The sequence below is a fragment of the Scardinius erythrophthalmus genome (assembly GCF_964197995.2).
Source record: "Scardinius erythrophthalmus genome assembly, chromosome: 3".
Taxonomy (NCBI): domain Eukaryota; kingdom Metazoa; phylum Chordata; class Actinopteri; order Cypriniformes; family Leuciscidae; genus Scardinius; species Scardinius erythrophthalmus.
This window is the reverse complement of record NC_138223.1, coordinates 6875187-7163544: the sequence shown is the minus strand read 5'-3', so window position 1 is coordinate 7163544 and position 288358 is coordinate 6875187. Positions and strand designations below refer to the sequence as shown.

Genomic DNA, 288358 nt, shown 5'->3' with positions numbered 1-288358 from the left:
ACCCTCTTGATTGAGGCCAGTGCAGCCAGCAGCAAAGTCCTCTTGGACAGAAGCTTTAAGTCTGTTGACTGCTGAGGCTCAAAGGGAGCAACCTTAAGTGCTCAAAGCTCCAGGGCAAGGTCCCAAGAGGGTATTGAGGGAGGTTGAGGAGGATTTAAACGTCTCGCTCCCCTAAGGAACCCGATGACTAGGTCATGCTTCCCAAATGACTTGCCCTCTAATTGTTCGTGATATGCTGAAATAGTGGCAGGAAAGAAAGCACAGTGCCAATCGAACATCTTCGGGGTTCCTCTCGGTGAGAGGAACACCACTCGATGAACAGGTTCCACTACAAGGCGCAAGCGTGTCTCGTAGACAGTGGTTGCGTTGAAGCAATGGTGTTAAGTGCCTCTGAGGGTAAGTCACCTAGAACCTCCGCCACCTTGTGAGATGGGAGTGTCGAGAAAGTGTACTTTGACGACCTCTGCCACCTCTGCAAGGTAAGGTGCTTCTGGACCAGCAAGGTGTGCATCGTCTGGCCGAGGACCTGCACAGTGACCTTGATTACGGTTAGTCAACATGCGTTGCACAACCCTTGAACCCTCAGAACTACCCTTGTGCATTAAGAGTGCCTTAGCCTCAGGGTGGAGGTGGTCTATGCACAGCCACCCCACCGTTGAGGGTAGTGAGAGAGGGGAGAACTATGCAGATTTTGGCACATATGGCGTTCCATATTATTGGCACCAAATAGCTCCAAACTGCCAAGTTTTCCAATGCACATCCGGGAAAAGACCTGGGAAAGCATGGCTGGCAACTCTGAATCTGATTCAGCATAAGCACACAGCAATACAGTGGGACCTCAGCATCACCTTCATTTCCAGAGCATAACAGCCATCTCTCCGATGCAGCGATTGACATCTGATCCTCAGCTGGAGCCCTGAATGAAACGCTAGGGACCAGCAAGTGCATCCAGAAGCTGCACAGCTTACGATGTGCTAGAGGGGGATGGGCTCTAGGGGGTTGGTTCCCCAAAGAAGAAGCCCTCTGTAACCCTCAGATCACCCAAGCTATTCCAGCGAAGGAGACCTCTCCTGGTGGCCACCAGGGAGGGCGCTAAAATGGGGAATAGGTGAGGGGACTGTGTATCTAGAGAGCTGCGCAGCCTTTTTTTTTTTTTTTTTTTTGCTCAATGAAAGGCAAATAAGAAAAAAGAAGAAAGAAAAAAGGCAACCCCAATCAACCCCACTGCCGTGCCATGACACCAACACCAATGAAATCGAGAGGTTCTCCTTGAAGAGCTTGCTCGTTCAGGAGACACTTGCAGATAAGAGTATACATAAAACGCTCGGGTCCGAAGTGAAAAGTTAAAGATGCAATGCAGCATTTTGCTACTGCAAATCATTGTATGCCAATTTTCATTGGCTCGTTTAGTTACATTCAGAGTAGACTGGCTCTCTGGTGAGATTCCTATTATTCGGTGAACGACATCGAAAGTGACCGACTGATAAGGAACAACTTTTCAGTTGAAGATGTCATCCTGATAATAGATGACTCTTCCCATATAAATTCATGGGTCTTTGGAAGAATCATTAAAGTGTTCCCTGATAAAAAAAAAAATAATAATAATAAAAAAAAATCTTTTAAGACATGTTAAAACCAAGACCAATAGGCCTACCTTGGAAAGGCCTGTTGACAATTTATGTCTTATCTGTGAAATGGACTATATATGCAAAAGATGTGGACATTTCAGTAAATAAAAAATAGACTTTTAATGCATAATGTGAGTATATCAGAATGGCTCCATTGTTATTGGTGAAAAGGTAATCGTCAGTCTCGCTGCTTGTCAAATATATATTTATATATTTATATATATATATATATATATATATATATATATATATTTTTTTTTTTTTTTTGTTAATTATTAATTTATTTTATTTGTATTTGTTCTTACTGTGCATGTTCAGTGACGTCATGTTTTATAGCTTATACGTAAAAAGTTATTGACACACATGCGATAAGTTAAGACACATTTTTGGAGAACACAAAGCTTTTGACCGTTTATCATTGTCGATATATTGCATTATAAGGATGAGTATCATCCATTATGACACCTTTTCAGCTGATCTCCTCTGACCACAGTCTGTCACATGCTTTGATTTATGCCATACAGCATACTCTGCTAGGCAAAAACTCCTGGAAATGATGTGGTTTCATGGATTTTCTTTTTCTTTTCTTTTTTCTCACAGTGCTGAATGTCATTGTATTGTAAAACACTGAACACATATGGATTTATGATGAAATATGGGTATTGCATGCCTGGAGACATGGAGGTTCAAAATGCTGTAAAATGTCTGAACTTATTTATTTTTATTTTTATTAACTTCAATAAGGTTATAATTAATGTATTGTTATGATACGATGATAATATTATTCACCATTGTAGACCATTCACCGTAAGGCTGTGAGTTCATGATCTTCACTGGGGTCACAAAAGGCACAGAATCCCAGCACTCTCAGAAAAATAGTACAAAAGCTGTCACTGGGATGGCACCCTTTAAAAAGGTAAAGAGTGCATATTAGTACCTAAATGGTACATAACCTTTTTAAAGGGTACCGTCAACAGATTTTGCACTATTTCCTCTGAGTGTGATGAATTACCCTATAGCAATTTCACAGTAGGCTATTCATACTGTAGAATAAGTTTGCTACGGCCTCTGCTGCCAATTTTGCCTTTATTTAACAGAATGTTCTTCTTCTTATTCTTCTTCTTCTTATTTTTTGTTGCAGTGATGCATATAGCGCACACGTATTGTAGCAAGAATAAGACAAGATCGCTATGTAACTAAAACAGGATCTGCTGGTATGCAGACTTACTTAGTATTTTTTTGTTTTGTTCCGCCTGTATGATGAGTTCCTCTTACTAAAGTATAAAACTGCTGTGGGATTCACTTTGAAACAGCATCACTTTGAGACATCCTATCGAAGAGTGCACAAACTGACAGCAGCTGTTAAATCGACGTGAAGTATTTTCTTTATTATTTTGATATTTGAACATTGTTAAAGATAGAGAAAATGAGTTATTCGTTCAGTCAGCAATATGAGGAAAAAATCCGCCCTTGCATCGACACCATCGACAGTTTACGGTCTTTGGGAGTCGAAAAGGACCTGGCGTTGCCTGCCATCGCCGTCATTGGAGACCAAAGTTCAGGAAAGAGTTCTATTCTAGAGGCGCTGTCAGGAGTAGCATTACCCAGGGGTAGTGGTAAGAAGAACTCAAAATATTAATATAGCCTATATATATATAACTAAAACATAGATACATATGCAAAATATAAATGTTATTTAATGACTACAGCCTACCAACAAATGCTATGGCACAGTGATGGTATCTTTGCTATGATAGTGAATGATTACTATATGAAATTTGCATGGTCGGCTACATGGTAAAACTATTACTGAATTCGGATTCGCATACTAGCACGTATTATGACTAAAATAGTATGAGTAGCACACTAGTATGCAGTTCTGAATTCAGCATTTGTCTGGCATCCACTCTTTTGTGTTTTGTGCAGGAATTGTTACACGGTGCCCTCTTGAGCTCAAGATGATAAGAACTAAAGGCGCGGACGAATGGCATGGGAGAATCAGTTACCGGGACTACGAGGAAGACATTGATGACCCAGCAGAAGTGGAGAAAAAGATTTTGGAAGGTAGAAAACGCATAGAATGTATCCTGATGCCTCTCTAAGACAGCGTTTATTAATGTCATATCTAATGTAGCAAATTAGCTCATAAGGAAAATATGTATAATTAATTAATGGGTTATAATTAATTATGCAAATTTAAATCAGCTTTCAGAATTAATTCTAGCAGAATTAACTTTACAATCGACTGATTTGTTCATCCATCGAACAGACAGCACAATCATATAAACTCTAAGAAAAATTATTCTCCTGGCTAAGAAGAATAACCTTCGTACTGTATATAGTACTAACAGTAGCAAATGCATGTAGGAAGATCAAACGCTTAAGTGATTTTGATTTGTGAGTTGGCAACCAAGAGTCAACCAGTATAAAGGGTTTAACAAATGGAATTATGGGGAACATAGCTAAACTAAGCAAAATATAACGGAGAAAAGTACAGAAAAAGAGAGAGAACAAAGAATGGCAAGCTAGGTTAATCACAAACCTAACAAGAACCATCAGATAATCAAAATCACCTTAATAAAGGGGTAAAAACTTAAAGATGCATCTTGATAGTTGAGAAGCAGTTACTTGCATTGGCTTTGAGGCTGAACAAGCGTCTGGATGCGTGTAGAGTAGAAGATTCTTGATGAGGTCGTTGGGAGTGAGCTGATGGCCCACAGGGGAATACAACAAAAGTAACTTGAAGGTATAGGTATTGTGGCGCCTGGTGATGGAGTCATCAACCTTCCTGGAAGGCCTTTGAAACTCGAGGAGAGAGTCGAGGCCTCTCTTGGTCAGTGTCATCAAGGTCCGCAAAGGTAATACTAAAATACTGAATACAGAAAGAATCATATCTTATCTGTTTGCTAACCATGGTAATTTCAGTTAGAACATCAGTTAGGACAAAAGCTATTACAGAATTACATTTCTTTAGTGCATAATCTTATCTTAACTATGGATAGGGAAAGTATTACAAAAGCATCCTAACTCTACAAAAAAATCCTAAAACCTACCACTGGTGTCCTAACTTCAAAATTATTTGAAAGCCTACTGTAAAAATCACATACCAATAGCCCTGTCTGAGAATGGCCTCACATCACAGAACAGTGATGTTTGATGGTGGAAAGACTTTTGTGAACACCCAAATGATGTCCTTTGACGTCAAAACACTGATAATTACAGCATCCCACGAAATACAGTGATAGGCTTTGCCTTTTCTACCAGGCTTATCAAAACTTCTCTTTCTGGAACACTTAAAAGCACACCTATTTTGTTTCTCCATTTTAATCTCTATCATTTTCTCAGCTACTTGCACGTCTGTGGTTGCATGGTAACACAATTAATTGAGTGGATTTACTCAATGGAGTGGCTTAAGATACTACAGATAAGATGAGATTTTGTAAGATTGGATAAGAATCCTAAATCAAGTTAAGATTTGCTTCTACAATACGAATTTGTGAAAGGAAAAAAGGGAAGGTTTATGATGCCTAAAATACGATCGAGCATCTTGATTGCATCCAAACACTAATTATATTTGTAGCCCAGGATGAGATGGCCGGAGAAGGTGTTGGTATTAGTGATGATCTCATCAGTCTGCAGATCCATTCTGCCAATGTTCCTGACCTCACTCTCATTGACCTCCCTGGGATTGCACGAGTGGCAGTCAATGGTCAACGTGATGATATTGCAGAAACGGTAAATTTAACTTTCTCATGATGGTTTCCATAATGACCGAGGGTTTTTTTTGCCCCAAAAAGTATGCTTTTTCTAAAAAATATTATTTTCTTTTTATATGATATTTTGTTGGAAAGACCATTGTGATGTCATAGTCTGTTTAAAGACACAGGAAAATCAATGATATGCATTTCTTCTAGATTAAGAGACTGATCAGGAAGTTTGTTACAAAGCAAGAAACAATCAACCTGGTTGTGGTGCCATGCAATGTTGACATCGCGACCATAGAAGCATTGCAGATGGCTCAGGAGGAGGACCCTGAGGGCGAAAGAACTTTAGGTGTGCATTTCTCGTTGCATTTCATTGCTATAAATCAAACTGAATCAGACTCATAACCATTGTTTGTCTACTACAGGCATCTTAACAAAGCCAGATCTGGTGGATAAGGGCACTGAAGAGACAGTGGTAGACATTGTGCACAATGAGGTCATTCACCTTACCAAAGGCTACATGATTGTAAGGTGCAGGGGACAAAAAGAGATTATAGATCAGGTCACACTTAATGATGCCACAGCAACAGAGAATGCCTTCTTCAAAAACCATCCTCATTTCAGGTGGGTAAATGGTCACAACATATAGTTAGTTATTGAGATTCAAACTGAAATAGTAAATCCCAAAATTGTATTGTTGAGAAAAAGTCACATCAATGTAAATGATCAATAAATTAAACAACAAACACTATGAACACTACAAACATGTATTATAGTTCCCCTCACTGCATAACAAAACCTTTAAGTTTACCGTTATTCAGAACACGAATGAAAATGATAGGTATCATATAAAACAAATTATAGTGGCATTTATTATAAACAACATTTATAAACGACAAGTCTAAACAGATTTATTTAAAATGAAATTTGAACTTTAAGCTATTTTTTGTATGCTTGACAATTAAGAGGGCTTGACAATAAGGACTGCCCAGTGGCCTGCGTGGCAAGCGTGGAAGAGACTTGGGCCAGTTGACGGAAATTTGTGCTGCATCTTCACGGAAGTTGATCATTTGCACGTTTTTAAGGCTTGCCAACTTAAATATTCAAGCATTCAAGCTGTTGCATTCAATACTCTTTCACGTTTTCATGTTCACACTGAGCTACATCGATTTTGTAAGATTTATTTGAGTGCCACCACACTCGTGCGCTCCAAACAGAGGGAGCGTAATAGAATAGGAGCGCAATAATTCGGACTAAATATTGCTAAAATATTTGTTGTTGAACAATATGCATATGCCATATGTAGAAATTTAAACCTACAAGTAAGTGTATTTTTTTATGATAGCAGTAACTCTACTGTAAAGTAGATGGTGTAGCCTAATCAAATGTAGGTTCATTAGTCTGTGCTTTTGTTTGTATTCATTTTCATTTTTAGTTTAGTGAATTTAAAAATAAAATCATTATTTTTGTTTTTAGATTTTAATGTCACAAAGTTAGAATGTAATGTGATTTTAACCCTTTTTTGCACATATATACCAGGGCCAGGTTACATTCACTAAGCTATTTGTTTTCATAGCCCTCAATAAGAACATTGTCTGCAGGACAACATAGAAAGGTAGCCTATGTAAAAAAAAAAAAAAATAAAAATAAATATGCTACAAATATTTTAATTTTAATTTAGTAGATCAAATCTTTAGAGTTGAGCCTGTAATATAAATAATTTTGGAATAGGCCTATAAGTCGCAGGATGTTTCAGGTGATAAAAAAAAACTGTAGTGAGAACTTTTATGTGAGCGGTATGGCTAAAGATTTTTCCTTGTTATTTGCTTTTGTGGTTATTTGTATAGCATTTCTTAATCACCTAAAGTATAACCAAAAAGTGCAAATGCAAATTAGTACCCTTTATTTGTGATTTTTGTAAATTAGGGGTGTTATGTTCAGTCACAGCTCACTTAATGTATTTGTGTTTTTTTTCTCCAAGCAAACTCTATGAAGAAGGTTTTGCAACTATTCCTAAGTTGGCTGAAAAACTAACAATTGAGTTGGTTCATCACATTCAGGTGAAATAGCTCTTTTTTTTTTGTACAAAAAAAAGACCTACAGAACTTTTAGACTAACTAACTAATAAAATAAAAACACTTTATCTTATTTTCATTACTAATCTGCTATAGAAATCATTGCCTTGTTTGGAAGAGCAAATCCAGACGAAGCTCACTGAAACACAGACGGAACTGGAGAAATATTGCAACGGACCCCCATCAGACCCTGCAGAAAGACGGACTTTTCTTAGTGATGTGAGTTCAGCATTAAAATCTACACAGTATCAAGAATGAAGGTAACACTTTAGAATACTGTTCCGTCATTAATGAATAACTACACACAGAGTGTGGAAGTTAACAGTTAGCGAATCAGTAACTACTATTTTTTTAAATATCTCCCAGAGGACTACTAAGAACTACTATATACGGGGTCTTAATTAACATGAATAATGCATAATATATATTTAAATCTAAAGTGAAGGTCATTCTAGCCCACTAGTAATGACTCTAGTATTTCCAAATTATTGATTATTATTATACTTATATATTATAATTATACTAATTATTTAGATCAATATTCTAAAGTGAAAAACATGATAACTGAAATAAATGTAAGCTTTTGAGGGTTTTGTAAGGTTTTGGATAGGAATGACTCAAGTGTCACTACAAACTTTTATAGGAACCGTAATGATGAACCTTTATAGTAGTTCTTAGTAGTCCTCTGAGAGGTATGAAAGGAATCTGAAAAGCTAAAAGTGAACTACCTCATTCAACAGCTTTATTACTAACTAATTTGTTAATTAGAGTTTCTTGTTAGTTAACAATAGTTAGTTTCTAGAATGTTAATAGTACGATACTCATTTGTACATTTACTCATAAATGATGGAACAGTATTCTAAAGTGTTTCCAGTATGAATATTAATATCAGTGAGTTACTGACATCTTTCACATTTCATCACTGAATTTAGAAACTTACAGATTTCACAGACGATGCACTCAAACTGACCACTGGGGAAGCACTTAAATGTGCACTAGATCTAATGATTTTTCCAGAACTTCGTGGAGAATTTGCAAAATGGAATGGCATCTTGGATGACTCTGGAAAATCATGTAAGTGAAGCATACCTTCTTAGTGTACTATTATTATAATCTTTTTTTTGTTTTTGGCTTTAAAATATTTGCTTTATAATATATCTGCTGTATCCCCCTTCATCACAGTTTCAATCTGTTAATTAACTTAAATCTCTAATATAATCTAAGTAACATTTTCAATAAAAAGAACTTTCTGATGCTATAATGGAAAAAAACGGTCATGTCTGTATTATTTGACAACCTTGGCCCTGTTTTCACCTTGTATTTAGATGCGTTTTGGTCGATCAGATCACAAGTAGACGAGGGAGTCACATTCCTGTTTACATAGTATTTTAATCTATCTCTTTTATCCTCTTTCAACCTTATGTCCTGATTTCTTCAAGGGGAGTGTTTATGGGTGGGTAAATGCACAGGCTTTTTCAGATCTTTCGATCTAATGGATGAAATAAGCTCTCACATTTATGTGCATGTTAGAAATCAGGTACAGTGAGAGAACATTGTGTTTGGTAAGTTTTTTTGTCTACAAACCAAACTTGGGTCTTTAGCCAACCATCTCTAACACGTACGCATGAGGTAATTTGGCAGAGAGTAGGTGGTCTTTTGTGGCTGTTTGAACGCTTACATACAATCTGGTCGAATGCGATTTGCTCTGGAACAGTGGTGGTGTTTCACAAAAACCTAGGGTATGGCTATGGCATGATTCCTTCTTATGGCCATACAAAAACGACATTCCCATGCAATCATTTTATACTATCTAAATGAAATGTGGACAAAATCCGGCTGGAACAACATACAAATGACAATGATAATCTGAGATGCTAATTATGTGCTTTATTTGATGTAAAAACAATTTAGTTTGAATTTCATTTTTCATGACCTTTATATACATAGGTACTGAAAGCAACAATGGATAGGCTAAAACCTCAGATCTTGAAAATAAATTAAAGGAAACAACAAAGTTCAAACTATAAACTCAAGGTTAACAAGCAAGTGTATTCTATGATAAAAATATTATTTCAGTCACTCAGTATGTATTTTTAATCATGTTAAAATGGTGTAAGATTTAGGTATCTGATAATGTACTTATCCATTTCGTTGTGAATGCAGTGCACTCCACACGCTCTTCTGATTGGCTGTGATTTTTTAGGAATTTCTCTCATCTTGGGTCGAGTCTGGTTAGGACACGGCGTTAGGCTATTTAAATTGTTTTTTCAAAGCTGAAATTTCTGCCAAAGGCCAACTCGAGCAAGAGAATTAACGAGTTCCAGACAGCAACATTGTGTTTGGTACATGTGGATTCAACGTGTACCAGATATGGGTCGGATCTGGGCAGACACTATGCTGCTGTCTTGTGCGGCATCATGAGTTGTTTATTTCCCCTGTTTTGTCTGAATGTCAGGGTATGGCAACTGCCATTCATTAACGCCGCCCCTGTTCTGGAAGTAGTCGAAAGTGGACAAGCTCAAATTGTTTTAGACCCCGTTTGTTTAGCGTCGTCCAATTAACCGATCAACCAAACTCCATCTTAATACCAGGTGTAAACAGGGTCTTTCATTTTCTTTAATATATGAAAAGCTGATTGACTTTAATCACTGGTCTTTCAAAAGTATATTCTGTGATAATGTAAAGCATCTTCTGACATTATTCATAAATCCTTTGCAGCCATAAATACGATTAAGAACGAAGTTGATAAATATGAAGCCAAGTATCGGGGAAGAGAGCTTCCAGGATTCATCAATTACAGTACCTTCGAAAAACTGGTTAAGAAACAGATCAAGCAGCTGGAAGAACCTGCCATAAAGACGCTGAATACCATCTCTGGTTTGTGTTGTTTTTTTATATTTCAAATTCTATCCACTCCATTTCCACAGTTTTTAATCCTTTACTAATGTGTTAAATATTTTCATATGGACTTCACTTTGTTAAGGGCCCTTTGCTATTCTAAACGGCAATTATCTAGAACAGTTGCCTCAAAGGTGGAATCTTAGAATTGTCAAGAATACTAAAAACCAGGAAATCTAAATCCATGTTAGCCACACTGAAGTTCCCAGTTTATGCAGTGCATTTGTAAGAAAGGCGAACCATGAATTCCTCTTTTTGTCTTAGAATAAGGAATTAAACTTTAGAATTAAACCTTAAGTTGCTCCAGGTAGATTATCCTTAAATTACATTTACATCTCACTTTGGATAAAGGTGGCTTAGCACAGTACAGTTCCTTCTGACACCTGGATTAGTGTTGCATGTAACTAATTACTAAGTAATTAATTACTGAAATTTCATTTATTTTCTCTTGAAAAAGTAAAATAAGGGATTACTCTTATTTTAATTGCATTAAATACTGAAAAGACCATAAAACAATTCTATAACAAAAACAATGTAAAAATTGAATGTCTAATGTTAAAATGTATGTTTTTTTTATGTAACCTTCTCCCTTTAAGTTATTTGGTCAGTTCAATAATAATTTATGCATTTTTAGATTTTTTACAGTATTTAAAAGAATTAAAAGAGCAGTTTCATGCCTATCCTTGTATTGTTCATCTGGTAGTAAGAAAGAATAGTAGTATTTTAGAGAGAGTAATTAGTACAGTAATCTTATAACACTGCTGAAAATGTAATTAGTAGTTCATTTTTTTTTTAGAGAAACTTAACCAACACTGGATAATCAAGCTTGAAAGATTAACTTTTGCTTAAAGTCCACATGAAATCAAAATTGACCATATTTACTTTGTTTGCCTAAATTGATCGTTTTGTGGTGAACAATTCATCCATGCAAGTCAATCCACACAAAAAAAATTTTTGGCTTCGTAATCTTTAATCAAAATCTGAAAATGCCCCTCCCCTCTGCATTGGAGGACCTTCCCTGATGACGTAGACTTGACGGCTTGGTTTGGGAAACGCTTAACCACTCCCCTCAAACCGTTAGTCTGTTATGAGCAGAGATGGAGAGGAGGAGCGCTAGAGTAAAACCCTGCCCTCTGTTCAATATTCCGTTTCACTGGGAAATACGTCACAACACTGGAGAAAAGTAGTTTGCAACTTCCGGTTCACGCGGACTTTAAGAAGCTGTATTGACAGTGTGTTTGTGTTTACATAGATTTGGTTTCAAAGAAGTTCATCCAGCTGGCCCAGCACAGCTTCAATGGATTCCCTGATCTTCTGAAAACAGCAAAGGTACTGTATGGATTTTATGCCAATGATTCTGGCGAGTATATTGATAAAGCTATTAAATTTCATACAAATTAATCACATTACTATGCCTTTAACTCATCAGATTTAAAGTGACCCTGTTATGGTTTTTCGAATATTCCCTTTCATGCAGTGTAATATAGCTGTTTGTGAATTTAAACGTTCTGCAAAGTCGAAAGTGCACGATAAATAAAGTTATTGTTTTTTTATTGTTATTGTCTTTACGAGTCGTTTTTAAATCGAGTCGTTTTTAAATCGAATCCTACTACTTTACGGTTTTATGTCACTATAAGATAGATTTGCATAATGCCCACCTATGTACGTTGTCAGCCCGCGAACAACTGGACCCACCCTCAAATGTAATTTTACTGATGACTGCTTTCAATGTAGGATTTATATGTTCTGTTATTGATACAGTTCCCGCATGTGCACTGCAATAAATTAGAAATACACACATGGGTTTGTTGATGGACATACACTTGTTAATTCTAATGGCGAGAAATTACAGTTTCAGCATCTCATAATGTACCTCAAACTGAGTAGAATATAACTGAGGAACTTCCTGCTGGAGTCATCCTTGCGATGGAGGTTCGGGTTGAAGAACCAGTTCTTCCAATGTTTCTTCATCAGACTCACGCTCGGCTTGATATGGTAAAATCGATGCCATTGTTACTGTCTTTACAGTGTGTACAATCGATGAGGTCTGAGGAAACCTCCGTACGGAGCTGCAGTTCAGTTATGGCAATGGGCGTTAGCTTTCCGAAACACGCGCTGTACACTGTAGACAAATCACAATAGACTGGGCCATCAGGCCAATCAGAACAGAGAAAGCTCTCGGAAAGGAGGGATTTAGAGAGACTGATTTATCCGACGAGTTGTTTGGGAATCATTGAACAATGTGGAGATGTGCGATGTATATTATGATAAAATGGAAGTGCTTTTTTACCTTTGATGCATGTAAACCTGTTGTAGGAGACCTTCAAAACAAAATTAGGATCCTTTAAAATAGCATAATAGGGACAATTTAAATTATTTTTTTCTGTTGTTTTATCACTTCTCTAGTTCTAAAGTTTTTTTCAGTAATTTTTTTTGTACTTTCTAAGACTAAGATCGAAGCCATTAAGCAGGATAAAGAATCCCAGGCAGAATCCATGCTGAGGACCCAATTCAAGATGGAGCTCATTGTTTACAGTCAAGATGACATATACAGCCAGAGCCTGAAAGATGCAAAGGATAACCTGAAAGAGGATGAAGAAACTAAGGAAGGGGTTAATTGCAGCTGTGAAGGCATTAGCACAGACAGTCATGCCACCTTGCGAGAAATGAGGTTTCACCTTGAGTCCTACTTCACAGTAAGTGTGCCAACTAAAGCTTGCTGTGCCATCAGCGGAAGCTCAAATTGTAATGTGTATCTGAGATGCTGTCTCATCTATGTTACCAGATTGTAAGTAAGAGTCTGGCCAACCAGATCCCAAAGGTGATCTGCTACACATTGCTCCAGGAAGCAGCTTTGGAGCTGCGAAGGAACATGTTGGAGTTGCTGAATGATAAAGATGATTTAGACAACCTGCTTAAAGAAGACTTTGACATTGGCCAAAAGCGAGAGAGCTTACTGAGCCGTCAGAAACGCCTGATGAAAGCACGCAGCCTCCTGGCTACCTATTAGAATTCACTTCATATAGCTGGTTCCAACAGTTTTAAGCAATAATAATTCAAATAATAATAATAAAATTATCAAGTGGTTATAGCTTGAAATATTCAGCAAGGGGAACAAACATGTAATCTTGCTTGATGTCTTTTGTTGTTTTTATTTTGGAAATTGCAATTGAGCTTTTTGTTTGGAAACATGTGAAGGATCTAAAAATTATTTGTAGCAACCAACCATACATTTGTGTTGTTTTATTTCCTTTATTATTCATTCATTCATAATCATTTAATCAATTTGTTATTCCATTTAGTCTTATAATCATTAAAAATAAACTTTTACTCATTACACTAATTCATCATTGATCATTTTTATATTATATTATATTTTACGATCCCTTATTGAAGAAAAGTTAAGGATCAAATGATTTATTGTAGCAACCTGCAGCAATCTGCAAGTGAGCAGTCATATATTTGTGTGGTGTCTTATTTTCTTTAATATGTATTCATTCATGTATCATTTTATTATTCTACTTAATCATGTAATCATTTATATTAATCATTTCAACAGTTATGTACTCATTACATTGATTCATTCATTGATAAATTATTTTATAGATTTTTTTATTTTTTATTTTTCCATTACTGTTTAGTCTCATGTTGTGTGCTGTATTGTGTTTGTGAGTTAGAGATAAGAGAATGTCTCTATTTCAATGTTTTTAACATCTCAGGACAATGTTTTGAGCAGAAATTTCCCATTGCTACTGCATGTATAATACTTAATCCCATTCTCTGAAACAAATTCTTTGTTGCCTAAACCAATTTGTCAAATAAATCACTCTTTCTGTAAAACATTAAACAAGTTCAGGTAGTTAAGACTCTTAACTCTAAACTCATTCTCATTCACTAAAATACTCACTAAAATACATTTTGCACTGTGATGCACTTATGTTTCAAAATTCTAAACACAGGCAGGCAAAAGTTGTTGTCATCGTTTACACACAATGATTACATTTTTTTCACACTTATCAAATGATTTGATCAAACCAACTGCAGTTAGTTCAGGTATTCCCATTCATGCAGTGTAATATAGCTGTTTGTGAATTTAGACATTCTGCCTGGCAAACCTGTGATGTGGAAAAAGTCCTCAGGCCAGACCCAGCACAAAGAAGTGATGCTGAGGCAGAATTAATCTCGCATTGACCTTGATTTTGTAGTTGCACAAAGTGTACTGTAACATGCTTTTCATGTAATGTTTTTTAAACTTTAGATAATGTAATCTAAATAGAGCAACAATGTCTGGAACCTTTGGTCACCGAACATGTGCTCTATAAGTTGTTGAATGGTACTAGGTGCATTGCACAACCCAAAGGGCATTCATTTAAACTCAAATAACCCAAAGGGTGTGCAAAAAGTGGTCTTACACTTATCTACCTCCACCACCGGAACCTGGTTATAGCCACTGGCAAGATTCAATGTGGAAAACCAATGGGCTCCACACAAGGCATCCAGTGACTCCTCGATCCGGGGCATCCTTCTGTGTCTTGACATTCAACTGCCTATAATCAACAGAAAGACGAATCTGACCATCCTTCTTCCTCACAACTACAATCGGAGAGGCATACGGACTAGAGCTCTCTTGGTGAATATGCTGCTTAACTGCCTCATAATCCGAAGGGGGCAAACGTCGATACCTCTGTAGTATTGGCTCACTATCGAGCAGGGGAATTTCATGAGTAATGAGCTCAGTACAGCCCAAGTCACCCTCATGAGCTGAAAAAACAGATCTAAATCTACGCAAAAGGGACTTGACCTGAGCCTGTTTGTCCTGAGGCGAACGGAGACAAGTCCATATTCCGGATTGCCGCCTCCATTCTGTCCACTTCGACCGCCTGCAATGCAATAGTCACTTGCTGACAGACTTGTTTCTCTGATGGTACAGCAATACCACACCCCTCTGACTGCGGAACAGTCTCGACTTTACACAAGGTTCCCAACGTGACATGATGCTGCAATAAGGTGTCCTGTTCCCCAACATTAGGTACAAAGGCAAGCCCTCGGACAAATGGTACGAGAGATACCGAGGCCAAAAGGCCAGCAGGGAGTAAATTATCTTTCCCCAAAGGCTCAAACAGCAATACAGTTGGAGAGCCTGCCAGTAAGGAAAATATAAAAGGCAAAAAAACATAATGAATCAGCAGGGATTCGCACAGTTTCTCAGCCCCTAACCCTAGCTAGTAGTTCCATGGTCTCATAAGCATCATTTTCAGTCTGCTTACAATACTGTAGGGCAGAAAGCCATGCAGAAGTGGGAAGGACAAAAAGATCGTGACCATGTTGACTAAACAACTCCCTATTGCACTCCTGAATAATGTTCATGCCCAGCAACCCAGGAAACCCCCCGGTAAGGAAGAGTGGGACAGGTCTTTCACCACGAGTACCTCTTTAATCTGTATTATCTTCCCATGAACGTCAAAATCTAACTTTAAATACCCCAGATAAAGTATATCTACGCCATTTGCAGTACGTAAATGTAGCCATCCACAACTATACAACTTCTCTTTACCCCAAGGCTAAAAATGTTGGAGAAAGAACCTCTCTGAAATAGTGGTCACCATAGACCCAGTGTCCAATAAACAGGGAACCTCTACTCCACCCATAGTAATCCTGGCAGAAGGACAATTACCTAATAATTTTAAAAGGGCCTGGTTCCCACCTGATTCAGAGGGCGAGGAGCCAACTGTTACCCCTCCTGAAGTGTGGCTCATCAATTCAGGGGGTTGAAGTTTTCCGTCGGCCTACTAGGATTCAGAGAGCTACCCGGCTGTGACAAAGATGCCTGCTGCTCTGTAGATCTACGAAAATCCAAAACACAGTTTCGGACAATATAGGCCTGGTTGGTTACAATGCCTGCAAATAAAAGGGTTAACTTGCCTAGACTGATTAAAAGCATGCTGGGACCGCAGTTGCTGCAGACCTTGGGTGAGTTATTAAGTTTCTCTTGATGGGTCCTCAGCATCTCCTTCAATTCAGCCAACTTGGACTGATTCTCTTGACCACAAGGGGGTAAACTATGGCCTTGGACTCTATACTAAGTAGCGAGAGATGGAACAGACTAACTTCTTTCCCGCGTATCATGGCGAAAACCCTCATCAACCCACTAATTGCCTCTTTCCTTACATCCAAATGGTAGACTGTGGATTGAGCCGGACATAACGCTTAAGCTCACGGCATAGACTGTTGTCGATCAGGTGTTCTAAAAACTGATCCCTGAGTAAAGTAGAGGAGTTAGGCATGCCATCTGGAGCACACTATACCACCTTCTCCATCAAAGCAAAAAGGACATGCAAAAAGTCTTGCAAGGACTGCCCCTCTTCCCGTTTACGAAAAAAAAAACTGCTACTGAAGGGAAATATATGAGTGTGTGTTACGAGGTCCGACAAAAAACTGCACCACCACAGCCCATTTTCGACCCGCACAATTTAACAAAGCACGCGGGGATTTGTTTCAATTATAGAGCACCTTAACCCCGCTACAGTAAGATGCCCGGAGTCTCATCTCCCGCTTCATTAATTAAATAATATAAGAAGCCATCGAAACCAAGAGTTATATTAAGAAAAATATTTGTTTATTACATAAACATAGGAGACAAAACAAAAGATTAAATTAAATACCTCAGGAGGGGAAAGCCAAAACAACAAACAAAATCTTGAAACTATCTACCGCATTAAACCTCTCTCCTTCTCAAAATAAGAATAAAATAAACAACATAGTCTTACCTCCCTGCTAACCTCAAAACAAGAGAAAACGGAGGAAAAACAATAAAAAGGCACCCGCCTCCCTACATACCTCTCCTTTAGTTACACAGGTGATTCGACAAGTTTTCACATAGTAATTACAAGGTTTCAAATGGCTACGATGGTACAACCAGGATTAGAAAGCAAGTTAAAGTAAACACGAAGCCGGGAGAGAGGAGAGCTCGAGGAGGAAACATCCACACCCGCTTATATCAAAGCCGCCATGCCACTTCTGACGTCATCGTAATGCCGTACACCTGTACGCGCTCTAACAAGCGCCACTGAGAGAGAGAGAGAGAGAGAGAGAGAGAGAGAGAGAGAGAGAACCACAACAAAACCACATGCACAAACACAACAAAAAAATAACATCATTCATCAAAATCATTAAATTAAACAACGTAACAGTGTGCCACCCATATAACTCATTTAACACAGAAAACCCCTTTTCTGGATCCTCCCTCTCTTCCCTGGGTCTAAACTTAATTTAACTTCTGGCAGAGCCCCCTAGATGGTCAGGAATAAACAGAGCTTCCTCCCTTGCTGATAAATTTTGAGCCCTTAAATTACCCTTAATCTGTCATGGGCCTGGGGGTATTCACCACACCAGAGACACGAACCTCTGTAATAGAGACAGAGCAAATACTAACTGAGGGCCCTGCTGCAGAACTAGCTTAATGCTGTAACTGCTCATTCTCTGACTGCAGGGACTGAACCTGCCTTAGCAGCTCTTCCAACTCGCTCCCCATTAGTAAACTGCAAAAAAAAAAAAAAAAAAGGTACTCACAGGTATTTTGAAACCTGCCAGTTTCGAGAAAGCTTCCCTTGATCACTGCCTGCTGCTGCTTCGCCGCTGTAAAATATACACTCACCCAAAACAGCACAAAAAGAACACACCAAAAAAAAAAATACATGAATAAATAAATAAATAAATAAATAAATACACCTCCAATTTCAAACACATGCAACAAAGTGTCCAAATATTGGAAGCATACACCTCTGTCTGAAACCAAACCCTGCCGACTACGCCAAATGTGGACGGAGGCTTGTGCCATGCAGCTAATATGTAGAATATGTATTGTAAATGCTCCAACTACAGGGTTTCCAAACAAATGGAAAGAACAAGCAGAGCTATGTACAAACAATCTTCTTTATTTGACACTCAAAGAGGTTTAAATGTGTAATCATACAAAAAACAAACATTTCACGAGTTCACACTTACATATAATTTGAAGGAGCAAAGTTTAATGCTTATTTGACGTGCTGTCCGGAGGGAGGGCTCTGAGCTCGGAGTTCGGCCTGAACCCAGAGTACTCCCCCCAAAGGCTAAAGAGCAGAGGACAGCAGCCGGACTAAAGACCCCCCAAATGAGTGTGAGTTTGGTGGGCTGGCATCTCAAGAAGGGGCCTGGATGCTTGACCGGGGCCCGTAATGGTGCCCGGGGCCCGTAAGGCCCGTAATGGTGGCTCACTGCCTGGATTGACGGCCCCTGTTGGTCTGCGAACGTGGAGCAGTTGTAGTTTACAGTGACCGATCGGGAGGATTTACGCTTTTCCGCTAAACCCAAATGCTCGCTGGACAGAGCGGAAACAGAAAGGAGGAAAAATTTTCCTCCTTTCTGAGAGATTTTCTCACACTGCATCCGCTGTGAGACCAAATGCTCGCTGGATGAAAGAGAAAACGTAAGTGCTCTACCTGGAAAGTTCTCACTCCGTCCACTGGGAGACCAATGCTCGCCGGACGGAAAGAAGAAGCGGAAAAAATGAGCGCTTGCCCGGGAGATTTTCTCACACTGCATCGCTGGATGAAAGAGAAAACGTAAGTGCTCTACTGGGAAAGAGCTCACTCCGTCCCCTGTGAGACCAATGTTTGCTGGACGGAAAGAAAACAGGAAAATGAGTGCTTGCCCAGGAGATTTTCTCACACTGCATCGCAGGATGAAAGAGAAAACGTAAGTGCTCTACTGGGAAAGTTCTCACTCCGTCCGCTGTGAGACCAATGCTCGCTGGACAGAAAGAGGAGACAGGAAAGAGAAAGAGGAGATTGAGTGCTCTTTAATTATGAATAGAGAAGTCCTTCAGAAGATACATCACAGCTGCGGCAGTAGAAAAAATTAGCTGGAGAAACAGAGCTCCTGTGGGAGAGGAGACATCACTGCTGTGACAGTGGAGAAGATTAGCCAGAGTAAAAGAGCTCCAGTAGGAGCAGAGGAGACATCACTGCTGCGGCAGTGGAGAAGATTAGCAAGAGTAAAAGAGCTCCATTGGGAGCATAGGAGACATCACTGCTGTTGCAGTGGAGAAGATTAGCCAGAGTAAAAGAGCTGCAGTGGGAGCATAGGAGACATCACTGCTGTGGCAGTGGAGAAGATTAGTCAGAGTAAAAGAGCTCCATTGGGAGCATAGGAGACATCACTGCTGTTGCAGTGGAGAAGATTAGCCAGAGTAAAAGAGCTGCAGTGGGAGCATAGGAGACATCACTGCTGTGGCAGTGGAGAAGATTAGTCAGAGTAAAAGAGCTCCAGTGGGAGCATAGGAGACATCACTGCTGTGGCAGTGGAGAAGATTAGCCAGAGTAAAAGAGCTCCAGTGGGAGCATAGGAGACATCACTGCTGCGACAGTGGAGAAGATTAGCCAGAGTAAAAGGGCTGCAGTGGGAGCATAGGAGACATCACTGCTGTGACAGTGGAGACATTAGCCAGAGTATAAGAGCTCCAGTGGGAGCATAGGAGACATCGCTGCTGCAATAGTGGAGAAGATTAGCCAGAGTAAAAGAGCTCCAGTGGGAGCATAGGAGACATCACTGCTGTGACAGTGGAGACATTAGCCAGAGTAAAGAGCTCCAGTGGGAGCATAGGAGACATCACTGCTGTGACAGTGGAGACATTAGCCAGAGTAAAGAGCTCCAGTGGGAGCATAGGAGACATCACAGCTGCAACAGTGGAGAAGATTAGCCAGAGTAAAAGAGCTCCAGTGGGAGCAGATGAGACATCACTGCTGTGACAGTGGAGACATTAGCCAGAGAAACAGAGCTCTAGTGGGAGCAGAGGAGACATTACTGTTGCAATATTAGAGAAAACTTAGCCAGAGAACTTGAGCTCCTCCAGGACCAGAGGAGACATCACTGCTGCATAAGTGGATAAACTTGTGGATAAACTTACCTGGAGAAACTGAGCTCCTGCGGTGTGTGGCTGAACAAAGGGAGGAGGAGAGTGGGGCTTAGCGGGCCGATGCTCGTCTTCTTGTGCTTTAGATCAAAGACGCGAGGAAAAGGAGGCGAAATGAAATCCTTGCAGGATTATGCACATTGAAGTTTAAGTTACCGAGCAAAGATAACAGTTTGCGTTTAGAACAATTTTGATTGTCTGAAGTTCATTTAGTTAAGTACAAAAGAGACGGTTTATGGTAAAAGACGAAGCTTGCATAAATGTATAGGCATCTTGTATTTATTTAACTGTGTTTCAATTAAGGATTACTAAACTCTTGGCATGAAACACTTGTATATACTTTTTTTTTTTATAAATAGATTTTATGCGATTTTGAAGATAAATTGCAGGACAGTGTTAACCATAGGTTCTTAATGATTCTGTGGGCAATCTGCACGTAACGTGCGACCTACTGTTTATCTATGACAGTAAATCATTTGTACAGAAACAATTTAAAACGTGCATTCCCCCAATCAAAAATTGTATACAGATGGCATGACTGGCTCGTGACTCAAACAACTGAAGCAATGCCAAGCTCAACCAAGACAGACTCGAGAAGGGCGAGCTGAGCACTCACTGAGTTGACCCGGCAAACGTTGAATATGGACTGTCCGGGACTGAATCTGCGGCGCGGCGCGGCTTAATTTAGGGCCTGCTGTTGCGGCCTGAAGGAGGAGGAAGACTCTTTCCCTCGCATGAAGAGGGCGGCATTGCCTTACTAACCATTTCTCTATGGCGGGAATTATTGTATGGACCGGTGTAGAGAAATACGCGGAAGGAGATCGCGGATGTTTCGCCCGCGATATTGGTCAGACGATTGCGGCAGAGGTTCCTCAAAGACGAGAGATTATTCATCGGACGGGAATTGCTCGATTCAGACCTGTTAGGAGGATACTGTCGGGCTGCATGCTGCAAAAACTGTCAATGGAATGAGGTGAGACTGCTGAGTATATATATACACCTCTTACCATTGATTGCTGAGTGCTCTCCACTTGTGTTAATTATCTGAACGTGCTCCTCCCGAACCTTGTTAATAAAACATCATTTTGGGGGAAAAATACAGAAATTACAAACACAATAACATTTACACAAAAGATAAAGGATCCTGATACCATACAGTATCACCTGTAAAACCGTATCTTAAACGGTCAATATCAAAATCCCATGGGATAATTCATCATTTGGAAAGGAGAACATAAAAGATGTTCCAAATATCCAAATAAATTCAAGTCAAACAACCTAAATTCACACCGTAATACAAATTTGTGAATTAAACCAAATTACCCTCACTCAAAATAAATAACCAAAACAACAATCCACACAGTAAACAAACAAAAAATCTATAAATAAAGTTAATCCTCCCAGTCCCAGCAGATAATAGCCCCTGTTGGTTATAAAGGAATTGACAACAGATAATCAACGGTGGCGACAGTACTCATGCACAATGAACAAACAAACGAAGAAATACCAAATGAATGAAAATAAAATCAAATTAATACCAACTAATCTCAACACGTGCACACACTTACACACACACACACACACACACACACACGCGAGTCAGTCAAGTCACCTTTATTTATATAGCGCTTTTTACAATACAGATTGCATCAAAGCAGCTTCACAGTGATAACATGAAAATAATACAACAAGTTTGTTTATAGAATAAAATTGCATCATCGTCCACCTTAAAGGTATAGCGGAGGATCTTTCCGAATTTTAGATAAGAACCGCCCTCTCCACTTTTTGAAAAAATGCACATGCGCAACACTCTAACGTTACCAGCTCCCGAGAGGGAACGCCTATTAAACGTGTGCGAGGTTCTCCTCGTGCACACTCTGTTTACAAGTTGCTGTCGGCATCGCTCATACAAGATTACTTTCCAAAAGAAGATTTGCACTTTTTCTCCAAATAGCATGCCAAACTTTACCTGTCAGGTAGAAACTTCGAGACTGAGGCATCAGTGGGAAGCCCAACCTGTGTTTTCAGCGCACGCCATCGTGTGAAACAATCTCCCAAAAACACTCTGATCTTGTTTCTCTCTTCTGAGGCCTTTCTCTTCTTCTCATACAGTTCGTACAAACTTTTTCTCTTGCGACCCTCAGACATTTTCAAAGGACCCGGTGAAACGGCGAGCTTCAATGAATGGCTGAACTCTAGCTCACCACACATAAACACCCGAAAGTGCGCATGCGCAGAAAGCGAAAACTAATGGACGAGCACGTACGACTGCCTTACGTAAACATATCACCAGAATGATTGACACTTAGGTGGACCAATAGTTTACACTACCCACCCGGAAAAAGAAAATCCTCCGCTATACCTTTAAGTAAGGCAGATCAATAATATTGTTGAATATTAAATGTCCCCAACTAAGCAAGCCAATAGCCAAGGCAATAGTGGTAAGGAACCAAAACTCCATCAGGTGACAGAATGGAGAAAAAAAACCTTGGAAAAAATCAGGCTCAGTCGAGGGCCAGTTCTCCCCTGGCCTAACATTGAATTATAGAAGTCTATAATGTGTTATGTGTATGCTAGGCCAACGAGATGTGTTTTTAGTCAAATTTTGAACTGACTAAACTGAGTGTGTCTGCTTCCCGGACAATGTTAGGAAGATTGTTCCAAGTTTTGGTGCTAAATGAAAAGGATCTACCGGCAGCAGTCGATTTTGATATTCTTAGGTATTGTCAACTGGCCGGAATTTTATGTGAAGGGCTATAATGCGTTAAGAGCTCGCTCATGTACTGGGGAGCTAAACCATTTAGTGCTTTGTAAGTGATCAGCAATGTTTAAAAATGTATACAATGCTTAATAGGGAGCCAATGCAGTGTTGACAGAACCGGGCTAATATGGTCATACTTCCTGGTTCTGGTAAGAACTCTAGCTGCTGCGTTTTGGACCAGCTGTAGTTTGTTTATTAAGCATGCAGCGCAGCCACCTATAATAGCATTACAATAATCTAGCCTTGATGTCATGAACGCATGAACTAATTGGTTTGCATTTTCCATTGAGAGCATGACGTAATTTAGATATATTTTTAAGATGCAAAAATGCGGTTTAACAGATGCTAGACACGTGACTTTCAAATGAAAGATTGGTATCAAAGAGCACACCCAGGTTCCTAACCAACGACTAAGACTTAATAGAGCAGTCATCAAGTGTTAGTATTCTAGATTAGTCTAGTTGCTAGTCATCCAGTTTTTTATATCAGCTATGCATTCCGTTATATTTGTGAATTGGTAAGTTTTGTCAGGGTGTGAAGAAATATAGAGCTGCGTATCATCAGCATAACAGTGAAAACTAATACCATGCTTCCTAATGATATCTCCCAAGGGTAGCATGTACAGTGTGAACAGCAACGGTCCTTGTACTGAGCCTTGTGGTACGCCATACTGAACTTGTGATCGATGAGACATCTCTTCATTTACTGCTACAAACTGATAACGGTTAGATAAGTATGATTTAAACCATGCTAATGCAATTCTACTAATGCCAACATAATTTGAGTCTATTTAAAAGAATGTTGTGGTCGATAGTGTCAAATGCAGCACTAAGATCGAGTAACACTAATAGAGAGATACAATCACGATTGGATGATAAGAGCAAATCATTTGTGACTCTAATGAGAGCTGTCTCAGTACTATGGTATGGTCTAAATCCTGATTAAAAATACTTGCAGATAGCATTTCTTTCTAAAAAGGAACATAGTTGTGAAGATACAGCCTTTTCTAGTTGAAAAGGTAAATTGATTAATTCTGTAGGATCAAGTTGTGTTTTTTTTTTTTAACAAGCGGTTTAATCATAGCCAGCTTAAAAGTTTTTGGTATGTATCCCAATAACAAAGATGAATTAATGATATTAAATGGGGGGTGAAATGCTCATTTTCACTCAATCTCCTGTTAATCTTGAGTACCTATAGAGTAATATTGCATCCTTCATATCTCCAAAAAGTCTTTAGTTTTATTATATTTATAAAAGAAAGATAGGCTATCTATTTGTGCTAGACATGGTCTGATCCAGTGCAAAATTCTACATCGTACCCATTTCACTCGGGTTAGGCTTTCCAAAATCTATAATGATGTTGATCCCATGTGCATTAGATGTCATCAGGCTCCAGCTACCCATGTCCATATGTTTTGGTCTTGCTCTTCACTATTTAATTTTTGGACTCAGATATTTAATTCTATTTCTGTTTGTACGGGGGTTCAATTTGATCCAACAGCATGTACCGCTTTGTTTGGGGTTTTACCTCCTACTTTGCAGCTTCCTAAATATAAAGCTGACTTTGTAGCCTTTGTCTCCTTATTGGCTAGTAGTTTGATTTTATTGAGGTGGAAGTCTCCTGTGCCGCCTTCTCACTTGTCTTGGATCAGGGACATCCTACAGTTTGTGAAGTTGGAGAAAGTTAGGTGCTCGATACATGGTTCTCTTGCAAAGTTCAATAAAACTTGGGGTCCATTTTTTGCACATGTTGAGGGGTTGACTTTTACGGCTATTCCAGAGTAGCCACCCTGATTGTCTACTAATTGTTAGTTTTTTGTTTGTTTTTTCTTGTGTGAATTGGTAGCATGCTGGGATGTTTTTTATTCATCTCTGTAAAGTTTACATATTGGGCTTTTATTTAGCAGTGGGGGACCATTTTGTGTTTTTGTTTTGTTCTGCTTAATTTTATTTATTTTTTATTTATTTATTTATCTTTATTTTTTATTTTATTATTATTATTATTATTTTTTTTTTCTCTGTAGTTGTACTTGTTGTACTTGACATTGTTTTGACTCCCGAATTTACCTCTTGATTTTGTTATGTCACTGAAAAATCAATAAACAAATGTTTAAAAAAAGAAAAGAAAAATAAAGATAGGCTGTACCGAGTCTTTCCGGAAAAAAAAAAACGAGCAGCTGGAGGCGTGCCGTGTGGGCGAAGCTTAAGCTGTGCTAACGCGCCGAGCTAGTAACAACCCAGAGAGACATTTGAAGCAGTTTTACTCACCGAACCTTTATCATTGTGACTGCTCGATCCTTAAGCATTAGACGATCTGCAAATCCGTCGATCTGGGCTTTGTTTATAAAACAATCATCGTCGAAATGCAGGGAACAAACAGTCTACACAACTCCGTTTATGCTCAGGAAAAACAAACTCCATCCACTGGTGCCTTAACGCCGGGTTCTTTGGCAATCTGTGCAGGGTTGTCTTGCCCTGGCAACCAAAAACACACTTCTTTGGCTACATTGACTTCCCAAAAGCCGGGCAGGGCGCTTTGATGGCGAACTGCTTTCACTCTCTTGCTCTGGTCTACGAGTGCGCGCACGCCCGCGATCTTACCGGAGAAGTGCCCTTAGGACCCATATAAGGAAATTCCGCACCATCTGACGTCACATAGACCCATACTCGAAAAAAAACTTTCCGAAACTTGTGACAAACCGGAAGGACAATTTTTGGCACAGAAATACTCCTTCAAACGTACAATTTAATTTTTAAAACTTTGTCCATGTTTAGCATGGGAATCCAACTCTTTAACAGTGTAAAAAACTCAGTATGCATGAAATAGCATTTCACCCCCCCCCCCCCCTTTAAGAAGAGGATCTATGACCTCTGGAAGCATTTCTTTCAGTAGCTTGATTTAGCTTGTTTAGATGATTTAACAAGTTTAGAAAATTCTTCCTCTCCTATAGTAATGAATGAATAGATTTTTTTCCTTAGGGAGATTACAATGCACTCCCTGATGCGATACTGTAGTAGACGGTTGCATAGTAATAATTTTCTCTCTGATATTATCAATCTTATAAGTGAAGAAGTTCATAAAGTCATTACTGCTATGCTGCTTGAAAACTTTTAGGTTTGAAGCTTTATTTTTTTGTTAGTTTAGCCACTGTTTCAAATAAATACAGAGGGTTTTGTTTATTTTCTCGAGAACTCACCTAAACAGAGGAAAGATTTCTATAGAATAATTACCAATTTGGTCATTAACCACACGTACACTAAATCTAAAATTATTTAGGTAGCAAACAACTTACGAAATACCATATAAACTTATCTGCAGCACAATAATTGACTGGCCCTCGGTAAGAGCAGTGAACAAACCACCAATACTGCCTGGATCACGCTATATAAACGAGTCACCATTAATAAATGCCTAAAAATGTACTGTATGCGGCAACATTTCAGTGCATTAACATACCTTGAAATGTGTTAATGCAGTTGAACACCCTCAGGCCCACACCAAGAGTTAAAAGGGAATTTCAGACTGGTCTACGGCACTTAATACAAGCTCAATGCTTAATGCATACTAGATAGCTCTTCTTGCGACACAGAAGAATGCAACCTGCATACCATGCCTTACGAAAAACGGAAGTAAAGGGAAATCTCCATGTTTTTAAAGGCGCCATGAGCTTAACTTCCGCCCAGCTCCATCCACCAACACAGAATGGAGCACCCACCTAAGGGTCACCACATTACACTTAAATTAATCTGGGTAGATTTCCCTTAGATTAAATTTACATCTCGCTTTGGATAAAGGTGGCTTATTACAGTAGTTTCTCCGGACACATGGACACACTTGATAATCAAGCTTGCAAGATGAACATTTGCTAGAGTTGTATTACAGTTTTTCTGAATTGCTAAAACACTAAATCACATTCTCTGAACCAAATCCTTAATAGCCTAAAGCCTAAACCAATTTTGTACTATACTTTTTTACGTAATTGCAAAATTTGTTTACCGTGTTACTATATACTTATTTTCTGTAACTGCATGCTTTTGATTCTGTTCTCCATTTTTTGATGCAGTGTCTAATGAATGATCTGTAATTTATATTTTGACTGGCTGTGTGTATGATCTGAAATCATTATATAATTTTGAGAACAGACAAAATGGTTTTGAGGCAATGGTTCTCAGAGAACAGAATTTTGCCAGAAGAGTTCTCTGAGTGTAGTTTGAATATTTGGTTTTGTGTTTAAGGTTTTGAGATATATATATATATATATATATATATTTTTTTTTTTTTAGAAAAACTGTAACACACTGTAACACACTGTTCATGTTTTCATAGATGTGGTTACAAGAATGTTTATCCAACTGGCCCTGGCAGCTTTAATGGATTACCTAATCTTCTGAAAATAGCTGAAGTATTTATTTTTTATTTTTATGCCAATAAATCTGATAATACAAAAATGCAAAGTGTTCATATCAAACTACTTTCAGTTGGCTTTCTTGAACTATCAAGTGAACAGTTTTTTTTAATGCTTTTACATTTCACAAAAAAACAAATAATTAATTTTCTGTGATTTACTTTCAGTCTAAATTGCCTTTCAATCATCAGATTTAAAGATTTTTTGTTTTGTTTTCTCAATACTTGTAAAGAATTCTAAAGTTCTAAAGACAGAGCCTGAAAGATGCAAATGATAAACTGGAAATGGATGAAAACCCTGAGCAAAAGCATTAGCACAGACAATCATGCCCCCTTGCCTGAGATGAGGTTTCACCTTCAGTCTTACTACACAGTAAGTGTGCCAACTAAATATTTCTTTGATATCAGATAACTCAAACTGTACTGTATATCTGAGATACTGTCTTATTTATCTTACCAGATTACAAGCAAGCATCTTGGTGACCAGATCCCAGTGGTGATTCGCTATCTTCTAATCTATGAAGCAGCTTTGGAGCTGGAAAGGAACATGTTGCTGTTGCTGCAAGAAAAAGATGATGCCAACCTGCTTAAAGAGGACTTTGACATTCGCCAAATGCGGGAGATCTTGCGGAGCCGCCAGAAACATCTGATGAAAGCATGCAGCCTCTTGGTTACCTTTTAGAATTCACTATATATAGTGGATTGCAACAGTTTTAATGCAACAATATTTTATCATAAAATCACTTATAATAATAATTTAAACCATTTATATACTCATTATCCAGCAGCCATGTCACCCTGTAGCCCAAGACTGGTTGCCCACTGAAGCTAAGCAGGGCTGAGCCTGGTTAGTACCTGGATGGGAGACCTCCAGAGAAAACCAGGTTGCTGCTGGAAGAGGTTAGTGAGGCCAGTACGGGGTGCTCACCCTGTGGTCTGTGTGGGTCCTAACGCCCCAGTATAGTAACGGGGACACTATACTGTCAAAGAGCACCATCCTTCGGATGAGACGTAAAACCGAGGTCCTGACTCTCTGTGGTCATTAAAAATCCCAGGATGTCTTTCGAAAGAGTAGGGGTATAACCCCGGCATCCTGGCCAAATTTGCCCAATGGCCTCTGTCCATCATGGCCTCCTAATCATCCCCATATACTGATTGGCTTCATCACTGTCTCCTCTCCACCAGTAAGCTGGTGTGTGGTGGGTGTTCTGGTGCAATATGGCTGCCATCGCATCATCCAAGTGGATGCTCCACATTGGTGGTGGTTGAGGAGATTCCCCCTTATATGTAAAGCGCTTTGAGTGCCGAGAAAAGCGCTATATAAATGTAATGAATTATTATTATTATTATTATTAAATTTGATTCATTCATTGATCAATTAGTTTATATTATATTATAATGTTTTATAAAAAAAAAAAATCCCATTACTGTTTAGTTTTATGTTGTGTGCTGTGTTGTCTTTGCAAATGAAATATGAGATAAAAGATAAATCTCCATTTCAAAGGTTTTAACATCACAGGACAATATTGTAAAGCAGAGATTTTCCATTGCTACTACATGTATAACACTTGTTGAATTTGTGCTGGTCAGACGAAGTTTTACTGAGCATTGAAACAGACGCAACAAATATTATTAAATAAACTTTGCTTATTTAACCATCACTTCATCTCTTGCTTTCAGCTCTTCCCTGGCTTCCTCAGTCTGCCTCTTACACTGATATCTTACTTTGTGCACTTGAAGTAATATCTTACTTTATCAGCTCTTTGTGAAGCTATACGTTTAGCCCCTGAAGTGCCTCTTATTGCAATATGAATGCACTCACTAGTCCAAGATGTACTGAAAAAGCTTCTTGTACTAATTTTAAGTCTTAAGCAATTCATTGTAGTATCGTCTATCTGCGAGCTAGCAGAACTTGTATTTTAACAAATGTTGAAAATTAAATTTACATGGTAGTATCTTATCAGAGTATCGGTGAGGCAGCAGAACTTGTTTCAACATGTTAAAAATGAAACTTCATGGCACCACAAAATTCCATAATCAACTGAAATGAATGTGTAGAATGTTCAGATAGTTGTCCTCTATCTGCAACGGACACAAATAAAAAATAAGTGTTTTCTCAGTGGGGTTCTGTATTGTTTGGACAGCAATTTTATATGGTAATGGAGAGGGTGGGATTTTAAATATTAAAAAACAACCAAACCGGAGATGGTCTTCAGCATCTTTATGGCAGATTCTTTCAAAAGCTTGTTCTGTTCCCTAGCAAATTTTTCAAAGGTACTGTAACTGATCAATCCCGATATGTTCACATGGAACTCACTTTGTTCACGTGGGACCCTTGTCATTCTGAAGAATGATATGGCCGTTCTCTAGAACAGTTTCCTCAGAAGTGGAATCTTAGAATTGTCAAGAATACCAAGTGTTACGATTTCCTGATAGGTCGAGAAATACAAAAGCAAAATATATGGTGGTGAATGAGTGTGTAACAGCAAGAAACCACCACGTCTCCAGCCCCAGATTCTTTTCACAACAATAACCCAAATATCTAACCTAAAATTCTAACTCCTCATTCACCAAACTACCTATAAACTAAAAGAAAACTAAAGTACAGCAAAATAAGCAAACTCCCTAGCTAACATCAACAGCAGAAAAAGAAGTCAAATTCAAAATATAAGTTTGTTTGCCAATATATGTCCTTCCTGTTTTGTTATCCTCGTAACTGATTGAAGGACTTCATATAATACATCTTGGCGACTTTTTGAGTGAAAAGACCTTAAACTCACAAGGACTGAGGATGAATCAGAGCATATCAGCACATTTTCTTATTCTTAATGTTTTTTCCACCCACCTTAATGCAACTAAAACTGCCACCATTTCCACTGTGTGTATACTCCTAAAAAATCCGATGTGTTCCTACTCCTTTAGCAGGTATTGCCACCCCATATCCTGTCACTCCTGTCTCAAGTTTCTTAGTACCATAAATATATACACATATCTGATCATTGATCATTTTCTCTCCTATTTAACTCTTAACAAATACCAGTCAATATCAGGCCATTCAAACCCATGGAGCCACCATCGGATATACAACTGTAGAGCACATCTTCATGTAAAACACTTCAAATTCAAATGCTACCTCATTGCCTACCCGACTAAAATGATCTCGGTTATATCTTTCGTTCTCCCAGGTCTACTGCAACACTACTTTTGTGGGGTGGAAATCATTATGTCCCTGCAAATTAGCCCAATAGTTGTCATCAGCTGCATCCTTAATTCTAACGGCATTTCTCCCATTTCTACTGGTGATGTTTTAAAAGAGCCACTGAACACTCTGTGCCTGAGCCTGTGCCTGAATCACATCTAGTTTCTTTAAAAGAGACTTGGCTGCTGCTCCATAAGCTACACTGCCGTAATCCAACACAGATCTTATCAGTGCCACATATATTGTTTTTAATGCTGAGCAACTATTTCCCCATTCCCAACCTGTCAAACATCTCATCACATTAATAACTTTTGTGCATTTTTCTTCTATTGTCCTTGTATGGTCTGCCCATGTTAACCGTGAATCGGAAATAACTCCCAAAAGCGTAAATGTTCCAACCCTTTCTAATTCTTTCCCTTACATAGGCTACTTAACCTCATCCTTTCCTTAATTTGTTAGAAGCTTTTCTCTTTTTCACTCTTTCTGGAAGCACTGATTCCTGAAACTCCAAAATAACTGACAAACTATCAATCCTTTCCCCCATTCATTGTTTTTTTGCAACCTTTTTATTCTACTCACTTCCCCTCCAGAAAGACTTTGTTTGATTTTTTCTAGATCTTCATCAATTGGAATGCCTGTTATCACTATTGGACATAGATTAATATGCACCTCTTCATTTCTGAATTTAAGAATTATTTTAAATTCCTCTCTTACAGTCTTTTTTGCAGACACCCTTATTATCTGTACTTAAATACATACATCTGAATGAGACACATGTGAGCCTAATAATACTAATTACATGTTGAATAAGCTGGGCATGAGAGCGCCATGAGGACCTCTAGAGGACAAAACATAACATAACAAGCAAAATACCGACAATTTACCATTGCTCCAAGAGTGTCAAAAATGGACTCATGGCTAAGATACCATCACTGTGCCATAGCATTTGTTGGTAAGGCTGTAGTCATTAAAGTTTAGTTTAGTTTATTAGTTTATAATGACGTGGACAGTCCCTTTTGATAAAAAGAGCAGCTTTAGCCTCTACGGCTTATTTCCAGCTGTAGTCCCCGGCCAGTTGTTAGAAGGCAAGTGTTCCCAGATAAAAAAAAAAAAAAAGAAAAACAGGGCTTATAAGATACGTTAGTTAAAACCAAGACCAATAGGTCTACCTGGAAAGGCCTGTTGAAAAGTTATGTGTTATCTGTGAAATGGACTATGCCTCACATATCTAAGAGTGTTTCTCTGCTATGCACAAATTATGGACATTTCAGTAAAAAGATAATAGACATTTAATATCTTTGAAGAGGTGCATAATGTGCATAGGCTATATCAATATGGATATATCTATATCAATATGAAATTTAAGAGCCATATTGCAAATTTAATATATATATATATATATATATATATATATATATATATATATATATATATATATATATATGTGTGTGTGTGTGTGTGTGTGTGTGTGTGTGTGTGTGTGTGTGTGTGTGTGTGTGTGTGTGTGTGTGTGTGTGTGTGTGTGTGAATGTATAATAATGATAGTTTTTATTAATTATTCATTTATTTTATTTGTATTTGTTCTTACTGTGCATGTTCAGTGATGTCATGTTTTGTAGCTTATGTAAAAAGTTATTGACACAAGTGCAATAAGTTAAGACACACTTTGGGAGAACACAAAGCTTTTGACCGTTTATCATAATTGATATATTGCATTATACGGAGGACGGACGAGTATTGTTCATTATGCCACCTTTTCAGCTGATCTCCTCTGGCCAGGGCCGGATTATCCATAGACGGGATTGGGCTGGTGGGACTAGAGTTTTCTCCAAAATAAAAGCTCAAGGGTTTATTTCTTGCAAGTGAAGAAATTAGGACAAAAGTATTGTAATTTTCCTATACTATAGTGTAATGTAAAATATACTTTTGAAATAATCATTTTCATTTATACAGCACATTTTTAGGCTATATGGATTTTACATCATAGGAATAATATAAATCATTATTATATTATTATAATAATTGTTTGGCATCCTAAAACACCAGTGATAATGTAATATAGACTGAGACTCTATAATATCATAACTAAAAATATGTTTGAGCCCTCTGAAATGTCCAGGTACAAGTCAATGCTTTTTCTTTGTTCAACGTACACAGTTCATGGGTTGAAGCCGGTTGAAGCTCTTAATTTTGAGCTCTCAAAGTGCACCAGATTGATGCATTTAACCTTAACATGTACAAAATCTTCTTGCGGGGGAGCATGCCCCCGAACCCCATAGAGGAACAAAGGTCTACCCAACATAGTTTTACAAAATCCTATGGGAAAGAAAGATCATTAATAAACTTTACTCCAGCATAGTACAACAAAGTTCCTTTTAAGTCATTAAACTGTTAATGCCAAATTAAAATGTCATTGGACAAACTACATTGGCCTGCCTAAGGGGGGCCTACAAGACATTGTGCCCAGGGGCCTCTGAATAATTAATCCGGCCCTGCCCGAGACCACTGTCTGTCACATGCTTTGATCTATGCCACTCAGCACACTAAATATGGGTAAAGAATGCCTGGAGACATGGAGGTTCAAAATGTTGTAAAATGTCTGAACTGATGTTCATGTAGTGTTATTTCTGACTATGACAGCTTTAAAATGGATTTTGTTCACCATTTTAAGGCAGTAAGTTCATGATCTTTACTGGGGTCACAAGAGGCACATAATCAAAGCACTCTCAGAGAAGCAGTACACAAACTGTCTCGTCATGGCACCCTTTCAAAAGGTAAACTTTTGTACCTTGCATATTAACATGCATAAAATGGATATTAGTACCTAGCTAGCTTTTAGGGTGCAATCGCAGTAACAGCTTTTGTACTATTTCTTCTGCATGTGATCAAGTACCCTATAGCAATTTCACAGCATTCATACTGTAGAACAGATTTTTTTTTTTTTTTTTTGCAGTGATGCATATAGTGCACCCGTCTTGTAAAGTGTTAGCAAGAATAAGACAAGATCGCTATGTAACTATCTATTTAAAACAGGATCTGCTGGTATGCAGACTTACTTAGTATTTTATTTTTTTTGTTCCGCCTGTATGATGAGTTCCTCTTACTAAAGTATAAAACCGATGTGGGATTCACTTTGAAACAGCATCACTTTAAGACATCCTATCGAAGAGTGCACAAACCGACAGAATCTGTTAAATCGACGTGAAATATTTTCTTTATTATTTTGACATTTCAACATTGTTAAAGATGGAGAAAATTAGCTATTCGTTCAGTCAGCAATATGAGGAAAAAATCCGCCCGTGCATCGACACCATCGACAGTTTACGGTCTTTGGGAGTCGAAAAGGACCTGGCGTTGCCTGCCATCGCCGTCATTGGAGACCAAAGCTCAGGAAAGAGTTCTATTCTAGAGGCGCTGTCAGGAGTAGCATTACCCAGGGGTAGTGGTAAGAACACATATAATATATATATATATATATATATATATATATATATATATATATATATATATATATATATATATATATATATATATATATATATATATATATATAATATAAAATGTTTATATAAAAATAAAACATAGATATTGATATAAAATATAAATGACTACAGCCTTACCAACAAATGCTATGGCACAGTGATGGTATCTTAGCCATGATATTGAATGATTACTATATGGAATTTGCATGGTACGGTCAAAATAATACTGAATTCGGATTTGCATACACTTATTTCTGCCATAGAAAGATATGATAAAAATAGTATGACTAGTACACTAATATGCATTTCTGAATTCAGCATTTGTCTGGCATCCACTCTTTCGTGTTTTGTACAGGAATTGTTACACGGTGCCCTCTTGAGATCAAGATGATAAGAACTAAAGGCGAGGACGAATGGCATGGGAGAATCAGTTATAAGAACCACAAGGAAGACATTGATGACCCAGCAAAAGTGGAGAAAAAGATTCGCGAAGGTAGAAAACGCATAGAATGTATCCTTACAGAGTTTCTTAATGTCTTCTAAAGTAGCAAATTAGCTCAAAAGGAAAATATGTATAATTAATTATAATGGGTTATAATTAATTATGAATATAAATCAGCTTTCTAGCTTAACATTACAATCGATTGATCTGTTTATCCACCAAACAGACAGCACAATCATTTACTCTAAGAAAAATTATTCTCCTGCATGGCCAAGAAGGGTAACTTTCATAATGTACTAACAGTACAAAATGCAAGTGAACATCAAACGCTAAATTGACTTTGATTTGTGAGCCGGAAACCAAGAATCAATCCCAAAGGGTATAACAGAAACTAACTTCACTAAGCGAAACACATATATACAGAATGGAGAAAAGTAAAGAAAAAGAGATCGAACAAAGAACGGCAAGGTTTACAATCGGTCAACCAAGAACCATCAGAGAATCAAAATCACCAAGGGGTCAAAACTTAAAGATGCATCTTAACCCTCATCCTTCCTTCGCACTTTGTAACTTTCTCTCGTTGGTCAAAATGACCCAAAGCCCTAAAATTATACTTTTTCTCTAGTCCAGAAAGCTTGTTTTATTTTATTTTTATAATATATATATTTTAATATTCTTGATGAGCTTGTTAGGAGTGAGCTTGAAGATTTTGATGAGTTCTTCAGGAGAACAGCAGGGGAATAAAAAAAAAAGTAACTTGAAGGTATTGGTATTGTGGCACCTAATGATGGGGAGTCATCCATCTCCCTGGAATGCCTTTGAAACTCGATTAGAGAGTCGAGGCCTCTGCTGGTCAGTGCCATCAAGGAATGTGATACCCATCTCCCAGAGCACATTATCCATAGATTGTTAGGCACCAGGTCTGTGATTTAAGGTTGAGAAGGTTTATGATGCCTAAAACACAACTGAGCATCTTGATTGCATCCAAACGCTTTGTTTGTAGCCCAGGATGAGATGGCTGGAGTAGGTGTTGGTATTAGTGATGATCTCATCAGTCTGCAGATCCATTCTTCCAATGTTCCTGACCTCACTCTCATTGACCTCCCTGGGATTGCACGAGTGGCAGTCAATGGTCAACGTGATGATATTGGAGAAACGGTAAATTTAACTTTCTCATGATGGTTGCAATAAAGACCTTTTTTTGCAATACAAATCTTATTTTTCATATGATATTTTGTTGCAAAGACCATTGTGATGTCATGGGCTGTTCAAAGACATAGAAACATTAATCAAATGCATTTCTTCAAGATTAAAAGACTGATCAGGAAGTTTATTACAAATCAAGAAACAATCAACCTGGTTGTGGTGCCATGCAATGTTGACATCGCGACCACAGAAGCATTGCAGATGGCTCAGGAGGAGGACCCTGAGGGCGAAAGAACTTTAGGTGTGCATTTCTCGTTGCAATACCCTGCAACAAATCATACTGAATCAGACTCTGTATTACTACTCTTTGTTTCCTACAGGCATCTTAACAAAGCCGGATCTGGTGGATAAGGGCACTGAAGGGACAGTGGTAGACATTGTGCAAAATGAGGTCATTAAACTTACTAAAGGCTACATGATTGTAAAGTGCAGGGCACAATGGGAAATTTGCGATCATATCACTCTTAATAAGGCCATAGAAAATGAGAATGATTTCTTCAAAGACCATCCTCATTTCAGGTAAATATATGGTTAAATTTAGTTATTTTTTGAGATTCAAGCTGAAATGGTTTATCACAGAAATGCATTGTTGAGAGAAAAGCACACACGTTGTATCAATGTATATCTCATATTTTATTTTTATTACATTCAGAAATCATGTAAAATACCAATAAATTAAAGACATACATTATAAAGACTATAAATATGTATTTTAGTTCCCCTCGCTCCATAACAAAACCTTTAAATTTACCATTATTCAGAACAGGACAGGGATGAAAATTGTAGGTATAAAACAAAAATAAATTATAGTGGAATTTATTATAAACAACATTATAAATGGTAAGCCTAAACAAATTTATTTAAAGCAAAACTTGAACTACTAGCTATGTTTTGCATGCCTTAATAGTGTTATATAAATAACTTAACTTAAGATTTTATAAAATTAGGGGTGTTATGTTCAGCTCACTGTAAGACATTGTTTTTTGTTTTGCTTCTTCTCCCAGCAAACTCTATGAAGAAGGTTTTGCAACTATTCCTAAGTTGGCTGAGAAACTAACAATTGAGTTGGTTCATCACATTCAGGTGAAATAGTTTTTTTGTTTTATTTTTTTACAAAAGAGACCTACATATTTTTTTGACTAATAATAAACATACTGTATCTTATTTTCATATGACTAATCTGCTACATAGAAATCATTGCCTAATTTAGAAAAGCAAATCGATGAGAAGCTCACTGAAACGCAAAAGGAGCTGGACAAATATTTTAACGAACCCCCATCAGACCCTGCAGAAAAACTGAAGTTTCTTAGTGATGTGAGTTCAGCACTAAAATCTACACTGTATCAAAGTATGAATATTTAGTTATATTTAGTCTCTGAATTTAGAAACTTACAGATTTCACACGTGATACCCTTAACCTGACCAATGGAGAAGCGGTTAAATGTGCACCAGATCTACTGATTTTTCCAGAACTTCGTGAAGAATTTGCAAATTGGAATGGCATCTTGGTTGACTCTGGAAAATCATGTAAGTGAAGCATATACTTGGTATCTCCTAAGTGTACTGTTTTTGTTTGTTTGTTTTTCGCTTAAAAATACTTTAACCATATTCACATCTGCTGTATCCCCCTTTATAACAGTTTCAATCAGTTAATTACCAACCAAAATTTCTAACTTAATCTAAGTAAATTATTATTATTATTTTTATTTATTTTTTTGAGTAACTTTCTGATGCTTTAATTGAAATGTCTCGGGTTACTTGACTGTAATCCTGTTCCCTGAAAAAGATGGGAACGAGATGCTGTGCTAATTCTAATGCTATGGGAACACCTTTATGTATGACTGGCTGTAAAGCATGTCTGCAAACACGCCAATGAAATTAGCCTTGAACTTGAACCTCAGACTGTGACATCATTGGAATGTGTGCTCTTCAGAGGCTACAAATAGATGTGCAACAGGTACGTCTTTCAGGTATCACTTTTTCTAGACACATCCTCAGTGCGGCAATGAAGCGCAGCATCTCGTTAGCCCCTAACTCCTAGAGGCGAAGCTTGTCCACATGCCTCGTAGGCTAGAGCAATGGCATCCCTCATCCAGTGTGACATTGTTTGCTTGGCAGTGGTGGCGAAAAAATACAGCCATCAATTCGAGGCAACTGATGTGCCAATTGAAATGATAACCTCATCAGATACCCTGGGCTGGATGGCCACCTAAGACCACTCCCCAGCCTGTACGGGAAGCGTCTGTCGCTAGCGTCTTGCGACGACAACACACACCTAGAGTGGCACTCGAGGTGAGGAACCAGGGGCTGAGCCACATTGAAAGGGAACGAAGCAGCAGCGCGTAACCCTTACCATAAAAATGGATTTTAGGAAGTGCATGATGTGTTCAGCACATGCGTTTACCATTAACATTTATTTTTAGAAAGGGTACGAAGCACTCAGCGGTTGCCCTTGCCCTCATTTGCCTTTGGGGATTGGCCCTTATATGAAATCCCCAGGGTGTGAGACATAACTGATGCGGTCTCATTTGCAAAAGGCCCTCACTGTAAAAAAAATTCAGTTAAATTTATGGTAAAAACTGGCAGTTGTGGCAGCAACATTTTAGGTTTTAAAGTCTCTCTTAAATTTACAGTAAAAAAAATTCATTATCTGATATAATCTTAATATACTGACCTATTGAAGTACTAATATTTGTTTTGTACCATTGTAATATACTGACAACGACCAATCACAATGGTTGTTTCCATCATCCGCCACTCCTTGTTTCCACCATCACTGTCATCATTAGTTTATTTGGTTCAGCTGTGTAGTGAATTATCTTGTTAAGGTCCTTTGTCTGTCCCATGTATATATTCCCTGTGTTCTCCCTCAGTCTCTAACGGTTCTCGTTGATGTTTGGTTGTGTTTTCCTCCAGAGTTTCTCCTAGTTCCAATGTGTTTGTTCATTAAAGTTTTCATTCCAAAGTTATTCCTCTTCGTGCGGATTTCTTAGCACCACAATTCGTAACAATATAGTATGGAAACTTTCTGTTAACCAATTTACAGTTTTTCACCGTAGCATTTTTACAGTATTTTACTGTTAAAATCATGATCATTTTACATAGGGATCACCATGCACGCAGTTGCCATGAGACCTAAGATCTTTTGAAAATGATGAACAGTAATGTCATGACCTAGCCTGATGCTGCTTAGGGTGTTTAAAATGGACTCTGGTGACAAGGCTAGGTCAAATGGAAGAACTCGATATTGGTAAACTTCGCTCGCGAAAGTGAACATCAGAAATTTCTGGTGTTGTGGCAGGATTTCTATGTGAAAGTTTGAGATTAATTGTGACGAACCAGTCGTGATGTTGGATTTGCGACACAATCATCTTGATAGTTAGCATTTTGAACTTGAGCGTTCTGAGGGAACGGCTCAAGCTGTGAAGGTCTAAAATTGGACGCAACCTCCATCTTTCTTGACAACCAGAATGTACCAACTGTTGTAGCCTGACTCTTTCTCTGGGAGGGGAACATGTTTTATGGCCCCTTTGCCCAGAAAAGATTGAAGCTCTTGTGTTAGCAAATGCACCTGCTCCTGTTTAACGGTAGAGGTGAGCACGCCATTGAAACGTGGAGGGAGGTGCACTGAAATTAAAATGTCCCCACATAAACAAGCCAGAGGTGACAGTGTCAATGGGGATAAAAAATGTATTGTGTTCTGGGAGAAAGCAGGAAGCGACAGAACATTCAACATTTTTCTGAAAACCGCTGCCCCCCGATCACCAGAGGTGGCGGTGATGTTATAGTGGTTCCATGAGGGTGTCCAAAATTAGCTGATTGATGTATGTTTACGTGCCCCGTCCCGAGGGGGCACGTCCCCACAGACCTGGGCACAAAAATCCTTAGGACTTTTTCTTTTTTGAAACAAAAGGTCCTGAGGTCAGGTCTATTTTGAGGCCGCTAAGTGCAACAAGCCGGTCCCCAGTCTTTACAGTCTGCTTTTGAGCCTTTCTTTCAGCAGGTCAGCCTGGTATGCCTGTTGCCAGCTTGACTCGCCAACTGAAAAGCCCTCCCTCAGTGCTGAAAAGCACTGACTTTTAAGTGATGATGAGCTCCCATAGAAGAGATAATCCTCGAGCATCTCTTCGGACAGAGGCATAATCATAACCACGCGCCCTTGTACCCACAATAGTCGAATAAGCCGAAGTCACAAAGACACATAAAGAATGAGGTTTTCCCCATGAAAGAATAATGTCATGGAGGTCCTCAAAAGGGGCAGTCTAGCTGTAATCTGGCCACTGCACGATTCACCACGTTTCAGTAACTTCTCATCCGCTTTATTATCATGGGAGGAGCGCTCCGAGGCGGCGCTCTAAAGTAAAAAGTTTTTTTATTTCACTATTTAATTCCTCAGAATTAAATGTAGCCAAAGAACAGCCAGACAATATATTAATACAAGCATCTAACTTCTGAAGTTAGATGAGTATTTATCATTTAATTCCTCAGCATTAAATGCAACCAAATATCAATCAGACAAGCAAACACGGTCTGGATGAAAGGCTGTGCTTAGATCTTTCATCAGATCACCCTGGTATGCCTGTAACAACGGCATGGTGCAGCGGAGTACCAGCCTGACTCGCTGACTGAAATGCCTCTGAAGATGCGCTCCCAGGGGAGAGATAGTCCTCGAGTGCCTCTCCAATCTGAGGCAGCATCGTATGTGTAACACCACAGTAGGAATGCTTTGAGGCGGAACTGGAAATCCATTTCACCAGAAATAAGAGATGCACTGTCCTCTGCCCAAGCCAAAGAGGTGCTGGGGCGTGCTTCGGAATCAGGCAAGAGGACATCCCGATCTGGATGAGAGAGAGCTAGCAATAGGGACGGACCTGCCTCTTGATCCTTAGCCAAAATGAGCGTTAAGCACTTTAATGGTGAACAGGTCACAGTGCTCACAATCGCCGTGCTCCAATGCAAGAGCAGCATGCTTTTCCCCCAAACACACAAAGCAAAACTTATGTGTCTAGGCATGGGCCATGAACGAGTAAGCACACAATGCTTACATTGCATGATATTTTCTCTCTTTTTTTCTTTCACAGACAGAGAGACATTTCTGCACACTAACAGCTGGAAACTAACTTCTAGCATGCAAGCGTGAAGACAGAAATTGTAGCGCACTTAAGAACACACACACACACACACACACACACACTCACACAGTGCGGCCTCTGAAGACAAAGAAACCTGAAAGATGCACATGTTGCACATCTATTTGTAGCTTCTGATGAGCGCACATTCCAATGACGTCACCATCAGAGGTTCAAGTTTAAGGCCAGTTTAATTGGCGTGTTTGCATTCACAGCCAGTGATACACAAAGGTGTTCCTATAGCGCTAGAATCAGCTTAGCATAGAGAGAAGCTTATGAAAGGGAACAATTGTGTCTGGAATTTTTGACAACTTTGGCCCTGTTTACACCTGCTTTTAAAATGCATTTTGGTTGATTGGATCACAAGTAGACGAGGGAGACGCATTCCTCTTTACGTTATATTTCGTCTTTTTTGTCCACTTACAATCACTTCTGTCCTGATTTCTTCGCGGTGAGGACTGGAGACAACAGAAAAACACACGGAGTGCAGCAGCTTTCGTTTCTGCTCTGATAACCCCAAGACCATGGTGAATGCTGTGAGTGTGTTTTAGAAATCAGGAACAGTTAGAGAACATTGTGCTTGGTGCGTTTTTGTCTTTCGTCTTCAGCGAACTGATAGTAGGCTGTCTTTTGTGGTTATTTAAATGCATTCGACTACATGAATGTTTACACACAATCGGATTGAATGCGTTTTCGACTACCTCTGAAAGTGGTCGAGAGTGACGACTAAAAAAGCTAAAGCTTCCTAGGCCCCGTTTATTCAGCAGCGTCCACTTGTGATCCGATCGACTAAAACACATCTTAATAACAGGTGTAAACAGGACCTTTCCTTTCCTTCATCAATGTATGAAAAGCTGTTTGAGTTTAATCACCCTTGACAGATTTTTGAAAAATATATTCTGTGGTAATGTAAACGTGAGAGCATCTTCTAACATCATTCATTAATCATTTGCAGCCATAAATGAGATTAAGAACGAAGTTTATATATATGAAGCCAAGTATCGGGGAAGAGAGCTTCCAGGATTCATCAATTACAAGACCTTTGAAAATATTGTTGGTGAACAGATCAAGCTGTTGGAAAAACCTACCTTAATGATGCTGAAGACCATCTCCGGTTTGTGTTTTTTTTTTTTTTTTTTTAAATCCCACCCACTCCATTTCTACAGTTTTTAATCATTTAATAATGTGTTGATTTTTTTCATATGGAATTCACTTTGTGCACAAGCCCTTTGGTATTATAAAGATAGATAAGGCCATTCTCTTGAACTGTTGCTTTAAAGGTGGAATCTTTGAATAAGTGTGAAATTGTCAAGACTACCATGAACCAGGGAATCTAAATCCATTTTAGCCACACTGAACTTTCAGGTTGATGTAGTGCATTTGTAGGTACAGAGTTTTGCTGCCTAGTGGATAAATATAAAAGAAAGACCACTCATGAACAACTCATTTGGTTCGATAGAATAAGGCATGTAACTTTAAATTGCTGAGGGTAGATTTGTATCTCGCTTTGGATAAAGGTAGCTTAGTACAATTTCTTATGACACCTGGATACACTGGCAGTGTTGGGTGTAACTAATTACCAAGTAATGAACTACTGTAATTTAATTACTTTTCACTTCGAAAAGTAAAGTGAGTCCTCAATTTTTTTCTATAATTGCATTAAATACTGTATAGACTATAGAACAATTCTATAACAAAATCAACAGTGGATTTAACATCAAAATGTAGTCTAATGTTAAAATGCATGTTGTTTTATGTTACCTTCTCCCTTTAAGTACTTCGGTCAGTTTAAGAACAATTTATGCAATTTTATATAATTTTTTTATAAAATAATTAAAAGAGCAGTTTCATGTCTGGTCAAGGAATTTAGAAAATGATTAGTAATAATGAAACTTCTTAGAGAGAGTAATTAGTACGGTTATCTAATTACACGGCTGCAAATGTAATTAGCTAGTAATTTTTTTTTATTTTTTTATAAAGTACCAACACTGTTCACTGGATAATTGAGCTTGCAAGATGAACTTTTGCTAAAGAAGTATTAATGCTGTGTTTGTGTTAACATAGATGTGGTTTCAAAGAAGTTCATCAAACTGGCCCAGCACAGCTTCAGTGGATTCCCTAATCTTCTGAAAGTAGCAAAGGTAGGGATTTTTTGCCTATGATTCTGGCAGTACACGAATTCAAAGTGTTCATATCAAACTACTTTCCCTTGGCTTTCTCGAACTTTCAAGTTCAGAGTTTGACAAATTGATTATAGTAGATAATGCTATTAAATTTCATACAAATAAATCAAATTACTATGCATTTAAATGATCAGATTTAAAGGATTTTATTTGTTGTTTTATCATTTATTTTTTTAATACTTTCTAAGACTAAGATCGAAGCCATCAAACAGGATAAAGAATCCCTAGCAGAATCCATGCTGAGGACCCAATTCAAGATGGAGCTCATTGTTTACAGTCAAGATGACACATACAGCCAGAGCCTGAGAGATGCAAAGGAAAAGCTTGAAGAGGATGAAGAAACTAAAGAAATGGTTAATTGCAGCAGTGAAGGCTTTAGCACAGACAATCATGCCACATTGCATGAGATGAAGTTGCACCTTGAGACCTACTATACGGTAATTGTGCTAACTAAAGCTTTCTGTGCTGTCAGAGGTTGCTCAATTTGCAATGTATATGATGCTCTTATCTATCTTAGATTGCAAGCAAGCGTCTAGCCGACCAGATCCCAATGGTGATCCGCTATATGTTGCTCCAGGAAGCAGCTTTGGAGCTGCAAAGGAGCATGTTGCAGTTGCTGCAAGATAAAGATGGTGTGGACAACCTGCTTAAAGAAGACTTTGACATTGGCCAAAAGCGGGAGAGCTTACTGAGTCGCCAGAAACGTCTGATGAAAGCACGCAGCCTCTTGGCTACCTATTAGAAATCAGTTTTGATGCAACACATAATAATAATAATAATAAAACATACTCTCAATAGGTCATAGCTTGAAATAGTCAACATGGGGAACAAACATGTCATCTTGCATGATGTTTTTGTTGTTTTATTTTGGAAATTGCAATTGATTTTTTGTTAAGAAACATGAAGGATCTAAGAATTCTTTGCAGTAACCTTTGTGTGTGTGTAGAGAGCAATCGTATTTGTGTTGTTTTATTTCTTTTAATATTCATTTATAATCATTTAGTCAATTTATTATTCCATTTAATCATATAATCATTTATAATAATCATTTAAACCATTTACTCATTTCACTAATTCATTCATTGATCAGTCATTTTATATTATTATCATTTGTGAGTCTTTATTGAAGAAAAGTGAAGGATCTAAGGATTTTATTGTAGCAACCTGCATGTGTAGCTTCAAGAGAGCAACCATATATTCATCTGTTTATTTCCTTTAATATTCATTCATCATTTTATTATTCTATTTAATCATGTAATAATAATTTATATTAATCAGTTAAACCATTTATATACACTCATTACACTAATCAGTAATTTTATACTATTTTTCCATTACTGTTTAACCTTAGTCTTATGTTGTGAGCTGTGCTGTCTTTGCGAGTTAAAGATAAGAGAATGTCTCTATTTCACGGTTTTTGACATTACAATGTTGTGAACCGAAGATTTTGAGTCACTGAAAAAATGCTATTTGAAATGGACGCAAATCACCCTTGTGCCCTTGTTGTGGATCTGTGCTGTAGCCTGCTCATTGTTGAATGCTGTTGCTTCATTGTGAGACGCCCCAGTCTAGAACCTTTAAATTGCCACCTTGTGAATTGTTTTTCCTTTTAAAGCTGTTATTCTCCTGATTGCTCGTTGTTACTTTCTTTTGTTTTGTTACTTGGGAGCTGTATGGGAGGTGGGCGCCATTTTATTTTGTAATCCCCTTTTTCTCCTGTTTTGTGGCTAGGTAGGGAGTGAGGGTAGATTTCTGTTAATAATTTGTTATATTCTTTGTGAGGCTCATTAAGACTTTAACAACCAGGTAGACCTGACTTTTGTTTATTATTTTGCCAGTGCCCCCTTCCGAAGCCTTTGTTTCTTCCCTAAAGCTTTCATTTCTGAGTAAATTGTTATGTTAAGAGCCTTGGAATAAAAGAGTGAAAAAGAATCTTGTTGTTGTGGTGCTGTGGCAGGGCCCAGACAAATGCTCTTTACAATCTTTTAAAATCTTAAAATGTTACGTTCTGTTAAAAGAACCCTAGACACTCATAGGACATAAAAAATACATTAATTAATGTCAGCTGTTAGGGCTTGCAGTGCAAATAATAGGATTGGTGAAAAATATAAGTCATAATACATAGACTACAGCATGTACCTAAGAGATTCATCTTTTGAGATTACTTATTATTGTGGGTGCTTTAATTATCATGGTCAGAAAACCTGCCAGTCAGACAGTGCTGCTCTGTTCACCTAATCATCTCTGTATTACGATTATGGATAAACACCCCCCTCTACAGGGTATTTCATATATTATTTCTAGAGGTTATTTCTGAGGTAGGCTAGTCTATATTTTGATTTCAACTGAAACTTCACCAGAAAACTGAAACTTAAACCGAAAATTCACAATAAATAAATTATTTCTTGAATTAATTCTAATTATTATTTCATTTAATTATTATTATTATTATATTTCAATATCAATAATTTTGCAAATAACGCATAACGTTAAACAGTAATTGAATATGGGAAGATTAGGAGAGCGCAGCAGAGAACAGGAAGTCTGTTACATTTTTAGAAATTATCATTTAGATGACTGAGTTTATAATTGTAGTCAAAGAAAATGCGGAATGGTCTTGGTGAAAAATGGATGGATTGTCATGTGTAGGCAAACTAGACTGCTAATTATATTATTATTGAAAATCATACAACGCAATAAAACGTAAAACGTTAAGTAAATAATTCCTTCATTACGTTTACCTTACATGCATCTGTAGCACTGACTTGCTTGCTTTTAGGCTTATTCATCCGGTTGGGCACATAAACAATAACAATGCCCGTAGGCTAGTCTGCTACATGCCCGTACACAAACATGCTAAAAGAAATAGGGAAGCCATGCCTATTCATTTGAATAGGCATGCTGGTATTGAAACAAGTTAGTCTAAAGCGTACTTCAAGAGGTGAAACGAAACTATTGTGATACCCAGGAAATGAAACTTACTCACGTACATAAACGCTAGGATTCATTTTACCGGCAAAGAGCCAGCATCACTCTGAAACAATCCATTCGGGCAGTGCGCGAATATACAGCGCCTTACATATCAATAACCTTTATTTACTGTTGACATTTTGACGTTGTTTAAGGATGGAGAACATGAGTTACACGTTCAGTCAGCATTATGAGGAAAAAATCCGCCCGTGCATCGACACCATCGACAATTTACGGTCTTTGGGAGTCGAAAAGGACCTGGCGTTGCCTGCCATCGCCGTCATTGGAGACCAAAGCTCAGGAAAGAGTTCTGTTCTGGAGGCGCTGTCAGGAGTAGCGTTACCCAGGGGTAGTGGTAAGGAGAACACATAAAATTAAAACATACACCAATATTAATTGTATTGCTTTTTACGTAATTAACTTCTAAATTTCTATCAAATGTGGATGTACCATGGCACAGTTATGATACTCTCTATATGATACAGAATGATCCCTTACGAAAAAGAAGTTTATTCAAGTGTTCTATTAGTATACTTCTTTTAAACTTAAAATAAGAAAGTATACTTTCAGTCTACATTTTATATACTTCTCAAAAATATACTTTATGTAGGCTACTTCTCAGAAATATACACTTGTGTAAAAAATGTACTTGACTTAGGCTATACTGAGAGAAAAGCCCAAGTAGCCTATATTTGACCTGTACTTGTACTCAATCTTTTGATCGATACTTAAAAATATTCTATTGTACTCTTTTCATCGAGTAGCCTATTAAATATACTTTTAAAACAGTTTTTCATATACAGTCTTCGGAAATTTACATTGTTTGAAAATATTGATTAGAATATTGATATAAAACAGGTATGTTTCTAATTCTGCGTATCTGAATTTGAGTGTAGGCTAGTCCACTGGTAGTGTACATAGGAATTTACTTTAATTCTACTTGTTTTCAGTGTTATACGGTAAGGGGCGCTATGACACATCTTCTAGTAGGCTACAGAATCTCCGGATCAAAATACAGGAGAAGAAGAAGCTGAAACAAGCCAAGCGATAGAAGATTGCTCACTCAAATGTAAAATAACGTGATATCAAACATTAAACTGCATTTAAATCAAAACTGCTTAATGTTATGTTACCAAATGAAACGACTGTAAAGGTTTGTGGGTTTTGGAATCGATCTACTCCATCTGTGTTTGATCATCGTTCTGAATCTGAATCTTTGAAAAAAAAAAAAAGATTTTTAAGAAAACTTTTTTGTTTAAAATGTTGCCTTTCTTTATGAAACTTATCGAAATTCAAGTGTTGACGAAAAAGAATAAAGGTTAATGTTATTTTTCAAGTATAAAAAACAATATCTACCTTTGAACATATAGTAGTATAAAATAAATAGTAAACTATAAGTATAATGTTATGTTCACTTAAAGAAAACTTAAAAGTATACTTGCAGTATAAACTACTAAACTCGTAGTTTACTGAAAGTACACTTCAGTGTGTAGCCTACTTTTCATACACTAAAACATGTAAACTACTAGTATACTTATAGTTCACTTGTAGTAGGCTACAGATGCATTACAAATGAGAAACCTAGTTGTGTCCTTAAAGTGTACTACTTTTACACTTATAGTACACTTACACTTTCATACTTTTATATACTAAAAGTGGGCCAATTTAGTCCCAAGCAGTATTGAAATAGTACAATTACAAGTTTACTACAAGTACACATTGATATTAGTATACTTACCACATAAAGTATACTTAAAAATATACTTGAATATTACTTAAGTATAGGCTACTTCATAAAATGAACTTGAAGTATACTTATTTTTCGTATTGTTACCATATTCATATGCCATGGAATGTACATGGTAGCCTAATGTACGACACTTTGAACAACACCATATCTCTTATGAAAATTAACCTCGGTTTTACTTCAAATTAAACCCCCCAAAACATGGTTATTATAGTTAAACCATGGTTCTGCTACTCTAACCATAGTTTAACCATGGTATTTGTGGTAAAACTGTGGTTATAAAATTGGTAATCAATTAGCAAAAAAAAAACATGGTTAATAATGTCTGACCCTTTCATGTTTTGTAAGGAATTGTTACACGATGCCCTCTTGAACTTAAGATGATACGAACTAAAGGCGAAGAGAAATGGCGTGGGAGAATCAGTTACCAAAACTTTGAGGAAGACATTGATGACCCAGCAGAAGTGGAGAAAAAGATTCGTGAAGGTAGAAAAATGCTTAGAAAGCACCTTGAAGTCTTCCAAAAGAGTATAGATACATTTCTTAAAGTCTTACATCTAATTATGTTTGTAGCTCAGGATGAGATGGCTGGAGCAGGTGTTGGGATTAGTGATGATCTCATCAGTCTGCAGATCCATTCTGCCAATGTTCCTGACCTCACTCTGATTGACCTCCCTGGGATTGCACGAGTGGCTGTCAAGGGTCAACCTGAGAATATTGGAGATCAGGTAAACTTTGTATATACTATATTTTTCAAATTACATTTTGTTGGAAAGACACGATCATTAATCAAATGCCTTTCTTCTAGATTAAGAGACTGATCAGGAAGTTTGTTACAAAGCAAGAAACAATCAACCTGGTTGTGGTGCCATGCAATGTTGACATCGCGACCACAGAAGCATTGCAGATGGCTCAGGAGGAGGACCCTGAGGGCGAAAGAACTTTAGGTGTGCATTACTCATTGCATTTCAATGCTATACATCAGTAAAACCATAAGTTACCATGCATATTCTGATTATATTTTTACTACACAACAGGCATTTTAACAAAGCCGGACCTAGTGGATAAGGGCACTGAAGGGACAGTGGTAGACATTGTGCACAATGAGGTCATTCACCTTACTAAAGGCTACATGATTGTAAGGTGCAGGGGACAAAAAGAGATTATAGATCAGGTCACTCTTAATGAGGCCACGGCAACAGAGAATGCCTTCTTTAAAGACCATCCTCATTTCAGGTGGGTAAATGGTCTCATTGCACTATCCGTTGAGAGTTGAGGTGAACGAATGATTTAATGTCAAACTTTTAATCTACAAATATCAAACATGATATATTTATACATGCACGATACGATCAAATACTTATATAAAACAGCATACTGTTTACTGAGAACCTTCATGTGAGCGGCATGGCTAATGTTTTATTTCTTTTTTTTGAACCGCTTTGCATGCATGCTTGTTTGCACAACTGTACTTAGTAAATCAGGTAGTTTATGTGACCATGCAATCATAAATGCAAACAGATTAGTACCTGTTATTGAGATTTTAGTAAACCTGTGCTTTAATAGATCGCATGATGTATATATGCCATTTTTCCTCAGCAAACTCTATGAAGAAGGTTTTGCTACTATTCCCAAGTTGGCTGAGAAACTAACTATTGAATTGGTTCATCACATTCAGGTAAAATAATTCATTTTAACACAAGAGAACTACAGGATTTTTAGACTTATAATAAACTGCTCATTTTTATAATTGCTATGTAGAAATCACTGCCTCGTTTAGAAGAGCAAATTGAGACAAAGCTTGCAGAAACGCAGAAGGAACTGGAGGCATATGGCAAAGGACCCCCATCAGATCCTGCAGAAAGACTGAGCTTTCTCATTGATGTGAGTTCAGCCTTTAAATCTACTACATCAAATTATGAATATTTAGTAAAGGGTCATACTGATATCTCAGAGTCACTGAAATCTGTCACATCTCATCCCTGTATTTAGAAAGTTACAGCTTTCACTCATGATATGTTCAGCCTGACCTCTGGGGAGGAATTAAAGTGTGCTTCAGATCTACTGATTTTTCCAGAACTTCGGGAAGAATTTGAAAAATGGAATGACTTCTTAAGTCGTTCAGGAAATTCCTGTGAGTGAAGCTTGTACTTGGTATCTCCTGATTGTACTCTTGCTTTTGGCCAATGTGCTATGTTATTACTTTGCTTAAAATGCTTTATAATTTTCACATCTGATGCATTCTGTTTTACCAGAGTTGCAATAAATTAACAGCCTAAATTGCTAAATTAATCTTAAATTACTTAAATTCACAAAAAAAGCACTTTTAGAAGCCAATTTTGTTTTTCTGACAATGTTCAAAAACTCTGTGCAGTCAAGAAGAAGATTGAGAAAGAAGTTGATAACTATGAAGTCAGATATCGGGGAAGAGAGCTTCCAGGATTCATCAATTACAAGACCTTTGAGGGGCTTGTTAGGGATCAGATCAAGCTGTTGGAGGAACCTGCATTAAAGACACTGAAGACTGTCTCTGGTTTGTGTTGTTTTCTATTTCAAATTTATTTATGCATTCTTCAGTCTTTTTCTGGTTGTTGCTACATTATACAATATACATAAGTTATTCCGACTGTACTGTTCTATTTGAGGATACTCTCATAATGCACTACCTGACCAAAGTATGTGGACACTTGCTCATTGATCATTAACGTCTTGGGTATATACAGCATTGACAATTTTCACTTTGTGACTGGGCTCTTGGTCACGCTGAGAAAAAAAAAAAGAAAAAAGAAAATGGCATTCTCCAGACAGTTGCCTCAAATATAGAATCTTAGAATTGTTTGCACAACTGTACCCAATGAACTTTCCAGTTGGCACAATGCATTTGTTGGTAGTTTTGTTGCCTAGTGGATAAATATCAAAGATTACATTGAAAGGCAACCCATGAACTTAACATTCTCTCCTTGAGTAAGGCATGCAACCCAAAGTTGCTTCAGGTGAATTTTCCTTCTATTTAAGGTACTGTAAATTAGTGATCAGTGCAGTTGTTTGTGGCATGTGCTAAAACTGGATTCATTGGATAATCAACATTGAAAGTGAAAGTTTGCTAAAGCAGTTGTGCCAACAGTGTGTTTGTGTTCAAATAGATGTGGTTAGAAAGAGGTTCATCCAGCTGGCCCAGTGCAGCTTTATTGGCTTCCCTAATCTTCTGAAAATAGCAAAGGTACTTTTTTTCAAGTGTTGATGATGCTAATAAATTCCACATAATTACAAGTTGCATTCTTTTTCAATGTTCAATTATGCTTTTAAATCACAATACAGATTTAAAGAAATTGTGTTCTTGTTTAATTTTTCAACTAATCTTTTATATACTTTCTTAGACTAAGATTGAAGCCATCAAGCAGGATAAAGAATCCTTTGCAGAATCCATGCTGAGGACCCAATTCAAGATGGAGCTCATTGTTTACAGTCAAGATGGCTCATACAGCCAGAGCCTGCAGCATGCAAAGGATAAAATGGAAGAGATGGAAAATCAAATGCCCATGTTGAAAACCACTAAAAAGATTACTATTGTAGACGTTAGCAAAGGCAGTCACGCCACCTTGCGAGAGATGAGGTTGCACCTAGAGTCCTACTTCACAGTAAGTGTGCCAACTAAAGCTTTATGTACCATCAGAGGAAGCTCAAACTGTACTATATATCTGAGATGCTGTCTTTTATACCTCACCAGATTGCAAGCAAGCGTCTAGCCGACCAGATCCCAATGGTGATCCGCTATATGTTGCTCCAGGAAGCAGCTTTGGAGCTGCAAAGGAACATGTTGCAGTTGCTGCATGATAAAGATGGTGTGGACAACCTGCTTAAAGAAGACTTTGACATTGGCCAAAAGCGAGAGAGCTTACTGAGTCGCCAGAAACGTCTGATGAAAGCACGCAGCCTCCTGGTTACCTATTAGAAATCACTCCATAATATAGTCGATTGCAACAGTTTTAATGCAACAAAATCATAGAGGGAAATAGAAACAGGGAGTAGAATTTAAGCACTTTATGAAAAAAAAAAAAAAAAAAAAACAGGCATCCCATATCAACTTTTAATATAGCTATTTGTGAAGCTACTTTTAGACTCTGAAGCGCCTATTTATGCAATACTATTGTACTTACCATTGTCAAATGTCAATAAAGTTGTGTTCTACTTTTAGATAAAGCGCAGTACATTGTAGTGTCTTATCAGAGTATCTATTGGTGAAGCATCAGAACTTTTATTTCCAAAAAACTTTACTTCATGGCACCTCAAAATTCCATAATTATAATGGCTATCGTAAGTGGAGTTTAATGTAATTGTAGATTTGTTGAACTTTTACTATCAAAATGTCAGAAACAGAATACAGTTCTTGTAGTCTATTGATTACTAAATTCTTAAGCTGGAATATTGCAACAAATATTCTTTTAAATACAATTAATCTTCCTATTTAATAGGAGTTCTCGAGTTTAAAGTGGTTGTCCACTGCCCACTTATCTTTATTAAAGCAGTTTGCCCAAAAATTAAAACTCCATCACAGAAGAAAAATTCATGCAGGTTTGGAACAAAACGAGGATGAGTAAATAATGACAAAGACCCACTGATTACAACATACTAGAAAAAAAGATCTTCAGATCCTTAAATTGATACCACGTCTCATTTATTAGTGAATTATAAACAACACTCTTCTTTCATTGCTATAAATGAAACTTAAACAATCCTAAATGACTGGACCACTACATTCCTTCTCTGGAGAACAACTAAACTATAGGCAAATGATAACGGGGTTGCGGTGCGGCACATACCATTGTACAGCAATAACGATTATGCTCATTTTCTCTGTTGTGATTTGCACCTTACACAGGAAGGCATTTTTAACCACAGCATGGTTAAAAAAAAAACGAAATAGCTACAATAAAAAGATGCTTGATAGCATAAACATTCATTACATATATACATTTGTACAATGTTTGTCAAACAAAGACAGATAGGACAAATATCTCTGTGCCAAAAAGCAAGCTATTGGAAGAAGCCAGACACTACTTGTCTGTGTGGGATTTAAGCTTCCTCTCCCAAAGTTTCTGATGGTCTGAGAATCCCTGCTTTCCTTTGTTGAAGGAATTGGGTCCAGCTGATGTGGGCGTTTCTCTGAAAATCAAAAGGTTGTCAACAGCACTGTATTATACTGTACAGTACTATAACTTACAATTGAATTAAAATGCAATCCAACCTGCCAATATTCTTCATCCTCATCTTTGCTTCAGGTGGCATTTCTTCAGGCTCGCTCTGAAACATCAAATGAAAAAGGTTACGAAACTGGCATTTAAACATACAGTGCATGCAAAATTATTAGGTAAGTTGATATTCTGATCATATTTGTTTGCATTTGACCAATTCCAAACCACATCAATCTTAACTTCTAATATAGATCATATATAATAATTTGAGTGATGTATAATTGTTAACGAGGGATGGAAGTGAAAAACACCTTATATTCCAATGTGCTTAATTAATAAACAGGTTTTCTTTTACAGATAAAAATTTAACTCACAGTGAAAACTCAAATTATATGCATTTCTACAGAAAATTCTAAATTATAACGAGACCATAACAATTAAAAATGATGATCAGAATATCTAACTTGCCTAATAATTATGCATGCATTGTATTATATTAAACATTCGTACTTTGTCAATTCGGTAAATATGTAAGAAACAAATTTAACGAGCACAGCACTTAATAAATTATTACATGACTTCACACATTCAGCATTATTATTAAATTACTATATTAATGAATGAGACATACATCATCATCCTCGTTAAAAACAGATGCAAGTCCAGCTTTCTTGGCAGGTAAGGCAGGTGTGGGTTCTTTAGGTTTCTAAAATAGGAGGAACAAAACACCATTTTTAAATGTTCAAAATTCAAAAACTCATGGGAGCCTTATTTAGCTTATGAAAAATCTATGTAGAAGCATGTACGCAGAACAACATAGACATACACTTGCTCCAAGCTTGATAGAGATGGACGCAGGCTTCTTCGCAGTCATGCTAAACCCCGATTTGAACATTTTTGGGGGAGCTGACTTGCTCTTAGCCTCATCTTCTGGATCGATCTCATGAGCAGGCCGCTTTCGCAGACTGTCCCCTGATGCCGTGCTGGAAGAGACAGTCTTAGTTTTCACACTGCTTCCCTTCTCTTCTGGTCCTGCTGGAGGCGAAACAACTTACCAAGGTGAGCGACTGTTGCCTTGGAGACCAAAGGTGAGCTACAGTTACCTGAAAGATGAGGGACGCCAGGAGGACCTGCTCAGAGAGAAGCTGTTGAGCCTAAAATCTAATCGATTAGCTTGATTCATTTAATTAGAACTAATTGTCAGATACAACAGTAATCCCAAATTAAATGGAACTGGCTGCTTTCAGCAAAACACTGGAATTTGAAATGTTAAAATGTATTATTGTCTAGTTGCAAACATTACAATAATGCATAACCATGGTACAGACATGGTAATAATTCCTAAGATAAATATCAAAGTACTATGGTATTACTGTCTGATGAAACCATATATATATAATATATATATATATATATATATATATATATATATATATATATATATATATATATATACACCATGGTTCTGCCATAGTAATCTTTGTAACTGTAGACAATAGCACATTTTAACACTTAAACCATACTATTTACCATATGATACCACCTATGGTATTTACATGGAATTTTATGGTAGAATCACTACACCATATAATTACCATAGGGGACATGGTAATAATTCCTATGTTAAATATCAAAGTACTATGGCAGAACCATGGTACAAATATGATATCATCAGACAGTAATACCATAGTACTTTGATATTAACCATAGGGATTATTACCATACCACCTATGGTATTTACATGGTACTCTATGATAGAATCACAACGCCATATAACTTAATTACCATATATGTACGTAAAGGCATTTCTAAGAATACCTCAATGATAGTATAAGACGGTAAGTACATAAATAACAAGTTACTAAAATTCATGTACCATGGTACTCAGATTTACTTCCACGAATGAATTATGGTAACGTTACTACTATAGTGCAAATCCAAACATTCATGGTACTTTTTTTTGAGCTTGTGTTTGTGAATACATCAAAGTTCAAAATCCAGCTGGACAATATGCAACATTCTTATGTATTTGGAGTTGTTAAGGTATATTAAATATTAGTGTTAAATATTACGCATCTGAAACCACAGCATGGAACAGAATACAGCTCGTTACCAGCTAACTTAGCTAGCTTGCTGAATTTAGTTAACAAAAAAGTCTAAATCTATGGCTATAACTTTATTTTTAACTACATTCAAAATTACAAGAACTACAAATATTCGCGAAGACTTTTAAGAGTTAATTCATTGCAAAATTAAAACAGTTTTGACAGTTTCACCTCCTTCTTTAGAGGGGCCTTCGCTGCAGCACTTCACATTCGCCATCGTATGAATCTGCTTTGAGCAAGTACGGCTCCCGGATAGGACAAAATACCTCTGCAGTCGCAACAAGAAAAAAATAAACCCTCCTTTGTACTGCTCTCTTTCACTGATAAACATCGCCATCTAGCGTACAGAGTGAGCAAACGACCCCGTATAATAAGGGTATATAACAAAATCCCGGAAATGAAGTGACACAGAAGCACATTATGTGCCAGGTGAGAAATGTTACCATATTCATATTCCATGGTATTTAGATAATATTCAAGGTCATTCATAGAAATTAGTGTTACCATGGATATCATGTCCAAATTACCTTGCTTTTGTCTACTTTTTTAATGACTCTTTGAAATGTATTTGTCTGAGAACTAACTCTGACTGCTGTTTTTTAAAAATATATACCATTATATAGGCTACCATATAGTATATGGTATACCATATATACCATATAACACCATTAAAACAAAAATATATAAGCCTATACTGTAGATAGGCTAAGTTTTTAAAAGATTTTTGCTCAGCATTTTGCATGTTGCTGTTATTGGTGTTGTCAAGTTTTATTTATTTATTTTTCCTGTGTCATCAATAAAATATTTCCATATTAAATTAGATTATTTGTATGGCCTTCTATATCTTTATTAAATGTTTTCTAACAGAAAAATAGGCTAATGCATATGACGTTTTTTACTTTGTTTCCAATAGTTTGAACAGAATTAAATAAATTAAATGTAGATCAACATTTTGGTAACAGTACAGGCTTCATTACCTTCAACTAACACATTTGTTACAATATTTATTCATCTTTGTTAATGTTAGGCCTACTGCTGTTCATTGTTAATTTATATGAAGGTCTATTTAATAATATTAACAGGCACAGCTTTTGTTTTTAATTATGTAGCCTAGCCTAGTAAATGCTGAAATTAACATTAACAAAGATTAGGCCTAATACATGCTTTGGAAGTATTTTTCATTGTTAGTTCATATTAACTAATAGTAAACTAATCTGAACAAATTGAACCTTATTGTAAAGTCTAAATAGTTTTTCTTAGATACAGTTTGATAAAAGTCACTTGAAATATTCTCTGAGAACCATGTAGATATTTCATATGAAAACAGGCATTAAAAACCGTTACCATACGTTTTTGGCTTTTAGATGGAATTGTTGCATATGAATACTGAGACTTCAATTCTCTATATTAATGTCCAGCTTCATTTCCTCTATGTGTTGCTATACATTTCCTTGCACAGTGTTGGGGAAAGTTACTTTTAAAAGTAATGGGGTAAAGTAATGTGTTACTTTTTTCTCTTCTTGGCTGGGCTTAAAGGTGCAGTGTAGGTTTTCTAGTGGCATCTACAGGTGAGGTTGCGAATTGCAACCAACAAAAATTACGGTGGCCAAAATGAGAAAAAAATCGTCTGAGACAGCAGAGCCAGTTAAACAATGAGGTTTCTTTACAATGATGAAATTAAGAAATTATGTTTACTTTATTATTCAGTAAAACGATATGGTATTGTGAATATTATTGTTACATGTTCATCATTGTGTCAGTGTTTTATTCGCTGACTTTAGCTAGCTTCTTTACACGAAGAACAACAATAGTGACTAAACGCGTTCGTCCGTTTAGGGCTACTGTAGAAACATGTCGGCACAAAATGGCTATTTCAATGTAAGGGGAACCGCAGTGTATATAGATAGAAATGGCTCATTCTAAGGTAATAAAAACATAACGGTTCATTATGTAAGGCCAATACACCACTGAAAACATAGTTATGTATATTATATTGCATTTATGTCTACAGATCCTCCTAAATATTACAAAATTCACCTTTAATTGTTTGTTTTTTAATTTAAAAAGTTCTATTTTGGGCAAATGTAAAGGCACTTTCACACCAAAAGTGGTATGAATAAGCCCCAGGCTTAAGGAAATGCAAATTCACTTCAGTACCGTGGTGGCCACAGCTCAAACAAACCCTGCAGGTTTGCATAATATTCTGAGTTGGCATTTCACAGTTTTTATTTATTTTGATGAATATTTAATCTGTTTTTGTGCAAGTGAGTACATGCTCACAGTCTAGAACTACAATAAGCAATATGTTTACACCGCGTACACAACGCCTTTGTATTTACTCCCGATTACTCTCAACATGAGGACAAGAGAGCTGTCAGTCAATAAATGGGAAAACAAAGTAACCTGTGTTACTTTTTGTAAAAGTAACTCAGATATTTTGTTGTACAGTGTCAGAAAGACTGTATCCAGCATGGATGATTTTCACCTCCAACATAAAGTAGCTTAATTTTTTTTAAAGATATACATGCATCAGAATTTTTATTTTCCTTTTTGAATGTTTGCCACTGATTTGGGATCTGCAAAAGATGCAAGCCAAATTCAAATTTGCATTGCCAGTATAGGCATCTCTTATCTAGACTTTTAACATACACTTGTGCTTCACATTGCGACCAAATCGGTTAGCATAAGAAGGAAGAACTCTTTGTACTTTTGGAAAAAGGTTTATTGTGAAATGACTGTGTGAAAATTGGGATGGGGGAATATTGGCAGCCTGGCCACAGCAAAGTCATGTGCCTTTAACACACAGCTGGCGTTGCTGTTGTAACCCTGGATGGGTGGAGAAAGAGGAAACCAACCCTCACTTCATGAGTGGCCTTTTCCTTCTTCCCCGTTCTCCATCCCACTGTGGACAGCCGCCCCGGGCGGAACAAGAAGGCAAGGAGGGTCAACTGCATGACGATGTAACTTCCAAAAAGGTGGGCGAGAGGGGAGAAACAAATAAAGGGGAAAAAAACCAGAATGGTTTAGAAGTGACATTCCATAGTCCTTTTTATTGATTGGTCTTCGAAACATAATGGATGTCCTGACACCATGGGGTCTGCAGATATATTTCAGCCTTCTTCACCACTCCTTCATCGGACGGCCTCTTACACGGACAAGATGTGCTTGACGAAAGCTGTAAGAGGAGAAGCAGACATGCATAAGGAAAGATCATCCCTACTGGCGCGCCATAGAAGGCCTGAGGTGGCTTCTAAAAATAATGGCCATAATGATACAGTGACACGTGAGCTTATTATATCATTCCAATAAGTTCAGAAAAGACTGCCAGTACAGTCACTATGCAGTGTGTCCTAAAACAAGTTACCCTCTTTAAAAATATAGGTTCCAAAAAGAGGTTTTTGCAGTAATGCCATAGAAGGACAATTTTTGGCTCCACAAAGCACCTTTCATTGAATTGTTCTTAAAAGAACCATGTTTTTTTTTCTTAGTGCGAAGAACATTTTAAAAATCTAAAGAACCTTTTTTCACTATAAAGAACTTTTTGGGTAATGGAAAGGTTCTATGGATGTTAAAGGTTCTTCATGGAACCATAGATTCCAATAAAGAAGCTTCATTTTTAAGAGTGAAGGGTTAAATCAGAAGGGGTTTTCCAAACACATACCCTCATAGTGGACACTGCCGTTCTCATCCTCCTGTCCCTGCATGAGAGAGTCAATCTCGTTCTCGGTCATCTTCTCACCTGTCGGTGTCATGAAAGGTATTGGTTAAGACAAATATTTAACATAATTAAAAAGTATCCATGGTATTATTATGGTTTTTGGACATGGTAAAGCATGAGTACCTTAGATTACAATGGTACACTTTAAAAAAATGCTGGGTTGTTTCAACCCATGTTTGGGTCGAATATGGACAAGCCCAACCGTTGGTAAAATTTTAAACCCAACGGTTGAGTTTGTCCATATTTGACCCAGACATGGGTTGAAACAACCCAGCATTTTTTTACAATGTATTTAAATATGGCACTTATTCAGTACTCTTAATCAAATTAATATGATTCATAGCCATATTAATTTGTCAGTCAGTCAATCAATCAAACAATAGAAAACTGGTAGTACCATGCTATTTTTTGAAATCATCAAATATTCAAATAATATTATTGATAATAATAAGAAATGTTTCTTGAGATCCAATTTAGCAAATTATAATTAATTCTGAAGGATCATGTGACAATGAAGACAGGGAAAATAGCTTAGTCATCACAGGATATAATTACATTTTAAAATATTAAAATATGTTGCATTATTACAATATTTCAAAATGTTTACTGTATTTTTGATCAAATAAATGCAGCCTTGATGAGCATAGGAGACTTATTTTAAAAAAGAATAAAAAGACTTACTGACTCCAAACTTTTAAAAAGTAGTGTGTCAAAATACATATTTTCTGATCACTGTGCTGCCTGTGGTCATTCTTTTTGTAAGCAAGAGTATATGATGTAATTTTCTTTTACATGCTTGGTGTTAATGACATAATCATTTAATTTTTACTCACCCAGTGTTGACAGCACAATACGCAGCTCAGCGCCCATCACTGTGCCGTTACCCTCCTTGTCGAAGACGCGCAGACCCTCAACGTAGTCATCAACGGTTCCCTTCTGGATGGCGTCAACAGTCTTCAGCATTGGCAGGAAAGCTTCAAAGTCAAGTCTTTTGTTGGCATAATCTGTGTGCGCACAGTTACACACACATATCACAAATCAGTGAGGGTTTGTAAAGCATTTCAAATTGTGTCCATTCGTTTAAGCTAGCATTATATAAAGTAAAAGTCTTACCGTCAGGGGTTGGGTCACCCAGGATTTTCTTCACGTCCTTGTTGGTGGGGTTCTGTCCCAGGGCGCGCATGATGTCGGCAACCTGGTTGTAGGCAACCTTGCTGTCACCAACTCTGTCGAAGAGACCAAAAGCCTCTTTGAAGTCTGTAACAGAAGGACACAAGGGACCTTTTCAGTTATCTTGGAAGTAGGTAGACATTTTTAAGGTAGATTTTAATCTCATAATTTGGACTAATGTACAAAATATGACTATCTATCTATCTATCTATCTATCTATCTATCTATCTATCTATCTATCTATCTATCTATCTATCTATCTATCTATCTATCTATCTATCTATCTATCTATCTATCTATCTATCTATCTAATTTATTTTACAACAATTTAGGGACATTATTGCTTTCAAAACAGGCAAGGTCAAGGAAACTTTGTGTCCTAACATTGCCTCCTACACATCCCTCCTTTGCCAACTGCACATGAAGCGGAGGAGGAAGGAAGCAGAATTAAAAAGAGCTTAGCAACTTAATTTCCATGGGCTGTGAGGGAGACTAAGTTGAAAGAAAAATAGCATCCTACAACTTCTGTGCTCCAGCAGCTGTTGGATGAAGGAGGCAGTCAATGCGTGACGTGACAGGCGATACCCTCAGAGAAAGTAGCCCTTGCCATAAATGGATATGGCACTCTTCGACTGACCGAAGTCAAAAGCAAGAATGCTGACAGCAGCGTAACCTACACCCACAACCAACCGCATACTTTCTGCACCTAAATGAGTAACACCAGGCTGTGAACTGCATGCCTGTGAGGATTGGTAACTATGAATTCTGTCTGTAGAGAAGTAAATTTATGCTTTTGATCAGACTACTTTGCAAAAGGGTATGGCAAATAATTCCCATTCTACTCACTGATTACTCAATTTATCAGTCATCCTGCTTTTTGCTTAAATTGATGGCACCACTGACATATTAGCATCACTGAATCAACCTAAATATATTAATTTATACTAGCAAAACTAATTTTATGAGTTAAATCAGGTAAAAATGGCTCTTTAATAACAAGTTACCACTTTTTACAGTCTAGGCGGGATTTCAGAATACAGATTCCTCCAATATTTTGATTTAACATTAATTGATTAATTTACCGATAGGGGAGGGGGAGGGGGGCTGTAAAGGGTTGCTATATAGTCTACATTTCAAAATGCAATAAAAATGTATTTTAATTTAAATTTTAGTTCCTAATAGCAACTAGTTAATTCATATTACTAGAATATTGGCTGTTTATTAGTACTTATAAAGCACATATTGATGTCTTATTCTGCATGACCATATTCTACATCCCTTTATCCACCCAATTCCTGAACTTAACAACTACCTTGCTAACCATACATAAGCAGTAATTTGAGGCAAAAGCTATAGTTAATAGTTAGTTAAAAATGAGAATTGTACCCTTATCTAAAGTGTGACCAGAAATACAACTGTTCTTTGTTAGTTCATGCTAGTCAGGTTCATTATCTAATGTTACCACATGCAACTTTTGATTTAAATTATGTATTAGTAAATGTTGAGATTAACATTAACTACGATTAATAAATGCATTGTTAATTCATCTTATGTACTTAACTAATGTTAACAAATGAAACCTTATTGTAAAGTGCTACCAATTTCTTTTTTTAATTCAATTTTTAATTATTTACTTTAATGAGGAACAATTGGCTTTCATCCTTAATTCATGACATTACACATTTCTGACATCCCATTTATATTTATAGCAAAGAGTAGAGATAGTTGCACTTTGCTGGTCAATTATAGTCATTAAAGGCATTTTCCCATCATGATAATCTCCAATGTGTGAAGACTCACCCTCAATCTGGTCAGCAGAGAATTCTCCAGCCTGCCAGAAAGACAATAATGCATCAGTCCCGTTGGCAAACCTGCCAACATCTCACAATACACACTAGTCTAGTCTAAATAATGAGTTATTTTATAGTTATTTTAAAATACATTTGGAAACATAAAGCTCTCTTTGGGCATCAGCAAAATAACTGCTTCAAAAGTGCACATGTATCCAGCAAGAGAATAAATCAGCTGCATGATTTTCTCTTTAACAGTGACAAACGGATTGGGACTGGGGGTCTTGTCCCACCAAAGTCAATTTGAAAATCGAAGAAAGGTGTCCTACTTCCTTTCAGTGGGCTTATTGAGAGTTTTTGAGCCAGACGAACATGAAAAAAGGTAGGATAAAATATCAAGCGTAATCCAAGTACACACCATGATGTAGTTTTGTGGTGCAGGAGCAGAGGGGCAGAAGTCCAAAAGCCGGAGTCCCAGGAAAGTGGTCCTGAGCAATGGACCAGCTCCTTCTTATTTATGCTATGCTAATGATGTCACGGGGCGGATCTTGTGACGCCGTGGAACTTCTTTAACTTTCTTAGGTCAAGCTGGACGGAAGGTTGCTGCTTTCTCCAGTGTGCATGTGTGGTGGTATTTTTAGATTATGCTCGAGGCTGCTTGTAAGACCCTTTGGCTTTGGTCAGCATTTTAATTTCATGGATTATGTCTTTATTTACATGGTTTCTGCATATTTTGTATCCCTGGCCAGGGATGATCCTGATGTCACCTGTTATGGGCTCTGTGCATGAACTGAAGGCAACTCAGGAAGGCTTTTGATTACACTGTTGATATTTATAACTTGCATATGGTGGTCTCGGCCACTTATGGTTATATGGCAAGCCAGTAAAAACACTCCTCAAAGACTGTTACCACAGCATGAATGAACTTGCACTTGGCCACATTCCTCTCTCAAAATATAATAATTCATTCATCTTAAAAACAGTAACTGAAATTTTTCTTGTAGTTGAAATCAAATGAATTATTTTTATAATGTGATTATGAATAATGTGAGCAGTTCTTTGATGTGATGTAATGTTTTGGCTGTTGTCTGAGAGCCACCAGCTTCAATACTTGAAAGTGAAACCAACTTTCAAGGTAATCCCTGGTTATGTTCAGAAGGTGACCGTGATTTCACCAAGTACAACATGTTCCTGGATCAACATTCCAAACAACCAATCAGATTTGAGGGACAAGCTTACTGTTAATGTCAAGTTAAGGCTTAGAACAAGGGTTTAGTGCTTCTTATTCACCAATTTCCCTCTGATTTTAGGGATGAGTTATGGGGGTAAGGATAGGGTTAGGACTGAATTTGACACCAGTTGATTAAAAGTCATTGCAAAAATGGCTCAGAAAAGTGAAGTTAGTTCTAAGAAAGACTTGTGTATCATTTGTCTGCAGATGCCACTTGGTTTAATATTCTGTCACATATATGAAGCGAAAACATGGCTTTTGTCCACATACTATACTTTCAGTTTAATGCCACCTGTGGGTGTCAAATCCGTGTGTGAAATAGCTGAACAGGTCATACATTTAGCAGATCAATCATTAGGTTGTTCTGGCTTTCTCATTAGGGTAATGTCATAGATTTTTTTTATTAAAAGGGATAGTTCTCCCAAAAAATGGAAATTCTGTCATCACTCACCCTTATGTTGTTCCAAACCTGTATGAGTTTCTTTCTTCTGTTGAACACAAAATAAGATATTTTGAAGAATATTGGCAACCAGACAGTTGATGGTAGACATTGACTTCTATAGTAGGAAAAAAATAAATGTATGGAAGTCAGTGTCTACCATCAACTGTCCGGTTGCCAACATTCTTCAGAATATCTTATTTTGTGCTCAACAGAAGAAAGAAACTCATACAGATTTGGAACAAACATAAGGTATGCATTAGCTCCTCGCATAGGACTTCACAATATCTGGAGTGTTGTGTATTACATTTAATACTTCAGAACTACATTTGTGATACTTTTTGTTCTGTTTGGAGCTAAAAGCTTCTGCAAAATAACTCCTTATCCACTAGTTTAATCAACATGAGGGATAAAATGCATTTTTCTTTGTTTGCAAACAAAAGGGTTTTGACCTGAGGGTTTTTTTTCTTTCTTTTTTCTACGAATCGATGAGCCTGACTTTGTTTTTCCAAAGGTAAATCATTAATATGCATCTCCAGGCCCCAATTTCACCTTTTTGGAAATACTACACTGAAAATAAAAGTTTAAGAGAAATATATAACTTTAATCTAAGCCTGGGGTCTCCAGCAGGGGGTCTGCGGTGGCATAGCAGGGCTTCGCCAAATATTATTTGATCTCAGCTGTTTTATGCTCCAGTCAATTAGATGTTTGTACAAACTACCATTGCAAGAGACATTCCATTCCCGCCCTGAGACATCGACTCTTCTCTCTGAACGGACGCTGCAGAAGCCATGGATCTGCAGACCTCGCCCCAGGGCAGATGAGCTCTATATTTAGCCATTCTTTTAGGGGGTGTAGAGTTTCTCTGAGAGGGACGGTAGCACCCCAAGGGTGGTTGACACGTCTCAGCCCCTTATACCCCCATGCCCAACTAAGCAAGCAAACTTCAGATCGTAAAGCTGCTGCTCAGGTTACGCGGTTCTGTTCTGACACGGGTTCAGTTCCTCAGATCTATGGGATTGCCGGTGCAATTACACTCCACATAGAGCGAGACTGATCTCGGATCAGCTGGAAGGAACACTGAGGAGTCCAGTGTTTAAAAAAAGCTGTCGTATGGGCCAAGCATTGTCCATCAGCCCTTGAGAAAGTATGAGCCTTATTTGGATTTGCCAGAGGGTTTCAAGTGAGAGTAAATGACCTGTCAACTCACTGATCTTTATATGTGAAATACATAGTGGGCTCCAGAAGACTGATAGCGCTAGTGAAAAAGACTCTCTTTTGCATTTTGATTACAATTTTTATTTTCAGCAGTTTGAAAGTTTTTTTTTTTTTTTTTTACGGTTTAGGATTTAGACTTTCAACACTTGTGGAAAAAAGGTAAAGCAATCATTTTTTTTTCAATTCAAACTAATAAATAAGCCAAGTCTGCATCATCCTGGTGGGATTGTAGATGGGATGCACCATTTGTAATTACACCATTTATATATTACACCATTTGGGAATAATTTAATTCCTTCTCAACTCTCTTCTTTTGTGATGCCAGTGAGACTTAGAATGAATAAAAGTAAAGGGGATTTCACCTGCATTTATTTGATCAAAAATAGGATTCAATAAAAACAGTAATTATGTGCAATATATATATATATATATATATATAAAACTTTATTATAAAATGAAATTTATTCCTGATCAAAGCTGAATTTTCAGCATCATTACTCCAGTCTTCAGTGTCACATGATCCTTCAGAAATCATTCTAATATGCTGATTTGCTGCTCAAGAAACATTTCTTATTATTATCAATGTTGAAATGTTTCTTATTTTTGAGGATTCTTTCTAATAGAAAGTTCAAAAGAACAGCATGAAATATTTTTTTGTAGCAATGTCAGTGTCAATACTGTTACTTTGTCAATTTAATGCATCCTTGCTGAATGAAAGTATTAATTTCCTTAAAAAAAATATATATATATCTTACTGACTCCAATGACATGCGTTAAACAAAACCACAAAAAAGCCAGTTAATGATAAGCTTGTCATCTTAAGTGTTAATATTTTTAAAAACAAAGAACTCTGATTTAATACTTCATTTCCTTGGTGTATAGCATCCGTTAGTACTTAAAATGTGATACATATGACATTATGAACATGTCATTACTTTGATTAATGAGGCAGAGCACCAGAATCTGTTTCATCAAACTGTTTTCCAGAATCAAGACCTGAGGTTAGACTTTTGGAATTTCAATAAAGTGAAAATTAAGTTGCTACCCACTGATTCAGCAAGTCATGTTGATGAATAATACACAAAGACCTCTGGATTAAGAACTGAATTGTGTTAGTCTATATATTGGTCAGTGGATTTAATTTCCTTTCATTGATTTGAAATAAAAAGAGGCACTCATGCATAAAGGAAGTACAGCTAAATGAAAAAAAAAAAAAAAAAAAAAAAACACTGACTTTCCAAAGATTTGTACTAAATCATTAACTTAGAGTTGTATAGCTCCATCCAGTGGAGACAAATGGTTGTGGCAGTCACTTCTAGAAGCCTTGACATTGTTAAAGGTGCAGTAAGCGATTTCTGGACACGCTTGATATTTGAAATCAGCCCAAAGGAAAACACCCCCCCTTCATTGGTTGGCCCCCAAAATGCACAAACACACAATGGATGTCTCTATCTTCAGTGACACTCAAAACTGTCCTCTAACTACAACAGCAGCATATCTTGGTTCTGTGAAGCATAGCAAAACTAATGATACCCACGTATGGAGCAGAACCAACGCAACATCGCCGTCTGTTTTCAGGCCTTCCCGCTTCGGTCTCGCCAGCGCTGGAAAGCCTTTCTAATATTACCGGGTGTCTAAAGCTCTTGCCTGAATCACCCTTCTTTTTCCAGTAATATTCCTCTGACCTTTTCTCTATTGTAATGTCTCTCAGCCAGCTCTTTCTAGTCTTTCTTCAAATATCCATCTCTCCTCCCACATCATGAGTGGACACGCCCCCTACTGCTGATTGGCTACAAGAGTGTCGCGCTGCTCAGTCCGATCCACTTTCAACAGCGTTTCTCAGAAATCGCTATTACTGCACCTTTAATGTGATGCGAGAATGACAACAAAGATAAAAAATACTCTTTTTCTTATTTTTATTGCTGTGCAGATGAAAATATTAACAGATTGTTCCACCATTAAAAAAAAAAAAAAAAAAAAAAAAAAAAATCATTTTTGCAGCACATCCTCTGATCACTACTAGTATTATCAAGAAATAAAAAAGACATTACTAATACAGAAAGCAAAGCATTGAAGGAATAGTTCACTCAAAAATTAATGATCCCATGATTAACTCACTCTCAAGCCATCCTAGGTGTATATGCATTTCATCTTCCAGCCAAACACAATCAGACTTATATTAAAAAATACCCTGGCTTGTCCAAGCTTTATAATGAGTGAATAGTGCCTGAGTTTTTGAAGCTCCAAAAAGCTCATCCATCCATCATGACAGCAATCCATATGGTTCCAGGGGGTTAATAAATGGCTTCTGAAGCGAAGCGACAGATTTTTGTGAGAAAATTATCCATATTTAAAACTTTATAAACTATAATTCATGGCTTCATACACGTGATCACGAGAAAAGTCATAAACGAAAAATTTGGATTTCGATATAAGAGAAGAGGTGCATTACTTTTATGATGTATGGATGCGCTTTTTGGAGCTTAAACTCAGGCAATATTCAATGGCATTACAAAGCTGGGAAAAGCCAGGATATTTTTTTAATATAACTCGGTTTGTGTTTGGCTGAATGAAGAAAGTCATATACACCTAGGATGGCTTGAGAGCGAGTAAATTACAGCATATACATTTTTTTGGGTGAACTATTCCTTTAAGCTAACTGAAAGCATATTGACACTGTATTGTAGTGTTATTTTGAAGCAGTCACTTTTGTGCAATTAGTTCACAAATTTAAAGAGATGTTAAACTTTACCTTGCTGTCATATCGATATATATTCTAGCAAACACATCAAAATAAGTCATTTTCAATGAGTCTTAGTAATACAAATAATACTAACAAACATATACCCATAACATCAAAAATTCACAAAAACAAAATAAGTTCAATCTGTTAACCATATTTAAAAAGCTTCCCATTATAGTTCCAAAGAACTCTCATCTATAAAGCCTAGATTCCATCCAAAGCATGCAGACGCACAAGCAGAGTGAGACAGTACTATTCCACCATCAGAGGATGCGTTCTTCCAGCTCTAGGAAGCTCAAGCGAAAAAACCTCAGTGATCCGGAACAGTCTGGAAAGAGGCACTTTGAAGTTAGCAAGGGTTTTATTTGCATAATTAATGTCTGGATAGTCAAATGTTTCAAATCAGAGGTGTAGTTACCTTTACAACTCAAAAGCAGGGAACTTGGCTTTAGTTGGCTGCAGCAAGTCAACCAGGAAATAAATTGTTCCTGCCATTCCTTCATGAGACAATATGAAAATAGTGAGGTTTTTAATTATTAATCAAACCGGTATAAAATAAAATGTTTGTAATCAGGGTTTCTGCAGGTTTCAGTAAGTCAAATTTAAGACCTTTTTAAGACATTTCAAGACCATAAAGATTGAAATTTAAGACCTACACGACGCATTATCCAAGTTAGATAGATAGTTACCTCGGGATCATTAGAGTATCTAACTATCTATCTTTCTATCTATCTAGGATTATCTGATGTGTGTGTGTCAGAGAGGGAGAGGTAGATTTTTTTTTATAAAAAAATGTACTTTTGCATATTATACTGTAAAAACACAATTATTGTTCATTTTAGTTGATCATAGTTGATCATAACTAGTAGAGAGGAAATGATGAGATGTTTAAAGTGACCAAAATTATCACGGTTATCACAGAATCCTGTTCAAAAAGTACTAATACTACAGAATGAAGTCAATTCAACAAGTTTTATGTCGAAAAACAGCAAATAACAAATTGATTAGCATCAATATGCACTTTTTGTTTACGTAAACATTAAAATACCATTAAAAATGATGGCCAGATTTTAAAAGAGTGTCTTGCAACATGTTATCTACTAACATGTACAAGTTCAAATAAAGTTTTGACAAAAAAGGTTTTATACAAAGATAAACCTCATATTTCAGCCTTTAAATATTTTTTTTATAAAAAGAATGAGTCAAAAAAAGATAAATTACTGACATTTATACATTAGCTTATATTTATTACTAGTGTTTGGGTGCACCCCCATCCTTCATGTTGACTGAGCTTTCAATGTTTTTATGGAAATGGGTGATTGGTTGGTTTCTGTCACATGACCTGCGGTGCGTTTGCGGCATTCTGAAAAGTTTAGATTTTTTTTCATCTCGTTGCGTCTGGTAAAAAAATTTGCGCCTCGCTTCAATTATGAGCTCGCTTGCCGCGCGCCTACATTTGAACAAACTTGAGCGCGCAAAAGACGTGATATGTGAACGGCCTCTGGAGAGCTAGCTCATATCAAGCCGCGAGCGACTTGCTGGAGACCCCTGCTAGAGCTCCGCTTTGTAGGCTACAACTCCATGCTTTTTTGCTACTTTGTAATAACTTTCTGCGGCCAGCGTTTCTGGAAATGAACGAGGATAAACACTTTTTAAGACCTGACTAAATGAAATTTAAGACCTAGGATGAAAATCTGCCCGTTTTTAAGACTTTTTAAGGCCTTAAATTTAAAGTTCAGAATTTTAGACTTTTTAAGACCCCGCGGAAACCCTGGTAATCCTCACTATTCAGAATTTGAACACAAAACAAACATGAAAAAAAAAAAAACTCACTTCTCATAAATATAAAGATAAAATGATTTTTTAAAAAATCATTTAAAATTTGGGGTCAGTATTTAAATAAATGCTGATTTTTTCTGTTGAATCCAGAATAATTGATAATATTGATATTGTAATGTAATATTTAACATTGATAATAAATCAGCATATTAGAATTATCAGAAAATATGTTTAAATGTGTAAAACGTTATTTTAAATTGTAAAAATATTTTGCAATATTGCTGTTTTTACTGTATTTGTTATCAAATTAATGCAGCCTCAGTGAGCATAAGATAAAAAAAAAAAAAAACCTTACCGACCTCAAACTTTTGAACGTTAATATAAATATACATGTATAATGTTTACTCTACCTTCAAACAATGAGAATGGTGTATCGGGAGTCCGGCAGCCATGTCTTCCATAATTCATGCACCAGTCTCCGAACTGCAGATGAGAAGACATCAAATCCCATCATGCCTCTGTACACACAACAGGCAATGACAGGTCCCCTCCTGACAGCACAATGATTTATCATCGCAGAATATGCTTAAGCATATGCTTATGAATTAACTCCATGACAAAGTTATTTTACTGAAGTACTTAAAAAAAAAAAATTGACTTCACATGTGAATAAAAGTCTTGCTTCATATAGGGATTTACTCTTTAAAAATTAGTGTAGTTTTCCCTGGAGTTCGCTTATAATGCTTGTCAAGGTCTCGTGAATCAAAAATATAATGTCGTATTTCATGATTGAGTACTTCATGAAAATGTATCGCTACTGTACTTTTAAAAAACGCTCAAAAAAAAAAAAAGTTGAATAAAACTACCATGACATATATTCTAAGCTTGAGAGGGGTCAGACTCACCATGCAGGCTCTGTAGAGGTGTTTGAGATCCTGCGTGACCTTGTAAAGGGCCAAGAAGCCGTAAGCGTTTCCAGCAGCTCCATGACACAGACCGTAACCCTTCTTCACCAAACCCCTCTGCCAGATCACCTCTCCACACTGCAGAGCGTCCTCCAAATACTGCCTCACACCAAACACCTGAGGAGGAACACGGCTTATACAGACTTCTGTTCTGGACACCAATATGACGCTTCCATGCGTTTGCAAACAATGCATTCGGCAGAAAATTATTCACAAGTATGATCTTAAATACTTGTGAATAACTTCAAATTCTTCGAGTCCAATCACACTTGATGGCACTGTAATACAAACAGTTAAAAAAACTAGGGCTTATGCTGAACAAAAAAAACAAAAAAACAACAACAACTCACTTTTCACTCACTGGTGAAAGGAAACATTGTCAACCTCATAATTTCTGCCCTTTCTAAGAAAATCATTACAGTGGCAATGACAGGATTTCACGAGTAGCTTGTGAACACAACAGTGTTTTCTTAGATTAAAGAAAAGCTCTATTCAATCCATGGTAAAGCGAAACAAGACAAACTTGGGGGTTTTTTTTGCACAAAAAAAAGCAAAAGGTTTTGCAGCAAAAGACAATCAAATTAGTTAAATACCAAAGAATTGACTAAAGGGAATTTTTTGAAAATAAGGCATTTCAATAACTGACTGATAAAAATGCTCATTTAAAAGACAAAATGTCAGACGTAGGGATGGGTATAATTCAAAAATGTTCAATATCAATTCCGGTTCCTGAATGAAGCTTTTTTTCTATACCAATTTTATTAAATCCGTTATAACAAGATTACATTACATATTACCTAAAAAAAAAAAAAAAAAAAACCTTTGACTTTATTTTTCCAGTTTGTTGACTTATTACAGACTTAAGCTGACTCGTCATCTCCGCAGTATAGTGAACGTGTGTGGGCACGCATAGAGAGAGAAATGCACCTTTCATTTGGATTACATAATCAGAAAGTATTTGCCTTCGATTCAAATTGGTTCATTTAAAAGCAGACATTTCAAGCTTTCCATATGCCTAATTCTCATGTCCAAAGCAAGTAGCCTATACGCTGAGTTTTGGTTCATTTGTGACGCGCTCCAGTTTTTGCATTCGGAGTTTATTCCATGCACTGTCAAGTGATTCATCAGATTTGTCGTGTTATCAGTCTTGGCAGCAATTATTGCATCGCGCGCTGTTGGCATCGAGCCTGGTGAAATGTAGCCACACTTCAGATCTTTTCCATCTATAGGGGTTGGAACGCTTACACGTGTGAGCCACGTCTCTGGGCGTAAACTAGTGTTTTTCCTTGATGCCTCGACGCAGACGATCACGCTGCATGCTAATTGGCTTAATGACCTTGACGAGATTAACCCCTTAGGTATCGAAATCTGGTACCGAACGACAAGACATTTTTGATACTCGATGGTATCGAGGCAATTCGGTTTGTGCTAAAAAAAAAAAAAAGTATCGAACTCAATACCCATCCCTAGTCAGACGGACTTAGAGGTATTTGCATCTGAAGTCTTCAAACACACACATGCATATATATCATGAAAACACAAATAATTTTGTACTTTTAAAGAGTGACAATTTGAAACTACAGATGACTAAAACTTCAAAATAAACCACTGACGTGGAGATCTGTACCTTAAAAGCCTGTATCAACATGTAGATAACTCCTGGAGAGCCGTGACACCAGTGCACCAGAAGATCCCGAGAATCACCGACACATGGTGGGTAATTGCCTGATTGAAACTTCAGCTGACACACATAGTTCACACTGGGTTTGACTAGATACGAAAGCCTGTCCTCTGCAACAAACCCAGGCTGTAGAGAGAGAAAATGTGTTTGTTTGAATGACCAGTGATCGTTTTTTTTCCACAACAATTGTTTGTTTCCTCAGTCAATAATGTATGTATTGTGAGTGTGCTCACCTGCATCAGGTAGTAGTAGATCCCTGACAGGCCATGGGCGGCACCCACATACTCCTCCTGATACCACTCATACATTAGAGGGCTTTGTTCCTGGATCTTGTTCCTCTGAGACTGGGTCTGCCCTGAAGCCATTACAGCATCACAGATCTGAAATAAAAGCACATGCATGTTCAAGACAACATACACACTTTCACATCGTTTTAATATTGAGTCTTGTTAACCTGAAAATATTTTGAGATTGTCAGCCATTCACAAGTTGAATGTCAATTGTCAGTTCCAATCTGTATAGTAAGACTTTTTAAAGCTTTTGAATTTTATTTTGAAAAGAATAATATTGTAAAATATAATCAAGTAATTTATTCATGTGACGCAAAGCTGAATTTTCAGCATCATTACTCCAGTCCTCAGTGTCACATGATCCTTCAGAAATCAATCTAATATGCTGATTTGCTCTTCAAGAAACATTTCTAAATATTATCAATGTTGAAAACTAAATACTTTTTGGAAAAAATATTTTGATCAATAGAAAGTTCAAAAGAAGAGCATTTATTTTAAATAGAAATCTTTTGTAACATTATAAAAGCCTGTCACTTTCGATCAATTTGATTAATTTTTACCAATTTTAATCCTTGCTGTATAGAAGCATTATTTATATCAAAAATATTACTGAAACGAAACATTTGAACGGAAGTGAATATATTGGTCATCTGCCATGCTTTCTACATTTATTACCAGCCAGTGAAAACTGTACATCTTTTAAACAATAAATAATGTAGGCTTGGTTTTATCCATTCGGATTAGATTGGATTATGAATGTTAGGCTACAATATCAACTTTTGATATTGAATATAAACAGACATTTTTGATATATTATTTTTTCACTGCCTGCATGTTCATGGTTACATCAACAGATGACAGAAATAACTGTATAGACTGAGAAATGCATTACATTTGACTTAAAACTATGACTTTTCTCAATAAGACCAGAGGCATTTATTGATGTAATAAAAAATTTACATTTTGGTCATGTTGAGTATTATTTGTTTTCTCCCGTGTTAAAATATGATTTCATGTGCTTTTGTTCAGGTTCGAGGCCAAATAAATGTGACTGACCTGTTGAATGTATTGAATGGGGATCTTCTCCTGCTGAAATTGCTGGTTAATGAACATAAGGGAGTAAAGGTATCCCATTCTCCCATAAAGCAGCTCATCAGGAAGACTGCCCTTCCCCTGCACTACAGACTGGTACAACTGCAGCAGCCTGGAAACATTCGAGCAAATAGATCACAATAAGATCCTCTGGGAATGAAAACCTGTCAAGACAGGGAAAGAGAAACAGGACACAAAAAGAGCTGAGCTGCCCTATAGACCAAAAAAATCCTCCATTACACCCTCATCCTGGAATCCTAGTATGAGATTTTTAATGAACACAAGCTCTTGGGAGTATTCCAGGGTAACTCTATTAAAGTAGTTTTAAGTTATAAACAAGCCAGCAATCCAAAGCATACAACACAAGACATTAGACTCAATGTGGACAGCAGACAACAAACTATACATTTTGAAAGTTATTCCTTCAATATATCATCTTTTTGGACTAAAGTAAATGATATTTAACTCTCCTCATTTATTTAAATAATCAACATTTCCAATGTTTATCAAGTTTACATGGGTCAGTGACAAATAAGGATGTCCGAGAGAAATCCTTTAAAGAGTGAGTTGTGCCTCACTGCTAATCTTTTCCTTTTTTAAGAAATTCAGTTCTTTAATAAGACATCTGATTATTTCAAATAATAATCTAAATAAATTTGAATTCAGAAATACTAAAATGGTCCCTATAGATTACATTTTTAATACTTCTTTGAATAGCAGACAAAAATAGTATACAATTCATTTTTAACATGATTATTTAGACGTGAAATTCTAATGTCACCGACCCAACACATACACAAAGATGGAGGTAGAGCAGGGTCAGACCTGTTCACACACTCCTCAGCCTCATGGGGTTTCTGGAGGCGATGATAGACCACCGCCGCTATAGCCAGCGGACCTGCATCCCCGCACAAGAAGGTCACCCAGCGCTGGGTTAAACTCCTCAGACTGTGGTTGACATAGTCCAGGGCCCTCTGGAGGTAAGAGGGATCTCCATAGACACTGTGGAGATGCAGGTAAAGCAGGGCAATGCCTGCAGTTGGGGGAGGGGGGCTTAGCAATGCGGGCCACGTAGTTTCATGATATGAAACCATGAACATGAGAAGTGAACTAAAATAAAGCATTTAATACAAATACTATAATACAATCAGATTTCAATTTATCGGACAAAGTTATACCAGCGCATGCCTTAAAGGGATAGTCCACCCAAAAATGATGTCAATTGTTTCACCCTCATGTCGTTCCAAACCTGAATGACTTTTATTCTTCTTCTGCTGAACACAAAAGATGGTATTTTAAATTTGGTATTTTTTGTTCTTACAATGGAAGTTTAGCCTGAGTGCCAGCCCGAACCCCGCCCACAACATTTTTTGATCGGGAAGTTCGGTCTGGACTCGATCCGTTGAGGAGTAATTATGCTCAGCTCCCAGAAGGCCGAGCCAATCAAATTGCCAGGGCGGGCTTTAATCGATGATGGACAGATGATCTGCGGTCACGTAATCACCCACGTCACCAAAGAGCGCTTGGGTTGAATTGGTTTTCAACAAAGACGACTGCAGCTGGAGAATTGAGATGTTTAGATTCTGCTATCGCGTCTGTTATAAAAGAAATCGACAGCGCTTTCAATTTAAAAGACGAACAGAGAACCGCAATCAAGGCATTTGTCGATCGGAAAGATGTGTTTGCCGTCCTTCCTACGGAATTCGGCAAAAGTTTAATTGATCAGCTGACTCCGATGGTCGCTAAGAAGATGGGACGCAATGAAAACCCTGTGGTCATTGTGGTTTCTCCTTTGGACGCCCTCATGGAGTGCTTTATTATTACTTTACTACTTCTTTCTGCGTGTGTGCAGTTGAGCTCTGTTGACAACTATGCGTCGCTCACTGCGTTGCTCTGATTGGTTGTAGGTCTATCCAATTGAGTGCAGAGTTCGTTTTTTTCCTGGTTCTGCCTAGAATATGAGTATGACGAAGTCAGGCTAATGGAAGTTAACAAGAACAAGTTAACTTGCAAAGTTACTTATGGCAAAGATTAAGATATACAAAGACGATGCACTCGTGTTACTTATGAATGGGAAAAAGTGCAATATGGTGGCAGTTCCGCCTTCAGAATAAAAGAGCCAATCGCTGATTGATAAAGTCATTGCATCACTGCAGCTGCCGCCAGAAACTCCGGTTGATACAGAAACAGACCAACTGCGTCCAAAATCGCATTCTCTCTTATTATCTCTCTTAGTACTTATTTTGAATAAATATACATATATATGTGTGCAGAGTGAGCAATCAAGAGCATGCAACAGAAGACCGCACACTTCTCTCTCTACAGTTCAGTTAGTAATTCGTTACCCGTTTTATATTCTTTGCTATTGACATATCCGATCAAACTACATACTTTCCAGCGATGTGTGAAAAATGGATGTGCACTCGATAAGCTTGCACATCGACAACAAGCTGTGTCGTGGCGCAGTCAATCCGCTCCGCATATTTAACTTATTAGCTCACACACGGCAGCTATACAGGCAGAAATATTTCAATTGTTTAACAATCTATTAGTTCGATATATTTACTTCATAGACATCTTTCTCTGATAAATCCATTCCGCTCTGTTGTCGGTGATTCTTTGTCACAAGCGTGGTACCGGATGTTGGTATCAAAGCATTTTAATGAGTTTGAGTACGAGCGCAGTATTATATCTATATGGGTGCATCCATATATAGTTGAATGTCTAAAGTGGTGAACTATCCCTTTAAGCAGCCCTATCTATAGAGGCTGATTCCAATGATATTATGGCATATACAATTTCACTAAACATGCATTAATAATTCTTTTTTTTTTTTTTATACATCTGTAAGTGTGTTCTCACCTGCCCAGCCAGTGTAGCCAGTACAGTCTCTGGGGTCAGCGGTCTTCAGTCCATTCTCCATGATTGCCATAAGCTCACCAATCTTACTGCTTACACAGCTGGCAAAATGTTGGGTCAACTGCACAGAGGAAAAATAAGATTTATGAATCAGATATGATAACAAATACAGGCATGGCAAGAGGGTAAGCAGTATACTGTAATTCAGGGAAGGATATGAATGATTACCATCTCCATATATACTATGGTATACCAATTATTCTTATGGTAAGATTCAATAGTACTATGCCACTTTTTGGAATCACTTACATTTCCCTGCATGTCAAACAGGTCTTGTGCACATCCAGGCCCAGTATAATCTAGGTAGGGATTCTTTAAGGCCCGTGGTTCAGACATTTTTGGAGTGATCTGGAAAAAAAAAGCACAGATAAGCACATCAATAGATATAGAAGATCTTAAACACACAGTTCTGGTGCTTGATTCTGATTGGTTGAGCCCTATTCGAAGCTACTGTTATGATGGCAGCATAATATAAAAACATACACCGTGACCTCATTACATAAATATTACTGCGCCACTGCGTCTGTTGTTGAATTGTTTCTGAAGAACTACATTGCTTGAAGGAAGATTCAATTTGTTATCAATGATGTTTTTTCTGCTGCGTGTTTATTTTATGAATAAATTCATTATTTTTAGGGACAAACCGTTTTATAAAAGCAATGTGCCTCGTGAATCCGTGGTTTACAGTGAATTTAAATCAGCTAAAGCCTCATTTCCACGATCTCAGACATTCGGAGAAGTAAGAAGAGAGATGCCAGCCGATTACTTCCCAAATACGTAGCGAAAAACATTGTGCATGATGACTCTGCATGTAAAAACAGTCGCACCAATACAACCAAGTCATTTCGAATTAACTCAACATTTAGCTCTTAATTAGAGCTTTTTAGTCTTACTAATAAATCACCAAGACAGTTCAAGCATTTTAATGATATCGTACACAGACTTTGATTTCCGAAATGGTTTTTGTTAGACTCAGCCATCGCTGTTAACGAAAAAAAAAAAAAAGTTTATCCTGCGTGGGCCAATCCGGAAGTTAAAACCCGGAAGTGTGACATTGTCCAAAAAAAAAAAAAAAAAAAAAAATACGTGCTGCTTACGCGTGCGGCGTGAAACGGGCTTCAAGGCCTTTCGCATGAATACGCAGAGGCCCGTTACACAATAGTAAGATGGAGATTATTCCATCTTTGCTTAATTATCTGCTTAATAAAACTGCAATCATTTATTTATGAATAATTATTCAGGAAATAAAACTGAGGTCTAGAAATACACGAACCCTTCTACACTCTCGAGCGATACGAGGCTAATTGTAGCTGAAGCACAGAAAAGATGTATATAGATTATAAATGTGCTAATCAAATGCGGTCTAGCTACATAACTTCAAAAACAACGTTTTTTCCATAACAGCGAACATACCGTGAATGAGTGCGCTGTAGAAATCTTCACGTCTGATCATTAATGATGTCCGGTTCTTGAGCAAATGGTTCTTTTGAACCGGTTCTTTTTAGTGAACTGGTCGAACTAGTTCACCAAATCGGAGTGAACCGTTCTAAACGGTTCGAGTCTCGAGAAAGCGCTGATTCACAAGTTACGAAAGCTACTCACTTTCGGTGGTGCCTAACAGTCACTCCGACTCGAAATAAACCAGTATATGTGACTCCAACAGTACAGTGAACTAAGATTTGCTATGCAGAGAGAACAGATGAGCTCGAACTGCTGATACTGAGCATGCGTGCGGTGCTCGAGTCAGGACAGACCGGAAGCTCTGCTTATATGACTCACTGCAGCCATCTGGTGTTCAGGAGGTTTACTACACTATTTAGCTGAGGCCACAAAGTGATAATGGTTTTAGTTCACAGTTGAGATTAAATAGGAAATAACTTTTTGTTGTTGTTGAGATTTTCAGATCTATCTATCTATCTATCTATCTATCTATCTATCTATCTATCTATCTATCTATCTATCTATCTATCTATCTATCTATCTATCTATCTATCTATCTATCTATCTATCTATCTATCTATCTATCTATCTATCTATCTATCTATCTAGCTACAGTTTCTCGCTTCTCAATTAAGAAGGTATTAAAAATAGTAAAATACATTTTTATTACAATCATATGCTTAATTATTTGAATAATATAAAATTAAATGTGTGAGTAAATATAAAACATTTGCATCTTGTTCAGCATTCAACTTTGACTAGTTCGTTCTTTTCATGAATTCTAATATTAAGACAGATAAAGTTCAGATACTTAGAAAAGCATATAGCATTTAACAAAGGAATTAATTAAAAGAAACTTTGAAAAATGAATTACTGGTATGATCCCTTTTGAATTTGTATTATCTGATTAGCTCAAACCTTAAATAATTCATGAGGGACTGAATGATATGATGGATCCTGAAACACTGTAGAGCAGGGGTGGGCAAACTTTTTGGCTCAAGGGCCACACTGGGTTTTAAAATTTGACAGAGGGCCGGCCCAGTAGCAGATTATGAAACACGATCTCATGAAAGTGCGTATATATACCACGAATTAAATTTCTCGTACCATTTATACGCCAAAAATATATATTTTTTGCGTGCATATGCTGCGCACTGTAAACCCATTAGTTAGGATTAGGGGTGCGGAGTGCAATTTTAAAAAAATATTTGAAATAATTTGAAAGATATTTTGAAAAATGTCAGTAACCAAACAGTTGATGGACCCCATTTACTTCCATAGTAGGAAAAAAAATACTATGGAAGTCAATGGGGTCCATCAACTGTTTGGTTACCGACATTTTTCAAAATATATTCTTTTGTGTTCAGCAGAAAAAAGAAATTCATACAGGTTTGAAACAACTTGAGGGTGAGTAAATGATGACCGTATTTTAATTTTTGGGCGAACTATCCCTTTAAGTGCGTATCATATGCACGCGAAAACTGCGTTTCATAAGAACTACAAATACAATTCGTGGTATTCGAACTTTCATGAGATCGGGCTGGGCAAACACATTTACGTTGTGGCAACGTCTGCGCGAAATTCAACAACTGAGAGACGACATTCTGACAATACATTTTTTTTATGCTAGATATCCCCCATTTAGCATATGTTATGTTTTGAGGTTAATTTTTAATTAGTCAGATGTTTGATAATTATAGCCTATACTTTTTAAATATGTTTTATCCTTATTATTATTTAATGGGCCTAACCGTAAATTAGAAACAAAAAACCTAAGTGTACACTTAGAAGAGTAAAAATGACAGAAGGTTACGTTAATTCAACTTTATTAAAACTGCATGGCAATCAATTTGCACTTCCAAAAGTCATACATTTGTGAAAAAAAAAAACGAAATAAACGATTATACAAATTTATTTTAAGTATAATAAAATAAAACATAAAAAGCAAAGGCAGATCAGAACATTTAATGAACAAAACCGGGTTGTACATGGCAGACAGGGGAGCGTAACGTTAGTCGAAAGCCGGGCGATAAAGGAGGATACATCCACAAATCCAGAGTAGCAAAACTAAATAGCAGACAAATCAAAGGAAAAACTAAACATGTGTGCAAGCGGTTACCGAACATTTTTTTCTCTGTGAGTTTTTAAAAAAAAAAAAAAAAACATTAACGTGCACCAAGTCTATGCGCTGTCTGTTTGGTTTCCATGGTGACGCGTCTAGCTTGTTACGTGACACACCGCAGCCACAACAGCGCTGAATGAATGATGATCTGCTTTTATGTCATTTTTCCTTTTTTACATTTGCTAGCTATGGCATGAAATATCTGATATTCCGATTGTCAAATATATGCAACGCATAACGCAAAGTATTGCAAGAAAAAGGCAAAATGAATGCGATCTTTAGACAATTTTTTAAATACTCGACGGGCCGGATTAAACAGCCTAACGGGCCGTATGTGGCCCGCGGGCCGTAGTTTGCCCACCCCTGCTGTAGAGTGTGATCATGTTGCTACCATGGCGATGGAGCTCTGATCTGATAGGCTGATGTTCAGCGATGCATCTGACTCAAGAAAACATGCACATAGATATGCATTGTGTTGTCCAACGTTACCCTGACCTTTCTTTGTGATTTTTAAAAGTCATTTAATAGATCTAAATAATTGTTAGTGTTTAAATGTCTCAGATAAGGCAACACACTCAAAACAAATCCTTAGTTTTGAAAGAAACTCTAAGGAAAAATTAGTTCCCTGATTTTTCATCAAATTATTATTAATTTTAGACTTTTCCAGTTCTGAAAAATCACTATCCTATAGCATTTATATCTTTCGGTTTAAGACGTGCCTTGTTTTTGACCATTAGGTTTTGGTGTGGAACATGTTTCATACTTACAAATTTAGTTGTAAACTTAAAAGTAATGTGCTATACTAGTTACTAGAAAAAAGAAATGTGATTACATAACTCGCGTTACTTGTAATACGTTCCCCCAACACTGGAAATGCAATCCACACTTTTTCTTAATCCACCTGTAGGAACGAAAAAGCACAAGTGAGTCAATTGTAATATCAGTTGTTTCTCTTAGACGGCAAATGGAGAGAAAATAGAGACATCTACTTACGTTTCCTGTCTCCTTAATCATATAAAACAAATGTGGTGTAGGATTTACTGTAAAGGCACACTGTAGCTTTTCAACCTTCGTAATATATTTCCAAGACCCTTGTGATGGTACATCGACTTACAATAGGTTGAATGACGCGTCTGCCAGAGCCTGACGGGGTCTGTATCGCTTTTACTGGCACTGCGTAACTTTGGGGTTCGGGTAGTAACCCGAGCACAAAAAAAAATACAAAATTCGACTGCTTTACGGCATACGTCACTTCCCCCACCACTTCCTCAAATTTGGATATGAGAAGCCAACCAGTGTTTGTTTTAGGCTTTCATGCGTATGTTTTTGTCATGGGGGCTGTTTACACCTGGCCACTTCATGTGTTTCTCAGATGGGATAGCTATCCGATCGTGAAAAGACCAGGTGTAAATGCCCTCCAAAACGCATTCAAGACGGATTTGAATCCGATCACTCAAACCACTTCAGGAGGAGGTCTGGGCCGCATTCCAGACGAAACTGGACAAGTGTAAATGCATCTAGTTGTTGAAACCACATATGTAAATTGTACTCCTCCCAAAAATGCTAAAAATAAATCAATAAAAAAACGTATGAGAGCGTGTTATAGGCTATATGTTATAGCCAGATATGACGACGCTACTAGAACACGCATCGCCGCAGATGAGAAGCTGAGCATCTAACGTTATTCATCAAGACAGCGTGCAAACTATCGCAAATCAAAGTGAAAGTAAGTCGCAGACGTTTAACACACAATCATCATCATCATTAAAAGTAAAGAAATTAAATGATCTTACCAGGGCTGTTATTGCTCTCTCTTATTGCGGTCTTTGATTTTGAAATTTTAGCTGATGATCAATAAAATGCAGTTCATATCTGTTGCTTTCGGTGACGTGCACTCCATTAAATCTGCATATCGTGTGGGAATTGAAGATCGGATTTAAATCCGTTTCGCAAAAACACATTTATGTGACCAGGTGTAAATGGAGGGGTATTTACGACAGTGCAAGTATTCCACAGCGACTCTAGGGGTCGCTGTTTGACAAAAACACAATTTCTACACAGTGTGCCTTTAAAACAATTTTCACACAGACATTGCAAGTAAATTTCACAAATAATTACTAAGAAATGGCAAGTAACACATTGAATTAAACTTGAAATTTTTAAGTAGAATGACTAAAACAGTATTTTCTTATAAAAAATATTACAATAATGTTGTATAACATAAATATAACAAGATATATATTATATCTATACTTTGAATAGATATAGATATATATATATACTTTTTTAGGGAAGTAAGTCTTTTTAGTATAATTCCAAAAATATCCCCCTTGTGAAACAATACCGATTTTTATAAAGTATTTCAGGTATTTAAATATTTCAAGATGAACACTGACCTGAAGCACTCTTTATCCATGTTTTCACTGTTATACTTCTCAAATAGTACAGAATCTCCGGATCAAACCACAGGCAAAGAATAAGCACAAACAAGCAATGGAAGCATTGATTATGCACATGTAAAATAATGTGCTAAATTATAATCAAACATTAAACAGCATAAATCACAAATACACAAATAAGACTGTGAAGCTTTGGGGGTGTTGATGGACTCCATCTACGTTTTAATCATCGTTCTAAATGCGATCCGGACGCTGACTGGTTGACAACAAAGAGTTAATAAGAGATGATATTCGAAAATATAGGGTGACTGACGACTGATATTTATATTCATTTTAAAGTGCAACCTCTGAGCAACAAAATGTACCCCTGGGCAATCAAGTATAGGCTATATGAAGTGCGTGCAGCATAAGCACAATCAGCCTCACAATATTGTCAAGGGACTGTCAATGTCATGGGAAAGCTGCATTGCATGGGCAAAGGCACCAGAGAGCTTTACAGATGTGCTCAGTCCTCCACATGCAAACCTCCGCCAAATTGAGTTATGAAAATTTGATCAGAACGTTAATGCAAAAATGGCCCAGTACAGTCCACTCCCACCACTGCCAACAAAGTGGATAATCAGACTGCCACTCTCCTACTTAATAGAAGCATGACAGAACTCAGCCTGAATACTGATCTCCTCTCTATTCTTCACTGCTCTCACACTAACCCTCAAAGAACAAAGTTCAGCCCCGTTCTTTGTGCGGAACGACCTACAGCAAGGAACACGGTTTAACAAAGAATAGTTCCGTTATGTTTGTGATTACGGTGCCATTGAATGGGTTTGAGCGTGTGGGTGGTCATTATGTTTGAATATCTACTCTACAGGATGATTACTGTTGGTGTCATTGGCTAACTTAGCACTGTGAATGACGACAGTGTATGGAATTTGTAGTCTGAACAATGGTTTTTCTCTGCTGGCAATCACCTGTATAATTACTGCAGTTTGGGAACAATGGCTAGATCTAGAGGTAATTGCACAGGTATATAATCCCTGTCTCTCACCACTCAGAAAAGTTTTAAATATCCAATAGACGCACTTGGAGATTAATATTGAGTGTTTTGAAAAGCCCTAAGCGTGTGTCCCTTTAAACAAAGGATTTGGTTTTGAGAGCTAGGAATTACATTAAGAGGATGAAAATCAGAAAAATATTCGTATTATTTTTCTCACGTATGCGTCCACTTGGATGTTAAGTGAGTAAATTAAATCATCATGAAAAGGCTTTTCTCTTTTTACATGTGGAGGCCTATCTAAGATGAATATGCAAATGATAATGTACAGACAAACTTTTATCATGTTTTAATTTTAATTCTCAATTTTCATACTTTTAGGCTACATGTATAGGCTATTATAGCTTCTGCTAAGAAAAAATAGTGCATTACAAAACAATAAATATAATATACTGAGGTCATTTTTGATAACTGAGATGCAAGATGGCGATTGATATTTATTGCCAATGGTAAATGAAATAAATGCAAAATAAAATATTAGATGAAAAATTTTACTTAAATGAAAAGTAATGCCTTGGAAACTTGGATTAACAGGTTTAAGTTTAAGTACTAAAATGAATAAAACTGAAATAATCATAAATTAAAGCTACATAGAAATATAACAAAACTAAAACTAATAAAAACGACAAAATCACTTTGCAAAATACAATTGAATATACAATAAATACAATTTTAACTAAAAATAAAATTATAACTGAAAATATAAAAATACAACCTAATTTAAAATATTAATACATATTAAAACTATAACTATAACAACAATAATATTATATTAATAATAGGCTAATATATATATATATATATTCTGCCAGCAGAATTTTTTTTTCATTTATAAGTAAAAAAAAAAAAAATGGATAAATTGAAATCTCTTCATGTTCACCTTCGTTCAGTGAAAAATTTCAGTAGACTTACACAAATCTTGCGACAGCTTTGCAGGCAAACCATCGTGTCATGACCAACTTCTCACTATTCACAACTATTCTTTTAATCTGTAATAAAGCACATTCAGTGATCAGATCCCGGATGCTGGATCATAGCAGGCCTATAGGTGGCAGTGTTGTCATAAGCATCCTATCCGAAACCTATGACACCAAGGAACACAAGGTACATTTGGCCTGACTCCCACCTCACTCGCTTTCTTTGTCTCCATCCAACAAAGTGTCTCCCTCTCTGAAACTACACCTGTGATATCAGTGAGCCACACACCCCTAAACCAGACAGTTTGCTTTCTCATTTCCCTGACTGGTCTCCACCCTCCCTTTTGAAGTGTCTTTGCACTCTCTCTCCCCGTCAATCCGGCCCTAGCCGAGGTGCTAACTGTTGGAAAATAGATTGTTTACCATACCTCCCATATTAACAACTTTTGCTCGCTGCTTTCTCACTACCAGCTCTTGAGACTGCTTAGCCTTTCTAATCAGAGAGCAATGCTAACAGCCTCTGTGGACAAGTCCCTGAATGGACTTAATAAACACACTCCTCATTAAAAAAGAACTTGATTTAATTGCATGGGGGGCCGTGGCTCCCCGTCTTAGGGCCCCAGTGGGAGAACTCTTAATCAGGAGTAAAGCCATACTTATTGTTCCGTACAGACACCTGAATCTGAAAGCACAGAGAGAAGGGACGGATCCAAATGAAATGAATCGTTTGAATCTTGAACTTGAATCCTCACATAAAAGTTAGGGCTTGATGAATCAGGTTAGCAACAGGTGTCAAAAAGGGCAACTGACTTCCAAAAGAAATCACTTATTGTTAAATAAAAATGTCAAAGATGTTTACTGTCATAAGGCATGTGATCATAATATATGTGGTGTAAGTGTGGACTCAAATTCAGCATTTAAATTTAGATGAATTGTATGTCAGGTCAATTTCAAATCAATGTGAAGATATAATTTGCAGCTCAAAAAAGAGAAATAAAAGGTTATCTTCATTTTAAATAGATACCAATGTATTTAATCCTGTCTGGCAACTTGAAAAATATGTTTTATTAGGGTATATAAAAGTCAAATAAACATTTAATGATATAAGTATTTTATAAATTTCCATGAACACTAATCTTTATTAAACAAATTAACTAGATCAATCTATTTATTTCCATTCATGGAAACTAATAGAAAAAAACATATTCCTTATTCCGTGTCTCCCTCTAGTGGGCAACATTAATATCACAGATTTCATCTTTCAGTGGAAATGGCTGATGGTTTAGAATTTCCAGTTAGCATCAGCAATAGCGTTCACCTTTGGTGTTTGGACCTTTAATAACAAAATATCAATATCCAGCACACTAAACTATTACCTGACGTTAATATAGTTTCCGTGATCAGGATCTTCTAATGGGTTTCATTTTATAATGTCGGAGAATTCGCATGTCAGAAATAGTTACGGTAGCCTACATGACGCAGTTCAAAATATACAAAATATATATTATAAAATATATATATACAAAATATCCTACTATATAGGCTAAATAATGGAAAAACAGTCCATTTGTTTGTGAATTGGGCTACACTGGCTGTGCTGTGTTTATGACTCACCAAAAAGAACAGGTTCACAAGAGTCAAAGCCTATCTTTTAATGAAGATGACTACAACACAGTGTGAGCATCCGTGCAGCACACGTGTTTTCTTGCCATTTTTTCACCGTAAATCTTTTTTATGTCATCACATAAAAGCGCAGCTGCAAAAATGCGATACAGAAAACAATGCTTACATTTATATTTTATACAGGGATAAATCTGGGTGGCAGATCAGATGGGGTGACAATGTTTTTTTTTTTTTGTTAGGGTGGCACTGGCAGTAGCAACCCCATGAGAGAGAGAGGGAAAATAGGCTAAAGAAAAGAAGTGGATGGGAGCCGAGCCGCAAGAAAGGAGAGTGAGAGATGATGTGAGCAAAGGACAGTGTCAGTCAGAGAAGAGAGAGAGAGAGAGAGAGAGAGAGAGAGAGAGAGAGAGAGAGAGAGAGAGAGAGAGAGAGAGAGAGAGAGAGAGAGAGAAAGAGAGAAAAGAAAGAGCTCTAACTTATCCACAAACTTCCCTGTGAAAATAGAGACACAGACTGCTGCACACATGATGGAAAATGAAAATCAATTAGAAATTAATTATGGAAACATTGCAAGGTGCAATGTACCTTTTCCCCTTAGAAAATAACGTCATAGAGGGTTTAATTTTTCAACACATAATTCCGAAGCTTAGAAAACAGGGTAGAGAATAATTATAAGATTTAAAATAAAAATGTAAATCTGTTACATATTTTAGTGCATTCATAAAATTCATAAATTTTTTTTTTTATTAAGAATATGTTAAACTCTGTAATATAACTCTGTAATAAACTCTGTAAATATTTGTAATATTTTAGCATATATGTTGCAAAAATATAATTATTTTGAAAACATGATTGAATGAATGAATAAACAAATATTTAGATGTAGAAGATTTGTTTTTGTATTTTGCATAACAATGTATTTTGTAATAAATAAATACATATCCTAATGCATTTAAATATTTCAATATTTGAAAACAATAGTTATTGTATTTATTTTGAACAAACAAACAAACAAACAAATATAAATATTTTAATGCAGAATTCATAGAATAAAAATTATTTTGCATAATACCTATAATACGACAGATGGTGAAATAAATAAATACATATTTCAATGCATTTAAAATATTTTAATAAAAATTAGAGTAAATATATATTTTTATTAAATATACTTAAAACTCTGAAAATAATTTTCATATATGTTGCATGTTGCAAAAATGTTGTATTTATTTTGAATAAATATATTGAATTTATTTTGAGTAAATAAATATTTAGATGCAGAATTCTTATAATAAAATATATTTTGCATATTAATTTAGATAAATGAATAATATTAAAATAGTTAAAAATTAATTTATTTATTTATAAATGTGAGAAAAAAATAAAAAAAAATTTAAAAAAACATTTTCAGAGTTTTAGACATTTTTGTATTAAAAAAATATTATATATATAAAATCTTTTTTTAATTAAAAAATGTCTAAAACTCTGAAAATAGTTTTCACATATTAGCATAGGCCATATTACGATAGGCATATATATTAATAGAACCATAAACTTGACACAATTTTTTTTTACAGTAAAATAGAGTATTTAATATTTGTCTAAAAGCTAAATATAAATATTTATATAAAAAAATATATACTTTTAAAATACTATTAGGCTAATTATGCACATACATGTAAAATGAAATAGAATTAAATAAAAAAAAATGATTAAACAAGTAACTTGTAGTCGCCAGCTCTGTAGTATCTTCTGCATGTAACCTGGAATTGATAAAACATTGAGTTTGAATTACAAAGTGGCCCACCACATTGAAACGGGATCTCTGCTCCGCTTCTGCAGCGCTCTGTCCGATCTCTCCACTGGGGTTTAAATCTTTTGAAGCTCGGATGAAAGCTGACAGTAGTTATTTCTCATCATGGCCTGGCAGTTTCATGTGTCACAAGTGCTCAATATGGGCTTGGTATAGAAGTATAGAAGAATTAGGAATCCTACTTTGTGAAAGCTAAGCACTTCTCTATCTGGGGACCTGCCAATACTGTCATGTTTTATCCTCGTCCGGATGGCTCTGGACTTTATCTGGAACACTGACAGAACATTGATAGATCCACGTGCATTATATTTTAATTCATATATGTCAGTAGTCAATTTCAATTGTAAAGTTACTTTGATTGTAGATCAGTACTGTAGCGTCACAATTAATGCAATAAAACATCAGTTGTCAGTTCATCTTACATTTCGATTATAAAGTAACAGGAGACACAGTATACTGTGCACATGTTTATGTATCAGGTATTCCAACACATTTAAAAATTCATAGGATAAATTTGTACGGAATGTACTTACCCCAAGGAAAACTTTCCTGCTAAGAACTCGCTCTTTTATCTTGACAAATCTGAGATCTGACATTTAAGATCTGTTCTGAAACTCTAGAGGACACAAGTGTGAGATTAAGGCCTTTTTCTGAGTCTGTAGTCTAAAGTAAGATCCCTTCGTTAAAATGAAATAAGATCTATGCCTATGCATACATTTCTTGTAGTCATTATATGGAATTCATGCATATGCATTCATGAGGCAAATATGAAGGACACATTAATTTGGAATATGGCAATGAACACAAGGTGATGAGGTTTGCTTCATCCTGGGGGAAGAAGTGACTCTTGAACTAGTCCAACTTTCCTCTTGTTCTAAAGAAAGTCAGACTAGTTTAAACACTGAATGGCGTCAGCTCTGAACAGTGTTTTGATGTGTTACATCACAGCCTGCATACTAAAACTTGAAAATCTCCTTTGTGCGAGTAAAATTAGTCATCGTCTGTCTTCGAGGGGAAACGCTTCACTTATCTGAACCTCTGCAGTAATTGAAGACTTTCAGCACGACAAGTTGTCCTCAAATGTTTTTGTAATTGTCTCAAGCACACAAGTTCATCTCTTATCGTTTTGACACTCTTCTTACAAAATACATGTTAAGGTTTTCAGTCATCTGGACTTGATATTATTCTAACGGTCCACTTTAGACATTCTACTATAAGTGACAGATTAAAGTGTAGCAGATATTAAACAGACAGTCAACTAATACTAGTGACTGCTAAATGACATTGCAAAGTTATCGTTAATAGAATGTCTAAAGGACAGTTAAAACAAAATGTTATGCCATTCATTGCTCCCTATATCACAAAGCGGACATGATTACTTTTCAGACAATAACAGACACATTTAGAGGCTCATTTGACCTGTCTTGTTAGGGCTTCTAAAAACGAGTTATGATATGATCACAATTGCAATATGACCAAATTCTGATGAAAATAAGAATATTCGTATGCATGTAAACAGTCGTTGACCACATTTACATTCTAATATATGGATAAAAAGTCAGTTGGGGTCAGTTAAAACATTTTATTTTTTAAAGGAATCAATACTTTCATTCAGCATGGATGCATTAAACTGATCAAAAGTGACAGTAAAAACATTTATAACGTTGCAAAAGATTTATTTTTCAAATAAAGGCTGTTCTTTTGACCTTTATAGTCATCATATAATCCTGAAATAAATGCATCAGTTTCCGCACAAATATTAAGCAACATTTCAACATTGATAATAATAAGAAATGTTTCTTTCTTGAGCAGCAAATCAGCAAATTAGAATGAATCATGTGACACTGAAGACTGGAGGAATGAGCTTTGCCACCACATGAATGATTTACATTTGTTTAAATAAATGTAAAATACAAAACTGTTATTTTTAACATTATTATTATTATTATTGCTCAAATAAATGCATTCTCTGTGAGCATAAGATAAAAAAAGTGAGCATAAAAAAATCTTACTGAACTAAATAAAATTGTACTTTTAAATTTGAATGGCAGTTCAAATAATATTCCTGTGAACATAGATAAACTCAGTCATGACATGTTGTCATGTCATGTTGTATATTTTGGCTTAATGTGTTTACATCACAAATAAATGATCAGACTATGACTTGAATTAATATAATATATACATATAATATATTCTTGAATTAATATTAATAAATTAATATTCTTGAATTATTGTGGATGTTGTGTAACAATTTGATATTCTCAATACAAGACACATAGAATAGCATTATATCCTTGTGAACTCGAGCAAAATGTGACTTGGCCAAATAAAACACGAGGCTGAGAGGATCTAACGCACAGTGAAAGATGACTGTTACAACTTTTATTGGCTGCAGGTACTTTACACACTGCTTTAAATTCCTATTAGAAACCTCTCTGTGTTTTCAGTGCCTGATTAATGGCCATATAGCACTCGTGGTGGGCTTTATTAAACCTGAACATTTAGCCCTGCGTATGCCTGAACGGGCCCTTGTGCATTGACAGTTTATCTGTCTGTAGTTGAGAGAGCACTGAACATTTAGAGCCACCCTAAATCTCTCAGCAGGATCTTTCTCTTTCCATCAGGCTCATGTAATTTGATTGTTCTGCTTTAGACATCTTGGATCCGTGATTCTGTGTTGATACCGCTCTACACAGCATGACGTGTGCTGCATCCAAAATTGCATGCTGGATAATGCGTACATTTGGTTTGAAACATACTTACGACCTTTAAAAAAGTATGTTCTATGTAGTATGAATGTGTGTAGAATGAATGAAATTCAGACGCACATCCGCTACATTGTCATGTGACCTACGGCGTCAGTTGCGTCACTTCACTTCCATTCACAAATCCTCTCCTGTGAATTCGGACATACTATACTCGGCTCACATTATGTTTTTCACCTACTACGGAAATAGGCATATTCGGAGGCAAAGGGGAGCTATTATGCAACATTCACTTTTGTATTGTTTTTGAACATATTTATGTGTCTGTAGTGTGTGTACACAACCACCCTTGTGGTAAAAATACATCCACTCTGTTTGCTATTTTTGCCATAAATCTGTTACAGTCTCAAAAAAAAAAGCCGTTCAGGGACTTGCTCCAATGTGATCCACATTACCCAGGCCCCGCCCACGACTGGCATGGACTCTGCCCTATTAGCATAGCTCCTCCGCTGAGTGAGCTGTACACCGTCCACCATGTTTATCATTGAACAGCAGCATTCAGAAATGTATTCTTATAGTGATTTTCTGTTTTCTTTTGTTGTTTGATTCATATTAACATATCAATAGTACTGTATATTACGCTGCTTTCACTTTAATACACAGATCTAATATACACATGTGATTTCTTTCCCTGCTGTTTACGTTCACAGACATAACCAACTGTGTTTGTGAACTTTGCGTGTTTTTGACACAGCCTTGTGTATATTTGCAACGCTATCTCACGACCAATTCGTACGAATTCGTACAAGTGATAAAAAAAGTGGCTAATTCGTACGAATTCGTACGACCTCACTCGTACGAATTTGTACGATTTGTCTAAACCCATGTGATGGGTAGGTTTAGGGGCGGGGTCAGGGGTAGGTCATTCGTATGAATTCATACGAATTGGGCAATTCGTAAAATATGTACGATTTAGCAAAAATCGTACGAATTCGTACGAGTGAGGTCATATGAATTCGTACGAATTAGCCACCTCGTAGAATTCGTACGAATTGCCGTGAGATCAGGCTGGTATTTGGCAGTTTAAGCGCAATAAGAGTGCTAGAAAGCTCGTGCTTCGGATGTGTGCGCTCAGAAAACCATATATCAGAAGTTTAGACTGATATGGCTTTAAAACGCATTCAAATAATAACTTTCATGATGATGAAGAACTGCAATCTCACGTGAGCATGGCTGCGAAAGAGATGATGATCAAAACCAGATGTTTCAGTTTTTGGCAGAGTATCCGAGGAACAAGCTGTAAAGGCTCCGCCCTCTTCGTGATAGGGGGCGGGGAGCAGCAGCTCATTTGCATTTAAAGACACATGCACGAAAACAGCGGGTTTTTGCTTCAGCTCAAAAACTGGCATTTACAACATGGTATACTGTAATAAATGAACTGGAGGGTATTTTGAGCTGAAACTTCACAGACACATTCCAGGGACACTTGAGACTTGTATTACATCTTGTAAAAAGGGGCATAATAGGTCCTCTTTAAAGGACTCAAGTAAAGAAAGGTAAGCTCACATTTTTAAAATACATCACATGTGCTCCTTTGACTCAGTGCAAGTAGCCGATACCAAGTCAACATTGTACAACCAGTTGTTTTTCAACATTATTTTGCTTGTTTTTACTCACTCAACCAAACTTTAAAGAATTAAAGCAATCTATCACCTTTTCGTTAAAACCAGTGCTTTTTCACTGTTTAAGAACCTGCTTGATATGGGTGGTTTGGACCTTTCTCTCATACTCTACTGGTTATTCTGTGGCCTGGGAGATAAGAAATGTCTTTATAAAAAGTACACTTCAGGCCTTATTTGAAACACTCTGAAGCTGTTTCTAGTTACAAAGAGTGCATCAACATAAGAGCAAACCCTGAACTCTAACACTTAGTCTCTTCAGGCAGAGATACAAATATAGCCGTCAGCTGCAGATTTTCATTTTTCTCTTAAGGTCAGGAATGCATGTTTAAAAGCCAAGGGTGAACACGTTTAACATTCAGGAAAATGCAGAAATAATTCTTAACCCTGAAATTATATTTTAGATGTAATTTTTAGTGCATCCAATGACTATTGCTTATTTCTGATATATTAAACGTTGCTGAAACTTTTGCGCTGCAGATATGAATGATACTTTAAATTGTAAAAATTGAGGCATACTGTTACTTTTAAGTGATGAAAATTTTAAAATGAATACATTTTAAAAATCCTATCTGATTACACTGAAAGAGGAAATATTTAGAGAGGCTTTATCTAGTCTATCATTTAAAAGTTTGGGCTTAGTCATATTTTTGAAAGAAAATAATACTTTTATTCAGCATGAATGCATTAAATTGCTTAAAAGTGTCAGTAATAACTTTTATAATGTTACAAAAGATTTATGTTAAAAAAAGCTGTATTTTTTGTAACATGGTTTTCACTACAAGCATCACAACTGTGTCATAATAATAATAATAATAATAAATAGTTGGTTACACTTTATTTTAAGGTGTCCATGTTACTAACTATATTGAAGTATTGAATAATAATTATTAACCACATGCACTTACCATATAGGGTACGGCTTATGGTTATGGTTTGGTTTAGGGTTAATTATGTAATTATGCATAATTTATAGTTATTACTACAGTAATCTGTAAAATAAAGTGTTACAGAAATGAGCAGCAAATCAGCATATTAGAATGATTTCCGAAGGATCATGTGACACTGAAGTCTGGAGTAATAATGCTGAAAATTCAGCTTTGCATCACAGGAATAAATAATCTTTTAAAAAATATTAAAATAGAAAGAAGTTATGCCTATTTTAAATAATATTTCACAAAATCACTGTTTTTACTGTATTTTTGAACATATAAATGCAGCCTTGGTGAGCATAAGAGACTTCTTTCAAAGATATAAAAAAATCTTACCATCCCCAAACCTTTGAAAAATATTTTTTTAAACTGCTTATCCACTTTATGTAAATTAATACTTAATATTTTTATATAATTTTAATATCTGATATTCCCTTATTGATTGTTCTGGACTAATTGCGACTGTTGCTATATGGTAAAATTGGTCTTCTGTCAGTCTGATTTTGATTGATCAGACATTCTCTATTGATGTGTCTGCTAATAATCAGTAAAACAGCAGGATAAGGGCAGATGGGGGCTGATGATGGTCGAAAAGCCAGACACTCTTGATTACGAACCTCAGCTCACAGCGAGGGTCGAGCTCCACGTGGAACGTCCACAAGACCCAACACCGCTGGTGTAGTCCTTTTCAGTCAAACCAAGTCCACAAGAACTCGATGGCATGAAGGACACTCCGTTGATTGGTCAGATGGTAACAAGCAGGCACTGGCTCTCAGTTAGGTTCAGTTCCGTAATCTCTGTCTCACTCTTCAGTTTACTCTCAGTATTGTAGCCTGAAGCCGCCCCTGTGGATGCTGTTGTTATGGACAGAATTTAGAGCCGAGGTCTCAGCAGTGCTCCTCACTCTCCTGCTGGTCTTTCGTGCCCAGTTAAGAGGTCCCGTCATGATGAGCATTATGGTGGTGGAACACAACAGGAGGTGAGATGAAGAGAAGCGAGACGCAAACCAGCATGGCTGCTGTCTAACTCCTAAGTGTTCCAGCCATTGCTCACAATCAACTTCAGACTCCCTTTCTCTTCTCTTTCTCTTCTTTTTTTAAATTCTTGGAACATTCCATTTTTTTTTAATGTAAAAATTGTTACTTTTGAATGTTCTCTAAACATTCTGAAACTAGTAGTAACATTTAAAAAAAATGTTGATGAACATCCAACTAAATCGTTTCAGAAAATAAAAGTGTCATGAAGATTGTATAAGTAATGTTGTTGTGCTAAAGTTTTGAGAACATTATTAAAGACCAGATAACTTTGAACGAACAAAAGTTTTGACCTAAAATATAATATTTACCTGAGAATTAAAGTTAGTATTTTAATATTTTAAAAACACACTTGCATGTTCACAGTTGTCTGGTGTCGGTTATGGTGAAATGACATGCAGGTAAACAAAATATTTTATCTTTCTTTAGTGTTTTATTTGAATTGTTTTTATTATGCTAAATGTACAGGTTTTTGATTCATTTGTTTATTTTATACTATACGGGGCTGTTGAATGCTTGAATCTGATTGGCTGAAGAATGTCCTAAGGTGTGCAATTATTTTCAGGGAAATATATGTCCATATCACTTCGCCAAATGATTTTAGGTCCTTACAGACTACAACCGCAAAATAACCAAAACCCACAACAACACTGACCAAGCAAATAAATATAGTGAATAATAGGATAAAAACGACAAATTATATTCATTTGCCACAAATTATTTATTTTTTTGACACAAAATTACATTTTATTATGTACAGAAAGCACATACACTTGCGTGTTATAAAGTCAGATTGCGAGATATAAAGTCAGAATTGCGTGAAATAAAGTCACAATTGCGTGTTATAAAGTCAGATTGCGGGATATAAAGTCAGAATTGCGTGAAATAAAGTCGCAATTGCATCTTATAAAGTCAGAATTTTGAGATAAAATATTCAGAGGTAAAAAAAAAAAAAAAGTCCGTCTTTTTTTCCCCCTTAGAATTGGACTTTATATCTCACAATTGTGAGTTTATATCTCACAATTCTAAGAAAATATGTCAGAATTGCGAGATATAAAGTCGCAATTGCGTGTTATAAAGTCAGAATTGCGAGATATAAAGTCGCAATTGCGAGAAAAAAAGTCAGAATTCTGACTTTATAACACGCAATTGCGACTTTATATCTCGCAATTCTGACTTAATAACACGCAATTGCGACTTTATATCTCGCAATTCTGACTTTATAACATGCAATTGTGACTTTATTTCACGCAATTCTGACTTTATAACACGCAATTCTGACTTTATAACACACAATTGTGACTTTATTTCACGCAATTCTGACTTTATATCTCACAATTCTGACTTTATAACACACAATTGCGACTTTATTTCACGCAATTCTGACTTTATATCTCACAATTCTGACTTTATAACACGCAATTGCGACTTTATTTCACGCAATCCTGACTTTATATCTCGCAATTCTGACTTTATAAGACGCAATTGCGACTTTATTTCACGCAATTCTGACTTTATATCTCACAATTCTGACTTTATAACACGCAATTGCGACTTTATTTCACGCAATTCTGACTTTATATCTCGCAATTCTGAGAAATAAAGTCAGGATTGCGAGATGTAAACTCGCAATTGTGAGATAAAAAGTCGCAATTATCATTTAATTTTTTTTATTTTGTGGCGGAAACAAGCTTCCATACTTTCTCTCTCGGGTGTGCATTATAATCTAATAATTCAACGGCCTGTCATCAATGATTCCTTATTTCATCAACTCACAAACAACTCATAAATCCCCTATTGAACACATTTAGTCGTCAATCATGGGTGTTATTCGCCTATGAACAGTGTATTTCTACAAAAAACATTGATAACTGATAATTTTGCATTTGCATAATGTAGCATGCAAGCCAGTAAACAGTCCAAGAGCACTGTTGACTTGAAAGATGATCAAGAGCCAGTGAAAATATTTCACTTTTAATGAAAATTGTAAACTTAAACTGCTGTGTCATTTCTGATTCACTTTTATCTCTGTCCATATTATTCCTTTGGGGATTTATATCTTTAAATAAAAACACAAGTTCTCATTTGTTAACATTAGTTCATGTATTGATTAACATGTTTACTCACGGTTACTTCAGTAAAGAAAGGTACAATTTTCACTTTCAAACTTTGGGCTTGTGTGTGTAGGCAACTAATGAACAATTCTCATGCAGACCCTTCCTGAACTACATCTCAGAGCCAATCTGCATAAGTGCTGCAGAATGTGTTGAACAGCCGAGGGGGCTTTGGCCCGTCCTGACGTGAGTGTCAGCTTCCCCTCCACCTGTGAGGGGATGTTGACCATGAGCATGCCCCAGGGACACCTCTGAGGGCCTGGCAGATGAGGCGGCCATCCACCGCTTGCATGCTAATCGGGAGACATTTTTCCCAATAGATGTTGTCGACAGATATAGCCTGAATACCAAAACACAGACTGCTTTTTCCTCTCTAAAACAATTGTTGGTAACCTTTATGCAAGCTTTTGAAGTGATAAGCTAACGCACTTGTCATTTTCTGACTGCGTGCAGCGTGGCTATGTGAATTGTTCTGTGGTGCAATTCAGAAATTAAAAAAAACTTCATATATTTTTCCAGTCATTGAGACATTGCATGTTTCACAATGCCTGAGACTTAGCATGCCATCACAACGCACGTGTGTAGAAATTGGATTCCATTTTATGCTTAAATTAAATTTTAGTAATCAAAAAGCATTAAACTAACTAATAGAATTCAAAGTCTCCATGAAATCAAAGTTTTTGACTTTTAGTATGAATATGTTAGCCTTACTGTTACCTATAAGCTAGTGTGGTCCCACATTCAAAACCTACAGTCTCTTACTTCCACCAATATGGATCAATGATTTTTTATGACATCACTCTGCACTTCAGCTTATCATCCGATTTTCTGCCCAATCAAACGCTCTATAGAATCTAAAGCGTCCCGCCCCCTGCACTTTAAATAGATGCTGAAGCTGCGGCTAAAATCGGTGATTTGTTCACACATTTGCTATTTTTCTATATGGTGAATGAACTATATAGGGAACGATTCAGACAGTGTAAATGAGCTTTCCATTGGGGTGTTAGTGTCACATTAACCACCGCAGCGTGCACACAGTCTGCTCAGGTCCAGAGACACGATAGCACAGAGCGGATCATATGCGCGAGTCGGCACAGACCAGAAAACCCATCGGACACATTTGAATTCTGCACAGTGATATGGAAGAAATAGGAGGAGAAACGGTTAGAGATTAGGAGGAAACTGTGGCTTTATCAAGCTCAATGGCTCTGGCCGAGCTGTGATATAAACGAAACGCTATTGGCTATTTAAAAAAAGGGGAGGAGCTGTTTGATATGTCCTGCCATGTCTTCCTGTTTCAGTGTATATTCTGTCAACACACTGAAAAATGCTGCGCGTTTCAAGGCACTTCAGTGGGCCTTTAATAACAATTTATTAAAAGTTTAACAATTTTGACATTTTTAGGGCCCAATGAAATTTTCCAAATTCCATCCCCATTGCACTTTAATATTCACAGACAAGAGTGTAAATGTAAAGCCCTTCTTTTGATTTATTCCTCCAAAATCTGCCAGATTCCGTGATATACCGTGTTATACTGTGAATTCCATATTTATGACTGGATTTCACGATTCCTTCCACGTTTTCCACATCTCTGAAATGCCCATCTATCCTTATCCACAATCGCGAACGCTACACTACTTGTCTTACAGGTCGGACGTAGTAGGATGCCACCACCGTATGTCTACATGACATGCCTTTACCAGCGGCATTCAACTCTGCTGACCTGACTAAGACTATAATTAAATGCTTGCCTGTGCGGTTTGGGGTGACTGCCATTATATAAGGTGGTTGTCAGCTGGCTCAGGATTGAGGCTGTGTTGCTTCAGTGGTTTGTAATAGGAACGCTGCCTTGCATCTCCAGTGATCTAGCTCTCGGGAATGGCTCATCTACCACAATATCTTCCCTCATAAAATGCTGAGTGGAGAGGTATTGATCAGCAACGGCGGGGTACGGATGGCAGTTCTCCCATTGTATAATGCAATGTTTTAATGGATTAACAATGTAATTAATAAGACAAAGGATGTCCTAAAAGCCTGTTTTCAGTTCAAAATTAGCCATTAAACATTCACATTGGCCCACATTTTGGCTGTCAGGGTTTGGCTTGGTCTAGTTAGCTCCTGCTGATAGATGCCGTGACCATTCTGTGGGCAAAAAAAAAACTTTTTCTATTGATAGAAGTAGTCATGTTGTCTGATGAAATAAATAATGCATTTAAATGAATAATTAAATAAAGTAAAAAAAAGAGAAAAAAAATACAAACAAATATATATATATACACACACACATATTGTTTGATGTTGTATTATTTATTTTACTTTATTTTTAACTTTTCTATATTTTTCGTTATTAATTTCATTATAATAACTCATGTATTTTACAGGAATTTATACAATGATTTTTTTAAGGGCTAATAAAAGCAAGATATTGATTCATTATTATTTTTATTTAGAAATAATTGCATGCAAAAAGCTAAAAACATAATGCATACAACAAAATCACTCAAGAAACAGATTTACCGGTACTTACAATTTCACAGAGGTCTGCACCATTTTAATAATCTTCTAAAAACTTGTGTTATACCGTTGCTAGATGACACACACTGGCTTGTGCCTTAAAATCTATTGAAGCAGCATTTTTCAAGCTTGATGTTTCATGTATAATTTGTGAGACCAATACTGGTGTTGAAGAAAGACTCCTTTTAATTATTTCATTGCGGTGTAATTTCCTTGCTGGAGGCTGTGAACGGCTCGCAGAGAGTGCATTAACATAATCATCATGCAGTACCAACAAACTCTCCGATGGCCCATACACATACATTGAAATATATTATGTTTTTATGCTATGTTATTTTGTACTGCATCTTGACCATTTTGCAGCTTAACTGTTGCATGTCACTAGCAATGACAAGGTAAGGTTTTGATTCCAATTGAACTCTTGCAAGCCTAATAAAATGTATAGCTTGAATGCACTGTTGCTTTAGATTAAATCGTCTGCCAAATGAATGAACACTTGCGTGGTGATTATGCCCATACACATTCATAGCTGTTTGTCACAGCTCACACACAACCAAGAAGAAAAAGGAGCCCAGAAAATTGAAGATGTCAGTGAGAAAAGCAGTTTGCAGATATTATAGTGCTTTGATATTTTCTCATCTAATGCAATGAAATTCATTTGTTTAAGTGAGGCTTCAGTGTCAAAATTTGTTTTGGTGCCACAATATTTACATAACCAATTTGCTCAGGTTTGCATGAATTCTTTATTTCTGTTGGACTCAAATCTGAAGTTATTGCATTCATATTCAGACAAAAAAGCAGATGTAATAAAGTTACAGAGGAGGTTAGAATATGGAAAATGTAACTTAAACTTCAGGAAACAAAACAAACAAACTGAGAGTTTCTTTTTTTACTGATGCTATGATGTCTTTTTTGTTGAACATATTTCCTATTGAAAAATCTCATTTCATTTTTAAATGCAAAACCTCTTCGTAACCCTGAAAGAACGCCCCAGAATAGGAAGTATGCTAGTCTGTATTTACAAGCTTGACTTCACAGGTCCTTCTGGCCTGTTTCCTAGGCTGTTCACGCTCGCTAGCCTCTGGCACACTGCGTGTATTCATTACTCCAAACAGACCAAGGGTTGTCTCGCTATTAAAGCGAATTACCTTGGCTTCTGTGTGACAGTGACCGTTCTTCTACATGGTTGACGGCTAATCGGAGTGGAACTGATGCAGGAGTTCCTTCCAGGGCTTCCCTGTGATCCCTAAGAGTATATGGAGTAGACCTTCATCTAGCCATCATGCTTCCAAGACGGGACTCAGGGCTTAGGCAAAAGACATACATCTCGTCTCTGACTGACTCTGACTCAGACTGAACAAGGCTTCCAAGACATTATCGGTCGCCGGAATGTATCCTTGTAATCAGGGTTTGAAATAAACCTACTGAACATCCAAAACAATGCTGTGATGCATTGCATTGCAACAATGCATTTATTTTCTGAAACGTATGAACTCTCCCGCCATCTAGCTTTAAAATGAATTGTGAGGATTCTTCACCCTGGGCCACTATGGCCATAAACAATACAATTTCTTCCTTAAAGTGACCATGGCATGTACCCTTTGTAAAGGGATTCGGTTGTTCACTTTGGTTTGGAACGACCCTTCAAATCTTGTCCCCTTCTTCTTCACTGCTTGGAATTCACCTTTTTAGGGTCGCATTTTTGTGTCTTTGTTCCATGTTGTGTTCATATTTCAGTTTGACCGCACCAGAGTTTGTTTGTCTCTAATTTGATGAGCACCAAGGTTCGGATGGCAGCGTTCACACTTAATCAAATGAACCACACAAACAGAGCAATCGCACCAGATATCTATTTAATTGAACCAAACCTGCCAAGTGTGAACACACCCTTAAAGTGTTTCCAAACTAATCAACCATCTTGTCTCTAATGATACCTCATATCAGGCAGATTATTGAGGACAGGTGTGCTATTTATTTAGTATTTATTTGATCAAAAGTCTGGCGTACAATCAAAGGGTTTAAATCCCATAGACTTACATTAAAGGAGACAAGTCATATTATAGTCTTTTGACTTGGTAATTGACTAGTTACCACCTTGGAAACCATAGATTTGAAGATCATTTACGTCAACGCTCAGTCACACACAACTACATACGATTTCAACACTGGCCTATTTACATGAATTCTGTTAAACAATGATTAATCAGCAACAAAGGACTGACAAAAACGTATTTGAAATACAGTGGAATCCTTTATTAGACCCCCTAAGGTCAGCAAAAATGAATCAGAGCCGCTTATCCGATGAGCAAATGTTCTGCGCAGGTTGGCAGTGCGTCTTCTCAGAGACCTGAGGGGTAAGTGGGATCAGTATCACTTCAGTAATGATTCTTTTAGCCTATGGTGCATTCTCAGTGTGAGGTGTGAGATGACTCGCATGTTTCACTGATGGCAAGATGTGTGATTGCAACAGTTTAATCAAAGTATCTGTTCACGATACTGTGAACGTAATTAATTGCGCCCTTGATGATCTTCCGGGCCTTTAGAAGAGCAGGGTATTCATGAAGACTCATTCAAGCATCAGGCATTTTTGTTAGACCTCAGTAGAGCTCTCTGAGAGCAGGCAAATTGCTGTTTTCCATTTATTCATTGAGTATAAATGCAAACAAGAGTATATTCATATCTGTGCTTACTGCTTGTTTTTGAGGCTTCAGCTATTTTTAACCACTAGCACACCTAGGTTTGATCAGAGAACATTTTATTTTGATCAAAAAATAGCAGGGAGAAAAACAAGTAGCCCAGAAGTAAAAATGAATGTCCATATTACATACAACGTTTTAAATGTGAAAAGACTTGCTATGACAAAGGCAACACAGCTTTTATTTTATAACTTAATATGTTTATATTCTGATTCACCCAGCTAATAAGTCAGTTGATATAACAAATTTGACTTAAATATCAAAATGTTTACATGTCTCTTTTTCATATTTTCTTTCTGTTGTGTTCTGTTACACATAAAAACTTTAATGAAGAATCAATTTTCACGCAGAAATTTCTAGTAAATTTCACAATCGATTCCAAAGAAGCAGCAAGTAACGTCTAGGTTAGTAATGTAACCCCATTCCCTGAAGGAGGGAACAGAGACGTCTATAGGAGCTGTTTTTTTGGTGTATTAATGTGAAAAAGTGAACCAGCCCACACCAAATAATGAATTTAGGACAACTGTGATAAGCCAAAGAGGCGAGAGGTTGAAATTTGGTTAGTGCAGTGCACCAAGGTTGAAAGATATAAGACAGATACATACTGTACTAGGGAAAACAGCAAATGTAGATTCAATTTCACCTATATGGTATACTTGCTGCAAGTTTCTATCATGATCTTCTCTAAACTGATATGCTCTTATGAGAATTCTCATCGTAATAAAATAATTATTTTGAGTACAAGTGGTACTTGCAGTGTCTCAGAGAGCAGAGCCATCAAATATGTTAATGAATTTCTCTGATAATGAAAATATATCTGAACATGAACTGATTAGACACTTATTTATGCACTTGCACAAGCAGAGGATTAATCATCCAAATCGTTAAACCTTTCTTCTTTAACTCACATCCGTAGGTCTATATTTAAAATATATTTCGATATAAAGGATGTTCACATTCACCTGCAGAGTGACATGCAAAATTTTCATGGTGTTTTATGACCATAATAATTGAGATGCTTTATAAAAAAATGGCACGCCGCAAGACCATTTTAATAAACCAAAGATGGCAAAGCTTCTAAAATATACACTTTCCTTATACATGCATGCACATTTGAACCTAAATTCCATTAATAAAAGTTCATAAAATAAAACCAAAAAGGAAGAAATGACTGGCACAATTTATATTAGTGTACAATAATTTCAAGAGTTTAAGCATAAACCTTATAAAAATACAAAAAAAGTTTTACAATCACGAGGAAAAAAAAACATTTATTTCTGTATGTAACCTGCACTTAAACTCTTCTCATTGAGAAGATATTTTATGTGGCGGTACATTCATTGGATCATGCACTCTTAAAACTAAAGGTTCCAAAAGAGGGTTTTTTTAGTGATGTCATAGAAGAACCATTTTAGGTTCCCCAAAGAACACTTCTTAAAATAACTTTTTTTCTTAGTGCGAAGCACATTTTCTACAATAAAAATCCTTTTCCGCAATGGAAAAGTTCCATGGATGTTAAAGGTCTTCATAGATGCCAATAAAGAACCTTTATTTTTAAGAGTGTGAGTATTATATGTTTCTGAGCTTTTTGATCTTGTACTTTTATCAAGTCTCAAAGGACATCTCTCTATTTCAGACAACAGACATAAAGAGCAAGGATTACGAACAAGAATTCCATTATGAAATAGTGTTTTACAAGATTGCAATGACAGAATCAATGAAAACAATTTATGACCCTATTTCTTACACCTGGCTTGAGTTTTATAGGAAAGTGTCAGCATATTTCTTTTTAAGGTTACACAAAACTTTCTCAGGTATGGTCAGAGTTTTATTTTTATTTCTACTTTTCTGTCTTTTACTCATACCTGAAAACCGATTCAGTAAATAGCACATAAATAAACCGTCTCTCTTTGAAAATGATTACTATGATATTATGGGACTTTCACACTACTTATCACTCCACTCACTTCACCTGAAGATGTATTTTACCCCTGAACAATGCAATGCATGCAAAACATGCCAAAAGAGAAGGATAATAAAACAAGGATGTGCTTCGTCAGTGCTTGTTCTGCAGATATTTGTGTGATTTACAGTATAACGGTGGTTGGGAGTAGTTCAGTCTGATATTGCCTATGGCTGCTGTAAAAACATCAATCTTTTGGTGCCTGGATGACAGAAATGATGCCCTCTTTCAAAGTCTTGATTTTTTGTTTGTTTTTGGGATCTACTAGAATAGGTTTTCATGCTTGAATGTTCAAAAAACATTTTTTTTCCACACATTTGACACTGTTGCAGCACCTCTTTTCCCAGTCTGTCTGAAACGCTCTAGGGGGCGTTTCCCAAAAACATCGTTGGTCAACCATGATCGCTATTTCCATTGAACTCCATAGGTAACGACAATACTTGTGACCATAGTTGGCTTTGGGAAACGCACCCCTGTTTAGTTCCTGTCTCTATGAAGCCCCTCCTTCCGAAAAGTGCAACATGCTCTGATTGGTTGGCTGGATCAGTGTATTGTGATTGGTCAACCACTTCGAGTGTGTTTGGGAAATGTCACGCCCCTTACCATAACTGCCAGTTTCAACACACTACTAATGCAACTCCACCAGGCCCCGCCCCCTTTATTTTGAATATGCCTTGGGCGGGAATTATTTAAATGAGGAATATTGTGACTGGTCCGTTCCCGGAAGAAAACTCAAGACTCCAATCGAGGCATTTCAGGGAGTTCAGAAACAGTGAGCACTGATATAGAGAATAACTACTTTTGGAGAGACCTTGTGCTTTGTAACTTTGCAGACCTTTTTCATGCTCAAACAACAACATTTTCAGAAAGTTCAAAATGTAATAGGACCCCTTTTTTTATATTTCACACAGTATTTTAAAGATCTAAAATCTTTCAAATTCTCCAAAAGACATAATTGTTAGGTAGATAGATACCCTATGAATTTCTTACATTATCATTCTCAAAACAATACCGTCTCTGCTTCCAAAAATAGTGTCCAGCAAAACACATCTCCATAACCTGTAGTGGACAGTAATAGCTTGTCAGAGCTGTCAGTTTGCCATTTGTCTGCACATTTGTCTGACACCAAACAAGCACATGTAAAATGAAACTATACTCACCTGCTTTGGACAGAATCCAGCACAGATGCTATCAATTAAGCTGTTTGCTTTTGTGTTTGTAGGATATGTAAAATATCTTTTGTTGAAAAATGCATCAATAGAAAAAATAAAAGAGGTAAATAAAGACAGGAAAATCAATTGTCAAATGAGTGACAGTTCACTCTGGTTAACAGGCGACATCATATTCCACTCGTCATGATGTCAACACAAGGGTAAAGGACCCTTCAATAGTGCACACACAACGTGCTCTCTGAGGTATGGGAGGTCACGCTTGCATGACAGCGTTCTGACAAAGGCGAAGAAGTGAAAGAAAATTGACAAGTGTTTGGGGGAAACCCATTCCTCATTGTTGTCTCAAACAGGACTGACACGGCAGCAACCAATAAGATCCGCTAAGGGAAAAGGTTGAGCCGGAGCGCAAAATGATTGATATTCCTATTTTCCATCTGACAAGGTGGGGCACGGCCTGTATAATGAATTGTGACACTTTAATTAGCTTGTCCAAGATAAACAAAATCAGATCGGCCTTGTTGTTCTCCTGCTAGCCATTTAACCTATCACATGTTGGGTGCAGGCATCTCGAAAAATGCATGTTTAATTGTACATTTGTGATTGGAAACGAAACAAGGCATTTTATTGACAGAATCCTCTATGCAGAATTGAGTAGCTTGGTGAGATCTATTGTCTGTGTATGTGGTGAACTACTGCATATTGCATGGCTCATAGTTGTGGTGCATTATTGGTCATGTCAGAAATGACAGTCAACAATACTAATAAGAATCTTTATTTGTATTGCTCAATTTGTATTGCTCTGATTCATTTTTGCTGACCTTAGGGGGTCTAATAAAGGATTCCACTGCATTTCAAATACGTTTTTGTCAGTCCTTTGTTGCTGATTAATCATTGTTTAACAGAATTCAATAAAAAAAAAAAAATGCATGGATCGATTCACAGATAAATCTCAAGAAACCTGCAAAGTAAATGTCAAAACTATCTATCTATCTATCTCATGGTAATGATATATATATATATATTTTTTTTTTTTTTTGGGGGGGGGGGGGGGGTAGTAATAATAATAACATTTACATGGTAATATACAGTGTATATACACATTTCCCCCTTTTATTTTAGAGTGAAATATTAACTGTGTTTTAGTGAGATTCATCTATCTGCCAACAACTCCATTTAGATTCCAACGTCCACAGTCAAAACAGGCTGCACACTACTTAGCAGTACTTTTGAAACCTGTTGCCCACTCTCTGGAATTCAGATGCTTGTTTTGTGTATATGGGTATGTGTGTCCGCTCAGAGTTTTGGACAGTACAGGTATGTGTGTGTTTGGATGCCCCAGCTCTCCTCAGGATGTTAAATGACTAATGCTCATCCCAGGGGAGCTCATTAAAATACCCCCAAGCGGAGGGTGTCACAACCACCCCAGACAAACAGCTCCGCCATGCTGCATAGTGATGCATCCTATCTGTCTGTCTGCAGCTGAGAGATAGAGCCAAGGACCCACGGTGACAGTCACAAAGAGTCCCTCGCTCACCCCCTGTGCAACCTCTGCTCATTCCACCATTATTAGACATAACAGGGCCTGGAGCCGGAAACCAGGGCCAGGGGTGCACAGATAAGAACTCATTAATTTATGGCCCTTTGAAATTTAAATGGTCAGGGACGCCTACATGGCATACATATACAGTGGGTTATCAGCACCACGGACAGCGCTATGGCAAAAACAAAGGTAGTAGCACCACGGACAGCTCCATCATTTGTGAGGAAAGGCTTGCTGTGGGTGTCAAGTGAATGCAAAACAGAGAGGGTTCAAGAAAAATACTTTATAGTCTTTTTTTTGGGATTCAAGGGTTCGGATGGTGCTCGGGTAAGTGTTCCCCATGTGGATACTGCCAATGAGGTATGGACTGTGATGGTATTAATGGGATCTCACACTGAGATACTGAAGAATAAGAGACAAGGGAGAACCACAGTTACCAGGGGACTTATTAACTGCTATTCCCTGAAACTGAAAGTGTGCGAACACTCACATTTACATCCTTTAATGGTCATCCAATCTTACCCTATAATCACTACACTGTGGAAACATTATGCCCTGCAGGATGAGGGACTACATTTAATGTTTAATTAATGAGCTAATTAATTAATGCATAAAAGTATTAAAGAGATCACATCAGATTTTGCTTAGCGCCACTTCTGTAGCACTTGCAGACTTTATATAGGAAAAAGGATACAAATGAGTTCATAGGTTCATAAAGAAGAACATCTTCAGCAGATTTTAAACTCTCACACTGCTCTAAAATATATTTAATACATGGTTTTGTTTCAGGACCCTGCTTTTACATTGGACTCTTTTCCAACCCACTTTTAAAAATAAATAAATTTCTGCCACCAAGATAGAGAAGTGTAAGACTATTTATTTAACAATAAACAAATATATGGTTTAATATTTGCATTTAACATAGTTTTCCCATAATGCAACTGTATTAAATGAGAACTGTGGTCAAGACCAACCAGTTGTTGTTTTTTTTAAATCACCACCACCAATTGCAATTAATAAAATGCAAATTGTTTTCTAGCTTTGCAATATTTAATAATAATAATAATAATCATTATTATAAGTATTGGCTGCCAATGAAGTGAATTCTGGTGTGTGAAAAGAAATGTGTTTGGTGTGCACCTGTATGGACTGTATGGGACTGGTTTTTATAACAAAGGAAACAGAGAATGCTGTGGCTTTGTGGAAATTACAACTCTCCATCTCTGTCTCTTATCTAGTGTGAGATGTTGGAGAGGTCTAAGCATAACAAAAATAAAGTCTAAACATGCCATCTGGGGCAAAATACTTGAGAACAGCACTAGAGCATGAGAGCAGGTATTCTACATACTGACTGGATACTGGCAACCCAATCTGACAGTTTAATTTATGACAAATAACTTGCATTCACATCCAAGACTATTTCATGTAGTACACTTGTACTTTATATGAGCCAACAGCAAACTACAACTCTTTGATATTTACACCTCATGAAAAAGAAAAATACCAGAAAAGAGAAAAATGCTTCAGCAAAAGCAGGGTTTAAGCAAATTTGCTAAATTAATTCCATTATTTCTTGAAGCTACTGATTTTGACTACTGAAGTGCTCTTGGACTCTTTTAAAAGAAGCAAACTAAAAAGGAACCAGATGTGGAAGAGATGTGAACAAAATGAACTCTGGAAATATTAGAAATATTCTTTTGGGGCCATTTAATTGACAGACTTGCAGAAATATCTTGGAAATGGGAGCTTTTAGGGACGATAAGGAAAGTACAACTCAAAAGGGAGTTTTTTTTGTACTTGAAATGTCTTTTAGGAATGGTTGCGAGTGCTTCACATGAGGCATTATTAGCCTACCGATCCAGCTCAGACAGGAGCTTGTCTGTAACAAATGAGACTAGGTGGGATGAACTGATTAGGCCAATATATTGTGTTAGTCAAGTCTTTCATTCCTGCTAAAAAGTAACACTGCAAAAGAAAAGCATGAGAAATATGAAAGTGGGAAAAGGGGACAGGCTAGTATGCAAAGATGTTCGAAGGATAATTAAGACTTGACAAGCATGTCCAATACAGCTTTAATGACACAGCCACCTGACAGTTAAAGAAGTAACATGCCTGTCAGTGTGGCAACCCCAATTAAATAGCAATTGTTGTCCAACAATGCTGTCATCAGAGCGGTAGATACAGACTGATTTTGTATAATTGCATGCCCTGTAGATCTAACACAGGCCTGTCTAAGTGAGCTGACACTTCATTCAACGAGATGTTGTTTTGCACATAAATTAAATAAACAAATTTTCTTTCTTCTCAAAGCCTATTTTCTTCACAATGCGCACTCATTGTCCCATTGCCCCTGTTCAAGCCTGTTAGACTATGGCATCATTACTTCTCTTCATATTATTCCTCATACTTACTATCGATATCTCAAATTGCTCAGCTTCTTGAGAAGAAATGTGCTATTATTTTTCTAAACGATCTGGGGTAGGTTTACCAAAAGCATCGTTCACAAGAGTAACCCCTCTGACTCGATCCGGGGTCTCCGGAATGGGAGGTGGGCGCGCTAACAAGGACGCAGAAGTGTTAAAATGCTAACTGGTTTTCGGGTTTTGGCCTAGAAAAATATGTCATCCATGGACCACTCTATAGGATTATGTCAAAACCAGGAATACTGATTTGTCACAGGTTTCCTCAAGATTTTCCTATGGGGTTTTATAATGGGGTTTTTCAATTTGTCTGTAAAATAAGGTCTGTGGTAAACATAACTTGAAGATACTTGAATGTTTTGCTCTACAACTTAAACTGCAAACACCCAAACGTTCTTATCTTAAAATTATTCAAAATTTGCGTTTTCGATATACATTGGGGAGAACAAGTATTTGATACACTGCCGATTTTGCAGGTTTTCCTACTTACAAAGCATGTAGAGGTCTGTTATTTTTATCATAGGTTTTTATCAAAAATCCAGAAAATCACGTTGTATGATTTTTAAATAATTAATTTGCATTTTATTGCATGACATAAGTATTTGATCACCTACCAACCAGTAAGAATTCCGGCTCTCACAGACCTGTTAGTTTTTCTTTAAGAAGCCCTCCTGTTCTCCACTCATTACCTGTATTAACTGCACCTGTTTGAACTCGTTACCTGTATAAAAGACACTTGTCCACACACTCAATCAAACAGACTCCAACCTCTCCACAATGGCCAAGACCAGAGAGCTGTGTAAGGACATCAGGGATACAATTGTAGACCTGCACAAGGCTGGGATGGACTACAGGACAATAGGCAAGCAGCTTGGTGAGAAGGCAACAACTGTTGGCGCAATTATTAGAAAATGGAAGAAGTTCAAGATGACGGTCAATCTCCCTTGGTCTGGGGCACCATGCAAGATCTCACCTCGTGGGGCATCAATGATCATGAGGAAGGTGAGGGATCAGCCCAAAACTACACGACAGGACCTGGTCAATGACCTGAAGAGAGCTGGGACCACAGTCTCAAAGAAAACCATTAGTAACACACTACGCCGTCATGGATTAAAATCCTGCAGCGCACGCAAGGTCCCCCTGCTCAAGCCAGCGCATGTCCAGGCCCGTCTGAAGTTTGCCAATGACCATCTGGATGATCCAGAGGAGGAATGGGAGAAGGTCATGTGGTCTGATGAGACAAAAATAGAGCTTTTTGGTCTAAACTCCACTCGCAGTGTTTGGAGGAAGAAGAAGGATGAGTACAACCCCAAGAACACCATCCCAACCGTGAAGCGTGGAGGTGGAAACATCATTCTTTGGGGATGCTTTTCTGCAAAGAGGACAGGACGACTGCACTGTATTGAGGGGAGGATGGATGGGGCCATGTATCGCGAGATCTTGGCCAACAACCTCCTTCCCTTAGTAAGAGCATTGAAGATGGGTCGTGGCTGGGTCTTCTAACATGACAACGACCCGAAACACACAGCCAGGGCAACTAAGGAGTGGCTCCGTAAGAAGCATCTCAAGGTCCTGGAGTGGCCTAGCCAGTCTCCAGACTTGAACCCAACAGAAAATCTCTGGAGGGAGCTGAAAGTTCATATTGCCCAGCGACAGCCCCGAAACCTGAAGGATCTGGAGAAGGTCTGTATGGAGGAGTGGGCCAAAATCCATGCTGCAGTGTGTGCAAACCTGGTCAAGAACTACAAGAAACGTATGATCTCTGTAATTGCAAACAAAGGTTTCAGTACCAAATATTAAGTTCTGCTTTTCTAATGTATCAAATACTAATGTCATTCAATAAAATGCAAATTAATTACTTAAAAATCATACAATGTGATTTTCTGGATTTTTGTTTTAGATTCCATCACTCACAGTTGAAGAGTACCTGTGATAAAAATGATAGACTTCTACATGCATTGTAAGTGAAAACCTGCGAAATCGGCAGTGTATAAAATACATGTTCTCCCCACTGTAGGTATGTCATATGTGTAATCTACATTGTAGATCAAAGTGTCAAGTTATGTTTACCACAGACCTTATTTTACTCATAAATTGAAAAAAAAAATGAATAAACATGATAAATACCCATAGGAACATCTTGAGGAAACCAGTGTTGAATTAGTCTTCGAGGTTCCAGCACTCTATTGTCAAACGAACGTGGTGCAACCGGTTTCGGGAAACAGTCGTGACTAGCTAGTAAGATTCTACTCTGATGCATCGTAATATGGTGGTTAAAGGATAGTTCACCCAAAAATGAAAATTCTGTCATTAATTACTCACCCTCATGTCGTTCCAAACCCGTAAGACTTTCGTTCATCTTCGGAACACGGATCTTTTTAATGAAATCTGAGAGATTTCTGTCCCTCCATTGACAGCTACGCAACTACCGCTTTAACGCTTCAAAAAGTTCATAAATAGATCGCAAAGTCCTAATTTTCTGAAGAGACAATCACTTTATATGAAGAGGCTTTTATTTACTGTACATACGAAGTTGTACAGGAGACACACCCCAGATTAATGCCCTAGCTTCATGTTAAAGATCATGCAGAACATCTTAACAACCGAATAGCAACGCCCAGACAACCATACTAGCATCCTGACAAAGAATTCAGTTTTTATTTTGATAAAACAAGCTGGGTTTCACTGCATAAACATGTTGAACAGCCAGCATGCAGTTGGCTGATTAGTATTAATATCTGAAACATCAGAGAGGTATCCCAGCATTGGACAGTTGTGATTTATTTATGACTCGAGTGAAAGTCTTTGAGTTCAGCAAAAGACTTCTGTTGAATATAAGATAACTTTGCTGATACTCCTATAGCTAGGGAATTCTTTAAAACTTTGTTGAGGTGGAATCCGTGGTGTGCGAAAAAGATTTATTAAATGCATCAGCAACAACCCGCTTTTATGCTTCAAAACTGAATAATTCACTGTCACAGATATAGATTTTGATATTGTCTAATGCTATATTGATAAAAGACATGAGCGACAGTCTTTTCCCTTTTGATAAAACAAATAGGATTAATTGATATAATATGAAAGATAAATAAATGCAATTTATGTAAAGCTGGTCTTTAGGAGACTTCATTTGTATTATCAAAAATGACTGCATGCATTCTTATGGTAGTAAACCACACACTTTCTTGTTCAAATTCATTTTAACTTTATTCATATTAAATTGAAAATATACTTTGTAACAGGATCATGTAACAAATATGAAGTATTTCAGTTCAGTTGGCATTCAGTTTGGTGGAGGGTGGTCACTACCAATTAAAATGGAAACAGAAAGGGGAATGATTTGAACTAATGTTTTTTTGTAGTTTTGTCTGGGGGGGGGGGGACTTTTAATGTTATAATAAAACAATGTACAAGACTGACAAAGCTCTAAAACGCAGTGGCCCCCAAACATTTTGGGCACACTTATACATGTTTTGCATATTACTGCATTAAAATAATAAAGTATTGAACAAAGTGGCATTTATTAATAATAATTAAAAAATAAATATAATAAACCATGACAGAAGCACGTAAAAATAAAAAATAAAATAACCTCAAACACAAAATAAATAATGTTAGTTTTTAAACTATAAAGCAATATGCTGCAAAAAGCATTTTGACACTTTCAGGTTGGAAACTGGCAGGAACTGACTTCATTTATTCACTAAAATGCCATTGCAAAAATGGCTCAAAGGGTCAGTTAACCAAAGAATGAAAATTAATGTCATTAATGTCAAAAGAATGTCATTAATTAGCTACTCACCCTCATGTCGTTCCAAACCCGCAAGACAAATGAAAATCTTTAACCTCAATTTTATGAAGTGACACGAGTGCTTTGTTTACGGGGAAACAAAACTAACCATAATTTACCACTTTCTTTACAAAATATTAATCACCAATGCGCGCTTACAAGAGCCCCACGACGCATGCGTGTTGTGTTGACGCAAGAGCAAACGTTGCGCGTTCCAGACTTTGGATTTTTGGCACCTCGTTCTTGGAAGTAACGTCTGGAACGTCACTCAAAGTTGGACATTCGAACTGTGAACGTGGGGAACCTCGATCAACCCCAACCACGTCACTTCCAAGATGTCGCCAAGTCCTGCTTCCATTGAGCATAAATGTAAAAATAAACATTAGTCATTAAAGGGTTAGTTCACCCAAAAATGAAAATTCTGTCAGTAATTACTCACCCTCATGTTGTTCCAACCCCGTAAGACTTTCGTTCATCTTCGGAACACAAATTAAGATATTTTTGATGAAATCTGAGTGCTGGATCACTTCTCCATAGGCTTATGGACACTATAACTTGCTGGCCCAGAAAATGTATTAAAGACATTGTTAATATAGTCCAAGTGACTCCAGTGGCTCAATCTTAAGTTTATAAAGCGACGAGAATACTTTTTGTGCGCAAAAACAAACAAAAATAATGACTTTATTCCACTTTTCCTTTGCTTCTCTCTGGGCCTCGAGTCTTTTTACGTAGTGGAATAGCGTAGCGCGTCTGTGTTGCACGTCACCACGTATCACACATGACCAGAGTCGCCCAATAGTGAGCCTACGTGGTGACGTGCAACACAGACGCGCTACGCTTAAACACTACGTAAAAAGACTCGAGGTCCAGAGAGAAGGAAATGAAAAGTGGAATAAAGTCGTTATTTTTATTTGTTTTTGCGCACAAAAAGTATTCTCGTCGCTTTATTAACTTAAGATTGAGCCACTGGAGTCACTTGGACTATATTAACAATGTCTTTAATACATTTTCTGGGCCAGCAAGTTATAGTGTCCATAAGCCTGCAGGAGGAGTGATCCAGCTCTCAGATTTCATCAAAAATATCTCAATTTGTGTTCCGAAGATGAACGAAAGTCTTACGGGGTTGGAACAACATGAGGGTGAGTAATTACTGACAGAATTTTCATTTTTGGGTGAACTAACCCTTTAAGTATATGTAATAATACTTTTGTTTTTGCTTTTCATCAGCTGTATTCAAAACGTTTTATGTTGTTTTTACTGTTTTTTCCCCCATCGTGGAGACATCATGTGGTCAACATGTGAACGTGACGTCTGATTGGCTGGAACTCACCAAGGTCTGAAGTGGGACAAATACATTTTTAAATTCTTTCCAGCTGCCAACTCTCACACATTCACCGTGAGACACACGCAATTGACACTTTTCACACGCCACGTATCCATTTTCTCACGCATAGAAAAAACGCGAAGCAAAGAGGACACGGAGACCGACAGACTAGACAGAGCAGGTTACTTATTATATAAAAAAAAAATCTCACCTCTCAGATTCTGTAAATTTTATTACGAAATTCAAACAATAAATACCGTTTTGACGCTTGTAAATGTGACGTCACAGATCCCTAGTGGCACGTGAACCGATTATCTCTACTAGCTAATAGTAAATAAACACGAATGAACACTGTTGAAAGATACCGCGGAAAGGGGTCAATAAAACAGCTGGATAACAATTGTCACATAACATTTACCTCAGGAAAGCCATTTAATGACTATAAAATATAGGCAATAACACGTTAGTTGGCTAGAAAAATAGAGAGTATTTTGCTAAATATGTGTACCCTACTATATTACATATTTATTATATTTTTACTTATATCATTAAATAAAGTTGTTATTATAATAAAAAACACATTATTTTTATATTTGAGTTATGTTTAACCTTAAATAATACTACCAGATGATAGGGCTCTCTGTATGTTTACAGCATTAGGTGAGATTTTTTTTTCCTTGAGAAAAATTAACGCCTATCTTGTGTACCTAATCTTTATCCAAATGAGTCAATATTAAATCAAATCACAAGAATCGAATTGAATTGAAATCGTGAAATTTGTGTCAAGCAATAATAAAAAAACGTAGCTTACCAGAAATTGTACCATATAAACATTGTAACATTTTGTCACTAGACCTAATAAAATTCAGTTTAGTTACTAAAATTGTTTGACAATACACTTGTGATGCAAGATTATTATTATTATTATTTTTTACATCGCCCGCATTTTTATAACATAGATGAACGAAAGTCTTTGTAACGTCACGAGGGTGAGTAATTAATGACAGAATTAACTGTCCCTTGAAGTGAATTCTGAGAAAAAATCTAGTATCATTGCAATTACCACTTGGTTTAATATTTTATAATTGAATGCCCCAAAATTCATTTTTTTAAGTGTGACTTAACAGTCCAAATACTTTTTAGGCTACTATAAATCATTTAACATATTTCTAGTTAGCTTAGCACATACCACCATCAGTAATAATGGATAAGCCACCCAGTGATTTTAAACATTTTACTGCAAGTGCTTCAACTGTAGCAAGTTTCTCATCATGATCATATCTAATACAAAGCAATCAAACCAAATGCAGACATACAAAACAAAATGTCAATAATAAATATAATTCACTCTAGATATGCCAGTATTGTTTTAAAATTAGCTTGACAGAAGTAGATAATCTTCTGCTGCGTCTTTCTGTAAGTCTTAAGTTATATTTACAACTAATAGAAGATAAAGAAGATAAAGGTAAAGAATAGAGAAAATGGGCACTTATGGAGGGAAGGAAAGGGCCACAGCTAACCATAGAAGCAGCGAGAGAAGAAGAAATTCACAGAACATGACACAGAAAGAAACAGGCCAAGGAAAACAACATCACTTGAGATCAAATCAAACGTCACATATACAACATTACTGACACAATGTCAGACCATTACTACAGACGGCGCATGTTAAACAGAACTGAACATTTTATGGCAAAAAAAAAAAAAACCTTGATGCAACAGTCTCTATATATTTACACTTCCCCATAAATCTTTCAACACTCTACAAAAATACTATTCACTTGCCTTTAGAAGAACCCACGTTACAGTCACTCCAAATGCCTCATGGCTCAGAAATACTGTACATTTTACTGCACACAAAATGTCGTATGTTTAGAAAAACATCTGTACTTCCCACTCCATTCTGAATAGTGAATTACTGCAAATTGTGTGACTCTTATACGCTGATTCTCGGCAGTCCATAAAATTGCTTAATCTGTGTAAACAGATGCTTCCCTGCTGTGGTTCCACATGCATCAGTTTACACGTTAATATTTCAAGTAAAATGATGAAATATGGTTAAACTATTTCAAATATGGTTAATTTAATTCATTCCAGCCAGTTAAACATGATCACATTAGTATTCGTAGGCATGTTTAGTATGTAAAATACAGTGTGGTTCAAGTGCATGTTTATTTTCATACATTAGTAGCCAATAAAGGACAATATCAATGTATAGAGAATATAAACTGCAAACCCTTTTACACTAACGGAAGAGAGTTTTTTAAAAGAAATGAATACTTTTATTCAGCAATAAATGGATCAATTTTCTATTTCAAATAATGCTGTTCTTTTGAACTTTCGTATCAGTTTAAAATATTAAAAAATATTACTGACCACATTTTTTCTAGTGGTGTGAACTTTACAGACGTACAGATGTACAAAAGTCTTTCACTGATTCTGACCAGACTAAAGTTTAGACCAAAGTTACACATTTGAATGGGTTTACACTTTATAATACTCTGAACTTGAATCCGAATGTACAAGTATGTACACAAACACATATCCGGTAATACCTGGATATAACAATGAGATCAAAATGGCCAGTAATGAAGAACTAAAACAGCTTAATTGTTGATAACGGTGCCTCGAGATTAGGCTTTGTTATATTTGGCAGTTAAAGACTGTTCAAATGTTCAAGCATCTTGTTGCAACACAACACCCCTAATGTCTTTGTGTTCATATGCCACAAATCGGACAAAACATCACCAAAATGGGATTTAATTGACCTACGAACTAGTCTTCTGACAATACTTCATTAAAAGCACAGAAACTACGAGTGATAGTAGATTGGAAACTACAGGGGCAACACTTACTGTATTTGTGCTACACTTCTTATTAGGTGTGAGATCACAGACAGACAACTACAAAAATAAAACCACACACTTTTAGACCACTGACAGTGATAGAGACTAAAGACGGCTGTTTTCTAATTATGTTAGTGCTGAAAAGTGGCACATTTTAAGTGTTTGCAATTTTACAAAATACAGCTCAGTTATGTGACATTGTGATGCGTAACACAGCATCACATACCCAACCTCCCCAATTCATGTAAACCTGCTGTGTTAACTAGAAAATTTGTTTTATGAAATACAATGAAATGCCCAAAATAAAAACATAGCAGCCATTGTGAATAAATAGTAATGATAATAAAATAATTGTTGTGCCCAAATTCCATTTTCCAATTACAGATTCGTCAAAGGCTCAGTACTGACACACTGAATTGTACAAACTCAAAGTTACTAGTAAATATGTTAACCAGCAGATTTAAACTAAATGTATTCATTTGATTTACTAAGTTCAGTTGGAAACAGGACGCAGTCCAGACACACAAAAGAATACCATGGCAAAACATCACCTACAAAACACTGAAAATATATGATTGAAAGTCAACATAAAACAGCTTTCAGAGTTTACTTCCTTAATGTGATGCTAAACAGGATATTCAGACTTCATTTGATCAACCGTCAAATGATTGGATTGTGAAAATGGGCATATATCACCATAAAATGCCCCGAATGCGAGTTTGTCGATCGCAAAAAAAAAAAAAAAATGCAACTGGCACCTACTTCTGAGGAGACTTTCTGACTGGGATGTGAAGGCCAAAGGTCAAATTCAGAATTAAAGTACTTGTTCAAATTGATCATTATTGCCATAACTGTATGACATTGGAATTAGCTAATAATAAACAATGCCACAATAGGTACACTGAATAAAACAAAAAAGTTGAAGAAACAATTTTCACTCAGAAATTACTATCAAATTGCACAATTAATTTAAAAGAAATGGCAAGTAACACTGAATTTAACATTACATTTTAAAGTAAGAAATCTCTGTTTTCTTTGAAGAATCATTTTTACAGTGTAGTTGGGTGTTGATGAAATCATTTTGACATTAGAAGTTATTTTAGTGGTGGAAGTTTAAGTTATACATTGTGATGAACAAATTGGAACATTTTGTCATTGAAAAAACGTGGAACACCCAGAACATTAATGAAGTAAATAGGATCAATTTCATGTTGACCTTATTGTGTTGATAGCATATTGACCAAGTCTGGATATGTCTTCCAACCAATAAGAAGAGAAAAGGAACAGTTAAAAATTCCGGCAAAGGAGATTTAAAGTTCCCACTCAATTCAGGTACCGATGAAGTAAATGAATGTAAACACCCTGTAAACCATTCAGTGCCGTTCTTCCTGATAATTAATTCTCCGTATCTCTCAACAGGTGAGTTCACCACTGTGACTTTCACTGACAATTATTGTATTGTATTCCCAATATGAACAAATACCTCTATCAGTGCCTTTATCAGCCTTTTATTCAACTCATAGTGCTGAGCAACTAGACGGTTCATGATTTCACAATCCTCTCAGGTCTAACAGTAGTCTTCCCAGTAGGGCAGCAGTTTTGGCGGTATGAAGGATTTGCTGAAAAAGTGCAAGTGTTCCAGTCAGGAAAATATAAAATTCAAGTGCATATTCGCTCCTATATTCTTTTAAATACACTTCTCTTTCCATTCATAATGATTTTTTTTTTTTACTTTCAAACATCCATGTTCTGTTTCAGACTCAAATTAAGGACCTTTGAGAGTGTCTGGAATCTTTGATTTCACCAAGTTAATGATGTTACTAGATCTAACTATGTGCAGTCCTGTATGAAACGCTTTAAAATACCTGTAGAGGAGAAAAGGTGACTGGCGAGGTTTTTGAGGATGGATGGTGTTTGGATGGGTTGCGTTGACCTCCTCCCCAAAGTTTTTATGCCATATTTTATGTGGCATAATGTCACTTCAGTGGCTTGTCTTATTTCTAGTCCCGTTTTTGACCACCAGAGGATCAAGGAAAGACATTTAAGGTGCTGGTAGAAGAACCAGGCTGCTTAGAGCATGGAGACCTGGATTTTAGACCACAGTGTTCCTCTGCCGGTACGGAGGAGGAGGCAGGACTGTTCCTGGCTTCATTCCAGACAGATATTCAGGGTTTTCAGCCACGGCAGGCTGTATGCGGCCGTTCTGCTTGTAAAGGAACTTGTTATTGCAGACCGCCGAAGAGTCTTCGGAGTTCTGAGGGGTAATCTTGGGCGGAAGGCTGTGCTGCCAATACTCAGGATTGTCAAAGCTATTCTTGTACATCTTGTCCACTAATGTGGAACCAATCTGGCTGCCTGGTTGCACTGGGTGACCTGGCAGTTTACCTACCACTGAGGACTTTGCCAAATGAAACTGTTGTGGGGAGCGATTCGATTGGCTTGGGTGTCCTGGTTGGACTTGATGGCTCACAAGACAGATCTGGCCTGCTGGTGCTTGCGAAACAGATTTGCTGGCGTGATCATGGACCGACTGGACTGGATGGGTATGTTGCTCATTTTGGCTCATCGGTACAGGGTGTACCAGCTGAACTGGTGGTATGGCGAAGTGAACGTGCGGTCCGTGGCTGTGATGATGGGGTTTGCCCAGTTGTGTAATGTGGGGAACGTGGGTGCCTGGAGTGTGGGATGCTGTGGTCACCTGCAACGGGACGGAGACTCCATTTTTCCATAACATTTCCTGGTTCATGTCGCTGGTGTTGGTGAATGTGTTGAGGTAAAGGGGCTCATTGATGTATTCATCTTCACACTTGGGCTTTCCATCAGGGGTGCTGTGGTAACCTGGGTTGTCTAGCGCGTGAACGTCTTTATTTTTACGCCTTGTTACAAAAGGATTCTCCTCAACGGGATTCAGATGATCTGCAAAAGTGACAGACAATGACATGGATAAAATGTGTATTAGAAAGCATAACGTCCACACTGTTTTATCCATGGCTCTTCATATAAGAAAAAGTGTGGAATTGCTAAAAAGGTTAAATCATTTTATAGATGAAAAGTAAAGTAACTTTAAACATATTTGTGTCTTAAGGTATAAAATAATATAAAGTACAATAATATAATAATAATATAACTTAAAAAGTGGAAATGACTACTAAGTGCACCTTTAAAGGAACATTTCACCTCAAAGATTTAAACATTTATGCACCCTAATGTAATTAATTTCTTCAGTGGAACATGAGGCAGCAAATTCTTAATTATATCTTGACCACTCAAATGTGATTGAGTGATTGAGGACTGGGGTTGTCAAGCTCCAAAAAGCAAAAAAAAAAAAAAGATAATAAAAATGTTATATTCCAAGTCTTCTTAACTGATCTGTTCTGTTGAGACTCAGTGGTCACTGATTCAGATTCAGTCAAACATAACTTTATTAATCCCATAATGGGAAAATAGAAGTAGGTCCATAGACCAAAACAAGAATAGAAAAAGCAAAAAAGAATAAAAATTGTCTAAAATATCTTAAAACTAAACAATTAAGAATAAATATTTAAATTAAAACTAAATTAAAATATTCAACATATATAAAAACCATAAAATATATTAAACAAAGTAAAAATTAAAAAGACAAGTACATTCATTAGAATGTCATCTTTTGAGTTCCACAGACGAAAGTAATACAGGTTTGAAACGACATCAGGATGAGGAAACCATGACAGAGACATGCTGAAACAATATGTATTGTAAAAAGCGCTATATTAATATAGGTGACTTGACTTGACTTGATAGAGCTTTTACACTTCCTATAATAAATGACTTGAGAACATACTTGTGGAGATCTTGTCCTTCATAGGGGACATATAACCATCCTCATCTGTATCTTCCCTCTGTCCTTTCTCTCCCAGGAGGACCGTTGGGTCTGCACTGTAACGCTGGCCGCTGCTGTCCTCTACCGAGTGAGCTGTGGGCTGTTTCTTCAAGCTTCCATTACAGTGTGGATCCTCTACCGGCTCCAGACCTGCTCTCTGTAATCCTGTCGGGACAGAGGGACCACTTCCTGTAGCAACTGCCACATGAGGTCGGGACCCTGTTCGCTCCTCGGGGCACAAACTTCCATCATGATACCCAAACTGGTTCTGATCACAGGAGGAACACAAATTAACTTGAGGAAATAAGATGCTGAGGTTAGAGAAGTGTAACATGAAAAATGCATTTTGAAAATGTCACGCAATATGGCATCGGGAACTGACATATTGCTAAGACATAAATTACTTCAAAAAGTCTAGACCAACTTAAATTCATAAATTAAAAAGTGGATATTTTGTTGCTATAGAGACAACCATGGGAAAATTTCATTTCCAAAACAAGCACAAGATATAGGGTGGGGTGCAAAAGTATGAAAGCATCATTGTTTCTTTGGTCTTCTTGATTGCCCATGTATTTTTAGACTGGGCACTTTGGGAAAGATACACTTTCTGATATAGCAAAGCTCAAGTTTAAAGTGGTCAAGTTGAATTATTGTATGAGGCAGGAAGTGGATGTCATTTTGCCTGTTCTTTTCATTACTCAGGTGAAATGAAATGCTGTGACCAACTTGGCAATGGAGAGAGTCTATTCAAACAGTAATAATGAAAGCAGAGTGCAGCGGCACTGCTCTATATAATTCTCAGAGCCAATGTGACTCTGTGTTTCTAACTGAACATACATGATCGTCAGAAAATTACACCGCTAAACATACACTACTGTTCACTGCTCAGAAGTCTGGGGTCAGACAGTTTTTTTTTTTTTTTAAGAAAGAAAGTAATATTTTATTTAGCAAGGATGCATTAAATTGAACAAAAGCGACAGTATTTTTTTATTTTTTTTACATATTTCTATTTCAAATAACTGCTGTTCTTTTCTTCAAATAACTTTCTAATTATCAAAGAATCCTGAAAAAAAAAAAAAACTTTTTACACAAAAACATTAAGCAGCCACCACTGTTTTCAAAATTGATAATAAGAAGAAATATTTCTTGAGCAGCAAATCATTTGACTGATTTCTGAAGGTGAAAACAGATTTTTTATATAAAGTACTCATCATCAGACTGAAAGAAAGAACAAATAAAATACAGTAGAGTCCAAAAGTCCACACTGAAAATCTAAGATTGCTGCAAAACCTGGAAACAAACAAAGTTTATGTTTATGAAGAATGCAAAGCATGCATTTTCACTAGTGGTCTCAAGTCTTTTGGACCACATATATATGTTGTACTACTGTATATTATTAGGTTGAGATTATAATAGCTGTGGAAATACAATGAAAGGTTTTTAAAATAATAGTAGGAATATATGTACTAGGAATAAAAGCATGTGTCATCATAAGGAAAGGGCAAAGAAATCGAAAAAATAAAAATAAAATAAAAAATTAGACCCAATATATTTGATTATTTGTATTTTGAAGTGACACATGTGAAGTGGTACACCAGTGCTTACTTGATTTGAATCTACATGTGGGCGGGGCATATGTGATGTGGGAGGAGCATTTAAGGAATGAGGAACCAAGTACTCCTCAGCGTCCATCAGGTCATCCAGCTCCTCCTCATCTAGAAGACTCTGGAAGAACTTACTGTGGTTGGGGCTGGGCAGCTTCATGCGATCGTCCCCCTGAGAGGACAACATATTGTGTTATCCAGTGAGGTTCAGGATCATGAAACATTTCGATTTCAAACAGAGAGAAGTTAAGCAATCCCCACCTGTATGACGAGGTATCTCTGAGGGTCCCGTGCCATGCGGCTGAACTCTGCAGCGAGTTCCTTAAACCGAGGCCGACTATCAGCATCAATCATCCAGCCTGGAGGAGAAAACAGAGCAACATAGATAACTTTTCAGTTCAAATCTGCCTTTATTATATAGCCAACTCTTGTCTGAATGTATGTCAGTGTGGTTTTATTGTGTTTACATTTACACATAACAAATACAATTACTAAATTCTCAATATGTATGCATGCATTCACATATACTGGGTTTGGCATTTGCTTGATACTAATTTCTTAATTTCATTTAATTTCCCCTCCAATCTGACACAAATGGGAAGCAATAAAAGTGGATTTCATGCAGGAATATTAAAATCTCTCTGAGGTGTTATAATTGTTATGTTGAAACAAATCATAAATGGCGTCTGCAGTCAAATATGATTACGACAAACAGATCTAATCTCCGTCTCTTTTCACTTATTTGTGGAATTGACTGTGCTAAAACAAATTGAGTGCGAGTGCATAAAGAGAGCTGGATAAGTACAAGACACACGTACCAGTTATGATTTGGCTATAGCTTTTTACATTGTACCTTTTTTTTGTGCAAAATTGCAAAACATAACCATATTAAAGTATGTCATTTCTGTCCCTCTAACAGCACCTAATGAAGTTCAAAAATAACAACAGGTTTTTGAAACACATCTTCCATCTAGCATTGGTAAATAAAATGGAAAGCATTCTATATAAACAGATTATAAAGTCTAAGAATATGACTCACATTTCACCATCACCATGTAGACGTCTATGGTGCAGATGGGCGGCTGGGGCAAACGCTCGCCCTTCTCCAGGATATCTGGAATCTCACGTGTGGAAATCCCATCGTAGGGCTTTCCTCCGAACGTCATCAGCTCCCAGATAGTCACCCCTGAATGAATGTGAAACGCATAGTCCATCTTCAAAGATCACTGTTAGTTATCATGATGGTCATGAATTATGGGAGTGGATGTGAAACCTCAAAGAATGTGTTGTTTTCAGCTATACTTAACTTTCTTTATCTTACAGAAAGCAGCATCCGATCTATGAATGCCACTTTTAGCTGTTTTGCATTTACTCCAAAATTTTGCTGATAGTATCCTTTTGAGAACGCTAAAAAGATAACCCTCTGGTGTTCCTTGTGTGGCGGTCAAAAATGACTGAAATAAATGAATTTATGAATGAATTTTTGAATACATGAATGTACTATACTTCAATGTACTATACTCTACTACACTTTATTTTTATGTTTTTTTTTTTTTTTTTTTTTTTTTTTTTTAGGGGATTTTATGATACTAAATTATATTTATGCAGTAGTTATAATCCATGTATTACCCATTAACCATGTTTTGAGCATAGACCTGAAAACAGTATTTCCCACTTTAACTGTCATAAATCTTGGAACAGACATAGGTTTGGTCTCTTTTTAAAGAAGACACTTGTTTTACAAAAACATGTTTTACTCGAATACTGCAAGAAAACCAAAGCCATAATTCTAAACAAGTTCAGAAAAATTTTGTTTGGATGCAGTACCAAACGTTTCCACTGGATGAAATTTGTTTCCCATTTATTTCAAGGGCCCTTTAGCCCCCCCCCCAGTGTTGACATAGCAAGTGCAAACACCTTTATCAAGTTTTGTACCATTCTGATGAAGTAAAAATAAAAAATAAAAAATAAAAAATAAAACAAAAATAAAACACACAATTTTTCGATCAAAAATGAAAGAAGAGCACCAGAGGGTTAGAAATAAGTTATTAAGTCAATGTTAAATAAATATTATAATAAATATTACTTAAATAAACAAAAAACAAATAATCAAATAAAACGATTATTTAATAATATATGTAATTTAATAATAATTTAGAATAAAACTAATTGAGAATGATTTTTAAAAATAAATTAACTAAATATAAATATTTAATATTACATAACTCGATAAAAAAACTAATAAAATAAACAAAACATAATAATAAAAATTATAATTATAACAGTATTTTTTTTGTAATTTAATCAGAAAAAACAACAACAATGTATTAGTGAAACTGTGTAGCTCACCATAGCTCCATATATCACTCTGGTGAGTGAACTTCCTGTAGTGAATGCACTCCAAGGCCATCCACTTGATGGGCATCTAAGTTAATGAATAACGGTTTTATATTTCAGCTTATGCAAAGAGCATTTTCATATCAACATGGCAATTTTTACAGTTGTAAAACAGTTGTAGAACAGTTGTATTTTTTTAAACTAACATTAACAAAGGTTCATAAATACTGTACAGATATGCTCATAGTTGGTTCATGTTAACTAATGCATTAACTAATGCTAATAATGAGACTTTGATACTTTGTTTTGGGAAGGTGTGAAATGCATTCATGCTCAGAATTAAATGAGAGTCCGAATGAGACCCGTCAACTTTCATTCAAAAGGATTTAACAAACTCCTTTAGAAGAACTGCTGGTGAACACAAATTAATCCTGCTGATTTTTCCATAAATCATCTTTAGATTTTTTTGATATGCTTTTACTTTGTAGTGCTTTTTGATGTGAAGAATTTCATTAGACAAATATGTATGATGTTTCAAACACTGACCTTGCCTCCATCTGCACTATACTCCTTTTCATCTATTTCCAGGAGGCGAGCAAGTCCAAAATCAGTGATCTTGATGTGGTTTGGGGATTTGACCAGGACGTTACGAGCCGCAAGGTCTCTGTGCACCAGCCGCCTCTCCTCCAGGAACATCATACCCTGCCGAAGAGGAGATCTGAACAATTATCGTTTTAACCGGCCACAGTCCTGCTTAATATCACATATCTACAAGTAAAGCACATTAGAGTGAAGCTACATCTCCCGAGCTTCCCTCTCATATAGACCACCGCTGCTATACAAATGCATCAGAGATTTAAATATTGGCCTGCCAAATTAGATTCACTTCCTAAAGATATACTTAAATTAGTGTGACATCTAATTAAAATGTAATAGCATCTCCTTATTTCTCTTTACCCATGTTCACTTCCATTTTGCTTCTTTGGGTCACTGTGCATTAATACTGATCTTAGTGCCTCTACAGAAGTTTGCCTATGATTTATGGCTTTATGTTAATCTTCAATTAAAATGCAACTTCCTGGCCTTTGGGAGGATAGGGGAGCCGTGCTGGAGGGGCTGCTAAAACTCTGCATGTGCTTGAAGAAAATCACTGACAGTGAGCGTTGGGGAAATGGACCTGTGGGCTTTTTCTGGGCAGTGCTGAATGAAGCCATGATGGAAAGGACTGTGGACGCACGGCAGCACAATGAAGGACGACAGCACAAGAACGGACCATTGAGGAGGACCCTTTAGTGAAGCACATGCTTTCAAGACAAACTGAAAGAATATTGGCCACTGGAACACTGTACACATACTCATTAAAAAAGCCAAGTTTTGTGTGAGTTCTGCTGTGTAATTGCCAGTTTTCAGCACAATTAAACAATGGCAAAATTGAGATCCTGCCAACATCAATGCAGGAATAACTGCAAGAAACACAAAAAATACATGTTTTTCCAATAAATTAAATTATTTTCTTTTTTAAATAATTATTTTGTTCAGCAAGGATCCATTAAACCGATCAAAGGTGATGGTAAAGACTTACATTATTACCAAAAAAAAAAAAAATCTGTTTAAAATAAATGAAAAGAAAAGTTATTTTAAACTTTCTATTCATCAAAGAATCCTGAAAATGTATAATATTTTCTACAAAAAAAATCATATTTAAAATAGAAAAGTTATTAAAAAAAAACTGACCCAAACGTGTATTTTTACCAAAAACATTTGGATATACTGGATGTAGATCCTGTGAAGATTTTGAGTGATGATACAAATGAATCGCTGAATCAGAGTAGAATCAATTATCTGAAACTGGATAGTTTTGAACTGATTTAAATAAATGAATCAAACAATGTTTATTGATAATCAAATAAACAGCGTTTTAAAAACTATATGCAATTATCATGTGAATATTCGAAGCATTTCACAGCACTATTGGCAAGAGTAAACCATAAGCATTCTCATTTATCTCAATGATAGTTGCAAAAAGCACGTCCTGATGTTCTAACGTTGACTCCTTAATGGTGCATTTACTGCATCTACCAACCAGCCAAACCCAGACAAACTCTTTGACTAATTCGCGACTCTCTGTGACATGTCATTTGCTGACTTTTTCTTCCAGAGGCAACGATGATCGCTTCTCAGATCTACTTATACTGCTGTCTGGGAATTTATGTGAGCATGCATTAATCAGACAACAGCTGAGTCAAGAACACTGTGTTAAAATATATTTTCTCTGTGATTCAGAGAGAGACATTGACCCATCCATCACACAGCAGCACTGTAGACACAGCACACTCTCTCACACATTCACTCTCTCTCTCAAATATAGTCACGCAGAGCGCACACGTAAAGTACGACATAATACAGAATAGCTTGAGCGATCCATGTAGGATATGATATTGAAGCTCAGTTTCAAAACCTATTGAGTTGCTTTGTCATCTACTCCATACAGGCAGTCTCCTCAATGAGCTTTTCATAATGCTCAATTTAGTCTATGACAGTTTGTTGTTAGCATGTTGCAATATGCCAGTCCGATTTTTTTGAAAGAAATTCAAATATTCAGACATTTGTAATGTTACAAAAGATTTCCATATCAACTTTCTATTCATCAAAGAATCCTGAAAAACTGCATCATGGTTTCCACAAAAATATTAAGTGGCACAATTTCAACCTTGATAAGCAATGTTTCTTGAGCGTATTGATTTCTGAAGGATCATGTGACACAGGAATAATTTACATTTAAAAAATATTCTCAAATAAAAAACAGTTCTTTTAAATTATAATAATATTTCACAATATTACTGGTTTTACTTTATTTATGATCAAATAAATGCAGGCTTGGTAAGCATAAGAGACTTCGTTCAAAAACATTAAAAAAAATGCATTGTAGAGTATACAAATATACAAAGCATACACACAAAAAAAAAATGTTTATTTTTAATCCAATTAGATTTATCAAAAAATAAAATATGTTTTTTTGTTGATTTCAACTCATCCACCATCTTAGAATCTCACAATTAATGTAAACGCAGCAATATACATTGGTACTTACAAGTTCAAAATAAAAGTAACCATTAGCAAGTCAACGACCAAAAACATGGGACTCTTTTGTAAAGTATTTCTACCTGTTTAAGAAACGCATGCCCCTTTTCCCCCCATTGAACAGCCTTATGTTAGAGCTGTTGATTTAGCATTCAAAAAAGAAAAAAGGAAACGTGAGAGAGATCTTTAGCAAATGCAAACCTGCTTTTGTCAGCAGAAACACTACAGAAGACAGTCGTTCTCATGAACTGTATCCAAACTAAAGTATCCAACGCTGCAAATCTTGAATCTTCCAATTTGATTCTTCACTCTGAGATCAAGAAAGCTGGATCTAGTGGAATTAGCATTCAAACGACAAGCTTTTCTGCTGCCGGCCTTTAATGTTCCTTTCCATACAGAAGCTCTCTCTCCAACCAAAGAGATGGGCTAGGCAGTGAGAAGCAGCTCTTTGTGTGTTCAGTTTGACTGAAGTCAGATTAAAGCAAGAGCAAACCCCGTCAAAAGCTACTGGCGTTTAGTATTACAGGCGTCTTGCAGGCTAGCGCGAGGAGCAGGTCCAAGCGTTGGCGTGACGTGCATGTAAGCAAGCCAGAGCATTCGAGTAGCGTCCCTAACCTCTGTTCTCTTGTTTTTACATCTGCGTTAGAGGTTAAAGTTTCTCCTAACAAAAAGAGAAGAGGCTCCCGCGGTGCCCTATTACAACACTTTCTAACCGCTGGCATGGGAAATAACAAATATTAGATGTGCATGACCACCTGGGCTTAATTAAAATCAGAGAGAGAAAGCTGCATCTAAATAAAAAGATGGCGGAGGAGAACACATCCAAAAACACATGTTGAAAGATGGATTGAGGGTCAGAAGGTCAAGGTTGTTGTTGTTACAGTTACATTCAGATTAAAGATGCTATGAGAGATGTTTTTCCCCTTTTTCTCCATTTTCTGATTTTAGTGTCATTTGTTTTATATATATCAGAGCTCCAGTGCTAGTACAGGCATATTTCACAAATAGATATCCATTGGTTTTGGAAAATCAAAATCTTCACTGTGTTGTCAGAACAAAATTCAAACATAAGGGCGACAGAAAGCGTTTTCCCATGTCAGACCCAAACTTTGGAATGATCTCCCTAGCTCTTTCTATAAGGTAAGTAAAGTCACTACCGAAATTTAAGGCCATGTTAAAAGCACATCTGCTAAAAACTTCATGATGGGTGTTTGATCATTACCTTGTCTGTTTTGTGCGTTACATTTTTTATTTATTTTTTGTCTGTACTCTTATTTTTGTGTTTTATTAGTGATTGTGAAACACCTTGGGCAACAGCTGTTGCATTAAATGTGCTATATAAATAAACAAATGAAATTTACATTTACATTTAGCCATTTAGCAGATGCTTTTATCCAAAGCGACTTACAAATCAGGACTACATTAAGCGAGTCATCGTGAAGAGGCAAAAACAACGCAACAAGTGCTCAAAATACAAAGTGCAGGCGTTGCTCAGAGTAGCATAAGCCAGACAGGGGAGGATTAAGGGAAAAGGAAAGGATTTTTTTTTTTTAAGAGGTGCTCACGGAAGAAATGAGTTTTCAGTTGTCTTTTAATGTTGTCAGGGATTCTGCATTCCGGATGAGGGTGGGGAGATCATTCCACCAGCATGGAACCGTGAATGAGAATGTTCTGGAAAGCGATTTTGTGGCTCTCTGTGATGGAACCACGAGCCGTCGCTCATTGACTGATCGTAGGCTTCTGGTAGGGATGTAGACTCGTAGGAGCGAGTGAAAGTAGGAGGGAGCTGAACCAATGATTCAATGGCCCTTTTATAAAGAGAGCCATTTACTTTGTTCCTGAATTAATCTGTGACATTTACCGCCACCTACTGGCAGCTTTAGTTTCTTATTTAGAGTTTCATTTAATATATTTATTTTATTAATATTTCCATATTAATAAAAAATCCATTAATACCCATTTAAAACCAATTAATGTCAATGCATTTGCCACCTCTGCGCTGCAATAAATGGTCTGTAAAGTATATCTAAATACCAACTCAGATGGAGGTTCTGAAAAAAAAAAGAAAAAAAAAAAAAACCTGCCCGTATAGCCTAAAAGTTTGTGTGTAATAAATTCTATGTTGAATCAAATTAAACATTTCCTTCTAAAGCTACTTTTTGGAATGTAAAGCTACTTTTTGAGGCTTTCCTCATTTAACATAATGATTTTAAATGATATTTTGGGGTAATTTCTCAGACAAACTTGCTAATTAGTTAGATTAATTAATTAATCAGTACATCATTTAATTAATAAGATTAAAAAGTTAAATTGCTTGACAGCCACAAAAATTGTAAGACTTTTACAGTGTATATGCAATAACACTAACAATAACACTTTACAATAAAGTTAGTTAACATAAACTAAAAATTAACAATACTTCTAAAGAATTTGTTAATCCTAGCTGATGTTAATTTCAAGATTTAGTAATTCCTTTTTAAATCAAAAGTTGAATTCGTTAACATTAACGGTACACAGAAATGATAATTATTTTGGATCACATGACCTCTGATTCTTTATTAATCCTGGGTATTTAATTATGCATTGAAAAAATGGCAGCATTAAAGACAGCATTACTTTCCGACAGCAACTAAATAACACAACCTGAACTAATCTAGTAACAGAGCACACAATAAGGCTACACACATTTGCTACAGATTAATGCATACATTAAAATATGTTTAAAGATGTTTTCAGTCCTTTACTACGCCGTTTTAACTCTCACATTTTGCATGCAATCTCGTTTTAAATATATAGAGATATTCACAAACTCTCTTCAGCCCTACATGCAGAACAATGTTGTCAGTTTCCTTGATGTGTTACGGAGGAGGAGGAGGATAACAGGACTACATACTGTCTGAAAAGCTGTAGTGCGTGGGCAGCACAGGAGGTTCATCAGACAACATGGTATAATTTGTGATAAATACACAGGAGCGGTTTCCATCACACACTGGTGGAACAAAGACAACGAATACTAACCGCTTCACGGTCCACAACCAAACAGTTGTGTCTTTTATGCTAAGTCTCAAACTGCTGAAAGTTTGCAGCTAGCTGACGAAAGAAGATGTGTAAACATCATAGGTTATTTATGAAAACTCAAGACTGAATATGCTGCTGTTTGTTTCTTACATCAACAACTACTTATGACCCTTCAACGGTGCATGCATTCCTCTCTCTCTCAATTACAATTTTCAGTTTTAATAGCACTTTTTTGCAGTGCTTCTCGAACTTTTTGACTTTTAAGGGGCCATGTCACACTAAGCTCAAGGTCAACCGTCTGCCAATGTCGGGCCGTTGGTGAGCATCTGTCGGCTTGATTTTGCGGTGTGTTTCACGTCGGCTTTAGTCACGGCTGTGGGAGTTCGCACGATTCAGCATGTTGAGAGATCGTTCTGATTGGCTGTTCAGTTTAGTGTGCGAGTCGTGCATGAGAGAGTAAAAGCGGAAGTGATGAAAGTGAGCAAAGTAGTCAAGACGGCCTAGAAAGGCTGCTCTAATTTTTACCTCATCTTACCTGAGCATTCCAATACACAAATATTTTCATAACAACATGAGCCACCTGAAATGAAGAAAGTGATCAGCGTGATTGATATTCAAAATGGAAAGCAAACGCTGCTTTGTTTGGTCCTAGTTTCGGATTCCCTTTTTGAATGACACATATAGGGGCTGTTTACACCTGGCCACTACATGCGTTTTCTCAGATCGGATAGCTATCTGATTTATCAATACGATTCCATTTACACCTGGTCACATAAATGTGTTTTTGCGAAACGGATTTAAATCCGATCTTCAATTCTCACGCTATATGCAGATTTAATGGAGTGCACGTCACCGAAAGCAACAGATATGAACTGCATTTTATTGATCATCAGCTAAAATTTCAAAATCAAAGACCGCAATAAGAGAGAGCAGCAGCAACAGCCCTGGTAAGATCATTTCATTTCTTTACTTTTAATGATGATGATGATTGTGTGTTAAGCGTCTGCGACTTACTTTCACTTTGATTTGCGATAGTTTGCACGTTGGCTTAATGAATAGATGCTCAGCTTCTCATCTGTGGCGATGCGTGTTCCAGTAGCGTCGTCATATCTGGCTATAACATTACATATAGCCTATAACACGCTCTAACACGTTTATTTTTTTAGCATTTTTGGGAGGAGTACAATTTACATATGTGGTTTCAACAACCAGATGCATTTACACTTGTCCAGTTTCGTCTGGAATGCGTCTCAGACCTCCTCCTGAAGTGGTTTGAGTGATCGGATTCAAATCCGTCTCGAATGCGTTTCGGAGGGCATTTACACCTGGTCTTTTCACGATCGGATAGCTATCCCATCTGAGAAAACGCATGAAGTGGCCAGGTGTAAACAACCCCATAGACTATTGATACCTGCTAATATACTGTAGACAGTTAGGCTATTTCCTTACGTGTACGTGCAGAACGCACACGCCAGTTGACAGTCAGATGTAGTCTATGCAGCGTGTTCAAGTGTAGCTTTTTGGCCGAGACGCAGCCGACGCGAGGCGACCACACAATCGGCTTTCGTCGCCCTTAGCTTTTTGATGTCGGCGTGGTGCGTCATGGCCTAAAAGGGATAGTTCACCCAAAAATGAAAATTCGGTCATCATTTACTCACCCTCAAGTTGTTCCAAACCTGTATACAGTACATGTCTTTGTGCTCGTGGACACTAAGGAAGATATTTTGAAGAATGTTTGTAACCAAACAGTTGTGTGGCCCCATTAGCCGCGTTTCCACTGTCGGGCCAGTGCGAGCCAGGGCTTTGAACGGGCTGTGCCGGGCCTGTAGCACCGAGCCCAAAACACACTGCGTTTCCACTGTCGGGCCAGAAGCTCCACAACGCTTCACTAAAACACGACCGTAACACACCTCTCTAGAACAACGTCACACAAACCCATCATTTCACCAATAAATGGATGTTTTATCAGAAAACTAATCAGAAAGAAATCACTGGAAACAGCGTGAGCGCAAAACAAACATGATAAATGCGTCCGTTTGCCGGCATTTTTGCTGCAATGCAAAGTGATACAGTACATTGATCATAATGAATTAGTAATTTGTGTTAAAATTGCACATTAGTCACACAGAAATAAAGTGGTTTACCGTTAGGTCTATTTCAAAAAAGAAAGAGGACAGACTTAGCCCACTTATTCAGTCGCGTCTGTTTCTGTTTATTTGGTAGTTACAGGACATATTTACATCACTTTTAGAAAGAATGATAATATCTATAAATATGCCACCAAAAATACGACCTGATGTGCTTTAGCACTCTCTCCCAGTAGGCTACAGTTATATTTTCAGTCAGAGAAAAAAAAAAGTTGCTTTATTATATGATAGTCCGGTATAAAGAGACGAGACGTATGCTACTGTCAGTCAAAATATAAAAATGATTGTGATAGCCTTTATGATTTGATTTCTTTAAGTGTTCAAATTTACCATGTTTAGGCTACTATGATAATAAATGCACTATCACGCACTAGCACGACCGCTTTTGGCCTGACAGTGGAAACGCGGCTATGGAACCCCACAACTGGCGCCCCAAAAACCTGTAATTATTTTCAGGTTTGGAACAACTTGAGGGTAAGTAAATGATGACAGAATTTAAATTGTTTTTGTGAACTATACCTTTATTCACTACAACCACTTCCGACAGATGGATTTATTTACAGTATTATTTACAGTATTATAAATAAATAAAAATTCTGTAATAAAAGATGTTAGTACAATAGCAGCATGTTATTGCAAAACAAACTGTATATAATTTACAGGAAACTACAGTACTGTGTGATGTGTTCAGGTACTGTACATGCTTTCATCCGTCTCTTCTGTACTAATTAGTACTATTTTTTTTTTCGAAATCCTGTTATATAACAGATTTTACACTATACACAACCCTTTTCCCTTTAAATTACAACATGAAAGACAAATTAAGTCTAAGTTTAACGTATTATCATAAATTAAGACACACACAAAAGACCTGCCTTGCTCAAAACTACATCGGTGAAAAGTGTGAAAATGGACAAAATCTCAAAGCCTTCTCAAAATATGAAAGACAGACAGAAAGAAAGATGTTTACATAAAACTATTTATAGCTGGCTAAAACACATTTGTCTAAAGGCCAGGCAATCCTATGAGACTGAAATCAGAGGAACTGAATTGAAAAACATCCGCATAAAAAATATTTCAGCACTGGATCATGATTTCCTCCTTTGCCCACATCTTCAAAAGCAAACATTACTAAATCATTCACGAGCACAGAGTCCCATCAGCTGCAGGCGGCTTGAATTAGCCTAGTTCACTCTAATCTGTGATAAGGACACCTCAGCTCTTTTCATAATCAACCATCTTGAAATGAATGATCCAATCAGAGTTTCAATCCCCAAAATCCAAACTCCATACATCTATTAGTGCATCGGATCCCTCGCTGCAATTGGAGGGTTTCAGAGACTCTGCATTTCCAGAGTGATCATCGGGCGGAATGAAAGCACTTATTCAGCTTGGATTAGGGATTGTTTGAGAGGTGATGGCAAAAGCTGAATGCCGGCTTTTAACAGCACATGAATTTAAAGGTAAAAAAAAAAAAAAAAAAAAAAATAAACAGAAATGCTTAATAACAAACAATTCATTCAAATTGAAAAGAAGATTTAAAAAAAAAAAAAGTATGAGAGACTTGCTGCACCACAATTGAGTTGCATTTGGTCTGATAGAAAACAAATGCATTAAAGAATGTCTTAAAGATGCAGAACGCTTTTTTTTTTAGTCTGCCATAATAAAACAAATGATCTTTAAAGTCCATTAAGTCTCTTAAGCTATGAAAGAGGAAACTTTGCAATGTCAGTATAGATATCAATTACTGCATGAGAGAAAACAATATGTGTGTGTTGCTATGAAAAAAATAGCAAGATGGAAATGCTGGACAAGGTATAAGATTTGAACATGATAAGATAATAGTCTAAATGGATGCAATGATGATAACTATCTCTTTTCTAATATATTTGTTGGCATTGTTTTTTCCTGGCAGATAAATGCTGGATGCTGGGAATTATTCAAATGACACCCATCATCTGATGGAGGGTATCACTTTTGATGCCAAGTTAGCTCGGAAATATGCAAACGAGCTCTACCACAGCCACATACTTTATCCATAGAGATGATTTTAGAAAGAATATTATAACCCTCTTTCATTCATACTGCAATGCCAAATCAAATTCAGAATTATGATTTTTCAATAAGCCAATGTAAGCAAAAACATCTCATTTGAACTTTTGCACATTTAAACCCCTGATGCCTGTATTATTAAATCAGGAAAGTAAAAAAATATGCACGTAAAAGCAAGGATATCATTAAATTAAAGGAGATAAATTATTTTATTTTCAGATAGAGAATACTGTATTTTGATATATTCAGATACTTTTTTGTTTACAATTTTACACATAAAAAGGGACACAGAATAATGCAGAAATAAAGCCTATTAAGAGATAAAGTAACTTTGCGAGATATAGTCATATTTCCCTTCCTTTTTAAACTTTGAGGCAGAAATGGGCTTTCATATTGGACACCACAAATATGATTTGGTTAAATTATGTTTTTATAGGTCTTGCATATTCATGGTACTCTCATTTGTCATGTTCACACTATATGACTAATTCAGATCTTGTATTCTCAGACAAAAGGTGCAAAGTAAATGAGCAATGCTGTGAAAGATGACATTAATCTTGTACCCTAACCAGAACAGAGAGGAATCGGTCTGAAGTAGTTGAAAATCACACACTGAAAATGCTGCTGTCCAACTCAAACATCTTGAAACGTTGAAGGCGTCAAAATCGGTCTCTTCTCTCCCTGGCATCTAACTTTCTCTTCACTTCAGCTGTCATGTTCCTCAGGTCTAGGCGTGAGAAAGCAACAGGTCTGGAAATTCACTCACAATAAAATAAGACTCTAGTTTCTCCAAGAACACAGCAGGAGGAGGAGCCCATGCCCTTGCACTAAACACAGGTTCCATATGATAGGAGAACACCACGCCAAGATCTAAAAGGACTGGGCAGCAATCACAGGTCACTGGGTGAACACAGCAGGGTAATCTAATGGACGATTGAGAGGATTAATATCCTGAGGACCACAGCAGGTGAGAAATCAAACACAGATCCAACCTTAAACTCGCTAGCTTCTCTGAGAGATGACATGCTGGTAAACAATCTCAGACTGAACAGTGATTATGGCTCTTGATTGAGGACAGTGGATTTTCTTTTTCTGTCACAAAGAGAAATATAATGCTATATATATTTTATGATTGAATTAGTTAATTCTCTTTTAAGCTTTAACAATGCTTCGCCTCACACAATTTCTTCAATAGCATCTAAAGCAGCATTTCAGTCTCATGTTTTGTATGCACATTTTATTCTCATCTTGGCTTTTACATCCAGGATTTTTATGCAATATCTTAAAACCTGCATAAAAATACATCATGGATCAAAAGTTGAGGGTAAGATAATCAATATTTTTGAAAGAAGTCTCTTCTGATCACCAAAGGCTACATTTATTTGATCAAAAATACAGTGAAAATAGTAATATTGTGAAAATAAATATACACTCTCAGAGAAAAAGGTACAAAAGCTTTCACTGGGACAGTACCCTTCAAAAGGGTTCTAATATGTACCATTTAGGTACTAATATGTACACTTTAGGAACTAATATGTACACTTTTGGTACCAAAATGTACCTTTTAGGGACTAATATGCACTCTTTAGGTACAAAGGTGTACCTTTTGAAAAGGTACCGTCACTGTGACAGCTTTTGTACCTTTTTTTCTGAGAGTGTACGATATAATGATATGTTTTAATATATTTTAAAATGTAATTTATTTCAGATTTTTTAGCTTTCTCTCCTGTCTTCAGTGTCACATGACCTTTCAGAAATCATTCTAATATGCTGATTTGCTGCTCAAGAAACATTTCCTATCATTATCAATGTTGAAAACAGTTGTGCTGCTTCATATTTTTTTGTGGAAATACAGGATTATTAAACGAATAGAAAGTTCAAAAGAACAGGATTCATCTTTTTGAAATCTTTTGTAACATTATGAATGTCTTGACTGTTACGTTTAGCAATTTAATGCATCCATGCTGATTAAAATGATTCATTTCTTTAAAAAAATGAACAGTACAGTATAATGTGGATGCAAAGATAGACAGGGATTACGATACTGGAGTGACAAACTGGAAACTGGATGCAAATGACACGAACTGGACTTCAACTTGCTTTGACTCTTTGAGCACCACAGCTAAATAAATATTTCATGCAATGCTGAGTAGGAAATGGGTAGCTGAGGATATTTTCCCCGAACTCCTTCATACACCAGTCCATTACATAACATTTCAATCACAGAGCTGAAGAAAGAAGATTTTCTCTTTAAACGTGGTAGGGGGCAGTTGCACTCATTTGACGCATGAGACACCGGAGCGTCTTCCTTCGAAGCACTTCTAAGAACGTCCTTGTGTTTGATGTGGTACCCGACTGAGCCAAAGCAACTGTGGGTTTTAGTGGTTCAGCAGCCTGCAGATATGTGCGTTCAGTGTAAAAAAACTTCAAGTAAAGTGCATTTACTATGAACTCTGGGAAGGGTATGTAGAGATTCATTATTTGAGACAATGTTTTTCGCTGTACATGCTCAACAACAGAGGCAAAAACACAGTCTTACCTTTGCGATCTGCACGCACCAGTTGAGCAGCAGCTGGGAGCCGATGTTCTCCTGGTGCTCATGTACGTAGTCCAGCAGGCAGCCGTGGGGCATGAGCTGAGTCACCAGCTGAATAGTGGGACTCAAGCAGACCCCCAACAGACGCACTAAATGAGGATGCTCCATGCTGGCCATGATCAGCGCCTCCTGGAGGGCAAAAAGAGAAACACTGGAAATGTGTTGTTTTCATCAACGCTATGGATCATTTTGGTCATTATACATTATGTGAACTCTAAGTCCAATTAGTACTCCAATCTGGGGTTGAGTATCGCCAACTAACTCATGATACAATACATATCATAATGCAGCCCTGGTGAGCATAAGATACTTCATTCAAAATCACCAAAAAATACACCAAATTTTTAACTGTAGTGCATATTTATGCAATAATTCAGTTACATAAATTAAATGCAAAATGAGCCTGGTTTAAAAACTTGATATCCATGTGAACAGCTCCCCTTGTGTTCAATACAAACAGCTTCCTTTAACTTTAGCATGCTGTTAAGAAATCTACTCAAAGCCCATATGGCTTCAAAAGCAAGAGCTTAAGTTGCTTAGTCATATTTATTTAATGTTAAATGTATATGAAAATGCATGTAATTGTCAGAAATTATTGTGTTATTAGATTTGCTCTGTTGGCTATATTCATTCACTTGTTTGATCTTGCAATATAATTTGCAAATGATGGTAAACAGTAAAGGTTTAATTATAAATGACTCACATCCATAAATTCCACATTGGCTTTAGGTCCTGTACTTTCATTGAGTATCTTTATGGCCACTGGAATCTTCACTGTTTCTCCTTCTGGAATCCAGATTCCCTTATAAAAAAAAAATGGCAGCATAAGTTCAGGAAACACGCAGAACTCATAAACACATGAATCATAAAAGTGAATGTAGTACCTTGTAAACAGTGCCAAAGGCTCCTGTTCCCAAGATCTTGACCCTCTTAAGCTCCGTCTCCTTCAGTATACGTAACTGTGCCTGGTTTGGCGCCGTGCCGCTCGGTGTTAAAGGCTCCACCAACTGCTCAAAAAACATAATCAAAATTCATACATAACTACAATACCTACTTGAGCTTCATCTGCCAGTAACTAGTTGGCACCATTATGGACGGTATGATTTCATTATTGTCATCATATGTTTTCATTTGGTTACAGTCTGTGTTTTGCCAATTTGCTCTGCTTTTTTTCAGTTTAAATTGCTCAGTTTTTATCTCCTCTTCTTTACTTCTCGAGTTATGCCTGTGTTTATACTCTTTCAGTGACGTTAAAGAGTGCTGCAGGGATGACGTCAAAACCTGGAAGACTAATTCATGGCCTCTTAATCTGTTTTCATTTACCTAGCCACTAAAACCTTTGTCAAATTACAATACCTTTAAAAAAACATGCACAATTGCTGCTGTACTTCTCATATTTACAAATTGCTATTCATATCACTCTGCAGTGGTTGCCAATCTCATCATGTATTCAGTTCAAAATACTTATTTTAACCTTGAACCTCATTATCTATAGTATGTGAGCTACTGCATCCATATATTCCTGCATGTATCTCCGGTCCTCCGAATTCAGATCGCTATACTTTTCCTTAGGTTTCAACTCTTTAATATGGGTGACAGAACCACCAATAAAATAAAAAAATCCTATGCCATAATGGTTGCTATAGACAGACCCTATTTCTAAATTATTTATTAATCCTTATATTGAGTATATTATATGTCTTTCAATAAAAACAACAACAAATAATCCTGCAACACTGGATTTATCCGCAAGAAATAGATACTGAAACAGCAAATCAATTTGGGGCTATACACTCCCTAACAAGACTGCAGATTCCATAATATTGACTTTATTTCAAATGCATTTTGAAGAACTTTCAGAAGTTGCCATTTAAGAATCTGAAAATGATCTCCATTATTCCATTTGAGGTTTCCTGCCATTGAAGTGGGAGAAGCACTTTCAAATGGAAAGTTAAGACTGGCTATAGAGCCCACAGACCTGTCCATGCACCACAACACCAATTTCACTGGCCAGGCTTTTTGTCTGCATTTTTTATTTTTTTTTCTCAGACTTTGTGTCTCCTGATATCAAATGTTTATAAAATTAGTGCACCGCTTCCAAATTATTGAAACGCCTTTAAATGTTGGCAGATTTTTAGCTCTCACCTCTGTTTCTAAGAAACGGCGTAAAGCTCTTTTCTTCTTGATGCTCTTCCGACGGAAAAAGATAGCAAATCCGAGCGCCACGATTACGACCACAAACATCCCCCCAATCACCCCAGCTGCAATCAGAGGAGTCCTGGAGGAAAATATACCGTTCAGTTAAAAAAAAAAAAAAATCTAAAACCGTTCAGAATCCCTTTATACAGAGATTATCTCTAAAGATATTGTAATGTTTTGAATTGTATTTAAATTATTCTTTATATATATATATATATATATATATATATATATATATATATATATATATATATATATATATATATATATATATAAATATATAAATATATATATATATATATATATATATAACCAGTGCCTTGAATAGTTTGAGGAATGAAAAAAATAAAAACGTATGAGGAAAACTTTTGGGTGTTTACCTGTCCAGCATCCCAATACAATCTTGAATCCGGGGTCCAGTACACCTGTGATACAGAAAATTAGACCGAAAATAATCATTAAAATATTATTACTACAATAAAGATTTATAAAACAATGATGATGAATATAAGGTGTAATAGCTTGTCGCATACACTACTGATCAAAAGTTTGGGGTTCGTTTTTTTTAAAGATCAGCAAGAACACATTACATTGATCAAAAGTGACCGTAAAGACATTTACATTGTTACACAAACATTATTTCAAATAAACGCTGTTCTTTTGAACTTTCTATTCATCAAAGAATCCTGAAAAACTGTATCATTGTTTATACAAAAATAAGCAGTAAACCGTTTTCAAATAATAGAAAATGTTTCTTGAGCAGCAAATCAGCAAGGATCATGTGACACTACTGGAGTAATGATGCTGAAAATCAGCTTTGCATCACAGGGATAAATTACATTTAAAAAAAAAAAAATGTTTTACTTTAAATTTCACAATATTACTGTTTTTGCTGTCCTTTTTTTACTGTCAGGTGAGCATGCCTTTCAGAATCATGAAAAAAATCTTACTGAGTCTAAGCTTTGAACAGTAAATGTGCACCATGTGATCTACCTAGTCATCTATCTAGCATTAGCCTCTTTGATGATCATCGCATGAGCTTTACATACTGAAATAAGGAGCACTGTGATAGTGGTGACTGGGTTCAGTAATCATAGAGAACCGTGCTGAAGAGCCCATGCCTGACAGTAACCAGTGGCAATGACTGTCACCCACAAGATGAAGGGATTGCAAGCGCTTTGCTATGGTGTCCTAGAGCATTGCAAGAGCTTTGATTTGAGAGCCAAGACAGACCAGAACAAACCAGAGGCTCAGACTGGGTGGATGTCTCTTGTGTGTCCATGCACAGTATGATCTGCCTCAGATCTGTGGGACGTGACACCGAAGGTCTGTGGAACTGCACCCAAATTCGTCATCCCACTGGGCAGTTAAAGTTTACATAGTTACATGTAGATTGGGCTGTTTTGAATTAATGGGATTTCCACGATGAAACTGAGCAAAAGAATTGCCTAGAGCAGGGCTAGTGAACTTCTGAAAGCTCAGGTGCCACACAGGAGGATCCTTTAGTCTCAAGTCACACTCCTAAGTTTTAAAGCTATTCTTTTAAAAGCGAGTAGGCTAATGTATGTGTGGTATGCATTTCGATCAAATATATTATCAGTATTTTTTTTTTATTTTTATTATTTGTATTTTATAATGTTACAAAAGGTTCTATTTCATATATACTATTCTTTTGAACTTTCTATTCATCAAAGAATCTTAAAAATACAATAAAAATAGGGTACAACGGGGCTAAAGGCACACAGGGGTAAATGGCGCGCATTTGACTTTGTTCTCTTTTAAACAGCTAACATCACTAAATATCTCACGGGCGACGGCGACGCATCGTCGATTCTCTCAGATCGCGTATTTGATAATGCAGACTACGTGATTGTCACTCGTGTAAACGAGCATCGATTTTCCTCTGATTTCGGGGTGTCGGCTATTTCGCTAAATCTGTCGGCGAGTGAAAATCGGGGCTAAACTCATGCAGTGTAAACATAATTAGTAAACAACACGGCATAATTTGATGTAATATTTAATGTTTTATCAAATCTAGATTAAGTAGCATATAAGAACATTTTTGACTATATTTTGAGACAAAGGTCTTGTTAATGATTTTCAGTTTTGTTCAAGGTAACAAACAAACAAACAAACAATTAAACAAACCACTTTTATGATTTATTTTCACACAAAACTAGTAGCTCTATCAATGTTTGACAAAAAATCATACTATGCAATCATGCAATCATACTATGGTACTAGTGAAAAGCACATTGTACCCTATATCAGATTCCACCATTTTCAACATTGATAATAATAAGAAATGTTTCTTGAGCAGCAAATCAGCATATTAGAATGATTTCTGAAGGATCATGTGACACTGAAGACTGGAGTAATGATGCTGAAAATTCAGCTTTGCATCACAGGAATACATTTTATTTAAAAAGGAAAAAATAGAAAACAGTTATTTTAAATTGTAAATAATGCCTTATAATATTACTGTAGTTTTGATCAAATACTAGCATCCTCGGTACGATGAAAATATTATTGGATAAGCCATAGTAAAAGTTGCTGTAAACATCGTCAAATTTCTACCTTCACATGGTATTTATAACTTGCTCCTTATTATGAAGGCAAGAAGACATGGAAAGATGTTTGTACTGTAATTATTGCAGTTGCCATGATGATGATAAAATCACAGAGCCTCAAAAAAAAGTCTATTTGTGTTGAGTAGTGCTGGAGCCCGGAGGAAAAAGCAAACACACATACAGGCAGATGCTGCTTACCCCTGGGTGCAGTTGGGGTGGCAGAGATGGCACTCGTTGTTGGTCTCAGCATATTTGAAGATGAAGCTGTTTGCTCCCTGCAGACCATCAGGGCATTTCTCCACACAGTTGGGCCCATCTTTCAGATGCAAACATTTCACACAGTGATCTGGACCCTAAACCATGCAAACAAAATGCAGGAGAATCACCTATAAAATATTTGTCCAGTAGTCGTACATGACAAATCAAGAGGGACAAGTAAAGGATAATAAACTACTTACAATAATGTTATATTGATGCTTAACCCAAAAGAAACACTGTTACATTTTATGCACATGTCAAATATGGGTACTTTCTTGAGTTTGAGCAACATTAAAATGTCATTAAAGTTTTACTTAAAGTCACATAGCGGTGTTGACAACATAAATTCATACATATTTGATATAAATAATTGCCCACTTTGAAGTGGGTGTCACACAGTTGGGCGAGTTCTTACATTCTCTGACAGCTCTGATGTTTGCTAATTATGCAGCTTAGGAATTGAGATGGACAGACAGGTTATCTTAAGAAGCTGACAGCTTTGTTCATCTGCGTTTAGTCTAAAACCACTGCACTTGCATTTTACAGAAAAAATTGAGTACTGCTAACTTAATTTGCAGACAAATATCCAAAATGTCACAATGATGCCCCTGGTGGGTGGGGCTTAAGTAGTGAAGTCAAATTAAAGGCATTTTAAAAATTGTCAACATTAAATGGCTTTGCAACACATTTTATTTCTGAAAAATGGTAGATTTTAAAATGGTCTGAAAGTCAATGCTAAAAATATAGGGTGGGATAAAAAAAAAAAAAAGGAAAGTTAATACATGTTTATGAAATATTAAGAAGAAAACATTTTGTTTTTCTTTGGAATATATTAAGAATGTTAAACACTGCTTGGTTTACTTACAGGGCCATGACAGCTAAGAGTTTTATCTTCAGCCTTTTCACACTGGTTGTCACACTCCACACACACAGATCCATTGGCAAACTCTCGATCATCTCTAAAACATTCAAACAAATAGAAATATTCAGACAGTTCTATATATTTTTTCTATTTGGCTGTTTATGTTTAATTCTTATTTTATCATGCCAATCAGTCAAAAGAATTTCAGTCAAAGCACATATACATAACATGATGTATTGTCTCAGCGACAACACATACAGCAGGTTTTGTTTTGTCTCCGACTCATCCTCCATGTCTTCTTGAACCATGGCCAACTGAACCACAGACACTACATTCACACACTGGCGAGAACTTGGCTAATATGCTAGTCGGCTGAGTAAGATCCATGAAAAAATAATGGCATTTTAATTAGAGAAATCTTTCTCTGCACTGGTCTGAGAGGATAGAACAAACAGTCCTCTTTAAATTTGATCTAAGCAGATGGCAGCTCAGATTGTGGGAGATACGGCAGAGGAGCTGCCTAGCAGAGCCATCAATACCCTTTCCTTTGTTCGTTTCCATCAGCCCATGTTTCAGAGGGAAATTTTGAGAGGCGGTTCCCAAACAGGGGAAGATGGTGCCTTGTCAATAACAGAGTGAGGATGAAAGAAACCTTCAAGATCTTAAAACATCGGAAATCGAGTGCACTCACAGTTTGAAGTTTCTCACACTGGAAAATGTTATGGTCAGAATGGGTGCTAATGTGATGAACCCTAAACCAACTTAACTAACTTCCAAGTCTTCCATCTACCTACCAACTCTAAAGGAGTAGCTTCACCACTGGTAAAATGGGCATTCTATAAAACTTGGCTGCCTATGCATCAGAAAGGCGGAATTTTTTTAAATCTGTGCTACCTGACTAGAAAACAGAGAAAAAAGGCTGTTGTTTTTCCTTTTGTCAACACCCATAATGCACTGGGGCATGTTGCCGTCCAAAGCCCATCCCACCAGTCTGCTATAGATATGCTTAACCACAGTCAAATACTGACTTGCTTTTGTAGGAAATACTTAGCAAACTTTTAGTCACAATGGTGTCGACTTGTATTGTTCCCGGGTGCAAGAATTCAAAGAGTACACTTTTAATGGGAGTTAGCTTTTTTTTGGGTTTCCAGTGAAGGATCCAGCGCATTGTAGGCTGTGGTAAAAGGCTGCAAATAATGGTATTGATAAGTTATCAGATTTGGTAACACTAAAATGTGCTTAAGAAAGTGTGCAGTTATATTTTCTTTTCGTCATGTTTTCTCCTTCAACTTGCACCTCAAAAGTTGTGTGTTTGTTTAGCTGTTCTATAAAAGGCTGCAAAGAATCATACACATTGAGAGAACACCGTGACAGAAAATCTGAAAAACCTCTGTGTATGTAGACTTCATTGTAGTCCTCTCCAAATGGCGGGGAACAACTGAAAGAAACTGCCAGTTTTCACAAAAGCCCTGGAGCTGTCAAAAATCTGCCGGATGAAGCATTTTGCTAGCCTGGTCCTACCAGACTCTCGTACATTTCATTTGTACAGAGAGTCTGGCCACTCTATTGACAAGCATTAACTTCCTTGAAGGCGGTACTCTGTTGAAATTGAAAACTACTGGATCTGCACAGAGCCACTCTGGATCTGCCATAACCTATCGCTAACGTTTGGTCGACATGTAACCCTATAGCGCATGACCTCAACGTCATCGTTCTCAACCACTCCCTCTGTTCGCTGATTGGACCGCTAAAAAATTGGCCGGAGAAAACCCAAGAATATACCGCAAACCCAGACGGAGTACTGAAGGAAAATGAAAATTGAGCGGAAGTACGTAGGAGGGCGGAGCCAGGCTAGCATTTTGCTGACAAATAATACATTTGTAAATAACCCCAGTTCCTAGAGAAGTGAACTAGATGCTGCGTCGACTGACACCCTCGGGAGACACCCTCGTGCAACCCGGTGTCTAATGCACGTGTAACAACACGCCATTCATGGCTGACAGTTGCACCCCAGTGTATAAGAAGGGCGCCTGACAGCACGTCATCAGAATCATATTGTCTGAAGGAAGATGTGCAGGTGTGCCTGTGAAGCATGGCAACGTGACGCAGCGTCTTGTTCCCTTCTCAGGGAACCGGGGTTACATACGTAACCTAGACGTTACATTTCGAGGGAACTAACACTGCGTTGATTGACACTATTGGGGCATCAATACTAACTACACCATGCTGACCAGTGCCTGCTTGTGGTTAGAGCAATCTAAAAACCCTTAAGTCTAAAGCTCCAAGGCCGTAGCCAATAATACGTTAGTGTGTGATAGTACACACCTTGCACAACATTGCTCCCAGTAACTAATATAGCGATGCTAGGCAAGGCCCTGAAGCTTCTATGCTCAATTGGAATCTCAAACTCCAAGCCATGCTCCAGGAGAGTCTAGATCCCTTAGAGCAATGCTATCAGAAAAACAACATAGCCTCGGCTAAGTCTATGACCCACATCTAACAATTTCCAACCGTAGACTGGGGCAATGAGAAGGAGTATAACCTTTCTTAATATCCAGGCCTGGAGAGAGTGACAGAGAAGAGAGTAATGACTCTGGAAGGGGAGTGGAAGAAAGGAAGAAGAGGAAAAGAATGAAAAAGTGGGGCATCGTGTTGCTAGAAAAAGGGGGGTGCTGTTACACATGCCTCAGACACCGGTTCCGCGAGGGGAACAACTCAGTTCTCTCTCTCTCTCTCTCGAAAAAAGACCTTGTTCATTTAAATACCAACTTTGCAACAAAGCGAGTTAAAGTTTTAAATTTAAATTCAGCAAAAAAAAAATAAATTGATTCTCTAAATAATTGTAATCAGAACTATTTGACAAGGCTTCTACCTACCTACAACTGTCAAATGGACAATTTATTCTAAAATCGAATTCAGCAAACATAATTTACATAGATTGTCTAAATAATGCAAATTTGCCTACAACTCTCAACTTGTATATTTTATTATTTTATTTTAAAGTTAAATTCAGCAAACATTATTTAAATTTAAATCTAATAATCAGAATCAGAACTATCTACCAAGGCTTCTGTCTACCAACCTACCTACAGCTGTCAAATAGATATTTTTATTTTAAAATCTAATTCAGGGAAGCTAGGAAGTTTGGCATTGAGAAAGGTTGCATGTGATTGCCTTTTTTCTCAGTAAAAGCACTTAATTTTATCTCGCTTTTTGACGTACTTCGTCTTTTGAAGTGCCTCTGTTATTAAAATCTAATTCAGCACACATTTAAAATGATTCTCTAAAAAAAAAAAATGTATTTACCTACCTACCTACCTCTTGTCTAAAACTTGTATATTTTATTTGATCATTTTGTTTTAATTTTTAATTTTAACTTTAATTTTAATTAAATTGATTCTCTAAGTAATCAGAACCTCTAACACCAATTACTTCAGGAAAAATACATAGCGCTGCTCTCAGGTCCGAACTCTTGGTTGAGCAACTGGAGCGGTTTGGCACATTATAGACTCCACACAACAGCAGCTGATTTAAATCACTATTAATTGAGTGTAATGAGACCCCAGTTCATTCTCTAAAATATGACACTCCCCCACAGCTGATTATTGTTAGGAACTAAATTACATTTTCATGCCACTGGGAATCCTATTCAGATGTTGGTCAGAGTTGCCATTGTTTAATGACTACACCAGAAAAGCAGTGCCAACCACAGAGCTCTTCTCTGACGGTCCCAGAGGACCAGAATGTAAATTTGTTGTCAGATCAGTGTTTCCTCTTTGTCACTCACAGATGGCAGTGTGTTCTGAGCTCGCTTGGGACAGGCCGTGGAACAATTAGCTGGATTTTGGCCTGTGCAGTAGCACTGGCCAGACATAGTGCTGCTGCCTTCTGGGTTCAGACTAGGAACTTTTAGATGAAATCCATCCCTCTCTCTGATTCTTTTAATCTTTTCTCACACATCCCCAAGGCACAAGTTTGTACGCAATTCTGTTTACAAAGTGACTAGGGGTGAATGGCAATCTAAATGATAGATAGTCTTCATAAAAAAAAAAAAAAAAATACTGCAGTTATCATGGGCCAATAATCTAGTGATGTGTACATCAGAACTTGCGTTTAAAATGCTGCCCACACAATGGGTCTTAATCATGAAACATTAGCAGAATGAAGTCGTGTAACTGGTCTGTAAAGATAAATAAATTGTCAACTTGACATTTGACCACTCGACTGGATTTTTGCATCTAGGTTTCTTAAATAGATATTGATCCAAAAACATATAGGCTTAAATAATTAAAATCAGTGTTATTAAAGAATTATGTTGTGAATTATATGATGTGCATTATATGAATCATAATATAAAATGTTTTTTAAAAGGATAAAGAAACTCGAAGAAACTCAAAAAGCAGAACACTTGACCGGTATCCCATCTTTTTGCAATATTTTTGGTTTTGATATTTGGATAGTCCCCCAACAGACATTATACTGACTATAAGTATATTTGCAAGTACATGTCAACTTATTTCACTAACCCGAACCTAACGGTCTACTAACAGTCTACTACAGCCTACCAAAACACTAATGAGAGTTAGTTAACATGTAGTTGTAAAGTAACTTTTAGTTAGCAGAATGTCTAAAGTGTACAATTGAAATAAAGTGTAGAAATATATATATATATATATATATATATATATATATATATATATATATATATATATATATATATAGATAGATAGATAGATAGATAGATAGATAGATAGATAGATAGATAGATAGATAGATAGATAGATAGATAGATAGATAGATAGATAGATAGATAGATAGATAGATAGATAGACAGACAGATTTAGATAGACAGACAAGTACCACTTTAGACTGGTGCTGTAAATCTAAATTTCAGCATGATTCTAGAAAGAGCAGATCATATTTGTGCTTGTTTCTTCATTATCTGATGTCTGTGTCCAATTTGTCTTTTACTCACCCATCATAAAGATTACAGGATTTTACACACGTCCTTCCTCGGCTGAAGTATTTACAAGAGAGACATTGATCTGGACCGGGACCCCAGCATCCTGCCGCTGAACACAGCGAATCACAAACCATCTTTTGCTGAGCTGCAGAAGACATTCAAAGAAATTACTTCACACTCATATACGGCCAATTTATGGACACAAGTTACACAATAAACAATTTTAAAGGCCCCATGATATGCATTGAGTTTTTGTTTTTTAGACCATATGTACACCATATACTGGTGTACATATGGCTAAACATCTGTATGTTCCTCTGCACCAATATGTTTTCAAAAGAAAACTGCCCATGTTAATTTTTCTATTTTTTTTTAAATACATATTGCTGATGTTAGATATTGGTACCGAATCCATGAATCGTGGCTGTTGAACAATCCAGGGATATCAGACTACTGTGATCGGTAGTGTGGAAAAGAGGCCAATGATGAGCCAGCTAACAGCGCGATTGATCCTGCACACCACACACTTATTATCACACTAATTACATCAAGTGCGGCTTGGCAGTGTGGCACTGTGGGAAGTGTTCTGCAACTGTCAACATCTCCATTACAGATAAGCCTGTGCTTCTCCATTTCATCAGTTCAGTGAATTCTTATCACACATAAGATATTGCCCTGTAAAACGATTATCTTTATGTCCTATGTGTCCCAAAGTTGAAGTCAATTGAAATTTGTAAACTGGCCATCCTACTCTACTAGTCTATTACTAATGCTCAAGTACTGTAAGATGGTAACTTAGTTGACAAATTAAGCCAATACTGTGTCAATCTTACACATTCAGCCCCAAATTTATTAGATGAAAAAAAAAAAAAAAAATGATATATATATATATATATATATATACATATATATATATATATATATATATATATATATATACATATATATATATATACATATATATATATATATATATATATACATATATATATATATATATATATATATATATATATATACATATATATATATATATATATATATATATATATACATATATATATATATATATATATATATATATATATATATATATATATATATATATATATATATATATATATATACATATATATATATATATATATATATATATATATATATATATATATATTATATATATATGTTTTGCATAAAGACAACAAAGCCTACTTTTAGGACCAATAAGATATACAGTAAACATTTCCACCTACATCTCATTATTGTGTGTGTGTGTGTGTGTGTGTGTGTGTGTGTGTGTGTGTGTGTGTGTGTGTGTGTGTGTGTGTGTGTGTGTGTGTGTGTGTGTGTGAGTGTGAGTGTGTGAGTGTGTGAGAGAGAGTGTGTGTGAGTGTGTCCTAGTAAACCCTACATTATTGTCCCCACAAAGATTGCAATATATACAAAATCACAAACATTTCTTTGTCCCCATGAGGAAAACAGCTTATAAATCATACTAAGTGATGTTTTTTGAAAATGTAAAAATGCAGGAAGTTTTCTGTAATGGGTAGGTTTAGTGTAAGGGGATACAATGTACTGTTTGTTTGTACAATATAAAAATCATTATGTTTCTGAAAAGTCCCCATATTTTATTCCTAAAATGTATTTTATTTTTTGGGCTGTTGACAATATTCTCTATAAAAACTCTAATATGTCAAAAAAAGTTGAGATTTCTGTTCTGGAGATTTATGTAAAGTAGCGCGTTTAATTAGATAACGCCTCATTTGCATATGAAAACATAACATTTCAGAATACAATTTTCTTAATGTACTTAATGTGATTACTCATCAGGCTATCATAGGCTATTCATCAGTAGTGTCTTACCTTAAAATAGTTTTGGCAATTTTAAATGGTCACCAAATAGAAGATAAGTTTATAATGAGTGCACCTGTTTTACTAAAACAGCATTAAAACCATCTCTTTCTTTTGGCAGTATTGCCTAGAACACTCACTACACTCTCTGGTGTCCCTGTTGTTCTTGATCAGAGCTCTCTGGGTGCTGGTGCGGAACAGACCGGTCCAGTTCACTGTATTGTAGAAGCAGAGCTGGCTGTTGTTGGTCATGTAGACGTTACCGGCGCTGATCTCTGTCAAAGACTGGAACTGCAGTGAAGAGATCCAGCGCTGCTTCAGGATCAGCAGAGAAATACCACTGAGAAAACATGAGATGAGGATCACTAAACAACCTCCATACCTATCGCTCTGTCATATTGTTTGCATTTTTATTTGGTAGTCATTTAGCAGACAATTTGATTCATTGAGCAGTACTGTATGAAAATGTTGTCAGTTCCACCGATGTTGACCGTGAAATAATGATAATGCAAATAAGATAAATACTTCACTGATTTGCTCACAAATATGATGTGATTTGTACCTATAAAGAGTTCTTCCTCCTATGGTAACAAGGTTGGAAAAGACACCAAGGTCAGTCATGTTTTCTGGCCAAGACTGGATGTTCAAGTAACCTTTGGATGGAATTAACAAACAACATTTAAAACCTATTGTTCAATAGTTAATGTCTTGATGTGGCAGTAAAAAGCAAAGCAAAAGTAACGAAGAAACGTAGAAATGTAATATCCCACCAACAAATATTAAACACATATCATGTTTCATTGGGAGTGATTTCCATACTAGTTGCACATGTTTTTATGATCAATATCAGAGGTGTGTTTATATGGTGGGCATGGGAAATGCATTCACGACAAGTCATAGGTCTTTCTTATTGTGCCGGGTTTCATTACGTTTCACTCCATTAACTGCAATATAACATCTGTATGTGCACACACCAGATTTTAATGAAATAAAAGTCTTCTAACATGACTAACTGTTCATTTTTTTCTAAGCTATTAGACTCAGCAAATAAATACGGCAACAAATCCTATTAGCTGTAAAAATAAGCATCCATGAATAATGTGACAGTGTCTTAAGAAATGAATTGTTGTGTTCACATTTGTTTTTAATTTGCATGCTTAAATGCACCAAATTATCTTAAAAAATAATGACAACCTCTCTCCCTCTATCTACCTGTGATCTCTCTGACGGTGCGGAACACATTTAGTCGCTCAGGATCCAGAGCGCCAATACCATGATACATGTCTCTGTTAAACAAAGCAAAACATGTAAAGAGTTTAAGGAATGCAAAGAGTGTTTGTCAAGACGTACACAAATGACACTGTACAGTAAACATTTAAAATAAGCAGTTGTAAAAAGCTATTTCTACTTGATCTTGCCCTTAAAGATACTTACGTTTGCGTAAACTAATATAGTCAGGTTGATTAAGGCATAACAAATAATTGTGTTTACTTAAATGTGCATTTTAAGACAAATATTTAGCAGAAAAAAGGTTATTAGAAGACATGTAACCATGAAAACCCATGCAACGGAAGATATTCTGCTCAATAAAGAGGTTTTGATGGAGTAATAATGTCTTGGAAACAACAAGGTCAATCTCACTGGGAATGAGAATCTATCTAAACTGAGGGCACGTTTACACTATAACGATGTCCTAAAAACAGAAAAGTTTTACTTCGATTTTTTTGCGTACAGATGATTTGAGGGCACATCGCTGTTCAAAGAGAGACACGAAATGTGTCATCTGTGAATACTTGAAACTGTCAGCCTGGAAGATTTAACCATTCCTTACCCTTTGATGCCTGTGATGAGGAAGATGAGGTTGCCGTTTATCTTGGTGCAATTGACAAACTTCTCAATATTGCTGGAATCTACGGTTTGAGCCATTTGAAGACTGCCGGTGCCTATACCATCACACACTGAACACCACATACAAACAAACAAACATCAACATACCCACAAAGATATGTTCCTAATAAGCGTAGAGGTTATTTTCTGTTCTTTGTAAGTATGGTAAGTATTGTACTTTTCGGACAGATGTCAGTGCACGGGATACACATCTTAATGTTATTTTCCTCCATCTCCATCTTGTTGCTCGGACAGGCTCTGACACATGAGCTGTGATCCACCACAAAGTTATCTATGTCAAAGAACAACAGAGCTTACTTGGTAAAGACACTTTTTTTTTTAAAGGGGCAGTTCACCCAAAAATGAAAATTCTGTCAGTATGCACATCATTTAAAATGGATTCTCTGATTTTATTTAGTTATTTATTTTTATATTTATTTATTCAATGCATGATTAATCAGTGTAACTTACGTGGGCATTTCTTGACACAGAAAGCTCCATAGGTGTATTTGGCGTTGGGGTTGTGTTCGAGCTGGAAGGTTGTTGGATTGTAGACGAATGGCTGAGGACACTGTGTCACACAGGCCCCGCTGTCATTAAAGTTGGTACAAGCCTGAGAACAAAAAATAATCATGCAAGTATGTGTTCGATCGATAAAACATGACTATAATGAAGAGAGACCTCTGCCCCTGCTAAAGATATGTTCTAACTAAGAATGTTTTGCATGTCCCATTTAAACAAACTTTCTATTAAAGTGGTCATATGATGTTTTTTTTTTATGTTTTCCTCTTCCTTTAGTGTGTAATGTATCGGTTTGTGCATGTATACAATCTGCAAAGTTGCAAAGCTTATAGTGTCCCACAAAGGTTAAGATTTATTTATAAAGCTGTTCTTGAGCAGTACAATCCATAGGTTTGCTTGTGCACAGCACATTTTAAAGAGGACAGCTTCATGCCGACCATATACAAAGACTACTTCTGCTGGTTCTGCTCAAGACGTGCTTGTAAAGTTGGTTCCAACCGATCAGCTTGATCATCCACATTTTCAGAATCTGACTTGGGCACAAACTAATATGGTAAAACCGATAAAGCTGAAGCTCGCGATTATGACAAGGGGCATTACATTTCCAACACATGCTTGAGATCTCACGTACTGGGTCTGCTGGCCAATCAGAGCACTCTGAGATTTTCAGAAGGAGGGGCTTCCAAAGGAAAAAAACACCCTGTTTCAGACAGACTGGGAAAAGAGGTGCTGCAATAATGTTCAGTATTTGAAAAATAATGTTATTTAAGCATGTGAACCTATTCTATTAACCCAATAAACAAAATAATGAACTTTTAAAATAGCATCCTATGACCTCTTTAACATTACTGGAAGAATGTTTGTATACTATACATCTTTGAGAAAACCCTGGCAGAACGTTAAGTTCTGAGAATGCTCCCTGTAAGCTGGGGCAGAGCTTTCATTGTTTTCAACACATATTACAACACGTCATTTGTCATTTCTGTCATGACAACTCTCTGAGAGATTGGCATGGTAAAGGTAATATGATATGGCAATGTTAATGTATTTGGTCTTGGTGGAATAGATCTGCTATGCTGTTGCTGCAGAGCAAGTACCGTGACTTGATACTGCCAAAACATTCACAGACATTGTTGTGAGCATGCGAGACATGCTGCTGCTGCTGCACATGTAACATACATTAAATAACCCCCCCGTAGCAGATCTATACAGGTGGAGCTGGGGAAGGTGGAGGGTTTCTGAAAGTGCGCTGCAGACTGATAATAGAAACACTATCGGTATCTGTTTGAAAGTTGAGCTGCGGCTCATTGGCCGCTGATGCAACAGCAACCAATCAGCTGCGCTATGTAGATGACGATGTGATCGCTACCAAATGAGTTAAGGATCTATCAGCCTGCACCTTCTAGAGTTTACCTTTATTACCTTTATTACACTCAAAAATCATGCATAATAAGGGAAAAATAAAGGAAGAGTTGACATACAAAGCAGTCTGTGTCTTTGGGTCCGAAACAGCCTCCTGCACATTCACGGTGGCAGCAGTTACTGACGTACGGACCAAAACAGCGTCCATCACACTGCTCTGCACACACCGTCTTTGTCACTGTAACCACAAAGACAAAAGTTAAGCTCTCTCCGCATCTGTGGAGTTTTTTGTGTTTTTACTTTTCTGTAAATATGTCAAAAGTCACCAGGACACAGCAAAAACCTTACATCTATTATTTGTCAGACACACTGTGCAACCCCTCATCAGCTGTGACACTCTGTGGAGCTGGATCCTCTTTAATTATACCTAATTATGTGGTGAAAACTGAACCTGCCATCCCCTGCTGTCCCTCCTTTTGTGTCTGCCACCCACTCATGAGAACATCACCACAGGTTGAGCCACAAGAGCACCAGAGAAGATCAGTGAGTTCCCAAGAGCAATCACTCTAGGTGCTTCAGAATGTTTTTACATTACAGACAGAACTCATTTAGTTTCAATGTTTGAAAATGGTGAGTGTGTGTGTGTGTGTGTGTGTGTGTGTGTGTGTGTGTGTGTGTGTGTGTGTGTGTGTGTGTGTGTGTGTGTGTGTGTGTGTGTGTGTGTGTGTGTGTGTGTGTGTGTGTGTGTGTGTGTGTGTGTGAAACTTTGATATACAGTAATATTCCAATATTTGTCTGCTACAAGTTTGTCTGATACAAATCTGCAACAAAAAGTTATTTTGAAGTTTACATATGAAGTTACCACATGAAGTACATTTTTATTCGGACGGGATTATTTTTACTAGGGTAGATGGAGTAATGTAATTTTACTACAGGACGTCTGTAATATTTATGACCAATTCACACGGGATAAGATATCTCAGTAAAACTAGCAGAAGTGGGAGGAGTAACTCGATTTGCGCATCGCCGTCACCCTCCTGTCATCATGTGCGTATTACGTTGCTTCCTGATATCACGTGCACAAACACATATATATTTCTATATATAAAACAGTTATGTCTGGTCGAACAATGTATTAATTAACTTCAGATTGGATTGTGTTGGTAAAAGGCGCTTACCTAACGCCAAAAGATGTTTTGTGCCTCTAACAAGTGCTTTCGATTTACTTTCTGATCTGAATGGTATGTGGAAAACACTTGAGTTTTGCCACAGACTTGTCCCAGCGTCTATAGAACGCAACTGAATGCTTTTTCAAGCATCTCCATATCTGAAAAAACGCAGGAAACTACTTTTAAACAGGAAATGACGAAATATTTCTATTCGCACAGGATTAGTATTTACTGAGGTTATTTTTCCGGACCTTTTTACTGAAGGTAAAAGTTGCCGTAATCTTTACTGACATGTCCGGAATGATTACTGAGATGGCACATTCGGACGGGACTAAAATCACAGAGAAGTTCTGCTAATTATTACTTTACCCCACCTCTCCATGTTAAACTAGTCCCGTCCGAATAGGGCTTTAGGCTAATTTTTTTTTTATATATATAATATTAATATTTTTATTAATATTTTATGTTGGTGTATTAAAATTCACTTATTATGCTTTTTTATTTAACCTTTCCTATATTGTGTAATTTAGCTGTTTGGGCATGTAAATTATCTGCAAAGTTAGAAAATACCATGCCAAAGAAAGAGAATCTCTCCAACAGAAAACACTTGCCTGAAACATCTTGTTTGTAGTGCAGCCAATATTTCTGTGACAAAGGTATTCACCTAAAAATGTAATTCTGTCATTAATTAATCACCCTCACGTCACTCCAAACCCGTAAGACATTCGTTCGTCTTCGGAACACAAATGAAGATCTTTTTCATGAAATTTGTGAGATTTCCGTCCCTCCATTGACAGCTACGCAACTACCACTTTCAAGCCTCAGAAAGGTAGTAAAGACTTAATTTACAAAAGATTAATCTCCAACGCATATTTATTTCCACCACCATGTCCCCTAGGGGCTCCGTACATTTCTGACCCACGGTCTAAGTGGTAGAACAATCACAACAGACTGGGCCAGCTGACCAATCAGAGCAAACGGGGCTTTTCGGAAAGGTGGGCTTTAAAGAGACAAGAACTAAAACGAAGCATTTCAGGCAGGGTGAGAAGAGGTGCTGCAGCAATGTTGTTTAAATCAAGAAAATGTATTCTAGCAGACCTCACAAAAAAAATTATCAAATTGTACATGAGCATATATGGGCACTTTAATATGACCATAATATACACTTTATTTTAAGCAACTGTTTTAAGCCTAATAAGGAAAAATGTCTAGTATTAATGTCATTATTATATATATGTTTTATTTTATTAATTTAATTTTACATTTTTTTTTCAATTTTAAGATAATGAAAAAAAAATATGTCATTCTAATTTAATCTTATATACTAAAACTCATGTATCAATTTGTACAGATTTTTTTTTTCCCATCAGAATGAATTAAAATGTCAGTAATTTCTGATAGACACACTGCTATGAAATCAATAATGTAATACTGCAAAAGGGTCAAAGGTCACATCACACTGGAAGCCTTAATATATTACAATTTGTGTGTGTGTGTGTGTGTATGTGTTGTTGTGCAAGTTAATTGATAAAGCATACTTGTGAGTGTAAATACTCACAGCTTTGGCACTGATCCTCCTGAGGGCCCCAGCAGCGGCCGTTACAGGAGCGATGACACCTTCTGCCTGTGGGATACATCTTATCGTTAATCCTAAACAACAACAACTACTTTAATTGCTCTGGGATTTGTCTCATACAATGTCCTCACTTACTTTTATCACCGACTAGATATAATTGACTTTTTTATAATTACCAAGAGAGTGTGCTTGAGTGGGACTCTGAGTAACAATATTACTTCAAATAAAAGTGATTACACTGAAGAAATTCAGCAATTCTGCAATTTTCCAGGGATTGCAAAAAAAAAAAAAAAAACTTTGCAAACATTTCGTACAGAATATAGCCTCTTTGAGGCAATGAATTTGGTAATTCCACATTGTATGCAGAAAGGTTTATATGTATATATATATATATATATATATATATATATATATATATATATATATATATATATACACATACACATACACACACACACACACACACACACACACACACACACACACACACACACACACACACACACATTCTGTACAATAGTGAAAATTCATGAAATATTTACTAAATATTTATAATATAATAAAAATTTATAATATAATAAATGTGTTTAATATACTACAGTTCAAAGTTCAGGGGACAGAAAGATTTTGTTTAAAGAAATTAATACTTTTATCCAGCAAGATCTTATTAAAATGTATCAAATGTGACAGTTAAGATATTTATAATGTTACAAAAGGATTGGAAATAAATGTAGTTCTTTTGAACTTTTTATTCATCGAAGAATCCAGATAAAAATGTATCACGGTTCCCACAAAAATATTAAGCAGCACAACTGTTTTCAGCATTGATAATAAGACATGTTTCTTGAGCAGCAAATCAGCATATTAGAATGATTTCTGAAGGATCATGTGACACTGAAGACTGGAGTAATGATGCTGACAGCTTTACATCACAGGAATAAATTAATTTTAAAATATATTGTATATATATATATATATATATATATATATTTTTTTTTTTTTTTTTTTTTTTTTTTTTTTTTTACAATATTACTGTTTTTACTCTATTGTTGATCATAAGACACTTTCTTTCCATCCCCGAACTTTTGGGCATAATAAATAAATGTATGCATGATTTAAAAGTTGCATGACATTTTAATGTGAATTCAAACTTTCACCAATATTTCACTATTGCTGTAAATGTTTAAGGCCTGGTTTCACAGAGAAGGCTTAGATTAAGCCAGGATTAGGCTTTAGTTCAAATAGGGCATTTCAGTAGCTGTTATAAACGTGTCTTAGAAAAAAAAAAAAAAAAAAACATAACTGGTGTGCATCTTGAGACAAACCATGGCAGCACATTGCTTTCAGTTAAAACAGGTCAAACACACATTTTAGTCTAGGATTTAGCACTATCTGTGAAACCGGGGGTAAAACATTTGAACTAACTTCTTGTTTGTTACAGCTTGAAATTTAGCTTGTCAATGCACTTTTTGAATGTACATGACAATTTCAGTCAATCCATGAAAAATATCAATTTATTATAGCCTATTTTAAATCATTAAACTCATCCAAACACTCACATGTGTTGCCACTGTTGTTTGAGGGCACAACCAGAAGTTCAGAACGCGGGTTCTTGATGATGTCTTGCCAGTGGATGGTGTCAGCATGGCACAAGAACTTGTTCTGATCCACGTACACGCCGCCATTCAGGATTTCTACAACAGTGACAATTAAAAAAGAGGGTGAATTAGGAATCGTGTTCACTTGTGAATAACATGCTGCATTTGAGCCATTTAGCCTATTTCACAGCATAAATAATGTTAAACACTTTATGTGCATATCAAAGATGTACAGTTCATTTCAAGGACATCCTAAGGATATAACCCTGACTTCTCTATGAAACCTGTTTATATGATTTATAAAAGCAGTGTAATGAAAATAATCTCTTTTTTAGAACAGGATTTAAGAGCGAAATCACCCCAATTCCCAAGTTAAGGAGCTTATAAAAGATCAAGCAAGATTATGAGCATATCAATGTGTCTGTAGAGATTGGGAACATATGCTTTATGTGGAGGTAGTATATTTGAGCTGATAGACCCTTTCAAATCCCTCCCTCCTGTTCCCCTGTAACAAATATTACTAGGTTTATTACTAGCCCAGAGCTCTAATGAATAGCCTCAGTTACTGAGAAATCAGACAATTGTGTGTATTGGTAAGCCTGCTTTAAAAAAATTCTATTTATAAACATATTACGGTTCATAGCCTGCAACAACCTCCTGATGAATGAGACCATGGCTAGCTGTTTAAAATGGGTTAGTACTGTTTTATTCGCTCTCGAAGGGAAACAAATAGGAAGTTAATGAAGCAATATTATTATTCCGACACTGGCTACCGCTTCATAATCAACTAATGTAACTTTATAATTTACATACTGTAACTGGACAGTTCTGTTAGAACACCTCAGATCTGCAGAGGGTTTGTATACTGAACCAACACAACTGATTAGATCTTACCAATAAAGCTTCAGTAAATATAATCTAGTCCCCACAGTTTCTAGTTTTATAAGGCAACACAGAATGGATAAAATGTATTAAAATGGATCTGAGCACTAGTACAAAATTAGCCGCTTTTTTGTAAAAAAAATGTTATTTGTAAATATTTGTGAACGTATATACATGCATTATATATTTTATAACAGCACAACTGTTATAAGAAATGCTTTTAAAGCACCAAATCAGCATATTAGAATGATTTCTGAAGGATCATGTGACACTTTCGACTGGAGTAATGATGCTAAAAATGTGCATTGCCATCAATAGAATTAATTACATTTGACAATAGTAAGGTTGCCAAGCCCGCGGTTTTACCGTGTAATCGGGTTACTTTTAAACTGCTGCTGTTTTCCTCTGTGGGTAAGGTTTGACATATTGCATAAATTATATTTGACTGAAATGCTTGTATTGAAATCATTTATATCCTACCAATGATAAAACTGTGCTAGACGTTAAGTTTTGTGAAGGATGGCCACTTATAGTGTATATTGGTTACTATATTGGTTACTATAGATTGGTTTTTACAGTGACTGCGAAATTTAGGTATGGAATGGCATGTTAATATGCATGTTTTAGGGGTATAAGTCCCTAAGTTGTAGGGTACTGACCCAGTGACAAGCTAAAGGTTGAATTTATGCACATTTCGACAGTGTATTGTTCAATATCTCAAATAAATTCACTGACCAGCACCAGGTCTCAGAGCCCTCATCCCTGCATTCAAAATGAACCCAGGAGTGAGCAAGGGTATTTAAACATGACAAATTCACTTCCTTTGAGTGAAAGTGAAATATTGAAATTTTCTTTCAGCACTTCCGTGATGATGGAAGTGGAGTGTGCAGGGGGGGAAAGGTTGAGACTGTGAATGGAACAACAGACCATTCAAATACATTTTTAAAGAGTCACTTTTGACATTCACAGCTGGAAACCCATCCTGCATGAGAAACACTTCGCATCATTAACATCTCTTTGATGAGTTCATTTGCACACAATTCGCAAAGAAGGTGGCGAAAAAGCAGGAATCCATTCAACAACAATTGTAATAAATCTATATTTTAATGAGAATGCTATCAATTTCACAGTAAGGATGATAGTGCTTTTGAAGAAAAATTAAAAAGGGGGGAAAAGTTGAGCTAATCAAAATATATATCAGAAAGTCATCTGAAGGGCAAAAACTCATCGCACACACTGCGGTCCTTATCGGCCGGAGAAATTGAGCGACATTATGGCACCCCTATTAACGCTAACTGTCTGCCTCCATCTGTAAACATAACTCACACAATTCAATAGCACAATTAACTGTGGGTCAAAGCTGAGCACAGTGCAATTTTTCTTTATAAAATGAAAATCATAGAAAAATACAGAAATAAATGTATTAGCTAAAAGCCCCTTAACACAAACAACAAGCGTATTAACTTGGTTGTAATTATAAACTATGACCTTTCTAATACTCATTAACAATAATCATTAACAATAATTATATAGCAGGGATAATAGAATAGAATAGAATAGAATAGAATAGAATAGAATAGAATAGAATAGAATAGAATGTTACAAATATGTGCATATACTGTGCATATACACTGTTTCGAGGCAAACAAACAAAATCAGAAATTAAAGTAGAAGCATAAATTCAATTGCATTCACGTTTAAATGAATGTGCAGCTGTGCCATAACCAATGAATGTTTTTTATAAGACAGAAGACAAGTGAGAAAATATTGTTCCCTTTCGTAAAGGGAACTCCCGCTGCATCGATACTCGATACTTTGGGGAATGCCTTCGGCATGAAGCGTCTGAAGTCTACTATACAACTATTCCAATCTTGATTGGTGCAACGTCATTACGTCACGCGTGACGTCGCATGTGACGGTGATCCGGAAGCTATAAAACGGTCACAGGAACCAGGAAGTGTTAGCTTCTGGTCTTCAGCAAGCGCTCTATGTACAACTTGTCTGTCTTATTTGGTGTTGTTTGTCTGTGAGAAAGTTATATATATATATATTTATTGTGATGGCTGAGAAACAGTTCAGGCAGTGTGCGTCCCCTTGCCCGCGATTTCTCGCTGAGGGTGACACACACTCGCTGTGTGTAGTTTGTTTGGGAGTGGAGCATGCACAGGCAGCGCTCGAGGGCGCTGTCTGTGCTAACTGTGAGATCATGCCCCTGAGAACGCTCCGCTCCCGGCGAGCTATGTTCACTGAAACCGGCCAGCCCCGCGATCCTCGTGGATCAGGTCCCGCGTCTGTCGAGGCAGCGCGGCGTCTGCATTCATGGGGATCGCAGCGGGATCTAGTGGATAATGCTGAGACGGCTTCGGCCCTTTCTCAGCATTCTGAGACTAGTTCCCGTGGTTCCGCTCAGGGTGCGGAAGCCCGCGTTGCGGCTTCTTCCGCCCCGGTAGCGGGACCGATGCTCGAACTCTCTGGTTCTGAGGAATTGGAGAGTATGAGCATCGACGCGGGGGAATGTGAAACACAAGCATCCATCCATTCCCCTGCATTTGAGGAGCTGCTAGAGGTTGTGACCAGAGCAGTTGATAAATTAAAGATTGACTGGCCACCTGAGGTGCAGGAAGCGACAGTAAAAAGTAAGCTCGATGAGCGCTTCCTGCAGCCTCGGTCACAACCTCTACGTCGGAGCCTGCCATTCTTTCCCGATCTCCATGCTGAGGTGTCGAGATCGTGGAATAAGCCCTTCTCCTCGCGTATATCTGGCCCCAATATTCATTTATATTCCAACATATTGGGTGCTAAGGAGGAGGGCTATGGGATGATGCCCAGGGTTGAAGAGTCGTTTGCGTCGCACCTCTCCCCTGACGCTGCATCATCCCTGCGGGCTCCGACGCTTCCCTCCAAGCCCTGCCGTACAACATCGGCCTTGGTAGGGAAGGCATATATGGCGGCAGGTCGGGCTGGTAGTTGTCTGCATACAATGGGGCTGTTGCAGGCATACCAGGCCGACCTCCTCAAAGAGGTGGACGACAGCGGGGAGGTCGCCTACGATGACATCAGGGAGATGCGTCGTGTGGTTGACTTGTCTCTCCGTGCTACCAAGGAGACGGCCCGCGCCATCGGCCGCTCCATGGCAGCATTGGTAGCTACGGAGAGACACCTGTGGCTGAATCTGTCGGGCATCGGGGACAAGGACAGGGCTTGTCTCCTCGATGCCCCGCTTTCGCCTTCTGGCCTTTTCGGCGACGGAGTCAACCAAGTCGTCGATAGGTTTCAGGAGGCGAAGCGACAGTCAGCCGCATTAAGAAGCGACAGTAAAAAGTAAGCTCGATGAGCGCTTCCTGCAGCCTCGGTCACAACCTCTACGTCGGAGCCTGCCATTCTTTCCCGATCTCCATGCTGAGGTGTCGAGATCGTGGAATAAGCCCTTCTCCTCGCGTATATCTGGCCCCAATATTCATTTATATTCCAACATATTGGGTGCTAAGGAGGAGGGCTATGGGATGATGCCCAGGGTTGAAGAGTCGTTTGCGTCGCACCTCTCCCCTGACGCTGCATCATCCCTGCGGGCTCCGACGCTTCCCTCCAAGCCCTGCCGTACAACATCGGCCTTGGTAGGGAAGGCATATATGGCGGCAGGTCGGGCTGGTAGTTGTCTGCATACAATGGGGCTGTTGCAGGCATACCAGGCCGACCTCCTCAAAGAGGTGGACGACAGCGGGGAGGTCGCCTACGATGACATCAGGGAGATGCGTCGTGTGGTTGACTTGTCTCTCCGTGCTACCAAGGAGACGGCCCGCGCCATCGGCCGCTCCATGGCAGCATTGGTAGCTACGGAGAGACACCTGTGGCTGAATCTGTCGGGCATCGGGGACAAGGACAGGGCTTGTCTCCTCGATGCCCCGCTTTCGCCTTCTGGCCTTTTCGGCGACGGAGTCAACCAAGTCGTCGATAGGTTTCAGGAGGCGAAGCGACAGTCAGCCGCATTTAAAGAACTTATCCCCCGCCGTCGTTCCAGGTCTCGTGGGTCTGCTGCCAGGGGGCAGTCCCAGGAGGCCGCCGCCAGCTCCTCACACCTGCTGAGGCAGAAGGAGAGTGTTGCTTCTCGTGCTCCCCCCCAAGGGGCCTGGAGGCAGAAGCAACACCCTCAGTCGAAGTCTTCTAAGCCGAAAACAGATCTGAGGACTGTTATTCAGGCGAAGAAGGCTTCGGCTAAGAGGCCATGACGGGACACCCAGGCCTCTGAGGGCATCCCCCTCCGCGTGAGATTTTTAAAACTTCGCTCCGCGGAGCCCTCAGGAAATCGATGTTGCTTCCCGCCGCCGAGTGCGCCTCGGGACGCATCGAGTTCCAGCGAACGTATCACACAAAATATTTCTATAACATCTAGTGGGTTAAAGCGTTCGCTACCTCTCACGAGGCCTGTAGAAAAAATTATTCGGTTAGCTCCTGCCAGGAAACTGCTTCAGGTCACCGATAATAAAAATAAATACAAAAATAAGGAAAAGAATAAAGATGTGAATATAGCACCTGAGGTCAGTCCTGAGAGACTGATTCCCTTAGTAGATTATTTAGACACCTGGAAAGGTCTTCAAAATATATCTCAGTGGGTCCTGAATACAGTTGAGAAGGGATATAGAATCCAGTTCCAGTTTAGACCACCTAAGTTTAGTGGCGTTATTCATACACTGGTAGCTCCTGATCAGGCTCAGGTGATGGAAGATGAAGTTCAGACTCTTCTAGCTAAAGAGGCCATAGAATATGTGCCCTTAGAGCAGAGGGATTCCGGGTTCTACAGCCGGTACTTCATAGTTCCAAAAAAGGATGGTGGGCTGCGTCCCATTATAGATCTTAGGGTATTGAATAAATCTTTGAGGAGATTTAAGTTCAAAATGTTGACTATACCTATGATCGTTCAACAAATCAGATCCGAGGACTGGTTTGTAACGATAGATCTTAAGGATGCATATTTTCATATTTCCATCATCCCACATCATAGGAAGTTTCTTAGATTTGCTTTTGGGGGAAAAGCTTATCAATACAGAGTTCTTCCTTTCGGCCTAGCCTTATCACCTCGCACCTTCACTAAATGTATGGATGCTTCCCTTGCTCCTTTGAGACTTCAGGGGATTCGTATCCTGAATTATATAGATGACTGGCTGATTCTAGCTCAGTCGAAAGAACTGGCAATTCAACATCGAGATGTTGTTTTGAACCATTTGAGGTGCTTGGGGCTGAGACTCAATGTAAAGAAGAGTTCATTGACTCCTCTTCAGAGGACTACGTTCCTGGGAGTAGAGTGGGACTCAGTCACGATGCGGGCACAGTTGTCTCCCGCTCGTATTGAAACCATTTTAAACACAATGAAGAGTATCAGGTTAGGCCAGGCTATCACTGTAAAACATTTTCAGAGAATTTTAGGGCTTATGGCTGCAGCTTCCACGGTAATTCCCTTTGGTCTGCTTCATATGAGAGCCCTGCAGTGGTGGCTCAGGAACAAGGGTTTTTCTCCTCTGGGAAACCCTTTTCGCACGATCAGAGTTACGCACAGATGTCTTCGTTCTCTGGTCATGTGGAAGAAACCATGGTTCCTGTCTCAAGGTCCGGTTTTGGGAGCACCATGTGAGAGAAGAACTCTTACTACGGATGCTTCCCTCACGGGCTGGGGTGCGGTTATGGAGGGCCGTTACACCCGAGGTGCTTGGAAGGACCATCATCTCTCATTACATATTAATTGTTTGGAGATGTTGGCTGTATTCTTTGCCTTGAGGCACTTCCTTGTATACCTCAGAGGCCATCATGTTCTTGTTAGGACAGACAATATGTCGGTGGTCTCGTATATCAACCGCCAAGGAGGTTTGAGATCTCGCCCTCTTTGTAGACTTGCGCATCAAATCCTTCTTTGGTCCCAGGGCAAATTTCTCTCTGTGAGATCCATTTATATTCCTGGGGTTGAAAATATGGGAGCAGACATCCTGTCGAGGCAGGGGCTGAGGCCCGGGGAATGGCGGCTCCACCCTGAAGTGGTTGAGCTTATATGGAGAGAGTTTGGCCGGGCGGAGGTTGACCTGTTCGCTTCTTATGAGAACTCTCATTGCCCGCTCTGGTACTCTCTCTCACATCCAGCTCCTTTGGGTTTGGATGCCATGGTACAGAGGTGGCCGAGGTCACTTCTGTATGCTTTTCCCCCGATCGCTCTGCTCCCTGGGGTTCTAGAAAGGGTCAGGAGGTACGGAGTGAGACTACTCCTTGTAGCCCCGTACTGGCCGGCCCGAATTTGGTTTTCGGACCTTAATAGTCTCCTGGAGAGTCCTCCATGGAAAATTCCTGTTAGGAGAGATCTTCTGTCCCAGGCTGAGGGTACAATATTTCATCCCAGACCAGAGTTATGGAGACTATGGGTCTGGCCCCTGAGGGGGTCCCATCCATAATCAGGTTGCCTTTCCACTGAGGTGGTTAGGACAGCCATTCTAGAACCTCATTCTACTAGGAACTAAACAATTAAGTTAGGGAGGGCATCGAACCCAGTGTTATTACTGCCCACTGGCTTCAGTTCTGGTGTTCCATCCTACTCTCTAACGGGACCTCCCGTTCATGCTTAGGGCCTCTGTGGCGGCCTTAGTGCCCTCCGCAAGCCTCTAAGGGTGTATATGTAGGGACATTCCCACTCAAACTCCATGTTCCAGTAGATTGGAGGATAAATCCTTTCGTCCAGCTTATTGGCATCAGGCTGATGGGGTATCCCTGGCACCCATCATGTCCTGTGGATGACATATATTATATGTGTGAGTATATATAATATATATAGAAGAATCTAATGAGTCGGTTTCCTGTTTATCTTACTCCCTGGAAGAGTGGTGATGCTGCCCCCTTTCACTTACTACTGGAGGAGCCACTCTGAATTGTTTTTTACTCCGGTACTGAGGTGCCGGTGGGTAATAATTAAGATTCTTCAAGGTATTCTATCCTCCATCGCATGTGTCGGATGGTCAAGGTCATAGCCTTGGAGGGTTCTATATAGACCTCAGGCTGAAAGGAGTCAGTCCATCTAGCTAGATCAGGGTTAGGAGCTATTCCCTTCATTACCAAGTGAGCAGCTGGCTTTCTATAAACCAATAGGCTTATCTGAAGTATAAGGTGCGCTTTTGCCTTCACCTCTTATCCAATGCTTTCTATTGTATGGGGCTCTCATTCAGGAGGTCAGTCGAGCCTCTAGTTCCTGACCTCCTCTTTTTTACAACCAAATCTTATGACAAGCTAGTTTGGATCTGTTCTCCACTTATTCTATCGTCCGTGAGATGTACCAGATGCTTTGTACCAGGGCGTTTTTCTCTCAGTATGGCGGCGTGGGTATTCGTTCCCCAAAGTATCGAGTATCGATGCAGCGGGAGTTCCCTTTACGAAAGGGAACGTCTCGGGTTACGTATGTAACCCTCGTTCCCTGAGTAGGGAACGAGACGCTGCATCACTCGGCCATACTTTTCGCGCCCTGAGAACGACTTGCTTTGACCAATTAGAAGCTAACACTTCCTGGTTCCTGTGACCGTTTTATAGCTTCCGGATCACCGTCACATGCGACGTCACGCGTGACGTAATGACGTTGCACCAATCAAGATTGGAATAGTTGTATAGTAGACTTCAGACGCTTCATGCCGAAGGCATTCCCCAAAGTATCGAGTATCGATGCAGCGTCTCGTTCCCTACTCAGGGAACGAGGGTTACATACGTAACCCGAGACGTTCATTAACTCAGAACAAATTGGGGAACTATTCTTGTCAGACTATTAAGCACCTGAAAAAAGCATCTCACATTGATTATTTATTTATTTTCTTAGATCTGACAACAAAATGCTATCATTTTGCATACATAAGAAGAACTGGAATTTAATATTAAAACCAAATTAAAGCAGTGTCAAAACCACTAACATTTGAGAAATTATTCTCATTTCATGCTGTCAGTGTCCATTTTTACATGGACAAATCGTCTCCAAATGGCAGATTATAATCAGGAAGATGCAAATGAGACTGGAAAACCCAAAGGACAGGTCACCAGTGCACATATGAAGAAAAGAAACCAGGCAATCAATTAAGAATTGGCATTCATTGAAAACCTTCAACACTGAAAAAAATCATTTTTTATTTTTTTATTTTTTTATAAATATTATGCAATTTTTGAATAGCATCCTAATCATTTAATCATGTTATGCCAATCACTTTTTTTTAATAATGTCTGTTCACTTTAGAACGTGCATTATCCAGTCAAACCTAAATAAACTAAACCATAAAATAAATATTAAAATAATTATTCATTCACAATAACCTAAACAAAAAAAAAAAACCTTCAAAACAATTATATGATGGGAGATAAAATCATCATCAGTATGATCATTGTTGTCTAATTTAGATATAAAATATAATATTTCAAACATACCTGAACTTTTTTGCCAGTCCAGAGCTGTCTGTATAACCAACATGTAAAATACGGAAATAGATTTTATTGTAAGGAATATAGTTTCTGGTTCTTACTCTGAAAGCAACAAGTCTGAAGGAGACTTTTTCCAGGAGGCCCTTTTCATGAAGCCTAGTTCACACGACAGCAATTGTATTGACTGAATAATAAAAATTATATTCTGTCATACTTTGATAAGGAATACATTTTCATGCTGTTAGAAATGAATGTAGGGAAAGCATTTGAACTACAACATTTCATGAACAAGAACAATTATTAACGCATGAATCAAAATCAGTTAGAACGACAACGACTTCTGACACCATTTTCCAAAAAACAAACAGTGCAATCACACAGTACCATTAACTTCTCCTGCCCAAACTTCTCACAGGAGACAAATGACACTCCAATAACAAACAATAAACATTCTCAACTTCGCACAGCATGTGCTCACGCAGCGATTACAACTCTCATTGAAAATGAAGAACTTCTGTTCGCTTTGTCGCTGTCAGTGTGAACGGCCCTTAATATCCTCTACTGAGGCTTCAGATCATGATCCACGGCCCTCCGTCACACACACCCTCCACCCGTCCACATTAACGAAGCGTCTCATTATTCAGACACACAAGGAGGGGAGTTTGGCTTGTGGAGATAGCAGAGCGTCCCAGAAATCACACCTAACAGCAGGGTCTCAGGAGGGCAGGCTGGCAGGGTTGGTGCAGCCATGAGACGGAGGGTAAGAACACAACCAAAACAGAACTTGACAAGGCAACTTATTTTGTTACCTTGTCTTTATTTTCTAGTAAACTTAAATATAGCACAACGGACACTGGTGTAGTAAGACATTATGGAACCTGAAGAAATGCCTAAAACCTGTTGAATGATGAGTAATACAACATGGGGCATGTGGAGCATTGGGCTAGAAATGCCAATGGCATGGGTTAAAGGAACACTCCACTTTTTTTGGAAATAGGCTCATTTTCCAACACCCCTAGAGTTAAACAGTTAAACATTTTCGAATCCATTCAGCCAATCTCCGGGTCTGGCGGTAGCACTTTTAGCATAGCTTAGCATAGATCATTGAATCTGATCAGACCGTTAGCACTTTGCTGCCGTACCATGGGTGCAGCAGGCTTAATGATATTACGCAGCCTGAAAATACCTAGCTGGGGACTATTTTCAGGCGCTGCGTAATATCATTACGCCTGCTGCACCTATGGTACGGCAGCAAAGTTCCTTGATTATTACGCAGGAATGAGAGTATAGTTCCTAGCCATATCGGCCTAGAAAATCGCAACTTTTGATTTTCCGTCGGTCTTAGTACACGATGTAACTACAGAAGAGTCAAGTTTTAAATAGGAAAAATATCGAAACTCTTTGGTCATTTTTTTTAGAGAGATGACAACGGTCTAATCAGATTCAATGATCTATGCTAAGCTATGCTAAAAGTGCTACCGCCAGACCCGGAGATCGGCAGAATGGATTCAAAAATGGTAAAACTCAACTGTTTAACTCTGGGGGAGTTGGAAAATGAGCCTATTTAAAAAAAAAAGTGGAGTGTTCCTTTAATTTCCTGGGAAATGCATGAGCTGCTAAACAAATGTATACCTACAATGCAATTTAAGTTTATCTTTTGGATCAAATCAGCTGCCAAATGCATAAATGTAAATGTAATTCAATCATTGTGCAGCTTTTCCTGCTACACCCTGTTTAAAGTATGCCCAGTTCAACTCGGGAACTTGGGTATCAAAATATCCCTGAGTTTCCCAGTGGTAAATACGACTTGAGAGGGCGTTCATTCTTGTCCAATTTCTAACTAGGAAACTCGTATTTACGATAATTCCGATTGGACGTTAAGGCGGCAAGAGTGCACACGCAGCGCAAACAGACTATATACACTCAATTCTATTTTAGCTCTTTTGACAGATACTTTGCTTTGCAGATACAGAAAAGCAATGGAGCAAAACAACGTCAGAGACCTTTTAACTTTTAAGTTTTCAAATATTTTCAGTTCGTTTTGAAACTAGAGGCAAAGATTTGATTAAGACGGACCTAGGTAATTAATAACGCTGTGCTCAGTATATCTTGTTTTCCAGTAAAAAAACTAAACATCTTTAAAACCAGAACAATTCACATGAGAAATGAAATTGCATAAGATAAGTGCATTTTGTTCCATTCGCAGTTTATTTTACCCATTTTAAGCATAAACCTCATTAAATCCATTATTGTTTTATTTTCTAGCAGTTTTGCAGTGTAAGCGATAAAAATCATTATTTAGAGCACATTCTTGATTTCCATTTTTTTTCTGTAGGCCTATCCATGCTTTCAAACTGCTGATTTTGCACAGTTTTTTTTTTCTACCATGAAGAAATGTCAATGCAAAATAGGCTGATACATTAGAAACATCCACATTATACACAAATGTCACATCGTGGCACATGGAGTTCTTTTTTTATATTACACTTTTCCATTGAGGCTACGGCGTGCTTAAAACATCTGCAGATATGTTTTTTATATTTATTTTGTTATTATTTTGTGAATATTTACTAGCATTTTTTTAAAGTAAATAAATGACCCCTCCCTCAAACTTTCACTTTGCTGATAACTTTGGTTATCTGCTTCAAGATTCGCTGACATTAGCTCAGTTTCATGGGGGGATGTTTTTAAAAAGTAAAGCTGTGTTTGAAGCTCTGAGATTCTGTGTAGTTTAAACATTTTGCTGCATAATGATGATACTGGATCCATTATTAATGGAGCTGTTCCTCTCTCAGCCTTTTGAGCAACAGACCAGTGAGATGGTATTAGCTCTGCTCTCTTCATTTCATTTTAGCCTTTTCACACATAAGTTCTAAATTCCCAAAATAGCTCGGTCAGCATGAGTTGGTTTTTATTTTAACATTACATATAATAAATCATTTCTAATAAATAATGCAATATTCCATTAAAAATGCATTAAAGAGGTCAAAAACAATGCCATTATATCTTTAACATACGTGGCCAGAATGGAGGAATCTGTAAATAACAGCCTTTTTCACATTACAAGATGATTTACCTTTAGATTCAAACCAATGTCTGACTGGGTATCTATTTTGTGGCCAATTTAGCCATTGTCACAATTCTAGTCTGGCTTACCTAGCTCTATCCCTCCAAAGGCATTTGTAGTAAAATGTTCCCTGTAGTGCCAAATATCTGTCAATGTCCAAATTTCTAATAGCAACACATCACATTCTTATTGATTCAGGAGCTGCCAGGAATGTCATAGACTGAGAGTATATTAAAATATTGAAAATTTACCACAACCCCTGCCAACCTCCAGTGCATGTCAAGACGTTAGATGACAAACCGCCAAGATGTTACTGGGCAAGCCTTAGCTGACTTGCAAATTGTAAAATTCAGATAAGATTTTTTAAATTCATGTTTGCCTGTTCTGGGTGCCTGAATAGTCTGAAGGACCTTAAAAGCAAGATGTTTGTAATACTTCATGTGTATATGTTTTTAGGAACAGTCAATACCGTCCATAGAATTTGGTCTTGTGCCTCTGATCTGCTATCAGTGTTACGCCTCTAAATCAATATTAAAATATTTTCTCTGTGATGACAAAAACAGATATCTGTGTACATGTCAGCATTGTCTAATATGTGTGGAAAGGTTGTTTTTATATAAAGAATATTATCCCTCAAAAGCAATCATTATGAAGCACTGGAAATACACAATGACAACACAATCCAGACAAAAGAAAAACACTAACATTACTGTGGGGTAAATAAGACTAGAATGACCTCCACCGTGAACTGAGGGGTATATGAGCAGCCAGCATTACCAGGTGGAAGGATGAAACCTGAAAACATGAGGGCTCAACAATCAATGAGGCAGCAAATATGTACTGTAGGCATACACAGCAATGAATACATGAAAGTAAAACAAATAACCTGGTGGATGATAAAAATCACACAGACCTACAATGAAGGAGCCATTGAGAGCCAAAATACATTGCGGAGCAAATAGGACACTGACAACACGCCGACAGACAAGACAAAGTGCTTTAGGTATGAAACAAAGTCTCAGCTTTCAAATGTTGTCATTTTTTTAAGAAATTCAAATAATATCGCTTTGTGGCTCTTTAATGTGCCGTGGCAGATCACTGTAGCACCTTAGTTCAAGCGGCACGTGAACCAATCATCTCTTCCTACTAGTTATAGCACAACAAATTTCAATGAACATCAGAAGGTATGTTGTTTCAACCACGGAAAGACGTCAATATACACCATTTTCAAGTCCACCGAAGTTAAAGGGGTCCTATTATGCTTTTTTACTTTTTCAACTTTAGTTAGTCTAGTTTGAGCATAAAAAAGATACAAAGCTCTTTTACAAAGCTCAGAGTCCACTCCAAAGGGAGATATTTTATTAATTTATTATACTTTTCCTGAAGATTATAACCTCAACGTTTGTCTGTGTGCTGCCCATTTTACAGAGAACAGCAGACAGACAGAGTGCAATGCAGGTTATATGCACAAAAGATTCTCCTGAAAGACATAACCATTCCCATTTTGTCGGGACAATCTGTTGTTTATGGATCACAACTTGTAAGTATGTCTTATTATCTGTTGCGTTTTCTACTAACAGTTCCAATAATAAGCTTTATGTAGTTGCTATGATAGCTATGATGTAATGTAAATGAAGGGCAAAGCTTTGCCTCTGCTAGGATGTTAATATGATTAAATGGTGGATAGCATTGTATCTATAAGAAAATTACAACAACAAAAAAACATACCACTCTGAAACGTCCTGTGAAATCTGTGTTTGAAATCCGTTCAGCATGATCCTCTTGTTTGTTAACATTGTCAGGGTCTGAATCGGGCTCGAAATGGTTTGAAATGGATGACATTGTTAATATTTACATCTGAGTAGAGCTTACGGTTATGAAGGGACGTGACATTTCCTGAACACGCATTTAGCACTGCCAATCACAACACATTGGGCCAGCTAACCAATCACTGCACATTTCGTATTTCGGAAGGAGGGGATTCATCGAAAACGCGTTAAACCAGACTAGGTAGTGAAAAATCAAGCATGAAAACATTCTAGTACACCCCAAAAACAAAATCGAGACTTTGTAAAAGGGCATAATAGGACCCCTTTAATCTACTAACTCTCCTAATCTGGTTGGACAAAATGGTGGATTCGGTGTTATGATTGGTCAGTTTGCCTGTCAACCAAACTTCCGGCCAAGGAAGCCTGAAACGAGTCGTCATGTAATTCCAGTCTTCCTGCTCAAACCTATGTAGGTTTCTAACACATTTGCATAATGCAACCCTATGGTCTTCATTAGCTGCCTGTGAACAACATCTACTTTTACCCGCCTTCAAACACTGTAGTTGTAGCTGAGGCCTGGAGGAGTTTGATTCAAGTTGACGACCTGTCAAGAAGATGCTGTTTTCAGTGCTGCGAAAGCAAACCCACTTTGCATGCACTTCCAAAGGATAAGGACTTGAGTTCAAATTAATATGGTAAAACCAATGCCATCATTACTATTCATATCTGTGTTAAAGAGTGCTGAGGAAGCCTTCAGAGCAGAAATTCAGTTATGGTAATGGGTGTTTTGTTTCCGACATGCGCTATCTGACCATTCACCATCTGATATCCATATCATGGATACTAACAATTATCGAACCTCAGATAATATTGTTTAATTAAGAAATACAGGATAAAAAAAGACCATTACTATCTACATTCTGCTGTTAAGAAATAAGGATTTTATCATTCAGGCTGGATAAGTTGATCTGATATGAACTCTAATCTGTATGCATTAAAAGTTCTGGCCTAATTGCTTTTTATGATGCATACTGAGACCTTCTGGAATGAGAGGAGTGTGTGGTCAGAGCTTTACATTCACCAGTCTGCAAATACTGGCATGGAGGAATAGAATACTTCCTCTTCATTATTGTTTTATGGGGTAAATGTCATAAATTATGACACAGAATAAATATTACTTGACTTCATTCCACAGCCAAATTATTCTGAATAGTGACCGCTGACCTTGAACACACTGTCTAGATGACCATATCTCCGGGAAACCAGTTACCTAGTTGTGCACTGTTTCTCTGACCTCTCTTTCTTCTGACATAATACAAATATTTCAATTCAAATGTCCATGTATTTATTTGGTAAACAACCATGTGTTAAAGGGACATGTCACCCCAAAGCAAAATCTTGCATAAAGGTCTTCTATCACCTTTTTTTTCTTTTTTTTTTTATATATATATCTTCTTTTGTGTTCTAGAGAAAGAAAGTCATACAGGTTTGGAATGACATGTAATTTAAGCAAAATATTGAAAAAATAAAAACTAGAATTGTATATACATGTCGTGTATATAATTGTAAAATAATAATCTAGATATTTTAATTCTAGATAATTATAATCTAGATCATTAATATCAGATCATTAAGAACTGGAAGAGAGAGCTACTCTCTGAGAGAACAAAGGAAATTAACATTTGAACTCACCATTTGAGATGCAAAGTCTCACCTCAGAATACATCTCTCCCCCTCTTCCCCACTCCCCCTCTCTCATGCTGAGACCACATGAAAATTACCCCAAAATACATATGGTTTGATGTGAATAATTATCATCGAGTATTATACATGTTTGGTATCATTTGAAATGTCTCAGTGCGACTGGTACAAATGTCTCATTTCCAAATAAGTAAAACAAAAGGTAATAAGGTTTTTAAGAGTTTAGAGATAGCTGGCACACAAAGGAAGGTGGTCTCTAGAAAAATGGTCTCCTACCCCCCAAATTCCCATTGTTAGCAGATGTTTCCATGTCAAAATAAGTTTCTGTCTGCTGAGACTCTCAGCTTCATGAATTTATAAATGTTGGGTTCGCATCTCTTCTCTTTATTCCAGAGCATTTGATGTTTTGTATCGATTATCTTTGAACTGATTATGAAATTGGCATGATACATTTACCTGACATAATGAATTGTTACAATTGATTATTCTAACTGACTTTGACATTATTTTCATTAAGTTAAAAAGAATAGTCAAACATTAGATTTAATGATGCACGGATATCATTTAAAACCTTTTCATTTATGGAGTCAGATGAAATAACGAGATAATACATATTCAAATGTATTGCATTTAATCAAAAATTACTTTGCCTCGAGAAAAAGACACTTTTTGAAAAAGACCTTCCGCGCTGGTCGGATGCCGGCTTTGGGCCGATCGAGTGCGAGTTTACACTAGATTTAAAGATTCAATGATTTAAAATCTAATTTATAATCATTATTGAAAACATCTGCACCCTTAAGGTTTGCTTGAATGATTTATTTTGATAGTGAAAGAAAAAGTTATATTTGTGCTGAAGTGACCACATACAGTGCGTGCAATATTATTAGGCACGTTGATTTTCTGATCATATTTTATTCCCAGGAACGTTTTGCCAATTCCAAACCATATTAATCTTAATAACTACTATTAATTTTGTATTTAATCATTTATAAGTGATATATAATTGTTCATGAAGGCTGGAAATGAAAAACGCCTTTTCATTTATTTTTTAGAATTATTAGGCATGTTTTCTTTTACAGAATAAATAAGTCAAAAAAGAGATTTAACTAAGACTGAAAAGTCAAAAATGATTAAATCCCCATGAGACAGACAGATTGAGAGTGACTCTTGAAGGACCAGCACCACATCCTCTTGTACCACTGTTTGAAGAATTCATCTTCCAGAATCTGAAAGTAAGTTTTGGGCGTTCATTTTTATTCCATCTCTGAAAAACGGACTTCAGGGTAGGAGATGGACTAAAAATAAACTCCCAAAACATATTAAAACGTATTCTGGAAGATGAATTCTTCAAATAGTGGTACAAGAGGATGTGGTGCTGGTCCTTCAAGAGTCACTCTCAATCTGTCTGTCTATAAAGCCTAAAAAAATGTCTTCATGTGTTCCTTCTTCTCCACCTGTTTTTGTCTGACCCTGCTGACCCTGCTGTCCAATGGTCATGCCTTAAATGCAATCTCTAGTATTGCATTCTTCTCATGGAGATTTAAATTTTTTTTAATTTTAAGTCTGAGTTAAATCTTTTTTTGGCTTATTTTATCTGTAAAAGAAAACGTGCCTAATAATTATGCACCTGAATATAAGGCATTTTTCATTTCCAGCCTTCATGAACAATTATATCACTTACACTTATAAATGATTAAATACAAAATTAATAGTAGTTATTACGATTAATGTGGTTTGGAATTGGTAAAATGTGCCTGAAAAAAAAAAATGATTACAAAATCAACGTGCCTAATAATTCTGCACGCACTGTAGAATGAAAGCTACTTGCCATTATTAAAGGATAGTAAGAACAGGGAAGAGACGATGACAACAACAACTATATTTTATATCAAAGGATCCATTAAGCATCAGTGTCCAGTGTCTCAACAAAGATGCATGCTTTCATCTCTTTACCAGGAACAATGCAGGATTGGAGTAATGGAATAATTCTAAGAAAAAAATTAATTAGAAGTTAGGTGCAACTATGTATTGTACACAGGGAATTACAGACCTAAACATAGTGAATCTCATTCAGTAATAATTAAGATCAAGAAAAACTTCGCTTTTTATAACTTTACGAGTCATTCAGGAACATTAAATTATGTTTTATATACAGTTTCAGTAATTTATGTAAGAACAAATGAAAAATCGAAGTTTTATGGCATTTCTATCTGAATTACATTATATTTAATGTTTGTTAATGTTACTAACAAGTTGATGTCATTGTTGGCAGATCATAAAAATTACTCCCAGCCCAGTAATAAATCCAACTTTAACAAAGTAACTAAACCTCAAATGTATAGAGTCTATAAACAAATTATTATGACTGGGCAGTAGTTGTTTCTGGTGGGCATACTGATGGCTTTCTTTCCATTTTCTTTCATCCTTAACCCCTTTGGGTCAACAAAAGGGCCTTGGACATGGGAAAACATACTTAGAACACTGGTTTGTGTGTGTGTGTGTGTGTGTGTGTGTGTGTGTGTGTGTGTAGGGGAGGGAGTTAAAATATTTTTTTGCCTACAGCAACGTTCTGACACACAGCAGCTATAGGCAGCTTAACCATCAAACCAAGCACGTCCTGTCAAAGAGTTGTGTAGCCTCTTCTCCAAAATATGTTTCTGTTAACTCAAGTAAAACCTTGAAGTTCCACTGTAAAATATGACAAACAACCTTATTTGTTAATTAATGTAGATTTCATTCCAGAGATAATTACAGCTCATGTGATTAAATTGGCATGATTCAGTCAAGAGGGGAGACCAGCAGCAACAAAGTTCTTTCTACCAAAGAAAAATGAGTGTAATCATGATTTAATGCACCCGTGGAACAGTCCTTCAAGGGATAATTCACCAAAAATGAAAATTCTGTCATAATTTACTCAATGGGACCCATCTGGTTACCCATATTCTTCAAAATATCTTCTAAAGGGAACACTTTAAGGTGCCTAATGCACATTAATTATCTAAATTAAAACATTACATCATTAGCTGATCAATATATTTTAGTAAAAAAGGTGAAAAAAGGTAGCCTGGATGCCAGCCAGTCACAACATTTGAGGTCGGGAAGTTCGGTCTGGACTTGATCCGTTGTGGAGCAACAACGCTCGAACCAGAGCTGTTCGGACCAATCAAATTGTCAGGGCGGGCTTTATACGATGATGGACAGATGATCAACAGTAACGTAATCATCCACATCACCAAAGAGCGCTTGGGTTGAATTCGTTTACAACAAAGATGACTGCCGCTGCAGAATTGAGATGTGTAGATTCCACCACCGTGTCTGTTATAGAACATATCGACAGCGCATTCATTTTAAAAGAGGAACAGAGAACCGCGATCAAGGCATTTGTCAATTGGAAAGATGAATGAAGAACATACGTCACTACTCCGTTGCTCTGATTGGTTTTAGGTCTATCCAATTGAGTGCAGAGGCATTTTCTTTCCTGGTTCGGTTGAAACGCGTCCCTTAATCACAGCCCAATGGAGCAGTATCAGACTCATATTCTGACTAGAATCTGAGTATGACGACGTCAGGCTAGAAAAAAGGATGATCCATCCTTTTATAAATCTGCCGTGGACCCATATGCTCTTTCACGTGTATTTCTTAAAGCTATCTACTGCACTGCGACGAAGCCCATAGACAAACAGATATACCTGTCAGGTTCTTGAGGCCGAGTTGTCTAAGGCCAAAGTAGCCATCTCGTCTGTAGTTGAGAAAGATGGCCAGAGCGTAGCGTCCTTCATACAGTTTAGTGCCACGGATGATCCGCAGGTTCTCCAGAGGAAGATAGTCAAACTGGTTCAGAGCCACCAAAACGTAACCCGTCACCTCCCGGATAGACTGCAGAGACACAGATACAAATATTTTCTGTTAGACACGATTAACAATTTAAGCAAAACATGAAATTCTAATTATCCGATTTGTGAAATGTAGCTAAATGTGTGCTTGTGAGATCTTTTGAATTTATTCATATCTATCTCACGGAACATAATTTTGTATCTTCTTAGGCAGAGATTTGTCCTCTACTTTCGGTTCCACAAAGACTCAATGCCCTCGGTCATCACGGCGACTGAGCATCACCAAAAGACCCCCAACGAGACAGCCTTGATATAATTTGAAGAGATAATGGCCCAAGAGAGAGCTGGACCCTCCCTCTCCACACCCACATCAATCATGTTGACATCCAATCACTGTTTCACACTGCGTATCATTAACAGGCACAGAGGACAGGTCTATTTCATGCAGAAGAAGTGAATGTGATATAGCCGTTCTGATCGGACACACACATACTGCTGGTGTAGTCACGGAAATCCATCTGAAGAGCTGACCAAGCACACGGTGACAGCTGTCACCTGCCAGTCACACGCACTGGAAGGCCACTGAGATCATTTTTATACTGCTGTCTTAAATGCCGGATTCTGATTGCCCAGTCACAGCAATTAATAAAATGCCTGCTTAGCATTTACCATTAAAGGAATAGTCCACCCAAAAATGACTCACCCGCATGTCATTCCAAACTTGTATGATTTTCTTTCTTCTGTGGAACATAAAATAAATATTTTAAAGAATGTTGGTAACCAAACCGTTTCAGTTCTCCTGTGACTTCCATTGTATTTTCAGTCTATACAATGGAAGTCAATTGGAACCGAAACTGTTTGGTTACCAACATTCCCCAAATGATCTTCTTTCTATTTCATGGTATCCTTTTTTTTGTTTTTTTTGGACATACAGCAAGGTATTACCATTGGTAATTGGTAATACACATGGAAATTTGCATTGGATGTAATCATTCTACTGTGATAATAATGTAGTAGTTTCTGTCTTTGTATTACTGTCTTTATAAATCAGTCAAGTTTTAGGATAATTATTATGGAGGAGTCCGTTCAATTCAAGCCATCTGTGTTTCAAGCAATAGTTAGTAGATGAAGTATTCTTAAATCAAGCATATCTCCTAGTGTGGGCAGAAAGATTCTCATTGTCCTCACGTGACACGAGAGACAGTGAACAAAGGATGAATTCTGTAATCAGTAATTAGCTTGATTATACCTTTCATACAGGCTGACTGATGAAGAACAAATAACACATCAAAGCCCCACACTACAGAAAAAAAAGAGAAAAACTTGTGCCCAGAAATTTTGCACCAATGCTTTCTCTTTTATACTATTTTCACCATTTTGACTTTGTACATTTTCTAATAAGTTCAAACACACATTACATGTTCAGTAACATCCAGTGTCACTAAAGAAAATACACACCAACACAACACATTTATAAATATTATTAGATAGAAATTTAGATCCAGATATTCAAATTGCATTATGCAAATAAATATATAAATACCTAGTTCTGGCCTGAAACTCTAGATGGTGCAGGCTGAGAGGTCTTTAACTCATTTGGTAGCGATCACCTTATCATCTACATAGCGCAGCTGATTGGTTGTTGTTGCATCAGCGGAAAATGAACTGCGGCTCAACATTCAAACAAAAAAGTGTTGCTGTTATCAGTCTGTAGCACGCTTTCAGAAACCATCCACCTTCCCCAGCTCCACCTGTATATACAGACCCTTTCCAAAAAATTTGAATATCATGGAAAAGTTTATTTATTTCCATAATTCCATTCAAATGTTAAACTTCCATAGATTATAGATAGATAGATTATAGATTCAGGGCCCACAACTTAAATGATTTCAAGTATTTAGTTGTTTATTTGTACATAATGTGGGCTTCCAGCTCATAAAACCCACGAAAACAGGATTTCAAAAATTAGAATATTACATGAAATCACACAACCAGGTTTTGGTTCTTTTGGCAGTGTGGGCAGGTGCAAATCCTGCTGGAAAATGAAGGAAGCATGAAGTGCTCTGAAAATGTCCTGGTAGACGGCTACGTTGACTCTGGATTTAATAAAGCACAGTGGACCAAAGTCCTCATTTCTGATGAGAGCAAATTTTGCATCTAATTTGGAAACCAAGGTCCCAGAGTCTGGAGGAAGAATGGAGAGGCACACAATCCAAGATGCTTGAAGTCCAGTGTGAAGTTTCCACAGTCTGTGTTGGTTTGGGGAGCCATGTCATCGGCTGGTGTTGGTCCATTGTGCTGTCCACTCAACGCAGCCGTCTACCAGGACATTTTCAGAGCACTTCATGCTTCCTTCAGCAGACAAGCTTTATGGAGATGCTTCCTTCATTTTCCAGCAGGATTTGCACAGGCCCACACTGCCAAAAGAACCAAAACCTGGTTCAATGACCATGGTATTACTGTGTAATTACTGTGTGATTTCATGTAATATTCAAATTTTTTGAAATCCTGTTTTCGTGGGTTTTATGAGCTGGAAGCCCACATTATGTACAAATAAACAACTAAATACTTGAAATCGTTTAAAGGAGAACTCCGGTCAATTTTGACATTGAGCAATTTTTTTTTGTAAATTTGGAGTGCTGTCAATACAGAGAACAACGACAAAAATCAGTGTTGCCTACACCGTGTTATCCTCTTTTTAAAATTTGCACCCTGTTGACTTCAATGGGGCAAGTACTAAACCTGCTTTTAGCCTCTTAACATCCTTGATGTGTCATTACAAGTGCACAGCTAATGTGAGTGATTCCTTCAGAGTGATCACGGGTGAATCTGACTGCAGTAGATGTGAAAGATATGTATAAAAATGATGTTATTTCAGCCAGCGCACATACCTGTATTTTCTTCCTGTTTTCGGTCGAAGTCCATAGTAATCGATTGCCGAGTTCACGCGCGTGATCATAGGTAACTAAACCTATGCGTGTGAACTTGACAATCTTGACAGCACTCCAAATTTACAAAAAAATGAGCTCGATGTTAAAATTGACCGGAGTTCTCCTTTAAGTTGTGGGCCCTGAATCTATAATCTATGGAAGTTTAACGTTTTGAATGGAATTATGGAAATAAATAAACTTTTCCATGATATTCAAATTTTTTGGAAAGGGTCTGTATAGGGGTGTAACGATACATGTATTCGTATTGAACCGTTCGGTACGAGGCTTTCGGTTTGGTTTTCGGTACGCATTTTCAAACCGAACGGTACGTTGGACCATTTTTCCTGCCGACCAAAATTTCGTTATTTCAAATGTAGGCGGGTCGCACGTGGCAAGCGCGCTCATATAGAGACGCCGGCGTGACCACAACATTGCCCAACATTAATGTCAAACGTAATGCAAGCGGAACGAAACTGCTCGTTATTGTGTGGTTGAAGGACCATTTATCAGTTTGGACCAAAGCAGTGCGAGCCGATCGTGATCAAGCGACATGGTTACTACACAGCGCTAATAAGAGATCCAGTAAAGAAAGCATTTGAATTCGCCACAGAAGTAATAACATCGCTGCGAGATCTAGTGAGAAACATTCACATTTCTACGTTATTAATGGATTAACATTACGTCGATTTTATTTTGACATTATGAATAGAATTGCTGCCCTCAAATGTTAATCTAAACTAAAATAAACCTTTGTTTTTAACTACTACAATATTAAATTTCATTTTTTCCAAGGAGCTGTTTTGTTTTATATGCTCCTACGAAGAGTCTATTATAGCTCCATCATTGCTCAAAGTAAAAAAATATCATACTTTATGATGTTAGTTTTAATTAAAAACAAAAGAATAAAAAAAATTAAATCAAGGAAATTTCTCTGGCAGTTCTTTCTTTTTGCTGTATCGAACCGTACTGAACCGAACTGAACCGTGACACAAGTGTATCGTATCGAACCGAACCGTGAATTTTGTGAACCGTCACACCCCTAGTCTGTATCTGCTACAGGGGTTAATTCATGAATGTTACATGAGTAACCCAACACTAATGTTCACCTTTATACCTAGAAATGTAATATTGAAAGCCTGGGGTTTTGTAACACCATTTTAACATACATTACACACTCCTCTTGGCCCAAGCTCCGATCACACACTGCAAAGACACAGTAGAAAAAAACTCAGATATGTGTATCTCAAATAGCAGTAATGTACCAAACGCAATCCCAGAAATCAAACACAGCCAAGTTTCAAATGCTCACTCATTATCTTTATTTTTCTTGCAGGCATCATTAGATTGTAAAACAAACTATCCCCCTCCCCTTGAGCTCTGGAACCATACGATTCTAGTTTCTGTAGTATTATTTTGGAAAATGCTAAAAATGACACTCTTATAAGTAAATCTCACACAACAACCAAACATCTCTGCAGTTTGAATTTTAGTCATGGATTCCTGCACTAATAGTGTGCAAAAGAAAAAGAAAAAATAGAGCAAACACAGTATTCTACAACACTTACTGGAGGTGAGCCAGCAATGTTGACTCGTTATCATCACTGCTGAGCGAATGTGGTAAAGATAAAGCTGAGCGGGCAGCAATCACTCGTTTTGAATTCCAGCCCAAGAGCAAACAATATAAATGTCAATGTTAAATGCAATCTATTTGTTCCACTTTAGCAGCAGGTGACATAACACATGTGCTTGATCAAAACCATCTGTGACAGGGTAGATATTAAAAATCCATGGAGAGAAACAATTCAGTTGAACGTCTGAATATCACCAACATAGGAGGCTTCAACCAAACCCTTGTTATAGGACTTTGTCAGAGGATTCGTGAGTGTTAATCATTATGACCATGTAGATTTTAGACAATCTCCATTTAAGAAAGGAGGTGCTTCAATCTTTTAGGCTGGATTAACATATTATGTTAAATTGATGCAAACAAGGCCAAGAACATCCCACCTTAAAGTGGCTTTTATAGTCTTTTATTGGGATCGAAAGCAGTGAAGCTCAAAGTTTACTTCGTTTTGTACACGTATGCTAGGGTATACGTACAGTAAAGGTTTGCCTGGACATCTTAGAGTACTAGAACGCTGTCAACTCGGGTGTGACGTCATTCCCAGCCATGACATCCCTACTTCGAGGTAAATGGAATGAAGCATTAGTTTGTCCACAAAGTGGCAACACTGGCTCTGGCCGTTGTTTCACGGTCCGAAAATAACCGGAGGAGGCAGAACAATATACGCCTAAATTGACGAGTGTTTATGTGAGGGGATTAAAAGATACCCTCAACTCTAGTTTAAATGAGTACAAAGACATTTATATTGCTCATAACATTTGGAAAGAAAAAGCACAGACACTGGACAAGGATTAATATTTTTAGTGTGCATGTGTTAAAAGCCTGTGTTCAAATGTATACTTTGAAAGGCTGTATGTTTGAATGTGGGCATACGTTAACGTACGAATTAAAGGGGACCTATTATGCAAATATTTTCCATGGTGTTTGAATAGAAATGTGTCGGCAGTGTGTGTACACAACCACCCTATAATGGTAAAAATCCACCCACTCCTTTTTTTAATCCCCATAAATCATAAGTAGTGTCACAGAATAAGCTGTTTATTCTTAATAAGGCTACTAAAATTATTCAATCAAGAGATTTTCTGTTTTACTTTTGTTGTTTGATTCATTTTAACGGCATATTTAGCAGTAGGTACTGTATATTACGCTGCTTTCACTTTAATACACAGATCTAAAATACACATGATTTCTGCTGTTTACGTTCACATAAATAACTGACTGGGTTTATGTGAAATTTGTGTGTTTTGACATAACCTTGTGTATTTGACAGTTTAAGCGCAATAAGAGTGAAAGAGAACTTAGTTTAATACTCGCAGGACATGTCACCTGCAGCCAGCTCTCTGTGTGCTCAGGCTTTAGATGTGTGCGCTCAGAAAACCATATATCAGAAGTTTAGACAGATATGGCCTTAAAACGCATGCAGATACCGGTAATAAACTTTCATGATGATGAAGACCTGCAATGTCATGTGAGCATGACTGCAATAGAAATATTAAAAACCAAACAGATATTTTAGTTTTTGGCAGAGTATCCGAGGCATGAGCTGTAAAGGCTCCGCCCTCTTCGTGATAGGGGGCGGGGAGCAGCAGCTCATTTGCATTTAAAGATACATGCACGAAAACAGCGGGTTTTTCCTTCCACTCAAATAATGGGCATTTACAACATGGTATAATAAAGGAGCATAATAGGTCTCCTTTAAAATAAAATAAAAAGTATACTTTGGGCTTTAAACCGGCATTTGTTTAAAGTTGGAACACAATGGAAATTTACTCTATTTTCTAAATTCATCTTGAAGATATTATTGTGAACAATTCATCCATGTATGTTTCTTTTTCTTTTCTTTTTTTTACCTCATAATTCATCAAAATGTCATACATTTTCTCTTCTCAGTGTCTTCTCACTGGTGATCCAATGCTCGACTTCTCAAATTACTTAGCCTGCTTAAACCCCGCCCCTTTTTACAATCAACTACATGTCCGCATTCAGATCTACCTGCAACCAATCAACAACCGTTGGATTAAACTAATGTCTCCGACCTACTTTTTTTCATTTCTAATAATCCATTTCATTTGAATTTAAATCACAATATGGAAGAAATGATCTCTTGCTAATTCCATTACATTACAATTTTAAAGTCTTTAAGATCACATCAAAGTCTCTTTTAAGCCAAAGTCTAATTTAAACCTTGACTCACATTAATATACTTCATGTTTGTGGACAAACACAAAAAAGCCTGAGGTTGCTTTAAACAATTATGAATGTACAATGGACGTGATTTAAACTGGTAGCTTAAACGGTCAGCATTTCCCCTTGTGATGCAAGGAAAGATGGAGCCTTATTCAGATAAATGGTGATCGTTCAATTATAATTCGCTTTTATAGCCATACCTTTTAATATAATGGCAATCATGGGAATTCTTGGTGCCTGTAATTGCTCTCAGGAAATTATTTCACCTCTGAGACCTTGCCACAGTGCTGTGTCGGATCTAATAAGAAACTGCGGAGGCTAGAATGGGAAACAACAGTGGCTTTCTAAAATAGGACAGAAGTTAATACTAACTGCTGATACGTGATCAGGTTTGCCCTTTACTTTCAGAAGGGTTAAGATTAAGTGCAACCGGGGTCAGAAACTGCATTATAATACCCTCTGAGCAGGAATAAAATCAAGGCCTTTATTTTATTTCCACATTAGCGTATGAAACTTATTAGGACTTCACATGGGATGTGTGCAAAACTGAACGATGTCTACTATCTAGATACCTACACTGCAATTCAAAAGTTTGGAGTTTTTTTAATGTTCTTGAAAGAAGTGCATTTATTTGATCAAAATACAGTAAAAACAGTCATATTGTTACAATTCATATTACTATTTTATATTTTCATATATTTTTTTTATGTCATTTTTCCCTGTGTTGGTAAAGCCTAATTTTCAGCATCATTATTCCAGCCTTCAGTGTCACATTATCCTTCAGAAATCATTCTAATATGCTGATTTGCTGCTAAAGAAACATGTCTTATTATCAATGTTGAGAACAGTTGTGCTGGTAAATATTTTTGTGGAAACCATGATACACACCACCCCCCACGCCCCCTCCCCCTCCCCCTCCCCCTCCACCCTCACTGTAACTTTTGATCACTTTAATGCATTTCTTAAAAAAAAAAACTGATACTTTTACCAGCTTAATTGCAAAATGATTTGCATTAATGATTCAAATGAGACAGAGAATCAACAAAGATACTGATTCTAGAAAACTCTGACATTAGAATAATGCTGAACCAAAAATGTGATAAAAAATAGACAGCACATAAAAATAGGTGAAGTAGGTCACTTTCTACTGAACTTTCTATTGACTCCATCTGATGTTGGATGAAAGTATCACAATGCATTGTGGGATTGCTTTAGCTGTGAAGAATATGCAATGCTGTCTATTTAAGTGACAAAAGCCAGCATATATTAAAAGGCTGCTTACTGTGTCAAGAACACACCTATCTAATTTTTTTTTTTTTTTTTTGGTATGTAGCCTATACATTAGGTTTATAACCAAGCAAATGTATAGCCACATCACCAAGCATGAACTCTAATAGTAGAGGACAAGCTGTTGGCTTGCAGTTGCCAGCAGCATCTCAAACATCAGCTCACCTTAGTCATCCTCACATCTGTTTACCCACTAATAAGAACACAACTCCACACCACTGCAGGGTGTTGGACACAGAACAATCCATCATGCAGTTCAGTTCATCGTGACCCTATCTATTTATAGATGGCCTTTGCATTATCACAAACTGAAGAGTTTAACAAGCCCTGGTATGTGCTCGAATATTTGCTGCAGGAGAAACATCCTTGAAATGATACAAATATTACAGTCTTGTGCTGACTGTGAAAGTGCTGTAGATAAAAAAAAAAATAATAAAAAAATAATAATAATAATTTACTAGGAAATCCTAGGCTGGATAGCAATAATGGTTTACCCAGCAGGCCTGTTTCTTGTCTGAACGTAACTTTTGAAGAATGAAATTGTTAGAAAAACAGTTTTTAATGCCAGTGAAACTGTGACTTATTAGCTCTGTTCCAAAACTTAGTGAGCTGCCTAGTTAGACAGCACAGGCACACTCCCAGTTCAAAGGCTGTTCCAAATGGGAGGCGACTTCTAAGATATAGCTTATGCACTTTGTTTTGACAAAGAAAGCAGCATCGTATCCTTCTCAGATAAGGGAATCCCTAAATGCACTGCGATGAACAGAGAAAATTCAAATACTGAGAAATGAAGATTTTAAATATACACTAGCCTCTGCAAAGTGCATTAAAATCATTGAATCGATTTATTTTAATTAATTATTGAGAGAGAGAGAGAGAGAGAGAGAGAGAGAGAGAGAGAGAGAGAGAGAGAGAGATATGCATCTGTTCAGCATCTGAATCGAGTATTCAGACTATGATATAAAATAAGTTATAAGAATAGCTTACAGTATAATAACAATATATAAGATCAAAAGAACAGCATTTATTTAAAATATAATTTAGTTTGTAACTTTGTAAAAGTCTTTACTGCAACTTTTGATCACCTTAATATACCTCTGTGCATAAAAGTATCATTTTATTAAGAAAAACATTATGTGTGTGCATATGTATTTTTATGCCCCTACAAGGGCATGCCCCAAAAATAACGTCAAACTCTATTAGAGTCAACTGTACAGTAAGTAGAGTCTCTTGTAGATTGGTATTTGAGTTGCTGCCTATGCAGAGGGTTCAAAAATCGGTCACGTATGAGGTTCCATCTCTGTTTGGATGCTGTCATAGTATACGCAGCAAGGCAGCTCATTAAATATTGGAGCAGAACCATTGTGTCACATAAACAGGGCCATGGGATACCAGTAAACTAGTGACTAAATCATGCTATGACAGTCAGAGTTCTGCAGAGATTAACACAAAAAATGTACACAGTATTAATGAAATCCATTAACAATAGAATGTGGGGCTTCCATACTGTAGCTTTTCTAGCTCAGTTGAGTCAGCCTGAGTTACTATAGTAAAGCAGATTCACAGTTCTGGTTCATAGTCTGGGATATAGGAGGAACTATTTGAACATCTATTCTATTTATGCACAATTATATATGGCTAGTTAGCATTATAAAAATACTATAAAAAAGCTTTTGCACTAAATAATCCTATCATGAGGTAAACAAACAATGCTAAACATCTAATATTAATTACCTGTGCATACAAACATACAAAATCAAGGAACATTTAATAATCAAAATATGAATACAAGTCAAACATGCTTAAACTGCTAATGCTGTAGCAATGAGTTAGTGAAGTGCAAGCCTTAACAAATGAGTCACTTGAAGCTCGCAGTGACACTCAGCCCTGCACTGAACCTGCCTAAACCTCTCACGAGTGAAAGAATGATAATGAGGCAGAGCTGTTAGCTCATCACAGTGATTAATACTTCCACTAACAGACCTACTCTCTGGACAGTATATCACTGAAAACCCTTCTTTCACATTTTATTCCAGTGTGAAAATGCAGGCTGTCTAAAACTGAAGAGCAGAAATCCAGGAGTCGAGTGGCTTTTTGTCTCCCTCAACATTACAGGCTCCGTTTAAATTCTCTTGTGAGTGTGCAAGTGACCCTTACACCGAGTCACACAGAAAGCTGAAGATAGGAAGGGATGCAGAAAACATAAATAGATGTTTTGAAAATTGATACCACATGAAAATGCATTCCTGCTTGGAGCCATAAACACCAAGTGAATGGGTTCGATTCCTAGGGAATGCATTAATTGGCCAAATGTACACATTGAATGCAACTCAGGGTACTTTTGATAAAAGCATCTGGCAAATGCATAAATTGCTTGATGTCTAGCACAGTTTTCCTTCCTTTGTTGACGCATTCCTGTTCTTTTAAAATAGCCAATATCTTGATTTGCTATTTGTTGTAAGTCAGAGAGAGGAGGGACATTAGAGAATATTTCAATCTAGAGAGCATTTGGTTGGACAAAAACTTGGATATACCCATGAACAGTCTGTTGTCCCAGACTAGAAACACTGTAAATTTGAAATATGTAAAAATAAAGTCTATTATTTACAACAATGTTATCATTATCCGCTTTTCCACCATTGGGCCGGACTGTTCTAAAAACAGCAAGGAGCGTTTCCGGTTATATATTTCCACTATAGATTGGTTCGGCACAGCACGATTACAAACCTTTCTTGGCCTGCATGGAATTCTCAGCACAAACCGCTATTTGAACGATTAATTAATTTTTAAAATAAATCTGATCATCCTCCACAACGAGGGTCGCCATTTAAATTTCATATCGACTTGTAAACTCTTGCACACCTCTCTTTTTGGTGGTCTCAGTTCTGCCTACAATCTGTACAGAAAGCCAATTTGGGATTTTAATTTAAGTAAAAGTAACTTAAAGAACCCCCCCCCCCCCCAATATAATAATGCATTAAAGTCAACATGAAATGGTGTTTGCAACCCATTTGTATTTTGAAATATGTCTTTGTAAAACAGTATATTCAATTAATTCAGGTGGTTGAGAGGGATTGGTGACGTCAGCCAAATGAAAAGTTATTGATGAGAAATATTTTCTTCTCTGGAAAAAAATATGCTCAGATTAATCACGCAAAACAAGACCAGGGATGATTATTAAGAAAGTAAACAGGGTCAGCTTGTACAGTATTTAATGTTGACTTTAAATGTGTCTAATATAAGCAAGCCAACAAAAATTGATGCAGACAGAAAAACAAAGAGTGTACATGGTGTTTACACATATTGCTATGTTCACAAGAATTTGTTTCATTACCCTTGTTTATTTCATGTCACCGTTAAAATATGCATTTACATATATATGATTATCTCCACAGAAGCTTCATTTTCAGACAAATCATGATGATTGTGTTGACATGACTGGATGGAAAAACCTACAAAAGAAAACGATATTCTACCTATCCCTTGATTCAACATTCTAACCACACACACAAGCACTCCTGATTTATATCTGATACAGCATTGCAATTATCAGCGAATCTAATTAAATTTCATATTTCAATAGTTTTACAAATTATGAAGACTTTTATCCAATCTGTGAAACTAAAATTATTAGTGCAGGGGCAAAACTGAAAGAAAAAGAAAGACAAGAAAAAACAGCTTGGGTGAATGTTTCAAGATGAGAGCAACTTTGAATTAAAAACAGACATAAAATGATCACGTCAGGTGTCAGGGCTCGAGCCGCTCGACATTAAGGATTGCCTGATGGCCCGTGACCAGCGTAAGCGACGCTCCGGACAGTTGACGGAACTGTCACTGCCCGATTGGGCCAGTGCTGAATCGTTTATCAATTGCAGGTGTTTTTAAGCCTCGCTGATTTAAACATTCAAGCGCAAGAAGATGCTAAAAAGAACTCAATTCGTTTCTGCTTCTTTTTTATTTTTTGCCCAATTCAAAAGAACAGCAAAAAGCATTTGAGGTATCATTAAAGGAATATGCTGGTTTTCAACACAGATGGTTACGATACGACAGCACTTATTGATGATTTCCACAAAAAATGTATTTAACTTAATAAAAATGAAAATAAAAAGTCTGGTTCAGTGAGGCACAATGGCAGTGAATCCATACATTTTTACTTACCATGATCTTGAAACAAAAATTGTTTTCCAACCTTTTAAGTGTAAACTATAATAAATTGTACTACTCTGTTAAAGCTCAAATAATACAAGTCTTAACAGGAAAATTGATGGAAGTGTTTTTATAAGCCTTACACTTATGCTTTTAATTCTTGAGAGAAAAATAATATATATATATATATATATATATATATATATATATATATATGTATATAAAATTGTAATTTTTTGCATGTGTGTAATAATGATATTCTTTTAAGACAATCTCATCCTCCTTACTATTGCCCGAAACCACTTCGCTCTTCTCAACGACCTCAGAGACGAGAGTGAATGACCCGTGTGAGAGAACAAGAGCCAGCCAGAACAACTCAAGCATTATTACACCGGAGTACAGCCCCATTGTGCTGAAAATCCTGCTTGGTCTGCAGAAAACTACACGACTGAACAACATCAACCCACAAGGTTTACATTTTTCACATATTTTAGTTGCAAACAAAGGCAATTATCTGTCTCTACGGTGCTAACTTGAACACTGAGCTTAATGTTCCCAGTCAGCTGGCATGTAACAATCAGGTGGCCTGATTAGACTATAATGAACTGTCAATCAAACCCTCTAAAATCATCACGGGATCCTGACATTAGACAGGCTTTGGTGACACAACAGGCTAACAAAAAGGTGTTGACTGTCATACACAGTAGTGGACAACAAGATGTATAGTGAACAAAGTCACATACACACACACACACAAAAAGAAAATAAATAAATAAAGAAAAATGCCTATGACAAGAAGGTACTTTGCTGACCATAAAGTGATGCTGAAGACACTTTACTTAAAATTGCAGATAAATCGCTAATAAATAGGTGCGTCATAGACTTAAACCACAAACCACCACTTTATAGCATTTAACAAAGTATATACAGTATATATAATCTGCAGTTTTCAGTAAGTGTCTTCAGCCTGCTAAATAACTAATTGTAAATGTCATCATATACAGCGATGTTTGCTGTGCTCAAAGCATTTTAAATCCAATATTTCAATCAAATATTCAAATATAGAACAGTTAATTTAAATTGTAATAATATTTCACAATATTAATACATAACTTTTGAATGCTAGTGTAGGCCTGTACATTAAAAGGCCTGTACATCTAGAGAAGGGCAGCACTGTAAAGCAAGATGCATCTTAACAACACCATATGAGACAAACTAAGACAATAAGAGAAAAAGTACATTAATATTATATACTATTTAGCTTATGATAAAGACTGTGTGTTAGACTGCGTCTAAATACTGTATATTACAATATTCTTAATTTACAATATTAAACAAACTTTACTTCCTTTAAAAACTTTCAAATTTAAAACTGTAAATGTGTTTTTTTTTTCTCCATCCTCTTTTTCACTGATTAGGAATTTATTAATAATAAAGATACAGTAACTTGAGAGGTTTCTGATTAATTTCCACCATCCCTGATCACTACACTACATTACTCTTCAGATAATCAAAGGAAATGCAGACTTAAGCCCCTATTCTCTGCAGGTCCCAAAATTACCCTCATATGTAAGAGCAACATGAGGAGAGAACACAGATTATAACATGCCTACTAAAAAACAACAGCCTAGACCAGTGGATCTCAACCTTTTTGACTTTGGCTTTATTTGCATATTAATTTAAATTATTTTAATATATTATTAATAATTTATTCATTTAAATACTTTTGAGTCATCCTGAGTTTTCAACTGAGACAATAAAGAAAATCAGTAATTTTAGAAGAAGAAAAAAAACACGGTAACACTTTACAATAAGGTTCATTAGTTAACATTAATTAACTACCTTAGTTAACATGAACTAAGAATGAACAATACTTCTTTAGCATTTATTAATATTAGTAAATATTAATTTCAACATTTACTAATAGTTATTAAAATCAAAGGTAGTATTTGTTAACATTAGTTAATGCATTGTGCACTAACATGAACAAACAATGAACAGCTGTATTTTTTATTAACTAACATTAACAAAGATTAATAAATCTTGTTACAAATGTATTGTTCATTGTTAGTTAATGTTAGTAAATACATTAACTAATGTTAACTAATGAAGTGTTTCCAAAAATATGATCATAATTCACTTTTCATGGAAAATACCAGTTTTTCAAGTAAAGAGGTACCTGAAACATAAACATTATTTAAAAGTGCCCTAGAATTTGAAATTGAATTTATCTTGTCATAGTTAAATAACAAGAGTTCAGTACATGGACATGACAAACAGTGAGTCTCAAACACCATTGTTTTCTCCTCCTTATTTAAATCTCGTTTTTGAAAAACACCCCTGAAAAATACTGTGACGTAAAAGTCGGGATCATTAATATATACGCCTCCAAAAATTTGCATATGCCAGCCCATGTTCAAGGCCAGGCGGAACTGCGCAGCCGAATCATCGTCCGAATCATTTTTCTTCGAGAGACATCATAGCTTGCAAACGAGCGAAGCATGGCAGTTGCTCAGTGTTTGGATGTACAAATGAACACAAAGGTATTTTTTTAGTTCCTTCATCCGAGCCTCTGAAGAACCAGTGGGTTATGTGAATGTCTGATGTGTAATTGTTCAAGTTCAGACAGATAATCTTTCTCTCAAGTCGTTCAATACTGTTTATGCATCAGTAAATCAAGCCAGTGACTAAACGATCAACTTCACGTTGTTTCTCTTAGTAGGATGAAAATAATCTTACTTAAACTGTGATTAATATACAGATAGCGATCAAAGAACAATCCCTTTCCAGTCCCCCAAGCTGTCAATAACACAGCGCGAGTTTATCTGGACACTTGCCCAAACTCGTTATGAAATCAATGACGCTGTTACGCTGCACAACGAAGCTCTTACTGTACTTAGCCTACCTCATGTTTGCATTGGTGAAATCATTAGTGAGAGTGCAGAAACTGCGTTGCAATGGTAAGATCTTCATTCACGTGATCAACAGGCTTACACTTAAGTCTCACAGCAGCCAATCACAGCAGTGGGCGTTTACACTGAAGTCTCACACAGACACACCCCTTCAAACAGAGCGTTCAAATCAGAGGCTAAAATCAGGCTAGGAAAAATGCCTTTTATTTCTAAATTATAACAAATTTTGATCTAAAAAACATACAAACATTATAAGGGCACCCCAGGAAACAATTCGTACAAAATCGGGCCAAAACGAAGTTTGTTTCATGAGTTCGAAACAGCTGATTAAAGCGAACTTTCTGGAAAAGTTCACGCCTTAGGTCCGTGGTGATAACAAAATATAGGTAGGTGTATTCTGAGGCTCCATCTTCTTTGGTGTGAAAATATTCTCCCGTTCATTTCTTCTGTTCAGTCCGTCGAGGTCGGACAGCCACAAAAAACATGAATACATTGGAGAGCTGATTAATAGTAGAAAATGAATAATTCTAATTGAAAGAGACACTGACACTTTTTTTCATAGTTAATTCAAAGTTCTGTCATGAAACTCAAGATGGTGCAGGCTGATAAGTCCTAAACTCAGTCAATCACATCATTATCTATAGGGCACAGCTGATTGTTTCCTGCTGCTCAGCCTTTAAATACTTGGTCAGCATTTGCCTTAGAAGTGCAGCGCGCTTTCAGAAACCCTCCACCTTCCCCAGCTCCACCTGTATAGATCTGCTACGGGTAACTCATGTATGCTATACAGCAGCATGTCTTACTCGCTCACAGCAGCGAGTCGTTTGTGTGTTAGCAGTAGCAAGTCCCGTACTTGATCTGCAACAGCAGCAGCGTACCAGATCTACTCCACCAAGACCGAACATATCAACAGTGTCATGTCCATTACAATGCTAAACACACCGAAATGCAGAGCTGGTGAAAACATATCCACATCGCTATGATCAGATGCTTTCTTAACAACTGTTTTCTCACCGCTGTCATTTTTGTTGTGTGTTTATTTTGTTATTGAAAGGAAAGTCTGCGCGAACATATTTACAGATTCATCTAAACGTTGCTCTCAGCAGCGTGGGCGCTGTCGGGATGTCCGCTAACAGTATATCGCTGCAAATGTACTTTTTACCCCTAAGCGCAGAATGAAAAAGAACTTCTCTGTGAGTATATCGGGGCCTTTAGGTTTTTTTAACTTTTAACTGTTGTAGTCAATGGACAAGATATTAAAAATGAAATTTTCCACAAATTATGTATGGGGAGTAATGGGTTGTGATAGGTTGGGTATGGGTTGAGAAAATTACATGACCGAAAGCCTTTACATGCCACAACCAACCCCAGTCTCATTATATTTTGCATCACATTAAATATATTGTTTACGCTGACAAAAATATATAATTTACCGTTTGGATTCCTCGACTGTGCCTATAATGATCCATACAACGTAGTTAATGATAATCTCACCTTGAGGAAAGACAGGTTGCGGTTTCTTTCAATACTGGTGATCTCCAGATTACCCATGACCACCTCACAGTTCTCATAGAACTTCCGAAGAGTCTTATACTGCTGGTCCAAATCAGACAGCGTGCTGAGCTTGTTATCAGTGCCAGGACACACTGCAGAGGAGAAAGAGAGAGAGAGAAACAGGTAAAGCACAGAGATGGATCAAAGCAAATGAATCCTTCATAATGTGTTGTCTTGCATAAATTGCAAGCTTTGAATAACTGCAGCTACGAAAGACAATAACAATTAGGTAGTTGGGTGAGAAGTAAAAAGCAAACCAAAAAAAATATTTGGAAACTTTCCAAAGCAGCATTAGCTTCTCTAAACAATGTGTGGAATGTCCTCAGGACACAATCATAAATCTTTTTCTCCATATGGGCGCTCCAGCATCGCACATATTGTGTGAAGTGACACAGGTCATTACTTTAAGAAAGTAATTAGCCAAATTAGTGAGCGAAGGTTCATGTGAGTTTGTGCTTCCACTGACCTGCTTTTGCAACGCTAAACATCTGCCAAGCACAACATCCAGATAAAATAGACATTTTACGTTTTTTTTTGTTTCTTTTCAATTAAAAAAAGCCTTTGTGTCTGGCAACAGTGTTAACATCAGCTTCTCTTTTCATTTTTGTCCAACTGAGCACCGAGGGCTGTTCGGCAGGTTTTAATGAAGTATTTGATGAGTGATTGTTTCACTGATCCCAGAGACTAATCCTTGCGTGGAATCTCAGAGATGCCAGGTTTCATTCATGCATATCAAAAACTCTTCTGGCTTTGTTTCGGTTTGGAGTGACTCATCACAGTAACATTCACTCATATGATCAACTGATGGGGTCTCCATGCACCTTTTTGCAAGGTAAAAACAGTGTAACAAATGCATGATACAACATACTTCACATTCTTTGGATGATGCAAGAAGAGTTTACAACCTGCATTGGTTTAACCACATTGCATCACACTGAATGGCGTGACTTTTTAGTCTCTGAGTGGGGATAAAGTATTGCAGTATAAAACTGTATGTGTAAAGACAACTTGTTTTAAATGGTTTTTGCTCATCATTTAACTTCCACCACAAGAGATTCCCAAGTAAAGCAGTATACAGTACATTGGAAAAAAATTCTGCATGACTTGTAGTACAGTTCTTATATTGTGAAAATATCCACATTTAATGAAATATTAAAAAGCTTATATTTTCTTTACAGTAAAACACACTGAAGAAGTGTGCACAATTAGACCAAGGTCATTTTGATTTTTGATTCCATTTTTCTTTTCTTTATGTCTTTGAATGGACCCAAAAATGCTCTGCATGTCTGTTGGACATCAGGAAATGTGAATAATAAAATACAACTACTGTTGCGTCTGGCCTGTGTTCCCCTGTCTTGTGTTGGAATCTTATTTTGAAGTATAATTCTGTTACTTTTGTTCCTATCTTCAGTTTCTGTGTTGGGTTTTGTAGACCTTCATACTATAATTCATTTCCCCTCCAAGGAGCCATTGACGGCTGGTTTGGGTATGGACAGGAGTGAACCAGGAGCTGGTGACAAGTAGCCCCCCACCAAAAAAATCCTTTGGCGCTCGCTCCACATAGTCCTCCACCTCTCTTACTGTGAAAATGGAACCACTCAGCATCAGCGCATAGTCCATATAGTTACTAAAGGAATACAAAGGACTACAAAACCTAATCTGTCACTTGGCAAAATGTGGCCAGAAACATAACTTTTGCTTACTTTTGTATGTTAACTGTAGTAGCTAGCTACTAAATTTCTGGGCCGTGTAGACAACCAGTGGAGAAGTATTGTTTTGGTGTGTATGTGTGTATGGTATTAGTGATGATTTCCAGGGACAGTGATGAGTCTTGGCTGAAGGAGCTGTGAGGGCTAACAGGCACAGGAACAGACAGGCCCCTTTAACCCTGGCAGAGGTGTCAGACTTGACATGCAATTAAATACACCTATTTCCACCCATCAAACACCTTCCTGGGTCCAGCCTGAACCATCTGCTACATCATCTGGCCCATGCCTGCCGAGCACCACAGAGAGGATTATTGTAAATGTGTGAGAGTAGAAAGTACATATCCAATGATTCCTGTGAAAATGCTTTTGTTCCTGTATGAAACACATGGCCATTAGTTTCCTTTGGCAGGAAATACTCACTGTCACTTTTGCATCAGTGTTCATTAATACCAAAGCAAGTCTCTTTACATTTCTAGTTCTTGAGGTTGTTGTCCGCAGTAAGAGATATAAAGAATACACATATACAATATAATATTCATCTATTTTTGCTGTAATAATAATAATAATAATAATAATAATAAATAACAAAGATTATAAAATAATGAAATTTATAAAAAAATATTTAATATTCATTAATATAATAAACAAATACATTTTTAAAATAAAAAATAAAGTAATATTAAATAAAAAATACTAAATTAATTATGTTGATAGCAATAACAAAGATCAATTTAATGCTAGCCAGCTAGTGCTCAAAAACCTGCTCGAACAGTGGGAAGAAATATGAAAAATTGATTTAAAGGCTGATCAATAACTACGTTTATATTTGTGATGTGGTTATAGCTTTGTGTGGCCACTGGGCAGGGGGTGGTGCTGTACGGGAAGGATATAGTAATAAGGAGTAATTGAACGCTGGAGGGGAACTTTAGATGAACAAGTAAGGAATAACTGACGACGGGCCGTTGAGTTTTTAGAAAAGTAATGCACAGCCGAGGTGATAATGCAGCCACGACACGAAGCGGAGTGTGCATTATTTGTCAATAATATGGCCATTAGTATACTAAGGTTACCACGCCTCAAAACATTGTTCAGATCATGTATTTCAAGACACGTGTCAGGTTTTTGTCCTTAAAACGCTCTTATGTGTAGGACTAATTTCTTACGCATCTAATCCCATGCCTCCGTCATTTTAGAGCTAGTTATGAAGGCTTAAGTCACTGATAGCAGACTATTGCAGTTATTAATGCAGTTATATATATATAGAGAGAGATTTAGCATTTGTGAACAGTATACAGCAACAGCGTCTTTACTAATAGAGAAACTGTAAGTTTAACTGATCCAAGAACAGCGTTGTTATTGCCAAAAACATGTAAATAATTTGCTGTTTTTATCCTATTGTTTACTATATTTATTTGCTTGGTCAGTGTCGTTGTGTGTTTTGGTTCTTTTGCTGTTGTAGTCTGTGAAGACCTTTGAAATAACTGAAATCATTTGGCGAAGTGATATGGAACTGTAATGCGGTCAAGACCTGCCTGGAACTAGCCGTGCGTTCCCTGAAAATAATTGCAAACCTTAGAGAAAGTTCGTCAACCAATCAGATTGAAGCATTCAACTGCCCCATAGTCTAATTGGCAAATAAATGGAACACTCCTAAAATGAACCCTGCTATTTTAAGACATTCCACAATTTTAAAAAAAGAAGTAACTCACAGCATCAAACTACAACAGCATTAAAGTGTTAAAAAAATAAACAAATGATAAACAAATCCATTCATGACATTTGTCACTTATTTTTAAGAATCAGAGAGTAAAATAATAGTTATGTTGTAAAGTTAACACACACACACACACACACACACACCCCCCGCTGTGCGCAAGGAGCCTCTGCCTATTGTACTTAATGTTGTGGGCATGTCTATTCCATTGACTCCTGGAATTCCTGCATGGAATCGCTGCCAAGAGAAACTAAATGAATAAAGCCTACTGTGCTACTCATGGAGGACTCATTCATGGCAGGACTAATTTACTTCACAGAAAGCAGATATACCGGGCAAATGAGGACATCTTTTCTTTGGCCTTTTCCCCACGTCATTTAAGTAATGACATTGTTGGACCATGGAGATCAGGACCACAGGGGGGAAAAAACACTAATTTCTGGTGAATCCATCTTAATATGAACACGAATGGCATACAAGCATATGCTCAGGGTGAGACTAGAAACCCAAGATGTAAATACTTCTTCATCCATCAAGTTGACAATTTTTGAGAAAAGAGACACGTTTGTCTGAGGTGGGCAGCACCTATAAACAGACGCTTTTAAGAGTCGTTTCTTTACTCAAAACTATGTTCAGAAATAAGTTTTTGTTTCCAAAGTATTCGTATAAATGTAGCTGTCTAAAACTGGCATCCAAAAACTTGTTCTTTCTTCCCTTTAAACATAACTTTTAGAACTGCACTCAAAAAATCCCCGAGATCTGTGAATAAGGATCTGTATGACATCATTACAGAGCTAACGGAGAACACAACCAGGACTGATGGGGTGACAGAGGAAAACATTACTGCTGATGTCATTATAATGCCCCTCATCATCTAGCTCAGTCTTGATGGTACAACAAATCTCTTTTTTCTCTCTTACAAATGGCAAGCCTTTACTGAAGCACCTCTCAAATGTCTGAGTCACCTTTTACTCAATTCTGATTCTTCACCATCTATCTGTCTGTTATTCCACGACAACAACCAATACAACTTTATGTACCCATAAGTAGGATCATTTCGCAGTGAGGTCTTGCATCACCCTGAAGAGGTTTCTTTTGCATAACAATCTGCCGACTGTACACTGAATCCCATAGCCTTGCAGTGCCCCCCTTTTTATAACCGCAGACACCCCTTACCCCCCAGTTTGGGAACCACTGGTCTATGTGATCACAAAGCATATGCACATACAGTATTTGGTGATTTTATATGAATCATATTTAGCATTAATAAAATCATGTTTTACTTTTACTTGGAATTAGTAGGTAGAGCTGGTATTGGAAATGGGTAAATAAGTACAATAGCATCATTCTGGTACAGTGATGATTTAAATGGAATACAGTACTTGGAATTCATAGAATATGCTAATAATTGACAACCATGCTGTCTATCATATTATCATAGTATTTGAAAGAAAAAAGAAAGATATTTTTCAGCATCATTACTCCAGTCTTCAGTGTCACATGATCCCTCAGGAATCATTCTAATATGCTGATTTGCTGCTCAAGAAACATTTCTTATTATTATCAGCATTGAAAACAGTTGTGCTGCTTAATATTTTTGTGGAAACCGTAATACTTTTTTTTTTTTTTTACAGGAATCTCTGATAAATAGAACGTTTTAAAAAAAAAAAACAGTATTCATTTGAAATAGAAATCTTTTGTAACATTATAAAAACATTTACTGCAGTTTTTGATCAATTCTATGAATCAATGATGAATCAATGTATAAATTTCTTAAAAAAAAAAAAAAAAAAAAAAAAACACTTTCCAGGTTTCCTCTTCACTAAAAACACACCATAGTACTTGTTTTGTAAAACAACATTTTGGTTAATCAAATATAAGACAACGTCTAAATTTCCTTTCTTGCTAAGCCTCCCTCGTTCCTTCTAATGAACTAACACTTATAAAATATATATTTCATTCATGTAAAATATATAATAGGCCCAAATATGTGTGATCATTTCCACAATGTACAATGACACAAGTGTTTTCTGTGCTGCTGTGAATCACTATCATCTCTTTAATATAAAACCCTTTTCATCAAATTGATTATCCGGTTCTTCTGGATTTCTCAGCGAGCGGCGAGGCATCACCTGCTGGTGAGACACAGGTGGAAGAGATTTGTATTAAGCAGACAGAGGATTTAATGACTCGTCCCAGTCAATTTCCTGCAGCCGTTCTCTTCTTATAACCCTGAAAAGAGTTTTGCACTTAATGTAGCCCTGCTACATTAACAGCTCATGTCGCCTGATCCTGTAGACGGGATACAGATAAACAGCTTGACAGAACATATGCTGATACTCTTCTTGATGAATGCTTACGCATGCACTGAGTGGGAAATTTTATCTAACAACCACTATCGGAATTAGTAGAGGAGTTACAAGCAATGCTAGTCACTGCACACTAAGGAATATGCTGAGATCTTTACCATTTAAAGGCGAAGTATGTAGTTTGTGACTGCGACACTAGAGGCACCTAGCGGAATTACAAAAATAAAGCAGATTTTGCAAACACCCCTTTTGCACGCCATGTCTTCCCAAATCACAAACACAGCTTTTACGGCTGCTCGTGAAGGCATGTCTCAACAGGTAAAACTAGACTATACTTTCAATAAAGGCCCAACATATTAGGAGTTTTTTTAGCTGTGTTGCTATGTGCCATTAAAAAAGCAATTGAGCTAACATTCTGTCTAGAGCGAACATGAGCGTCTTGCTTATAATAGACCCATTTACTAATTTTTGACATGACGTGCCATAACTGTTTGAGGCTGTCTACACTGGACAGTGGACACGTCAAAGTAAAGAATAAAAACATGTGTGATAATGCTGTATGGTACTGAAGCGTCCGTTGTAGCACGTTGTATTGTAATGCCCTGTTCGCTTGTATTTGTTCATGACCTGTTTAATCTGTAAAAGTCTGTAACCGAAGCTGAATGTCTTTTTACATGTAATGCGTCGGTCATTGTCCCACACTGGCTAAACAGCCTCTGGCTCCGCCTGCTAGAGTAGCCACACCCAAAACTCTTGCTATTGGTTGAGCTTGTAAGTGATTGACAGGTCTGAATGGACCGCTCTCAGTGTTTCGATGGTGCCTGGAGGGCTCAGTGTTTACACTATCTGGGGAGATAACCCCATGAATAGTAATCAATGTAAAATAAGCTGGGTTAAGAGAATGTATTCTAACATAAAACGACGTACATACTTCACCTTTAACACCTTAACTGTCACCATCTCTCTAGTGGGCCGCTTGCCGCTTTTTTATTGCCTTTTTTATCACATATTTTAGTAATAATCATCATATATAAACACTCAAAATTCATCCTTAAAATTGGACATTGAGTTACCCTGGAAACAGTACTTTAAAATCTTTTAGTGGGCCCCCCCTAGTGGGTCGTGTCATGTTTCATATTGCAAAATGTATTTTATCATCAACACTTTTGTGACAAAACACATATCGTCGGAAAGGTCTGAGGATCAAGGTTCTATATATATATATATTTTTTGGTACAGTACATTTGCTAAATTTAAACCTCTATAACCTTTTTACACCTCATTTTTTTGATGTGCTTTCCAAAGCATTCATGAATTATAGTCATTTCATTTTGGATTGTGCATTTTCACGTCTATGCTCAAAAAGAAGGGCGACAGTTAAGGGAAGCTCTACTGACAGCATCTGTGGCATCAATTATCCCTAAACAATTTTGAATTATCCCAGTGTTAGTAAATAAAAAACAAACAAAAAAATAAAAAAATAATGTGAGCTCAGAAACTATAGCTACAGTACATCAAGTCCATTTTCCATTATACCAAATTAAACATTTTAGCACACATTAACATGAAACTGGGTTCAATTTTCAAAACTGTAAATAGTTCCGTTTAAACATTTATTTGGTTTAAATGATGCTGCAGTGCTTGCAATAATATAATTTAGAGACATTTCTTCACACAGCCATGAAATGAAACTACTATTAATTAGTTACTATCACAAAACATCTGGGTATTCTGATTCTTGATGAACACTCATCTTCTGTGTGGTTTTGATGCATTTTGAGTGTTATAACTTTTAATGAACAGCATCTCTGAGCCTTTGCATTGACTCTGTTCATAAATCAGACACAGATGTCCACAGAACACACGCTGTGATAGCTCGCAGTCATTGAAATTATCATTCATTCCATGTCGGTCATCTTTGTAAAGGAATAATATGTGCATCGTTTTCCAAGGCGCCCCTCATACGCATACCCCTCATTTGGCCAAGCATATTTGACACTGATATGCATTTGTTCTTTTTTTGTTCTATTTTTATTATCTGTGTCTTGTCACTGTCATTCCATTTGTGCTGTGGAAGCTTCTGTCACCAAAACAGATTCCTCGTATGTGAATAAAGCTCTTTCTGATTGTGATTCTGATAAGTACAGTAAGTACATTATGCTGTAAATAAATGATCTAAAACTTCTTATGACAGGATGCATTTACTTAGTAAGCAGCTTTATAATATATCAAGATTTGTTTTACATTTTGAATGTAAGTATATTTTGTCTTACATGCACCAGAAGATTTGTGTCACTTCTTTTTAACTGTTAAATCTGTCAGTGCAGTAAGAACAATTTACACTTGTATTATAGATTAATTCTCTAAGTCTCAATATCTTATGCAGTGTTGCTTCTCTAGTAAAGTTATCTTGTTTGACTCTTGTTGGATTTTTTGATTTTTAACTGAAAAAAAAAAATGACTGCATGAAATAAATGTACACAAAACACTTAAAATAGATATTCTATATAAAATAAACATAAAAGATTATGTGAAGCTTATTATTCTACACAGTCAGTACACTAAATGTTATTTATTAAAAGATTTAACGTTTTAACACAATACTAGGGTCATAATTAGTGTTCCCTGCACGTAATAGCTTATTTCTACTATTGAAAATACAATGTGGTCTACACTGATTACCATGGTAGTTTCTGCCCAAAATACTTACGTTTCAAAATCAAGTCAAGTCACATTTATTTATATAGCACTTTATATGCAATTGAACAATTCATAGCCATAAAAAGAGGAAAAATTAAAGTTTTAATGTTGCAAAATTTCATCAATCATGAAACAACTTCGATTCAGCTAAAGCAGCTCAACAGAAAACTAAATATCAGTTCTGCATGAACTCAGTTCAGCTCAGTAACAGTGTAGCTTAGATGTCCATCAATTATGAAATGAATTCAATTAAGCTATAAAGCAGCTCTAGAGAAGGCGATAGTTTCATTATTGATCAGAGAGAAGAAACAATTTCTGCCAAATTTTTGCCTTTTTAAAGGTGACCTCGTATGCCCTTTTTAAAAGTCTTGATTTTGTTTTTTGGGCTCTACTAGAATAGGATTTCATGCTTGGATGTAAACTTAGTGCCATAGCAGTCTGTCAGTAGCGTTCTGTTTCATTCCTGTCTCAATGAAGCCCCTCCTTCCAAAAAGTGCAATGTGCTCTGATTGGTCAGCTGGACCAGTGTGCTGTGATTGGTCAACTGCTTTGAGCTTGTTTTGGAAATGTCACACCCCTCACCATAACCGCGAGTTAACACACTGCTAACACAACTCAACCAGGCCCCGCCCCCTTCATTTTGTGAATTCCTTGGGCGGAAATTATTTAAATGAGGGATTTTGTGACGTCTATGTTCCTGGAAGAAAACTCAAGACTACAATCAAGGCGTTTCAGAGATCTCAGAAACAGTGCGCACTGATATCGAGAATAAAGCCTTTGGATTTAAGAATACAAGCTTGAATAGGTCATTAAACAGTTCTCCTCATTATGGAAGTTTTCTTCTATACTTAAATATTTCTGAGAGCTGACCTTTCTGAGATTACTGAGAGGTGGTATAAAGCACTTTTAGACAATCCTTTGAACATCAGGCTCCTGCTTTGATTTCCAAATCCATCATGTCATTTAGAACAAGATTAAGGCCATTGAGAGTATAAGATGAAAACAAAGCAGCGGCCATAATGCTTTACTTACATGGCTGTTGCCTTTCTAATAGATGCAAATCACACATTATGGTTTACTACATAATATCCCATTGCTATCATCACAGGATACTTCAGCATAACACAGCAGCAAAATGTGATGCCATTAAAGTGTGGAATTTATAGGAATATGAACTGAAATAATTATGTGGTGATACAGTCCAGTGAAAAGAGCAACACAGTATGCCACACTTACAGCTCAATGTATTCTGAGCCTTTCAAATCTTGTGGATCTTGCAGAAAACGCCCTAAGAGTCGGTCAGCTGCTGCTGATCTCTCAATGCCATCCTAAAAAAGCCCCACAACAGAAAGCATGAGGCTGATTCCTGCCTTGCAGTGCCTTGTACCTTAAAATAATGTTTCCAAAATGGTTTCATTGGTTCATCAACTCGTAACAGGGTGTGAACGGCACTTCTGCATTCGCTTTGTGACCCTTTATTGGCTATAACCGCACTATGCAAGTTTGCCAGATCGGGTGGCGGATCTGTAGTTCGAATGAGACATAAGAAACTACAAATTTGACTTGCTTTACGGCAAGCTTTACAATAGCAAAAAAATAGCAAGCAATGTCATTATTTTGTTTTTCTTCGTTTCTGATGTCGCAATACATCATACTTTCATAAAATCATGCAACATACTCTGCCTTGTCTGTGGACATCGTTATTTCCAAAGCTGGATAAACAAATAGCGTGTGCGACGGTAGGCTGCGGTAGGCTAAATTATTTACGACAGCGGTAATGGACAATTCCGCTTCCAACCTGTAGGGGGACCGAAGAGGAAAAGTGCTTTGGTGTTGCTTTAAACAGTCAACTAATCCCAGTCGACAGAGTCTTCTGTCTGAAGGCCAACAGTTCAGACTGGCATATCTTTACCAGGCGTTCCACCAACAGTAATATTCAGAACAATAAATGTATAGGCGAGATTCATACCAATACCTGCAGATAATAATATTCAGTGTTGGGCCAAATCCAAACCTAAATGATTCAATTAGCTGAAATCACTTTCTGAGGGTAATCTGTAATCTCTATTCTTCAATAGAAATCCTAAAATAGTTTGTTAGTCTATGTAGTCTTATCCCTTAATATAGGCTAATTTATGCCTTAAAGGCACAATATGTAACTTTTTTGCTTTAAAAATAGCAAAAATCACTATATATGTTATATATTTTTTTTTAGTTGTGTACTTACATTATCCCGACTGTTTCCAACAACTTTCAAACCAGGAGAAATTTTTATTTAATTCGAAGACACGGCACGTTTCTTTATTTCCGTTTTGTCGCAGTCAATGGCGTCATATCCGCGTTGTCCCTGGTTTTCGCTCTTGCTGCCATGGTAACCAGAGCCCTCTGATAGTAACCAAGGCGACAGACGTGGACAATGTAGTTCGCAATGTCTATTTGCACGCTGTTGTTGTTTCGTTCAAACATTATGGACCATGGCAAGCAGACTTTGGATAAAAAAGGAGAACTAAAATGAGATTCAATATCAGCGCGGTGTTTTCGAGATGCCGAGAGCTCCCATAGACAGTATATAAACGAGAGCTCCACGTCCGAGACTTCGACCGCTCCTACATGTACTTTTTTAAACAGGTGAGCACATTTACATAAAACTAATCAATGTTATACAGTTCAACAATGATGAAATGTTAGAATATGATCTGTATGTTATTCTAATGTTGATCTATCTTACTGCTAGTCTCATACAGACAAACTAACACATACATTTCAACACATTGAAATGCAGTTTAGTGTGCTAGTGCAATGTTAGACCAAGTGAAACAGCGCTGCGTTACCTCACAAGTTTAATTTGTCTAATAAACTGACCTGTGAGTAGTAATTCTGCTTGTAGTTCGGTAGAATGAAATGTCCATATTCCTTTTATATCCGCGGGACTCGCGTCGCGTGTGGAGCTGATAGCTGTCTCTTAGCAATCCCGAACTGCTTCATATCACAGTCATGATAAAAGCATCGATGTATTCAGTCATCCATAAACATTATTAGATCAGTCGGCTTGACGTTGACGACAAGATCCATAATTCTTAGCAAATGTTGCGTCATCAAACTACGCCTTTGTTATTGTATAAGGTTAGCGACCCCTAGCGGCTAAAAAGATTCCATACTGTACGTTTAAATGATGTCTCTTCTGAGCCCCTAAAGCGACATGGTGATGGAAAAAAATATGAGATGCTAGAAAAACTAAATCATTTCAATGAGTTTTCATTCACTCGCATAAGTTTTATTTTTCCTCTCTACACTAGTCACTATACCACCAATATAGTGCCACTATACTAATCACAATAATTGCTAAAAGATAAATCATTAGCTTAGTAATATATCATACTTTGTAGTTAGCAAGTAAACCAGTGTATTTATAATAGTTATAAATATATTGTGTTAACATTTTTTAGTCCATTATTAGTTTAAGTAAATCTTAATTTTAGTTTAGGGGTTTTATTTATTAATTATATATTTCTTTTTATATCAGTTTTAGTATTTTTATACTTAAACTTTTTTATTTCAGTTAGTTGCCAAGACAATCTCTCTAATGTTCTTAATTTTTTTTAAGTTTAACTTTTTTTTATCTAATATTTATATATTTTTTTTTTCATTCAACTTTATTTCAATTACCGAAAATGATTTGTAATAATTTTAGTTAACAATACCAACAAACTTAATGCTGTCAGAATTCACACTACTATTTTATCAAGACTATATTAACTATGACATTACAAAACTATTAAATATGACATTGCATATTTCTGATTGTACTATAATTTGCAATAATATCAGTCTTTAGTGTTTTAATCATGGGTTTAGATTCATTGAATAAAGAGATTTTCTCCTCTGTGTGCAAAGCTTCATATTATTAAACATTATGAGCTTTATGCCTTGACCTGGACGTCTGACCTTAAACAGTGAATCAATAAATACAGAATGGGAGCAAATGAGTTGCGGAGTTCTCTGATATACGGTTATTACAGCGAGAGGCAATAATGAACTCAATGGACTGAGAGTAATGACTCTTTCACTATCACTCATTGACTGACATTAAAACTTTGACACTGCCTTCACTTTTATTACCACAATTTCAGCACATTACAGAGGGAGAGGGCAAAATAATCAAAAGTTTGTCACAGGGCTCTATGAGTCCAAAATCAATAATTTGCCTAATTGTTAATTTTTTTTACATTTGTTAATTGAATCGTGAAGGTAGACGTTTTCGGCATGACATCGTATAATCATTGTATAATGGCTTAGATTAAGCCAGGACTAGGCCTTAGTTCAAGTAGGACATTTTGGACAAGTTGCTTTCAGTTAAAACAGCTCAAACATGCTTTTTAGTCTGGGACTAGGCTTAAGCCTTGTCTGTGGTTACTAATATAAATAATTATATAAGATTTATACAAATTCTCTGTGAAGTCCACTTAGCAGGACACTATCAGGTGATTGGAATGTATCCTGTTGAGAACAGCAGGACGTCCAATAACAGGAAGACCTCTGCAAATCAGCCTATCAGAGCTCATCTGAGATTGCTGCAATTTATGATTAATAATCAGCACATCTGGGTTAGAGGACAACTCCAACTACTCGTTCCAATCAAGTTTTCTTGCAAGGGGGGAAAAAAGTTTGTAGTTTTAGTCTAAATGTGCAGTTGTCCAACAGTTTGTATTCATTAAAAACCAATCAGTAGAAGCACCACAGTTTTAACCAGGTTTGACACTGCATAATGGATAAAATGCATACACAGCAATTGAACGCATTAAACTTTTGATCCACACAAAATCTACAATAGAATGAAAAATCCTCAATTTGTGCCCTATACACGAAGCTCTTACAGTTAGCTAACTAATGAGATTTCACCTTACAGAAATAATGTATTCAAATCATAAATGTGAGAGACGGAGATTCTCAACATCCATATGTTGCAGTGACCTCTCCTAGATGAAATGGAATTTCAATCCAGGATGGTTTGCAAATGTAGTCCAGTCCCCTGCCTACTAATCACAGCAAAGACTGTGTGTATTCACAAAGAGTATGTGTAATCACATGCATTTAGATGCAAAGAATAAGAAAGCTATGAGGACAATAAAGTTTAAGAAAGAGGTGATTATATATTCAGATGTCAGATGAGTTCAGTTCACATTCTTTAGACCCCAGGAAATCTAAAAAGAAAGAAAAATATGTATTATCTAGACTTTTATCTCCATAGGATATAAATATCACAAATGGGATTGTTTAAAGTCTACACTGTTTCTCCTCGAAGCAGATCTCCAGCTTCTCATGAGAGAAGGCCTGTTAAGTTTCAGAAGAAATCTCTACAAACTGCTATGATCAGATTAAATACCAAAGTCTGCAAACAAACCTCAGAGAAACTCTATAAACTAATAAATTTCTCTAATTTCTCATCAAATTCTCCCAGGACCAAATGGGCTATGGTAGCTATGCTATCCACAATAATAATACAGCTCTATTTATTTGGAGCACTTTATTTTCCACCACATCAAGAGGGCCATTTGGGACAAGACCAACCACTGCTTCAGTGTCATTCTGAAACATTTTCTCTGAGCTAATCACCTAAGGCTGAACTTTATCTTCATAATAATAATAATAATAAAAATCTACTCATGAAGTTAACGTGATGACTCTGATGACGTGTTTAGTGGCGTGAGGGCGGGACAACCTGTCACTCACATGAGATTGACCAATAGCAAACCACAACCATCCAATCAATTTCCCATGAACAAAATCGAGCCCCGCCATACATTTGTTTTCCTTCTTTAAAGCTGATATATGTTGCAATAGGGAAGGAAAAAAACCTCTCAACTTCCATTTCAAGTCGACTTTAAATGCTGGTAAAACCTAATGATGCAAGTATCCTACAATAAAGTTGTAAGTAGTAAAATAATGTTTTGAATGTGTTAGTTAAACATCATTAAATGTCATAGCAGAATGGGTAACCTAACTTGAGATTTGACATGAAGGAAAAGAAAAGAAACAACAACTTGATGCAAGTAATGCTGCAAGTAATATCTCAAACATCATATGTAAAAATACATTTTACCTTTTGTGATTTAAGTGTCAAGTTTCACAGACAGGGCTTAGATTAAGCCAGGATTAGGCCTTAGTTCAATTAAGGCATTTAAGTAGCTTTTATAAACGTACCTTAGAAAAAAACATAAAAAAAAGATAATGCTTGTAGAGATAGTACAAGATAATGTTTTTTTTTACATTTCCTACACTGTATGTGTGTAGGTTGAACATTTAAACTTGAGTGTTCCAAAATATGCCTTAGAGTGGAAGAGGTTAAAGGTCAGTATGTTTCACCGCTAGATGTCGCTTATTCAAAACAATAACAGAGAGGAGACATGGTGAAACAGCTATACAATGACTTTTAACATTTATACTGTATGTTGTTCGTAAATACTTATTCTGCCAGAAAACGCTTCAATCAAAAATCATCTTCCTGCCCTAGAGCAGAATAGTATACAACATTTCTCATATTATTCATGATATCCTGATATGTGAAAGCCAAAGAGTTCCTCTGAGCACAGACGAGTGTGACCGTGTACTATTTTCCCAAACAGTTAATATTCTGCTTATGCACACAGGAGCCTGCCTCTCATTAGGGGAGCGCAGGAGACAGGTAGATTAAAATTAATTGGTGTATGTTGTGGCAATCTCCGCACATTCACAAAGCCTGGAGAAAGTGGGAGACTGCTGTCAAAACAGATACAGAGCAACACATTTATGTGCCATTTATCAGCCTGCTACTACAGCCTTATCGGCTGAGGGCCGAACCCGAGGGGTCTGAGTCTGACTCTGACTAGCAAGCAGCAAGTTTAAAGCTGCTGTGTGAGTCAATGAGCAGTGTGTGAACCATGAAACCATATATGACATTATGGAAGTGAATGGATGATATTTAAGGCCTATAATTAACAATTTTCCGACTTTAGTTGGGGCTTTCAAGAGTCTTAACAATCCTCTTTTTATTTGACCCGATTCAAACTGTTTTGGCCTATACTTAAAAAGTAAAACACAAAAATTAAAACCAATCATTTTAAATGCTACAAGTTAATTTTTGGTATCACAACATTATAGAAGTGTCAAAGATTCCATTTAAATGTATAGTTCCCCCCCCCCCCCCCCCCCCCAAAAAAGACAACTCTGTCATCAATAACTTACTCTCATGTCGTTCCAAACCCATTAGACATTCGTTCATCTTCAAAACACAAATTAAGATATGAAATCTGAAAGATTTCTGATCCCTCCATTGAAAGTCCATTCACCCAAAACTTATAAAGCGAGACTGTCAAATAAAACCGAGTCTTCTGAAGAGACACAATCACTTTATATGAAGAACAGATTTAAATTAGGCTTTTATTCACTTTCAAACACTGATCAGCGGCCATATATAAAGCACTCAAATATGGAAAATTTTACTTTATTCACATTTGCAATATTTGGATTTGTGTTCTGAAGATGAACAAAATATGTACTGTATGGGTTTGGAACGATATGAGGGTGAATCGATGACTAAATGTGCTGTCGATGACAATTTGTGGGTGAATTAACCCTTTAACAGTGTTATTAAATTAATGTTTGATTTTTTTTTATTATTATTATTAAAATTGAGTGTTAGATAATGGAAAAAGTCATCTAAATGTAAAAACTGAAGAAATTAACACATACAATTAAACATCCAATTTCAATACAGATAAATGGGGAAAAAATGTCAATATCCAATATGGAATTGATTTATTGTGAATCTATATTGTAAATAGATTGATGTCTCTTCTAACTATGCTTCGATGATCATGTAGGGTGGGAAAGAAGTTATAAAAATTACAAAATTTAATTTTTAAGGTTTGAATTTTGATGTTTTTCTTTAGACTCTAATAATCTAAAATGTGTCTCCTTTAGTGCTTCAGAAGAGATCAATGTCTCAAATTGAGCTCAATATCAATACTATACTACTGTTCAGACGTGACATTAAAGACTTTTACATTGTTACAAATAACACATTTCACAATAATACTGTTTCACTGCATTTTATGGTGCCTTGCTGAGCATTAAAGACTTCTTTCAAAAGCATTCAAAAAATGTACTGACCCCAAACTTTCGAACAGTATATGTGTTGTCAACAACTGTCAAATTTGTTTTAGAGTAAACATCTGAAACAATGTTGAAACTCCAGTCTCCTTAACTATGAAAGTGTAACTTTGGAGCAGTTACATTTTCCACTGCAACCTGTCCTCACGAGTGGGGCTTTTATGAGGCAAAGAACAGAGATGTAAGCATTATTCATTATTTTACTCATGGACTCATCTGAAATCAACCGAAAACCTAGAGAGGCTATAAAACAGTGAAGAGTTCTTATGACCATATTATACTCTACCGGGTATAATATGGTCTAAAAGCAGAACAAACAGAAAAAAGTCAAGCAAGGACATTTTCTGCATCTGTTTTTGCTGATGAAAATAAGACAATTTTCACTGCATCGCTCCGGACCTTGAGAAAATACCTGAAATATTTATGGGACGGCTGTGGATGAATTTACCTTTTATGGCAATCGTCAAGGTTGATGTTGGCTTTGCATAAACAGTTTTCATAGCCATTCAATAACAAGTAAATCCTAACCTTCAACCAAGCTCAAGTTCCCTGAGGCATCCTATAATGTTCTACTGTCATAACCCTTCACAACAATTTTGGCACATGTTTTGTTTTAGGATGGTTACATCACTCAACACATGCTGTCCACAATGTACATTTTTCGCATTTAATCCAATCCAACTAACCTAAAAACAAAAAAAATGTTATCTGATTATACACAAGCTCCCAAGTTTTCCTAATTTTTACCTTGACTGGAAAGAAAGAAACAATCTTCACACAAATGATGTGAAGTCAGCATGGGAGAATAATTGCACTGAGAGTTTGGACTCCAAGAGATGAATTGTGATTTGCAAATTTCTCTACGCCCCACGCATGGCTGGGTTGCTTATATGTGTGCGCGCTCTTTGACAGATGATTAAAGCCCTGACATCTGTCTATAGCCAGTGCCTTGTGAGAAAATCGCAGGATATCACGGATTCACATTAACCTTGGTCACTGACTTCCCTATTGTCCGGATTTGGAGCACGTAATGCTTTAGGGCGAGTGTGTTGAAGAGAGACGTTGGAAGGAGGTTATGGTCCCATTTCACACATATGTGAGAGTACAATAGCAGTTTTATTTCTTTAAATCCATCATTTTTATACAAGATGCCCTGCAAATGAAAGCTTTCATATTCTCTGTGGAATAACAGATAGATCTTATGAAAAAACGCCTTTGTGCGCTATTGTATTTTCTGGTTTATTTCATGCATTTTACTGTTCACCATTTGACAGTGTTCTATGCATAATGCATTGAGATTGAAGGATGTCGCATGGATTGCATCACCTTTGACGCCACGCGCTCTTTGATAAACCTGTGGTTAAAGCAGTGCCTTTTTACAACACTAAAAGAGTTAGCGCTGAAGGGCACAAGATGAAAAGCAAGGTCACATCATCGGACTGTCTGAATGAACAGTTTTAAATCAGTTTTATTCTGCTCATTGAGCTCGACTGATGTAGGATCAGTAAGGGTTAGGATTTTTAAGTATACATTCAAAATGTATAAAAGAGTGCCTTATAAAATCCCCAAGAGGACAAATTCATTAATGGAGCTTACAATTATGTTTTATTGATCTCTCCAAATGTCTGTAAGGACAAATAACAATGGATAGAAATGGAAAAAAATTTGACAGTTCAATACAATGAATGTGAATAGCATAGCTCAAATAAACTGATCTTGAGAGAATTTGTTGTGAAATATGAGTTATTGAAATCTAATATTCCCTTTCTTCCCAGTTTCCCAGTTAGCGTTAGTTAATAAAAATACAATTGAAATATCACAATACATTGAAAAATACATTGTTAGTTCATGTTAACTAGTGTAGCTGACTACTGTTTCCAAATGGAAACGTACTGTAAACTGTAAATGTAAATAAAAACATCAATGGCTTATGATGAGCAAAATCATTTAGATGCTTGCATTTTGATAATCGATTGAGGCCTAGCAAGAGAAGCAAGTAAAGCCTCTCAAAGGCAAGCAGGGACACTCTTTCCTGTTTTTCTTTAATATCAGAAGCACTGAAAGGAACTTTGTCTGAGGCGATGGCACCTGCTCTATGTGTGATGCTGACAGATGTGCGCAGTAATTAAGCTGCCAGAGGTGTCTTCTCATTATTCAGCTACTTTCCCATGAGGCCTTTGAGTGTTTCTATGTGCCTGATGTGTGTGTGGCTCTCTGTGTCACATGTGTATTATAATGATTTTTTGGCAGAGTTCAACTATGAGCTGCAAAAGCATGAAGATTTATGATAAATCATGCAAGATTGATGTGACCATTTTGCTACTTCGTGAAACGTCACTGTGTTCACGAATGCATTAGGCTTTAAATACAGAGAATAACAAGCTAAAACCACATCAATCAAACGTTAAAAAACTACATTTAAAATGTCTTCATAGATTAAATCCTGTAGCGTGCAACTGAATATTTCTTTTCTCATGGGCCGTTGACATTCATCTCAGTATTTATCACCTCAGACAACGGCTGCGTCTGAAAGCTTATACAGCTGACTTGTTGCCTTGCAGGCAATGACTACAGGCAGCATTTGTGCATGAATGAACCTTCCGAAACTGATTTGGACAGACTTTTGAGGCAGCATAACGATTTAATGATCTACAACAAAATAGCGAGAGCTTTAGTAACAACTAAACAAATATTTAATTACAACAATACAAATGTCTTGCTAGAAATTACATCAAAAGTGGAAAAAGTTGGTGAAATACCATACATTAACACACAAACACAAAATACCATACTTTTTCAGACGCCATCTTTATTTTTTGCTCAACTGGAATAGAACACACTGGATTGTGGGATATCATAAGTAGTGAAGGATACGTTGCCATCAAAAAGCAAACAGATGAAGGCATCTCAGTAGGCAGGATGGTATCCACCTTAGTTTGCAACGCGGATATATGCTTAAGAAATGCCAGTTTCCAATATCAACCATCACACCAAGCTGGTTTGTACATTAAGAAATAACTTAAAAAGCGCATAAAAAGCGCATAAAACCGGAATCCAGACACATTCAATTTACAAATGTCCGCTCTGCTCTTACATTAAAGGGTTAGTTCACCCAAAAATGAAAATTCTGTCCTCATGTTTTTAGTGACTGGTCACATCTAAATTTTTCAATTGGCCCGAGTGAAATTCTGTAAATTATAAAAATTCAATTCACAGAATTTCACTTGGGCCAATTGAATAATTTAGATGTGACCAGTCACTAGAAAATTTTGAGATGGGGAGGTTAGAATTTTTTTACAGTGAACTTACGGGTAAAAAATTTTTACCCGTAAGACTTTCGTTCATCTTCGGAACACAAATTAAGATATTTTTGATGAAATCTGAGAGCTGTCTCACTCCTCCATAGGCTGCTAGGTAATCGATATCTGCCATCCCAGAAAAGTTAGTAAAGACATCGTTAAAATAGTCCAAGAGACTACAGTGGCTCAACCTTAAGTTTATCAAGCGACGAGAATACTTTTTATTCAACTATTCATTTTCTTCTGTGTGGGTCTGAGTGAGTTCACATAGTGTAACAGCGCAGCGCTTCTGGGTTGTACGTCAGAACGTAGCTCACTATTGGCCGACGCTGGTCATGTGTGTGATGCGTGTGATGCTGTTACACTACGTGAACTCACTCAGAGGCCCACCCTGTAGTTACTTGGACTATTTTAACGATGTCTTTACTAACTTTTCTGAGATGGCAGATATCGATAACCTACCAGCCTATGAAGGAGTGAGCCAGCTCTCAGATTTCATCAAAAATATCTTAATTTGAGTTCCGAAGATGAACGAAAGTTTTACGGGGTTGGAACAACATGAGGGTGAGTAATTACTGACAGAATTTTCATTTTTTGGTGACCTAACCCTTTAAACATAAGGTGGATACTAGCCTTGTTTTCTTCCTTCCACAGTAAGCTATCTTGAAAAAGATGAAAAGTTAGTTTCAAATGCCAAAGTAGTTAAAGTCATTTATTACAACTGATGACAGTCTATTCACAAAAAAGCTCTTCGAGTCGGATGGGACAACATGCGTATTGTGAAAAAGTTCTAACCATAGCAAAACACATTTATTAAAGCAATATCACACCAGCAATCATTTGAAAAAAATCACGTTATAACTAGCAATGATACATTTTTTAAGTTATTAGAGTAACAACAGGGAGCACAATTGTGTGATATTGTTGTAGCATGTTACAGTAAGGTCACATTCATTAACATTAATTAATGCATTAACTAAAATTAACTATCAATGAGCAATATATTCTTACAACATTTATTACTCTTTGTTAATGTTGGTTTAACTCCCCCTTAAAACTCATCTTTGATGATCAAAATCATGCCTTAATTAGCTTGAATGTAACTTTGCTTCCTTTAGTATACGTGGACCATGGATATGCAAATTAGTCCCCGCCTCCACTCACTCACACCAGCTCGGACTACCAGATCGGTCAACTGTAGTAAACGCTCAACAATGGCAAGTGGAAATATTGGTTTAATTCAACCATTTAAGTTTTAACTAGAAACTGATTCGGAAGAAGAAGAGGAAGAGCGAATTATACAGCTTGTCTACAAGTCAATGTATCAGAATGGTAATGCATTTTTTGTATCGCTCTCTACAATGTCAGACACATAACAGTAATTAATATGATTTAGCCTTTGACTATGTTACAAACAGTTAATAATGTCTTTTTAATGTTACACAAACCATGTTCCCATCAGACAGCTGCCTTCTAAAAATCATGTGGAACAAACAGAGGAGAAAAGCCCCGCCCTGAACATTGGCGGGATTGGTGACATGTTTGTGGCGGTAGGAAAAAGGGGAGTTTGTTTTTGGTACCGTCTTTGGTTCACTGCAGTTTTAAGGAGAAAATTCTCAGCCATGGTGTTGGCTGATGAATTTGCACATGGTTTGTCTTAAAGCATATCAAAAACCTACATAGACATATAAACAATGTTAAAACCTTGCTTTTCATGCAGGGGGTCTTTAATGAAATGTTCATGTTCATCTTAGTTTTGTGTAATTCTGTCACTTGCAGAAAGAGTCAATAATCAGAAATGAAGCATGGTCTTTCTATATACTTTTTTTGTTTGAGTTAAAATAAAATGTAACATAAGTATTAAGCAGATGCTTTTAGCCAAAACCACTTACAGAGGAGGTGCTAGAGCACAAGTGATAAAGAGTAATCTTACTCTCCACTCTCACTCTTGCGTAGGTGTAATACCTCAATTACTGCAGTGCAGGACAGCGGATTATGGACTCGAGTCCTGCTGATGCTTTAGTTCCACAGGTCGACTGTTGCTAATCAATTGAAGAACAGGATTCAATTCATTACACCCAATCCAACTGCTACTGCTGCACACACACACACACACACACACACACACACACACACACACACACACACACACACACACACACACACACACACACACACACACACACACACACACACACACACACACACACACACAGTCTAGCTCAGAAAACAATGCTCATGAGTTGCTTTTTTTAGCTCAGGAGACTTATTTAAAAGTGTCAAGGGATGTGCCTGAAGCCGAATTCAGAATTTGGAAAGGAGAGAGCGGATTCTACGGAGCCCATCTGTTGGATTTGTTGTGCACCAAATCCTCTGACAACGTCAGTCATCTCTCCTTACTCTCGTCACGTGATAAGTGAAAGCGTAATGTACTGTAATGTAACAGACTACCGTGGCAAGCCTAACCATGTCCCTTTAGTGGCTCTGTAGAATGAGTAATTCATTTTTATGTGCCTTTCTAAATTTGAGCACATCCCCACTGTCAACTTTGTCTCTGTTGTTTCTCCTAAAATTACGTAAGATAAATAAAAGATACAGTTGTTTGTTAACATACAGTAAGAGAACAGAGCAACAGTAAATCATTTGGATTTAACAACTCTTTATAAACACATATATATATATATATATATATATATATATATATATATATATATATATATATATATATATATATATATATATATATATATATACCAACTTTTTTTTAGATATATCAACTTGTCCAATATCAATATACTAAATCAATATCAACTATATCAATTTGATTTCATATTGAGACTTGTGATTGCAGATTTAGTAATTTCTGATTTAATATCATTTAGTAGTTGCAATTTAATTGAATTGTTGTAAAAACAAATAACATGGCTAGTCTCACAAAATCAATAATAATATTAATACTAAAAAAACAGAACAAAAAAATGGCCTCCCCCCAAAATAATCTCCCCAATCTGTCCTGAAATTTAAATCAAGTTAAACATATTTAAATTGGTGTATGTTATTGTTACAATATAGCAATATAGACAAATAAATCACATTTACAATATTTATTATACTCAAAAATATACACTTGTTCAAAGTTTTTTTTTTTTTTTTTTTACTTTTTTTGACAGTACAACTAAAGACTTTTACAAAAGATTTCTATTTCAAATAAATGCTGTTCTTTTGAACTGTATATTAAAGAATGCTGGTAAAAAAATGTATCAGTTTCCACAAAAACAATAAGTACCACAACCATTTTCAACATTAATAACAATAAGAAATGTTTCTTGAGAAAACTAATATATAAGTAAAAGTCTCAATTTGTATTCATATACAGTACAGTATGTATTCAAATATATATATATGATATTAAAGTCCTCTCATCTGTGATTCTGTTGAGACATTCTCACTTATATCAGCATGGGAGTATTCTAGTATGTCATTAAACGCTTTGTTTGTCTGAATCATAGTTTATTGCAGCTCTTTTGTCCTTAGTCATTTCACAGGGTTGAGTGGTCACTCTTGATGAGCCGTTTCTCTTTTGCTCATTTAATGGACTGATTTCTTGTTCATAAAGCAGGTTAGGAGTGTGGATCAATTTATGACTGAGGCCGACAGAATCCTCAATACTTACAACTGTAGATTCACAGCAGGTCCCAATGTGTCCTGTTATCGGCATCACTAGATGGTTGTCTCAAACGGCTCTTAGATCTGCTTTTGACTTTCTGACAAAGGCCAAATAGTTTGACACAATCAGCTTGTGCTGTTTTCTCCCGTGGAAAGGAAAGACCAATAAAAGTTTAATATAAAATATAACAATTCAGTGGATTTTTCTAAAGATTTGGATGTCTCCACATCAGATTACATCCCTGGTGGTTGTTTTTGTTGTTGACTATGTAGCAGGGGTCTACTGGTTCAGACATCATTACCTGCTACCCCCAGAGCTCCTCAACCCATTGTCATAATGTCCATGAGAGGAGCGTTTGACTCAAATTGCTCCAAGGGAGCTGACGCCACACTGACTGCCCTTGACTAGAGCACATTCCCCTTACAAAACACGAAACACCCTCTTCCATGAAAACGCTATATGAAATATGTATTAATACAAAGGTTAGTATCCCCTTAAAGATGCACTTAAAGTCAACATGAAACGGAAGTTTCGATCGATGTAGGGCGGGACTTGATTTTGTCAATCGGGAATTGATTGGATCGTCTAATATATAAGTGAATGTAAAATGCCATTTGATGACATTCATATCTTTACTCCATCACAAGCAAAATGATAAATTATTTGGCAACACTTTTTTTAACAGTGTCCTTGTTACATGTTCCATGTATAATAATATAGTAATAACAGTAAGTACATTTTCATTAATATCACTCAGTACTTAAGTGTATAATTACACTGTAACAAGGGCACCTTAAAATAAAGGGTTACACTTAATTTTAAGGTGTCATTGTTACAGTGCAATTATATATTTTAAGTACTGTGTAACATTAATTAACTACATGCACTTACTATAGGGGTTGAGTAGGATTAGATTTGGTTGATGGTTACTTTCATGTAATTATGAATAATTTACTGTTATTACTATGGTAAGTATATTTAATATGTGTAACAAGAACACTGTAAAATAAAGTGATACGAAATAAAGTGTAACCAATCATTTTTAAGCTAAGTTAGATATACTTTTTACAGCCTTAAAACCTTAAAAATTTCACCTTGTGTTTCAACTTTTCGTTTCTGCAGCAAGTCTTTTACAACGGAAGGTACCTTCTGTTTTCAAAAGCAGAAATCCAGTCTTGTAAAAAGACCCTTTGTGACACTAAGCACTCAAAATAAAAAAAAATAAAAAAAAAGAAGAAAAGTACAGTACAGTGGCAGTACAGATGTGAGAAAGGTAAATCAGTTATCCAGGGCTGAAAATAGTGAAAAAAATCGCCTAACCTTCTGTTCGCCCACTCAAACCTGTCAAGCAAGTGTCCTGTTCAAAACGGGCAGCCGTTCCTGCTCACCTCATGTCTGTTTTCTCCGTATCCCTCCCTTTTTCAAGGATGAAGGAGAACATGGGGGTGGCTTTCAAAAGAAATAGTCACTTCGCACCTCAAAGATATGTAACAGCTCACTTAAAGATTTTCTTTTTCCTATCGCTCTCTCCCTCCAACGCTTTACTTGTGCATATTTGATGCTATTCCCTGCAGTAAAGTCAAGGATGCGAAACATTTGACTGCAGGTGACGGTGAGTAGATTTATCTCATTGTTTCTCCTGGAAAATGAAATACCAACAGCCTCAATCACAACTGCAAAGGAATAAACCTGAAAATGCTTTAAAGACCGCACACACATAGAACGAAAACAGGTGCTTAACCGGGAACGTTGCGGTGAGGTAAACGGTGGTAGGGGGAGTTTAAAGAGCAGCGAGATATGCATTGAGAAACACAGATGAGCGCTGATAGAGAAGGCCTTGATGTGGCGGTGATGAAGCCGAGGATGAGTACACTGAGCTCAACTTCATTCATCTTGCCCCACAGCAGACAGACTGCAGTAATGACTCCCTGGAGAACACGACTCTGCCTCTGACCTTGGAAATCTCGGCATAGCTTGGGGACTGTTGACACTAACCCGAGAGAATGCCCAAGGTTTTTTTTTTTTTTTTAAACATGATATTTCTTTATAGGCATGAACCCACATGCCCCTCTGCTACAGTAACCTTAACCACAACAATACCAGCATGTTTACTCAGTCAAGTCAAGACGAGTCACCTTTATTTATACAGAAAAGCAGCTTCCGAATGAACAAATGAAAAATTTATAAAGCAGCTTCATAGCAGTGGTGTTGTGAAATGAGCAAAGTTTTCAGTTTTTTTTTTTTTTTTTTTTTATGTAAAAAAAAAATACATATATATATACACATACATACATATATATATTTTATTATTTATTATAATATAAGCTATTATCCACCACCTGTGTGACATCATTAAACCATTAAAAAAAGACTTAATATGGACTACAATACTTTTAAATTAGGTGAAAATTGAAGTGTGCCATGTATAAGCAAACATTATCATTCAATAAAACAGGTGTTACATGCTGGCTTGTGCAAATTGCAAGTGTTTGGTTGTACTTTCTGTGTCCATATGAACACACCTGTCAGCATAAATCGAATTATCACACTCCATTCTAAGGGGGGGAGAGGTGAGAGCATCAATATGACCTTGAGATGCTCCCTTTTGTGTCTAAAACAGCCCAACCTTTCTTTATATTATTAAAGAGCATTTAATGTATACCGTCTTTAGGTTTGTGGTTCGAGGCAAACGATGTCTTTATGACAGCAATCAACCAAATTCCTCCCAATGTAATTACAACATTAACGTAACAAGCGAAACCTCTGCAATCCCCTCAAGAGAACGGCATTGTGAATGAGAAGCTAAGCACAGTGATTATCCTAATGGAAAAAGAAGAGCTAATACTATTATTGTGCAAGTACATGAGAGAAACCCAGAGGCAATCAAAGTGAAACGTTCTTGAACATCCTTCGCAGTCATGTTAACTATGTATGTGCAAAACCAGCCAGCGTTACACCAAAAGGGACAAAGCGGTCAAAGAGTCTTTATCCCTGCATCAGCAGTCTGATGATGTTTTGCTTCTAATTACATCATTAAAAGTCCATAGTGTAAATGGGCACCAGTGTAAAAAAGCCATTTCAGTTCTGAGGAGTGCCTGACACTGCGAGCAGCACCCTAAAACATTCAGTGAAGACAACACAAATAAGGATAAATAAGAAATAATCTATCCATCCATCCATCCATCCATCCATCCTCTTAGCATCATCAAATCTCTGCAAGTAGAAATGAACACCCATAATAAATTAAATGTTTGATCAATTATATATTCATATAAAAGCTTATCATATAATATTTAGAGGTGCTAAACCTAACCCCAATCCTTATCAATAGAAAATGAATTTTGATGAATGAATTTTCATTCTGTAAAATTTAAAATTATTATCCAGTTGCATAGCACTATAAATGCAGTACCAATCTCTAGTTTCTAGAAGGGATAGTTCACCCAAAAATTAACATTTTGTCATTACTTACTCACCCTTAATTTGTTGAATTGTTGAACACAAAAGAATATGTTAAAGGATGTTGGTAACCAGACAGCTGATGGGCTCCATTGACTTCCATAGTAGGAACAAAAATACTATGGAAGTCACTGGGTGGTTACCAACATACAACGATATGAGGGTGAGTAAATGATGACAACGGTTTCATTTTGGGTGAACTATCCCTTTAAGGCAAACATAAAGCAGGACTAACTGTGCTAGCCAATGACCACAGGTCATGATTAGCACATCACTGATATAAAGTGATTGCTAATGCTAACTTCAGCCCTGAATTCACTACAGACTTTCAGTTGCCCAAGAAGAAAAGGTGGACAGACACACACTAGATGAAGCATTTAATGTAGACAGAAATGTTGGGCTCTAGTTGCGTGATTTCTCTTATTTTTTAGCATTAGCTTAGCTTGAAAGCTAAGCAACATGTCTAAATTGTTTCTGTACAGTGCTGTGTGACCAGGCATGGATTCTTATATTTTAGGAAAGTTTTCTGGTAAATATCCCCATAAAGACAATAGATGTGACATATCAAAACAAGTGTGAGTTGGTATCACAGTTGGCCATCATTTTCTAAAGAGCATCTAATTACTAAACGGCAAAAAATGCTAAAGTCTAAATAAGCGAATGCTTAATTTTCATACTAGTAATCTAATATTTATCAACAAGTGAAGCTTAAGATGTTCATCCAATTCATTCTGTCCAACCCAGAACTGTCCATTACAGCTAAAAAACAAAGATTGACCTTCTCCATATCAGCCCAAACCCTTCCATTCTTAGTGTATCTGTGTCCTCTGCCAAGAAATGCATTGCTTTGTTAATACAATTTATATCTGAAGCATTTGAGGGGAAAAAAGTGATATCACGTACACACTTAAGTTCAGGGAGAGACTTAAGAAATTCTCATTCACTCAGAACCAAATCTGAATGAAAAAAACTGTTTGACAGAACTGACCCCAGGCCTGTGATTCTAAGCGCAGTGTGTCCACGGAATCTAATAAGGTGCCTCATGCATGAAAGTCTGTGAATCACACAGTTTAGAGAGGAGGAAACACTTCCCTGACAAACAGGTAGAGAAAGATTCAAGATTAGCATTCAGCCATGGCAAACCAGCAGGAGCAGTTTGGAAAACAGTAGGAATTCTGTTTGCTTTGTGCCAGCTACAGGAAACGATGCCATCAGCCATTTACTTCTCTCCTCGTTTCAACTGCAGTTCATGCACTAAACATTTCTAGGGCTTGAAATAAATTATATTTGTACTGCATGAATTTTTTGAAAGTACTGTATACTACCAATACTAATATTCAGCAAGGACAAATTAAATTGATCAAAAGTGATAATAAAGACTTACATAAATGCTGTTCTTTTGAACTTTCTAGTCATCAAAAACCATCAAGCAGAATATTAAGCAGCACAACAGTTTTCAACACTGGTAATAATAAGAAATGTTTATTGAGCTGCAAATCAGCATATTAGAATGATTTCTGAAGGATTATGTGACACTGAAGACTGGAGTTAAGATGCTGGAATCTCAGCTTTGCATCACAGGAAAAAATTACAATTTAAAACAGAAAACAATTGTAATAATATTTCACAACATACTGTACACTCACCTAAAGGATTATTAGGAACACCTGTTCAGTTTCTCATTAATGCAGTTATCTAATCAACCAATCACATGGCAGTTGCTTCAGTGCATTTAGGGGTGTGGTCCTGGTCAAGACAATCTCCTGAACTCCAAACTGAATGTCAGAATGGGAAAGAAAGGTGATTTAAGCAATTTTGAGCGTGGCATGGTTGTTGGTGCCAGACGGGTCGGTCTGAGTATTTCACAATCTGCTCAGTTACTGGGATTTTCACGCACAACCATTTCTAGGGTTTACAAAGAATGGTGTGAAAAGGGAAAAACATCCAGTATGCGGCAGTCCTGTGGGCGAAAATGCCTTGTTGATGTTAGAGGTCAGAGGAGAATGGGCCGACTGATTCAAGCTGATAGAAGAGCAACTTTGACTGAAATAACCACTCGTTACAACCGAGGTATGCAGCAAAGCATTTGTGAAGCCACAACACGCACAGCCTTGAGGCGGATGGGCTACAACAGCAGAAGACCCCACCGGGTACCATTCATCTCCACTACAAATAGGAAAAAGAGGCTACAATTTGCACGAGCTCACCAAAATTAGACAGTTGAAGACTGGAAAAATGTTGCCTGGTCTGATGAGTCTCGATTTCTGTTGAGACATTCAGATGGTAGAGTCAGAATTTGGCGTAAACAGAATGAGAACATGGATCCATCATGCCTTGTTACCACTGTGCAGGCTGGTGGTGGTGGTGTAATGGTGTGGGGGATGTTTTCTTGGCACACGTTAGGCCCCTTAGTGCCAATTGGGCATCGTTTAAATGCCACGGCCTACCTGAGCATTGTTTCTGACCATGTCCATCCCTTTATGACCACCATGTACCCATCCTCTGATGGCTACTTCCAGCAGGATAATGCACCATGTCACAAAGCTCGAACATTTCAAATTGGTTTCTTGAACATGACAATGAGTTCACTGTACTAAAATGGCCCCCACAGTCACCAGATCTCAACCCAATAGAGCATCTTTGGGATGTGGTGGAACGGGAGCTTCGTACCCTGGATGTGCATCCCACAAATCTCCATCAACTGCAAGATGCTATCCTATCAATGTGGGCCAACATTTCTAAAGAATGCTTTCAGCACCTTGTTGAATCAATGCCACGTAGAATTAAGGCAGTTCTGAAGGCGAAAGGGGGTCAAACACAGTATTAGTATGGTGTTCCAAATAATCCTTTAGGTGAGTGTATCTGTTTTTACTGTGCTGTAGTGTAAAATAGACTTTAAAAACAAATACAGTATATTGTATGTCAATGCAATATCGAAATGACAGTTCACTTTGACTGTGATTTCCCTTTAAGGTGCAAAAAGTAAGTATTAAGAATTGCCATGGAAAAAGAACCCTTGGCAATACTTGAGAGTTGAGAAAGATAAAGACGTGTCATCCTGCAGGAAGTAGCAAGTTCTAGGAGGGGGCACGTCTCACACATAGAATAAACTCTGTTTGATATTTCTTACCATACTGCCACATTTCACAGCCTGTGGCAAGATCCTTCAGCTTTAAAGGAACAATCCGGGTTAAGGCAAGCTCTATTGATAGCATTTGTGCCATAATGTTGATTACCACTAAAAACAATATTGACTCATTCAGTTTCGGTTTCTGAAACTTCGGTTTCTTCTTAAGGCATTAACAATGGAAGTAAACCAGGCCATGCGCTTTGAGGGTTTTAAAGGAAAAGCTTTTATTTTTGTTACAGCATCTGCACGAATTCTTCCTTCAAAAACTTTTGTCATTAGAATTGGTCATATTATCAGTTTGGTTTTGGTGCGAATTTGTAACTTGTCACCGACATAATTCTTGGGAGTGGAGTTTGCTCCATTTAAATAGTTCATTTTCTGACTTTGCACAAAGTAAGCAAGCAATTAAATCATTCTGGGTTTCATTCAAAAAGAGTATGTATTGTGGCTAAACTCTTGAGTATTTTAAAGTGTCTCTATTATGCTATTTTAAAGGTTCCTTATTTAGTTTTTCTCCTACAGTAGTATTGCATGCATCCAAAGTAAAAAAAAAAAAAAAAAAAAAAAAACACTTGAATTTCTTATGATATACATAATCTCTTTTCTCATAGTATCTGAAACAGTTTGATTAAGGGTCCAGTCTCTCTAAACCCCTCCTTTCCAAAAGACTACTCTGCTCTGATTGGTACAGTCTGTTGTGATTGGTCTATTGCTTACAGCGTGTGTCGGAAACGAAATGCTCATTATTACATCTGAATTTCAGCTCAGGAGGCTTCCTCAGCACGTGTATACACAGTGATACAAAGAATAACAATGGTGTCACTTTTACCGTATCAATTCGAGCCCGCGTCCTCATCTTTGGAATTGCATGCAAAGTGGATTTGCTTTCGCGGCACAGAAAACAGCATCTTCTCGACACAAACCAAACTCTCCCAGGCTTCATCTACATCTACAGTGTTTGTGGGTGTGTCAAAGTAGATGTCGTTCACGGGCAGCCGAAGAAAACCATAGACTGGCTTTTGTTACAAACCTATGAAGGTTCAAGCAGGAAGTAAGACTGGAATTATTGGTTCTTCCTTTTTACTGCGGGACGAGAACTTGAACGTGAACTTGAACTGAAGCTTCAACATGGCTTTAATATACAGTACACTGCCTGATATTCTTTACCCTTATATGCCCATCAATATTTTGCAAACAAAAGGAATATGAGGTGCTGTTCAAGAACAGATTACAGATTTCACAGACACATACCATGCCATTCCAACACCATGTGGACATACTCCTGGCTCTCGCTGGAAGCCTGGCCATCTGCAGGCGCACTGAATTTCTAAATTGTTACCAACTCTGCCAACACTAGTTACGCTATGAGAAGCTGCTGTCTCATTACTGCTCCCAGGCATCCACATTTAGGAGAACACGCACACCTCATAACAACACTGCTAATTTGCTGTGCTCCGCTCTTGTTAACGTTAAGACAGTGCACTAATTGCTCTAATGGAGAGATGTTGCAATTATCAAGAGAGCTATTCCAACTATTAAGTCACCATTAAAGATAATTGTTGCTTAAAACACAGCGACTACAAGAATTAAGTTTATATTAAAACCACTATTTTGTAAAAACCTACATTCCGCAGTTATGCATACAAATTTCGTAGAGCAAATTACTGTGCTATTTTTCAGTAAAACACCCCTTCATTTAAAGTAAAATAAAAACAATTAGATTAAACAGTTTTTCTAAATAATTAAATTAAATACATGCACACACACACACACACACACATATATATGAAATGCTTTCATTTCAGTTCAGTATAGAATATAACTGCTCATATTTAAAATTGTACTGTAGCTCAATGAATGGGTCAATGGCCTTTTCCTCAAATATCATATATTATTTCCATTTACCTGCCATTTAGAGCATATGCAAGCACAAATCAGCCTGTAAAACAGCTATTGTAAAGTATCTCCACTCCCAGCGTTGAGCTACACACCTGCCCACGGGGAGGTGCATGTAACAGATGCTGATAGCAGTCAAATACTGCAAGCTATATAGATGCAACAGAGTGAGTGATGCAGATAAATTACTATCAGTTTCCGTCTGCATAAACAGTTTGACAGCCAACCCCATCAGCGATGTCGCACACAAACACACATATGCACATACTGCCTGCCATTCATCCTTTCCAAACATCCTGACACTCTGCCTGTCACCCAAAAACCAGATAACGTCCAGATTTAACATACGTTATTTGGGATGTTTTATTTAAACAGGCATAAAGCTCATTTTGCTTGCACTCTGCCAGCAGGGATGAATCAATGAGCACATACTGAGACTCGGACAGATAAAAATTGAATATTTAAACATTTGGATTAGTCTCACGGACTGTTGGAAAGCTGAAAATCTTGGCTTGGAGAAAAAAGCCATAAGGAACTAGACAAAGGTTTTGTGCACACACACACAAAAAAAAAAAAAAACTAGTAGTAAAATCAATGTAATGAACAATATCTCACGGTTATTATGTTCTTATAAAATTATGCATATGACTTCTTAAGGTTACAAATTTAGCCTTGGGATATTATGACTTGATTCTCATAAAATTACGCCTTTTTCTTAAAATATTAAAATAAATCACCAACTAAAAAAAATAAAAAAAAATAAAAAATAAGAAAATTTGATTTGAGGTTGTTACGGTTGTGTTAGCTGGCCACAAAACAGTATGGGCAAAACAACTCAGACGGAAAGCCACTACGCTTGGAGGGTTCAGCAGGCTAATGCTGTTCAAATGGCCCTCAAGATTAACTTCATCCAGATGCTCCACTGACAGTGTGACAATGTGAAACTCCTCCAAGCTTATTTAACATTCTAGCCATGTCATGCCAGAGCCCGGAGAAGTCATCCTTTAGAGGACAATGCGAGGGTTGTAAAAGATTTCCACACAAATCATGTACATCCCACTTTCCTGTCATACTTCATCATCTGGATGTCCATTTTCTTCATTCTATATCCTTCACTTCCTGAACACATGGTCTTCCATTATCGTTTCTACAAACAAGAAGCTCTAAATGTGATAATATCCGGCCTAAACGACTTCATGCAGGAGGGCAAAGCATCAGCTGAAATAAAGTCATTGTGACCTTTGAGGATTTGAGAATCCATGATTGATCACGAATGACAGCCATTCAAAAATATGATACTCTATATTCACATTTTCTTCTTTTTTGGAAAAAGATACACTTGCATTCTTCTCTGCTAAATTGCTGAGGAGTTAATATCACTCAGAAATAAATAAATGAATGAATAACTATAAACATTTGGAATAATTACGGCTTTTTTATGTTGCTTGTGATCGCCATGGCTTCATTTATTTGATACAAAATATAGCTCAAAATGTAATATTGTAAAATATTATTATAATTTAAAAGAATTGTTTTATATTTTTATATATTTTATAATATAATTTATTCATGTGATGACAAAGCTGAATTTTCTATTGGTGATTTGGTGCTCAATTACTATCAATTATTATTGGTGCTTTTTTAAACGTTAAAAACTGAGTTATTTTTTTTATTTATTTTTTTGCAGAAACCGTGATACAATTTCTTTCAGTATTCTTTGATGAATAGAAAGTGCAAAAGAACAGCATTTATTTGAAATAGAAATCTTCTGTAATATTGAAAATGTCTTTACCATCAATTTAATGCATCCTTGCTGAATAGAAGTACTAATTTCTTATTCTTTCATTCTTTCTCTTTTCAAATTCTACTACCTAACTTTTCATAGTATATCACAACATCAAATCAGAAAAAATAAATAAAAATACAAATAATAACACTGCGTGCAAACTAAATAGCCGTCCGATAACATAATCAAGGAGAATGGATAGAGTAAGCATGGCCAAAATATATCTAAGGTTGGGGTCAATTCCTTTCCAACTCATAGCCTAGAGGAAATACATTCATTCAGCAGCAAGGATGGATTTAATATATTCAGATTCATTCGATGGTCATTTGAACTGACCCACGCATAAAATAATATCAATAAAATCAGATAACAGCATTTCATGTGAAGCATCAAAAAACTCTTCAAAACTTCCGATAAAAGCAATATTTCTCTATGCATCCCCGCCGTACTTTTAATCAACATGTGTGGAAAGTGTGACCTTGTCCTGAGGCGCAATGGATTCATTTGCATCACTTTGTTTAGTGTGTTTGTATCTGAGCCTGTCAGAAAGGTTAAATGCTCTCATTTCGTGATGGGTCACTTGGCACTGACAGTAATCTGAGAAAGTTCAGTTGCAGGTCAGATCCCTTACGTTTTTAATAGTTCAGAACAGCAGGAAATCCATGAACACGGTGTGAAAATAAGGCGTTAGCCAATGTCCATTCTCACAAGTCGCTTTCCTGAGAGTGCATTTACAAAAGAGCCAAACTAAAACCCACCACTGTTGCACTGCAACTTCGGTGATTTCATAATTAGTCAATTAAGCTGTAAAAAGAGAGGCAAGATAACAGCGCCTCAACCGCTAATTAATTTCAGATATGAGTGTAAGGGGAAGGAGAGGTCAGCGCACGGGGCTTTTCCTGTGAAGAAGCAACTTAACCGTGCGCTGAATGAGATAAAACGGACAACTAAATGCTGTGTTTACAGCTTAAATACTGTGACATGAGCCACACATAAACACTGTAATTTGCTTACAGAAGTGAAGACCCTACAAAATGGCGGGAAAAGTCAGTGTGAATAATGACTAATGTGATGTTGCAGTCGTTTAAACAAAGTTAAAAGCAACATTGCTCAGTGTTAATGTGGATCACTTCAATTACCCTTTGCAAAGAATTATTAGAAATACTCAGTTTGTGGCATAACAAATGAATATATGCAAACTAACAGATGTCCTCTGCAGCTTTGCTATTCCACAGTTTTGTAGCAGTTTTTGAGCACTAAAAACAATCATAATTTAGTTTTTAATGTTCGTTTCCACTTACTACAGAGCACAACTGTAGGATTTCTGGCAGTAAAACCTCCATTCGTTTCCTCCAAAAACCTTAGAGATTACTTTAAACATTATCATATAAACTTTTCAATACAGATCCAACAAAAATCTATGTTTAGCAGATGAAGGACCACTGTATACTTTATTATACGACGATAATACTGGAGAGAAATCCACCAAACAGAGGCATCACTGTTACCACTGGAAATGTAAGCCACTTATAATGTCTCCTTGACTGATTTGAATCTGAATGTCAAAAGTTAAGATATGTGTACACACAATTAAATTAAATAAAAAATGCTAAATATATGCAAAAAAACTGGATGCAACTTGCTGAATTAAACCTGTACTGTAATGGGGTCATCTGACACTAATGCATATATTTGCATTACTAGCACTTCTCGTGTTTATTGCAGCTTTAAGATGAATCGCTTGTTTTATTCATTCATTTGTAAGTCGCTTTGTATAATGTACTACTGCACAAAATTTTCATATAATTCCAATGCAACATAAAAAAAAAATCATGTTGGTTCTTAAACATTAATCTTTCAAATCAATTTGTATTACATTGCTGAAGCATTTAAATGCAACTCAGTGAAGCATATATAGTTTTTATTCTCAAACACACACATTTGACATGAGGTGACTGACACATAACAGATGTTATCAATTGCTAGCTGAAATATAATAATGTCTTTGATTTGATTAAGCCAAAATCCACTGGTATTGGGTGACTTGTGCGTTTTTAAGTGGCACTACTTGCAGAGTATTGCTGTTTGTCATTGCTTTTGCTTTGTGGAGTTTTGATGTCTTTTATGATTATTTTTGTATTATCTCTAAGATGATTCAGTAAAATAGTAAAATATTCTCTATGGCTGCATATTTCAAATGTTCCATTTGAATTCTGAAGATTCTTATGTTAATAAACAAGCTGTCCTTTAATCTGATTTAAATGAAAGAGATCCTTTTATTAAAAATTCTTTCAAATAACTGCACAATCTTTATCAAGCTGGTTATTTTCTAGCTTCAAGCTTGAACCCCCCTCTTTTTTTAACGTTGTTGTTGTATAATTAGTCCTAGAACTAATAAAGAGCATCAAAATAGAATTAAATTGTGTGGATATATCATTTATTCCATAAATGATCTTATAAAAGGAGTTCTGTCTTGTGGACGCTAGTATAGTTAGTTGATAATGCTCTTTTATATAAAAAAGCAAGATAAATCCATGTCCCTTTTAAATATTTGAAGATTTTAAAATGGATGTTTAAGCCACTGAATTCAAAAGTAAATGCAAAACTTGAGCAGTTTTGATCTTTCCCTGCTGTGACTAACATCAGCTGTGTTCATGGCTAACTCTTCTCTCCGAATGACGCTGACCTCTGCTGTTTTCTCCACAGGCCAGTGTTGCTTGGCCCGGCTGACCGTGCCTGAAGCTCTGACATGAGGAGGCAGACAGTATCATTTACCATCATATGTGGCTCAAAGGCCAGACTGGCTTTTTGTACAAAACATCCCACAAAACTCTGATCTAGACAAGCTCACAAAAACATCTTTGAGATTAATCCACCGAATCCATGCTTTTCGTATATAGAAATCCAAAAATGTGCTGGCTTATAAAACCGAAGCATGCATTTATCACATTATAAATGTCTTTACTGTCAGTTTCTATCAATTTAAAGTATCCTTTACGATTAAACGTATTCATATATTTTAAAAAAAGATGTCTTATTGGCCCCAAACCTTTGAATGGTAGTGTACCGTATACAATGCATCCCACAAAATAGTATGATTTATGAGTTATTCTGAACAAGGCCAGTAACTACCAGTACCATTATAGAATTAATTCGTCCTAAATTAAATTCTGGGCCTTGAATAATTCTACCTCTCTGAGCACAGGTCTTTAGAAAATACATTTATATACCTTTGTAATGAAAAACAGTGGCCTACTCTTTCTTGTGGAAATTACCAAGGATGGCAGGATGAAATGGCAACCTTACCTATTGAAGAAAAAGAAGAAAAAAAGACACATTTTAGAAAGCCTCTCTGCACACACAAAAACTAATTGAAAAATGCTTAAAGCGTAAACGCCAACAGGAAAGAGAATTTACAAATGAGATCTCCTAAATAGACAGCAATGACCTTAAATGGAGAACAAACCTACTTTACCGTAAGTCTCAATTTCCTCAAAAAACCAGCAGAGTAATCTCATGTGTGTCTATAGGAGATCTCAACAATGTCATAGACTTTTAGGAAAAACATCTGACTTAAAAGTCATTCTTGTGTCTGATGGAGCAACTTCTGAACAATTAAAAGTCCTCTAGGATAACACCAGGGCTGCATCTGAAATCACATACTATATAGTAGGCGAAAAACAGTAGGTGACACCAGGTTTCCGGATGACCTACTACTTTCGGTGAGATTCTGATTCTTTACTATCCCATGAGGCCACGGGAGAGAATTTGTAAATGGCGGTAAAGTGACGCAACTGATGCTGGTGGGTCACATGATAATGACAACATGGTGAATGTAGTACATCCAGATTACATTCATGCAACACACGTTCATTCAACATACTTTTTGTCTGTTGTGAAGCATTCAAAATAAGTACCCAAGTACTCAAGAGTATGCGATTTCGGATGCAACTCAGAAGTCTATAAGCACTTTATAATTCATAGTAAATATGTTTTGTTATCTTTACTATACTACCAGCCATTTTAAAAATGTAACTGAATCTTTACTCTGACACCAGCAATTGACCCTTCGCTAAGCCCCGCCCTCCTTAGTTATGGTTGCTAAGCCACGATTGGCCTGTGGCGGTTTTCGGGCGTGGCTTAGCGAAAGGTCAATTGAGATTTTGTAATAAAGCTTAATTTAATAAATACACGCAAACAGCATAAAATACATCATAAAATCAATTTCCCCAACTTTACTGTGTGGTTTTGTATGATAAACATAATATATTACTGTAACATAATTACAAGGGTAAACAAGTATGTAACCTAAGTATCATTATTACCACTGGATTTTAAGACTCGAGTTTCTTTAGTCTTTCTTCTGATTTCTTTCTCCTTGACACAGACTTCTTGACAGATAAACTCAAAAACATTGGTATTACAGAGAACAACATTTCCAAGGTCCAATAAGATGAGCGCGCATGCAATAATTAACTCCCTTTTCCAAACAAATTACTACACAAACTACATCTGGTATCTGTTTGAAATGCAATGGGACCACAGTGCAAAGTGGCATAACAGCTTGCCAGGGAATTATGGATGCAAATGTGTTACACAGCTGCCAGAATCAAAAAACAAAAAAAAGTCCAAAACCAAACTAACAAAAGACAATAAACCAAGAGATATTGCTTTTTAACGTAGCTGCTTATTTGGTCTAGCTGATGGACCAGCATTGCTATTTACTACCAAAATATGATCAATAAAAGTTGGACAACCACCATGGTGTTTATGGTAAAATTTGTTCACCAAGTAAACTATTGGCATGTGGGCTAGATAAGAACTACCAACTGGCATCCAAACACAACTTTCACTAACTCAAATTGGGCATTGACAGCTTGTCCTCAATTAGCAACCATTGGTTGATTCACCAGAGACACCAAGGAAATAAAATAAAAATAAAAATCATCTGAAGTAGCAGTGGATAAGGACACAGAGCTCAGCTTGCCCCCGATGTGCCTGTGCATTAAGAGAGAGGATGGAAGTACAAGAACCCAGACCCAGTAAAAGCAGCATGCGCTCACATCCTTTACCGCAGCAGTGACAGTGCATACGTGATGCCGCTGAACAGATGGAGATGAGAACGGGCATATTAAGAGATTCAATGTTTTGAAAACAGATCAGAGGAAATGTCAGGTCATGATGCATTAACTGAAAAGGTGAGATGTCACATCTCAAATAAACAGAGATTTTCTTTCATTACTCTGATGATATATGATTTCACACTAATATCAGGTAATATAATGGTACTTTAAATATATTCTTAAAATTCAAATATGCATATACATGGTCCCAAACTATACATTGTACAACAAAAAAATAACAAGGGACATTTCTTCATATATTTCACTTACTAACTAAAAATATACCTCGTTACATTTATACAGCGCTTTTCTAGGTACTCAAAACACTTTACATACTGTATGGAAGGGGGAATCTCCTCAACCACCACCAATGCGCAGCATCCACCTGGATGATGCGACGGCAGCCATATTGTGCCAGAACGCAATTTGACATAATATATTGTAAAAACCTTAAAGTTATGTCAAACTTGTAACTGTAGCATTGCGATGAGATTTGCAGTCAAATATTGCCAAAGAAGTGACCTTGCCCTCCAATCCTTCCATGAATTTCCTCAACTGAACCAGGAAGTCTTTTCTATCCTAACTCCAGTAGAGTTACTCTGCAGAGTAACGTGATTAGCGAAACCGTGAGGAAAGCTGCCCTACAGACATGATTAATATGGATATCTACAGTGAGTCTTATTGCTGACTCAGTCACCATAATCAGCAAAAAATAACAAGACGATATAGGAAGAAAGGGAATCCAAGCTCAGTTCAAGGTATTTTACGTGTTTATAGCCATCCATAAAGAACTGAATGGGTCAAGCCCACGTGAATGAAACATTCAAGGTAAGTTAATGGCAAATGGTGCAATAAATACCTGATAAATATCAGACTATAATGAACATTGATATCAATAGGTATTTATTGCACCATTTGCCATCAACTTACCTTGAATGTTTCATTCAGGTGGGCTCAGGTGCGCATGTACAGTATACACATTTAAAAAAAAGTAGGGCTGGGCAATGTCATACAGTAACTGGAGATTAGGGTGCAATTCAAAGTATGACTGCATAGAGAACACGTTGATTGGATAATCTGCCAGAAGAATGTATTGCATGAGCCAATAATTGTTAAAAGTGTGGACATGCATTGAAGAACATTTCTGTGTCTATGTTTATTCATGCAATACCAATGACATGCAAATTGCAGCAATTAACTATTGTCTTATTGCGGGCTCTCCAATTAATGAGTTAACATTTACCTTCCATTCAAAACTGAATGAAGGAATGAGTAATTTGTTTTGAAATAACCATAATTGTTTACACATTAACATGCAAGATAAATCGCCTATTTAAAAAAATACAAATTAGCAGAATCCTAGATTAAGTTAGCTGTTAAAGGTAATTCTGTTTCAGTAGGAGACAACCATGTCTATATGAGAATTCAGGAGACTGTCTTTTATAGTCGGCTTCAGTTTCAGACTTTTGCTTGCAACCACATATGGTGGATGAGATCATCCTTTTAAAAAAGTATATATTTTTTTAATGTTCACTGTGAAAATAGACATTTTGTACAGCTATATCACGAAAATCCTCACAGACATTAGTTCTCATGCAGACATAAAAATTCTGTCTGAGATTCGAAAATAGCCTGCGTGCTTACAGGGAAAAACACATTTGCTGTTCTGTCATCTCATATCTGAGTACGATTTTTTTTTCTTCTTTGTCTTCTTCTGTCTTTGGCAGCCTCAATACTACTATCCTCTCGTCTTTTCTCTTCTTGAGCCCCTGGTCCAGTTGGCAGATCCACGAGACTCCTAAAAGTCTAAATTATTCAACCACACCTCATCAATCACTTCCACAGCTGAAGTCTTTAGGTACGAAGAAAAATATGCAATTGAATAATTTATCTGAAACTGAACACAAGCTATTTCAAGATTGGGCTTTATTGGGAGATAGCCAGTGGACATTGGGTTAAACTAAATAAGTTAGCATGTTTGTGTTTTGATAAAATGGACAGTTTGGTGAGAAAATGTGCGTGTTGCCTTTGCCTTTAGTTGTGTAAGACAAGTTAAAGCAACATGGACTGAAACTCATTATTGTGCTGGACATTTAGTAATATTTCTCATAAAACAACTGCAAACAGAATGAAGACTGAAGCCTGAAAGTGCATTTAACTGAACTATTTTAGCTAGTCAAAGTAACCGCATGTTCTGAGATGAAGCTTTAAATAATTTCTGGACTTTGTGTTAATTTAGGGTTGACAGTTCACATGCAATCAGTGGCACCAAAACAACGAGTTCAGACCCAAGTCTTTCCTGACATCAAAAGAAGCAGATTTGAGGGACAGGTTTACAGTTTATGTTAAGTTTAGGCTTACAACCAGGGTTAAGTGCTTCTACATCAATGTTATTCACCCATTATTTCCCTCTGATTTTAGGGATGAGTTATGGGTAGGGTTAGGTTTAGGGGTAGGGTTAGGACAAAATTTTTGGAAGGGAATTTTGTTCCAGGATCAACAAAATATGTTGATCCAGGAACGTTTTACTTGGCAAAATCCCGGTGACCGTTGCAGTTGCATGAGGTAGTTTTCACAAACACTTGTCTTCATGATTTATTCAAGACATATAATTAACAGTAAACAAGCTCATATATTGTGTTTTATAGTTAACTAACAAACTGTGGGCATTGGATAACTTTCCTGAGTTAAATACAATTGAAACAACAATGAACTGACCTCAGCTGAACAATGACACTGTAGAGCTACTTTACAGCAGAATTGAAACTCTGTTTACATCAAGTTATTATTTTCCTCTTTTATCCCTATAAAGCTGCCTGAGATGTAAAGATTCCCAGAAAACCATACTTGAGTAAAAGTGCAGGTACATTACAGTGAAAATGACTCCATTACAAGTTATGTCACCAATAACAATACTGACTGACTGAGTAAAAGTCTTAGATTATCTGATTTTAAAGGGACACTCCACCCATTTGCATTAAGCTTTGCATTGTTAGAAACCCAGTCATACTATTGAATGGTCGTGCAACACTCTCTCATTTTCCCCTGAGACGGGAGAAATCCGTTATTTACCTCTTAAACTTCCTCCTACAATGACGCAAAAATCGTAATTTTGCGTCATTGTAGGAGGAAGTGTAAGAGGGGGGGATTTCTGTTGAGACTACAAGCACTCGTTCCTCATCTTTCCCAGGGGGCGGGACCCACTCACGCTACAGACCTATTACAGATCAGTGGGTGGGACTTTACTCTCTGAAACTGAAAGCAATATCCTCTATCTTGCTTGCGCTTTCTGGATTAGTGGGAGTGGCTTGCGGAGCTGTGCAATGTGGTGCATTGTGGGAGTTGTTGTCTTTCATACAAATGCGTCCTGAAGTTATTTTTTGTCTTTCCTCAGTCACGAAGGCACCAAATTCAAAATTTATTTTACATTTCGACTACATATATGACCCACTTTAAATAAAAAACTATGTTCAAATGGGTGGAATGCCCCTTTAACAGTACTTGCGATATTTTACTCATATTGAATGTAGGCTTAAAGGTGAGAGACATTCCAGTGAAAAACAAGAATTAGCTGATTTGTTAGGAGAGCAATAACGATTGTTTTTTAAAATCAAAATAAAACTGAACACCTCAAAATTGCAATAAATCGAGGTGGACACAACAGCCTCTTAAACATCTACACAGTCTCAATTAAGCTCATAAGTGCTCATAAAAGGGCATAAGTAAACCAATATCCTTCAAAAAGGTATTTTAAATATAACATAAAATAACGTTAGGTAAAATTAAATAGTCAAAGCCTACTTGCACTGGACGTGCTCATCAGCGGCTGCAGTCATGTCCTCATCTCATATATGAAACACCTGTGATTCAGCAACTACCTGCTCGCATTCGTATAAAGTAGCCTAGTTGACAAATTTGGTTGAGCAAGGGCAAAACGCACAAGATATAGTACCTTCAATGCCCTGTAGATGCTGATACCACTTCTGCACCCACGGACCTGGCAACGCTGGTTTGAACTATACGGGTGATTCATAGGGTCAAATAGATTGTTGCTATTTTTTAACTGTTGATGCGTTATTGTCACGTCAACTTCGACAGCCCTAAATTCAACATAACTCAACATTTTCTTCACATACAATATGAGTTGCAGTCTGACACGTTTTTACGTCACTTTTGACTGACAGGATATAATCTGCCCTTATCATAGACTCCTCCGATAGTGCAAATAATTGTCGATACCGATTATTGGCCGATACATCCATGCATCCCTGGTTCATGTTATTGTTTTTTTAGACACTTTACTGAATCTAATTACCCCCCCCCCCCAAAAAAAAAAAATATATATATATATAAATAACGCATGCCTGCATTTAATTATGAGTAACTTCAAGCTTGTCAAGCTACATTTTCAAAGTAGCTTCCTAAACAGTGGAAAAGGTTTAAGAGGTGAATTGATCATCAGAGAAAAACTAGAATAGTTATGAACTCTGAGTCTGAATTGCTGAGATTTAGACCTGACACTTCATCTAAAAGAAGCTTTGGCATTAGTTGGGCTCAATGTCACCCTCATTTGTCCCACTCAAGGCACCAGAGCATGAAAAGATGCCATTGGCTGTGATATGGCCGCTGAAGCTTTTCTGCAGAGCTTTGTCACACTGAATAGGGTCACCATGAGGATCACTGTTGGCCACTCTCAAACCGTCTATATAACTTCCATGGATCCTGCAGGGTTATACAACACTGTCAGACTCAAAGAACAAATCCTATCACTCTTTATGACAAGAAGCAAACAAGAGCTTGATAGCCTCTGGTCATAATACGCTTTCATCATATGGAAATAGAAGCTCATAGATAGATGCACTCTACGGCAGGCTTTGGTATCAGTTTTGTTGAGTGGTTGATGTCAAGAAAAGAGAACATCAATCACTATCACCCAACTAACAAGACCAGCAACAACACCCTCTTAAACTGTGCAAAAAAAAAAAAAAAAAAAAAAAAAAAAAAAAGCCTAACTCATGCAAGTGTCCTGAAGACAGACACAACAGCTCTTTCTGAAACCTCCTCAGACAGCCATCAGCTAAGTCTGAGTAATTAAAACAATTAACAGCTCTAATTACCTCTCTAAATCACATTCAAACATGGAGCTTATTGATTTGATAGACTGAGATTGAGTTACGAGGAGCTCCAGTCAAATGGCCTCTTGTAAAAAAAAAAAATATTGCTAGGGCAACAGAAGCTGGCAGCCATTCAGTAAGTAAATAAATCTTCAGAAGATGTGGCAGTCATCTTCCGGCTCACAGAGTACAAGTCCCAAAGGCCTCATTCCTCCACCAGTGTTTCATTTCTCCGCAATTATGCTGTTGAAGTACCTCATTAATAGTCCAATGATCTTTATTTACCATTCATGGCATTGGTGCTCATGAGCATGTTTTTATGATTATTTCTTTGGACCTTGAAGAGGCCTTTTTCCTAGAAATAAAAATGGATGGATGGATGGATGGATGGATGGATGGATGGATGGATGGATGGATGGATGGATATATGGATGGATGTCAATCGTTCAATCGATCAGTCAAATTTTTGGGTGACACATTTTTAGATAGTCTCTTTACTGTAATAACATGGCAATCTAAAACATCCACAAATATATTTCAATCAAAATAAGTATTATATTCAGTAGAACAAATAATGGCTTTACAAGTAAACTTTACAATTCATTTTTCTTTTCTTTTTTTCTTCTTTGTTTCCCATTTCAAAAGATAAGTTGAATTAGTTGTCAGGAAAAGTTCAGTCAAAAATGTAAAATAAAAATGGTTTTAAAAAGGCAATATTTTCTTTGTTCTAAATATAGATATTATTTTCTTTTGATAGGGTGAAATATGACCCTATAATTCCTTGTCAGTTTCGGTGAGAGGGAAAGGAACTTCACAGCTACAGATGAAGTATACCAAAGCACACTCCAGAAAAAAATAAATATATATATAATATAAAATATGCATATATATATATATATATATATATATATGCATATTTTATAAACACACACACACACACACACACACACACACACACATATATATATATATATATATGTGCATTTCAAGATATTTGATTTGAACACACAGCCACAAGCCGTTAGCTCATCATCATATGAACACAGCTGTGCTTACACAAAGCTGCCCGACATGCTTGTGTGCTTTGCCAGTATCAAAGTTCCAGAGTGGCAGAGACAGCTTCCCGGCAGCCGGCGCTCAGTGGGTGTGTGGGTGAAGAGGGCTTGTGGCCGAAGAAAGTGTCACTGATATACATAACCCAGTAGTGAGAGATTTTCTGCCCTTATCCTTCTGCGCTGTTCCTCCTATTAATAACCCCTCACAAACACTGTGCCCAACCTATAATGGCCCCTCCACATACCCAGAGTGTCTGTCTGTTTTTAACATTGAGAGTTATGACTTTAACTTTAGTAAGGGTTAGAATAGCAACATTTTTTTTTCCATCTGGCCTTCTCAAAAAAAAAAGGAGACGCTAATACCTTGATCTCCTATATATATATATAGATATATAGATAGATCTATGTTTTACAACTCATGTATTTTGTAACTATGGGGTGGAAAACCTATTAGGCCTTTTGGCCAAATTAATGTATATTTAACTAAACATTGTAATATGAAGACATTGCTATTTTATTGGTTAATTCGTTATATTAAATTATATTAAAATATCTTCCCAAAAATGTAAAAGAATATAGATCGATTGATTGATTGATGTAATCATTAATAAACTAGAAGTGTAACCATAATCATTCAGTTCCTTTTGATTCTTATCATTTCTATCCAGCAATCACCCCTACTCGCCTGAAAATGTATCCAGGCTTTAAAAGGAATCATTTTCTGTCCATGCAATTCACTAGTGATTCACTGACCATCATCTTGCATCAACTATTTTCGTTTTCTTTTTATTTTCCACCATTTGAGGTTGATAGAGTCCCAGAGCTCCCGCTGCAAGGCTGTCTGCCACGGTTCAAAACATCTTCAGGGTTGAGAGAGGAAGCAAACATCCAACAGGCTGGGACTCTGTTACATGATGAAGCGATTCATTTCAGGGATGCCCAAACAATGAACCCGCATCTGTCATTTAAAAGGTTTGAAGATGTCCTGTTAGTAGATTTAAAGAATTTTAAAAGATATGAGCCACATAATTCCAAAATAGGATTAATGAAATGGGAAAATAGAGAACTGTAAGGCATTAAACATGCCTAGTTTAATGATTTCTTCTATCTTTTTTTTTCTTTAGGTATTCACATCTCTGTGACTGAGTTTGAAATGACACACTACAGTACCAGTGTTGGCTCATCTGTTACTCATCTGTTTTTTAATGATTTTGTAAAGCTACTTATCAATGAACAGTAAAATAACTCTCAAAACTGTATATTTACAATTCAGCAAGAAACAAGATTTTGAATGATAATCTAAATGTAGACTTTAACTTAATCTCTATCTCCAAGAATAGCATGTAAGGTTGTGTTTATACTGTGTATATATGTGTATGGTGCTGGTCATAAAATTTGATTATCATCAAAAAGTTGATTTATTTCAAGAATTCAACTTAACAGGTAAAACTAATATATTATATAGACTCATTACATGCAAAGTGATATATTCCAAGCCTTTATTTGTTATAATTTTGATGATTATGGCTTACAGCTTATGAATCCCACAAAATCGAATGAAATCACACAGTAATTACACAGTAATACCATGGCCATTGAACCAGGTTTTGGTTATTTTGGCAGTGTGGGCCTGTGCAAATCCTGCTGGAAAATGAAGGAAGCATCTCCATAAAGCTTGTCTGCTGAAGGAAGCATGAAGTGCTCTGAAAATGTCCTGGTAGACGGCTGCGTTGAGTGGACAGCACAATGGACCAACACCAGCCGATGACATGGCTCCCCAAACCAACACAGACTGTGGAAACTTCACACTGGACTTCAAGCATCTTGGATTGTGTGCCTCTCCATTCTTCCTCCAGACTCTGGGACCTTGGTTTCCAAATGAGATGCACAATTTGCTCTCATCAGAAAATAGGACTTTGGTCCACAGTGCTTTATTAAATCCAGAGTCAACGCAGCCGTCTACCAGGACATTTTCAGAGCACTTCATGCTTCCTTCATTTTCCAGATTTGCACCTGCCCACACTGCCAAAAGAACCAAAACCTGGTTCAATGACCATGGTATTACTGTGTAATTACTGTGATTTCATGTAATATTCTAATTTTCTAGGATTTTGATTTCTTGGGTTTCATAAGCTGTAAGCCATAATCATCAAAATTATAACAAATAAAGGCTTGAAATATCTCACTTATCATGTAATGAGAAAGTTGGATTCTTGAAATAAATCAACTTTTTGATGATATTCTAATTTTATGACCAGCACCTGTATATGTATATGTGTATATATATATATATATATATATATATATATATATATATATATATATATATATATATATATATATATACACACTCACCTAAAGGATTATTAGGAACACCTGTTCAGTTTCTCATTAATGCAATTATCTAATCAACCAATCACATGGCAGTTGCTTCAATGCATTTAGGGGTGTGGTCCTGGTCAAGACAATCTCCTGAACTCCAAACTGAATGTCAGAATGGGAAAGAAAGGTGATTTAAGCAATTTTGAGCGTGGCATGGTTGTTGGTGCGAGACGGGCCGGTCTGAGTATTTCACAATCTGCTCAGTTACTGGGATTTTCACGCGCAACCATTTCTAGGGTTTACAAAGAATGGTGTGAAAAGGGAAAAACATCCAGTATGCGGCAGTCCTGTGGGCGAAAATGGCTTGTTGATGCTAGAGGTCAGAGGAGAATGGGCCGACTGATTCAAGCTGATAGAAGAGCAACTTTGACTGAAATAACCACTCGTTACAACCGAGGTATGCAGCAAAGCATTTGTGAAGCCACAACACGCACAACCTTGAGGCGGATGGGCTACAACAGCAGAAGACCCCACCGGGTACCACTCATCTCCACTACAAATAGGAAAAAGAGGCTACAATTTGCACAAGCTCACCAAAATTGGACAGTTGAAGACTGGAAAAATGTTGCCTGGTCTGATGAGTAGAATTAAGGCAGTTCTGAAGGCGAAAGTGGGTCAAACACAGTATTAGTATGGTGTTCCTAATAATCCTTTAGGTGAGTGTATATATATATATATATATATATATATATATATATATATATATATATATATATATATAAACACGTATATGTAAACTTTATCTGACAAATATGTGTATTATTTTTACTCTGAAGCAGAAATGGTTTCCATACAATGCAGTTGCCGGTTGCAAAAAATGAATACACAAATTTGCAAATTGTTTATAGTATTCATACTGCATCAATACAAGTAGCATGGTAGGAAGCTATTCCGAACATATCCTGTAATCTCGGGCTTGGGTTGTGCTTCTAATACAGTAAAGCAGGTGCCATGTGGCACTCAAACTAAAAATATCTGACCCTGAACTCCAGACCTCATCGAGCCGCCAACTGTGTTCTTCTTGCCTCCCTCCATCCATCGAGCTTTGTGAAATGACAGATTAATCCTCCACCTGATTGAAGACATTATGGATTTACCACCTCTGTCGACTTTCTATGACAAAAGACGTTTGATCAATGAAGTTTCTATAAATTCATTCGTTTTCATTTTTCGCTGCTGGATGGATTTGTGCTCAGCTGTGATGTGTGGAGTATTCCTGTCACAGTACCAGTCCAATATGTCCAGCGATCGGCCATGATATGAGCCTCTGCCTCTGGCCATCACCAAGATTGGAGCTGCCATCACAAGCCATATCTGTCTCCAACTTATCATCATACTTGGTGACAGAACACACACACTTGTTCAGCGGTTCTTTCTCTCTAAATCAGGCTTCCCTCTGCCTCAGACCAGCTTCCAAGGCACCATAACATCAAGATTGATGATCCAGAACAAATTCAAGCTTCAGAGACAACCGAGTCATGACTGTGAAATAATGAATGCTGACCAATTATCATACAATTCAATTCAATTAACAAATTAACTTTTGTTAATAGCAATGTATTCACACTGATCACAATTAAAATGATTATTATTTTTTATATACTTTCGGGTATTATAAATGTATATCTCAATACTGTGTGTGTGTGTATATATATATATATATATATATATATATATATATATATATATATATATATATATATATATATATATATGTATATACAGTATATATATATGAAGAGTTCAGATGCAAAAGCCTCTAAGTGCCATCTGAAATTTTCTTCTAGAATGATCATTTTTATCAAGCTTGTATATTTAAGTTCAGTAGTTTCACTTAAATGACAATTAATAGGTCATTTTCATTGCTATTTAAGTGAAATTACTGAACTTAAATATACAAGCTTGATAAAAATGATCATTCAAGAAGAAAATTTCAGATGGCACTTTTTCTGGCACAGATGGCTTTTGCATCTGAACTCTTCATACATATATATATATATATATATATATACTGTATACAAACACACAGCACCAAATCAGCATATTACAATGATTTCTGAATGATCATGTGACACTGAAGTCTCAAGTGATGGCTGCAAAAAAATAAAAATAAAAAATCTATTTTGCTATCACAAGAAAAAATTACATTTCGAAATATTTTAAAACAAAGCAGTTATATTAAATTGTACTAATATTTCACACACATTTAGCATACAAGACTTCTTTCAAAACCATGAAAAAATAAATAATAATAAATAAAGTACATATATAAATGTCTCTGAGTCAACTTCTCACTAAGATTATATTTCAGTCACTCAGGGTATCGAATGCATTTGATTGTGGGTCCAATCATAAGAGTACATCTCAGTAGAAAGGATGTCAAACAAACTTTGATGCCTTTCAATCTTTGGATGCTGCCTGACAAGACACAAGCAAAGAAAGCAAGCACTGAAAAAGTGCAGTGAGAAAGACGAAGGTCTGAACAAGGTCTGGACAACATGCATTGAAAGCCTCGGTTTGAAACAGGGATTTTGTGGTTGTAAATGGTTCAGTGTATCGGATTGTGTGGCCCTTAATACCATCTGAGATCAATAGATCTGTAGAATCTCTGCTGCGTCTCAGAGAGCCGTGAAAGAGCCGAATCAAAGGAGCCTGCAGGAGGGAATTCTGGGAGAGCGGGATTAAACACACTCCCACTGAACAAATGGACGGGGCCACTGTTTGACCGGCCAAAAGAAAAAGACAGCTCGAATGCACACATACAGAAGCATAAACATCAGAAAGTGATGGTTTGTACAATATGTTGGGTTGTTGCAATGAAAAATGTTCCATCCTGCTAAAATTACAATACATGCAATTATAGAATCTGGTACCGTATTATCAAAATGATTAAATAAAGGGTCAAAATGTGCTTCAAATAGTCAACCTCACGTAAGATAACTTTATGCTAATGGATAACAAGTGTCATTTTAGTATTATTTTCATACTATTGTTCACTGTAAAAAAAATAATGCAGTATGCCTTCAAGAAAATACTATTTCAGTCTTTATCAAAATTGAATTACATTGTTGCTGTTTCTTTGTAATTATTTGTGAAATCTAAAAGCAATTTCTGAATGAGAAAATTGTCTCAAAGTAAATCCTACACAATCTTTTTTCAGTGTAGGCTAGTCTTTAGTAATATTTTGAATTAGCTTTTTTTTTTTTTTTCATTTCCATTTTTTGTTATTTATGTGCTTTTGTCATTTTTATTAGGTTCTGTTTTTTGTTTGTTTTATATTTCTGTATAATGTAGCATTGGTTTATTTTTATTTTTATTTCAGTTTTAGTAATTTTAACAAATTAAAATAAAACAAACATTTTATATTTCAGTTAGTTGCCAAGGGAAGTTTTTTTTTTTTTTTAGTTTAAGTTTGTAATCTAATATTTATATTTTATTTCAGCTTTATTTCAATTATGAACATTAACAGTTTTAGTTAACAGCAATACTGTGTCTAACTTAAGTTAAATAATCAAGTTACTTTGTATTTAAAGGGGGGGTGAAATGCTCATTTTCACTCAATCTCCTGTTAATCTTGAGTACCTATAGAGTAGTATTGCATCCTTCATATCTCCAAAAAGTCTTTAGTTTTATTATATTTATAAAAGAAAGATAGGCTGTACCGAGTCTTTCCGGAAAAAACAGAGCGGCTGGAGGCGTGCCGTGTGGGCGAAGCTAAAGCTGTGTTAACGCACCGAGCTAGTAACACACAGAGACAATAGAAGCAGTTTTACTCACCGAACCTTTATCATTGCGACTGCTCGATCCTTAAGCATTAGACGATCTGCAAATCCGTCGATCTGGGCTTTGTTTATAAAACAATCATCGTCGAAATGCAGGGAACAAACAGTCTTACACAACTCCGTTTATGCTCAGGAAAACAAACTCCATCCACTGGTGCCTTAACGCCGGGATCTTTGGGAATCTGTGCAGGGTTGTCTTGCCCTGGCAACCAAAAACACACTTCTTTGGTGACATTGACTTCCAAAACCCGAGCAGAGCGCTTTGATGAGGTATTGCTTTCACTCTCTCTCTCTCTGGTCTACGAGTGCCCGCGCGCCCGGGGAGAAGTGCCCTTAGGACCCATATAAGGAAATTCCGCCCTATCTTACGTAAGACAGAGCCATACTCGAAAAAAACTTTCCGAAACTTGTGACAAACCGGAAGGACAATTTTTGGCACAGAAATACTCCTTTAAACGTACAATTTAATTTTTGAAACTTTGTCCATGTTTAGCATGGGAATCCAACTCTTTAACAGTGTAAAAAATTCAGTTTGCATGAAACAGCAATTCACCCCCCTTTTAATAACTTTTAAAAAAGTTTCTGTGCTTGATAAGAGCATTTGACAGTATATAAAGGCCCGTTCACACCAAGGACGAAATCTATAACGAATAAAGATATAGTTCTAAAAATCATTCTATATATATATATATATATATATATATATATATATATATATATATATATATATATATATATATATATATATATATATATATATACATATATCTTTATAGATATCGTTCTTGGTGTGAACAGGCCAACACAAATTATTCCTAAAATATAAGCACAAGCTTTTAAAGAAAGCAAGCAAGCATTAACACTTCATTTGAATGGCAGACTCTGAAACTACTGTCGCTGCCTTTCCAAAACCATGGCAACTGATGGAGATTCAGCGTCTTTCGGCTCTTATACACACCAGGTGCCACGGTCAGGGTGTACCAACAATTACAGCCCTGCCACCTCTTCCCAGACTGTAAAGTGAGCATGACTGTAAGGCCTTTTATTGGAGCTTTGTGGTGTGAGGCAGAAGGTAGGCTCAGTGTTCGACATACAAGACAAAAAAAATCACAGCTGTGTGAAGTGCACGTCTAATGGCCGCTGGACACAGCTTACCGAAGGAGGATCTGTTACCTCTTTTCCAACTAAATTGTGCCCCAGCCTGGGAATTTATGTTACTACTTCACATTCCCACAAACCGACATATAGCACCCCTTACGAAAAATAAGTATACTTCAAGTTCATTTTATTAAGTATACTTAAAGGGGTCATATAATGGTACATGCACTTTTACAAGTTGATTGTACTGAAATGTGTGTTGGCAGTGTCTGTACACAACCATCATAAAATGATAAAAATCCATCCAGTGGTTTTTTTTTAATCTCCTTATATGTTTGAACCTCTCTGAAATCAAGCCGTTCGACCGTGTGACGTCACACGGTCGGACGCCCCTCCCACGATTGTGATTGACAGCTGCAGCGTTTCAACACACACCCGCCCTCGCTCATGAGCGAGCTGTCAATCATAGTCCGCGCGTCATTGTTGATACCCTCACTGGAGCGCTGTCTATGAGCATAATGGCGTCTGCGATTGTTCTTCGGTGTAATAAGGAACACAGCAGTCATTTGAATGTTCCTAAATCTGAGCCATTGAAGATGCAGTGGCTGAGTTTTGTTTTTGAAGCGATATGCCCAAAGGATTGACGCGGGGATTCCCTCACGGGGATTCCCCACGATCATCTGTGCTTTCCTGTTTGCGTGAATCATTTCACATCAGACAGCGTTACAAACGAGAAAAAACGGATCGGTACCAACGTGTTACTGCTGAACCTCCAGAAGATGTGAGTGTAATGTTTTATTAACCTTTATATTAGTATTTATATTAATCTTTGCAAATTTGCCAGCCTTGCTGCAGGCTTCATGATGAATGCATCTAAGGTTTACACTCCGGGTACATTACGGCATGTTTTCTATGTACGACGTTCTCAATATAATTCATAATCCCACGTTTATAATGAACAACGCGTGGTTATTGTGTTAGAATTGGTGTACGCACAGAACAGAGGGGCGGGGTGAGCAAAGCTCATTATCATTTAAAGCTGTATGCACTGAAACGGCGTGCTGAAAACAGAGCTGTTTTTGAGCAGGTAAAATTAGTGTTTTCTTACAATACTAATGAGAATTTTTAATTAAAGTATATTACAAACTTTTCATTTAGACCCTAAAGAATCATATTAGCTTGTACAAAAATGGCATTATATGACCCCTTTAAGTAATGTTCAAGTATATTTTTAAGTATACTTTATGTAGTAAGTATACTAATATTAATGTGCACTTGTAGTAAACTTGTAAGTGTACTATTTCAATACTGATTGGGACTAAATTGGCCCACTTTTAGTATATAAAAGTATATGTTTAAGTGTACTATAAACTAGAATTAAAGTAAATTCCTATACACTACCAGTGGACTAGCCTACACAAAAAATCAGATACGCAGAATTAGAAAAATATCTGTTTTATATCAATATTTTCAAACAATGTAAGTTTCATAAGACTATATGAAAAACTATGTAAAAAAAAGTATATTTAATAGGCTACTCGATCAAAAGAGTTAACACAACTACAAGCCAAGTATACTTTGAATACTTAATTATACTTTTAAGTATATCTCGATCAAAAGATTGAGAACAAGTACAGGCCAAATATACAGTACTTGGACTTTTCTCTCAGTATAAGTCAAGTACAATTAAGTGTAATTTTAAGTATATTTCTGAGACATACATAAAGTATATTTTTGAGAAGTATGTAAAATGTAGACTGAAAGTATACTTTCTTATTTTTAGTTTAAAAGAAGTATACTAATAGAGCACTTGAATAAACTTCTTTTTCGTAAGGGACATGTGGACTTACAAATCTCACTAGTTTGGAGTACATATTTAACATTCAATGCAATTTATTTTAAACAATCAACAGCTGATATAATAATAAATATAGAGCAAGTAAGAGTCATAAAAGTCACATGATACTTCTAAATAAAATGAATGCCGATGGTCGAGGACAGTGTTATTTTAGTATTACTGATATTTGTTAATCTCCTGAATTAGCTATTCTTTTTATATTTTCAGTTTTAATTTTAGTTCAAGTTTTAGCAATTTTGTTATGTGCTTTTGTTCACTTTTAGTTTTAATGATTATAATACTTCAACTTAAACGTTTATTTTTTTTTTCATTTAATATTTATATTTTATTTTATTTTATTTTAGCGTTATTTCAGTTATTGTTACCAAAAACAATTTGTAATAATTTTAGTTTCGGTTAATAAAATTAACATTGGACGGGAAAAATAAACAGGCTTGATAATGACAAATATGTCTGATGCGTATTTCACACAATAAGATCGTCTATCTCCACTCCGATACATAAGTTCAATTGTTTCTTGCTTAAAGCAAATGGAGTTGTGTTGTTAGGTCTCACGCTAAACCAGCTACATGCTGTAAGAGATGAATCAATAATGAAAATGTGATTGAACTGTAGTTTAAGTAGTATTTCTTTTAAAAAACATGACTCTCATGCTGAGCTTTAAGACATAAACAGCCAAAATTAGCTGAGAGTTTTAGCTCAGTCCATCTCCATCTCTCCGTGTCGAGGAGTCTAAAGACTCTTCCCAGAGGCACTGCTACACACATATTAAAGGCCTTGTCAGTTCATCCGTCCATTTGATTGTGTCCGAGCGCATAATGAACGTTCCAGGAAGCCTTGTAAATGGGTGGGAGGTGAGAAGAGAGCGCGTGGATAAAGACGTTGCCTGGCTGACAGGCAGCACTACAGTAGTATACTGTTCTAGATGAGCTGCTTCAGGCACCGGCAGCCTTTTGTATCATAGCATATACAGCGAGGAGACTACATCACTGTGCATACGCTCTAGGGAAAAAAAAAACTCCCATAGTGCTGGAAAAAAACATTGTTATCAAAGGGGTTCAATGCCTTAATCTGGACATCGATATAGCCAGAGGTGTTTAGTGGCCTCTAGCAGTCCATGAAAGAAAGCCTCTGTTTTTCATCACCCTATAGTTTTCAAAGCGTCAAAATACAAAAACTGAATGGCGCACTCAATGGTTGCTGGTGCTCAGGTGATAAAACAACACATTGCGCATACAAATAACCAACATTATCAGTAGGCGCTATTCATTCTTATTGCATTACGCCTAGAGTTTGTCAATAATGCTCCAGAGGATAAAGACACCCTTTCTTCATAGCCATGAGTATCATGAATATTTTAGCTAGCTTAGAGGTCACCAGCAAGTAAAAGATACCAATTACCGTGATTCATGTTCAGCTATCTGGAGGCTTCCCTCATCTTTGAGCTATGTCGTTTTAATCATGAGAAAAGTTTGCTATATGTTTACTGTCCATGATCATGATGGAAAGCCACAGTGAATTACCCTTAACCTTTACATAATGACTGTAAAAGTGTTGCTGAACTGTTAAGTGGTGGGGAATTAATGCCCAGAGCATTAAATGGCCCTGTATCAACATTTGAGATGGAAAAGCACATGGCACAGCTAATCTGTTTAGTCTATAGTTGTGACATAACCAATGTTTTGTTGATTCATAATAAGGGAACCTCTCATGAATGGTTCTTTAAATGGGCAAACTGGGGTGTTATGACATTACAATGTTTAAATAACAGAGTGCACTACAGAAAAATTACTAAAACATCTAGTACACTTGTAGCTGGTTATTTAAAAAACACCAGTACATAAAAATGAATGTAAGAAAACACACAAAAAAACACAACTATGAAATAAAATTGTTTTGATTATTAAATGTGTGCCAATATAAAGCAATACATTTGAAATATTTCATTTTACTGAACCTTATTTTGCCAAGTACAACATGTTCCCACATCTTTGTTGATCCTGGAACAACATTCCATTCAACCAATCAGAATTGAGGGTCAAGTTTACAATTTACGTGAAGGTTTGGATCTTCTACATCAGTGTTATTCACCTATCACTTGCCTCTGATTTTATGGGTAGGGTTAGGTTTAGGGGTAGGGCTATGGTTAGGACTAAATTTTCAGACAGGAATGTTGCTCCAGGATCAACAAAATATGTTGACCCAGGAACGCGTGCAAAATAAAGATGATTACACCTGTCCTTGTAGTTTCTCTGCAGAATATTCTGGAGATACATCAGCCATGATCTCAGCACATCTGAAAATCCAGTGGCGTGTTTGTGTTGTGTTAGTTGTCACGGAGCAACAGGTTGCCTTTGTGGGTTATGGGGTTCAGGTAAAATCCTTCCTGCATTAGCGAGGACTACTGTGTCCATGAACTAAAACTCTGATCCATAGCGACATGATTTGATTTGAGAACACAAAAGCCTCCTGGATTTTCTGCCTAGCTCTGACTTCACCTCTATTGTGCCAGTTTGTGGTACATTAAAGGGCACCTATTATGCCCCTTTTTAGAAGATGTAATATTGGTCTTGGGTGTCCCCAGAATACATTTGTGAAGTTTCAGCACAAAATACCCCACAGTTAATTTATTATAACCATTTGAAAATGTCATTTTTGGGGCCTGTTTTAAAAAGAGCTGTTTTGTGTGTACCACTTTAAATGTAAATGAGCTGCATATCCCCGCCCTGTTGCTGGACCCAGATGATGAAGAGAGTCCGGCACAGAATAAACACGAAAGAGAATGGACTTAACGTCTCGGAATGGTTATTTGATACATTTATGTACTTACAAAGTTTTAATCGCGTCCCCTTTGCCATTATGGATGTGCAACACACACACACACACACACACACACACACACAAACTGTGATAACATTCGCGCAATTTTTTGAAACTACACACACACACACACTACTGTGATAACTTTTGCTAAGTACAAACGATTTATTTATTTATTTCTTAAGGGGAGGGAGATAGACGTTTATATAGGCTACTGTCTATGGAGATAGAGCAGACCTTAATTTATTTACATTTGTAAATGCTGCAAAAAAAAATGCCTACGTGACATAAAACTGTCTGACGTTGTTTGTTGAGACATCCTATGACGACGACAATAAAAAGCTTTAGACGCATTTGTTGTTGAACTGGCTGACATCGATTGAAATGACTATTTGCTCAAAAATCATAAAATACACTTACTTCTGGAGGTGACGTTGGATCGCGAACTGTAGGCAACGATCCACACTTGAGGATTAACTTTAATCCTCGTTCACTAAACAGTCAGTCAGAAAATGAATCTCGTATTTAGGAAGTTTAAGTGGTGCCTTTTCTTCATAAATAAAATCCATCCGCTGCGTTTTCAGTGGCTCTAATGTCAGTGAAGACTAGTATGTCCATTCTTACATCCCACAACAGAACACCTACACTTTTTAGGAGACATTACCGGCTGTCGTTGAAACAATGGAGGATGCAGATCACCGAGGGCGGGGTCTTTGCCAAAACCAGATGTCAATCAAATTACGTCGGTGGGGCTTAGCTCATTTCTACGTCACAGTGAGGGAAATCTAGAACAGGGTGTTCTGAGACAGTGCTTATGATTTCTTGAGGTAGTAAAAAAACTATTGGGTGGATTTTTATCATTCTAGGGTGGTTTTGCTCACACACTGCCAACACACATTTATGTTCAAACACCATGTAAAAGTTAATTTTGCATAATAGGTGCCCTTTAAAACATAGCTAGTGCTGGATAATTTTAGCAACGTCATTTTAACTGTTCAAGCTACTTCACAAGTGAACATTTTTCAAACAAAACCCTGTTTACATCTGGTATTAAGATGCATTACAGTCGATCGGATCACAAGTAGACGAGGGAAACAAATTTGTTTTTCCCAATTTTAACCACTTCGGTCCTGATTTCTTTGAGGGGAGGGTCTATGGACGGGCAAATTATGTTTGTTTTTTTCAGATCTTCTATCTAATGGACGAAAAAAGCGTGCACAATTTACATATGAATGCGCACGGAGACGACAGAAAAACATACGGAGAGCAGCAGCTTTTGTTTCTGCTCTGACAGCCGCAAGACCACACTGAACGATGTGACTGTGTGTTAGACATCAGGAATGGTGAGAGAACATTGTGCTTGGTATGTTTTTCGTCTTCAAACCAAAGTTGGGTCTTCAGCCGACAAAGTTTAAGCACTTCCCATAATGTTTACATGTTTAGGCGGAGACAAGGCGGTCTTTTGTGGCTGTTCGAACACATTGGACCACATGAGCAGCAACACTACGAAAGCAATCCAGTTGAAAGCATTTTCGACTACATCTGGAAGTGGTCGAAAGTTGACAATCTCAAAATGTTTTAGACACTGTTTACACCTGTATTTAGCTTCGTCCACTTGTGATTCGACCGCATCTTAAAGGTTCCCTATTATGCTCCTTTTCACAAGATGTAAAATAAGTCTCTGATGTCCCCAGAGTGTGTATGTGAAGTTTTAGCTCAAAATACCCAACAGATCATTTTTTACAGCATGTTTAAATTGTCATTTTTTGGGGCTCAGAAAAACGCACTGTTTTAGTGTGTGCCCTTTAAATGCAAATAAAGCTGCTGCTGCACGGCACAGGGGGCGGAGCTTCATGAGCTCGCGCTCAGTCTCTCAGGACAATTTCATCTCACGGAATAATGATAATATCAGAAACTCTCAGTAATGGTGTTCATTTCGACCCGGAGTCGGACAATAATGCCTACAGAGTCAGAGTGTAGTATAGAAATGGAACAGGTATAGTTTAGTAGTTTAATTACGGTTATAACGTATTTGTCATTTGCTTGTATGTATCCATTATTAATAGCCTACAAGTCTGCTGTTTCGGGCCAGGTCCGAATGATGATCAAACATATACTGATGAGTTTAATAAAGTTTATTGTACATAACACAAAAGATGAAGCGTCAGTTTTACTTCAGAAAATCACCGTAAGAACTGAGTAAACACAGTAAGTTTTAAGAAGTGCGCAAGTACATAAACGAATTTCGGTAGAGTTGAGGGAGCATTTTCTTTAAAAACAAAATAATTCCACCTCGTCTTCAGCGGCTGCTTCAGATTTCGGGAGTAAATAGAGAGAGCTATGTGGATTAATACATCCAGCCACACAACACCTACAACGCTTGGGAGACATTCTCGTCAGTGCAGCAGCTGTGAACTCGATCAGGGCGGGTCTATGTTGAAACGGCAGTGGGGCCTGTGCTTAGTGACGTCACTAAAACAGCATTCTGAAAACAGGTCGTTGGGAGCAAGCGGCAACATTCTAATCTGAAAAATGAAGCCTACCCGGAAGTGCGAAAAACTGCAATACATCGAAAATCCACTAGGGGCAGGTCCCAAAAGGGAGCAAATGTCCATAGACCCCCATGTTAAAATGGCCATTTCCACAGCATAAATTCATGTTTTTACAGGTTGGTCCCATGGACTTTTATTGTATTTTTCGATAGGTTCCGAGTGTCTGACAACTGTGAGGGGGGTGATTTTTTTTCTAACTCGTTAGTTTAGATCGTATTTAGATATAAAATGTATGACAAATAAGGGCGTGGTTAACTTTGATTGACAGCTTGATTGACAGCTGATAACGAGCATAGGCTGCGCCAAGGAGAATGACAACATAAGAGAGCCATTTTTTAATATACAGTTGAAATATAATACTACTGTTTCTGTATCATGAAATGTAGTTTTAAGAGTTTTTCAGGCGAGAATGTAGTTGTTTAAAGCTCAAATCTGTGGTTTATAAAGATTTATCCAGATTGTGAGATCCAGGCGATCATTGGGCGCTCGGCGCTCATGTACCCCGCCTGGAACAGCTTTTCCTCGGCTAGTCGTTCTGACGTTTGCCGCTGACTCTGGCGTCTCTGTAGTGGTTAAACATGAGATATAATTAGTCTTGTGTATATCTAACAGGCGATTTTTGGTCTCGTGAATCTATAATTTGTTCCCTGGCCAATCGTTTTGGCTGAGGGCTAAGTGAAGTTTCATAACTTTATAAGCTATTTAACTTTACCGTTGTATGGCTAGACTAGAGCGCTGACTTTGTATGTTTGACTGAATTGTTTGCTTTATTTGTATAGCTTCTTGTACCTTTTACTTATACTTTTATAATGGCTAATATTGATAACACTGAAATTTAACAAAAAGAGACTGAGTTGAGTTTTGTCATTTTAAATTTTAATACAACGAAGATGATCTGTAATGTTGTTTACTGCAATATCAGTTGTTTAGTACAAATGCACATATTGCCTGGACCATATTAAAATGTTTAATATTTTTATATTATATTTAAACGAAAAGAGGCAGGGTTGTGTTTTATATTTCGTTTTGTTATAAATAGGCTAACGTTATATATAATCAATACGCGTTGCCTGAACCACATTTGTGTGGCTATAATGTTTAAGATTTCTTTAAATGAAAACGAAAAGAGTTAGTGTGGTGTTTTATAACATATTTCGTTTTATTGTTGCCTAAAATATACATACAGAGATAACCGGAGTAGCAGAGCGAGCTGAGTGACGCGCGCTGTTCCATTTGCAGAATACCAGACTCGCGTCCTTTACCCATATATGGATTGGGCAGAAGGTGGGCGGGGTTAGGATTTCCCAAGATTTTCCAAGATGGCGCCGCCCATACCCCACATAAACGGCCTCAAAACCGTTCTTCAGAAAGTCTATGGGTGACGTCACAGACGCTTTGTCCATATTTTTTACAGTCTATGGTTGGGAGACACTGCTGATGATTTATGGGGATTAATAAAAAAGGAGTGAGTGGATTTTTATCACTATTGGGTGGTTGTGTACACACACTGCCAACACACATTTATGTCCAAACAGCATACAAAAGTGAATTGTGCATAATAGGGGACCTTTAATACCAGGTGTAAACAAGGCCCAAGAGACTAGTCGAAATTGTAGTTATAAAAAATCCACATTTGACATTTCCCCTCCTTCAGACAGATAGCCGAAACATTTCAACTTACAAGATTATTTTGATCTTTTTAGAGTGCATTTGTTACATCGTTGAACTGAAGGCAATAATTATGTCACGCCGTAAACAAACATCCCAAACGATGAGTGCAATTAAAAAGTTCACAGTGAAAACAATTACAATAATCCTGGAGAAATAGGAATAAATCAAATAACAGATGAAGTGGCTGGCTGGAGTAAGACGATGAACTTGAACAGGAAGACATCAGTCGGACAGTCCAATATGTATAGTCCAGGCGGGTTTAGTGATCAACAGGAAATCCAACGTGGAACGAAATCGAAGCACAAAGCGATGGGGGCAATGACAATAAACTAGATGAGAGAACAATAATGGTGAGACAATAACGAGCAGAAAAGGAATGAACGCACACACTGTGGTATAAAAAGGGGGAAACAAATGAGCAACAGGTGAGAACGGGCTTGATTAAACCCATCAGCTGATAAGTTGTTTAGATGCTTAATGAGTCAGTCACACTCACAATGGTTTCCGAAACGACAATACAACAGCAATGAAAATACAGACCTGAACCGTGACCTAATGTGCAGGGCTCATAAGAGGATTACATGCACTCAACATCTTAATAGCACAAAATAAAATAATACTCAACAAAATGGATATTTAAAGATAAATAGGCCTATCTGGTTCAACGACAACATTTTCTCAGAAATGCATTTTACCTGTTGCTTTGCAGTTAATGAGCTATATCTTTAATAAGGCATAATGAATGAGAATGGCGGCGAATACACAAACCTGCCAGACACAGCCAGGTGAGCGTGCCGTGAACGCGCATGAAGTCACGCCCAGTCTAAAATTCCGGCCCGAATCCCTCTTATTTATTTTACTTTACAGGATTATAGAGACAATCTCAGTGATCAGAGAAGGGCTCATTCAGCCCATCAGGCAATTATTTAAGCATGTATAGGTTAGAAAACGGGTATTTTTAAAATAAAAAAATGCTTAATGCACCTTTAATGCTTTATTTTTGATCAAATAAATGCAGCCTTGCAGAGTTAAAGAGACTTCTTTCAAAAAAAAAAAAATCTTTTGAAAAGATCAAAAGTATCTCTCAGACAATTCACATTATTTACTGCCATTCCTAGACAACAAGCTTCACCTTTAACTCTAACAGCATGCATTCTACACTAAAATTAAACCAAATGAGCAATGGATACTCCCTTGGGGAACGAGTTTCCAGGCCAGATGTTAAGCTGTTAACCTCTGTCCTTGCTGGTGACCTTGGAGGGGGTGTTGCTTTGTGATGTAAAGGGCAGGTGGTGTAATAAGATCTGCCCATGTCCCAGATCCATCATTCCTGCAATTCTGCCATACACAAGTCACAAAACTTAATCACATCTCACATCGAGAGCCCCTCCTTTGCCAAGCCTGACCACCAGAGCATAAATCCCAGACTCACGGGTCAATAATCCTGTCCCGGGATCTTCCATGTAGGCCTAGCTCATGTTTGGAGGAAAACAAACCCAAATGTGAAGAAGCAATCCACCAGCTGTCTTCCTAAGTTACAGTCAATTCGTAATTTGATTTTAGTGTGTAAAAAATAGTAGTGTGTAAAAATAAATGTGTTTGTGATTGACAGTTCGCGCAGAATGGAAGATGGTTTCAAAATGGCCTCTGATGATGCATACAACACACAAGGTAAATCAGTTCTGATTAATATTTTGGCTAAATAGTTTTAATTCAATGCATTTTTTCATTGCCACCAAGGACCAAGAGAGTAAGTAAATTTTCAATGAGAGTACGTATATATGGGGTTATAATTTTAGCACATTTCAAGATAAATAGATTTTGAGCCACAAATAAATGTAAAGATATTTACAAACATTAAACAAATTCCCAAACAAATAGAACGAGATCCACAAATATATAAAAGAGTTTTACAAAAATTAATTACATTTCCAAATAATTCAAATGAGATTTGTAATTAATCCACACATTTGTATAGCGATCCACAAATGTAGAGGAAGCAATTCACAAATAAATGTCAGTCACAGTTGTTTTTGTGACATACAAACACATTTATGGACTTTTTTATTTAATTCCTGTGAATTTGTGGTGCACAGACTGCATTTGTGAATTTTGAAACATTTCAAGTGCCAAGACGCACACAAGCCTACAAATAGATGGACTCCACCCACCGCCTACTTAAGCCAATCAGATAACAGCAACATTGCACAGAGCTGACCAACTGTAGCACACTCTCAACCCAACCAATCAGTAACTAAATTCACTATATTACTGTGACCAGGAAGGGACATGTTTAGTTCAATTGCCACAGCATATTAATCTATGGAAAGGTGATATGTCGTGAATGGCTCAAGATCATTTTGATGACATTCTCATGTTGTGGTTATGCAATCCAATGTTGAAGGAAATACATAATTTTCTCATGGCAATGAGTTTAATGCGTAAACGTGTAACCATAGCAATGTGGGATGTATATTATTGATGAATTAACATTTTATTTTGAATTAAGAATGAAAAAGTTCAAATAAAGAGTTCAAAAATGATTATGCGGTCTGCGATTCACAAATGCGCAGGAAGAAATCCACAAATTTATGTAGTGATCCACAAATGCAGAGGAAGCCATCCACAAACGTAAAAACATATCTGTGGATACTTTTTAGCAAATCTCATTTTATTTATTTGTGAATTTAATTCAGTTTTGTGAAACTCCTGTATATGTTTGTGGATCTCATTCTATTTCTTTGTGAATTTGTTTTAATATTTGTGAATCTCTTTATTGATTTGTGGCTCAAAATCTATTTATCTAGAAATATGCATCAGTAATAACCCCATATATATCTGGCATCGTCTATATGTCAGTTTATCTTCAAAAATTTAAATGCATCAATAATTAAACAAAAAGAAGAAAACCTAAACCGCTACTCTAGGTTTTTGGCTTCCCGGCTTGAATCTCCGGGTTTCTGAAGAGCAATCAGCAGAGAATTTCCTCCTAGTGAATCACTATTGAGTGACTATTACAAGTGTTGACTCTCCCCGTTACAGTCACTTGAAAGATGTTATTTAAAGTGCATGCCTAGATTCCAAGCATGCTTAGATAGAGCAGTGAATAACTGGATCACATGGCGCACGGCTTAGGATGCACAGAGTTCACGTAAGAGTTCACACACGAGTCGTTTTTTTTTTGCACATGAAGGCTGAGTGAAGTTTTTCAAGTATCTTTTCTCTCGATTCTATCAAACTCTGGGCTTAGACTAAAAATGGTACAAGATTAACAATTTTCACTCAGAAATCGCTAGTAAATTTCACAAAAAAACAACAAGTGAAGCACTGAAAACCCATATGTCTAGAGTGTCTGCAGCATCCAGTAAGTCGCAAAAAGAAGAATGTAGTGACTGAAGTGCTACGGCAGAAATCACACATTCACTTCTAAATCTAAGTCAAAGTCTAAATTTGGTCAGTTCTCACCTTCCACATTATATGCTTATGTCATCCATAACTCTATGGCAACTTTTTTCTTTCCATCCAACAAAAATGATATGGTGTTCAATGGCTGTCAAGTTCTGCTGCAACTGTAGCGACAGATATTAAACACTGGTCTCCTCAAGGGACATTTTCCCAGAAGATGATTATCAAAAAGAAGCTCCCATATATCTATATGCCATATTGTGATTGGCGGGTGTATCAAATTTTCTGATGCGTTTGTAAACAAGCACAGGCAATTTATTGGTAATTGTGTCCTGAGTAATTAGACTAGGGGGCAGATTTACTAAGAGCTTGCGCCAGAGCAAACCCTCTTTTGGCTTTTAAAAAAAAACTACTGTCAAGCTGACTTTATTGCATATGCATTTGTAGGAGTTTTGTTGAATGCAAGTTGCAATCATGCAAGGTGATTACTAAGGTTTGCACTAATCAATTTACTAGTATTTGCACCCCTATTTACTGCCCAAAAAAGCATGTCAAACGCTAATTTGTGCTGCTCTCGGTAGATTGCGTTGGTCGTTATGTAAATGATCCGTCTGTGTCTGTGTTCTTTAATTTGCACGTCGTCAGTAGATCACACACAGAACTTTCCACTCGCATCGGCGCTTTTTTGGAATTACGCTGTCACGCTAATTTGCTCTGTTTAGTAAATCTGGCCCTAGATGGTGAAAAGTGTGGATGCAGTTGCACAATTCAAGAGCACAAAGTATATGTATTCTTGGTAGGAATGATCTGAAAGGAAGCTATAGCCCCTTGGACAGGGTCAGCAGGTCATCAATAAACCACAACATTAATAGTGTATCTGTAAAAAGGAGTGTATTTCTGTTTAAGAAATTTTATAGGGACCAGGTGGATGTACTAATAAAGACTCTGTTGCCTTGGATCACACTGAGTAAGGTCTGTTCACTGCAGATAAGTGTTATGAGACCATAAACCAATAATATTAGATCCCATAAAGGAGTTATTCTTTCTCTCTTTCTGTCTATTTGTCTGTATGTGTGTGCTAACTTTAAATGTCAACACTCTCATGATTCACAGAAAAGTTTGTTTTATAAATGATCAAACAAGCATTTACAAAAGACCCAAAATGCCATTCCTCAGCACTGGCTTGTAGACCACACGTAATTCTTTACATGTATGTGTAATGTAGTATGCGAGATGAATGTACCATTAGCTCCTTCATTCTTACACTTTTAACAATTTATTTTCTACACTGTGACTTTAATCTAATAGACGTTCTGTAAATTGTGCATTAGGATATTATGCTGATTTTACTTCAAAACTAAATTAGACTTGCAGTTCCAGATCAGCAAAACTCATAATATATTTATTTTTTTCATCATGCTTGAAGCATATTTCTATCCTAAAAAAACACAGCAACAACTGCATCTACAAATGAACTAAAAAAGATTCTTTAAACCCACTGATATTCCTTGAAAATCATTGTTTAATTCACTGTAATTCAACATTGAAAATAATATTTTTGTGGAAACCGAGAGTCTTTACTGTCACTTTTGATCAAATCACAACATCCTTGCTGAATAAATGTATTAATCCAAGGGATCCACCAATTGCTGTGTCCCTGTACCAAAAAAAAAAAAAAGCAAAATTACTTAATCCAAAGATGATTTCTGCAATATGTTGCACTGTAAAATAGAAGAAAGTATTATAACAAAAAACAAACAAATAAAAAAAATTCACTGTCACTGAGGTATTTGTTTTTAGTGTGAATGCCGCCAAAAACACACAAAATACATCTAAGACGAGAAAGAGCTTTGCGATTGAAGAAATCTGAGGTCTATTTTTTACAGACTGCCGAAAGCTACAAAAAAAGAGAAGCAAATGGATCGCTGCAATTCATAGAAACAACTGGACTCCAGGCAGCGAAAGGTGGATTTGCAGTTTTCATTTGCAGTCAATATGTTGAATTTAGGGGTAAAATCATGCCCTATATATTGTATTGCTACTGTATACAGTATATTGTATTGACAACATAACATTTTTAAATAAACACTGACAACAAAATATACAAGTTTTAGGGCTGGACGATATATATATATATATATATATATATATATATATATATATATATATTGTGATCACATGGACTTATCCTTGGACCTATCTATATTGTATTTACTGTATAGGCTATATAGCGTTAACAGGCAAATTTGCTTTGCTCGAAATCAGGCACATATAAATGCGAGGAAACACGAATCATGGCTGCATGTCAGTATCCATGAATCACTAGATCTTTGGTAAGTTGTAAGGAACACTATATCAAGTCCAACCTTTAGTTTAACTGATAATCATTTGTTTGTTGGCGATCTACTTAAAAAATGGAGTAGCATTAGTATTGATTGAGCGTGTTTTTACTCAGCAATGTTTCACTCCCCAAATTAATGGAAGGGAGAAAAAAACGGAAGAGGAAGTTTAGAAATAGTGAGGAATTGTGGGAGACACACAGAATGTCATTGAAATGTAGTCGAGGAAGGCAGATGTGGAGGCATAGTGACACTGTGGATAGCCGAGTAACAGAAATGAATGTCTTGTTTACTACAAACTCAGCGTGAATGGAACCGTTTATCACCAGCTGAATGAAACGGGGAAGAGATGAAAAGCAGAAATGACAAAGAATGAGAAAACAATAGGAAACGAATAAGACGGGGGCTGATACAACCAGTGCCGAGCAGAGATAAAAGTGGTAGCGGCAGTTTGGGACAAATCAAATGTGTGACAAAAACCCACTGAACAAGACGTAAACGTCGGAGAAATCTAAAGGCCTTGTTTTTGAAAGACACCTGCAAAGATGCATTTCTTTGATGCAGTAAACTGGCTTTGTTGTCAGAGATCAGAAATTAGACTGTGCTTGGATGCCCTGTTGTTTATGAGGATGCGATGATGAAGGTTCGGGTCACGGTGGGGGCGTGTGGATTGCAGCGCTGCTTTTATCTTTGACCCACCAATGCGCATGTTTGCACAAAAACAGCCTTCGCTTGGCCATTAGATACTGCTTAGACACATAAATGTGTAGGATGACAGAGAAAGCGTGTTGGTGTGTTTCAATGAAGCCACTGAGCTTCCATTATTACACCCATAAATCCTGATTCCGATCTGCACGGCAAACACACATGCACGGAAACGCTCGACACGGGACGCAGACACACACCGACACATCAGCATTCCATCTATAGAGCACAGCTGTACGATAAATTCCAAATATGATGTGATACCTTACAGTGCATTATGACGATTGCTCCAAACATATGACTGCTTGTGAGTAATGTTTTTTAATATATAGCATTTGTACCCATTGCAATTGTGCCCATTCATCTTCCCAAACTTAGTTGGTGATAGGAGATGTTGGAGTTCATAACAAAGGCAATGCTTCAACAGAATTGTTCATTTATTTATTTATTGGGGGGGGGGGGGGATAGGACACAAAAGTCATTGCTCGTGGATGAGCATATTATCAACAAGAATTTTTGGAAAATTAACCATGGTAGGCATAGTTATGGAAAAATATGTGAAGATATTGTGACAGCAATAAAAAAAGTAAGAAATTAAACAAGATTTTGAAAGCTTCTTACAATCCCTTGTGAGCAGTAAGTGTACTAAATTGTAATGAATGTGCACTAGTAGTGCTCTTTTCATTTTCATTTAACTGCAATCAACATGCAAGTGTCCAAAAACATTACATTCAGTTTGCTCTTACACTAAGTATATTACACACGTTAAGCAACATTTAGTTTACAAGCTGTTTTATTGACGTACAGTATATCAGTGGTTAAAACTGTGATTGAGCAATTACATGAAACCTTTCTGTGTGGTGTAGGAAAAAAGCGTGCACCTGGCAATCCTAGTATGACTCAAACGGGTGATTCGGGTCAAATAGAGTCTGCTTTAATGTCGCTATTTTTTTTTTTTTTTTTTTACTGTTAAAGGGATAGTTCACCCAAAAATGAAAATGATCCCATGATTTACTCACCCTGAAGCCATCCTAGGTGTGTATGACATTCTTCTTTCAGTGAAAGAATGACCCTTGAACTTGACGCAAAACGTAATGACGAATGCGGTTGCCCAGCCCTGTTAGTTTGAACCGCGAGAGGCGTCAAAGCTTACGCTACTCCTACATCCTACGTCTTACATTGTCAGGTGTTACTCTTTTGGCGTAAGTCGACTTGCATAGGCCGTCTGCCGGAAGCTAGTTATTTTGGTAGATAAAGTTTTAAATATGGATTTTTTTCTTACAAGAACGCATCGCTTCGCTTCAGAAGGCCTTTATTAACTCCTCGGAGCCGTTTGGGACACTTTTATGATGGATAGATGCACTTTTATGGACTTCAAAAAATGGTGCCCATTTACTGCCATTATAAAGCTTGGAAGAGCCAGGACATTTTTTTGATATAACTCCGATTGTATTCGTCTGAAAGAAGAATGTCACATACACCTAGGATGACTTCAGGGTGAGTAAATCATGGGCTAATTTTCATTTTTTGGGTGAACTCTTTAATGCGTTATTGTCTTGTTAATTTATTAATAACATAACATTTTCTTCACACAGTATGAGTTGCAGTCTGACACGTTGTCCTGCCCCCTTTTGATTGACAGGATATAACCGGTGATATAATAGTGAAAATAATTGCTTTTATCGGCTGATATGGATAACTGGCCGATACATCGATCTATTCTATATCGATCATAGTTAAGCCATAGTTCTAGAAGAAGAAAAAACTAATAATCAAGGACTTAGCCATCACCATCATCAAATTAAAGATGATGAAATAAAAAAATGCTTAAGATTCTTTAAGCTTCTTACAATATTTAAAGGTGTTGACAGCACATCAGAGCTGAAGGCATGTCTTAACAGTTAGAATACTGAGAAATTAAGAAAAAGAGATTGAGAAAACAGCCAGTTTAAATGTTGCCAAACAAATTCAACAGAAAACAGAGCTTAAGTACTACAGTGTATCATTCTTGAACAATGGAGCAAGAGAAAAGATTAAAAGTATTTCACAGCTAGTGCTGAGGAGAGATTTAAGAGCTGCTGAGCAACATGCAGGTTAATGGGGAACTCAGCCGCTGCAGGAGGGAGGAGGAAATAGCAGAGAATAATAAGAAAGCATCTCTCTCTGTCTCACTCAATTTATTTCTCCAAGTACCTTTACAATCTGACAGTCGATGCTGAAGATGAGTATCTTAACACAGAAGCAGAGTGAGAAGGAAACAAAAAAACTACTGGGGTTGGTAAAATAGTTCAGTGAGGTTATTACTGTACATGTTAAAACCACTTTACTTTGATATACCATTTAAAAGTTTTGGTGTCATTCGTATGGTGTTTATAGCAGGTGTTTATAGTATTACAGTATAATAATAATAATAATAGCAGCAAATCAGCCTATTAGAATGATTTCTGAAGGATCATGTGTCACCGAAGACTGGAGTAATGATGGTGAAAATACAGCTTTGATCACAGGAATAAATTACATTTTAAAATATATTACAATAGAAAACAGTTATTTTAAATGGTAATAATCATTCACAATATTACTATTTTTTATTCTATGTTTGATCAAATAAACACATTTTTGGTGAGCATAAGAGTAAAAAACAAAACAAAAAAAACATACCCACTCAAAACTTAATGGTACTGTTTGACCATATTCATAAATAATGTATTGAAGGTGGCACTTTAAAACACTTCAAAGAATACTTCAAAGAAAATTGATAGCCCGATTAATTGGACAAATTGTTTTCTGGTCATTTTGAGATTGCCCTGAAACATGCCAATGGATAATTTACAATTTCAATCTACTTAATTTTAAATACTGTGAAAATATGAATATTAATCAAGTGGAATAAAATTGCAGAAATAAAATGTATTAAATAGAACTGGATTCACCAAGGTTTTACTATTGTACATGTTTATAGTAATATTTTGTCAAGGTAAATCATCCAGAGAAGCATGGCTGAAACTCCCAAACCAGGCGAATTGGGATGTGATTGGCATAATGTTTGCATGCTAACTCCATCAGTAACAATGCGCTAATGTGCATGGAGCGAGCTGGCCGTCAGAGATAGCCTTGCTCTCTGGGCTTCTTGTTTTGCAGTCCCTCTCTAACATGCTCTGTCAGCACATGCGTTGGACTTTCCTCTAATTAAAACATGACCGTTAGAGGAATGCTAGTGCTTGTTTACTCTCATTGAGATCAGCAGCTCTGCCTCCCAGCGGAGTGTGCAATTAGCCGACGCTGGGCCAATTAGGAACTCCAGCGAATGCTTGTGGCATTCAGCACAGCGAGCGGCCATTCGATTAGAGTTAACAAACAGAGACGCTACTTTAGCATGAGTCCTATTTGTGTCACCTTTCAAAGTGTGTTTGATGCATGCTAATATCAAGAGGTCAAAGTTTGCCTGGTTGGCATGGTACATTTTGCCCCTGCTGGTAAAAGTCATAACTACACCAGAAAAACATCTTTTTCGTTTGACGGCCGTTCAAAAGTAGCCACATATTCTGACTGAATATTTTTACCATGCATTTGATTTGCCGGTCGGATATGGAAATCCTAATGGACAGCTCTTTCTTTCTGTATTATAAACCTCATTGACTAATAATGATGTAAATCAAAATAGCATATGAAAGTTCAAAACAGGAAATACATTTGATCAGGGAATCATACATTGAAATAAAATAAAATGATTTTGCACTCAAAACAACACATGGAATCAAAGCACTATATCAAAGATTTAAATGAGCGGATTGGGCTTTTTGCGGTTCAAATGTGGAAACAGGAAAAAATGTGTTTGTTTTGATTGTATGATGTGCTATATCAGACAGAGTTCATAAAACTCTTTATCAAGGCTGCTCAAAGTGTGGCTGCTGCTTTCATGATAACAGCAACATATTCAAGGATTGAGCTTGAATAACTAATAAAGAGAACCTGTCACTGCGAGAGATCAGTAATGTGCTTTATGCTAATAGTAAAATAATGTGGACAGACACAACAGTGCTGTGTACAAGAGTAGAAAGCATAACTGAAAAACAAGCAAACATTTGTTTAGAAGAACATTTAATGAACTCCAAATTTGACCATTTGAAGCACTTAATTTATTTATAGGGCTGTCAGTTCACTACAAATGTTACTCAAATGATGATATAAAATAAAATGAACTCTATATATAGCTTTTCTCAGCAAATATAGATATATGCCATTAATTTGTATAATAGAAATAATAATAATATTATTATTAGTGGTAGTAGTAGTAGAATTATTATTGTTGTTGCTGTAGTTAACAAAATGAACATGATTAATACAAAATCAAATAATTTCAATAAAATAATAATAATAATAATAATAAATCAAATAATTTAAACAACAACGATAACAATAGAAACAAAATTAACAATAATAATAATAATAATTTTTATAATTATTATATTCATTTGTATAATGTCATGTTAATACTACTACTACTACTACTACTACTACTACTACTAATAATAATAATAATAATAATAATAACCCCATGTAATTACTTGCTCTCCTAAACTTATCATAAAAAGTGGCCTAGATATCTTACTGGATAACTTATTTTCTTTGGATTCATGATGCATTTTCAGACAGTAATTTTCAAGTTACGAAGGCTGTGGAAAGGCAAGGATACCGAAATAGCACATCGTCAGTTTGTTCAGAGGTCAAGGGTAACTTTCTATCTTTGCGATGGTTAAAGAGTCAGCCTAACCTCACACAAACCTCCCTCAGCCTGAAAACTGAGAGCTGAGGTTAACATGATTACAAGGTGAAGACAAAACCGAGGGAGCACTGGTTACTTGTCAGAGAACTATAACGGATAGCAGAAGTAATACACTGTGATACTGCCAATTCTGAACGGTTCTTGCCAACAGAGAGATATTAATTTACTTTCTCACAGTTTCCTTAGAGTAAGAGTCATTTGAAGCACAATATTTCATTCTTCAGAATATAATTCATAACATGATGTTAATACCGTTTGGTGCTTCATTGACCTCTCCAAATTGGCTGTCGTTCTATCATTAAAACATAAAAAATGGAATTCAGAAAATGAGGTCATCTATATTGTATATGGACACTTCCTATGAGTCTTGACAGTGTATGAAGGTGATAAACACAATACACAAGTTAAAAAGTTTGAGGTCAGTATTTTTTTTTTTATAATAATTTAATACTTTTATTCAGCAAAGATGAACTAAAATTGATTACAAAATTGACAGTAAATACTTTTACTGTAGAAAAAGATCAAATAAATGTTGTTCTTTTGAACTTGATATTCATCAAAGAATCCTGAAAAAAGTAGCATGGTTTCAAAAAATCTAAATTGCTAATAATAAGAAATGTTATTCATTATCAATGTTTCTTTTTTGTGTGATTGACTGACAATATATTGTATTACCAGTGCAGTAACATTATTCTGTGTCGATAATGGCAGCTGAACTTTTCTTTGCAACTGAAAACTTTCATAACATCTGAGAATATGCTATTAAAGAATGGCATATACATCATAAGGTCTGACTTTAGTTAGATTTCCCAAAGTGCCCAGGAAGATGCACGACTCCACGAATGGAATGAAACTCAAAATTGCTGAAAGACTTTTTAGTTGAATGATTAAACTGCTCTAAAAGTGTCTCTCCATGGGATGAGAACTTTTCCCTAAATGCCAAATTCCAAAGCTGTAAGACAGAGTATGTGATACTGTCTCCGTATTGCACAAAATGCAGTACATGTTAATATAAAAAGTTGTCATAAAAGTAAAAATACAATACTTTTTCCTCATCTATTATCTATGTACATTTGGTGCATTATGTAAAAAAGACCAAATGGAACAATATTTCAAATCACATACACACATATACAGTGTGTATATATATAAAAGATTAAACTAAAATGTAATGTCAGTTTATTTTCACGCCTTTGTGCCCTAAAATGTCTTAGTTCACATAATCGCACGGTTGACACATCAGGAGAACAATCATACAATCATGGCCAAGACTGTGTCATTGTGTGTGCGCATGCAATGGAGGAGAGCATCCATGTCATTTATCAAACCGGCCCGGGCTGGAGCTGATGAATTGAGCATCACATCCAGCTGGACACTTTCATTTCACAAAGAACAGCTCTTTTCCCAGCCAATGTGACAGACAGGCCAGAGTACGACGCGACTGAGCTCACAGCGGGTGGATCTCAGGCCACATATGGCATAAACCAGCGTGTACGACATCAGCGTGCCTGCTAATTGAAAAATTGGGATTTAATGTTAATTGACTGGCACTGGAAAAAAATAGGACTATAAAAGAAAATCTGTGTGTGATGACAGGAAAACTGGTCAAGTCAGGCCTGCCATGACACAATAGAGCACAACAGAGACCTTGGATCCGGAAGAATTTTTCCCATTCATTTTCTCCACTTCTTCTTTTTTTCATTTCCATGGAAACAGAAACTTCTTTTTCAGGATTCATAGGGAATGTAGCCATTTAACACCATTAAACAATGAAAACACACTGCCTTAAAGGTGGTATCAGTGATTTCAGTCTAGGCTCTGAGATCTGCACACAAAAACAAATGGTTTAGCCAAACACTCAAAACCCCAAAAAATAGTGTTCCAACCAATCACCGACAGGGGGAGGGTGTTGTGAGGTTTTGTGCTTGTGCACGGCTGCACGCGAAGTCAGAGCTGAAGAAAAAGCTGGCTCAAAACCTCACAACACCCTCCCCCTGTCGGTGATTGGTTGGAACACTATTTGTTTTGGTTTTGAGTGTTTGGCTAAACCATTTGTTTTTGTGTGCAGATCTCAGAGCCTAGGCTGCCTACAGAGGCGCGTTTTTTTTTGACAGCATGCTTATGGGGCGGGCAGCTAGCGGATCGTTATGAAAGATGAGATGAATGTGATAAAAATATTTTTGGGCCTGAAATCACTGATACAACCTTTAAGCCCAACGTATACTTCGGCTTTCCACGTTCCGATCAGTCCACATGACATTTTTCTTATCAGGAGGGTCCGGGCCTTTATGGAATCTACAGAACATTATCAATATCGCTCAAAGGGATAGTTTACCCAAAAAAAAAAAAAAAATAAAATAAAAAAAAAATATATATATATATATATATATATATATATATATAGATATATATTATGGAAGTCAATGGTGCTTATCAACTGTCTGGTTACCAACATTCTTCAAAACATCCTCTATTGTGTTCAGCAGAAGAAAGACATTCATACAGGTTTGGAACAACTTGAGGGTGAGTAAATGATGACAGAATTTTCATTTTTGGGTGAACTATCTCTTTAATATCAGAGCTCAGGATAAGTTTATTTTTTTGGAGAAAATGAATGTGATTTTTACTTTCTGAACCCAAGCGTCGCACCGTAGACAAAAATATAATTCTCTATTTAATTAAGGCTTAAACCAGCCAGCACAAAGAGCTTTGTGCGTGTATACGTATTAAAGGTCATTCTATATTTGTGTGCATGTCTTTTCTTTGTGTGTATACATATTAAAGGTCATTTCATATCTGTGTGCATGTCTTCTCAACCTTGCACACATATACTTATGAGGGTTTGCATGCATGTGCGTGTGTGTTTAAGATTACAGAATCTGCGTGGTTTTTTTTTTTTCTGAATGCTGAAAGGCATAGTTAAAAAGCTACTGGGTCCCAGGTGTGCTAGCAAGAACTGGATTCTCCTGATGAGCAATCTGTCCAATCAGGCAACATATTGTCAGGGCTGTCCATAATGAGCAGCCAACATGTGTTGTCATGCAAATGAGCACAGGCTACTTCGGCACAAAACATGTGGCGCTGTGCTACTAATTTTCCTTTTTGATCTCTGGCTAATTCGCCTAATTAGGAAGGCAGTTGCAGAGTGGACTGTTCTGTACGGGTATTTACACTGCTTTCTCATAATATCATGTTTTAATAAATATCACTGCAGCAAATTGAACCTAAGTGCAAACACACACACACACACACACACACACACACACACACACACACACACACACACACGCACACACACACACACACACACACACACACACACACACACACACACACACACACACACACACACACACACACACACTTTATGGGGAAATTCCATAGAAATAATGATTTTTATACTGAACAAACTTTATATTCTATCCCCAAAACCTACCCATCACAGACAACATTCAGCATTTTTACACAAAAAAAAAACCACTTGTTTTCCTCATGGGGACCAAAAAATTTCACCACAATGTCAAAGATTTTGGTTATTGCCATCTTTGTGGTATACCAGAACCACACACACACACACACACACACACACACACACACACACACACACACACTGTGCCAAAAAGCTATTAGGTAAGTCACACGTCACATGCAAAATAAAATTAAATGTAAGAAATTATGTTTTCCATAAAGACAATGAAGCATTTGGTTGCACTTTATTTTAAAGTGTCCGTGTTACAGTGTAATTGAATATTTAAGTACTGAGTAATTCTAATTTTAAAACTAAATGTACTTACTATAGGGTTAGGATTAGGGGTAACACTTTATTTTACAGTGTCCTTGTTACATATGTTACATGTACTTACCATAGTAAGTACATAGTAAGTACCATAGTAAATTATGTATAATTACATGCAACTAACCCTCAACCAAATCCTAATCCTACCCAAACCCTATAGTAAGTACAAGTAGTTACTTAATATTACTCAGTACTTAAATATATAATTACACTGTAACAATGACACCTTAAAATAAAGTGTAACCGGATTACGGTGTGGTTAAGGTTAGTTATCAAGCTTGTAATTATGCACAATTGATAGTAATTACTACAGTAACTACATGTGACGTATAACAGTGACAATGTAAAATAAAGTGTTTCCAAGCCTTTTACTAACTAAGACCATTAGCATTTTGAATTCTGACATTATTTTCATTATATTTTCCATCTGAATTCTCATTACTGTAATGTGTCCAGATACATACTTTTGAGTTTCTCTTATTAATCTCATTTGTGATTCTCTTTCTGCAATAAAATGTTTGTTTGTCTTTTTTGAAATTTAATAAATAGATGGATTTTTTTTTAATTAAAATTTAAATCAGTACAAATACTACAATTAAGTACAAAACATAATTTAGAAATAAAATATAATATATTTGCATGTGTTTTATATGTGCTCAGTTGCCATAATAAAAATAAAAAAAAGACAATTCAAAAAATCTTACCAGTCCTAAAAAACTTTACTTTGCCATACATGTACTTTCTATAATTCATGGGGTAATATTTTGGGGCAAAATATACCAAAAGACAAAGTGAAGATGAGCTTTATGAAAAGACTGCATTTAGTTACAGTCATTGAGTTTGATGTTACAGCATCAACTATATTTAATTAATCTCAAAAGTAAATGCACTTTACTTTAAAATACCATGAAATACTATCACACAAATCTTATACTGTCCCTTCGTTCTACCAATTAAATATCATCAACAGACCTCAATAACCATCCCGCTACACATCTACACGCTACACGCCACCTTCAGTGCTGCTCACATCCATTCTAACAGCTGGAAACATCAGTCACAGCACACACACAAAGGACATAATAATGACTATCATCATCACCATTATCATATCATGGTCATATGAAGAATGCATTGCCTAGGGAACAAGTGTTGGACTGTAACCACAACTATTCCTAAAATTTGACCAGGCAACAGACTATAATAATGTAGATGACGTTTACATTTTCAGAAAAAAAAGTATGTGGTGCTAGCATGTGCAAAACTTTCCGCCATTATGCTAAGGTGCTCTGGGTGGTTGCAAAGTCAAAAGAGGCCAGCAAAAGAATTTCAAATGATAATTGGTCCCCAAATATGACTCAAATCCCTCCTTTAATTAGTTTTTTGGACATTATGTCGTCCAGCCGCAGAAAATAATAAGTCTGAAGACTTGACCTCTTCTCAGTAAGTTGCGCGTTTAAATTCTACATTGTTTCGGAACTTCTCAATTCGGTTTTGTTCACCTCATTTTCTCTTCTTGCCTTCTTCTGCATGAACCTGCACTAAAGAGTCCTTAAGACTTGATCCAATTCGCAGATGGTGTGTGTGATGGTGTTATTAACCGCACACTCTGAACCTCTCTATCCTAAAAGCCCCCCGCAGGTCTTCAGAAGGCATGTTCTAACCCTCTCCTTCTGTTAAGACCAACAGAAGCAGTAATCAAAATCAAGAAAAGTAAACCAAGACTTATTTTAAGTCAAATAAAGATGAACCTTGACATAATTTACCCAACAAATTGTTTAATGGGCATATTACTACTTCAATGAGTCATAAAATCCAGAGAGTATATTTCTAGTTATTAGCTTAACCACAAATTTAAATATACAGTATATGTAACCCCTTACCCAGGTCCTACTCGCCCCGCTGTATGTGGGCCTTGAACCCGGGTCTCCGGCGCTCTAACAAGGAGGCTAAAAGACTGCAGCCGTTACTTATAAAGTAACACATAAAACATGCATACGTTACAAATAAAGATTATATCACCTAACATATTTAAACAAACCAGTGCAAGAATGCTATTTCTCAAAACAGAAGAAGGACACAGTTGATCTTGCTCTCTGCGCAGCTATAGACGCCAGTATAAGTACACTACGTTGATACTTTGAACTTTCATACAAACTGATAGCCATCAGGGACATCATTTTGTGGATGCTTTAGAATGTCTTACACACTGAGATGTGATGTTTTTATGCAGTTATGATGAAGATACTTATACTTTACTGACACATAAAAGACCATGCAAAAAGCTTTCAGAGCTCCGGGTTGTTTCTATGCCTTCCAATATAATATGTACAGTCTCTTCTCCACATGGCGAGGATGCAAAGTTCAGACTAGGAGTGAGCGGTATGACCAAAATCATAAATCAAATCATGTGTGCTTAATTGTATATTACCGTAAAGGTACAGTAGATTTCAACCAATAACTGTTGTATAGATGAATTATTTATGTGTTCATGATACCTTTGGAGAATCCAGTGAATGAAACACACTTCATATCATTATTTACTTGGAACTTGGACACAAACACAAAAAGATAATTCACAACAAACAATCTCACATAACACTTGAATTTAAAGACCGCATATATACTGTGCTCTCACATGATACATGCAGCCCTGGTCAGGTTATAGTTCTGTGAAACATTAATTTGTTCATGTGTGTGATTTACATTCACGCAATGTACAGGCCATTCCCAACAGGTACATGCAATTCTCATCAATCCAAGTGCTGGATATCCCAGAGAGATAAAATAAGAAATGAATTCAAATAGTAAGAGGGTGTCCAATAACTCATTGCCCAACCCTAAGACTTACCAGCAGCCAGCTATATATAGGTAGTAAACCATTTCGGTAGACCCCTGTATTAAAGAGACTCAACTAAAGGAGTGTTAAAATGAATGCAAAATGATTCATAATTTAGAAATAATCTATTGTTATTATCTAAGTAAATACAGCATCTACTCTATTTTAAGTCTGCATTATAAGGTTAAGCTTCACCATTCAGCACTTTTCAACTGATATTCTTTCAGCAAATACTTTCACTGCTCTGAGTCAAATAAGTGATGGGCTCTCCACCGCGAACATAAAGCAGCGACGATAGTTTCTCACAAGGTCTTCTTTGACCCAGTAATCCAAGGTGACACACTATCACCCCATCTTCTCGGGAAAATGTTTCTGAACCTTTACACTGAGAGAAACTGCAGTGATATTTCTATAGGGTTTGGATGTGGCATCTGCCCTTTATCTCACCTAAACAGAGCAAAAAAAGTGAGGCCATGAGGGTTGATGGACCCAAGAAGACACAGAGATGTTGTGGAGTACAACAATTGCTCATTGCTCTTTTCCGTTTTCGCTCTTCGATCCCTCTTTACCGCTTTCTCCCATCCCAGCTGCCATTTCCGAGCACATGCTTTATTACAGGTCACTGCCACACAAGCAAGAGTTTAAAGGGACAAAGTAGCCAGTGTTTCCCACCCGCACGGCAGCAAGCTAATTCACAATACACCTCACAATAAAACTCTCCGCTCTTTTCAGGTTAAGACTGGTGGTTCTCATGACCAACCCAATTTCAATGGAAAACGTAATTATTTTATGAAGTGACTCTTTCATATAAATTCCTACGATGTGAATCAAATGAAAACATAACATTTTTAGAAATAGAGTAAGCATGATAGTCCACTCCTAAACAAAACATATCCGTCAATGGGTGTAAGCAGATTGAAACACGAATAAGATTCGCCATTTCGCCAAAACATAAAATAGTTATCGATTGCCATGAGATTGTGTTAGTCATGTTACAAAAATGGCTGACAACAGAGAGAGAGAGAGAAAGAGAGAGAGACTCAATTCAAATAATAAAACGAGCTAACCATATAACCACGCATAGTTAGGATAAATAGACTCAGCAACATTTAAAAGGGAGGATAAAACACTTCCCATATCTTTGCTTGTTGGAATCAAAGCTTATGCATCCAAAACTAGTAAAATAGTATTTTGGTTTCTAATTCATCTGTCTCTTTGTAGAAGCTAGTCAAATTAGACACCAACACCGAAAATGTACATATTATGCATATTTTCAGAATGTGGACAAATATGCTTATTAAACAATTTCACCTTTACGCATTACAAGGCATTCTAAGTAAGCATGACTTGCATTTAACAAAGGAGTCTATGGAGCTGTAGTGTCTCAAAATATACATTAGACATATATTTAAAAAACGTGTAAAAAATATATACTCTCTAATTGTCAACTACTACTACAAAAATGGCAGATGGCAGAGTTTGAGGCAACGCGAGACTCACATGTGACATTTCTAAAAGGTAGGTGGGCTGACGTTTTGAATATTGCCAATTTAACTGCTAGTTGCTAGGCAATGACACATCCAGTCTATCCCATAATTACACCAACTATAATTATCCACAGATCCTTCTGGTGAGAATCTGGTGAGTTTGCAGTTATTGCTGTAGTTTACGGTCACACTTTAGTTTAGGATCCAATTCTCACTATTAACTATTAACTACGACTTTTGCCTCGATAAACTCCTAATCACTGCTTACTAGCTAGTAAGGTAGTTGTTAAATTTAGGTATTGGGTGGATTAAGGGATGTAGAATGGTCATGCATACTAAGGCATTAATATGTGCTTTGTAAGTAATAATAAACAGTCAATGTCCTAGTAATATGAATGCTATAAGCAATTCGTTTCAAGAATTGGACCCTAAACTAAAGTGTTACCAAGAAACCTTCCAAATTACGAGATTAAACTTATCCCTAGTCTTTAGATGCAGTTGTTGCTTCAGTTTCAGATGTTTATATAAATGATCACATTAGCATGGGAAGTAATGGATCACAGCTGACGGAGAGGCACGGAGCCAAACTGTTCCGAGAGGATGGAGAAAGACTGAGAGACAGTGAGGTGGCAGAGAAGGATGAAGGAGGGGGGGATGATGTCTCAGAGGCAAACGGACAGAAGCCATGCCACAACCACAGAAAGAGACCAGCAGGCCTTTGTTTTCAGAGAACAATTTCAAGTGGTGGAAAAGAACAAACCCTTAAGCTAGGGAAGCATTCTTTCAGCTACTCTTAAATTCCCTAAAAAAGGGGCCAATTGGTAATTATTGGTTCACTCCACACGTTCAAGAAATGTCACGTTCGTGATGTTTGCGTTCAGACATTTGAGGCAGGAAAAAGCTACTTTGTAAAATATTTAGAAAGTTTACAAAGAAAGTTTATAGGACATATATTAATTTAAAATTTGAATATGTGACCATTAATATTTTTTTAAACTGTGAGGGTGATTCTCATTCTCACAAAAAAAAAAAAAAAAAAAAAAATGTCCAGGTCACATTCAATCCTTAAATAAAAAAATAAAAATAAATAAAAGAAAGAAAGAAAGAAAGAAAGAAAGAAAGAAAGAAAGTTGGAAGCAAGTACATTTAATTAGGCATCCTTGATTAATTTAAGCAAAGTTGTTTAAAAATATAATTAACAATAATAATTGATTTTGGGATGAAATTTGACCCGGATGTGTTTTGACAGGTTCTGTGACATTTTAAGATATTAAAATGTTAAATCTTTTGAATATTTCACTTGCATTTCTGAAAATAATGTTTAACGACAATTATTAATATGTGTGCATTATTAATTATTAATGTTTGTACTGCTTTTCATTGAACGTCCGCGTTACTAAAATAAATGTATCTGTATTGTAAGACATGGGCAACAAGTGTCATTTAAAGTTATGAGTCCATGACAAATAAATTATTAATAAGAGGATTATACTTGGTCAAAATCGCAAACAACATTTCCTGCTCATAAAAATATATTCATGTCTAGACACCATATCAGTGACAAGTTTAATTACTGGGAGACTCATTGGGACTCACAAATGGAGCTTAATCCAAGTTGACGCTGAGTAATAATTTGACTGCATTCCCGAGTCAATATCCTTTAGAACTTAAATGTCACATCTCAGCCTGGGTCAGATCTCGTGTCATTTATCTGCAGACAGAGCAGTGAGCTGAAGCTGAAATTAGATATAAAGGAACGTATCAAAAATATGAAACTTGATGACCCTGAAATAATTTGTGAAGAGTTTCCTGCATGGGGAATTTTTTATGTATCTTCCACAAATAGCCTCCAGTGAATGATGTTCTGGAACCATACAGTGATCTTATGTACTTACATTGACCCTGACCTTATCATTCAAAGAATCAGTGATAATCAATGAGTTATCATCCCGAATGATAAATAATCATCTTCTGATCACAATTTAAATGGTATCTCAAACAACAAATTAAAAATGAATTCAATTATTCGTTTATAAAATCAGAGTACATTTCACCAATACAGTCTAAAAAAAAATTCTGGGTTGTTTTAACCCAATTTTGGGTCAAATATGGACAAACCACGGACAACCCAAATTTTTAAATTACATTTTGTATCCAACGTTTGGGTTTGTTGAGTGTATATTGTTGTAAATCTCACCAAACCTAGCAAAAGCATGACTAGGTCACCTATCATCACAAAAAAAAGTTCGTTTATGACAATTTAATGGGAAATCTTAATAACCATATTATCACAATTGATTTTGGTGTAAACTGTGATCTGGACACGTTTTGATGAGATTTGACCATACAGTCAAAAGTTATATTCATCATAAGAACTGAAACACATAAACCAACAGTATGATATGCAAGAATGCCTCTGGATACACGAGCACCGTTTTGCGTCATAACACTCCCTGATATTTGTGTCATGATAACCTCCATCCACAGTTCTCGTTGTTCATATAGCCTACACTGCTTAACAGAACTTAATTCATGCACCGCCAACGCTGAGTTGACTCCTCACAGTGTGGATGCTGAAATATGCTGAGCAGTTATTTGAACAGAGCGTAGGGGTCTGGAGCGCGATGCCAAGCGCGCAGGAAATGCGCGTTCCGCTGAGCGCGCTCCCGCGCTGCGTTCCATCAAGTGCCTTTACGCACAACGATATATTAAAATAGACTCTCAACTGACTGGGAGTCTATGACAGCCCCTTGAACTATATTGTGAAATTTTATAACTGGAAAGGGTCTTTCTATTCCTGGTGTAGTGTGGTGTTTACATCGCATTCTCTCAAGCGCCACCAACAGGTCCATTTGTATTTCGGTTTCATCTTTTAATCCTTGAAACCTGGTCTAGAAAGAAATTCCACTCAATTAGAAAGAGAGAGAGAGAGAGAGAGAGAGAGAGAGAGAGAGAGAGAGAGAGAGAGAGAGAGAGAGAGAGAGAGAGAGAGAGAGAGAGAGAGAGAGAGAGAGAGAGAGAGAGAGATGATGGTTATTATAAGATTCACACAAGACCACCTTCACACTATTCTAGTCAAAATTCAATAAAATCTGATTTATAAAAAAATTCACGAGTCACACATCATCAAATTTAGCCGGGAGGTTGCCAAACAGGAAGTTAGTGACAAATAAAAATTGCACGGATTTGGCTTTTTCAAACAAAATTTGGTAATGGGTATCAGTGCTTGATCAGTTTGTAGGCAGTGATAACTACTGGTTTTGCTTTTGAATTGTTTAGACCAATCTTATGACCCTGATTAGGCCATACTGATTAGGCCATAACTCTCTCTCTCTCTCTCTCTCTCTCTCTCTCAAAACAAGTTCGTAACAAGCAAAGCTTCGGTATTTTGAGACTAAACTTTTTTTTGTGACATTGCCACAGTGTCCTGACTCCTGACATTACCTCATGAATTTGGTGACAAATTTGGAGACTACTGGTATGCTGTCTCCCTTATCTGACACACCCACTTCAGGTCTTGCAGTCTCTAATAATGAGAGTTGAATCAGGTATGTTAGACGAGGGACACTTACGAAATGTGCAATGCTGGGTTTCCTCCAGCACAGGTTTGAAAACCCCTGTCACTATCATGCACAATAGCCTATTATATTTAGGTGACTTACAAATACAGAACTAATAGTCGATCTATTTCAGGCCAAGATATCTATTAGACTATTGATTCGCAAATATCACAAAATAAAACACTGGGAGAAATGTATAAACAAACAGAGATGTTATATGCAGCACTTAGTCCTGGAGTGTGTGTGATTCCAATGGATTCCTCCTCTGGTCATCATAAAGACTGCAGGGATACACCTTGCCTAAAGCATACACTTCACAATCGTTCAATCTCCGGTTGTTTAAGTGCAGCAAAGTAGTCGATAACAGCAGCGCACACACCGGTCAAGTGCGCAGCTTGCCAAGACCTTTTACGCACTTGTACTATCACTCACCTGACTGACCGTTGCTCCTCTGAACCACCACAATTATGAAGACGAGGCAGAAGAAGCGAAGAAAGCGAGCCGGGCACATTTCTGCTTATTTTAAGAAGTTATATCTCCATACATTAGCATGATCAATAGAGAATCCGGGCATTGACAGTCCAGCGTCTGCGTCTCCAGCGCGCGCACTCACGTCTTCGTTCCAGAGCACATCCTGTAACAATAAACTCGACTAGACTGTTTTGCTTTTGCGCTGAGTTCGTTTTCTTAAAGTAATTGTGCCTGATTATCCGGTTTGTAGGACTTGTAACGATTTCATTACATCGATGGACTCGCAACTTCGGTTTGAGCGTCAGAACACGCCCCTCTTTGTACTAAAGACCGCCTACCTGAAGTATGAATGGTCAAAAGAGGCGCTTGAACAGACGAGGCCACGCCCAGCCATCGACTGATTTACATATACACCTGCTAACACCAGTGTTATGTCAGGGGTTTTAAAACCTTTTCATGCCAAGGATGCCCAAATATGACGATCCTCTGGTGTGTGTTACCATTATATATTATACAAAATAATACAATAAAATAACCCTGATTGATTTCAAGGTTTCCAGTGTTTAAAAAACAGAATAAAAAACATCATATCAACATATATTCTGTAAAAAAAAAAAAAAAAGAAAAAAAAAAAAGCTTTTTTCTCCAGCACACCCCTGGATCCCAGTTTGGAAACTTCTGTTTTAGATAAAAAGGATGATAAATTCATAAGGCGTCACACAGCTATTTACAGGTGGTATTTGATTGTGTACAATAATTTGAATGAGACAAATTAATATACCAAAGAAGAAATAAAACCTCATATCAGAATGTTTACCAGCCCCTAATTAAAAGTGTAATATATATATATTTCTCTTACAGCCTTGCAGTGCTCTAGTGCCACTATAAACATATGACTATAGTTGTCTATACTGACTACTACTGAGTGTTTAAATGAGTTTGATCATCTCTTTATGAGATGGTTACAGTATATAAGGTGACACTGTGACTATATGACACTAATGCCAAGCTTAACTCTATTAACCTGTTCAGTCCCTAACCACTAGAGGCCCTCACATTACAATTACAAAGAATGCAATCTTAATGGTGACTCAGCATGATCAAAAGCGTTCCCCTCTGTAAGCCATGATCTTCTCCAGAGCAGGTGTTTGACCGTGGGGATTGATGGGAATGCATTTACGTTAACGTTTAATACACAGTATACTTAGTATTATAAATACAAGTTGAAATTACATTCATGTGATTTCTTATTTTTTTCTGATTCTCGTTTGAGGCTTGTAGCTGAAGGCGTAGTTCAGTGCAGCATTACCAAGGTGAAATAGCCTAAATGTTTGTTTTACAGTAAATTCAAAGGGATTTTCACTGAGAAATGTCAATTCTGTTATAATTTACTAACCTTCCAAATATATTCCAAATCCAAATCATTATGACTTTTTTTTCTTCTGTACAAAAGACAGCAATGTCAGCATATGTCATATTGCGTCAGGAAGCTCGTGCTCCAGACTTTTGCTCAGGAACTTTTGCAGAGGCTGTGGATTCCAAGTAAATGATGTTGTAAATAATGTTCAGTTTCTTGCGCAGACCGATTGTTTCACTTCATAAGACCTAAATTTTATCGTCAGGAGACACGGTAACACATTTTGTTTTGCCTGTATATGTTTTTTTTTTTTTATCTCAAAGTGAAGGTAGCCGTTGATATGCATTTTATGATTCACCAATGACCACGGTTTCTGCAAAAATACGTATGTACTGTTCTACTAAGGAACAAAAAGACTTAAATAAATTAACAACAAATTTTAATTTTTGGGTGAACTATCCCTTTAATTTGTGTTTATTAAAAATGAATGTTCTGAATTATATTTCTTAGTTTTTGTAGTTAGCATGGTCCCATATACTGTACCTACCAATGTTGAGGGGTAACACATTACAAGTAATGCGAGTTACATAATCAGATTACTTTTTTTCAAGTAACTAGTAAAGTAACACATTACTTTTAAATTCAATATTAACAATTAACAATATCTGTTAATGTTTAAAAAAAATAAAGCATGTAACTTTGTTTTCCATTTCTTGACTGACAGCTCTCCTGTCCCCATGTTGAGAGTAATCGTGAGTAAGAGCAGAGGCGTGTAAACATGATGCTTATTATAGTTCTAGACTACAGTTCTAAACATGCATTTACTTATCTCATAAAAACAGATTCATTATTTCTCAAAATTAATAAAAACATTGAAATGCAATCTCAAAATATTATACAAACCTGCAATAATTACACAAATATACTTTATATTTAATCTCACTTTATTAAACCAATGTCTTTGCTGCTATCTTTCGTTGATCCAATTCAACCACACTAATAAGCGAAAATGACTTAAGATAAACATCACATTTGAGTTATTTGTTGTTGTTGTTGTTATTGCTGAAGAGTGCTGAACTTTCTTCTCCTGCATATTCTTCTTCAATCCGGAACAGCAGCACAACTAAAAGGTTTGTTTGAGCTGCGCCTTCTACTGTACATGCTTGAATTTGCATTTCCTTCAGCCTGGCTTATTCATTTCAGTTTTGGTGTGAAAGTGCCTTTACATTTGAAAAAATAGAACTTTGGGTTTTTTTGTTATTAAAAACAAACAAACAAAGAATCAAGCCCAGCCCAGGTGCAGAAAAAAGTAACGTAACACATTACTCTCCATAAAAAATAAGTTAGTAACGCAATTAGTTACTTTTTTAGGGAGTAACCCAATATTGTAATGCATTAAAGTTAATTTCCCCCAACACTGTTCTACACCATCTGGCAGCAAAAAAAAAAAAAAAAAAAAAACCTGTATACTTTATATGCTGACAATTTTTTCTTTTCTTTTTTTCTTTGTAAGTAGCATCGCTACTATTATTTCAAGAAATACTGCCTTCACCCCAAACAAACACTCAAGTGTGAAAACACTCTCAAACTCTAATAGCACTTTCAAGATAGATGGTGACTGTAGGTTTTTGTGCAGTTCAAGTCAGATCAATATGTTCCAATGTTCCATTTAGGACAGAACAGCGGGCATTCACACAAGGAAGAACGGCTCCGAGCCAGTAATTCCTTGGCACTTTCTGCTCTTAGAGGTGAAGGTCAAGAGAAGTCCACATTTACTGGCAAGGTTTGTAAAGACAACCAGATCCTATTTATCGATCTTCTTCACCCTTGACTTTAGATTTTCTTTTGCTTTTGGTATTAATTCTTTAGAAGCGAACTTTTAAGAAATAAATGATGATCAAAGCAAAACAAGTGTACTCTTTACTCTTGCAAGACAACAAGCTTTGATATCCTGTACTTACAGTATGTACTTGAAGGACATTTAGGTAAGTAATCGGTGCACTCGTATTGCCATTCTTATTAGTTTCTCTTTCTGTGGGTATCGTGTAGGACTGGCTCTTGCTGCTAGAGAATTTGCTTTCAATTTACCATCATCATGGTATATTTATATGTAGTTATCCAGACCTATTCCATCAAAAAAAAAAAAAAAAAAAAGATCACGTTGTCCTCAAAAATATTAAGCAGCACAACATTTGTCAACATTGATAATGATAAGAAATGTTTCTTGAGCAGAATCATGTGACACCGAAGCCTGGAGTAATGATGCTGAATAGTGAAGTTTTGCATCACTAGAATAAATTACATTTTAAAAATATAGTTATTATAAACTGTAATAATATTTCACAATATTACTATTTTTACTGGATTTTATGTAATCACAAATATTAAAAATACCACAGATCCCAAACTTTTGAATGGTAAGGGTGAGCAAATTGTGACAGTTTTTGTATTTTCTTGTGCGCAATTTTTGCAATTTTGGAACAAAATGTTATAGCCTGGATATCCAGCAAATCTGGTGAATTGGTCTCAGCTGTTTGAACCAAGCCTGCTATTGATCTTAAAACTAGATGATTAAAAATTAAAATACCTCCAGGAACCTGGGGCTTAGAGTTTGATCTGAGTACGGGATATATAAAAGATGCACAGTCATGAACAGACCAAGTACAGTGCGGAGCAGAGTAAATAACCAGTCTGGCTTTTTGTCGCTAATCAAACATCAACCCTGTCTTGGTGGAGAACTTGCTATTTGCACACAGGGACAGTTGTAATGGAAATCAGAGATACCCCCCGCCTCCTCCTCGCCAGGACGCCACTCATCCTCATCCACATCCCCTAAAAAGACACCAGGTCCCTTTGTGTTACTTTGTTATACACTGAACACAAATATGTCTGTGGAGATGTTCAGTCATCCAGGTCAACAAAGAATATTTTGTTAAATGTGTTCTAGATCATCATGGTGTGTGTGTGCGTGTGTGTGTGTGTGTGTGTGTGTGTCATTCATTTTCTCTATAAAAAAAGTTATCTCAATGATTTAAACTTCTTTTCTTTTTTTGTTAAAAATTATTTTTAATTGCCTAATTCTTGGTAAAGAACTATGTTACCCATAATCCTAAAAATGTAGCTGTTACCATGGAAATTAGAATCACACCAAAAGAGTTCAGAAGTGACCGCCCACTACCATAAAGCATTCGGCATGATGAAATCAATCTGGAAATCCTAATTACAGAGTGATGTGCGAAATGATTTACATCTAAATAAAATGGATGCAATTTACATATTTTCTCTCCATTTTCACTTCCTAAAATAAACACAGATTTTTAGCACTAATGCAACAGAATGAAGTGCAAAAAAAAAAAAAAAAAAAAAAACTTTAGGTCTGTAATTCATGCTTTTTCTTTGTATTTTCTCATTATGGTGCTGCCACAGATAATAATGGGAACTGTATTGTGGTTGCATGAGCCTAAACGTGGCTAAATAAATAGTATTTTCCAGCATTAATTGCTATTCTTTAGTGGCATACACAATGAATACAAACTAAATTGTTCCATCAATGTTCACAATAAATAAAATAATCAATACAAATTTGCTACTGCCATGATTCCTTCATTGACCAGAACTCAACATAGAAAGCTGGGGCTAAACGAAAATCCTTGAGTTTCCTCACAGATAATTATTACCTGATGATGTCCATGTGTGTGCTCAACCTGTAAATCCCATGACTCCAACATGACTTGAATGCAGCATAAGACACAAGAAGCACACACAATATAATGAGATATTAGTTTAGTCATATATATTTTATTTGCATTATCAGATTTCAGTTTAAACCCCCCAAGCTCCACCTACAATTTCAGTTTTAGTTTATTGGCAGGCCTAATATTTACCCATATGGTGTGTGATGAATAATAGATATATTACATATGCAACATACACATTGTATATGCCCAGTTTCTCTTTCTTCAAGAGCATTCCTGCAGGGATGTACATCAGGGGTACGTGTTGGGCCCTGTCTTATTACATTTCCTCCCAGACTTTTAAATGTGTGTGACATCTAATCAGAATGTGAAGTGTTAGGGAGGGTAAAGGTAAGGGCAACTCCACGTTACCTTCCATCATTTCTGCATCCTCCCATCTTGCTCACTTACTTCACAGCATCTCTAGGTCACTGTGTCATAATACTTAGTTGGCCTCCTCTTCAATGATTTATGGCTTTATGCTAATCATGGATTAAAATGCGACTGTGAGTCGTTTAGAGGAGGGTAGATGGATATAAAGGTGTACGAGGGCACTCACTGAAATTGTGACAGCTCTTTAGAATGCATCACCAGATATTCATTTACGATATTGGGGTCAACTTTTTTGACCAATTATGGCAACTGAATGTGCTAATGTGGGTGTGTGTGTGTGTGTGTGTGTGTGTGTGTGTGTGTGTGTGTGTGTGTGTGTGTGTGTGTGTGTGTGTGTGTGTGTGTGTGTGTGTGTGTGTGTGTGTGTGTGTGTGTGTGTGTGTGTGTGTGTGTGTGTGTGTGTGTCTGTGTGTGTTAATTTCCAACATGCACATGACATTTCTAATCAGGTTTGTGTGCCAGTTTGCCTTTTTTTCTTTAAACAAAGATCCTGCTTAATGGAGGGAACTGAGTAGTGAGTACATGAGCACTGGAATATGAAATTTGAATTAATTCTACATTGCAATTTTGCCATTTTCAAGACAATTAAGCAATGAGATAATTAATCATTTGCTCATGTTAAATGTAATCATAAGCATCCATGAGCAAAGATGATGAATTTAAAGAAGATGAATTAAAATATAGTTAATACTGTCCAATTCTACAAAATATACACTACCGGTCAAAAGTTTGAAATAATTAAGATGTTTTAATGTTTTTGAAAGAAGCCTCTTTTGCTCACCAAAGCAACATTGGAACAGTGAATGCAGTGTGAAATAGTATTTCAATTTAAAATAACTGTTTTCTATTGTAATATATTTTCAAATGTCATGTATTCCTGTAATGGCAGTTGAAATGCCAGCATCATTACTTTAGTGTCACATGATCCTTCAGAAATCATTCTAATATGCTGATTTATTGTTATAAAAAAACATTATTGCTGCTTGCTATTTTTGTGGAAAGCGTGATATATTTTCTTCAAGGTTCTTGAACAGCACTTATTTGAAATAGAAAATATAAATTAAATATTGTAAAATATTTAATGCACCCTTGCTGAATTAAAGTATTAATTTATTATATTTAATTACTAATTTACTTATCTTTCCACAAACCTTTTAATAGTATTGTATCACGGTCTCTAAAAATATTAAGCAGAAAAAAAAATATTGCTAATAATAAAACTAAAAATAAACTCTCTTGAGCAGCAAATCAGCATATTAGAATGATTTTTGAAGGATCATGTGACCCTGAAGACTGGGGTAATGATGCTGAAAAATGTAGCTTTGCCATTACAGGAATAAATTACATTTTAATTACATGTATATGTACACATGCATAAATAAAGCAAAACACATTATGGATGAAATCTAGTTGTCATGGTAAGCATTACACTGAATAAGCTGCTTTGAAAGACCATGAGTGACCCTGAATAAATGAATGGCACTGCACTTTATTTATTAGTGCTTCAATATGTAATATTTCGTCTCTATATTGCTTTTGATGACATATTAATGTCTCAGAGTGAATGTTTTTCTGAAATATATAATATTTTACCCTTTAAATGAATAGTTTACCCATAAAATTTAATTTTTCACCATTTACTTACTTCCATGCAATTCTGATGAACACACACAAAAAATGAAGAATTTATCTGGTTCCTCTTTTTCTATGCAAGCTTTCAATCTTCTAAAAGGATGCAAAATCACCCTAAATGTGGTTCTTGTGCACTATATTGCAAGACTTCTGAAGCCATTCAATAGGTTTGTGTGAGGAGCAGACTGGAATTTAAGTGTTTTTTATTGATAACAATAACTTTTTTTTTTAAATGAGATTTGTAATGTTCACCAGGCAAAAAATCTTCTAACCATAAGTATAAGCAGAATGTAATGCTTGTCTTAAATAGCATAATATTTAAAGATGCTATCGGCAAAATGTGTGCGACATATACACTCACCTAAAGGATTATTAGGAACACCTGTTCAATTTCTCATTAATGCAATTATCTAATCAACCAATCACATGGGAGTTGCTTCAATGCATTTAGGGGTGTGGTCCTGGTCAAGACAATCTCCTGAACTCCAAACTGAATGTCAGAATGGGAAAGAAAGGTGATTTAAGCAATTTTGAGCGTGGCATGGTTGTTGGTGCCAGACGGGCCGGTCTGAGTATTTCACAGTCTGCTCAGTTACTGGGATTTTCACGCACAACCATTTCTAGGGTTTACAAAGAATGGTGTGAAAAGGGAAAAACATCCAGTATGCGGCAGTCCTGTGGGCGAAAATGGCTTGTTGATGTTAGAGGTCAGAGGAGAATGGGCGGACTGATTCAAGCTGATAGAAGAGCAACTTTGACTGAAATAACCACTCGTTACAACCGAGGTATGCAGCAAAGCATTTGTGAAGCCACAACACGCACAACCTTGAGGCGGATGGGCTACAACAGCAGAAGACCCCACCGGGTATCACTCATCTCCACTACAAATAGGAAAAAGAGGCTAAAATTTGCACGAGCTCACCAAAATTGGACAGTTGAAGACTGGAAAAATGTTGCCTGGTCTGATGCGTCTCGATTTCTGTTGAGACATTCAGATGCTAGAGTCAGAATTTGGCGTAAACAGAATGAGAACATGGATCCATCATGCCTTGTTACCACTGTGCAGGCTGGTGGTGGTGGTGTAATGGTGTGGGGGATGTTTTCTTGGCACACGTTAGGCCCCTTTAAATGCCACGGCCTACCTGAGCATTGTTTCTGACCATGTCCATCCCTTTATGACCACCATGTACCCATCCTCTGATGGCTACTTCCAGCAGGATAATGCACCATGTCACAAAGCATTTCTTGAACATGACAACGAGTTCACTGTACTAAAATGGCCCCCACAGTCACCAGATCTCAACCCAATAGAGCATCTTTGGGATGTGGTGGAACGGGAGCTTCGTGCCCTGGATGTGCATCCCACAAATCTCCATCAACTGCAAGATGCTATCCTATCAATGTGGGCCAACATTTCTAAAGAATGCTTTCAGCACCTTGTTGAATCAATGCCACGTAGAATTAAGGCAGTTCTGAAGGCGAAAGGGGGTCAAACACAGTATTAGTATGGTGTTCCTAATAATCCTTTAGGTGAGTGTAAATGCCAATAAGCACCAGTATTTCCTAACCGTCACACTGCATACTTACTTTCTCGTCTTGACAGTTCTCGAGAATTCAATAGATACCCCAGACAAGGGGCTTTCAATTCAGCAGCTATCTCTCTCTCCCAAAGCCTTTCAAACTGACAAGTGACTGACAGCGCAGTTGTCACTCATTTACAGCCACCACGAACGACAAAATGCACACTGGGAAAACACTGTTGTTGAAATATGCTGTACATGTGCGGTGTGGAAGGAGGGTGATATAATTCAAGCGGTCACTCTGTCATTGTGCTGTTAAAAATGTGTACAATTCAGATATTTCCATCAATGTTGATGATGTGTCTGAACTCTAGGCACCAAATTCCCAATTCTATAGGAAGCACAAATTGTTTTCAATTTCATGACTGTGAGGCATAATCTTTGAAGACAGCAACCAATAACAATGGATCGACATTTCAGAAATGTTAGTGGCCCCAGAAAGTATTGGGCACTTTATACACAAACATAAAGAGCGAGTGGAATTTATTTTAAAGATACGCAAGCACTTTTACAAGAATTCTATTTCAAATGAATGCTTAATCGAATGGAAAGAAATAATTTTGTTCAGGTTTAAAAAAATCCATTAAATTAATCAAAAGTGTAATTACGTAAAACAGTAATTATGACATGGCGTGAACGCAGCATATGTGTCATGTTCTCATTGGTTCAATGTCTTGTTAATCTTCCTGTCAGTTCTGTCTTTTTATTGGTTCATGTTTATTAGTTTCACTTCATCATTGGTTATTGTTGTCATGTTTTTTTTCCATCATCATGTATTTCACGAGTTCACACTTACATATAATTTGAGGGGGTAAAGTTTAATGCGTATTTAATGCGAGAAGGGGTGGTGGAGGGATGCTGCAAAACTGTCAATGGAATGAGGTGAGACTGCTGAGTGTATATACACCTCTTACCATTGATTGCTGAGTGCTCTCCACTTGTGTTAATTATCTGAACGTGCTCCTCCCG

At 36.8% G+C, this 288358-nt stretch overlaps 7 protein-coding genes across 15 annotated transcripts; 3 read left to right on the top strand and 4 right to left on the bottom strand.

Moving 5' to 3' along the window:
* Positions 1–3054: 3054 nt before the first annotated feature.
* LOC308687446 (interferon-induced GTP-binding protein MxB-like) lies at positions 3055–13315 on the top strand (the record flags this gene model as incomplete). The annotated part of the gene is made up of 12 exons (XM_081360003.1): positions 3055–3244; positions 3555–3692; positions 5209–5363; positions 5543–5681; positions 5758–5956; positions 7314–7392; positions 7504–7626; positions 8340–8481; positions 10126–10284; positions 11558–11634; positions 12753–13001; positions 13091–13315. The coding sequence occupies 12 exons, from the start codon at positions 3055–3057 to the stop codon at positions 13313–13315; spliced, it is 1875 nt and encodes a 624-aa protein (XP_081216129.1).
* A 20549-nt stretch (positions 13316–33864) lies between these two features.
* On the top strand, positions 33865–43802 carry LOC308688145 (interferon-induced GTP-binding protein MxB-like; the record flags this gene model as incomplete). The annotated part of the gene is made up of 12 exons (XM_081361065.1): positions 33865–34063; positions 34456–34593; positions 35546–35700; positions 35851–35989; positions 36069–36267; positions 36753–36831; positions 36940–37062; positions 37134–37275; positions 41833–41991; positions 42942–43018; positions 43249–43497; positions 43578–43802. 12 exons carry the CDS (start codon positions 33865–33867, stop codon positions 43800–43802), a joined length of 1884 nt encoding a protein of 627 aa, XP_081217191.1.
* Positions 43803–45831: 2029 nt separating this feature from the next.
* mxa (myxovirus (influenza) resistance A) lies at positions 45832–52315 on the top strand. Of its 3 annotated transcripts, XM_081362155.1 has the most exons (13): positions 46030–46385; positions 46981–47099; positions 48126–48263; positions 48351–48505; positions 48586–48724; positions 48815–49013; positions 49377–49455; positions 49539–49661; positions 49770–49911; positions 50152–50310; positions 50921–50997; positions 51155–51415; positions 51505–52315. In XM_081362155.1, exons 3-13 carry the CDS (start codon positions 48158–48160, stop codon positions 51727–51729), a joined length of 1665 nt encoding a protein of 554 aa, XP_081218281.1. In that variant the 5' UTR covers positions 46030–46385; positions 46981–47099; positions 48126–48157; the 3' UTR covers positions 51730–52315. The 3 variants fall into 3 exon arrangements, with proteins under 3 accessions (XP_081218280.1, XP_081218281.1, XP_081218282.1); XM_081362154.1 differs by lacking the exon at positions 46981–47099 and having other exon boundaries at positions 45832–46385; XM_081362156.1 differs by lacking the exon at positions 46030–46385 and having other exon boundaries at positions 47045–47183.
* Positions 52316–52435: 120 nt separating this feature from the next.
* Positions 52436–55418, bottom strand: pcnp (PEST proteolytic signal containing nuclear protein). Of its 4 annotated transcripts, none has more exons than XM_081362160.1 (6): positions 55246–55418; positions 54025–54099; positions 53796–53952; positions 53601–53675; positions 53023–53078; positions 52436–52940 (listed from the first exon to the last, which is right to left on the bottom strand). In XM_081362160.1, the coding sequence occupies exons 3-6, from the start codon at positions 53862–53864 to the stop codon at positions 52832–52834; spliced, it is 309 nt and encodes a 102-aa protein (XP_081218286.1). In that variant the 5' UTR covers positions 53865–53952; positions 54025–54099; positions 55246–55418; the 3' UTR covers positions 52436–52831. The 4 variants fall into 4 exon arrangements, with proteins under 4 accessions (XP_081218286.1, XP_081218283.1, XP_081218285.1 ...); XM_081362157.1 differs by having other exon boundaries at positions 53796–54004; positions 54073–54099; positions 55246–55346; XM_081362159.1 differs by lacking the exon at positions 54025–54099 and having other exon boundaries at positions 53796–54001.
* A 2356-nt stretch (positions 55419–57774) lies between these two features.
* mylz3 (myosin, light polypeptide 3, skeletal muscle) lies at positions 57775–62297 on the bottom strand. Its single transcript, XM_081361310.1, has 6 exons — positions 62171–62297; positions 61763–61793; positions 59906–60049; positions 59626–59796; positions 58736–58813; positions 57775–58249 (listed from the first exon to the last, which is right to left on the bottom strand). The coding sequence occupies exons 1-6, from the start codon at positions 62171–62173 to the stop codon at positions 58221–58223; spliced, it is 456 nt and encodes a 151-aa protein (XP_081217436.1). The 5' UTR covers positions 62174–62297; the 3' UTR covers positions 57775–58220.
* Positions 62298–66561: 4264 nt separating this feature from the next.
* On the bottom strand, positions 66562–77865 carry lancl1 (LanC antibiotic synthetase component C-like 1 (bacterial)). Of its 4 annotated transcripts, none has more exons than XR_014029880.1 (12): positions 77523–77854; positions 76359–76457; positions 76053–76170; positions 74016–74223; positions 73155–73302; positions 72042–72188; positions 71755–71934; positions 70068–70244; positions 69573–69645; positions 67802–67880; positions 67367–67711; positions 66562–66726 (listed from the first exon to the last, which is right to left on the bottom strand). XR_014029880.1 is itself a non-coding variant. In XM_081361338.1 (11 exons), the coding sequence occupies exons 2-10, from the start codon at positions 76443–76445 to the stop codon at positions 67804–67806; spliced, it is 1215 nt and encodes a 404-aa protein (XP_081217464.1). In that variant the 5' UTR covers positions 76446–76457; positions 77523–77865; the 3' UTR covers positions 66562–67711; positions 67802–67803. The 4 variants fall into 4 exon arrangements, 2 of the variants coding, with proteins under 2 accessions (XP_081217464.1, XP_081217465.1); XR_014029881.1 differs by having other exon boundaries at positions 66562–66770; positions 67550–67711; positions 77523–77851; XM_081361338.1 differs by having other exon boundaries at positions 66562–67711; positions 77523–77865.
* Positions 77866–115752: 37887 nt separating this feature from the next.
* LOC308688530 (receptor tyrosine-protein kinase erbB-4-like) lies at positions 115753–278989 on the bottom strand. The gene is made up of 27 exons (XM_081361656.1): positions 278655–278989; positions 193974–194125; positions 177250–177436; positions 157679–157813; positions 156102–156167; positions 153494–153612; positions 151962–152103; positions 151669–151782; positions 151435–151561; positions 150816–150889; positions 150166–150256; positions 149744–149943; positions 147765–147897; positions 142793–142886; positions 141868–142022; positions 139480–139524; positions 139046–139178; positions 137785–137907; positions 137604–137702; positions 136844–137029; positions 124553–124708; positions 124019–124094; positions 122709–122855; positions 121931–122028; positions 121671–121841; positions 120027–120333; positions 115753–119122 (listed from the first exon to the last, which is right to left on the bottom strand). Exons 1-27 carry the CDS (start codon positions 278731–278733, stop codon positions 118299–118301), a joined length of 4233 nt encoding a protein of 1410 aa, XP_081217782.1. The 5' UTR covers positions 278734–278989; the 3' UTR covers positions 115753–118298.
* Positions 278990–288358: the final 9369 nt, after the last annotated feature.

Coding starts and splice junctions, on each gene's coding strand:
- LOC308688530 (XM_081361656.1), bottom strand. CDS start 278,733: ATGTGCCCGGCTCGCTTTCTTCGCTTCTTCTGCCTCGTCTTCATAATT. Junction 137,908..139,045: donor GCCGTTTCTTAGAAACAGAG/GTGAGAGCTAAA, acceptor TTTTTTGAGCAG/TTGGTGGAGCCTTTAACACC. Junction 124,709..136,843: donor GGTGCGTGCAGATCGCAAAG/GTAAGACTGTGT, acceptor CCTCTTCGGCAG/GGTATGATGTTCCTGGAGGA.
- mylz3 (XM_081361310.1), bottom strand. Junction 58,814..59,625: donor TATTGTGCTGTCAACACTGG/GTGAGTAAAAAT, acceptor TGACACCGACAG/GTGAGAAGATGACCGAGAAC. Junction 58,250..58,735: donor CGGCAGTGTCCACTATGAGG/GTATGTGTTTGG, acceptor CTCCTCTTACAG/CTTTCGTCAAGCACATCTTG.
- lancl1 (XM_081361338.1), bottom strand. CDS start 76,445: ATGTCTGAACCACGGGCCTTAAAGAATCCCTACCTAGATTATACTGGG. Junction 69,646..70,067: donor ACCTCTACAGAGCCTGCATG/GTGAGTCTGACC, acceptor TCTCATCTGCAG/TTCGGAGACTGGTGCATGAA. Junction 67,881..69,572: donor ACCATTCTCATTGTTTGAAG/GTAGAGTAAACA, acceptor TGTCTCATGAAG/GAATGGCAGGAACAATTTAT.
- mxa (XM_081362154.1), top strand. CDS start 46,187: ATGGAGAACATGAGTTACACGTTCAGTCAGCATTATGAGGAAAAAATC. Junction 48,725..48,814: donor TGAGGGCGAAAGAACTTTAG/GTGTGCATTACT, acceptor ACTACACAACAG/GCATTTTAACAAAGCCGGAC. Junction 49,662..49,769: donor GACTGAGCTTTCTCATTGAT/GTGAGTTCAGCC, acceptor CCCTGTATTTAG/AAAGTTACAGCTTTCACTCA.
- pcnp (XM_081362159.1), bottom strand. CDS start 55,411: ATGGCGATGTTTATCAGTGAAAGAGAGCAGTACAAAGGAGGGTTTATT. Junction 53,079..53,600: donor TTTTTAACGAGGATGATGAT/GTATGTCTCATT, acceptor TTGATGTTTCAG/AGCGAGCCTGAAGAAATGCC. Junction 52,941..53,022: donor AGGATGAAGAATATTGGCAG/GTTGGATTGCAT, acceptor TTTGATTTTCAG/AGAAACGCCCACATCAGCTG.